Raw genomic sequence first — 228,994 nt, 5'->3', positions numbered from 1 at the left:
GCCGGCTCTCCGCCCGACCCCTCGGCCGGCACAGGGCGGCGCGGCGCAGGGCCGGGCGCGGAGGGCGGCGGCGGCGGCCGCAGGTGGCAGGAGGGCGGGGACTCGGAGCCCGGCGCCCGCGCGAGCGCGCCGACTCTGTTGTTGTTTTGAGGAAGGTCTGGGTCCCCTTTAAGCCGGAAGGAGCGGGCCGGAAGTGCGTCACGCGGGGCCCGCCCAGACGCCGGGTCCTCGCGGTCCCCGGGAGCCGCCCGCCAGGGGTAGGGCACCGCCCGGGTAGGGCACCGCCCGCCCCGCCCACCTGCCCGGGTTAGTGCACCTCCCGCCCGGGTTAGGGCACCGCCTGCCCAGGGTAGGGCACCGCCGGCCCCGCCCACCTGCCCGGGTTAGGGCACCGCGGGCCCCTCCCACCTGCCCGGGTTAGTGCACCGCCCGAAGTAGGGCACCGCCCGCCCCACCCGCCAGGGTTAGGGCACCGCCCGCCCCGCCCACCTGCCCGGGTTAGGGCACCACCCGCCAGGGTTAGGGCACCGCTGGCCCCTCGCACCTGCCGGGGTTAGGGCACCACCCGCCCGGAGTAGTGCACCGCGGTCCCCTCCCACCTGCCCGGGTTAGTGCACCTCCCGCCCGGGTTAGGGCACCGCGGGCACCACCCGCTAGGGTTAGGGCACCGCCTGCCCGGGGTAGGGCCCCGCCGGCCCCGCCCACCTGCCCGGGTTAGGGCACCGCCCGCCCAGGGTACGGCCCCGCCCGCCCCGCCCACCCGCCAGGGTTAGGGCACCGCGGGCCGAGTTCGAGTCCCCTCGCAGCCGCTCTGCGGTGCCGGAGCGCGGGCCTGACGGCCTGACCCCGTCGCTCGGTCCCGCCCCGCAGCCGCGCTCAGGCCTCCCCGCTGGCCGAGCTGGCGCTGGCACACCCTGTCTCACCCGCACCCGAAGATGAGAGAAGCGTTCCTCCACCCTAGGAGTCGTCTCTGCAGGAGTTAGTGACCTTCCAGATGCGGGATCAGACGTCCGCTCCGGGGGTCTTGCTCGGGCGGAGAGGCCGCGGGGTGCACTGCGCAGGGGCCGAGGCTCTCCGAGAAACCTCAGGTCGGCCTCTACCTTCCGCGTGACCCTGGCTGCCCTTTCCGAGCCTCAGTTTAGTTCTCCGAGCGGCAAAGGCTGCCTAACTGCGTGTTGAGGAGTCAATGAGCTCCGAATGCAAGCCGTGGGGTACAGTGGAGGCAGGTGACAGCCCCTCGGATGTCGCTTGCCGTCTCTTCCCTCTCGGTCCTCCCAGAAGTTGGCACGTGTTTACCGAGCCCCCTACTGTGTGTTTCGTACTTCCCGAGATGAAGAGGGTTGGCTCTGGCTTTTCGGCGTAGAACGCAAAGGTTATGGCCACGGCCCGACGCAGCATGGGTCCCGGGGTCAGTAGAGCCAGTTAAAGTCGGGCGTGCATTTTCACGGGCTTGCACCTACAGGAGAAGGCAAGCGGAAAATACAAAGAGCTGGTCTTTTTCCCTCTGCACTTCAGAAGTCTGAAGGTTAGCTACCATTGAGTTAGTGACCTAGGGGAAATTCTTCCTCTCTATAGCTAGTGCAGCAGGAGAGGACCCCTTTGACCCTGACTTCGTTCACTTCCTCCTTTGGAGTACCGATCACATCCTAGCCACACCCTCTGAACGCTCTTCGGCAATAAGAGCATCATTTTTTGTCGCCTATTGAGGACAGCGTGCTATGACTCAGGTTTTCTGTAGCAGACCCTGGTCTCTTTCTACCTCGTACTTGGTCATCCTAGTGGAACTTTAATTTAATTCTAGCTAAAAATACTTTTTCAGACCCCTTTATATCTAGGGGTAGCCGTTTGACGCAGGTCTAGCCAAGGAGACAAAAGATGAAGTTGCCACTGGCTCTCTCACGAAAGCTTTTAGAGGGGCATGGTCTGCAGGCCGGAGCTCAGCCTGTCCTTGCTTGAGGAATATGATGCCAGAGGTGCAGCAGCCGTAGTTCAGTCGTGAAGCAACAAGCAGAATAGAGGCTTGCATTCCAGGGATGGCAGAGCAGAACAATTGAAAGAGGCTAGATCCTTTATGGCATCATTGTGGGATCATGTAAGTCCCAAGCTGTCCGTCCTAAGACTTCTTTTTTGTCCACTACCTGTTTGAGCCAGCAGGTTTCACAACCTCCTGTTAGCCACCACCACCTAACCAGGCAATTCTTGTCACTTATGCCTGTGACTCAGACTGAGTAATGTGGTCATCTCACTTGGCACTATGAAATATGCATTTTTAGTGAGATAATTAATAATTATTAAGGAAGAATGTGCATCTCACTATTTTTTTAAGATTTTATTTATTCATAGAGATGCAGAGAGAGAGAGAGAGAGAGGCAGAGACACAGGCAGAGGGAGAAGCAGGCTCCATGCACCAGGAGCACAACGTGGGACTCGATCCCGGGTCTCCAGGATCGTGCCCTGGGCCAAAGGCAGGCGCTAAACCGCTGCGCCACCCAGGGATCCCTGCCCTATTTTTTTTAAAGATTTATTTATTTATTCATGAGAGCCACAGACAGAGAGAGAGGCAGAGACACAGACAGAGGGAGAAACAGACTCCTCGCAGGGAGCCCCATGCAGGACTCAATCCCGGATCCCGGGATCACGACCCGAGCCGAAGGCAGGTGCTCAACCGCTGAGCCACCCAGGCGTCCGGTATCTCACTATTTAAAGCTGAAGTTCACTAGTATGGACAAAAGCATTTAAAAAGGTAATGAACATTGAACAGATTGAAATATATGGGTATAAAGATGATATAAACAAAAATGATTTTTTTTATTTCACAGCCACCTGATTTAAGTGCCTAGAAATGCTTTTGCTATTGCTGAATTTGGCCATAATAAATGATACTGGAATGTGATCCCATTTTTGTTAAGTATATGTGTATGTAGAACAGCATGTGAAGGAGTGGTCCTCAAAATATTGATAGCGTTTACCTTGGAATGTGGGGTAGAAAAAATTGTTAGCATTGAGGTGATGCAAGGTTGCAGTTACTTAAAGGCTGCTATGAGCATTGAGCTGCCCCTTTAGATTATCGTACATGTTTCAGATAAATGGAAATGCAAAAGAACAACTGCACATCTGTACCACTTACTGATTAAAGATAACCTCCAATGAGAATACTTACAAGTGTGATGCTAATAGATAATAAAGGATTTGTAGTTCTTTTTTTTTAGGATTTGTAGTTCTTAAGACTAAATCTACTTGAACAATATTAACTATTCAGTATACATAATTCTAGTGGTTAATTCAGTAGTTCAGAGTGACGAGGTAGTTTTGTTAGCAAAATAAAACAAATCTAAAGAAAATTCTTTGTAAATAGTATGAATTGATTTCCAGTATTTGTGGGACATTTATTTACTTCCAATTCTTTTCATCTTTGAGATGAGAAAGAGGATAGCTAGAAAAGGGTATATTGACTCATTCTGTGAAATTCAAGTTTCTTCTAAAAACCTAAAGAAAATAAAGTGCTTGTTACTGAACTTTTCGTAACTGAAATTTGGAATATCTTCCAGGATGGTAAAATTCTCTATGATGTTGAATAATATAGTTTGTGATATTTGGGTATTTTGTTGTTGTGGGGTTTTTTTAAAATCTTGAGAGGAAAGACTTTTAGTCAAGTGATGATCTTGCAGTTGCAAATTTCAAAGATGATTTTGGCCATCTGGTTTCTGATTCCTTCTATTTCCACTTATACCAAACTTGCCTTTTTTTTTTTTAAGACACTGTGCCACAAAGTATCCAATCAAATCTTAATCAGGTTCATTGTTTAAAAACAATGAAATCCTACATTTGAAGCCTAGGAAAATTAGCTCGTTTCAACACTACACTTTCAAAATCTTAATTGGTCCCAGATGTTTGATTATAAACCATATTGTAGAAAATGGAAGGAAGAAAAGCACACATGCACTAAGTGCCAAGTGGGTGATTTGAGGGATGTGTCATCTAATGAGTTCTCAGAACAGCCCTGAGAGGTAGTGAGAACAGTGAAGCTCAGAAATGCTAAGTGTCTTGCCCAAAGTCACTCAGCTAGTTCTGACTCCTCTATAATGCAGACTTTTCCCACTGAACTTTCTTATTTAAAGATATTCTCATACTTACATGGTAAAGATACATACCAAGACACATTCAGGAGGAGAAGGCTTTCAAAAGCAACATCTTAGAGGTTACCTAGATCAGTTTTCCAAGTACTGCCAATATTACCACATCTCTGAAGGGCAGTCAGCCAACTTTGGCTTGAACCCTTCCAAGGAGAAGGAACACTGTTGTTTTCACTACAGCAAAACCTGTTGTTAAGTAGCCATAGTTATTATAAGTGAATTAGAATCTGCCTTCCTATAATTTGTCATGAGGCAACTCTTCTCTTCTTGATGAATCTAAAATATATTTATTCTTACACCACATTCCCAGCTCTTCAAATGGATAACTATTAAATGCTCTCTGTGATTTCTCCAGATGAAATAGGCCCAGATCCTTAACAATCCTTAAGAACAGTTACCAGATTAGGGATCCCTGGGTGGCGCAATGGTTTAGCGCCTGCCTTTGGCCCAGGGCGCGATCCTGGAGACCCGGGATTGAATCCCACGTCAGGCTCCCGGTGCATGGAGCCTGCTTCTCCCTCTGCCTGTGTCTCTGCCTCTCTCTCTCTCTCTCACTGTGTGCCTATCATAAATAAATAAAAAATAAAAAAAATAAAAATTAAAAAGAACAGTTACCAGATCACCCTGAACACTAACTCACCTTTGGACACAGTAGTTTGTATAACCCTCATCAATTATGGTGACTGCAATAAGCACTTAGACACATGATTTCCCTAGAGTAGTCTTCATAAGGACACACCTGTATTTCTGTTAGTTTGTGTATTAGTAGAAATCTTCATAAACTGGTTTACAGTTAGATTTCTGCTTTTCATAACCTGTATATCCAGTCAGTACTTAGAGTGACCATTTGCCTAAGACTGAAGTCTCTCTCTGATAATTCAATCTAGCAACCTACTTATGACAATCCTTGGAGAAAATTGTAGCCAAATGACATCTCAATGATTTCTTTAGGTGACCAGAGAAGCGAGGCAGGGGAGAGAAGTGGGGGACAAATACCTTATACTTTTTACCATTTAGAGAATTTTTACCTAAGTGTATAGATTGGTCTATTGCTGTAAAACAATATACACCCAAAACTGTGGGACAGAATTTTGGGAGCAGGTTAGTTGGTGGGTTTGGTTTGAGTCTCTCATGAAATTGTAGCCAAGATTTCAGCTGGCATTCAGTTACCTGAAGGCCATATTGGGACTGACTAAAAGTCCTTCTTCCAAAGTGGCTCACTCGTAAGGCTGACAAGCTGGACTGGTTATCTGTGTGAAGTCTCACTTCCCCCCCATATAGGTCTCTCCACAGGACTGCTTGAGTGTCCTCACAACATGGCAGCAGGATTCCCCCATAACGAGGGGTCCAAGAGACAAAGGCAGAAGCAGCAATACCCTTTATCTTGGAAATTACACGCTGTTACTTCCATGGTGTTCTGTTGGTCACAGAAACTATCCCTGACCTGAGCCCATGTGGGAGGAGTGCACATACAAGCATGAATACCAGGAGGTAAGGACCATCAGTCTCATATTAGAAGCCAGCTACCATAATGTACCTCACCAAAGCATAGCAGGTCATAATAGATACCCCCATTTCTTCTATATACAACCATCCAAGCCCAAATCCCAATAATAGTCTTGCAGTTGTTTCACAACTGCTCGCCTTTCCTCTAATATTCTTTATTTCCCCAGAGACCTTTCACTAATTTTCTCCCCCTAAAATTAGAACTATCCTTAACATTATTGGCTCTATTTCTCAAATGTTTGTAAATGTTTATATTTGTTACTAAAAAGCAAATCTAGTCGAATTTGGGGATATTATATTTGCTATTCTACATTCAAGTAAAGTCAAGAATAATCATTAAATTGAACCTGGAGAATAGTCATTAGGCCTTACCTGTGGCCTAATCTCTTAATCTGGGTTCAGAGATATACCTTGAATCATCTACAAAACTGTGCTCTTTTAATGTACACATGTGCATTTACCCAGAGGGAGAGCCCATGGTTTTAACAGCTCCTCAAAGGGGCCATTTGTAATGCCTTTCAGATGGCATTACAAATGCCATCTGAAATCCAATAAAATCCAATAGTTTTATTGATAGTTTAATTGTAATGCCCTTACAATAAAATCCAATCCTCCCTGTAAGGTTTTTCCAGTTAAAGAAAGTGGGTTATTGAGCCAACTATCAAGTTTTTACCTCAAGTCCAAAAATACTCTTCATTGCCTGCTTTGTGATAATACAGATAAACCCTGTATATAGATTTCTCCTCTAGCTGTCATTAAACTAAGTTTTGTCAGTAGAGGGCACTAGAGGGACACTGGATAAAGAAGAGGTATCTCAAAAAAAAAAAAAAGAAGAGGTATCTCTACCTGTGTAGTGTCATATGCTTCTTTAGGTAGGCTCCTGCAGCATACATGGCTTCTGCAGCTATGGGATTCCACAGTGCCTGGAGGCTTGTGCTATGTGGCAACCTCTGTGAGCAACTTCTCCAGGAGCCCTCTCAGGCAACCTTGCAGCCATCCCTCATAAACAGCTTCACAAGTGGCTTCACAGTGGAGCACCACCAATACAACACCCTCCAGAAACAGCTGCCCCTCACACCCCTTAGGCAGCCTTGCACCTTCAGCAAGCCCCTCTGAATTCAAATGATCCATAGTCACTGGATTTCTTTAACAAGGGTCAATCTCAGGCCTAAGAGCATTAGATGATCCCTTATCTGATTTTCCTATATTCTTTAGAATTCACTTTGCTCCTACTAACCGTCTTTTTATCCTTCCAGTTCCCTTTTATAAGGAATATTTTTTTATATTTAACCTTCAATGTTCAAAATATTGTTTGATTTCTCTTTTGATTGGACCCTGATATACAGGATTGACATCAATAGTGGTCCCAGGAGATAAACATACAAAGAATTTAAGAATCGCTTTGGTCATGCCCTTTGGCTGAGCTCCCTTCAGTGGGAAATGAAATAAGGGCATTACAATTAAACTATCATTTGTGGTGGATTATGATGACATGCCAACTATAGCAAGGGATTGCTCAAGTGTTGCTGCACTTGACCATTAGGACAGTTAAGATCTCCATCAGGACAATGGTGTGGAACAGATTCTTCTGAGTGTACCTTAGCACTTATAGAAAGAAAATGACAAATTCATGTCTTTGAACTCTCAGTTCTAGTCACAGTATAAGACCAGAATGTTTCCATGATAGCTATAGAAGAATCTTTTAGTTCTTGCAGACACAAGGATGATGATGATGAAAATCAAATGCAACATTTTAAGAGTCATTAAATTATAGCAATAATTGAATTCACAATCTCATCAAAATTTTCGTGTATAAGTTAGGATATTGAATGGGAAAAATTTGGATCCTGAAATTGAAAGGGGGACATCTGCTTAGACCCAGATGAAACTGACAATCTTGAAACTACAAGTCACTCTAAGTCTCCTCCGTTAGTGAAAGTAACCTATCCTCTGGAGACTTGCCTTATTGCTTAAAAACTCTGTGATTATCTCATCAATGTCAGATTCCTTAAAAGGGGATGTTTATTCTCCTCGAGACCCACCATCACCATCCCCTATTGCTGCTAGACCTACAACTAGGGTTAAATCTCAGCATGATTCATGGGGACAGGTACACACTATGACTCAGGAATAAATAGCTTACACGCCAAAATAATGGCAAGCCTTTGGTAACCTGTGTCAGCAGAAATTGGGAATATGCATGGCAGTATATCCTAAGAGTGTCAGACTGAGGAGGGTGAAATATAGCACTAAATCAGGACAAATTATTCAGTATGAGTGTACTTACTAGAGATTCCAGAGTAAATGTGTGAGTTCATAAAACTGAAGGTGGCTCTCACGATTGATTGATTGATTTAAACTTAGACTCAACCATGACCTACATTTAATAAAACTGAGATACCAGAGCTTTCCTGGCATGATGTAGATAAAGGAATCCAAAGTCCTAGGGAGATAGGAATGTTAAACTGTATCATGTGTTATCTACACACCCACTCACCCCCTCTAACATTCCATGAACAGACCCAGAAAACACTAAGACATTGAGAAACACGTTAGTGAGGGGAGCACCCACATGCTTATAAAGCTCTGTGGTTGCTCTCATTTGTAGACCAAGTATGGCTGAAAGGGATGCACTGAGATGAATTCCCTAGTTACAGTGCCAGATGGGACACAGCACCCTGAGAGGATGGGCGTGTTTTCTAGGACACAGTATGTTTTGAATCAGAGGCCATTATCTGCAGAGAGGCATGTGGATTCTTAGCTCAACCGCAAAAATATTTAATGTCTACCAATTATGTAATTATGATTGTGCTAGTCACTGTTAGGACACAAAGAAGAGCAAGGTGTATTTGCCTTCAAGGAGTCTGCAGTTTAGTAGGAAAAAATAAGAAGCACACAAGTGACTATAAGACACAATAGGTAGGGGGAGAGCCTCAGGCCCTTCTGCACCCCAGTTCATGCCTCAGCCAAAAAGAAGAGGAAAGGGAGGGAACGCATGTAATCTGTTATATCAAAGTGGGGCTGGGGGCAACTTGCAAAAGGCAAACAGCAATTTGACAGGATCTTTCCTTTCCTCTACCTTTTCCAACTTTTCCTCACATTTCCCCCAGATTTTCCCCCTCACCAAACCCCATCGACTGCCTTTCCCCAGGCCCAACTGAGAGTCTCTCAGTTTAGCCACCAGGGAACCAAGAAGAGGGACCCCACCCTAGCAGGTGTGCATGCCTACACCCCTTATTAGTGCCTAGTTTTCACTGTGCCATTCTAAGGACAACCTCAGCCCCTCTCTTCACACTCTCTACCATCCCTCGCATTTTACTTTCAGGAAATACGGCAATTTCATTCTGTTGGTAGTGGCTTCCTAGTTAATTGTATTAAGATTCTGAGGCCAGATGTGGTATCAGCAGAATAATTGATTGGTTTGACTGACAAGAATAAAGAAAAGAGAGAATGGCAATTAAGTCAAGTATTTCAAACACTGTACACTAGAAACCCATTTGATTTACTCACTCATTCACTCATTCATTCATTCTATGTGTTTTCACATTCCAAAGATTTTGTACTTTTAATCTTATCTTGAAAAGTAGTTCCAAAAAAAGAAAGAAAGAAAGAAAGAAAGAAAGAAAGAAAGAAAGAAAGAAAAGAAAGAAAGAAAGAAAGAAAGAAAGAAAGAAAGAAAAGAAAAGAAAAGAAAAAAGAAAAGAAAAGAAAAGAAAAGAAAAGAAAAGAAAAGAAAAGAAAAGAAAAGAAGTTCCAAAAACATGTATAATAGTTTTTAAATAGTTATGAAAGTGGTCAGGGGAGGGGTGCCTGGATGACTCAGTCAGTAAGCATCTGACTCGTGATTTTTGGTTCTGGTTCTGCTCTTAGGCTCAGCAGGGAGTCTACTTATCTCCCTCTCCCTCTGCCCCTTACCCCTCTTCATCCCTCTCTCTCCCCTGCTCACATACACATACAGTGTCTCTCTCTCTCTCTAAAATAAATAAATAGGGCAGCCCAGGTGGCTCAGCAGTTTAGCACTGCCTTCAGCCCAGGGGGTGATCCTGAAGACCCGGGATCGAGTCCCATGTCAGGCTCCCTGCATGGAGCCTGCTTCTCCCTCTGCCTGTGTCTCTGCCTCTGTGTGTGTGTGTGTGTGTGTGTGTGTGTGTGTGTGTCTCATGAATATAAATAAATAAACAAATAAATAAATCCTAAAAAACACAGTGGCCGGGGAAAGGCCATAGTTTTTAAGAAAAATCTTGGCTGAGTTCATATTTTTTATCCTTTTTAGTTTCTTTGTGTATTTCTCTTCATTACTCCCTACGGTTCATCAACTAGGTGGAGTCTTTGAAAGAGCAAGCCAGCTTTAACCTAGAAAATTTAATAAATTCCAGGCTTTAGAGAGTAATAGGACAATTTCTTGAGTATAGTCTTTGTAACACTCATTCTTACAGAGTGCAGGATTTTTTTTTATAAATTTATTTTTTTAAGATTTATTTATTTATTCATTCAGAGAGAGCGAGAGAGAGGCAGAGACACAGGCAGAGGGAGAAGCAGGCTCCATGCAGGAAGCCCGATGTGGGACTCGATCCTGGGTCTCCAGGATCACACCCCGGGCTGCAGGCGGCGCTAAACCGCTGAGCCACCAGGGCTGCCCTATAAATTTATTTTTTATTGGTGTTCAATTTGCCAGCATATAGAATAACACCCAGTGCTCATCCCATCAAGTGCCCCCCTCAGTGCCCGTCACCCAGTCATCCCCACCCCCCACCCACCTCCCCTTCCACCACCCCTAGTTCGTTTCTCAGAGTTAGGAGTCTTTCATGTTCTGTCTCCCGTTCTGATATTTCCCACTCATTTTTTCTCCTTTCCCCTTTATTACCTTTCACTATTTTTTATATTCCCCAAATGAATGAGACCATATATGTTTGGATCGGAGAAGGAATGTTTGTCCTTCTCCGATTGACTCATTTCACTCAGCGTAATACCCTCCAGTTCCATCCACGTCGAAGCATATGGTGGGTATTTGTCATTTCTAATGGCTGAGTAATATTCCATTGTATACATAAACCACATCTTCTTTATCCATTCATCTTTCGATGGACACCGAGGCTCCTTCCACAGTTTGGCTATCGTGGCCATTGCTGCTAGAAACATCGGGGTGCAGGTGTCCCGGCGTTTGATTGCATCTGTATCTTTGGGGTAAATCCCCAGCAGTGCAATAGCTGGGTCGTAGGACAGATGTATTTTTAACTCTTTGAGGAACCTCCACACAGTTTTCCAGAGTGGCTGCACCAGTTCACATTCCCACCAACAGTGCAGGAGGGTTCCCCTTTCTCCACATCCTCTCCAACATTTGTGGTTTCCTGCTTGGCTAATTTTCCCCATTCTCACTGGTGTGAGGTGGTATCTCATTGTGGTTTTGATTTGTATTTCCCTGATGGCAAGTGATGCGGAGCATTTCCTCATGTGCTTGTTGGCCATGTCTATGTCTTCCTCTGTGAGATTTCTGTTCATGTCTTTTGCCCATTTCATGATTGGATTGTTTGTTTGCTGTTGAGTTTAATAAGTTTTTTATAGATCTTGGAAACTAGCCCTTTATCTGATACGTCATTTGCAAATGTCTTCTCCCATTCTGTAGGTTGTCTTTGAGTTTTGTTGACGGTATCTTTTCCTGTGCAAAAGCTTCTTATCTTGATGAAGTCCCAATAGTTCATTTTTGCTTTTGTTTCTCTTGCCTTCGTGGATGAATCTTGCAAGAAGTTACTGTGGCCAAGTTCAAAAAGGGTGTTGCCTGTGTTCTCCTCTAGGATTTTGATGGAATCTTGTCTCACATTAAGATCTTTTATCCATTTTGAGTTTATCTTTGTGTATGGTGAAAGAGAGTGGTCTAGTTTCATTCTTCTGCATGCGGATGTCCAATTTTCCCAGCACCATTTATTGAAGAGACTTTTTTCCAGTGGATAGTCTTTCCTCCTTTGTCAAATATTAGTTGACCATAAAGTTGAGGGTCCACTTCTGGGTTCTCTATCTGTTCCATTGATCTATGTGTCTGTTTTTGTGCCAGTACCACACTGTCTTGATGACCACAGCTTTGTAGTACAACCTGAAATCTGGCATTGTGATGCCCCCAGCTATGGTTTTCTTTTTTAAAATTCCCCTGGCTATTTGGGGTCTTTTCTGATTCCATACAAATCTTAAAATAATTTGTTCCAACTCTCTGAAGAAAGTCCATGGTATTTTGATAGGGATTGCATTAAATGTGTAAATTGCCCTGGGTAACATTGACATTTTCACAATATTAATGCCTCCAATCCATGAGCATGGAATATTTTTCCATCTCTTTGTGTCTTCCTCAATTTCTTTCAGAAGTGTTCTATAGTTTTTAGGGTATAGATCCTTTACCTCTTTGGTTAGGTTTATTCCTAGGTATCTTATGCTTTTGGGTGCAATTGTAAATGGGATTGACTCCTTAATTTCTCTTTCTTCAGTCTCATTGTTAGTGTATAGAAATGCCACTGACTTCTGGGCATTGATTTTGTATCCTGCCACACTGCCAAATTGCTGTACGAGTTCTAGCAATCTTGGGGTGGAGACTTTTGGGTTTTCTATGTAGAGTATCATGTCATCGGCGAAGAGGGAGAGTTTGACTTCTTTGCCAATTTGAATGCCTTTTATTTCTTTTTGTTGTCTGATTGCTGAGGCTAGGACTTCCAGTACTATGTTGAATAGCAGTGGTGAGAGTGGACATCCCTGTCTTGTTCCTGATCTTAGGGGAAAGGCTCCCAGTGCTTCCCCATTGAGAATGATATTTGCTGTGAGCTTTTCGTAGATGGCTTTTAAGATGTTGAGGAATGTTCCCTCTATCCAGAGTGCAGGATTTTTATCTCCCTGAAGGAATTTATGTTTCACAACTTTGATGTTGCCCAGTGCAAAATGCTCAGTTGTGGTGCAAGAGTTTGTAACTAAAATCATTTATGACAATAAAGCAACTTAACATTAGCAGAGTGCCTATTATGAATGTGGAGTGTGGTAGGGGCTTCTGTTTAGTGATCTCTTTGAATCACCTCAGGATAAACCCTGAGCCCCCATTTTCAGACTTGCCCCATTCTCAGATGCTTTCTCTGTGCTTCATGTGACATCTACTATCACATTTACCATGTGATGGTTATCTCTTGATAAGTGTGTCTCTTTCCCTAGACTATGAGCTCCCTGAAGCTAGATAGATACTATGCTATAACCATTTTTTATCACTGTTGCTCAGCACAGTCCCTATTGTGTAATAACAATAAATATTATCAACTAAAATGATAACACTCATTTTACAGAGAAGGGAGAAGCACTGTAGAGAAGCTGAGTAATTTGCCCAAAGTCACCCAGTTAGTAATTGATAGAGCCGTTGCTACAAAAGTCCATTAATTTTATGGCATTTACTATTTGTTCCTATTTATTTTTTTTAAGATTTTATTTATTTATTAGAGACACACAAAGAGAGAGGCAGAGACACAGGCAGAGGGAGAAGCAGGCCCCATGCTGGGAGCCCGACGTGGGACCTGGTCCTTGGACTCCAGGATCAGGCCCTGGGCTGAAGGCAGCACTAAACCGCTGAGTGACAGGGTTTGTTCCTATTTAATACCACTTCTAGATTCTGATTCTGTAGGATTTTTGTGTAACTATCCATGTGCTCTTTCATATGTGCAACAATAGACAGTGGAGGGCAGCCCGGGTGGCCCAGCGGTTTGGAGCCGCCTTCAGCCAGGGTGTGATCCTGGAGACCAGGGATCGAGTCCCACGTAGGGCTCCCTGCATGGAGCCTGCTTCTCCCTCTGCCTGTGTCTCGGCCTCTCTCGCACGCTCTCTTTCATGAATAAATAAATAAAATCTTTTAAAAAAATAATAGACAGTGGAGTGTCTGGTAGAAGGATAGATATCTGGGCCAGTAAAGAGATCTACCATGAGATTAGCAAAAAGACTACAGAATTGTCACAAAGCTCCGAAGTGATGGGCAGACATGACTCTTCATACATCTGCTGAGAATCTGAAGTACTAAAAGCAGCATCCCTGATTAACTATAAACTTGCTGTCTACCCAGAGAAAACAACTACAGAAATTTCAGCATTATACCTAATTCTTCTCTCTTACACATTTCCTTCTGTGATTTAATGATTGGCCAAACCACAAGCATTTTTCCGCTAACTCCCCTGCCAAACTCAATATTTTAATCTATTATTTGTCATTTTACATGTAACTGGAATCTCCTATAATTATTATATACTCGTAGGCTTTTTCTTTTGTGTCTACGAAAGTCATTCTTTGGTTAATGCAACCATCTTCAATTCACTCTTACTCCAAAGTACGGCTTATAGAGTAACACTTCAGGAAGGGAAAAGTTTGAAGCACTTTCTATAAATCACCCGCATTTATGAGGAAGCCAAGGAACCAATGAAAATAAATCAGCTTAAAGAAGGAAAAGACCATTCTGCATAATTTGGTACTTTTTCTCAGATTGATGTGAGACATGATCTTTGCTCCCCACCAGTCATGTATTGGTTCTCTAGTTTTTTCAAAATTCCTTTAGAAACTTCCATTTGTATACATGGTTCCATTTTGACTTAACAGAAATCATTTTTAAATTGCTATTTCATAGAAATACAGAAAAAAAACTTCAGCTATGATTTTCTTGTATTTAAAACTTATGTTTTTTTAATTTATAAGAAATTTTAGCCTGATTTTTTATAATCTCACTATGTTAGCAACTATCATTTTTTATGTCTTCCAATTTTCACTATGTATATATACATATTTATAATGAATTTGTGCATATGTATAGTTTTAGAAGGCTGAAATAACAGTATACATACACCATTTTAGAAATGCCTTTTTTCACTTAAAAGTGTTTTTGTAGATTCTTTTTAGCTCTATTTGATTACTTTTTTATTTTACAAAATCGTATTTATTAGTGCTGGAGTTTCAAAATATAATATTTTAACATGCCATAATTTTACTCAGTTGCTTCTTTCAAGTGATAGGTGATTTCATAATAGTTCATTATTAAAAATAATGCTCCTATAAATATCTTGGTATGCTTTGCTCTTATTCTTGAAACATATTCCTAAGAGAACGATTGCTAAGTCAAAGGAACTGAACATTTTGTCACTCTTGATATTCACTGGCCATTATATTTTAAAATCAATTGAAATAAAATTTGAAATGAAAATAAGAATTCATTATTTTATTTTTAACTTGCTTTAGTTCAGCTATATATATAAAATGTGTAGTCATCAACATTTTGAAATTTTCTGAAAATATGCCACTTTGTCTATTTTGTTGCAAGTGATACTAACTAACTATCAAAAAGGCATGTCTGGATTCAATTCTCTCTTCCATTTTTTGCTTACCCAATAATGTATTGGTATCATTCCTTCTTGGGCTTTCTCTCACAGGAGATCTGAAGCCTACATCTTTAAGACTTAATAACTTCCATATATCAAATCTCATTGAAAGATTCTGATTATCCTTGCTTGGCTCTGATACCTACCCTAGATCAATCATTATGAAGATGTAGCACTCTTATTGGCCCAACATAATCACATGTTCATGGGCGGCACACCTCAAAACACTGTAAATGACAGCCCTCCTAGTACCTGTGGATTTGGAGAGGTGATTTTCTTAGAGGGGCTGTTGGTAGACAAAAACAATACATCCATTATATGCATGACCTATATTGTCTTTACACTTCTTTCAATCTATAAATGTAAATGTAGACTTGATTGTGAAGTAAGTTTTACTTTCTCTCATATCTCCCCTTTACTGCATCCTTCTTTCTCCTTTCTGTCAGACCTACCCACCACTGTCCAGTGACCTAATGTCCTTTCTAACCTGTTTCCTATCAAAACCTACTTTCAGTTACCAGGAGTTGAAAACAAAAATCAAATTAAGACCTGGGATTCAAATTCCCATCTTCCTTAAAGTTGGTTTGTTTTCAATTGAGGACAATCAGAAAGGAGTAAGAAAGGCAGAATTTTCAGGACAGTGGGGACATCGGAACACCTTCAAATACTCTCCTTCTACTAGGAATTCATTTTTCCCCCTTTACATTACTAGTCTATCTTTGGTGAAAAGGATGTAAGAGCTACCTGGGACCCAGGATCTCAAACCCTTGAATCCTGTCCATTGAACTAGTCGCCAGAGAAAATACACATGTAGAAGGCAAGGCTAGCCAATATGTGCTCTCTGTTGCTCTGACACTCTGTGCAACAAGGTAGGAGTAGTGAAGAGCTTAAGCTCTGCAGTTAGATCAACCTGTGCTCAAATGTGGCTCTATCATTTATTACCTGTATGATCTTGGGCAAGTGAGTTAACCTCTGGGAGTAATAGTACCTTTGAATATAAAATAAGGATAGTAATTTCTACCTCATGAGTGCTGTGAGGGTTAAAAGAGATAAGACATGCAGACTGCTGCCACATTTTAAGCCCTCAATGAGAATTGCTGCTGCTGCTGATGATGATGATGATGATGATGAAGGAAGAGGAGGAGGAGGAGGAGAAGGAGGAGAAGAAGAAGAAGAAAGACGAGAAGAGGGAGGCGGAGAAAGACAAGAAAAAGAGGAGAAGGAAAAGAAAGGGGAAGGGAAGGGAAAAGAGGAAGGAAAGAGAAAGAAGGAGAAGGAAGAGGGTATCATTTTCTGACCTGAAAGGCCAAATTATCTAGAAACCTTTTCACTTGGCTACAGGTGAGCTTTAGGACCTTAAAATAGTAATCTTCAAAAATTTCTGTTCTTACCACTCCAAAATCATTTTTTAACTATAAAACCCTTCGTGAATTTTTTAATTGACATCTTAGGTTTTTAACCATGAGTTTAAATAGTTACAGAAAGAGATCATTCCTGGCATTTTATAGTTTTATTTCCAAATAAAACTATTACATCACTTTTAGCTACTCAGTTGTTAGAGTCATTCACTTACCGTAATTACAGGGTAATCACCAAAGACATCAAGTCTCTATACCAAGACATCAATAATTAATTATACCCATTTTTCTTTCTCTTGAAAATAACTTGTTTAATCCACTAGATTCAGAAAGGGAAATTAAAAATGTGTTAACTTCAATATTTTGTCACTACCATATGTTTAAAATACATTTTCATAAAAAGATTTCACTCATTTATCTCATGGCACTATTTGTTATTATACTTTAATTACCAAAGCCAGCCCAAACAGGTATCAGACTATTCTTTTCTATAGGAAAAGATTAACTTCCTATTTGATTGATATATCCGGGTTGACCAAAGGGAAGTAAATTCTAAGCATATGGGGTATATATGTATGTATACATACACACATAAACCCCATACATCTACATACATTCATATACATATAGTTGGGAGATCCAGGCCCCATACCAATAAAAGTAGGCTGTGCTGTTTTCCTCTAATGAGCCCTTCTCATCTTAAAGCCTCTTCAGCATCCAGCGCTATATTAGTCTGACATCAAGAACTTACCAACCCAAGGGAAAGGACACGTAAAATGAGAAAATATTTTGAACTACAGCCCATGCCTATATCCAAACGATGTTGCACTTGTAGTAGACTCCTACTTAGGTGGGTGGGGCTTCCCTCATAGGTCAGTAAAGGCCCAAGATGTGTGTATGAAATATCACAGTAGAAGAGAGCTGAAATTCAAAACTGAGTTACATTTCCAAATACTGTATAGGTATCAAACATACAGTGTTTTTTTTTTTAACCTTTAAAGTCTTCTATTTAGTGCAAATTTAAAATTCCATAATATACAGTAAATACAATTTTACTTTAAATTACAAATGCAAACCATTTTTCTTTTGACATGCTGGTAGTATTAATTTTTACAATGCAAAAAGGACTTTACAATTTCTGAGTCACAGAATATTTTACAACTCTAGGCAAACATATTTCAAAAAGCAAATACTACATGTTTTGACACACCCTACAAAAATAAAAATAAGTAATTTTGACTATAACATTTTTATAAACATTAGCTACATTAAGAGTTCACAGCTAATTGTTACGGAAACCTAAAACTCATTTAAGATCACATAATCTCCCTATTAGACAACCTGTATTTTAAAACACAAGTCAGTTTGATTTTTGCTGAACATAACAAAGCACTGAAAATTATCACCATCTACTGGAGAGATCCCTAGGAGCTGCCAGGTATTCAGTGTTTAAGCCACTAAGTTTAAGGAATTAGGAATGTACTAGGACAGTAAAGGATGAGAGAAATCTAAAAACAGACATGGAGATATGCTTTACTTCATGTATTTCTTCCTGAGAATGTAGAATTTGCTATTATGTTTAAGTTAAGACGCTTTAAAATGAACAGGAAAATGTCATGGCCAATGTGACATGTGATGTCATTCCCATCTGAGTTTTTACTATTGGGTTCATAGACCAACAAATTGCAGTTACTTCATGATTGTTCTCTCAGGTGGACACCTGATGTCCTGCTAGCAGGAGTGTAAATGAATTCCATATTTCTGGGGGTGCAATTTAATAATGGATATCAAAATTTTAAAAGAGGGCTGTAATCAGGAAAGGGTAGGGCCAGTAATGTTCTATTTCTTTACTTGGGTGGTAGATACACAGTTGTTTATTTTATAACTGTTAAAGTGTTTAAGTTGAATGCATTTTTATCTCTGTTATGTTCTATTTCACAATTTAAAAGCTGTTGCAGGGCAGCCCAGGTGGCTCAGTGGTTTAGCACCGCCTTCAGCCCAGGGCATGATCCTGGAGTCCTGGAATCGAGTCCTGAATCGGGCTCCCTGCATGGAGCCTGCTTTTCCTTCTGCCTGTGTCTCTGCCTCTCTCTCTCTGTGTCTCTCATGAATAAGTAAATAAAATATTTTTAAAAATAAAAATAAAAACTGTTGTAAAATATACCTACTTGGTTATTCACTTTAAATAATTCTTTCTTAGTTTAAAAAGGATGTAGGAATGATTCTAGATCATACTAAGGGTTTGGTTAAAGCATAGCATAACCATAAGCTGGAATACTATACAGCTTTTCTTTTTTCCTAGACAGCTTTCTAAATTTCATACAGGTAAATATATACTGAGATAGAAGTGGTCTGTGGCATAAGGTGAAAAACAAACTGCAAAAACAGTAAAATCTCTTTTCACTTAAAAATTATATAATCCAGGGACACCTGGGTGGCTTAGTGGTTGAGCATCTACCTTTGGCTTAGGTCATGGTCCCAGGGTCCTCGGATTGAGTCCCACATGAGGCTCCCTGAGGAGCCTGCTTCTCTCTTTGCCTAAGTCTCTGCCTCTCTCTGAGTGTCCCTCTTGAATAAATTTTAAAAATTATATAATCCATATATGAAGACCAATTTCTGGAAATGCAGTAACCAAAATATTAACAGTGAAATTGTGGTGAAGATATTACTTCTTTATGCCTATTCATGTTTTCTAATTTTTCTAAATAAACTTGTTTTACTATTTTGATAAGAAAAAAAGTTATTTTTTAACGTAACTTTTGAAAGCTCACTTATCTTTTAGATTCAGCAGCAAGACTTGTTGGCATTATTCTCAATTTTGGCCTTTCCTATTTTTAAATAAAATTATACACTTTATAAGGACAAACAGTTCTTTTCAATAAGCCCTTATATTTTAAAATATTAATGTATTTCGTTTATTGACAATTTGGGTGGTGTCAGACATTCTCAGGCTTTAAGTTAATTTCATGTTTTAACTTTTAATTTTGAATATTCTCGAAAATCAAAAGAGGTACTAAAAAAGGAACCTACTTTAGTGGTTTAAAAAACTACTTCTTTTAAGAAACGAGGTAACTTTTATTTTAAAAAGTTGCTTCCTTACGAATTCTTCAGTCTTTTATATGAAGACCTAATTTGAGGGTGATATTCAAGTTATGGATTTCATATTTACTATCACGTTATTAAATTTCTTCTTCGAGTCACTTAGTGTTATATTTTCATGAGGAAAATATATTCATTTGTAGAACAGGAAACAGAATGAACCATGAATGCACTATTGCTGCGGTTAACCACATTAGCCACTGGGTGGCTCTACTGTTTCACTGCATTCACTATCTCCAATGGTGGAAGTTTCCAAGAAAACCGAAGATGAAGAGTAAGGCTTTATTTACAGAATGCTTAATTAGGAACTGATGCAGCATTTACACTCTCGACATTTTATTTAGAAACAGTTTTGCTCGTGTATGCAGTATTTTCTTGTGTTCTTTGATAAATGGGCATTTGATTTGCCAAGGAAGGGAGGGGGGGAAGCTTTATTTTACTTTTTCATGTTTCATCATTTCCTATTCCAATTTTTTAAATCAGGACCAAAAATTCTTCATTTGTGACAACTTAGCTTTCATAGCTATTATTTTCAGAGTCCTATAATAAAATAATTCCAGTAAAAACAGGAAAAGTTACCACTAGACAGGAACTCGGTCTTCTTTTGGAAAGGGAGAAAACAACCTCTTTTGGAAAGGTAGCTTCTCCTGCTAAGAGATGTCACTGTGTTCTGGTAAAGACTCACGAATAGAAGACAGAAATAAACCACAGAGATGCAACATTAGCCTCTGAATAAGGAATCCTTAAAGATTCTTTGGAATCTCCCTGGAATCACAGATCTACATCTTGGATCTAATCAGAATTTAGAAACCTGACCTCGATTTTTATTTCTAGATGCCATTACATTTGCATTCCATGCATTTATGATAAGCTTCTTCTCCTTCCTGCTTTCTTTTAGTCTATGTTTTTCAACCCCAAATCTATCACTTTCTTCTGTGTTCCTGGTTCCTTTTCAATCTCCTATCCCCATCTTTCTTTTTTTTTTGCTGTCCCTTTTCATTTGCTAGGTTGAGCATATAACTTTTGAATGACAGTCATTGTTTTAAAAATTCTACTTTAGCCCTGAATCATTCCTTCAGAGGAAAGGAATTCTAGAAATCTAACATAAATTGTTCAGAGTTTCAGATGCCCCTAAATGTGAACATAATTACATGAATACTTGAGTTAATAATCAGTCATTTAATAAATTAGCTGTATAACAGATTTACTAATCTGCTTGGGGAAACTAATGAATGATGGAATCAGATTTAAAATAAAAGCATTTGAATTCCAACAGCAGTGAAATTAGAAAGAGAACATATTTTTTATTCTGCACGCTATAAATAGAGTAACTAAAAACAGAACTTGGTGTAGATGACAAAACTCCAAGGGAGAAAGGAGAAATTAAACAGTAAGCTCACCTTAGCAGGAAAAAAATACAGTCATGACTTAGACAATACACGATTTTAAACATATGCAAATAGACAAGGAAGAAGTAATGCAGGATCTTGGACCCCAAGTTTGGGAATGATTTAATCTCACATAATTCAGAGTTCTCTGCAGAAGGGGAAAGGAGTAAGGAATCTGATTGCTGATCAGGGAAAGAGAGTGAATCACAGCTATCATCCTAGCCAAAGAAGATAAATGCACAAAAAACCCTAGAAGCCCATTCATGCCATTTATCCCAAGGGTGGGTCAAAATCCCGGTACTACCTCCTCAGTCAAAAACAAGCATATTTCCATAGTGTGGGAGCCAAATGGCAGCAACCACATCTACCCCAGACGCTTCAGTATTTCCCAAGTCTTCTGGGATTAGACTTCTATATTTTGTGAATAAAACTCTACAGTAGGGATCCCTGGGTGGCGCAGCGGTTTGGCGCCTGCCTTTGGCCCGGGGCGTGATCCTGGAGACCCGGGATCGAATCCCACGTCGGGCTCCCGGTGCATGGAGCCTGCTTCTCCCTCTGCCTGTGTCTCTGCCTCTCTCTCTCTGTGACTATCATAAATAAATAAAAATTAAAAAAAAAAAAAAAACTCTACAGTGGCTGGATCTCATGGGACACCAGTTTAGATCTGAATTACAACTCTTGAATGGGGCTAAATCTATAACATTCTTTATCTGTAAATAGACTTGTATCAACAAACTTTTAGATCGAAAATGTATGTTAATATTCCTAGATGTCTCACGCATTTGTGCAAATACTTAGTTTCCTCTTGCTGCAACTTGAGTCCATTGTTACTTCTTTCCTTTTATTTTAATACTGAGATGTTTCCAGGATACAGAAAATTATAAAGAATCATAGACTGAACTTCCAGGTGCCCATTATACAGCCAAGACAAATTTTTAACATTTTCCTTATTTGCCTGAGCATTTTCCTAAGAATTTTTTAAAACAACTAAAATATTTTATTTTTTTTTTAAAGATTTTATTTATTTATTCATGAGAGACACAGAGACAGAGAGAGAGGCAGAGACACAGGCAGATGGAGAAGCAGGCTCCATGCGGGTAGCCTGGTATGGAACTCGATCCCGGGACTCCAGGATCATGCCCTGGGCCAAAGGCAGGCACTAAACCGCTGAGCCACCCAGGGGTGCCCTAAAATATTTTAAATACAGAAGAAATCCCTGGTTACTGTCTCTCCCAGCCCCACTGCCCATCGTCTTTCCCTTCAAGTAAGCACTACCATGAATTTTGTGTTTATCATCCCATGCATGTTTTTATAGTTTGACAACATATGTATGTGTTCCTAAATAAATATAAATGAACATTTTAACCTTTTGGTAAAAATATCACCATATTGTATATAGCCTTCTGTAATTTGCTTTTTTTACTTCACATTGTATTTTTAAGATTTATCCATTTTGAAAATATTACTCAGCCATAAAAAATGAAATCTTGCCATTTGCAGCAGCCTGGATGGATTGAGATGTGGATAATGCTAAGTGAAATAGAGAAAGACAGATGCCATATGATTTCATTCATATGTGAAATTTAAGAAACCAAACAAGCAAATAAAAAAAAAAGACACAAACAAAAAGAACAAACTCTTAACTACAAAAAATAAACTGATGGTTACCATTGGGGAGGTTGGTGGGGAGATGGGTAAAATAGATGAAGAGAATTAAGGAACACTTACCGTGATGAGCACTGAGAAATGTGGAGAAGCGTCAAATCACTATATTGTATACTTGAAACTAATATAACACTCACTGTATGTTAATTATGCTAGAATTAAAAATAGATAAATGATATATCCATTTTTACTACATTTACCATAAATCTTCATTTGTTTTAATTTAGACCTGCACCTCAGTTCTCTCTGACTTTGCTTATTCATTAAATAGTTCGGCCTTACAGAAGTTTACCATTTAGTGGAGAGAATGAAGAATTGCAAACAATTTTGAAACAGCCATGATTTTAATCTTATCTGTTTACCATAAAGAAGTAGATGAAGAAAAACGGTCTGTTTTCAGACTTTTTCAAATAGTTTCTAAAGATGACCTGAGCTGTTCAAGTAATTAATACCCCAAAAAGTTTTTCTATGTGTTTTGAACACCAATAAATGCATCACTGAGCTGCTGGGCTGCAAGATAAAGTGGAGTCCGAGTCCTGCTCCTAGGAGTTAGTGGTCTTATAGTCTTGTCCTGACACTACTGTCTTCAGAGCTTTGTCTAACTCCCCTGGGGCCTCATTTTTCTGGCCTATAAAGTGAATCATTTGGACCAGATCCTGTTGGTGCTAATATCAGTGATCTATGAAATAATTAAATAAAAATCATAAAGGCTTAAATTGTAAGTCCTATACTTTAGAATTTCATCTTCTGTCTGAAATAAAATTTTATTATAGTACTTTGATAAGGAAACTGCATAATGTATGAATACCCATTTTTTAGGACAGAGTATATTTAACTATTTAAATTAGTATGTAGGTGTATAGTTACAATTTGGACTTCATGACACATGTTGTTTACATCTGTAATCTATTTAGTACTTCCGAGTCCTTGTTACTAGGCTCCCGCCGCAATTATGCCCCTGCTCTTGGGGAAATAAGATCCATTTCCATGATCTGATCATGCAGGTTCAGGAGCACATGGTAGGGACTCCTTATATATGTGTAGGCAAGGACTACAGATTATTTGGCGGTTTCAGTTACCCTTCCTGGACCGTTCAAATACAAGAGTAACGTCTTTTATTAAAGCCGAAACCTGCAGAATCCTCCTTCAATCTTTTATCAGAAAAAGAATAAGTCATTTAAGAGGATTTTTGCATTTCTAATAGCAGACATAAATATCAGTCTGGAAAATAGCTGAGTGTAATAAAAAATATAGTCTCTTATAACACTGAAAACTTTATAGTAACACAAAAATACCATTCCTCTACCTCATCCTCCCACTCTTAGCAACTCCTGTCCACAATTTCAAAAGTGACATTAGAAAATCCTTTTAGGGACACATGGGTGGCTCAGCGGTTGGGCACCTGCCTTCAGCTCAGGGCATGATCCCAGGATCCAGGATCCAGTCCCCTGTCAGGCTCCCTGGGAGGAGCCTGCTTCCCCCTCTGCCTGTGTCTCCGCCTCTCCCTCTCAGTCTGTGTTTCTCATGAATAAATAAATAAATCTTAAAAAAAAAAAAAAAAAGAGGAGGGCAGCCCGGGTGGCTCAGCAGTTTAGCGCCTGCCTTCAGCCCAGGGCCTGATCCTGGAGCCCCAGGATTGAGTCCCACATCCGGCTCCCTGCATGGAGCCTGCTTCTCCCTCTGCCTGTGTTTTTGCCTCTCTCTCTCTCTCTTTCTCTCTCTCCCCTTCTCTCTGTGTGTCTTTCACATGAATAAATAAATAAAATATTTTTTTAAAAAGAAAGAAAGAAAGAAAGTCCTTTTAAATCACCTTTTACCTTGAAGTCAATTTAAAAAGTGTGATCAGGAATAAAAACAACATAGGTGCTAAAAGTCTGAAAATAAATCTTGATGATTGCCAAGTATCTAATAACCTGTCCACCAATACTCTGTTTAAAAAATATAGATTTTCATGGTGCCTGGGTGGCTCAGTTGGTTAAGCGTCTCCTTCAGCACAGGTCATGATCCCAGAATCCTGGGATAGAGGCCCCTGTTGGGCTCCCTGCTCAGTGGGGAGTCGGCTTCTCCCTCTGCCCCTCCCCCTGCTCATGCTTTCGAGCACATGCTCAATCTTTCTCAAAATCTTTTTTAAAAACAAAAATAATAAAAAATATTCATATTTATGAATAATGGATTATAATGACTCACCTTTGTTTTTTTTTTTTAATTTTTTTAAAGATTTTATTTTTTATTTATTCAGAGAGAGAGAAAGAAAGAGAGAGAGAGAGAGAGAGAGAGAGAGATTGAGAGGCAGAATCACAGGCAGAGGGAGGAGCAGGCGCCATGCAGGGAGCCCGATGTGGGACTCGATCCCGGGTCTCTAGGATCACACCCCGGGCTGCAGGCGGCGCTAAACCACTGCGCCACCGGGGCTGCCCAATGACTCACCTTTGAACAGCCTGTTTCACACTCCTTTTTAGCTTTTAGAAGCACCCCAAACTTATTGCTACGGGGAATTGCCCTATTTGGCCTTGTTTCAGAAAGAAACCACCTACTTTTGTGGAAAACCATCCTCATCATGTAATGTTTCAGTCCATTTTTCCCCAAGATTTTTGCCCTCAAACAGCAATTATATCATCTCTTGGGAATATGATAAATTTATGTTAAAAACTCTTGTTAAGATTTCCTTTCCTGGGGGATTCCTGGGTGGCTCAGCGGTTTAGCATCTGCCTTTGGCCCAGGGCATGGTCCTGGAGTCCCAGGATCGAGTCCCACATTGGGCTCCCTGCATGGAGCCTGCTTCTCCCTCTGCCTGTGTCTCTGCCTCTCTCTCTGTCTCTCATGAATAAATAAACAAAATCTTAAAAATATATATATATTTCCTTTCCTGCTCTACATAACATCCTTACTGCCATAGAATTCACAAATTACATTTAAGGAATAAGGGACTTTCATTTCTTAATTTTACTCTCATTAAATCTTCTAGAACATTTATTAATTAAAGAGGATTGGTTTACTGAAGTGTGTCCATTAAGTGTGTAGGGCATGCTACTAGTCAATTGCCAGGGCTCTGAATCAGTAGGGTTTCATGGTCAAGTATAGGTCTCTTCAGACTCACAGTCTCCTTCTCATCTCCCCTCACTCCCACAGTGTTTCATCTCACTGCTATTCGTTCTTACTCCTACTAATAACTCCACTTAGATTCTCGCATCCCATCTCCTTCCCCATAACTCCTTCCGCACAGTAAGTTTCACTCTTCCCACCTACTTTAGTCGCATCTGCCTTGATCTGTAGGCATATTTTGCCTTAAACCCAAGGCAGGTGGACAGAGGCAACACTATCAGCCCGTCCAAGAAGCGCTGCCATCGTGGAGGGTGGATAAGCAGGTGGTAGCAAGAGCATCCAGGTGAATCTGGGCCAGGCCTGGGGACATGCTGGCCTGGCCCACTCACAGAAGGCAACATGAAGTGGGAGGCGTTACCATTACTGTAGCCAAGATTAGATCCAGTGCCCGTGCCATGTCCAGCAGTTGGGGGAAGGACCAAAGTCGGCGTGGTACAGCCAAAAGTCTACTTTGTGTGCGTTGGCTTTAACAGTACATGGGTGCATGTAAGTGCCAGCAGCTGAGCCGAGAGCTGCCAACACCAGCAGAAATCAAGAGCGTCAGAGAAAATGTGATGGCAGAGGAGCCCAGCCCAGGAGTTGCTGAGGCACAGGTTTAGAAAGCAGACAGCAAAACTGGCAGAGGCTGCTGGACTGATCAGGCCCCAGGAATGAGAGAGAGGCTGGCACAGGTGAATGGCAGCTGCGGGGCAGGACAAACCAGCTGGGCCAGTACCACAACTGAGGCTCTGATCAGGGAGGTTGAGGCAAGTCTGAGAAAGTAGAAGAGACCTAATAGAGTGGCCAGGAATGAACAGACACAGGGCAGGCCGGATGGCTGTTCTGATGTGTCCAATTTTCCAGCTGTGATCAAATAACCAAATTAAAATCTAAGTCAGTTTAGGCCAAGGTCAATTTGAATTCTGTGCTTTGCTGGAGATACAGGATCATTAACTGTATCGATAATGCCCTTGCTAAACCCATTCTGAAATGGGGGCAATTGTATCCCTTATTATTGGTCTGGATGTGTTCAACAAAAAGGAAATGATGGAGGCAAAACCATGCAACTATTTTTTTTTTTATCTTTAGAGAGAGAGCACACACATTCGCAAGCAGTGGGGGAGGGGCAGAGGGAGAGGCAGAGAGAAAATTTTAAGCAGGCTCCACGCCCCGCACAGAGCCAGAGGTCCAGCTCGATCTCACGACCCTGAGATCCTGACCCGAGCCAAAATCAAGAGTCAAGACACTCAACAGACTGAGCCACCCAGGCACGCCACCATGCAACTATTTTTAAAACTGATGCTCATTAATGAGGTCAAGGGAATCTTGAAGAGATTTAATTTGACAATGTTGAGATTCATATAAATTTACGTTGAGAATTCATGTTTCAGAAATTATTTATTTCAATGAGTCCCATTTTTATCTTACAATAAAGTATAATTTAGTGTAACTACCTACCATTTGAATACTAGCGTCATCTTTTTCTCTACACAAAAAATAGAAGAATGTTTATGCACGTGTACATGTATGCATCAAGACCAAAAATTAAATGTAGGTTAAAGTCTTTGGCTAAGAACAAAGGATTGGCAAATTCACAAACTAAAACTTATAATTGTGAAGTTAGCTAACTTGTTAGTATAATTAAGATCGTCAGCATATAAGAAAAGGTAATCCTGTCTCAGCTGTAGCTACAGATTGCAAATCTTGGGTCAGTTCAAATTTTTACCAACAGATGCCAATGACTTTGCTGAAGGCAGAAAATATTTAGAATAGAAATGGAAGCATAAACACAATCCTGGTTGATTAACATGTTCCTTGTATGTCCTTATTATGATACTAACAAATACCCAGCTTTTGAGTTGATCGGTGATGTATTCGGCATATCACAGGAGCATCATTTTTTATTTTTTTATTTTTTGGCAGAGGGAGCATAATTTTTAAACGATTTGTCCAAAGTTTCTATCAATCCATCCTAGCAACGGAGCCAAGTGTTAGAGTTACTGCCGCCTGAGTTACAACAGCTGCCCTGGGAATCTTGCCCAAACAGCAAGTTAACTGCTATTCACGGTACTATCTGGTCTTTCCCACCCCCAAACATACACAAAAGATTTTTGTCATTCTTGGCATTGGGCAATAGAAGTAGCGAGACATGCCAGGAGAACTCTAAAGGCAGAATGTCCTTCCACCTGTTTTATGCTGTAAGACAGACTTGCAAGTGCGAGGCGGTGTGGAGGGCTGTTTCCTTGAATGGCAGCTGAATGCACCAGCAGGATCCTTGGCAGCAATGCCCAGGCACCGAAGCTGGGCATTCAGGGGAGCTAAATGGAGAAGAGAAACTTGAGCAAACTGCTTCCTGGAACACTGAGAACCTAAATGGGAAATTAAGAAGCACCAGATTCTCTCTATCCTAACACCAGCCAAGGTCAGATTTCCAAGCCCCTATTTATTCCAATCTCCCCCCTCCACCCAAAAAAAAGTACTATGACAATTTATGAAGGTAATAAAAACTTTTTTTTTTCTTTGAGCAAATTGTGTTGCTCACTGCTTTATTATGCTCGCTCTTGAGAATTTTTCCCCCATCCTAAAGTAACAACTTTAGACCACAGAAGAGGTTCGTCTAGGAAGACAAGTGACTTATGCTACATCTCAAAGGGACAGCTCCTTAGGCAAAAGGATTTGGCTATTCTGGTTTACTGGTTGAACATTCTAGATGTATCACATTCACAGAAAGCTGGGCGAAAGTCTGGCCTCTGCCTGCTTGGCAGACAAAAATCTCACCCACCCACTCACCCCCAGCAGGACACCTAGACAGAACTTGGGGCAGGAATAACTGCCATGGTGGAGACCTCATTCCCAGTCTCGAGGACAAGCTGATAGCCAAAGGCCTACAAGTCACAGGCTTGTGTTAATTCTGTGCTCTCCCCCTGGTGCCATCCGGAAGGCTAGTGTCAAACCTAGAAGCTTAGCAGTTTCAGAAAGTAATAACCGCAGTCGGAGGGGCCTGGGTAAAATTCCTCCAGCTACTTTCAGTTTTTCAGGAAGCTTGAAAGTAATTGTTTACTCAAAGCCTCAAGGATGACTTTTAGTTAGGAAGAAAAAAAAAAAACTTGATTCCTTGATTTCCATTTGGAAAGATAAATTCATTGTTATTTAACAAATGTGTTTGTTTGCTTCTATTCAAGGCAGGGGTTCTGTGGGGGAAATCACATTAAAAGAGGTTTTCAGTGGGAAAGAGATTAGAATACATTGTCCTACAGAAAACTGTCTTAGAGATGTAAATGCTCAAATTGTTTTCAAAAATATTTCACAAACAGTGGCTTACTTCCCATTGTGCTGTGCATCTGATTCAATCAAAGTACTGAAGATTTACAAAGCTTGTTGGAGGAGTGGCTGTGGGAAATTCCAGAGCTGCTGCCGCCTGTGGAGACTTCCTTTACTGAGCGCCTCAGATCCCAGACACTCAGATCCAGATCCCACGGTCTTATTTGCCAGAACTGCAAGGAAATGATAGAAATTCAGTAGAAGTAGACCTTGCTGCAGCCAGGCGGCCTTCTCATAAAGTTAGGGATGCTTCAAAGAGGTTTTAACCAAAGCAGAGGCAGAGCATGCTTTTGGACTTTCATAGATTCAAGAAATGTTTCTTTCTTGTTTGCCCTGCTCTCATTTCATCAGCAAGAACAAAATTAGTTGTTTTCAACTGGCACAAAAGTGTATTTATTCATTAACCCATCAGGCGTTGCTCATGTAGCCATCATTTGCCAGGCTCTGAGTTAAGTGCTGGGGAAATAAAGATGGATAAGACTTTCGGTGCCACAAGCGGGATTGTCAAAAGCTGTCCTCATTCTGGGTTGCTTGGACAAGCCTGTTGGGACCTGGGCTCCTCACTTCCCACAGAAGGGATTGATTGCATCCAACCTTCCAACAGAACCAGTTTCTCCCTTCCATAGAACCAAGGTCCTCAGGTGCTGGGCAACTGGTTTTCCCAGACAACTGAGTATCTAACCTCAGACTTGGTGGTACCCAAGAAGTTAGATTATCCCCTCATCATCTAGGTCATTCTCACTCTTGCCCTATAAAGTGAGAAGCAAGGGAACAAGTTCCCTTCCTGGAAGGTCCACCCAGGGTGCGTCCAGCAGAGAATTGTGGCCCATCTCTTCTGTTTTCTTGTTCATTCTTGCTTTATAAATTTCCCCAGTAAAGCCTGTGAGATTTTGTGAAATTCATCAGAACCTTGTTCCATGACAGGTGATGAGCATGAAAGCATCCCTCTTACAGAACAATGCTTCTCACCTTCTGTAAAACTACGCAGCACAGTGCTGTAATCACCTGTTCCAGAATGAATCCTGTCCTTTGACACAAAGGATTTAATTTTCAGCTCTGGTGGGATCTGGCCAAAGGAGGGAGTTGGGATATACTGCAGGGGGTCAGCGCTAGCTTCTCAGTAGAGGAGTGAAGAGTTGGTGCCATGGAAGCCCAGGGTTCCTTCTCTAGCAGCTCAGCTCCTGTGGAGCCTGCCTGCATTAAGACTCCCACAAACATTGATCACATCCATGTTTGTTTCATGTGTTCATTGGTTTATTTTTTTAAATATTTATTTATTTATGAGAGAGAGAGAGAGAGAGAGGCAGAGACACAGGCAGAGGGAGAAGCAGGCCCCATGCCTGGAGCCCGATGCCGGACTCGATCCCGGGACTCCAGGATCGTGCCCTGGGCCAAAGGCAGGCGCCAAACCACTGAGCCACCCAGGGATCCCCTGTTCATTGGTTTAGTCACTTAATCAGAGCTGTTTTAATACTTAAGGACGATAACTGGAAAGGGCCTTGAAAAAGTGTAATGCTCTAAGATTATTTGGATATCAAAGGTATATTTACTATAGATTACCAGTGCCATTTTTTGTTGTTGTTTGTTTTTGAGCTAAGAACTTATTCGCCAGATGAAGGCTTATAATGAAGCTCAGAATATAAAATACATGTTCGTGGACCTGCTCCAACTAAAGTGAGGTAGAGGGGGTAGGACTTCAAGGCCTCCAACAAACACTGTTTGAAAAGCACTGTGAGAAACGCCAAAAGTGTTAAAGAGTTTAGAAGTTGCTTTAAAAAGTAAACCCCAGCTGTTCTACAGCTTGACTATGATGGCGAATACACAAGCCTACGCACGGGGTAAAATTGCATAGAACAAAATAGGCTCACCCATGAGCAAGTACATGCAAAACTGGTGAAATCTGAGTTAGGTCAGTGGATTGTATCAATGTCAATTTTCTGGTCGTGATATTGTATTATAGCTTTGTAAGATGTTGCAACTGGGGAAAACTGGCTGAAGGGTACACCAGGCCTCTCTGTATTAGTTTTTCCAACTGCATGTGGCTCTACCATTTATCTCAAAAAAATTTTATCTTAAATAAATAAATAAGTCCATGGCATGAATTCCTTATCCTGTCCTTTTCCTTCTTCTGAAATCAAAGAATGGTCAAAAACTTACCTATGACCACCAGCTGAGATTCTTTGGTGTTCCTATTAATGGACCTAAGCAAGTGAATCAGGAAGACTTCAGGTATAGGTAACAGATAATGCTGACCCAACTGACTTAAGCAATAAGGAAAATCTGGTATGCTATGTAATGAAAAGTCTCGAGTAGGGTGGTGCCATGATCACTTGGATTCAATAGCTCCAATCATCAATCAAGGACCCACGTTCTTTCCATCTTTCTACCCTACCACCTACAACATGCTAATTCTGTCCTTACCTAAGCTTCATTAGCAACTGGCTGCTATCACACCATACTATAGAATTATCTTAAGTTTCATTGTAAGTAAGAGTAAGGAAACATTTGTGGATCTTTCTACCACTTGCTTCACCCACTTATTTTTATTGACCTTGATCAAGTCACAAGCACTTCCCTACATGAATCACTGGGATTGTTTTACCATTATCCTTAGAAAGAGTCCCTGTGGTGGGAGATGATTACATCTGCAAAAAATCAGCACTCCACCAGTAAGAGCCAGGGGTCAATGGGCAATGGATAGGCAACCCATCCTAGCAGATCCCAGGCACTTTTCAATAGTACAGCTATTGAATCTCCTAGAAAATTTTGAGGCAGGTTCAAGTGATGAAGATGGAGCAGGCACCTTCCAGCACCCAGAAATACTGGAATTTTACAGCCAATTCCTGATCCCACACCAAGGAGAATGATGAGTCCTGCTTCCCATGTAAACCTGGGGAACTCAGAACTAGGAGGAGAGCAAGGTAAAGAGGCTGCCATAGCAGAAACCCGGAGAATGAACGTCGTCCCAGGAGTTGGCAGCGCTGTCCTTGTTGCTAACGAGCCTGTCCTGGTTTAAAAGTGAGCAATCTTTTTTTGCTTTCTTTTGTTTTGCTTGAGTGAGAGTTGAGTTAAAGTAAAATAATGTATAAAGGTTATTTTTTAAATAAAACTATTTTAAAAGTAAGGACATGCATCAGCTGCCTTTCAGATGATTGATTTCCTGGCCGTCAGAGATTTCCTTTTTATTTACCCCAAATTTCTGACCTACAAGCATGGCACCCAATGCAGTATTTGTCATTAACTCCTTGCTTAATTGTTGTGTAAGATAAAACTCCTTGGAACTGGGGTTAGGGTTTGAGGGATATGAAGACCAACCAGGGACAAGGAAAGCCTCTTCAGCTGGTGCCAGGAGAGTCCGGGAGGGAACAAGGAGTCAGAGTGTGTATTTGAAGATATGACCATATTTGGTGAGGTTGGAGGGGCACAAAATAGGGGCAAATGACACCATTTTACTGACTCCCCCACTGCAATGTCAACCTCAAGGAGGCAGAGCCTCAGACATCTTCCCCAGTACCTATCTGTATGCCCAATGCCTCTCACATAATACATGTAAATATTGATTTAATCAATCAGAATTTTCCTTCTGTACTTTCAAACTATAAAAGGCCTAGAAGGGTATATTCTTTGTGGGCCATAGTCTCAAGAAGAAGGGAAGAGAGCTGAAGATAGCTGTTCCAGTCATGCTCTCCAGTCATCTGTGGTCCTCTATCAGGACATACACTGCAGAAGCCCAGTCCTAGAGCAGGAAATGGTGGGCAAAATGGAATCGCCCAGTTGAGGAAGACCTTCTCCAACCATGCACTTGAGTAAGGAGTGGGGGTGGGGATTTATTACTTACAGGTCTAAATCTTAGCGCTGGAGTTAGACCTCCTGCTATGTCTGCAGACCTGGGGGGCCTATCAAAGGCTGTTCTGCCCAAGTTCTGGGCAATGGAAACTGTGTGAGCTGAATGGTAAGCTCATCTAAACATTGAAAGGATGGGGAAGTCTTGTTCCTCCCCCTCTGAGGGAACTTTACAAATGACCTTGACAGCCCCTCAAAACCTACAGAACCAAATTTTTCACAACCCTCTTTATTTCTCCTTTTGTTTTCTTTCTTTTTCCTCCTTTTTCTTCCTTCTTCATGTCTTTTCTCCCTTTTGCTTCCTGTATTTATTCTTGTCATTCCCTCCTTCTCTCCTGTTTCCCCAACTCTTCTTCCTCTTCCCCAGGAAAGGTGATACTTTGGTTTAGTCACTTAATCAGAGCTGTTTTAAAACTTAAGAAAGATAATGAGGGGATCCCTGGGTAGCTCAGCAGTTAAGCGCCTGCCTTTGGCCCAGGGCGTGATTCTGGAGTCCCAGGATCGAGTCCCACGTCGGGCTCCCAGTATGGAGCCTGCTTCTCCCTCTGCCTGTGTCTTCACCTCTCTTTCTCTCTATGTATATCATGAATAAATAAATAAAATCTTTAAAAAGAAAAAAAAAGGAAAGATAATGAACTGGAAAGGGCCTTGAAAAAGTATACTTTAAACTTACACAATGCTATATGTCAATTATGACACTTTGCTCCATTTTTCCCCCCCACCCCTCTCATGTCCCATCCCTGGCAACCACCAATCTGTTCTAAGAGTTTTTTTAGACCCCACATGTAAGTGAGCTTGTACAGAATCTTTCTCTAGCTGACTTATTTCACTTAGTATAATGCCCTCAAACACTAAGTCTTTTAAAATTGTAAGTTTCTGTAGAGTATATTTTATACCTTAAAAAATGTTTCCAAAAAATCCCCAACAGGGGCACCTGGGTGGCTCAGTGGTTGAGCGTCTGCCTTCAGCTTGGGTCGTGCTCCCTGGGTCCTGGAATCGAGTCCCACATCGGGCTCCCCGCAGGGAACCTGCTTCTCCTTCTGCCTACGTCTCTGCCTCTCTCTGTGTCTCTCATGAATAAATAAATCTTAACAACAACAACAAAAAAATCCCCAACAGGAAGAGACATGGTGAGTGTTAAAAGGTGAGAACGATAAATGTCTTGAGAGGTCAATGTCCCACCCTGGCCCATTCTCAGGAGTATTTGTTTCACCAGGAAACAGGGGAAGCTCTGGCTTGAAGTGAAACAGGGCCCCACATAGGCAAGAGCATTGCTAGACCACAGGTCTTGCTCTTAAACCACAACTCCACACCCCAGCCACACATGAGATTGGGGCGGAGCTCTTGCTTCATTCCTGTAATAAACAGGTTCTCACCTTTGCAGTTCTTATGAGCCTTTTTACATAAATATGCACATGTGTTCAGTCTTTCTTAGCGATGGCATTATGATATGAGTATCTCTCTCTTCAGAATCTATTTAAAACTAGGTATTTCAGCTGTTGGAGTGAATTAAAATTATTAAGTACTACATAAAATATATTTTGGTCAGCTGAGCCTAATTTTAGACCATGACCATAGACACTCATCAGCACAACCGCTGCCCTCACAGCACTGCAGCATCTGCCTGCCTCTACTGATGTGATTGGCAACTTTTGTGACTTGGAGAGTAGATTCAAGTGTAGCTGCTTGGATAACCAGAACCCAAAAATCTATGAGGGATGATATGGATTCGCTTTCCACCTGGCGTTTTGGACTTGGTTTTAAGCATCAGTGGTTGGAAGTGAGGGCCAGGAAGTGGGGAAAATATTCATAAGAAACCTTTACTTTTCTCATTCTCAAAGATTATTGCATCAGATCCCAGGTGTTAAGGTGTATAGCACAGACCTGAGAGGCAAGAAGCCTTATTCTCTGCTTGTTTGTGGAATGTCGCTCTGCTCAGACAACCCAAGGGCTGATGGCCTTGGCAGCACCGGGAAAGACTATGGACTTGGCACCAGCTCTCACCAGCATCGCTCTCATGATGGGCGGTTACAGCACTGGCTCTTTCCAAGTGACCCTGCGGGAAGCAGACCAGGAGGAGCCAGAGCAGGAGGGAAAGGACCAGGTGGGTCTGCGTGGTTGTGGCGGCTGGTGTGTAAGCACGAATGACACATCCTGTTGGGGACGCCCTGAAATAGCTGGAGGACACGGAGGTCAAGCTAAGATCCTGTTGTTACTTTTGTAATTTGGACATCAAAAGGAAACACGGCCTGATTTTACATCGTCTGGGAGAACTGGACGTGCTGTAACTAAACTATAATTGTAGTTAATGGGCTACTTTATAAGTAACCTAATTTCACAGAATAATTGGTGGCTTACAATAAAATGAGATTGGTGACTTACAATAAAATAAGGAGGTTATAGCCATTGCCAAAAATGTCTATGGATTGGAAAGATTAATACACAAGCAAAAAATGTGAATTAAGTTCTGCAAAAAGAGAAAAATACAGAGCTTGGAAAGAATGAGACTTGCTTCATGGATAGCTTATTACCACGAGTTCTAGCATTTCTTTTTTCTTTTTTTTTTTTTCTAGCATTTCTTTTTAAGAAGACCCTTGGAGTGGAAATGTGGATGGAAGAGGATGGAGGACTGTCTTGGCATTGACATGTCACTCTACATTTTTTTTTTTAATTTTTATTTATTTATGATAGTCACACAGAGAGAGAGAGAGAGGCAGAGACACAGGCAGAGGGAGAAGCAGGCTCCATGCACTGGGAGCCTGACGTGGGATTTGATCCCGGGTCTCCAGGATCGCGCCCTGGGCCAAAGGCAGGCGCCAAACCGCTGCGCCACCCAGGGATCCCCTACATTTTTTTTTTAGATACATTTTTCTTTTTTAAAATTTTTAAAACTAAATTCAATTTAGTTAACATATAGTATATTATTAGTTTCAGGGGTAGAATTTAATGATTTATCAGTTGTGTTTAATGCCCAGTACTCATTACATCAAGTGCCCTCCTTAATGCCCATCACCCAGTTACCCCATCCCCCCATCCACCTCCCCTCCAGCAACTCTCAGTTTGTTTCCTGTAGTTCAGAGTCTCTTATGGTTTGCTTCCCTCTCTGTTTTTATCTTATTTTATTTTTCCTTCCCTATGTTCATCTGTTTTATTTCTCAAATTCCACAGATGAGTGAAAATACATGTTATTTGTCTTTCTCTGACTGACTTATTTCACTTAGCAAAATATCCTCTAGCTCCACTCACATCATTGCAAATGGCCATATTTCATTCTTTTTGTTGGCTACGTAATATTCCATTATATATATATATATATATATATATATATATATATTATATATTGTCATATCTTCTTTATCCATTTATCTGTCAATGGATGACTGGGCTTTTTCCATATTTTGGCTATTGTGGACATTGCATGCCACTCTACTTAAGACTGAGAAAACATCAGTGTTTTCATCAGAGGATGGGTGTCGATGGAGATGAGTGCCTTTGGTATCACTGCTGACCCCAGAGTATCCTTAGCTTTTGAGCCACTTCCAAACCAGCCTTGTCAACTACCACAGGACACGTGGCATTAGCTTCCTTTCCTCCCAATGAAAGCCACCTGGGGTGTAAGACAGTGGGTCCATACCCATTTGGGAGGCTTAGCCACGGCAGTAGGAGACACTCCTACATAATCTTTGTCCACTTCCAGTTGGCTGACATCCCACTGTGAATTCTAGTGAGAAACACCTTCTAGCAAACTCTATTGTTAGAGCAGTTTCCGTAAGAACAGGAAGCAGGGAAGCCCTCAGTGGTAGCCCAGCTTGCCACCCCATTCTGTCTGTTCATTTCCCTCCAGCAACGAAGCTTTCTCTACTCATCCTTCAGCTTTCAGTGGGTAAGTCACTTTCTCAAGGAAACCTCTCTTGGCGAGGTTAGTCCTTACATCACCCTGTTCACTTCTTCATAATTAACTAATACTGGCATGATTGTGTATTGAATTACAACAGACGATGTGGGCAAGGATCAGGCCCATATTGTTCACCGATGAACCCTCAGTGCCTGACAGGTAGTAAATAAAATATATCTGTTGCATGAGTGAATGCTGGTGTCATCTGCAGAGCCCTCCCTACATGGCGTAAGGCTTCAGCTAAAGCACTGGGTGTTTTGCCTCCTGCTATGAATATTTTAAAATTATTTTTTAATATTATATAAGCAATACTTGGATACATGCTCATTGTAAAAAGATTCAAAGAACACATATACATATGAAAATCATGACCTGGGGGATCCCTGGGTGGCTCAGTGGTTTGGCGCCTGCCTTTGGCCCAGGGCGAGATCCTGGAGTCCCAGGATCAAGTCCCACATCAGGCTCCCGGTGCATGGAGCCTGCTTCTCCCTCTGCCTGAGTCTCTGTCTCTCTCAAATAACTAACTAACTAACTAAATAAATAAATAAATAAATCTTTAAAAAAAAAAAAGAAAATCATGACCTTATATATATGAATTATGCCACCATAAAACTATTTTTAAAAAGCTACAGTTCTTCACAATTCCACACCATTCCAGTCCCATTCCTTTCCCCCATTGTAGAACCACTATTAACATGCAAATTTCCAGATCTTCTTCGGTATGTTTTCATACATATATGTATCTTCATACGCATATATAAATATTCACATGTTCGTGCATATATGTGGTATATACATATGTTTGGAGTCCAGTCAAAAGGCAGAAGCTAGCTAGAAACTACAGAGTTGTTTATTTTTTATTTTTTACAAAGTTGTTTAACACAGGTGAGAGAAGAGTTAAGGGACCAAAGAACAGCAGGGAGCCACCTTCAAGCCTGGGGCTAGAGGGACAAGGGAGGAGGCAGTGTTATCTCAGTGCTGGAGCCACCTGGAATGATCTGGAGCCACTGTAGCACTTCCAGGCTAAGGCCAGAACCATGGAGAAAGGGTTGTACAGCAGGGCCTGGAGAATCAACAGGATGTTGCCAGACAGCATCTGAAGCAGAGAGAAGGGGACAAATAACCTGGCTTCTCCCTTCCTCTCATTCTCCAGAGTTCCACCGCCGGCTCTCTGTGGCTGGGTCTGTAAGGGAGCCTGGGGAAAACAGTTCCCAGGGATGTTAAGCCCATGATAGAGGATGGTAGAGAATAGATCTGAGAGCAAGCAGACAAAAGACCAGCATATGTGGTTTAAAACAAAGTACATAAATAGCATCATGGTATATGCAGTGTTCTAAATTTGTCCTATCATTTTTGCAGGGATAAAATCTGCTTAAAATGGCCACTGAGAGCAGGCTTGATCCACAGAATCAAGGTTACAGCAGTAGAGCTCAAAGGAGAGCCGCAGAAGGCAGAGGTGTTACAGGAGAAAGGAACTCCCAGCAAAAAGGAAGACCCGTCACAAAGTGGCAGGTCAGAGGACTGGTAGGGGTCCAGGTCTGTTCTGAGGTAACCAGGCCCACCTGCCCTGCAGAGAGGTGGGAAGAGAGCAGGGTTATGTGCTGATTATCACCCATGAGTAGGCTCAAAGCCTCAGAGATTTTAGAACCAGAAGGGCACAGAAGTCTGTTTTTTAACTTATGGCTCTTACAGAAGAAGGAACTGAAACCCAGAGAAGTGAAGGGATGGGCTCCCCAGCCAAAGGACCTCAAGCCTATTTTTTGGTCATTTTTTGTTTGGGGGAGGGCATGATGGGATGGGGAGATGTCAGGGGACAGCTTAGCACCAATGCCTCATCTTCCCACTGGCATTGTGACTCCTGCTGAGTCACTACTGAGCAGCCAAGGAGAGAGGTCTAAGGAGAAATGGGGGGCTCCACAGCACTGGTTCCAATATGACCTGTTTCGTAAACAATGCGAGGCACCTGGCATGTCTTGTGAAGGAATTCACCGGAGAAGATCTTTGCCTTAGAAACTCCTCTAGCCTCCAGAGTCTGGTTTTAATTGCTTTTGGCAAAATTTCAGAACCTTCAGCAAGCTCCAGGAGCTGAGCTGGATGCAAAGATGCACAAGATACAGTAGCCCTGTACCTCCAGGCGTCCTAACTCTCCCAGGGGCCAGAAGTGAAGCAAATTATTATGATACAACCAGGTAAATAGAATAACGTCCGTGGCACAGAGAGGGAGGGACTAATGGCAGTTGTGGGGGGCGGTGGTTGGTGGCAGGTGCTGGGGAGGTGGACTGAGAAAGCCTCCCGGGGCTGACATGACGGAGAGTGAAGAAGGAAGGATAGGAGCTCTTCAGACCTCCCAGTTCAGTTCCAAAATAACAGCATTAAGCCAAACTTCCCTGAAACACCACTGTTCTTCCTGGAGGATGTACCAAGCAACCGTTCTCACTCCCTTCACTTCTCCTTATGTAATGAAAAGCATGGTACATGGAACGTTCTTGAAAGTAAGTGATAGATAAAATGAGTCCACTGGCCCCATCGCAGGGATCAGCAGGCCCAGGCTGACCTTCAGAGACCGTGCACTGAAAGGTTAATGATGCTCTTCATGTATCATTTACTTTTTTTTTTTAAAGATTTTATTTATTCATGAGAAACACAGGAAAAGAGGCAGAGACACAGGCAGAAGGAGAAGCAGGCTCCATGCAGGGAGCCCTATGCGGGACTCAATCCCAGGACCCCAGGGTCAGGCTCTGAGCTGAAGGCAGGTGCTTAACCGCTGAGCCACCCAGGCATCCCCATGTGTCATTTACTATCGCAATGTTGCCATCCATCATATGCTTCTTTTTTTTTTAAGATTTTATTTTTTTATTCATGAGAGACAAAGAGAGGCAGAGACACAGGCAGAGGGAGAAGCAGGCTCCATGTAGGCAGCCCCATGTGGGACTTGATCCTGGGACCCCGGGATCACACCCTGGGCCAAAGGCGGGTGCTTCACCGCTGAGCCACCCAGGGATCCCCATCACATGCCTCTACGCAAGTCCTGCAACAGTCTGTCTTTTCCGACCATAACACCCTTTGAAGATTCTTGAAAATATCAGAGAGCCACTGTTACCCATATGATGCTCTTGTCATTATCGTTGTGCCCCCGCTTTGCTGGTGCCCCAAGCCCCTGTCTGGAGGAGGCAGCCCCTGTCCACCACCACCACCACCCCACTCAGTCAACCTCAACAAGGCCACGTTCCTATTCTTAACCAAATAGAGGCAAAGCTGTTCTTTCAGTTCCCACAGAGCCCCGAATGAGGATTTTATTCTTTACCCCTTTGTTCAATACCTCAGGACTCAGGAAAGCCACCTGAAAACCTTGTGGTCTGGTTAAGCCTAAAGAAAGGCTGATATGAGAAGCTATGTCCTCACACCGAGCTCAGCAGCTTGTAGGAAGGGGAAGAAGACTGTGTCGCAGTGAAGCGTTTATGAGCACAGGCTTTTGTTGTTTTTTGTTTTTAAATTTTATTTATTTAAAGAGAGACAGAGGGACAGAGAGAGAGGCAGAGACACAGGCAGAGGGAGGAGCAGGCTCCACAAGGAGAGCCCATGCAGGACTCGATCGCAGGACCCCGGGATCATGACCTGGGCCAAAGGCAGACCTCAGCCACTGAGCCACCCAGGCGCCAGGGCAAAGGCTTTTGAAGCAGACATGTCTGAGTTTAACACTTGCTCCTTCACTTCACCGTGTGATCTGGGCAAGTTGCTTTTCCCTGGTGAGCCCAAGTCTTACCTTCTACAAATGCACTTAATCAGAGCACCTGCCTCGGGAGGCCACTCTTTCAGCACACACCTCGAATGTTCCCACTGGGTGCCAGGCACCGTTCTTAAAGAAGGAGATACAACAGTGAACAAACAAAAATGCCTGCCCTCGAGCTTACATTCTTGTGGAAGAAGATAGACAGCAAAAATAAATCGAATCCATGTCATGTTAGAAAGGGAAGGGCCTAGGAAGCCTTGGGAGAGATGCTGTTTTAGCTGGAAGGACCAGAAGGGCCAAGAGCAAGAGGACGTCGGAGGCCAGCCTTCCAGGCCGAGGGAACAGCCCGAGCAGAGGCCTGGAGGCAGAGGCAGGTCTAGTGTGTCTGGAGAAGAGTGAGTGAGTCTGGCTGAAACCTACGGAGGGTGCAAGCAGTGTGGAGGGAAATGAGGTCAGAACTTTCCAGAGCAGAGGTGTGGCAGGCTCCGACTTGCATTTGAATAGGATCAGTCCCTGAACCGGTTAGGAAGCCACCAGAGTGATCCAGGTGAGAGAGGAAGCACAGGGCGCCCTTCCCTTGGCACCTGGCCTGAGCCAGCCCTGGTAAGAGTGCCCACTGGCCTGACGCCACACACACGTCATATCTGGAGAGAGAAGACCTCAGCCTTGTTCTCTTCTCTGCCTCTCCCTCAGCCATCCATCTACTGCCTGCATCATCCCTAATCACCCTGCTTGTCACCTTCTTCCCCTCGTCTTCTCCTTCTGCTTCCTGCTCACTCTGCTGTCTGCCTGCCTTTCTCTTACAGGTGGTCTGGTCTCCAGGGCACAGTTTCGGGCAGTGGTTTTGCGTCTTGGGGGGAGATCAGTGCACCTCTTGCCTGGCAGTTCCACAGGGCACATCAGGGACAGAAGGGATCGGGGGGTGACAGGCACAGATGATGCTCAGAGAGAGAGCTGTACCATGCATCTGAGGCCACAGGCAGAACTTTGTGGCCTGGTCAGAGGTCAGCCATGAAAAGAGAAGTCCCTCTCTGTGTTTCAGGCAATTCCTAAAAGGCTGCCCATGCAGGGAGTTGGAAGCGGACACCACCACAGCTGGACCAGGAGAGCAAAGAGCAAAAAAGGCCATTCTCAGGAAATCAAGAAGTAAAGGGACTTTTGGGAAACCACCACGAATAACCCCAACGCCTTCAGCACCAAAAGGGGTGATTCACGGAAGGAACCTCACTGATACCAGCCAGCACTTTAGGGCCACAATAGCAGGTAGATTCAAACAGTAGGTGATAGGGGTATTCCCAGAAGTCACTCTAACGGTGGGACCACTGGCCGTGACACAACTAGACATATCTCCCTTTTGCTGATTTTACAAAGCATCTAGCCCTGTGCATATGCATGTTGCTAGGACCCCTACAAGAGCCCTCGAGAATGTGCTATGAGTGAAGGCTCTTGAAGCTTTGGCTCCTCGAGGAAAATCTGCCTCTACCTGGTGCAGAGGCAATTTACCCTCACTGGCCAGAGAGCTGATTTTCCACCATAGGAAGGGGCTTTGGGCCAGTGTGAAGTTTCCTTGGGAATTGTTTGCAGCAGTAATGTTTTACTCTGCTTAGAGATTGCTAATAACACTACTAGATGATTTATTAACTTAATACAAACTTGAATTAGTAGAAAAGGAGCCACTGTGTTTCTCAGACTTCTGAATCACTCCCCTTTAAGTCAAGAGGACACAAACTTGTCTATTCAATAAAAATGTGTTGAGGACCTACTCCATGCAGGTACTGTGCTAAGCTCACAATGGGGAAGAAAGTAACCACGAACTCTGATCATAAGGGGCCTTCAGGGGACAGAGACAAATAGTCAAGTCAAGGACTAGAGGGGTTCCACTGAGAGTGTGGACGAGTGATCCTCACCTACTGCTCTAAAAGGAAAGAGCAGAAGATGCATTCTTTCAATAATTCTGAGGGCCACCTACTCTTTGCCCACACAGTGCTAAGGGCCAGGATTAGGGTGAGCAAAAAGCTGCATCATCCCTGCCTTTCTAGAATCATCTCCTGGAGAAAACATTCTCACAGGACCGGACTGCATCCATCCATACTGACAACTGATGGCTTCCATGAAGGAGCGAGGCAGGTGTACCGGTGAGCATGTTTGAAGAAGGTTGGTGCAGCAGGACAGACTTCCAGGAGGGGCCACGGTGTGCTGAGAACCGCAGGCCGAATTAACAGATGAGTGAGTGGGTGGCAGGGCTTGTGGGAATATCCTAGGCAAGAGGAGCTACAGGAACAAAGGGCCCTGGGAGGGTGGAGGGGAGATGCAGGGGGGAGAAAAGGACAAAAAGAAGCCAGCATGCCTGGGGCAGCCCAGGTGGGGTGGGGGGCTCAGGAGAGAGTATGGATACATGAAGCTGGAAAAACAGGGATGGGCTGGCGTGCCTAAAACCAACAGGAGCCCCAGAAGTTTCTGAGGAGTGGAGAGACATTGGCATTAAACGGATTAAACGGGTGGCCCTGGCTGCAGCGAGAGTATTGGATTACGAGGGTTGCTTTGGCAGTAGCTGCATCCTAATTGCTTCCCCCTTTCTCACTTTCCTTTCCGGTAGCCACAGAAATTTAAATAAATGCACGCCAGACACTGTTCAAAGCACCCGACAATGAAGGGCTGTGTGGCTTGCAGAAGAGCACAGTGCCTTCAAGTCAGGCAGGCCCAGATTAGATCTCCCCTCCGCCTCCAGTCAACTGGTGGCTCCGGCCAGTCACTTGTCCTCTCTACAACCCACTTTCCACCCACTCCGTAACCTGGGGAGGACAATGCCTCCAGCACGGGGTTCATGAGCCATGGGCCAGGTGTGTGCAGATCCCCTGGCATTTGCCAGAACTGCGGACACGCCAGCTGCTACTGGAAGTGATTGCCACGGAGGCAAGCTAGTCACAGGAAGATTTCCAACCGAAAGGAATACTAGCAAAAGCACTGGGAACAGAGTGCAATCTCTCCAATTAAAAATATATATAAGTGTAGGCAATATTCTATATTTATGTAAATAGAACATTTTTATAGATAGCTAATGAAATCTTCCTAAACAGCAGTGTTGGGAAGCAAGTCTATTGTATCTATGCAATTAAGGTACATACACATATACAATAAAGTCTAAAAGTTTTCTCAATAATTTATATTTTGCAAGACTTACTTGCCTTATATCTGGCCTTTTCCTGTTTGCGGTTGACCTGTGGCAACGAATGAAAAGCCGAACTCATTTGTTAGCCAGCACATCCCCCAGACTGAACAACATGAGCTTCTCGAGAACGATGTTATTTATTTCTGGTTCTGCAGAGCCTGCTGGAGATCCTGGCACTCAGTAGTAGATGTGCAGTAAATACTTCTAGAACAGAAAAATAGGTAAAAAAAAAAAAAAAAAAAAAAAGAAAAGAAAAAATTTAACTTAAGAGTCTGGCAACTGTATTTTAGGAACCAAAATCAAGACACATCGTCTCTTCCACAGAATATGAATGTCTTGGAGAGAACTGAGCAAGGAATTTTTTGACACCACATGGCCCTGGAAAATTCAGGATATACGATCTGCATATACTTCAAAAAGCTGAATCAGTTTGAAAAGAGCTATAGCACGTCCCACTGTGAGCTTGTGTTATACTTATTTTGCAGCATAAAAATTGCTCCAAGTCCTTTGTTCATAGTAGAGGGAACAGTCTAGAAGATGTAAAGGATTTCTGTTTGACTGTTGACAGAAGGACTCAGGATCGGCTTTTCTCTTATCTCACTCACTGTGTAATTAATTAGCTGCCCCGATGAGACCTCTACTGGCACAAAAAGAGCAAGTGAAACAGCCATACATTTTGTTTGTGAAGCACAGCTGAGCCTAGCTCAACAGAGTGTCGATTCAAAGGAGGGAAATAAAATATGCAGCGAAGTTGGGGACAGGGAACAAAGAATCCAGTATGACAATTGAAAGGAGGGCTAAACCAGCATTCAGAGTACCATCAGGAAGGTAAAAAGCCTCAAGAGTCTAGAAAAAAAAAAAAAAAAAGATAAACTGGAGGGACAAGGCTGAGAAGAGCTGGAAGGACCAATTTAAAATCGATGAAGAAATTTAAGACTTTGTTTTAAAGCAATATTTTTATGAGTCGTGTTTATTGAAGTATAATTTACATACTGTAAGATTTACCTTCTTAGTATAAAGTTCTGGGAGTTTTAAACATCACATAGGCCATGTAGTTACCACCACAATCAAGATCTAGAATAGTTTCATCATCCCCAAATTCCCACTTGCCCCTTTGTAGTCAATCCCTCCCTCACCCCTAGTGCCTGGCAGCCACTGTTTTATTCTTCTGTCCCTCTAGTTCTGCCTGCTTTATAAGAATTTAGTAACAGGACTTAAAATGGGGGAGTAAAGGAACTGAGTTTTTTCCCCCTACCACCCACTCACTTCCTATACCCTTCAATAGCATCAGTTAGCAAACTTAGATTTATTGAGGCTCTATTATTTGCTGAAGATTTTAAGTACATCATCTTTCCGTTTTATAGCTTGTCCAGGAAGGAAGTTTGTTATCCCCATTTCCCAGATGGAAGATGACACTCAAAGGAGTGTCAAGCTGGGATCCCTGGGTGGCGCAGCGGTTTGGCGCCTGCCTTTGGCCCAGGGCGTGATCCTGGAGACCTGGGATCGAATCCCACATCGGGCTGCTGGTGCATGGAGCCTGCTTCTCCCTCTGCCTGTGTCTCTGCCTCTCTCTCTGACTATCATAAATAAAAAAAAAAAAAAAAAAAAAAAGAAGTGTCAAGCTGGTAAGAGAGTTCAAATCAGAGTTGACCAAAAATGTCACCATGATTGGGATGCCTGGGTGGCTCAGCGGTTGAGCGCATGACCCTGAGTCCTGGGATCAAGTCCCACATCAAGCTCCCATCGAGGAGCCTGCTTCTTCCCCTGCCTATTTCTCTGCCTCTTTCTTTGTGTCTCTCATGAATAAATTAAAAAAAAATCTTAAAAAAAAAGTCACCATGGTTTATCTCTAGGTGTTAGGTTAGAGCTGATTTGTCCTTTCTTATACATTGTTTGCATCATCAAAGTTTTTGACAATGAGCTTATGCTACTTTTATAACCAGAAAAAAATACTTTTTAAATAAATATATAAATATATACTATATACAAGGCCTGATTCCAAAGCGTATCCTCTTTGCTGAGCAAAGGAGGGAAGACAGGGAAAATGATTTAGAAGGAAAGAAAGGAAAGGTACCTTTAGGCCACAGGCACCTGTTCAGAACTGGGGAACCAGAATCAACTTTACCAAAAAGACCAGAGCACAGGTTTGCTCTGTCTCTACATTTTGCCACATTCGAACATCTTGACCTTCAAAAAGTTCCCTAGCACAAATGCCCTTCCAAAGTGGTGAATGTGAGCGCCAGAGGCCAATAAAAACCCATTGAGATCACTTCAGACCCAGCAGACAATCCTGTGCATCTCCAAAGACCAGGGAGAAACAAGCTAACCATCATGGGCAAGTGAGAGTACTGCATGCAGCCCTTTTACCACTTTGAGAGAGACAGGAAAGTGAATAACGAGGCCAGAACTAGAGGGAGCACAGGCCATCTTTTATTGGAAGGATAGAGGATCATATTTAAGTATGACTATATTGGGAGAACATTACCCATCACAGTGCTGCAAGGGACTCATGAGGGCCTTCTCTGATCTTTAGGCAGAATCTATTTATTGCTTTTTCCAAAAAATATTTGATGGTCTTACAAAGATGTATATAATACAAAAATATATGTTAACTATACTGAAATTAAATTAAGTAAAAAAAAATGAAAAACAGGAAAAATAGTTTAGATACTGGAAATGGTAACCCAAACAGAAAGACAATGAACTTTGACTCCCATCTTACACTATACACAGTTAATTCAAGAGAGTTCACAGATCTAAATGTAAAAGTGAAAACTAAAACTTCTGGAAGAAAAAAGAGGAGAATATCTTCACCAGTAGGGATAAGCAAAGATTTCATAACAAGAAGCAAAAAGCAAGAACCATTTAAAAATTGATAAATCAGACTATACCAAAATTTTTTTCATATCAATTTTATATCAATTTTTATTTTTATTTATTTATTTTTTAATTTTTATTTATTTATGATAGTCACAGAGAGAGAAAGAGAGGCAGAGACACAGGCAGAGAGAAGCAGGCTCCATGCACCGGGAGCCCGACGTGGGAATCGATCCTGGGTCTCCAGGATCGCGCCCTAGGCCAAAGGCAGGCGCCAAACCGCTGCACAACCCAGGGATCCCTATATCAATTTTTAAATGGTAAATCAGACTATACCAAAATTTAAAACTTCTGCTCCTAAGCAGATAGTTCTAATTAACTATCAAAGCAATCCACAGACTGATATAAAATATTTGTAAAAACATATATCTGACAAAGAATTAGCACTGGAATATGTAAAGATCTCCTATACCTCAAAATAATAATAATAAAAAAAAAAAACCCCAAACAACTCATTTTGGGTTGACTTGAATAGACACTTCGCAAGGGAAGATATGTTAATGGCTCAAAAGCAGTTTAAAAGATTCTCAATATCATTATTCAGGGAAAATATAAAATAAAGACAGTAAAGAACTACTACTCACATGAATGGCTAAAATAAAAATGATTGGCAACACTAGACGTTGGGAGAACATAGAACAACCTGATCTCTCAAACGCTACTGGTGACACAACCACTTTGGGAAAAGATCTGACAGGTTTTTATGAAGCTAACCATGCATCTACCCAATGACCCAGCAATTGCACTCTTAGGTATATAGCCAAGAGTTATGAAAGCATTTCCACAAAAAGATTTCTACAAAAACATTCCTAGCAGCTGTCATTGCTAACCAAACTGAGATATATTCACACAATGGAATACTAACCAGTGATATAAAGAAACAAATTCTGATAGCATAATAGTGCGGATGAATCTTTAAAACCTTGTGCTGAGTGAAAGAAGGCTTATATAAGAGTACTTGCAGTGTGATTCCATTTATATGAATTTGTGAAACAGGGAAAAATCTCACAAGAGTAGTTGCCGCTGAGATTGTGGAGATGAAACAAGGGACTAAAGTGACCTTGCTGGCCTGATGGGAATAATCTATATCTATAGACTGTTACTCAAGTGGTTCATTTGTCAAAAATCATCGGATGGTATACTTGAGGTGAGTGCATTTTGTTGTATGCAAATTTTAATTTAATAGAAAACAAAGAAAACCCATAACTAAATATCGAGCTTTAGTTAATGATATGCATACTAAAATGTTTAGGGGTAAAGTGTATAGTTATTTGCAATTTACTTTGAAAAAAATAATTGAAAGAGGGATGGGTATACAGCAAACATGTGATAAAAAAAAGAACAACAAAAAGTTAATTATGGAATCCAGATGGTGGGAAAATGGATGTTAATTGTAAAATTCTGTCATCTTTTTCAGATATTTAAAATTTTTCATAATACAATTTTGGAAAAAATAAGTTAGGATTTAGGAGAAAGGAAAAATACAGGTCAGACAAAAAAGGATGAAACTGAAATTAGAACATCATAAAGACCTACAGACCTGTCTTTGAGCTTCCTAAGAGCCAAAGCAAAAGAAAGTGAAGGGAGAAGAGAAAGAAGAAGAGGGAGAAAAAGGGAGAGAAGAGAAAGAGAGAGCACAGGCTCAGTTACATGATTAGCAATTCCCATAAGATTGTGGTTTTTTTGAGTAGTGTCCATGCCCAGTGTGGAGCCCAACTTGGGACTTGAAATCATGACCCTGAGATCAAGACCTGAGCTGAGATCAAGAGTTGAAATCTTAACCAACTGAACCACCCAGGTGCTCTACTAGAATAATTTTTTAAAACTGTAGAGCACCACTTTTCCTGATACAAGTTTTCATCAGGAGGGCACTGGTAGGTTCTAGTAGGTAGTATAAGGATGTGGCTCAGAGACTTTATTTCTTAAACAAGCTAGAAATTCATTTCTCTCTCATATATAATAATCTATAGGTAGTGTTCTGGGACTAGTTGGGTGGCTCTGTTCAAGGGAAAACAGGTGCCTGGGGCCCCAACATTCTGTAGCTTAGGAAATAGCTGTGATGATTTTATCCAGGAAAAAAAAAATTGTATCCAAAAATGTAAAAATCCTTGAAAATATCTAGGAAATATTCTAACACTTGTCTCATTGATTTACTCCAATGCATCTTGCTGAATCCATTTCTCTCTGAACATGTACCATATGCTACATACCATAGGAATGATAATAATAGCTTCTTTGTGCCATATTTCAACAATTCTAAGATGCGTGATTTTCCCCCCACATTTCGGCACCTTTGAAACCAGGAAGGGTCTTACCATCAATGGCATGTTCACATATTTAATGGTGAGATTTTTTCTTTCTTAATGATACACAAATAATAGTGTTTCTTCATTCAGTGATGTATGTTAGATTTAACAAACACAACATCTACTGCTTCATGGTTCAAAATATTTTCATCTTATTTGAGTCTCACAGCATCATATTTTGGTGAGATGGTAGTTATTTCTATTCCAAATATGGAAATTGAGATTCAGAAAGTTTAAATGACCTTTCTTTCCAAGGTCTTCAGCTAGACTATGATGAAGCCATAACTCTAATGGGAACTCTCTAAGTTTGAAATACCCTGTTTTCTCCCAATATCACACAAAATGTTTAGGGAACAAAAGTCCATGGAAACAGGGAATTTGTTTTTTTCACTACTACTATACCATCAGAGTACAAAACATTGCTTGGCACATAGTAGGTATTTAATAAATTTTTATTGAATAAATTAATAATACAGAAGAGAATGAGTGGTCTACATGAGAGAATGTAGTGGACTGGGAAGTTTGTACGGAGAGTCACTATTCTGCTATCTTCCCTCCACTTTGGTGTAACTTCTCATTAATCACTCAAATAGTACCTATTTCATGATGCCTAAATCAGGTTAAGCTAAATACTTTGCTCCTGAATAACCTGAGAAGCATCTAGTATTGGGCAAAGTGTACTGATTTTTGCATGAGAAATTCTGGGTTTAAATAAATCCCTTCTGATTTTTAACCACCAATTAGCATAAAAGTTTGGGAGAAATTACTTAACTTTCCTGAGCTTCAGTTTTCTTATCTGCAAAATTGGGGATAATAGAACTTTCCAGATTGCCCTGCTGCGAGGCTTCAGTGAGACCAGATATGTGAATACAACTTACACATAACAGGGGCTCGATAATATTAATTCTCTTTCCTAAAATATGCTCCATTTGAACTGGGTAAGCACTTCCATTTTTGCACTTCACATGCCCTCCCCCAAGATTGAAGGTTTCTAAAAGAACTCTATTTGGTTTCATGCCCCCATTTTCAGAGCCCTGGAGGGTGACAGACACATACTAAATGCCCTTAGATAGATTCAGAGTTCCTTTGTTCACATATTTAATCTACAAATATTGATCGTGTGCCTGTTAGGTGCCTATTCTAGTTGCTGACGACACAACAATGAACAAAACTAACAAAAATCCCTGCCCCTGTGGCGGCAGATGGACAATACATGAATAAATAATGTGTGGTGGTAAGTGCTATTGAGAAAAATAAAGCAGGGAATGGGAATTGGAAGTTGGGGTGGGGGTAGGGGGGTGACTCGAAATATTAATCTGAGTCTAAAAGAAAAGCCTTCCTCACCATGACATTGGAACAGAGACTTCAAGGAAATGAGGGGGGAAATCATGCAGACCTCTGGTTTAAATTTGAAGAGCAATATAAATATCAGTAGGAAAAATAAATGAAAAGAAGTAGACAAAACATTCCAGATTGTGGGAAAATTTGACCAAAAACCTGATAGAATCAAATAGAAGGCTTCCTTGGGCAATATTAAGTGGATTGATCTAAATCAGGACCTAGACCATCAGGAAAAGAATTTATATTTTATGTTAGGGACAATGGTGAACCACCAAAGGCTTTTTTTTAGAAAAAAAAAAAAAGAAAGAAACATTTTATTTATTTATTCATGAGAGACACAGAGAGAGAGAGAGAGAGAGAGAGGCAGAGACACAGGCAGAGGGAGAAGCAGGCTCCATGCCGGGAGCCCGATGTGGGACTGGATCCCAGGACTCCAGGATCACGCCCTGAGCTGAAGGCAGAGAGAGGCTAAACCGCTGAGCCACCCAGGGATCCCCCCACCAAAGGCTTTTGAGCAAGTGGGTGTGAAAGGATCAAAATAGCACTGCAGGAAGCTTAATTGGGTAGAGGAACCCATGCAGGGAGGGTTAAAGGGAAGATAGTAGTTCCATCTCAGAGATCTTGAGTGTGACTTTACGGTGGGTTTTCAAAAAGATCATGCTTAGCGAGTGGTTGGAAATGTAGGCATGGAGTTGAAAGTGAGGTGAGGGCTAGAGATTTGAGGCGCAGAGCCGTCTAAATCCCGACAGCTGATTGTCATCATCTCCCAAGCGTCCCAGGCTCCATCTGGGAGCAACAAACAGATCTTGTTAGAATTTTACTTCTGGCCTGAAAATGAGTAGAACATTCCTCTTTGGCATTTTCCAAGCTTAGGCCAAGACTAGACAATCAGAGTCAGCAGTAATGAGAATGATATGCAGGACCTGACAGGGAGACATGCCAGCAAATTAAGTATTAAAAAAAAAAAAAAACAAAACTCCCAAAGGTGGGGCCCAACATGCCTTGGGAAGCTCAGACTCTCGAGAAATCTGGAAGAACATATATCATGCCAGATGCTTCGGCCGCATGGGAGGGCTTTTGTTTAAAGGCATGCTATACGAGGTGATTTAGACACCCTTCAAAAAAGCAACATGCCAATGATTCATCCTGTCTGAAAAAACATACAGCCCCTCATGTTGGACTTTTCAATTTAACACTGATTAGAAATAACAAAAGTGATCTCTTTGCTGCTTGGAATGACTTCTCATTCACCCACCACCGAGCAGGAAGGGACTCTGTAGAACCCAAGGAGTGGGGTTTGTAAACCACAGGGAGAAAAGTTGCAGGAAGCAGTTGCAGCTTTATATAAGATTCTGGAGTCCTACTGATGCGCTCATGGCTGTGTGACAGTGGAAATCTACCACTGAGAAAAAAAGGAAAGAAAACATTATCAAAATATGCTTGGTTCTCACTGAGAAAAGCTGAGGACTGCCATCTTGCCTGGAATCCTGCTTGGGTGAACCTTGTACCTATAATTAGCCACTGGCTTCTGGGAAGAAAAGAGACCAAAGAGATGCAAAAGAGAGGGCCGCCTTTCCTTGAAATGTATTATCTTAGCCCAGGAATCTGTAAACACATTGGTTACATAACCCCAAAAAGAATTGTTTAAAACTGTGTGACTCCCTGCATATTTTCATTTTTTTTTTTTTTAATTTATTTATGATAGTCACAGAGAGAGAGAGAGAGAGAGAGGCAGAGACACAGGCAGAGGGAGAAGCAGGCTCCATGCACCGGGAGCCCGACGTGGGATTCGATCCCGGGTCTCCAGGATCGCGCCCTGGGCCAAAGGCAGGCGCCAAACCGCTGCGCCACCCAGGGATCCCTCCCTGCATATTTTCAGTTGTCATCTAAAATTTTTCATCCTAGGATGATGGTAGGTTGCAACTGAGAGAAATGTTTCATGACACTATTTGGCAAAATGGGTTTTAACTCCCCAATGAATGAAACACCCCAAATCTTTAAAAAATCGTATAAAAAAATAAAAAATCATATAAAGATTTTATAAACCAGTTTCATCCAATGTTTCTGGAAATCTGCTTGTCTTATAAGGGCATTTTACTTTAACTTCAGGAGAATCAGCATTGCTAATGTACACTGTTCAGCTGCTCCAAATCCAGAGCTGCCCCACAAAGGCCAATTATTCCGTTTCCAATGCCAAACTTCACTCCTAACAGAAATATGTATAAGATAGACAAAGAAGAGGAGCCCTGGGCATATAAGAAAACTTGATAAATAATAAATAAAGATGTCTTCGCCAAATCAAATCTTGTTTTTTTATTTCTATACACATCTACAAAACAGAAAACAAAACAAAAACATCTTCCTGCACCATTACCCCTAATGAAAGTGTTTGATCCACACTAAAATTTCTCACATGCCCCCCAAATGCCCTTTATGGCCGATTTATCCAACCCAAGATTCAATCCTGGGCCATGTATTCCATCTGGTTGTTATATCCCTTGTCTCTTCTAATAGAACATGCATTTGACCAGGGGTGATATTGTCCTTGTGGGAGTGAAAATTAATTCTTGGGGGATGAAGAAAATCTTACTCTTTTGTAAGGTATACATATAATATACAAGCATACACATATACACAGTATACCTGTGATTATAACATTTTCAAGGTGGAGGGGACAATTGGGGAAAAAAACGTCTAAAAAGTTGGGGAGGAGGGAGAGGAGATGAGCAATAGTAGAAAAAAAGGTTAAGAAATACTCATCTAGAGCATTCCCTATTTCATGGCTGGATGGATGAGGCCCCTAAACCAGTATTTCATTCCCTTGTTTGGTTCACAGGGGAGGTTTTCATAGCCGTGGGCAAGGCCCTAATGTAAGATTTGGGATGTATGATGTGGCAGACATGGAAATGTCCTTCTTGGATACCCTCTTCAAGAAAGGACCCCTGTCCAAATGGGAGGAATGTGGCTAGCTGAGACTCCCCAGAACCTCCCTCAGCGGAGGTCACACTCTTCTCCAGACAAGCCCCAGCCAATGAGTAAACAAAGCTGTTGAACAAAGACTTGGTCATTTTCATCCAAAACAAGAACTTCTAAGAGGCAATCTTGGCTCTGCAGCTCCTCCATTGATCTGACGGAGACCCTGTGCTTTGTGGGATCTGTATTACCTGGCACCTCCAGCAGCCCAATCCTGATTTCTCCTGTTTTGTTTCACAAATGTCACTCCCCAGTAAAACATTTGCATTCCCAACTCTCAGCATCTTCTTCCTGGAGAACTAGACTGGTTTAATACCTACTTTGCAGAGTCTGTGAGGATTATATGACAACAGCACACACAAAGCCCAAGTGTATAGTACCAGCATTCGGTGTTTAATACATGGCAGCTGTGATTTCTAGGATGGATGTCCTATAGCTTCCAGATTAATAATAGCATGTTGAGATTTTAGATCTGTTGAATCTTCAGAGGATCACACAAGCCAAATCTGCTTGAGTCAGGGTTAGAATTCACAGAACCATCAGTTATTTCCCCTAAAACCAGAGTTCTCCATGTCCTTGAGTTGCAAGAGTAAGAGGGGAAAACCAGATCATCCCGGTCCGTTAGCTTCCTATTGAAGAATGCCATCAATAGCTGCAGGCAAAGGCAGGAGTCAATAGGAAACCGTGTTCCATGCTGCAGCTGCAATTCAATATTTCCAGAAGGCAGATGCCTCCTTCATGCCTCAGAGAGTTGGAATCAACCTGGGAATCATGGAGGCAAGTAAAGTTGTGAAGGATGGAAAAAGGTCACTCTGTTCAGTCATAATTTTTTTTTAAGATTTTATTTGTTTATTCATGAGAGACAGACAGAGAGAGAGAGAGAGAGAGAGAGAGAGGCAGAGGGAGAAGCAGGCTCCACGCAGGAAGCCCGATGCGGGACTCGATCCTGGGACCTCAGGATCATGCCCTGAGCTGAAGGCAGGTGCTAAACCGCTGAGCCACCCAGGGATCCCTGTGTCCAGTCATAATTTGATTCTCTCCACCCACTGCTCTCTTTCACCAATATATGAATGAAGGATCACAAACACGCTTCCTGGTCAAAATGCACTTGGTGCTGAATTAATCAAGACTCTGTAGTTGCAAGAAACTGAAACCCAGATCAAACTAGCTACAAACAAACAGTAAATGAAGATGAAAGAAAAAAGAAGGAAAGGTGGAGGAAGGGGTGCACTTATTATTTATTGGTTTATTATTTATTTGCTTCTTGCAATGGGAAGTCTAGGAGGAGCAGACCTCATGTGATTACAGGCATTTAGCAAGGCAGACAGATCTCTCTCTCTCTCTCCTTTTCATCTCTCTGCTCTGTTCACTTTCTCTCTCCTGCAGATGGGCTTGCTCTACCTTGCTGCAGAGAGGAAACGGAGCATGGTTTAGGTGGTTCTTGGTTATATCATCTCAGTCTAGTGACACCAGCTTCCTGCTCCAAAGCTGGATATAAAGTCCCAGAGAAAGACTAGTTGGCTCAACCCAATGTCTAAACACATTTCTAGCCAATCACTGTGGCCAGTTAGATAAACTCTATGGTTGGCCATGTCTGGGTCTCAAACCACTGAACTGGTTTGGCAGCCCACTAAAACTACAAGGAGAAGGTGTGGATCATCTTACCCCAAATGAGATGAGGCATTATTGTGCCAAAAGAAGATGGGGGAGGGGATGCTAACAGGCACAGCTGACAGGTGTCCTTTATAAATCCTTTGTGTCTCAAGGTCTTGTTTTGTTTTCAAACGAATGTCTCTGAAAATAGAGACTTATAATTGCAAAGAAAAAGTTTTGTTGACAGAAAGAGGAGAAAATGCACAGAAGACAGGAGATGGGTAAATAAGGCTGTCATTAAAACTCTTTGGAAGAGGGGCTCTTGGGTGGCTCCGTCGATTAAACGTCCCGCTCTTGATTTCGGCTCAGATCATATCTCAGGGCCATGAGATGGAACCTGCTTAAGATTCTCTCCATCTGGGATCCCTGGGTGGCACAGCGGTTTGGCGCCTGCCTTCGGCCCAGGGCGCGATCCTGGAGACCTGGGATCGAATCCCATGTCGGGATCCCAGTGCATGGAGCCTGCTTCTCCCTCTGCCTATGTCTCTGCCTCTCTCTCTCTCTCTGTGTGACTATCATAAATAAATAAAACTTAAAAAAAAAAAAAAAGATTCTCTCCATCTGCCTCTGCCCCCCCTCACCCAGCACACGTGCACGCGCGCGCTCTCTCTCTCAAAACAAGCAAACAAACCGAAAAAACTCATTGGAAGAGTGTGTCATCTCTTTATGACTTCAGGTATTTGATCTCTGGGAGTATGACTCACCTATCTGCTTTTACCAGCCCCTAATTCCAGTCCCTAATCCTTAGGGGGTAAAAGTATCACCTACCTTACAGGGGTTCTGTGAGAATTATATGAATTAATGCAAGCAAAACATGTAGTACAAAGCCCGATGCACAGAAATTTATTTTATGAATAAAAATACAATTTGTGTATATTCATATAGCACCCGTATTTTTTTTAAATAAATTTATTTTTTATTGGTGTTCAATTTACCAACATACAGAATAACATCCAGGGCTCATCCCATCAAGTAGCACCCGTATTCTTACTACATACTGAGGACTTCTTACTTCAAATACCTGCATTTCTCTGCTTAGGCCCAGACAGACCCATTCAGAGAATTAATGCCCCCAATTTAATTCTCACCCAACAGGAGTTAGTGGACAGATGCACGAGCTCCCTTATCCCTCAGGGGGGCAGCTCCGAGTCCCCCAGCCTGACTGCATTCCAACGGACTCATTTAAGAACATGTCCTTTTCTTGGGCTTCCTTTCCTCTGTGTCTTATTACTTCTGCTCCCCTGTCAGTGTTTCCTGGAATCACCTCCTAAATAAACTACTTCCACTTGAATCTTTATCTCAGGACCTGCCTCTAGAGAACCTAAAACTAGGACAAAACATTTGGAAAGAAAGAAAGAAAGAAAGAAAGAAAGAAAGAAAGAAAGAAAGAAAGAAAGAAAGAAAGAAAGAAAGAAAGAAAGAAAGAAAGAAGAAAGAAAATGCAAAAAAAAAAAGAAAGAAAGAAAAAGAAAATGCACTGGGAGTTTCACCATCATTTCAAGACTGGTGGAACTGTAAATGATTTTCCTATTTATTATCTATATATTTTTAAGATTTTATTTATTCATGAGAGACACACACAGAGAGAGAAGCAGGCTCCCTGCAGGGGCACCAATGTGGGACTCAGTCCTAGGACTCCAGGATCATGACCTGGGCCAAAGGCAGATGCCCAACCAACAGAGCCACCCAGGTGCCCCTATTATCTATATTTAAAACAATTTCCACACATATGAACATGGATAGCACCTAATTATTACAGAAACAGTCTAACAACCTGGTGGTTAGTCTCTGCAGGACTTCACCACCTTTGTCTTCTATCTGCTTCAAACTCTACATACTTGATAAACAAGTTTTACTTTTGCACCCTCTGAGTCCATCTCTAGTTCCATGCTTTCACTCACTTTACTCAGCACTTATAATTGATCCTACCACTTCCACAAGGCCTCCCTGATTCCTTCCAGCCCATGAGGCCATCTTTAAAAAAGATTAAAAAAAAAATCTATTAGAGAGAGAGAGAGAGCAAAGAGTGAGAGAGAGAGAGCACCAGACGTGGAGAGGGGTGGAAGGAGAAGGAGAAGGAGAAGAAGACTCCCCTCTGAGGAGGGACCCGGACCTGGGGCTGGATCCCAGACCCCGGAATCATGACCTGAGCTGAAGGCAGATGCTTAAACCCATTGAGCCCCCCAAGTGCCTGTCCCCCATGATGCCATTTTATGTCCATTTTTTCCATGAATCATTTCATTGGCATTATCTGCATGCCCTACATTATTTGAAAGATACACCTAAAGTACTTCTTTGGTATGGGTCTCTCCACTTTCTGGGATATTTGCATCACAGTAGAACTATTTCCAACGTGAAACCAGCGTTGGGCCAATTCAAGATGAAATACTCCCTCTCCCCAAAATTATTTAAGATAATATCTGAGCTGCATCTGCTGTTTCAGTCTTTAACAAAGTGTCTTTTTCACTGGACGGCAGCAATGGGGGAAGAAAAGGAAAGAAACAGAAGCTGGCTCTCATGCACTCATTCCACCACCCATAAATGATCTTTTCATGAGGACACAGCCGATAAGGAGAGAAGGAAAGACAAAAAGCATTCTTGACTTGGGAATGGAATAGCAGCTCCCCCTCTGTGTCTGATTCAGTTACTCAGAATGGCTTTCTTATGGCTGCGCCTCTGTTGAATTATGAGTCTCTCTCTCTTTTTCTCTTCCCCCCAGGCTTCATATTAAAGACAAGACGCAGCTGCCAGGGACTCCAGAGATTTCCCAGCAGTCTACTATGGTGAAATAAAATACCATGTTATGCTGGAAAACTCACCAGTCTTTTCTTCACATGGGCTGTGTTATCTCATGGCCAGGATAAAAGATTCCAGGCCTGGACACTGACTGCTCCTTCTGAGATTTGTCATGTCGTCTTCTAGACAGTACTTAGATCTTTTTTGCACTCCAGCTTCCCAGCACGCTACTGATAATTATCTTCTAAAGGGCTCATATGTGTTTGTACAATACAAGTATACTCTACCTTCTTGAAATACTGTCCCGAAGTGGAGCATTTACCCTTAGAACAACTGTTTTACTTCCAAGGAGAGAGAGTCTCTGTGGCCCTGTTGCCACAGATGATTCGGGACATTAGCAGCCTTGTGATCTTCCCTATTTGTATCTCTCGTGTCATTACTACCAGAAGGGTTGCATTATACAAATGGGCTGAGGTTTATACATAATGATTGGTTGAACTGCTTGTGATGTTGCAATCTCAGCTTTATCTGCCCCAGAGGAGAATGGAGCCAGCTAAACTAGGTCTGTAACTCTGCATGGAGACTTGGAGTACACTACTGCAATGTTGGGAAAGTATCATGTTGGAGACTATCTCTAGTTAAACAGTTTAAACCTTATTAGAGACTGAAGATAAAAGTAAACATGATGCCCCATCCTCATATCGGCTTTCAATCTTTAAATAATAGGATAGGCAGGGGAGCCTGGGTGGCTCAGCGGCTTAAACATCTGCCTTTGGCTCAGTCATGATATCAGGGTCCTGGGATCCAGCCCCTCATTGGGCTTCCTGCACAGCGGGGAGTCTACTAGTCCCTTGCCCTCCTTCTCCCCGCCCCCAACTCACTTGTGCTCTCTCTCAAATAAATAACATCTTTAAAAATAAAAAATAAATAATAGGACAGGCTTGAAATCCCAGCAAAAGCTTGGGTGAGCCTATAGCAAAAGAGAAGGAATAATGTGAGATATTACTGAGTTCTTGCTAATAGCTCCCCAAGAGTCAACAGACCATCCTCTCTACACGCTCCTTTCTCCCTCTCCCATTTTACTCCACTTACTGGCTCACAGAGGATAAAGGAAGATCCCCCTTTCTGTCAGAATGACCTGGTATTCAGAAGTCTTTACCAGAATAAAATCAGATACTGAGAATTGAATTTCTTTCCGACCTCTCTGTGAGGTGTACACGGAAGAAGAGGTGAAGATCCAATTCATGATACAAACGTTCCTTTGTATATTCCATCAGACAAACAGGTCCCTTTGGGAGTACACAAGTACAGTCTGAACGTAGCTCAGTTTACCAACCGAGGGGCAAAGGTGAAGTCTTCGTTGTCTATCTTTTTTGTCATAAGTGATCAATAAATATAGTTGAGTTGAATCATTAAATCAAAAACAACTGTGCCCATTTTGAAGAACGTAATTTGAAAGCAAATTACCAAATGTGATGCAGATATGAATTATACTTTGAGCCCCTTCTCTGCTTTTCAATTGTGAGATTAACATGCTTACCAAGTTTAACTTGTTAATTTTTATCAGTCCTAAGAATCCCTGAAGGAAAGGTGTAACAATCAATATCATTCTGTTTCACAGACCTGAAGAATAAGGTGTGAGTCAGGGAGTCGCGCTCAACCCGACGCTAGTGAACTCAGGTCGAATGAAAGAATGAATGGATGATAATTTGTGACTCCCATTTTGGCGTTCGAACAATTAATTCAAATTTCTTAAAATAGTACAGTCGGCCCCATTTAGAAGAGAAAAAAGCCCCACCCCCCATCACTTATCTGCAATTGTTCTTTCAAAAACCTCAGTGAGACTCTCACCAGGTTGATAAGTGACCATATGCATTTGGTGCCAGTGATGATCTTTTCTAATTAAACAAATACCTAAGCACATACACAATAAACACAAACGCCATATATGAGGAAGGGTCTTCATTATGTCACAAAGTGAGAACGCTGTAAGACAGTACTTCCACTGGACTACCTGTTTTTCAACTCATTACCTTGTTCAATCTTCACAGAAACTCTTTGAGATGAGTGATCTTTTTTCGTTCCTTTTTATAGATAAGGAGAGAAGTGAGGTAACTTGCCCAGAATCATACAGCTTTTGCAAATGAGGATTTACAGCCTATTCTGCTTGAATCCACAGCCTGATATCTCACTGCCAATCTCTGGTTCTTCCATCCACTTTAGCTTCTTGACTCCTCTCCTCCTTCTCTTTCTTCTCTTTTTTTTCCCTCTCTCTCCCCGTGTCCCCCTCCTTCTCTCTGCCCGTGTCTCTCTCTCCCCTTTCTACCACGTATGTTTATCTATGCATAGCTTTCCTCACATTCTCCAAGAGGCCCATAATTTAGAGAAGTGTCATTGCCAGAGTGCCTTGCCAGTACTGGATTTAAAGGCCAAGCAGGACGTCTGATATTCCATCCACCAGGCCACTGACTGAGGTCACTGCCCAGCTGCTAAGCACATCCCAGCCTCACAGACTCTGCCTCGGCTGGGGCTGTCCACGCATTTTGTACTTGGATTTGGAAACGGCAATTATTAATTTTAGAAGCAGTGTTTAGAAGTGGCTGTCACTTAAATGTTGTCGACTAATTGGTATAAACATCTGCTATCAATATAAATAATTTGCATCAGAGATTTGCTTGGGTTCTTCTGGAGAAACCCTCTTCGTGCTCCAGAAATTCTGAAGGTCAAAAGACTATCCAAGCAGCAGTTAAACTTCTTCCTTGGATTCAACACATAGATATGTACTTCTAATAGCTCACATTTTGAGTAATGACTCTTTACAAACAACAACAACAACCAAATACACGCTAAGAGGTCTACATACATTATCATATTTGACCAAGGCTTATAGGGGTTAAACCATCGCCCAACTGTCACTTCGCAGTATGTGGCAGAGCCAGCTTCCCAACAGAAGTGGGCCTCAAGTCAGGGACTGAGCTCTCAACCCTTCTGCTCCCACTGACAAGCCCTGGGCCGTCTCTGCAGAAGACTAAGATGAAAACAGCCTAGCAAGGAACTTGGAATCCAGGAGCAAAGATTTTTAAAGCTTCACGAATGTAATAATAAAGAGCAGAACGCAGTCTACTATCATCTTCTTGGTCCAACAGGTAAGGAGCAGTAAGGATTTCTTAAAAAGAACAACCCTTTAATTTGTGTGTGATGCTTTTTTAAAGAGCTTGGAGAAAAGAGGAAACCACAGATCATGCTCTGAGACGGGCTGCCTTCCAAACATCACAATTACTTCTGTGGAAAAGCAGAGCTAAGACTGAGGAGGTAAAAGTCCAGAAAGCCAGTGGCCCGGAGTGGGTTTAAAACTTATGTGCATCTGGAGATAAAGAAGTCAGAAGGGCCAGGAGAGATTAGAGTTAATGACCCACATGGCAGTCACCCCCTGATACTGGCGTGGTGGCTGTTACCATCAGAAGAGCACAGACACGGAGAACGTAAGAATTAGCCGCTAATACTGGAAGGTCTTTGGAGGCCAAGACTTTTTCTTGGTTTATTTTACTTTGCTATGAATCATTTACTAAATATACTGTAGTTCTTAGGGTAGTACACACTGTATTAATTTGGGACCATTATCGAGTTGAGAGAAAACACAGAGTTTGTATACAAAAGAAAAAAGAGGGAAAAAAATTCCCCAAATTGTTTTCTTTAGATGCATGGCTGTGTGTGTGTTGGGGGGGGGGAGGGGGGATTAATGCCAAGACTCATTTTTGAAGGGTTGTCTAAACTCCAAAAGTTTTAAACTTATTCCAAACCCCAGTCAAATTGGCAATGGAGTGGTCTCCCCCGCTGAAATTCTACTTTTTATAATGTCTATCCATTTTGACTTTAAAACATATTTATTTAAAGGTTTTGAAAGTTTGCAGAGGTAAATAATTCAGTAGTTTGGTGGTGGAATCACAATAACATCACCCGCTTCAATATCTGTTCATCAAGGACTCTGTTTTTTCAACATGAGGACATTTTTTTCTACTAACTCATTTTCTGCCTGCAATCATATCTCTTAGTTGGGGTGCTGCCTGGAATAGTAAAAAAAAAAAAAAAAAAAAAAAGCCGTAATGCAACCATTTCTCAGAAAAAATTAAGTTTGTTTCTGCTACATTCACTCTTTAAGGGTTATCTGATTGCAATTATCTTTCCCTAAAAAAAAGTCTTGCTGGAACTTGCAAAGTTCTAACAGAAATTGGAATGAAGCAGTCAGGCAATGGCAAGTCCAGGAGGGAAAAAAAACAGTGAGTCCAGACTTTGAAAAGTATTTACATACATTCCAGCACATTCCAAGCACATAAAGACTAAACTGAACAGGGAAAGGCATTCCATGCCCCAAATCGAATCTTTGTTAAAGAACTTTATGTTACTGCTCCACATAGAGAAACAGAGTAGAAATTGTAGGCCCAAAGGAAGTGTTTGTGCAAGATTTGTGAGGGAGAAGGACAAACATACACCAAGGAGATGCTTCTCATAAGGACATGCTTTGCAATTTGAGCATTTTTGAGCTTGCAATGGAATTTTAAAGCCATCCAGAAACAACAGATGTTTGAACCCAAATGATCCAACTTCTTGATGCCAAAATTAGGGCTCTGAAGAGCAACTTAGAATTGTAACATATGAAGAACAACGTCACTAACTCTTTTCCAGGCAACAGTTGAAAGAGATTTATTCTGTGGCTTGCTGACCCTACCCTTTTATCTGTGCCCATTTATATTCTCAGCGATAAAAATTTCTGTCAAGTGGAAATATTACTAACTGAAATGTAAGCCTCTTTTCTAGGTCTCACTTGGATCTCCTCTCTCCTTTGAGCACTCAGTCTCTAAATGGAATTATGAAACCAGGAGGAGGACCCTTCTGAATATTACTTGTCCCTAAATTTGCACATGGGAAAACCAATAACACGTTGTGGTTGAAGCTACACAGTGCAGAATCATCTAGCAAATGTTGCCCTTGTAAGCAGCCAGATATTACAAGCAAGGAAACAAAACCCAACCAATATCAACTCCCACCGACAATAAATAAGCAAAGCTACTATTTTTCCCCCAGAGTAAATAGATAACAGATAAATGCCAAATCCCTCTTTACTTGGTTTAAAGGATATACGAAGGTTGTTCATTTCCAAAACAAGGTTGTTTCTTCATTAGTTTGAAGGATTAACTCCCACCACCACCCCCATCTTGAGGTTAAATAAATAAATGAATGCGACTTAGACATCAAATCACTTTATTCAGCTTTCAAAGAAACTTCTTGTACCTCTTCGTTCACCAAATAAACTTCCCAGCAAGGTGGCAAGGGTTATTGGTTTCCAGAAGGATGTTAGCATAAAGATGTTTCTTCTTTCGGCCACGTACATACTGTAAAATAGCACCGATGAGAAGAAAGTGGCAGTATGGTCCTGGTTCTAAAAGGAAGCCAGGAACTCTAACTGTAACTGCATTTTAAAAATAGCACAGCAGCGATGATTATAATTTAGCTCCACAGCACATAAGCGTGGTATGAACAGGAAATGGGAGTACATCTTCTGAGTCTGATAAGATTCTCTAATGTAAGACATATGCTCTGTTTCTTAGCTAGAGAGCTAGGCTGAGGCCGAAAGAAGAAAAGCATATATGTTTGGCGTTCATTTATGAACCCAAAAATCAAACTTACGAATCTTGGAAGATTTTTTTTAATTTTTATTGAATTAAGGGATGAAGTCAAGAAATGTGCAGCATGGGTTCAAAGGAGAAAAAATTGGTTTATTAGAAAAATAAAAATTTGAAGTAACTTCCAGAGGAAAATGAATTGAGTGAGCTATACTGTCTCAGGGCAGCCTCTGCAGGGCAGAGCCACTCCTCAGGGAAGTCAGTGCTAGTGAAGGGGACATTCCTGAGAAAAGAATCTCTGTGGTCAAAAAAAGGTCAAAGTTGAATTCACTCAAGACTGTACGTCTTAAGAACACTCTACAATGATAATTATTCATAATTCTACTTACGACAAATAGTAATGTGACAAAATGCCCTTGGGATTACTTTTATATTCTAGGAAGAAACTGATGGTTTGTGTGTTTCCAGATTAGCGTTTTAGAGAGAGGATCAGATAGGGCAACACAGCTCAGCATTGGCTACGTGACAGTACATAAAAGTCCAGAAGGACTAATCACATCTCCCAATTTTATAGTCCACGTTAGGGCCAACGAAAAGGAGATGATATCAGCGCCTATCATTAAAATACAAATTGGATTTATTATCCCTTGACACAGATGATTGTAAGGAAAACTTGTAACATCTGGAAAAGAAATCAAAAAAGTAGTTTAGTTTCTAGGCTCTCTTCCTTTACAAACAGAAAGCAAGGGAGATTTTTCTTGTTATTCAGAAGAAGAATAAGTTCACTCATTCAACAAGTATTTCTTAAGTGTCTCTCATGCATGAGGCACTGTTGTAATTGCCAGGGATACAGCAGTGGGAAAGACAGACAAGGAGCTTACATTCTAGTAGGAAATGTAAGTCAATAAATACATAAACAAGAGAACTTCAAGGATAATTAATGCTATTAAGGGAATGAAAGGGTGACATGTAGAGAAAAACCAAAAAAATGGAAACCACTTTAAATAAGATGGTCAAGGAAAAGTGCTTGAGCTGAGGCCAGAATAATGAGAAGAAGCCAATGGATGGATATACAGGACAACGTGCTAAGGGTAGAAATGAAAGCTGGTACAAAGGTCTTGAGGTTGGAACAAGTTTGACTTCTTCAAGAACAGAAAAAAAACCAATGTGGTCAGAACATGATGACTGATGGAGAAATAGGAAGAGATGAAATTAGAGAGGTAGCGAGGCTCAAGTTATATAGGACCTGTTGTATCTTGGTAAGAGGTTTGGATTTGTTTTAAAGAACAATGAAAAAAGAAAAAGAACAATGAAAAGTCATTGGAGAATTTTCTGTGACTTTGATCTCATTTTTATGTTTTTTAAATTATAAAATATTTCAGGCATCCAAGAATGTATAGATAACATTAAAATGAATACCTGGAGAAACTGTGTTCTTGAAATCTCCATGTTACCCTTCTCTACCTTATTCCCTTCCCCCTTTAAAAATAACTCCTATTTTGGGGGTACGTGGGTGGCTCAGTTGGTTAAGCCACTGACTCTTGATTTGGCTCAGGTCATGATTCAGGGTCAGGAGAGGGAGCCCTGCATTGGGCTCTGTGCTGGGTGGGGACCCTGCTTGGGATTCTCTCTCTCTCCCTCTCTGTCTGACCCCCTACTCCCCCTCTACAGTGTGCACACACACGGACATGTACTGTCTCTCTTTCTCACAAAAAAAGATAGCCCCTATTCTGAATTTTATGTTTATAATTCCCATGCATGTTTTTGTGCTTTTTAAAAAAGATTTGTTTATTTATTCATGAGAGACACAAGAGAAAGGCAGAGACACAGGCAGAGGGAGAAGCAGGCTCCCTGCAGGGAGCCCGATGTGGGACTCGATCCCAGGACTCCAGGATCACGCCCTGAGCCAAAGGCAGATGCTCAACCACTGAGCCAACCAGGTGTCCCATGTTTTTGTGTTTTTAACACACACACTCATACATATCCGTGAATAATATATGTAACACTGCTTTACATTTTTTATTGAGATATAAGTGACACTGCACATTTTAAAATTTGATATGAATGGTACCAACCTGTACACATTTTTCCAAAATTTGCTCTTTTCCCACTCTAATATATTTTTTGAGATTTATCCAGGCTGCTATGGAGAGTTTTTAGTCATTAATTTTTAACAAATGTTTAGTATTTTCTTATATTAAAATACCACAATTTATCTATTCTTTGGTTAATGGGTATTTCTGTGGTTTTCAATGTTTTTGTTCACATCTCCCTGACAGGTAATGAGATATGGAGAGATGAAAATGGAAATACAAAAACCATTTGGAAGGCTCATTGGTAGCACAGCAGAAAGCCAGTGGTGGCTAACTATAGGATGAGATGAGGAGAAATAGAGAAATTTGAAGATGTGACTGATTTAGACTTGAGGATGGCTTTGACAAAGAGGAGGGGTTGCTGAGAAAAGGTGAGAAATTGAGGATGACTCCTGTCTTTAGGTCCTCAGCAAATTTTTGAGGCATCTTATGGCCCAAGTCTTAGAATTTTAAAAGGTACCAAGTGATGTGAAATTTTAATTTCTTAAGGTTACTAAAAATCTTATTTATAGTGCCTTACAAAATATAATATTAGGTACATCATAAAATTTTAATAAATAAATAGACAATTGAATAAATAACAGACTTTACAATTGGTTCTCTAGGGTACACTGGGATTACACTTAGATTCAGTTACATGACAATCTCGAGTATTTTCAGATGAAATGAAATGATGCTGGGTTTTGTTAAAAGAATAGGAAGGGGAATGTGTGTGTTTGGGGATTATTAACGAAATGAGATTGGCTCTATGTTGAACATTTTCAAAGCTGAGCGATAGATATATAAGGGTTATACTCTGCGAATGTTTAAAAAATAATAAGAAAAAATTTTTAGTCCTCTTCCCATCAGAATAAGAACTGCCCCACTGATGCCTGGGTGGCTGAGTCTGTCTTTGGCTTAGGGCATGACCCTGGGGTCCTGAGATCGAGTCCCATATCGGGATCCCCTCAGGGATCCTGCTTTTCCCTCTGCCTGTGTCTCTGCCTCTCTCTCTCTGTGTCTCTCATGAATAAACAAAAATTTTTAAAATGTGAATAAATGGATAGAATCTTAAAAAAGAAAGAACTGCCCCAATTAGGCTCTTCAAATGAACAGCCAAATAATAACCACTTCAAGTAAATAGGTTGTCAGAGAATTTAAAAAGTCCAGTCAGAGTTCTTAACCTCTTTGGGTTTACAAACTTCATGAGTAGCTGATGTATATACAATTTTGCATAAATATATCAGGATTTTTTAAAAAATCTTTATTTATTTATTTTTTATTTATGATAGTCACACAGAGAGAGAGAGAGGCAGAGACACAGGCAGAGGGAGAAGCAGGCTCCATGCACCGGGAGCCCGATGTGGGATTCGATCCCGGGTCTCCAGGATCGCGCCCTAGGCCAAAGGCAGGCGTCAAACCGCTGCGCCACCCAGGGATCCCTAAAAATCTTTTTTGAAGCTGGTGTCACAGACCTGGTTAAGAAATCCAGATAGATTCAGTTTAAGATCTCATTGAAGGTCTGCCTCAGTACTGCGAGTTCTCAGGTAATTTATTAATATGGAATTTTGTCACATTAGTTTTTAATATTCTGCTTCCCACAGTCGGTACTTATATTCCAACTTAGAGTTTGCAGCTGGATGATTGGGGTTTGAGTTTTGTTTTTGTCACTTTTAAGCTACATGATCTTGGAAAGTCACCTAGCTATTCTAAGCCTCAGCTTTTTAATCTGTAAGTTTGGAATAGTAAAACACCAGTCTATTGGTGATAAAAATAAGCTAATACAGTTGGAAAACCTTTATAATATTTAAAGAATACTATAAATTGATAGTAAATTTTTTCATTTATTACATGCCAATTACTCTTCTAAATGCTTCTAGTACTACTGTTAACTTCATTTGGACTCATGTGAAGAAACTGGAACCCAGAGAAGTTAAGTAACTTGCCTAATGCCTACATGGTGGAGCTAGAATTTGATCCCTGACTCTAGACGGTCAGAATGCTGTGGATTATATTGTTATTCACCCTAAATATAACACCCCTTTACTACTCTATGATATAACGTTGTGATTACCTGATGAATACTGTCAACTTAGCACTGAGAGGAAAATTGTAATTCAAGTAGCAGCCAAGTCCTAAGGAGAAAAAAGAATCATGCCACCTTTATCTATGTTCAACCTTGTCTCCTATTTTTTAATTATTAAAATTAAAGTTCTATTTTTTTAAATTTATTTTTTATTTATTTTTAATTTTTTAAAATTTTATTTATGATAGGCACACAGTGAGAGAGAAAGAGAGAGGCAGAGACACAGGCAGAGGGAGAAGCAGGCTCCATGCACCGGGAGCCCGACGTGGGATTCGATCCCGGGTCTCCAGGATCATGACCTGAGCCAAAGGCAGGCGCCAAACCACTGCGCCACCCAGGGATCCCTAAAGTTGTATTTTTAAATGAAAATTTTAAACCTAAAATTTTAATTTATGTTTAAATTTTTTTCCACGTTTAACATTCATACTGTAAGATTGTTTTATTTTATTTTAGAATTTTTTTGAGAAGTGGTTAGATCCAGGGCTGGGGCAGGAAAAAATACAAGGTGAATCTGGAGCATCTTGTGATACCAAAAAAGTAAGGAAGTGCTCAAAAAACAATGGCAGCTTGTCAAAAGGACCTAGGGGCCAATCAGAAGAAGCTCCCAGTGACCAAAGCTGGAACAATCTGAACGAAAAATAAATAACAATTGCATTGGGTTATAATCCATAGAATAAAATAAATATCCATAAATCATATTGATATGAACAAATAATTAAATTTAAAAATACATGGGAGAGAAGAGACAGTCTATCTTACATAAAAATTCCAATTAATAAATATGGAAGAAATGAGAAAAATAAAAAACTGAAAACAGAACACCACAGTAATATTTGTCACAGGCAAGATTCATCAATGGATGCTAAAATCAGTGGAAGAGAGGGGCACCTGGGCGGCTCAGCGGTTGAGTATCTGCTTTTGACTCAGGTCATGATCCCAGCATCCTGGGATCGAGACCCACATCAGGCTCCTCCCAGGGAGCCTGCTTCTCCCTCTGTCTATGTCTCTGCCTCTCTCTATATGTGTCTCGTGAATAAATAAATTAAATCTTTAAAAAAAATAAAATCAATGGACTAGAAAAACAGAATATTTTCATAATATCAAAATGTCTCCCCCAAATATTTACTAATTACAAAGTAAAAACAGTAACTTTATAGTGGAGAAACCTGGCAAATAGCCCTCTGACCAAGCGATGGGAGTGAACACCACTAGTAATAAGACGTCAGCATTGTGAACTCCTGGATTATGATGTCCTGTGAAAGCCACATCACTTTTGTATATTCTGATTTTTTAAAAATATGCATAAACTCAGCTTAGTCATGAGAAAACAGCAGACATAGCAAAACTGAAGCACATTCTGCAAAAACTTAGCTAGTACTCTTCAAAAGTACCAAAGTTGCAGAAGACAAGAAAAGACTGAGGAATAGTCCACAGTGTCAAGAATAAGGAGCTCTGACAGTTAAATGCAATGGGAGACCCTAGATGGGACTATAGAAAAGGATGTTAGGGAAAACAGGGAATCCCAATAGTCTGTAGATTAGTTAATAATGGCATTATGAGGATCCCTGGGTGGCGCAGCAGTTTAGTGCCTGCCTTTGGCCCAGGGCACGATCCTGGAGACCCGGGATCGAATCCCACATCGGGCTCACGGTGCATGGAGCCTGCTTCTCCCTCTGCCTGTGTCTCTGCCTCTCTCTCTCTCTCTCTCTCTGTGTGACTATCATAAATAAAAAAAATTAAAAATTAAAAAAAAATAATGGCATTATGCCAACGTTCATTTTTTAGTTTTGATCATTGCACGATGGTCATAGAACGTAATGTTGGGGCACCTGGGAGGCTCAGTCAGTTAAGCATCTGTCTCTTGATTTTGGCTCAGGTCATGATCTCTGGGTCATGAGACCCACATGGGACTCTGCTGGGCATGGAGCCTGCTTAAGATTCTCCCTCTCCCAACCCACCCCTCCCCCACTCCTGCACAAGTGCTCTCTCATTCTCTCTCTCTCTCTCTCATACTTCCTTCCCCATGCACTTAATACCACTATCCCCTGGATCATTATTTACTTACTGCTTGTTGAAAATGGACTCCATTTATTTTAAACTTAAAAAAAAAACAATAATTAAACAAAACAATAAGCTATTTTTTAAAGATTTATATTTATTTATTCATGAGAGACACACAGAGAGAGAGGCAGAGACACAGGCAGAGGGAGAAGCAGGCTCCATGCAGGGAGCCCGACGTGGGACCCCAGGATCAGGCCCTGGTCTGAAGGCGGCGCTAAAGCGCTGAGCCACCCAGGGATCCCCAACAATAAGCTATTCTATAAGGTTCTCAGGGCAGGGATTTTTGTCTTATCCACTGATGTACTGCAAGTTCATTGAAGAGTGCCTGGCACACAGAAAGGACTCATAAGCATTTATTGAATGAATAAATTAAAACCTTTACGTCACAACTGGAAATGGAAAGCCAGCATTATTTGCCAGGAATAGAAAGTAATCTTCAAAATAAATACAATGTAAATAACACATTAAGTGCTATTGCTTCCTGGATGCTTTGAACCTGAGGCCCAAGATCTCTACATTTTAAAAGTAATGCAAGCATTTGAAGATATGAAAGAGGATACCAGTTACAAACAGACCTTTTCCTTAATTTAATCAGAAGGATTCAAAGAGAATAATTTCTTGAGTAAAGCAATTTAAAGGCGTATCAGTATGCCACCTACAATCATCCCACAAATGACCAAGGTAAGATGCCATTCTCTGGGGAAGATGTCCTATTCTAAAGAATCAATTGAGTCACAGCTCATGTAGGATTAGATAGCTCAGTCTCTCAATCTTCTCAACTCTTAAATGTCATCTCTTCTCTTCTGTAATCTCCTACCTCCTCTTACTAACCTCTCATTCCCATCTCCAGTTCCCTATAGAATGATTTGTAGTCCCTGTAACAGTCTGTTGTGCATACCTCTTTTAGCACTTAAAACACAAATTCATAACTATTTTTCTCCAAATCTTTCTCTCATTTAAATTATAGGCGTAGAGGACATCGGGGACTGTGTCACACCATTTTTATCTCCCTAGAGCTCTTACCAGGATCTAAAAAGATGATAAGCCCATAATAAATGGAATTGTTAAATTAAGAAAATTACAGAAGTTAGAGGAAAAGAAAGAACTGCATGACTTGAGCCTATCCTTAAAGCTGTGATTTTGTGATCACCTGTGCTTGAAAAGCTTATTCTTGAGATCATTTATGAGCTTGCCCCAAACACACATGAGGGTTCTCTATGGAGATGAAAAAGTAGATAGCAATCCTTTTTTTCAAAATCTTTCAGAATTAGGGATCCCTGGGTGGCGCAGCGGTTTGGCGCCTGCCTTTGGCCCAGGGCGCGATCCTGGAGACCCGGGATCGAATCCCACATCGGGCTCCCAGTGCATGGAGCCTGCTTCTCCCTCTGCCTGAGTCTCTGCCTCTCTCTCTCTCTCTCTGTGACTATCATAAATAAATAAAAATTAAAAAAAAAAAAAATCTTTCAGAATTAATTTGCTTCCTAGAGCAATTAATCATTCTTCGTTTGCAGAATAAATGCAAAAACCTGGAGGATGCCTCCATTGTAGACATTACAGCTCCATTTTTGTGGCTGGCTGATAAAGACAGGAGTAGTACTGAGGTCAGTTTTCTACGACCTAGGTGATGATCTCTGCTCTCCACAGAAAGGCCAATACAGTTCCTAGCTGACAATAAGTTTAAAAGGTACAGGATGGCAGAGGCACATGGGTGGCTCAGTCATTTGGGCATCGGACTCTTGATTTAGGCTCAGGTCTTGATCTTGGGATCTTGAGTTCAAGCCCCACATTGGGCTCCACGCTAGCTACCTGTGGAGCCTACATTTAAGAAAAAAAGTACAGGATGTAAAGGAAACACTACAGAACAACATTCTTACAAGAAGTCAGAAATGAACCTTCTTTGGACAACCCTTGAGATGGACAGTAATAGGAGTATGTAACTATATCTAAATAGGAACCAGCCTGCTGATGACTATTGCATTTGAGAACAGGATTCAAACCCTTAGACCAGGAATAGGATTCCTGTTCCTGGTCTAAGAGTTACATGCATAGATCTAACATGGAAGTGCATGGCAAGCATCTCTGAGATACTGAGCTGAAATTATCTCTACATTATCAAATTATTATGCAGAAATCAATAGCTTTCATATACATGACAAAAGTGCTTAGGAAATACAGTGAAAGCAAAGAATCTATTTTTAACAAGCAATAGCATATGTAAAATTCTTCTTTCTCATTCATAATAAGTGTTATTAAAAGTTTTAAACCATCCTGGTACCAATTTCTCCTATCAGGTAAAAATACAAAAGTTTTACAACACACTATGTTGGCAAAGTGGTCCAGAAACACTACTCTCATATATACAGTATAAAGTGACACCGTCCTTGTGGAAGGCAATTTGCCAATAGTGTCAAAATTATAAATACACTTACTCTTTAACTTGCCAATGTCACGTCTAGGAATTTACTCTCTATACCAGCAGCATGTGAAGTAGCTGATATGCACTGTTACTCATCGCAGCATAGTTTATAGTGGCAAACATTTGGGGGTCGGGGTGGGGAAAGAAGCATTCATCAAAAGATTTTTTTGTACAAACATAAGTTATACGAATCTCAGTGGAGACATTTTGCAGAATACCTAACCAGTGCTCCTCAACACTGTCAAGGTCAACAAAACCAAGGAAAGTCTAAGAAACTGTCATAGTCAAAAGAAGCCTAAGGAGACATGATGATAAATGTAATATGATCTGAAACAGAAACAGGAAAACTAAAGAAATCTGAATGAAGTGTAGACTTTAGTTAATAATAATGCATCCGTATTGGTTCAAAAATTGTAACAATATACTAGCGAAAGTAGAATGTGAGTAATAGAAGGGCATATAGAAATTCTCCATACCATCTACACAATTTAAAAAAAATATATGACTGTTGTTAAGGCATGAAGGTTATTAATAAAAACAAATTATAGGACAGTCGTACAATGTTTGGTTTTCTATGTAATGTTCAAGAAGGAATAAAGAAGCTTTATCTGAACTGATAAGGAAAGATCTCCAAGGCTGTTAGTAAGTGATAAAGCAGTCATATAAGAATTTGAATTTGCCTAGAAGAACTTTGCATGCACATACAAGTGCCTAATAACAGCAGTCATCTGTCAGGGATACAGTAGGAAAAACAGAGAGGATACAGAATACGGTGGAAAGAAAAAATATAGACACACACACACACACACACACACATTAATGATGTGAGCTAGAACACCCGATTTAACTAATTTTGTCAGCTGCTGACTATAGTACCTTCTATGAATAAACAATGTTGAGTAAACTGTGATTATTGTTGAGAAGCCACCTCCCCTCCTGAATGATGAATCTTTCTACACCTTGCATTTCTGTGGATTCATTTAAAAAAAAAAAAAAAAAACAAGTACAAAATGAAAACCCAACTGATTTGAGCCTGACAAACTTCTATGAACCAAAACTCCTTAAAGGCTTTGCTTAAAAGATTGCATTATCCTCCTGTGGTATCCTCACTTTCTTTTTCTGTAAAGTGAGGGTAAGCTTAAGTCAAAGTTTCTGTTTTTAAAAATTTGTGTGATTGAAAGAGATAACTTATGGATGGGGGGAAAGAAGGGAGTGAGTGTAGAATGGCAGATCTATAAAAAATGACTTAAAGTGAAGAGCAAGCTATAAAAGTTTATTTTCTAAAGAGATTAACAAAGTGAAGTTCTACCTCTAGTAAGATATTCCTTCACTGAATATTCCAACAACAGATATATGAGAGACAGAATAATTTGAAATTGGAAGTTATTCATTTAAAAAAATAGTGACTTGAAGGGTAAGATTCATTTTGCATTTATTTCAAAGAGCTGTTAGAAAGCACAGTCCAAATGGAAAGGGATTTCATCATATGAGGTCCATAATCACATCATCCTCAAATCGGGTCTGCCTTTCAACATATCAGGGAGTCCAGGGCAAAAGTATATATTAAAGTCAATATTTATATATTTGAATATTTTTTAAGTTATAAATCAAGGGAGCAAATTGTTAAATAAATATTTAAATCCTCCTACCTTGACACCTGCATAACAACCTAAGCGATTAGATCTGAATTTAGATTTCTTAGACTGATGTTCAGAGTTCCATGCCAGGAGATAGTAAGAAGAAGGAGGAGGAGAGCCAATATGTAGTCCCAACCCTTGGCCTACCCAGCCTTGTGAGCACAGAGGTTGGGAAGAAGCCATGGATGTTGTTTGGACCATGTGAGCTTGGAATTCCTCTGTCCAGGCCACCCCAAATATGGTCTGGTTGAGGGTATACAGGCTCTGAGCATGTATGTCCCCTTGACAACACAGACCCCTCACCACATGGGGAGGAGCATGGCCAAAGGAGAGCAAGAGTAGGACCTTCAAAAGCTTGAGGTTCAGAGTCAGGGACTTTTCTCATCCTGGTCTAAGGGTGAAACTATTTCAGGTATTTCTTAGTGGTTAATCATCAGATGAGGGAATAAAGAGTAAAGCTTCCATTCTTCTGGACCCTTCGAAATGTCACCTTGAAACAGAGATTTTTGTTATGATGATATTAATGGAGAAAAATTGAAAGATGTAATGATTCATCTTCAGGCATCATGCAACACTGGGATTTTCTGAAATTCAAGGTCATGTGTAAAATAAAGTGAAGCTGGTTGATTTGTATTATTTAGCACAGGTTTTACGTAGTATGTGATTCAAAAGACTATCTCTAGAGACGAGGAATGGGGAATAGGGAGAATGGAGTAGACTTTTACTCTTCAGTTGATACTATTCTTAACTGTTGAATTTTTTATTTTTATCATGTAGATATAATACATTTACATTTGAAAAGCAACAAAAAAATAAAGATCTTCCAATGGTCTCTTAAGCAAATATAGAAGTTTGAATGTTGAATTTAATTATCAGGCATAAGTCTTTTGGTCCCCAGATGAAGCATTGCCAACACAACATATTAGGTAATGTGATAAATACAGAAACTCTATTTTTTCTTAATGGCAACATTCACATTTGAATCAAGCTGTCAGTAGCAAACAGCTTTGCCTGAGTTGCCTGGTTTAGCAGATGTCTTTGTTAGGAATGTGACAATTATCACCATTATTTATTTCACTGAATATCAAGTGGTACAGAGGGAAGCCAAGTCTTCATCAATAGTGCACATGGTTAATTACATCATGCTATCTCCTCACATGCCTTATTCTTTGCTACTTGCTTTTGAAATTATCCTAAAAACACATATCTGACTGACTTAAAACTGAATGCGGTTCAAAGTTACTATCAGCTGTCACGCCAAACTGTGGACTACGTGGGATAAAGGACATTATTTTTTCCAGCTACTTTATTTGATGTATAATAATATTAGATAACATTTGCCAAGTGCTTACTCTGTACCAGATAAAGAGTAAGCACTTTACATATATTCTTTCAACTACAATCAGAAACTCCCCTGACACTTGCATATATTCTTTCACTTGCACTGTGTCTTCCTTTTAACACTTACTTTTATATGATGAATATCATGATTTTTTTTGTCCATTGAAAAATTCCTACTATAGAAGTTCTATATAAATGGAAGAAATTTATATTATAATAAAGACCAAATCATCGAGGTAAACAAAATAAATGCTTTCCCAAATAAGCGAATTTTATTCCTTTAAAAAAAATATTTTATTTGGGGGACCTGGGTGGCTCAGGGGTTGAGCATCTGCCTTTGGCTTACTTAGGTCGTGATCCCAGGGTCCTGGGATCGAGTTCTGCATCAGGCTCCCCAAAGGGAGCCTCTTCTCCCTCTACCTATGTTTCTGCCTCTCTCTCTCTCTCTGTGTGTGTCTCTCATGAATAAATAAATAAAATATATATTTTTTAAAGAGTGACTCCTTCAAAGAGGTCTTTAAAAACATTTTATTTATTTATTTGACAAAGAGGGAGAGTGCAAGCAAGGGTAATGGGAGGTAGAGGCAAAGTGAGACAGAGGGAGAGGGAGAAGCAAGCTCCCTGCTGGGCAGGGAGCTTGATGTGGGGCTTGATCCCAGGATGCTGGGATCATGACCTGAGTGGAAGGCAGACACTTAAATGACTGAGCCACCCAGGCACCCCTGAATTTTATTCTTAATTTTACAAATTAAATTAAGGCAACTCTTGCTATAGAATTCAATAAATGAGAAATCACCTACTATGGGAGTGCTCCTTAATCATTGGGTTGGATACAAAAACGAATTAGACTGTCCCTCTCTTCTAAGTGTATTGTCTAACAGAGAGGAACAAGAAACAATTGGATGCCAAGAAAGATAGTGGTAAATTCTGTTACAGACATCAACCAAGTATTTAATAATGTGGAGAGGCTCTTGTTCTGACTTTGGTGATAGGGAGATACCATTTTGGAGGAGAATGATTTGGAGTTGGCTTTGAGAACAGATAACTTACAAAAGCTGATCTGAAAGGAAGGACACCTGAGAGAGGTAATACATAATTTAGGAAAAAGCGACTGAGCATAGGAGGACTTGTCACAGACCAGGCTGCAAGAGTTGAGTGTGAGATAAGGCAAGAATAATGGATTTGGACCAAATCATAGAGGGCTTTGACTATAGAAGGCAGTGTTAGAAAAGGAAGGTCTTTGAACTCAAAGGCACATGCCCAGATCTAAACCTATGGAGGAAGACTCTAGCAATGTGCAAAAAAGCAAACACTAAAGATATTGATGGGGAAAGATAATTAAATGAGTCAAAGAATGGGACAGAGTCTTTTAAAAACTTTAACATGTGAAGTAACAAATTTGATTTGCTATTTTCCTACTAAACAAAGGAAAAACAAATTGAAAGCAGGGAGACCATTTAGGAAAAATATGTAGTGGTTCCAGCAAGAGTTAATGAGTTCTGAAGAAGGGTGGGGAACAAAAGATTGATTAGAAAGATAATGGTGGAAGGAGACCATTGGATTGATTGGCTAAGATCAAAGACATAGGAGTGAAAAGCGATGAATTTAATTTAGATCAGAGTTTAAGGTGTCTACAACACATCAGTGTGGGATGCTCAGAGTATAGTGAGGGACAGGGTCTGGTTAGGGGAAGACAGATGAGGGTAAACAGGCAGGGCTGGGAGTCATTCTCATAACAGGGAGAGCTAGATAGAGCTGTAAAATAGGATGAAATTACCAAGGGACTGTCAAGAGTTAAAACAGAGGGCTGAGAGTGGACCTTCTAAAAGCTTGCATTTAAAGAGTTTGTTTCAAGAGAAAGGAGAAGGGATAAAAAATCCTGGAAGGAAACTGAACAGAGGCAGTCTGGGAGGGAGGAAAGCCAGAAGAATGTCCCATGGGCTCTGGCAGGAATGAAAGTTCTACTAAGGAAAAGCTTGTAATTCTGCTGAAAACAGAATTTGAGCAGAAGATCTATAAAGAGGTTTTGGCTTTAGGACTTTCCATAGGCTGATGGTGCTAAGGATCAAGAAGGAGAAGAAACTAAGGTGGATAAAGTCTGTAGTTGAAGAAGCATGAGAGAGACAGAAATACCATATACGGAAATTAGAAAATTAGAATCAAGAGAGCGTAAAGGCCAGGAGAGAAAAGGTGTGTTATATATCTAGGGGAATTGGGGGGGGGGGTGCGGGGAATGAGAAGGAAGGGAGATCCAGCAAAAGAAAGAGGAAGGCAAGTAAAGTCAAGAAGGATATGGGGGAGAGAGAAAAGAAAAGGACAGGGGGACACACTGGCTTTAGAAGGAAACCATGATCATTCTTCAGAGACTAAAAAAAGATAAAGGGATTGGGTAATAACTTGGACAAAATGGAATTTATATAGGATTCATAATAGATGACCTCCAGCTTCTCATAAGCAGGTAGGTGTAGAAGCCCAACAGGAGCGCAGAAGTCTGGAACAACAGCTCTGTGTATTTTAAGAGTAGATTGGTGAGAGATGAGAAAAAGAATCCCCAGTGTTGTTGACTTCCCCGATTGGAAGGAATATAGTTTAGAGCATCCAGTCAATCTGCTCATAATACTTTCTCCAGAAATGCTTTCTACAGTCCGTGAACCCAGACCTCCAGCCTCTCTCACAGCATCTCCCTCTGGATTGTCACTAGACTAGCTTGGCGGTGGTGCAATTGGAGCTATCGAATGCAAGAACCACAGCAAACTGGGCTCACTGGTCCTTTGTACTCCAGATGGGGACACAACCACAATTTTCTAAGGTTCTAAAAATAAATAAGTTGTTTTTTTTAGAGACAAGTACAGTGACTCTATTATATACACTCACCAGGAGATTGTGCGGAGTTTGGGATGTTGTAATCCTCTAACTCAAAGAGGAATTGTTAGCCAGATGTCGAAAAATATATGTAAATGGGCTCTGGGAGTACACGCTATCTCTAAATCTTTTCAAAGAATGTTGACCTAGTCCTAAAGCATTTATTTACACATTCTTTTCAAACAATCTTTTAAGTAAACTCGGAAGCACTATTTTGTATCACATAGGTTAGTCCAATATAGACAAAATGTTGATCATTGTTGCAGCTGTGTGACAGAGATGAGAATTTATTATACACTTCTCTCTACTTGGTATATGTTTAAAATTTTTCATAATAAAAAAGGAAAAGGAAAACAAGAAAAAAAAGGAGATGAGGGTTTTTATTGTGCCTATATAGCTAGAAGCAATGAGACGCCTTTCTTGGTTTTCTCCTTCCAGCTGACATACACTATATCCTTTGAGAAGTGGCTTACCCTCGTTTCTTTTTCTCCAGAACAAATTAGAATGTACTGGCCCTGAGATTTGGATGATATACCATCATTATTATTCCACATATTCCTTCACACTTCATAAAACTCTTTCATGTGCTGTCATTTCATTTACTTCTGTGGAATTTCTGTACTCACAGACATTCTTCCAAATAGCTGCCCTCCCAAAATCCATCCCAAAAGAAAACAGGCTTTAATCACTGGGGAGCCAATCTTTATCGAACTACTAGTATGGGCTATTACTTTAAAGTTATTTTAAAACTCCATGGCTAAAATATCTTTGTAAGGAAAAAAGTAACACTTAATAGAAAGTCTTCATTTGCTCAATACACATTTATTAAGCAACCACTATCTGCAGAGCTGTTGCCAAGGTCTTGGTAACACAGCATTCCGCGAACTTCTGCATGCAGGCAAGAATGGGTGAAGACTTGTGAATGGCCCTTGCAGTGAGGGAAGGGGAGCTTTTTAAAAAATGCAGATCCCCAGACTGCAACCAAGGTGTTCAGGTTTGGGGTGGCCTCAGGAAGGATGGAAAAGCACTGGTCTAAATCCTCACCAGGTCTATGGGGGACCAGAGCAGACTGAAGCTGGCACTGCCATCCGTGGAGTGTAGTTGATGAATATAAGGAAAGCAGGATCCCTGCTAGAAGTTGCATCTCAATGCCAGAAATGATGGGGAAACAGGGTGTAAGCCTAGAGAAAGGATTCAGCAGGATTTGGCAAAGCAAGAAGTACTTGGCTCACTAGGTTTAGGTTCAAGCCTGGGCTTCGGTCCTGGTGGAGTTCTCCACAGGGACCTAGAAAGGACTGATTGCATAGTGGATCCCTTTTGTGTAGCCAGCACTGTGCCAAGCTCTTTACTTATGTAATCTCATTTCATCCTCATGACAGCCCCACGAGCTGGGTTGATTTGCCCAAGGTCTGATGACAAGTAAGTCAATAAGTTGTATTTGAACCTAACTCTATTCTTTTTTTTTTTTTTAAGATTTTATTTATTTGACCATGCATAAGCAGGGGGAGCAGCAGAGGAAGAGGGGGAAGCAGGCTCCCTACTGAGCAGGGAGCCCAACAATCCCAGGATCCCAGGATTATGACCTGAGTCGAAGGCAGATGTCCAACAGACGGAGCCACCTGTGTGCTTGAAACCTAACCATTCTGATCAAAAGCCTATATTCTTTCTGTCCCTCCATGGTACCTCCAGGGACAGGGGCAAAGGCTTGTCAGGCTCACTGATAGCTCAGAAGACAGCACGAATATAAGAGGCTCTGCTCACACAAGGCATCAGGCAGCTATTTCTACACTCCACTCACTGGTGGGTAAAATAAATTCCCGGGGACTCCTGACTGACAGGGTTCTGGTTCTTCCCAGCATTACGTCTCAGGCAACAAACGAAAATCAGCAGGTTTGTCTTTGTGCCCCCAACACTGTCCCCTCCCCAATTTTACCTGTTTCTTCCCCAATCCCTGACGCAGGGCCTATTGTCCTCATGTTCTTCATCTCCATTCACACCAATAATACATGACTGAGATATGAAAGTGTGGTGCTTTGGGGACCTACTGTTTGAAACAAAGAGCAGGACTTTACAGGAATGAATTTAGTATCAGAGGCAGGAGCTAGCAAGGATTTGGCTTCTCTGAAGTCACCATCATAGATAGGCCGTATGTAGCACATTCAAAGGGATCCCATTGCTATCCGAAGAGAAATGATAGGAATGTCAGGAGATGAGGTCATCAAGAGTCCTGCTGCTTCAGAGATTCCCTCGAAGCACTTTTCATACCGCTCTACCAGCGTATCTGTACAAAGTCCTCATTTTCATGGGGAACAATACGTATGTGTGTGCTTCTCACAGAGACAGTAATCAGTGGGCATAATCCATCAGAGCCTCTTTCTTTTGATAACTAAAGTTATAGACCTAGACATTGCTTTATTAGCATTTCAAACACCAGCACTGCCCTACCCTGCAACAACCAGAATAAACAAGAGTGGCTCTCCTGGCACACCCCCATCCACATCCCCTGATCATCATACAATGAGGGCTCAAGTCATGGGATTTTCCTCTACTTTTCAAAAATCACTTGTGAGTTCAAAATTGTTCTGGCAAATACTTGAGATTAGTGGTTATAAAATGTCAATGGGTGGATAGATAGATATTGATTTAGACTTAGACTAGAGGTGGTAATTTATTTGCTGAGAGAATACAGTGATGACCTGTAAATGTGATACTAAGATAACATCAAGCTGGATTGTAATTGTCTGTATCCTGTGTAACAACAGAAGAAAGTAATTTTACAAGGCAGCATGAGAAAGTAGACCAAAGACCTGGCTTTGTGACTTACTAACTGCGCAGTTTTTATAAATTACTTGTTTGAACCTTGTTTTCTGGACTGATAAGATCAAAATAGTAAGACTTTTTGTGAGAATTAGGTGTAATATATGCAAATTGCCTAACAATGTCTGGGATGTAGGGGCTCAGGAATATTTGTTGAATGCATAAATAATAGATGTTCAATAAAGGTAGGTAGTATTTATTATTTATTACAATGTTCATCAAACTTTATAGGTTTTATACCTGCCTACTTCATGTTCCTCAGGAATAATAAAAAAATTAATGGTTTCATTTTTAATTATAAGAGCAAACACATCTGTTGCAAAAATTGATATTACATAAGCGTATTTTTAAAAAGTGAGAGGCTCTACTCCAAAGCCCATACCTTAGAGGAAACCACTGTTTACAGCTCAATATATGTCCTTTCAGATCTTTTTCCGGGCCTGTGCAAATATATAATTTCTAAACATGAAGTTATTCAATTATTGCACTATACACGGTGTTCTATTACTTGAGTTTTTGATGTAACATCTTGAACATCTTTCCAGACCTAGTATTCTATTCGTATAGTCAGACTTTAATTTATGATACAAATATCCTACTAATGGAAAATTAGGTTATTTACTATTTTTTGCTGTTTTAACTGTGCTGTAAGGAGCATCCTTATGTAAATATCATTTTGGCATACATACTAGCTATTTTTCTAGGCTAAACTTCAGAGGAACGGCCAAGTTAAAGGGTCCATATATTAACTAGACTCTGCCATGTTGAAGGGAGAGAGTATTATGGGCTGAATTGTGCCCCCACAAAATTCATACATTGAAGCCCTAACCCTCAGAATGTGACTGTATTTGGAGAAAGGGCCATTAACAGGAGTACTGAAGTTTATGAGGCCATTAGGGTGGCCTCTAATCCAATCTGATTGGTGTCCTTATAAGAAGAGGGAGATTGGATGCACAAAAAGACACCAGGGATGTGCACGCAAAGAGGAAAGACCATGTGAAGACATAGAGAGAAGGCAGTCAGCTCGAGGAGAGAGATCTCATGAGAATCCAAACCTGCTAATACCTGTTAATACCTTCATTTGGACTTTTAGCCATAGAACCAAGAAAAAACAAATTTCTGTTGTGTAAGCTACATAGGCTGTAGTATTTTGTTATGGCAGCCCTAGCAAACTAATACAGAGGTGTTATTCTCAAAGTGTTGGTGGCCCTTCTGCTTTGAGCTGAGATCCAGGTGGTGTGAGCAAGCTCTTCTAGTCACTATTCCCTACTTTCTTGATCTCATGCTCTCACGGTCTCTTCCTTCATTGTCCTTACCCTCCTTATCGCAGTTTATTTAGTAAGGGAGCATTTATTATGAACCTGGGGGTATCTCAAGAGTTTGAGATGTTTGTAAATAATTTGCTTTTTTTTTTTTTTTAATAATTTGCTTTTTAAAAAAGATTTTATTTATGGAGGAAGTGAGCCAGCACAAGTGGGGGAGGGGAAGTAGGAGAGGGAGAAGTAGACTCCAGGCTGCATGGGGGAACCCAATGAGGGGTTCCATCCCAGGACCCTGTGATCATGACCTGAGCCAAAGGCAGATGCTTAAATGACTAAGCCACCCAGACAGCCCAATAATTTGTTTTTTGATATGTCTCATTCTGGCATGGCATTAAGATAAGAGGAAGTACTTATGAGGTATTTTCCCACCGAATTAATCCTCTTTTTTATTATATGAACTATGAAACAAAGAGAAGAAAATTTTTCTTATATAATTTCCTCCACATTTCTTCCTCTGATTGATGAGAGTAAATAGCTCCCACTTTATAGATTACTTTAAATTCATTAGTCAAATCTTTAGATTTAGATAATGAAATCACCCTATATCAACTTGGTGGCCAGGTAGGGTTAACATACCCCTTGAAACACATTCCCTCTCCCTGACCAACCTTCCTTCCTCAATCTTCATTACATCTGGGGTGTGTGCTGCTGCAAGAAAGAGACAGGAAGGCAACTTGAAATTACTGGAAGATCCACATTCTGCTCTATAACCATCCTCAGTAACCTCCCCATATTTGACGTTCCTTTGATTTCCTGAAGAGTGACTCACCCCGCATTGTGGCCGCAGTAGAGGGAAAAATTGGTCTCAGGGTCTCCTAATATTTATTTCTTCCTTCAGCAACTCTCTTTACTTGTAAAGTGAAAGATCATTTTGCTGGAGACTATTGCATGTTGGTGACAAGAGGAAAGGAAGAGGGAAAGTATCTGCCCATGATTGATCTCACAGCTTTCCTTTGTGAACTCTTCCTTCCCTGATCTTTCTTTTCTCTTTTTTCTTTCTTTCTTTCTTTCTCTTTCTTTCTTTCTTTCTTTCTTTCTTTCTTTCTTTCTTTCTTTCTTTCTTTCTTTCTTTCTTTCTTCTTTCTTTCCCCTTTCTTTTTTTCTTTCTTTCTTTCTTTCTTTCTTCCTTTCTTTTCTTTCTTTCTTCTTTCTTTTTTTCTTTCTTTCTCTTTCTTTTTCTCTTTTCTTTTCTTTCTACTTTATTTATTCATTTGACAGAGAGTGAGAGAGAACAAGCAGGGGGAGCGCCGGGCAGAGGGAGAGGGAGAAGCAGGCTTCTCGCCAAGCAGGGAGCCCGATGTCGGGCTAATTCCCAGGACCCTGGGATGATGATCTGAGCCAAAGGCAGACACTTAACCCCCTAAGCCACCCAGTCACCCCTCCCTGGTTTCTTTTCAGTGTTCATGTTGGTTGCCTAAGCATCATAGGGCTGGGAAGCTTGTGCTTAATTTTCCCTAACAATTTAGTATATCTTGGGAAGTTAAGAGTCAGGCCTGCCTCTTTTCTAGCACTGATCTAGAGAAAAAGAGAAGGGCAAGAAGGAGCAGGGCTGGGAGAAGTAAAGGTGGGCCGGTCCTCTTGGCCCAATCTTGCCAATGGCAGTGTCAATTGTGCCTCTCATTTGACTGAGGAGGAGATGTCAAAAAACCCAAACCAAACCAAAACAAAAGCCTCATGGTGATGCTAAAAACAAAACACACACACAAAATCCCAAAACCAACCACCCAATTAAACACAGAAATTTCTGCCGTTTGAAATCTGGGGGGGAAATTGTGTAAAAAGCCCCCCCCCCCATGTGTTTGTATGTGTATGCAGCGGAAGTTGGGATAAATTAAAGAGCAAATATGAAGATAATATAATAATCTCTTCCTTTTTTTTTAAGGATTTTATTTATTTATTCATGAGAGACAGAGAAAGAGAGGCAGAGACATAGGCAGGGGGAGAAGCAGGCTCTCTGCAGGAGCCCAATGTGGGACTCAATCCCAAGACCCCGGGATCACGCCCTGAGTCAAAGGCAGATAGATACTCAACCGCTGAGCCACCCAGGTGTCCCTAATAATCTCTTCCTAATTGCAACACTCAAGTTCTATTTTATTTTTGCCCCTTTTGGGTGTTGCTTTTTCTTTTTTTTTTAAAGATTTTATTTATTTATTCATGAGAGACACACAGAGAGAGAGAGAGAGAGGGGCCAGAGACACAGGCAGAGGGAGAAGCAGGCTCCATGCAGGGAGCCCAACGTGGGACTTGATCCTGAGTCTCCAGGATCAGGCCCTGGGCCAAAGGTGGCACTAAGCCACCGAGCCACCCAGGCTGCCCAGGTGTTGCTTTTTCGATTCTATTCTATTCAGTTTCCTAAACCATATATGATCCCTAAAGGTACATGGAATTATTTCCAAAAAATATTTGGGTGCCTACTATAGGCAAGGCTAGATGTGTACAAAATGAAAATAGAGCTAATATTTAGTCTATCCTCAGGCTCTGCGGTTTCATAGCAAAAGTAATTCATAATCATGTTTGCTTACAGATTTGCAAAAACAGTAACTTTTACAAGAGAAACCATTTTAATTGCCTTGCATTCCTTGATAACATTTAAATGTCATTGACATTTAGCTCAAACCAAAAACGTAATTTGAAATAATAAGCAATTAAATGAACACTTTGATCACAAACATGGATTTTAGAAGAATTGGCTTACTTATGTGTTATAAATTGTAAAAGGGAAAGAAAGAGTTACACCCATGCCACATGTGAACTGAACTATGGGGCTATAAAATAATATATCATCTGTAAGGCATCTGCTTCATTTAATTCAAACTCGAACATTTATAGTTTCAATAGTTGGTACTGTGGTCTTACACATGACATGAAAAAAATAATATTTGAACAAGTTCTTGAATTTGGTAGGTGGCTGTTTAGAGTTACAATGTGTCTTCCAACTCTTAAGATATTAGATTCTATTATGACACAAATGTAGCCTTTAGAATAGAACTCTAAACTCTAATAATATTCTAATAAACTCTAAATATTTCTAGGGAAATATCTATAGTTCAATACTAGTGTTTAACACTGTATTACTACCATTTTGGATGCTAAAGATGGCCATTATTTTGGTTTCATAAAATCTGTTTATCTGTTTACAGCAATTGACTGGCAAAATGTTATCACTTACTGCCAAATTTCTGGAAGCAAATCAGGGAAAAAAAGAGTATTAACTAAAAACCATGAATAGATTTCAATCATGATTCCTTCCATGAAATGGATCAAATCATGGGCAACAATCACAAACAGATGCTATTTTTTATCAAATGTTTAACTATCTCCCTAAAATAGGATCCAAACAACGTCAAATGATTAGAGGTATAGTATAGAAAGAGTGCAAGTTGTCGGGAGTCTCACAAAGGAAGGAAGAAATGACATACTATTTTAACTATTACTAAGCATCTGTCCTCCGCCCGTCAGTCTCCATGGTAATCCAGTACAATTGCTCCACATAAAATAACCACATTAGTCTGGCACAGGCATTTGCTTCCTCCCTGAATTTCCTGTTTTCCTAGATATGAGGTCTGTGAGGTGTGCCTTCAGGAAATAGTCACTCACTCGGAGGTCTGCTAGGAAGAGTGATTTGGAGAGGGTAGGTTCCTACTGCTTGCTAAAATGATAGCTTTATTCTAACCTAACATGTTCCATCTACACAAACTTAAGTTCAATTGAATTCACTTTCACTAACCTCTTATATAGCAGGAGACTTCAATCATTGCCAAAGTCAGTATATTAAGTCTAGCTGTTGAAGGCAGCTGCTTTCTCATAGAACCATGTTTCCCTACCTCCCCTATATCAGTTAGCTGATGATTCAGTGGTAGGAAATGCCAAAAGGAGCTGGCAACTGTGGCCTTTTCCACTTACAATAGATTTCTTTTATGCACTTTGGATTTTTCTCCAGTACTGTGCTCGATGGTATTTCTACTGTGTAATCAGATCGGATGGCTCCACAAGGTGCTGATTGGCAAGAAAACATGGAGGTAAATGGCTTCCTCTCTTCCTGCAGACCCAGGGGCAACTGTGATGCCAGTCTATTGCCAGGGACTTCCTCAGAGGGAAGTGGGGCTCTCATCTGCAATTGGAATGAAGCTTCCAGGAGAGCTTTGGAATTTGAAAATTCCTTGAGCCTCCACTGATAAGTTGAGATAAATTAGGCCTCCTGGGGCAGCCTGGGTTCAGACATCCTATTTCTGTGCTTTCTCCTCCTCTCCTCCTTGGCTGGTGGGAAAAAGGAAAACTCCTCTTTCTAAGATAAAGAATTTAAGAATGGGAGCTATTTGCTGTTTAGACAGCTATTTTGCTGTTTGTTTAAATCTCTGGTCTTCAAGTTGCGTGGTTCTTTCATTTTCTTCTGTTTTGTTATTACTACTGTGTCTTTTGGCTTCTCTTCCTCTGTGGGGTAAAGTTTGATCTTCACAAAGGAAGAGGAAGTACGAGGCTTGATGTTTTCTAATTTTTGTTCATTAGTTGTATAACCTTGCAAGTGTCATCTGACTTCCTGTACAATATGGATTCTTAAGTCTATAAAAGGGCTTGTCAATATCTCTTCCCTTTCATTTGCAGAACATTAACATTGTCAATTTTTAGTTGGATTGATCTCAACAGAACTTTTCTCTAATATCTATGCTATTTAATCAAGAATTTAACACTAGGATGAATACACTAGGATATTAGTTTTCAAATATTTAAAAGTTAAGTACAAAATTTTAAACCATATTTACCTTTATTCCCTGTGTTTGTATTTCACGATACTTAAATGAGGTTTTGTGGATGGCAGAGTATTTCTCTTGAGGGATATCTTGAATTATGAGGTTTCATATTCTAAGTTTAATTTGAACAAATTATATTCCCATAATCATTCATATGAAACTAAATTAGTTTCAACTTCTGCAAATAAGTTATATGTCTTTAATTTTCACAAGAAATAAAGTTTTATTTAATCAAAGGCTTCCCCCCCCCCCCACCCGCCCAAATCATTTCTTAATCCTCTTCTACTGTCCTTCAAAGGAGGAATAAAAAGCACTCAAGGGTTTTTGGATATTGGATACTACTGTTAATGGGGAATATTGCAAATTGCCTAACCTACTTCACAAAACACACAACTGAAATCTCAAGCTCCACCCCTACCACCTAACCTGACTGTTTGCTAAGTTTTGGCAATACTGAGAAGTGTTATCTCACTGACACTGTCATGTTCTGAGTTGGCTTCAAGAAAAACCTTCATATATAGACCTAATACCATTGGCTTCTTTTTGTTTTTAAAATCTTGTTTATTTACTCATGGGAGACGCAGAGGAGAGGCAGAGACATAGGCAGAGGGAGAAACAGGCTCCCCATGGGGTGCCCAATGTGGGACTCAATCCCGGCACTCCAGGATCATGACCTGAGCCAAAGGCAGCTGCTTAACCACTGAGCCACCCAGGTACTCCCACTTAACTTCTCTAAACATTGGTTTCCTCATTTAAGAAATGGGGGTAGTACCTATTTCACCAAGCCATTATGTAGATTAAATTAGATTGATGTGAAATGACAGACTATAAAAATTCTCATTTTCAAGTCAACCATCAGAATATTATAAGTAGCCCTGATTACAAAATTGGCCCATATTCATCATAGGTAGCTACCAAAACAATGATATTTCCCTAGTTTACAAAGCACAGTCAAGTTAAGAAAATTTTCATTTATAGATACTTGATATTAATCCGGGTTTGTGTGTGTGTGCACGTGCATGTGCGCCTATTTAGACATTAATTCTGGGCATTTGGGGGAAGCTTTGATTAAGAAACATTAAGCAGCTGTGTGCTAGAATTTTGGCAAACTGACTTTTATTAATTATTTAGCACATCTACATCGAACACATATAATATGTGCTAGTGCAGCATTTCCAAACTTTTAAGAAGGATCTCATTACATTCTTACAAATGTTGAGGACCCCAGAAACTTTTTCTTTATGTGGAATATATCTATGGATATTTACTCTCCTAGAAATTAAAACTGGGAAAGTTTAAAAATATTACTCATTCATTAAAAAATGACAATAAACCGATTACATGTTAACATAAATGTTTTTATGAAAAATAACCATATCCTTCAAAAAATTAATTTGAAGACTCATTGTTTTATATTTCTGCAAATGTCTTTCATGTCTGGCTTAATATTAGACAGTACTGGGGATCCCTTGGTGGCACAGCGGTTTGGCGCCTGCCTTTGGCCCAGGGCGTGATCCTGGAGACCCGGGATCGAATCCCACATCGGGCTCCCGGTGCATGGAGCCTGCTTCTCCCTCTGCCTGTGTCTCTGCCTCTCTCTCTCTCTGTGTGTGACTATCATTAAAAAAAAAAAATTAGACAGTACTGGATTACTTAAGTGTTTTTGCATTCGATCAGTGGCAATTATCACACTTCACATAGTCCCTGGAAAACTCCACTATGCTTGTGTTAGAATGAAAATGAAAAAAAAAATATAAAAAATACTTAGTATTATAACTAAAATAATTTTGACCTCATGGATACTCTTGCATTTCAGGGACCTCCTGAATGATTCCATACATCAATCACTGTGCTAGTGCCTTGTACCCAGTTTTGACTCACGAAATATTTGTTGAATGAAGTGATGAATATCATACCCTGTACCATGTTCTGGGGTTACACTAATGAACAAGACAAGAGCCACTGCCCTTAAGCTTAGACTCCAATAGAAGAGACACATGTTTACAATACTTTGCTATTAGGACCACTCTAGGTGTGGTCACTCAAGATACTGTGGAGGATAAGAGGGCACCTTGCCCAATCTTGGGAGATCAGGAAAGGCTTTTAGAGAAAATGATGGCTATGCTGAAACCTTGAGAAGCCAGTTGAGGAAAGCAAGCATAAAATGAGAATGAAAAAAAAAACAGAGAAAACAGCAAGGCTTGCTAGAGTTTAGAGGGCAAGGCATGGTAGGTTGGCCAGAAATGAGGAACTGTATGACTTGTTTCCTGAGGGAAAGTTTGAAGACTTTAAACAGGGTAGTGACATAGTTAAAGTTTAGAAAGGTTACTTTGCGTACAATATGAAAAATGAGATGGAGTTGAACAAGGCACCAGGTAGAAAGGCTACTGCAGAGAGTTGAGGTAGGAGATGATGTTGGCCTAGGCAGATCAGTAGTAGTGGAGATGGAGAGAAATGGAGAGATTGGAGGTTTATGAGAAGTAAAAACAGACAGGACTTTCTGATGGCTCTAGGAGATGACAGGGAAAGAGGGTGGGGCTGAGTATAACACTCATATTTCTGGGTTAGGCATTGAGTTGATGATGATACCATTTAGAAATAGGGAACATAAAAGTAAGTATAATGAAAATGAGGAGTTTAATTTGGGATACATTGTTTTTGAGATATCTTGGAATATCAGGACATGTATTTTTTTAAAAAATACAAATTGCATTTATTAAGAAATTTCAAGGATGGGCAGCCCGGGTGGCTCAGCGGTTTAGCACTGCCTTTGGCCCAGGGCGTGGTCCTGGAGACCCGGGATGGAGTCCCATGTTGGGCTCCCTGCATGGAGCCTGCTTCTCCCTCTGCTTGTGTCTCTGCCTCTCTCTGTGTGTCTCTCATGAATAAATAAATAAAATCTTTAAAAAAAATTTCAAGGATATACATTTTTAAAAAGATTTTATTAATTTATTCATGAGAGACAGAGAGTGAGGCAGAGACACAGGCAGAGGGAGAAGCAGGCTCCCTATGGGGAACCTGATGAGGGACTCAATACCAGGATCCTGGGATTATGACCTGAGCCAAAGGCAGACAATCAACCATTGAGCCACCCAGGTGCCCCTAAGATACACATTTTAAGGCCACATATATTTTCCCTTCTCTTAGTGGGCACATAAGACAAGTGTGTAGACTTCCTGAATTTAGGACATTTGTTACATGCCAAATACAATACAATGTCTATCAGGACATGTATTTTGAAGGCAGTCATGTATGCAGATTTGTAGTAAGGAGAGAAAACTGGACTAGGAATTTGTACTTTGGAGTTATTAGCATATGTATGGTCACTGAAGCCATGGAAGTGAATGAGATCACCGTAGTATAAAAAATGAGATAGGAATAAACTGACCAAGACACAATGCTGAGGTATCTGGACATTTGAGTGACAGGCAGAAGATGGAGGTCCTAGAGGTAAAATAAAGAAGCCAGAGATCCAGAAGGAAAACTAAGTGGATTTCATATCAAAGGATGTAAATGCAGCAGGCATGATCACTAGTATCCAATGCTATAGAGATGTCAAGTAAAATAAGGAAAAGGATCCACTACAAAAAAGGAACCCTCATGCACTGTTGGTGGGAATGCAAACTCGTACAGCCACTGTAAGTAGATAGTATAGGGGTTCCTCAAAATATTAAAAATAGAACTACCATATGCTCCAAATACCCAAATACTGGGTATTTGCCCAAAGAATAGGAAAACACTAACTTGAAAATAATTATGCACCCCTATGTTTATTGCATCATTATTTACAATACTCAGATTATGGAAGCAGCCCAAGTATCCATTAACAGATGAATAAAGAGATGTAGTACATATACAAAATAGAATATTACTCAGATATTAAAAAGAAAGATCTTGCCAATTGCAACAATATGGATGGAACTACAGAGTATAATGCAAAGTGAAACAAGTTAAAGACAAAGTACCATATGATTTCACTCATATGTGGAATTAAAGAAAAAAAGAAAGAAGAAAAAAGAGACAAACCAAAAATGAGACTGAATAAACTGATGGTTACCAGAGGAGTGGTGAGTGGGGAGATGGTGAAATAGGTGAAGGGGATTAAGAGTTCACTTACCATGATCAGCACTGAATAATGTATAGAATTGTTGGATTACTATATTGTGCACATGAAACTAATATAACTGTATGTTAACTACACTGGAACTAAAATATTTAAAAGTTATGTGAAAAAAAAAGAAGAAAATGGATCTACTGAATTGAACAAAGATATTGTTAGTGACCCTGTTGAGAATTTCAGTGGAGTGGTAGGGACAGAACCCTGAGGCTTACTGAATAAATAATCAATTGAGTGAAGTTGCTGGGAAGGCAGGAGACAGAATCCAGAGGATAGGCACCAAAGAGGGGATACACGTAGAAACGTGTGCCTTAGATTTGGGTGACACCTTTTCATTGTGACATTTGAAAGTATAAACGGGTACCATAGTGTAGTGGTTAGCACATCTGCTTCATGCGCAGAAGGTCCTGGGTTTGAGCCGCAGTGGAACCACCAAGAGGCAATTATGCCTTGAGGATCCCTGGATGGCTCAGTGGTTTAGTGCCTGGTTTAGTGCCTGCCTTCGGCCCATGGCGTGGTCCTGGAGTCCTAGGATCTAGTCCCATATCGGGCTCCCTGCATGGAAACTGCTTCTCTCTCTGCCTCACTCTCTCTGTGTCTCTCATGAATAAATAAACAAAACCTTAAGAAAAAAAAAAAAGTATAAACGTGGATGCAGGTAGGCTTATGAATGTAGAAGTAGGAAGTGGTTGGGATTTCCTCTCTGATAGGTTTTATTTTTTGCTGAGAATAAATGAGGGAGATGCATTGAAAACAATGGAGAAAATCTGAAGTGGCTGCTGTGAAAATGAGAGCTAAGTAGGGAAGCAAGTTGTGTGGCACAGTTGAAGGCTCATTTGAGGTCGGACACTGTAAATATGTGACGAAAAACAATCTATAGTGTCCATGCAGGATTTCAGATCAGTTTTTAAAAAATCTGTTTTTGAATCAGAAGGTTAAGGTCTAGACTATTTTTAGTAGCAAGTAGAATACTGCAGACATTAGAGATCCTAAAACCAATACAATTCTCTCTCCACCCCCAACATAAAATTTATAATACATGAGTGCATGTGCATACACACAATTATATAACACTATTAGAACTCCTTCTGGAGAAAACTCTATAGGTTGTCGTCATCTCGTTGCTTATAACCTTCCACATAATTTTCAGTGGAAAGTAGTGCAGTTATTACTTTGTAGGAGAGCATGAAGAAACCTCAGGCAAACACCTTCTTATTTATATAAAGAATTTATCCATTTTCATTGAGCAAAATAACAAAATTCATTTCTTTCATATCCATTAAAAGATCCACCTCAAAGAAATATATCAGTAGAGATGGGAGGCAAGGGTTTTCTTCATTATAGAGTATTAAGCAATAATAGTATTCTGAATAATTTTATATTTTAAAATGTGCTATATGTAATATTTATTAAATATTTATTATGGACTGGGCACATTTAACTTGCACAAAAACTCCATCAGGGGCAGCCGGGTGGCTCAGGGGTTTAGTGACTGCCTTTGGCCCAGGGCTTCATCCTGGGGTTCTGGGATCGAGTTCCACGTCGGGCTCCCTGCATGGAGCCTGCTTCTCCCTCTTCCTGTGTCTCTGCCTCTCTCTCTGTCTCTCATGAATGAATGAATAAAATCTTAAAAAAAACAAAACAAAACTCCATCAGGTAAGTATTATCCCCATTTATAGCTGAGGGAACTGGGTTGCAGAAAGGTTATGTAACTTGTCCTTGGGTATATCCATTGTAAATGGTGGAGCTGGGATTAGAAGCCAGGCAGTCGGACTTCAGAGGTCACATGTTTAAACTCCTGCTTATACTGCCTTTTCAAGGTAGAAATTTAATGAAATTTCCTAAAGTAAAATGCCCTTTGAAGTTTGAGAAAATTAACACAATGACTGGACAAATGAGCTGTGAACAGAACTCATGAGCAATTCAGTACAAGTAGAGACTAAGGAAACCATAGATAACAAGACTCAAAATAAGCTGTTTCCTTAGATAAAATTTCCTTCCTTAAAAAAAAAAATACTTGGAAACATTTTAAGTATTCAAAGGAGTAGAGAAAACAATGACAATTTAATACCCAAGTATCCTCCACCTAGACCTAGGCTTTAAGGTTTGTCACATTTTCAACAGATTACTTTTGGCGTAAAATTAAATATTATAGATAGGAGTGAACCTTCCCTACTACACCCCCTTCTCTCCTCAGGAAGGAATCACTATTCTGAATTAATCTATCATTTCCTTACAACGATTTCCCCAATTTGATCTCAGTTTTGCCTTTTTAAGCCTTTATGATATACCATATACATATTTCTGCAACTCGCTTTTTTTTTTTTTTTTGCTCAACATCACGTTAATGAACTTTCTCTAAATCAATACGAACAGCTTTGGTTCATGAATTTCCATTGTTTAGTATCCCGTGTATGTCGATTTGTCCAACCAAGAGCGTGACTTACTCGTCCCTTCTCCTGTAAGTGGACATTTACATTGTTTCGCTATGAACAGTCTTGCACGGGCTCGTGATGATTATTTATATATCATATACATGTGATCCATTATGTAACAATATATTAGATACATTTAATTCCTTAACATGCGGTTTAGCAGGAGAGACACTAACGTGCATGAGCCATGAGCGATACATGCAAAGACAGGCATTAGGTTTCCAGAAAGGTACAAAAGACCGTGGGCTGTCCCGAGCAGGATGAGGCCACACTCCAGCAAAGCGAGCGACATTTAGGGCTACAGTAGGACACCACCCAGGTTCAGTCCTTGATTGCTTTCTCTCGTCCGAGGGTTCCACACGTGCCCGTTCATTTTTTTTTTTTGCAACCAGAGCGCATGCAGCTCCACCGGGAGGGAACCCGGGACGGACGGGGTGAGCTAGCACGAGGGTGGCCGTGCAGAGTCCGCAGCACCAGCTGCAGCCGGAGACCTCGGGGCAGCGCCAGGGCACCGCAGTGACAGCTCCGGGCGGACGCCGGGGCAAGCGCCCCCGGGAGTCCCGGAAAGCTGAGCAGACGGGGATGCACGGAGGGCTCAGACACCTGCCTCCAGGTGTCTCTGCACCCGCACCCACCCTGCCGCCAGGTCGGCAGCTGCAACGCGAGGCTCGGACTCGCCCCCCCACCCCGCGCCCAGAGCAGCGGCTTCACAGCCCGGCCTCTTCCCGCGGCGCCTCCTCGCTTTACGCCAACTCCGTAAGCGCGCGCTCAGGCCGACCCCGCCGCTTCCGCAGCTCCCGAGCCGGCGCGCAGTCGCGCGGGGCGGCACTCGCGGGGGCCATCTTTAATTCGGGCAAAACCCCACCCTCGTCGCCCACCGGCCACTCCCTCTCCTCGTCCCCGGGCTTTTCGCCCACACACCGAACGCGCTTTAACCTCAGAAGCAGTGTCGAAGAAACACGCGTAAAGGCCTGACTACCCACGCCCCCCCGCCCCTCCCTCCCGCGGAGGGGGCCGAACCCCGCCGGTTTAAACATGGCGGCTAAACCTGGGCAGCGAAAGAGCGCCGATGCCAGTGAAGTCATGTTCGAAATGGAGAGAGTCGGCGGGGCCGGGCGGGAGTAATCTCGCGAGAGCGGCGCTGGCGTCGGCTGGGCCCGGAAGCCTCGTCGGAGGGGGAGGGGGAGGGGCGGGGGCGGGGGCGGAGGAGGGAGCGGGAGTCGGGCGCGAGCCAGTGGCGGAGTCCGCCCGCTGTCGCCTGCGTAAGCGGGGCCGCGACGCGGGGCGGCTGCGCCGCGGAACCGGCGTAGGCGGCTTTGGAGAATCGGCGGGCTGCGCTGCGCCCGGGCTGGTCGCGGCGGGGGGAGGGGATGTCGGTCAGTGCGAGGTCCGCTGCTGCTGAGGAGAGGAGCGTCAACAGCGGCACCATGGGTGAGTCTCAGCTTTGGGCCGCCGCGGCTCCGGGTCGGCGGCGCCGGGCTCGGGGCCGGGCGGGGGGGTCGCGCCGCCGGGCCCGGCTGGGGGAACGCCCTGCGGCGACGCGGGGAGCTGGCGGAGGCGGGTGGGCCCCGGCGGGCCCGGGGCGCGGCGGCGGCGGCGGCGGGCCCGGGGGGAGGGGAGGGGAGGGGAGGGGACGGGGCGGCGGTGACAGTTTGAACTGAATGCGGGGAGAGCCGAGGCGGCGGCGTTTCCTGCGCGGGAGCTGGGGGCCGTGAGCCGCGGCCTCGCCCGCCCGTCCCCCGGGGCGCCCCCCGCCGCCCCCGCCCCCGCCCCCGCCCGGCCCGCCGCCGCCGCCCGCGGCCCTGTCTCCTCCGGCCGGCGGCTGCCCCCGCGGCGCGGCGCGGCTGGGCTCGTGGGGAGCGGGCCTGGCGAGGAGGGTGGGGACGTGTGTGCGCGCCCGGGCGGCGGCGGGGAGGGAGGAAGGAGGATGCACCAGGCTGGAGCGGCGGCGGCGGCGGCTGCAGAGGCTCCAGCAGCCGCGTCGCCTCCTCGCTGCTGCTGCTGCTGCTGCTGCTGCTCCTGCTCCTCCTCGCCTCTCGGGGTTCCCTTTCCCCAGGCGCGGCCCCGCAGGCCGGTGGATGGCGGGCGAGGCTGGAGCGCGGAGACCCAAGGCGCTGCTTTGGGCTTGATTTTTAGGAAAAAGGGGCGAGAGAACGCCTGGGGAGGGCTTCCCCCGGACCCCCGGACCCCGCGCCCCGCGCCCCCAGGCCTGGAAAGGGTGGGGAGGGTCGCTGGAAAAGGGAGGGAGTTGGAAATACCGGTGATGTTTAAGGACGTTGATTCTTGAACGTATTTCAGTGTTCTCAGTTCTTCTCTCCAGAAGCCCTTTCATTTCCTCTCCTCCCCCACGTATTGGAAAAAGAACAAGGCCGTTTCATTCACATTTTCCACTCCTGAGTTCCATTGCCTACGGTGCGTATAGTAGGAAATAAAGCAACCGAGAGGTTTCGGACACGTTTCCATTTGCCAAGTTAGGTTTTGGGAGTGCACGGTTTCAAGTCTGGTTGGTGTGTGTGTGTTGGTTTTTTCTTTTTCTTTTTTTCTTTTTCTTTCTTTTTTTTTTTTTTAATTAGAGCGTAGGGAAAGGATTTGTGGCGTCCAGGTGTTTGCTTGATTACTGAAGTAACTGATTGTAGCGAGTTTATGGTTATAGTTGAACTTTAGGATTTGTTTGGCTGTGCTATTTTGATGGAATGGAAGAGTACTTTCCCGACTGCCCTCGAGAATCTGAGTGAACAGATAATCTAGATTGGAAAGCATTTTACCTTTTTTTTTTTTTTTTTTTTTGACACATATTTACGTGATGCGTATAGTCCGTTGTCGGCGTCTCCTCCTCCCCAAGTATTGAAGCAAGTTGAAGAGGAAACGTTATAGGTATTAAGTGTACAGGTGTGGATGAAATTTATGGAATCCCAGTAGACCAAAGGGTGGTGCCTTAGCAGGATAAAAACAATTTCTAATCTGGTTATTCCTCCAAATAGCAAGTGAAGGGGCAGGGGGAGGGCAGGAAACCATCTTTCATCCCACCCAGCTGTTCAGTGGGTGGGGCCAGAGGAGATAGGGTTGAGTGCAGCTATGAAATAAATGTGGAAGCCACTTAGATGGTCTGTATAGTAGTAGTGTGTCTTTCTGTGATGGGACAACGTGGTGGAGCCAAGTCTTCTTAATAGTTATTAAAAAATATCACACACCCTCTTAAGCTTACAGATTTGAAGATCATAACTGATGATAGAAGTTTATTTTGTGTTTGTCAAGTGGATTTTAATTTACAGAGAGGGTATTATATTTTTGTGATTTAGTTAAGAATTTCTGGTTTTGATCTGGAGATAAGATTTTTAGTATGTTAATTAACTACATGGAAGGTAGTGTTATCAGTAGATCATGTTTCAAAAGCTTGTTGTAAAATTGGTTGGTTGCATTTGTGCATTTTTTTTCGTAGAAATGATCTTAATATGTTTACACCAGAACTTCCAGTCTAGTCTAACCCAAAGTAGGACTCCTGACAGACCTTAGAACAACTGTAGAGAGATAATGACAAAAACACAGACCCACATACAAGCGTGGGTAGTAGGAAGAATTAGATCTGTGGTTTCCAAGGTCTCAAGAATGGGGGAGTGGCCAGATGCCATCGACCAGTCAGAGTGAAGATAGTGGTAGAGCAGGTTGGTTTCAGTCTTCTCATAGTTGATGAGACTTCTCATAATTTGATGAAACACATATTCACTATAGATTCTATTCTGGGAACTGCCAGTAGAGTACTGCTCTATGACTAAATTACCAACTGAGAATCATGTCTCACATTTTGAGCCAATACACTCTCGTCAATTTTTGATTAGAGGTGTAAAGCTTTTAACATTTATGTATTTTGCTGGAATTTTGAGACAAAATGGACTTTTAAAAATGTGTATAGGTTCCCCCCCCACCCCCAACTAAATTTGGGCAGCAAATGACATTAGGTTTATTGCACCGTGAAACTGATGTAGGAAAAAAAAATGTTTTTGAGAAGTAGAATTTTAAGGTAGCATGATTATGGGTTAGGCTTGCTAGATGAGAGCATACTGTTCAATGTAGAGTGTTGGTCTCTACAGCAGTGTTTTCACAACCTGCCGATTAAGCCCTATTAGTGGGTCTTGAAATCAATTTTGTCGACTTCTAATAATTTTTAAAAAGTAGGAAAGAAAGAGAAAATAGCAACATACTGCACTTAGTATGAATTTTGGGGGTTGGGTTATGACATTTTTATTAAGAATTGTGGTCAAAGGGACACCTGGGTGGCTCAGCAGTTGAGCATCTGCCTTTGACACAGGTCGTCATCCCGGGGTCCTGGGATCGAGTCTCACATTGGGCTCCCTGCGAAGAGCCCGCTTCTCCCTCTGCCAATGTCTCTGCTTCTCTCTCTGTCCTGTCTCATGAGTAAACGAAATCTTAAAAAAAAAAAAAAAAAAGAATTGTGTTCAAAAATAGGAAAACAGGTGGGGGAGTGCAGTATGGATGGGTCAAGTCCAAGGTCTTTAAACATTTTGAGAGGGTGTGGAGATACTGGTCTGAGAAGGGAAGACTTTATTAAATGCTTTTAAGTCCATGTGGCTTTTTCTTATCTTGGATTCATTTATTCTGTACTCTATACATGGAGTGTGGTTGGAGAGGACTGGGACCTACTCCTCCTTGAGAGGAGGTCATCATAGAAACCAGGATAGTCCCTAAAGAAGATAGTATTGTTTAGTGACTCTGCTCTAGGCCTGGAGGAGAAATATATATATTTTTGTCTTTTCTATTTGCATCATCAAAAATTAAGAGAGCCAAGTTTTGGGCATGAGCCTGGGGAAAGAGGGCCAAGGAGGCAGCTTGGTTTGCTTTCCATGTTGAATGCTTTAGGCCACACATACAGAAAGTCCTTTTGATTTGTGCCTGGTGCAGTCCAGCTCTCCAGAGCTAGGGATTACGTACAGGGATTTGAGTTCAAAGTAATAAGAGACAAATATAGTATAATGGTTAAGAATATGGGCTTTGGTGTCAGGCAGATGTGGGTTTAAATCCTGGCATTGCCAATTACTAGAGGTATCAGGATACAGTTAGGTTACTGCTTTTCAGACTGATGAAGGACTTTTCTTTCTTTCCTTTTTCTTTTTTTTTTTTAATTTTTTTTTTAATTTATTTATTTATGATAGTCACAGAGAGAGAGAGAGAGAGAGGCAGAGACACAGGCAGAGGGAGAAGCAGGCTCCATGCACCGGGAGCTCGACGTGGGATTCGATCCCGGGTCTCCAGGATCTCGCCCTGGGCCAAAGGCAGGCGCCAAACTGCTGCGCCACCCAGGGATCCCTCTTTCCTTTTTCTTTTAAAATCCAATCCACTGTTGGGATCCCTGGGTGGCTCAGTGGTTTAGCGCCTGGCTTTGGCCCAGGACGCGATCCTGGAGTCCCGGGATCAAGTCCCTCATCGGGCTCCTGGCATGGAGCCTGCTTCTCCCTCCTCCTGTGTCTCTGCTTCTCTCTCTCTCTATGTCTATCATAAATAAATAAATAAATCTTAAAAATAAAATAAAATCCATTCCACTGTTGACTGATATTGTTGTGAAAAGTTCTGCAAGATTTTAAAAAATGAAGATGAAATTTCAAAAGGGGGAATAAAGTCCTCGTTTTTTATTCAATCCAAGAGATAAAGTTATTTTGCTATAAAAGTTTTCATTTCTGTGCTTTCAGTTTCTATACTTTGCTGATATAAACCAATAAACAGTTCAGACTGGCTTACTGGTCCACAGACCACACTTTAAATAACACTGGGTTAGGCTATGCTGCAGTAAGAAATAGCCCTACAAATCTAAATGAAGCTAAAGATGAGTTTTTGCCTGTCATTCTAAAGTTTATGTACTTTATTTAGGCAAGTATTTCTTAACTTCAAAGGTACTTGTAGGCTTAGGAAAGTAAATAAGTATCCCCTGAGGTTGGGGAGTAAAGCCTGAAGTTGCTCCTGTTCACATTATTTTGAATTAAAAAAAAAAAATCTTAGTTATTCACGTGACATGTTTTTTATTTGTTTGTCTTATATGCAGTATAAAGAGGATTTCTCCTTCTTCCTACCCCACCAATCTGGAAGTAAAAATTGATTCTCCTGACAAGAGGTGACACATTAATTCTGTTCTGTTTACTTTGGGGACCACAACTCCATACTTTTCGGTAGCTTCATTTGAGAGGCAAGGCTCCAGATCAGAATTTCTCAAAACTTGGCACTATTGTAATTTGGATTTTTATTTCTTTGAGGGGTTCTCCTTCGCATTGTACTATGTTTACCAGCATCCCTGGCCTCTAGCTACTTACTAGATGCCAATAACACTTCTCCAGTAGTGACAAAAAAATGCAAACCTTGTCAGATGTCACGGGGTAGGAGTGGAGGGGAGAGAATCACCCAAATTGAGAACTACTGTGCCAAGTGTTGGAGAAGCCTTTGAAAGATTATAGGAGTTGGAGAAGAAGGAAGTCTTCCTTAACTATCTAGTCCATAATTCTTCCTTCTGGAGCTCTTACCATATTTCCCTAACTTGGGGATCAGAATCACCTGGGTAGCTTGTGTGTGTGTGTGTAAGTTATCATTTAATTCATTGATTTTTGTAAAATGTGGTCAGTAATTACTGGGTACATAACAATATGCTAGGTCAGTATTTTCCTAAGTATAATTGATAAACCTCGTGGATGAGGGTCAACACAGTCTCTTGTTAAAAATGCAGATTAAGGGCAGCCCGGGTGGCTCAGCAATTTAGCACCGCCTTCAGCCCAGGGCCTGATCCTGGAGACCCAGGATTGAGTCCCATGTCGGGCTCCTTGTGTGGAGCCGGCTTCTCCCTTTGCCTGTGTCTCTGCCACTCTCTCTCTCTGTGTCTCTCATTAATAAATAAATAAAATCTTTTTTAAAAAATTTAATTTATTTATTTATGATAGTCACACACACAGAGAGAGAGAGAGAGAGGCGGAGACACAGGCAGAAGGAGGAGCAGGCTCCATGCACTGGGAGCCCGACGTGGGATTCGATCCCGGGTCTCCAGGATTGCGCCCTGGGCGGAAGGCAGGCGCCAAACCGCTGCGCCACCCAGGGATCCCAAATAAATAAAATCTTAAAAAAAATGCAGATTAATTAGTTCCTACCACACATGCCATGATTCACAGTTTCTGAAAGGGGCCCAAGAATCTGCACTTTTAAATGCTTTCCAAATTAAGTAACTTTATTGAGGTACAGTTTTCATTCATATACAGTTTTCATACAGTTTTTTAACATGAAAAAACATGTTTTATTAATTAAAATATATTAAGTTCACACATAGACTAAGTTATGCATTTCAAATTACTCCGTTATCATTCTTAAAATACAGAAGACAAGTGTTGAAAAGCTTCATGTATTGATATCATGATGTGCAAACAGTGATGATCATCCATTTCAGGCCTGAGTTCAGTCTTAAGAAATGTGTGTGTTCAAGTGAAATGCATTGTAGGGAAGAGTTAGCAATCTTCTTTCTGATATCTTCAGGATTTCTTCATTTTAACCACTTCAACTCATACTGTCTACTCACTTTACTGGTTGCTCTAATGAAGATTTATCAGTAGCTTACAGGACTGCCAGCTCTTTTTCCTTAAAGAGCAAATAATAAAGCCTTGTATTTCTTATACTTAGGAAGTTCTTTAGTTTTCATGTATGGAGAAGAATGATGTTCTGACCACCTCTTTCATGGTAAATGACATCAGTATTATAACCATAAACAGCATCTCAATTTAGATGTGCTTTTCATACTCTCCTTCATGTTCTATGGAAATTAGGTATGCATGAATCCCATCAAATCCAGAAAGCATCTCATATCTTTGATGCAGAAACAATCAGCCACATGGCTTCACATACCTACTAGGAATAAATGAATTTTCTGAAGTGATAGGAGAGTAAAATACATTACTATTTTTTAGTCACAATCTAACAAAGGGTCAATGTAAAAAAAAAAATCACACGTTGAAATTGATTATATCCAACAAAATCCACCCACAAAGATGCAGAGTTTCAGTTCACAAAATGTTGAGCTCAATGAATTTTGACAGATATATACACTTGGTAGATTTTATTCCAGTCAAGATAAAAAACATTACTGGGGCATCTGGGTGGACTCTTGAGTTTTGGCTCATGTCAAGATCTCGGGGGTTGTGAGATCAAGCCCTGCATAGGGCTCTGTACTCAGCAGGGAGTCTGCTTGAGATTCTCTGCCTCTAACTCCCTGCCTTCCCTTACTAATATTTTTTTAAAGATTTTATTTATTTATTAGAGACAGAGAGAGAGAGAGGCAGAGACACAGGCAGAGGGAGAAGCAGGCTTCATGCAGGGAGCCCGATGTGGGACTCTATCCTGGGTCTCTAGGATCACACCCTAGGTTGAAGACGGCGCTAAACCATTGAGCCACTGGGGCTGCCCCCTGCCTCCCCTTATACACATGCTCTCACATGCTTGCAAGCATGCCAGAGCTCTCCCCCTATCGCCTGCCCCAAATAAATAAATATTTTTAAAAAAAGATAACATTTCCGTCACCCCAGAGTTTCTTGTGCCCCTATGCAGTTATCCCCCTCCTGCTCCCAGGTAACCGTTGATCAGATTTCTAATATCCATAGATGAGCTTAAAAATTTCATTTATTATTTATTTATTTATTAATTTAATTTAATTTTATTTTATTTTAGATTTTATTTATTTATTCATGAGAGACACACAGAGAGAGGCAGAGATACAGGCAGAGAGAAGTAGACTCCATGCAGGAAGCCTGATGCGGGGACTCAATCTTGGGACTTTGGGATCACACCCAGAGCCAAAGGCAGATGCTTAACCGCTGAGCCACCTGGGCATCCCTAAAAAAAAATTTTTTTTAAGAGAGAACCTCTTCATTGAGGTATAATTTACATATAGTCAACTCATTTAAAGTGTTTTTTTCTGGATAGGTTTTTATTTTTTAGATTTTATTTATTTATTCATGAGACACAGAGAAAGAGAGAGAGGCAGAGACACAGGCAGAGGGAGAAGCAGGCTCCATGCCGGGAGCCTGACGTGGGGCTCGATCCCAGGTCTCCAGGATTAGGCCCTGGGCAGAAGGCGGTGCTAAACCATTGAGCCACCCAGGCTGCCCTGGAAGTTTTTAAAGACTTTTCCTCCTAATTCTTTAATTGTGAAGGATTTGAAATGTGAAGGAAACATGAAACGATAGTAAAATGATCATCTTGGTACTTTTAAAAGCATACAGATTGTAGTAGTCTTCCAGAATTTCATAAACTGTAGACTTGGGATAAGGCCCTGTTTGTTTTTCGGAAAAATTAAAACTATTTTTTTTTCCAGTTTTACTTTGTAAAATATATTTGAAATATTCCTGTAGTGGCAATTTGAAATTTTTGTTAATGTAATAAATACTTAACTGCCAACAAAGTGTCAGACACTGCAAAATAGTAGCAATCAAGAAAGCTATGGCCTGCAGCCTATGGATGTTACATAGTATTTGTGATTTAATTTCTGAAAATGCCTTTTATTCTATGGAGGAGTTTATATTTGTCAAATAGGCAATAAAATCACTTGACTCAAAATTCAAAATGTTAAGAAGAGATATGCAGTGAAATCTTTCTTCTCCTATTCCCAAGTAACCCAGTTTCCTACTTTTCAGGCAACCTATTTAACAGTTTCTTTTATGTTTCTTTTAAAGGTGGTTTTTACATACACAAGCAAAAAAGATATTCCTCCCGTCCCCACGCATAGTAGCATCAGATATACATTCTTCCTCACTTTTTAATTTTTCCCAGTGTATCTTGGATTATTCCATATCAGTACACGAAGAACATTCTTATATACAGCTGTATAATTCCATTACAAGTGGGCCATTGATTTAACTAACATGTCTTTTCTGGTAAGACATTCATTTTCAGTATTTTGCTGTTATAATAACCATAACATGGTGAGTAACTTGGGACATTGATTATTTCACATGTGTTAGTATCTCAGAGCTGTTGAACCCTTTTGACACAAGACATTATCAGCTAAAGTGGTAGTTTGGAAGTTAAGTCATTACTAGCTTAGGACTTCAGCGCTCAAGTTCATTCATTTAACAAATATGTGTCTTGTGTCTTGTGCTGTGTGGTGGACACGGGGGATACTGAGTTAAATGGTGTGACAGTCAAAATAAAAGTCATGGTGCTTAAGAGCTTATGTTCTGGAGTCAGAACTGGATTCACATTTCTAAATCTTAATTGAATCTTGGGCAAATAATAGAATTTTGTTTCATTCTCTGTAAGTGGGAGTCATAAAGTTACTGGATAATTAAGTGAGAATTAAATAAGATGATAACGTGGCAAGTTCTTAGCCTGGCATACTGAGCAGATGTTAGCTTTAAAAAAAAAAAAAAGTTCTGGGACTCGTGGGTGGAGTAGTCAGTTGAGTGTCCAATTCTTGGTTTCTGTTCGGTTCATGGTCTCAGGGTAGTGCGATTGGACCCTGAGTTGGGCTTTGTGCTGAGCCCTGAGTTGACTTGAGATTCTCTCTGCCTCTCCCTGCCCCTCCCTCTGATGCTCTCTCTCTCTAGAAGAAATGAATAAATCTTAAAAAAAAGTTATCAGACTATATGGCAATTGACTACTTTCCTGCCTTCATTTTTAAATTTCTTAAAGTCAAGGACTATATTTTGTTCACTTTTCTCCACCTGGCATTTACTTTGTAAATAATTTGTGATATGCTTTAAAGGTATATAGAGTATACAGTGAAAGTACAGAGCAGGATACCATTTCTAAGTTAGAAAAGGTAAATCGTTAAAGGTAGATAGGAGTGATTAGGCAGAGGAGGAGGAAGGATACTTATTCTAGGCTGAGAACTCATGGTAGTTTATGAGGCTAGACAGGTAAGCAAAGATCTGGTGTCGTGTGCTCAGAATTAAAAAAAAAAATCTCTATTGAAGAATTTTAAAAGAAGAAGAATGGTAACCATGAACATCATGATGATAAATCCATTAGGTATAGATAGAACAGCAAGGTGGGGCCAACTGATTGAGGGAGGTTAACATAGCAGTCCTAGGACTAAAAGATGAGGGACAGAACTAGGGTCGTGGCAAAGGGTATGAAGTATAGGGGATGATTGTAAGGTATGTGGTATGTGAGGGGATGTCGGTGGGGAGTAATGAATCCAGAGTGTCTGAACCTGAGTAAATGGGTGATTAGTCAGTATCATATATCGAAATAGATTATTTAAAACATGAAATTGAGAGGCCTGGAGACCATTTAAGTATGCATGTCTGGTAGTCTTAATACTAGGAGAGATCTTTAGGATGGAAAATAAAAAAATTAAAATTATTGTGAATTTATTCATTTGTGCTTTGAATTTTTACATTTACTAACTCAAGCTATCATATTGAACAAAACCTGTACTGTAGTTTGGTTAGTAAATTTGTTGGTACTTTTTTTTTTTTTTTTTTAAGAGTAAAGGGGAGGGGCACAGGGAGAGGGAGAGGGAGAATCTTAAGCAGGCTCCTTGGCCGGCACAGAACCCTGACAGGGCTCTGCTTCACAATCCAGAGATCATGACCTGAGCTGAAATCAAAAGTTGGATGTTAAATTGACTGAATCACTCAGGTGCTCCTGTAGGTATTATTTTTTAAGACTTGGCATTTGTGCCTTGGGGAACAGAGTTGAAACAATTTGGAATAAAATGGTTTGTGTGAAACTTCAGTGTCCTTCAAAGTTAAACAGACTGAGGTCACCAATATCTTAAGTAATACTAAGATGTTTACTTATTTAAAATGTCTACTGATACATTTCATAGCTGTAGCTCTTTCACACTACAGATAATGCTAATGTTTCTTTATATGAATAACATTTTGTATCCTTATATGTTCAGATTGTCCATACAGAATGTAATTGGAGTTCTTTTCTTTTTGAGGAAGATTTTGGTATGTGTTGTTAATTTTAGAGAATACTGTAAATGCCTTGAGTATCATTTGTGTAAGAGGAGGTGGAATCTTCATGGTAATTTTATCTTAGTGCTTTTGTTTATGCTATTACTAAAGTAACCAGGGTAATACCTGATTTGTTACATGTAGCATTCTGGGATGTGACATGGTCTAAACAAGAAAATCTTTTTTCAGTGATAAATATACCTTAAAATGTCGACATTTCAAACCATTTTTAATTTTAAGAAGTTTTAATAGATCTACTTAGTTGCTTTTATGATGAATTTAAACAAATTAACCAAGAGGGGGGAAAAAGCCATTAAATTATTTCAATCACTGAAGGTTAATTTGTGTTCTTTCTTAATTACATATTTTTTTTCATGGTTGTAATTAGTGGTATATTAGTGGTTAGTGGTTCTTAACCCTGGTCAGACATTGGTGAAAACCCTTCCGGTGCTTAACATACTTGGAAGCTTATTAGTTCACTAGGTGTGAGGTGGGGCTCAGAAATTTGCATTTTAAGTATTTTAGGTAATTTTGATGAACAGTCAGAGTTTATAACCTCTTGCATGGATTATGTATTCTGAGGTAATATAACTAAAAGTACTCTGTAAACTCTTAAGTTTTATGCAAAACCAGGGTATTACTCATCTAATGTTTAATACAATTTTTGATATATTAATCTACGTGCAGGTTATTTTAATAAGTATATGGTATTCCAATGTTGATATTCTAACTGGTGTAGCCATTTTATTTTATTTATTTACTTATTTATTTTTAGATTTTATTTATTTATTCATGAGAGACACAGAGAGAAAGAGGCAGAGACACAGGCAGAGGGAGAAGCAGGCTCCATGCAGGGAGCCTGACATGGGACTTGATCCTGGGACTCCAGGATCATGCCCTGGGCCAAAGGCAGCGCCTAAACCGCTGAGCCACCCAGGCTGCCCACCATTTTATTATTTTGAGACAGTTTGTTTAGTTTCATAGTTTAGTGTTGTAAATATTTGAAACAATATTTTTAAACAAACCTCTTCTGCCTTCCCCTGTTATTTTCCTGGGGGATTTGTTAGTACCTTAAGCTTGTTTTAATTTATATTTCTTATATTACTGTAGGGAGATATTTGTTATGTATAAACTAATTAGCTTCCCTACTTTCAGTGGGGTATAGTGAACTTGTTTTTTTTTTTTTTAATTTTTATTTATTTATGATAGTCACAGAGAGAGAGAGAGAGGCAGAGACACAGGCAGAGGGAGAAGCAGGCTCCATGCACCGGGAGCCCGACGTGGGATTCGATCCCGGGTCTCCAGGATCGCGCCCTGGGCCAAAGGCAGGCGCCAAACCGCTGCGCCACCCAGGGATCCCTGAACTTGTTAAAATAACCATCAGGAACATTTGGTTTTATGTTATGAGTCATGGAGCCATTAGGAAAATGCAATAGAGTGGTTTTTATTTTTTAACAATATATGTAGCTTTTCAAATATTTCTGATCGTATGGATGTACCTACCTTCTTTTGTCCTTGAAATTTGTTGCTATCTAGTTTTCTGTTACAAATCTGTGTTTTAGTTGCTCAGTTTTTATTTCTTGGCTCATTTCTTTATTGAAGGCCTGCTATCTGTTAATTAAGCATTGAGTTAGATTTCCATTTCTGGTTCCCAGCTATGTTCTGTAGAATGGATATGCTGAGTGAAAAAGAAAGAAGTTTAAGTGGAAATGATTCCTGTTCAATGGATGTATAAAATAGTGTGCAAGTAGAAAAGAGCTACAAAAATTCTTTATATAGACACTGTATAATTTGCAAAGACCATAGTTGCTCAGAGGAGGGCTTGTAGTCTGTTTTAGTTTTCTCATTGCTGAGAAGGGTGAATTGGGTAAACATTTCTCTAGTGTAAGTTTGGAGACATGAGAACTTGGCATGAAGGGATGAAATTAGTGATCCCAGCTAGAACTGTAGTCAGTCCTATCTTGGGATTCGTGTTAGAATATTAAAGTCAGCCTAATACAGTACAACTAAGAGTTACTTTATGAGATGGATAATTCAGCTGTGAGCCAGAAAGATAACTGAAATGACTGACTTAGCTGGCAAGCCAACCCACCAAAAATACTTAAGTTTCTGTTTTACCATGGTGCTGTGCTGTTAAAATGATAATTACACAGATGTAATATTTTTCTTTTTTTTTTTTTTTTAAATTCAGGGATAATTTTAGACTTGCTGAAAAGTTGCAGCCCCTAACTTCTTGAAAGTTAAATATTTGGCCAGTGTGGAGGAAGTGCAGAAATAGTACCACAAACATGCAAATGCAGAATGTTATATGAGGTAAATGCATCATCAATATTAGTGCTGGTCAGGGAGTAAGAGAGGAGTTCTGTGCTTGATGGAAACATTCTTGATTGGAATCTTTGTTGAAAGTTTTTGGGTAGGACTGGGAGATTCCATTGTTTTTTAATTGAAGTGTTAATTGGGTATTCTAAGTATAGTCATTAGTGGATTCCATTTAACAAATTATCAGCAAGATTCTTATTCACTACTTCTAAGCTGAGGCCTAGGTATCTGTTTTTATCAAGCTCCCCAGGTGTTTCAGATTACAGCCAAGATTGGGAATCACCTGTCTGCATGATAAGAGTCCAGAGAAAATGATAGCTGTCATCTATTGCACAACCACTGCAATGACCATCATATATTATACTTACTATATGTGAAGTGCCAAATAGTTCATGTATACCTTACAATAACCTTATAAAGATGTTATCCTGGTCTAAGGCTTAGAAAGATTATGTAATTTACCCACCAGAGTGTAGTTCTAAGTTATGGCAGGTATTGGAATTCAGATTTCTAGTTATATTTATATTGCCTTATTATTCTTTTTTTTTAAGATTTATTTTTATTTATTTATGATAGAGAGAGAGAGAGACAGAGGCAGAGGGAGAAGCAGGCTTCATGCTGGGAGCCTGATGTGGGACTCGATCCCGACTCCAGGATCACACCCTGGGCCAAAGGCAGGTGCAAAACCGCTGAGCCACCCAGGGATCCCTGCCTTATTATTCTTTTATGTGTTCTGTCGTTAAAAACTTAGGCAGTCATTTTAGGGATTTTTTGGTTGGACTTTTTTCTTTTACTCAGATTGAGTCATATTCTTTGTATTTTTGCCTCTGCTTATGATGTTCTTACCTAACTTGAAGTCCTATCCATGCTTTAAGAAAGGCCCAGCTCAAAACTACTCATCCAGGGAAATTTTTCCCAGTTATCTGAGTCTTTGATGATCCTTCCTTTTCCTTGAACTCCTAGAAGACTTCTCTTTTAGTAGGTAACAGCACATCTTTTCATGCATTATCAGTTATGTATGTTATGTATATCTGTTATAGTTAATGTTGATGTTACATATATTGATGGTGGAGTAGTAGTTGCAATATTGCAATGTGTGGTGTGCTTTTTTTGAGCCCCCTACTGCTCTGTAGCTTCATTGTGTATATAGTACTAATCTTGAGTAGAATTTTTTTAAATAATGAAATGTAAGTTGAAGACCTTGATTATGGGTTAAAATTAGTAATTTTGAGATCAAATTATTTTGGTTACTTCAGTAGCTCAATAAGGAAGGCTTTTAAAATCTTTGGTTGTAAGTTTATAAACATACAGATATACTTCTGATTTATCAGTAATCTCAACAGTAATATAATTTGGTTTGCAATACAAATTTTTATTTTTATTTTTTATTTTATTTTTTTATTTTTTTTTGTTTTTTTGCAATACAAATTTTTAAAAGATTTACTTAGAGTGCGTGTGTGTGATGGGGGAAGGGCAGAGGGAGAGGGACAGAATCTCAAGCAGGTTCCCATTGAGCATGGAGGTGGCAGATGCAGGGCTCCATCCCACAACCCTGAGATCATGCCTGAGATCATGTCCTGAGTCGAAATCAAGAGTCCGATGTTCAACCAACTGAGCCACCTAGGCACCTCTGCAATACAATTTTTTAAAAGTACTTTCTTGGAATTGTGCTACTCTGCTAGGGCTACCATACTACAGATTGGATGAATACTACAGATTGGGTGGTTTAAACACCAGACTTTTATCTTCTCACAGTTCTGGAGGCTGGATGTCCAAGGTCACACAGTGTGATCAGGGTTGGTTTCTTGTGATGGTTCTTCTGGGCTTGCAGACAGCTGCCTTCTCAGTGTGTCCTCACATGGCCTTTCTTTCCTCTGTGTGGAGAGAGTGAGATATCTTGCATGTTTCTTCCTTTTTTTATAAGGACATCAGTCTTACATAATTGGGGCTCTACTCTTAGGATCTCCTTTAACCTCGATTACCTATTAATTTATGTATGTATGTATGTTAAAGATTTTATTTATTCATGAGAGACACACACAGAGAGGCAGAGACAGATATAGACAGAGGGAGAAGAAGGCTCCCTTTGGGGAGCCTGATACAGGACTTGATCCCAGGACTCTGGGATCACGACCTGAGCTGAAGGCAGATGCTCAACCACTGAGCCACCCAGGTAGGTGTTCCTCGATTACCTCTTTAAATGCCCTGTCTTCAAATATAGTTATATTGTAGTTAGAGCTTCAACATATAAACACAATTCAGTCTGTAACAGGAATTGAATTTCTATTTTTCTATGTAGTGTTGTAGGTAAACTATAGAAAAATTTTTAAGAAAACATAACAATATTTTTATTGATTTCTTTTTATTAGGTAAGCAATGCTAGGATGAGTACCAAACATTTTATAAGCCATGGGATTCGATATTCTGACAAGAAATGGCTTTGATGTCTTTTAAGAAGCTAGTTTGGGAGGATGCATACTAGAAATAATTTTAATTCTTTGATGAAATTGCTATGTTGTGTTCAGAATGAATTCTACAGTGAAATACAGAGTTTGTGTGTGTATATATATATGTCTGTGTCTGTCATGAGTCTACAAAGCAGAATAGTGACTTATTAAAATAGAATAAAGTCAATCCTTTGAAAATTTTGAGTATGTTCGTGATACTTCTTTTGTTAACTATTTTGATATTTTTACAAGATCTCAGGATTGGGTGATGTATCAAGTCATTTAATCTAATTATGCAGAAAGTGCTCTAGTTTCCCCTGCACTGTACTTGTCAAGTGGCTGTGTAGCCTAGCCCTCCTCTGTCCAATACTGTAACCATGAAAATTCATGGCTGTTGTGCACTTGAAATGTGTCTAGTCTGAAATGAGATTTGGTATAAGTGTAAAATACACAGAGGATTTTGAAAAGACTTACTTTGAAAAAAAAAAAGAATATTAGATGTTTTTATATTGATTAAATGTTAAAATAGTGTTTTGAGTATATTGAGTTAAATTATATTATTATAATTAATTTTACTGGCTTCTTTTTGCTTTTTTAAATGTGGCTACTGGAAAACCTAAAATTGCATATGTGACTTGTGTTGTATTTCTAATGGATAGAGATGGTCTAGCCTGTGTTAGAAACTCACTACTTTTTGAGGAAGCACATTTCATCTGTGAATAGCTATCATCATTAAATTTTTTCTTCCTGTTTTTGTGTATATCTGAAGTCTGTCTTTGACATTTGTATTCAGATGTTCTCATTTACTCTTTGAGACTAAAAAAAGTAGGTCTTATTTCTCTTAGTATTATTGTTTTATAACCTGAATACAACTTTCTCGAATCTTTCATAGAGACTTTTAGTCTTTAAATTTTCTTTAACTACGTTTCTATGACAGGGGGTTATATCCCTCCAACCATTATTGTTATTCCCCTCTGAACTTTGTTCATTTGGTACATAGCCCCGCTGACACCAGGAACTGAATATCTTTTGATCTTAAAGTTACAGATCAGAGTAAATATCTTTTATCTTGTTGTACATGCTGTATTAGTCTGTTAGTGAGGCAAAAGTGAAACTTTTTAGGGTGACTTTTAATTTCTTATTGACCTATGGAGCAAGTCAGCTAAGGTTTTTCTACCTTTTCCTCTTGTACTGCTGTTTTCTCTTGCTGCTTCACTTTTTTTTTTATTTTTATTTTTTAGGAGGAGCCTGTTGATTGATAGGTGAAATGTATTCCACCACCTATTCCTTATTTTTGCAGTCTCATTTTATAGTTCTGAACTAATCTGAGACTTTTCTTCAGATTCCATTCAAGGGTGGTGAAAAGGACATGGTTTGTATCTACATATTTCCATATTAAATTTCATTATGATTTATTTTGAATATTAACTTCTCAGTTTTTATCTTACACAGGTTTAACAAGTGTTAGCGTTCTGTTTTTATCAAGGGATAGAATAATGTTATCTGGGCTCAATTAAGGATGGATCTGTGTGGTATATAATTATGCTGAAGTTGACATACATCTAGTCAGCTATTAATACACCTTATTTTATTAGTATTCCAGCCTTTGTTTTCTGCCTTGCTCATGTTCACATCGTGATTGAAACCTTGTGAGAATTATCTCCTATAATTTCATTCTTTGCAGTCTAATGAACTTGTCAGAAATGGAGAATAAAAAACATCTGAGTTACTTAATAAAAAAGAAAAATCTGTACTGATTTGTGGTTAACATTACTTCATTTTCTTTCTATGTGATCCTTTTGTTTTTTGTTTTAGTGGAAATGCTTCAAGTTCTCTAGTAATAACATGGAAAATAGAAGATAGTATAAAGTCAAATTACCTCCAAGTCCAATGAACAAAATACAACCTATGTTAAAATTTGGATATATAACATTTTTCTTGGGTAGATACTTAGGCTTTGTAATTGGTATATCTGTGTTTACCCCCCCCCCCCCTTTTTTTGGTGCTTAACTTTTAAAGAAATTCCCAAACTGTTTCACAGCTAGTTGTAACATTTTACATTTCCCATCAACAGTGTATAAGAATAGTTGCTTCACATAACTCAGCACCACTTGGGGTGGTTACTCTTATTAATCCTAGCTATTCTAGTAGAATTGTAGAAATACCTCATTGTGATTTTAATTTGCATTTTTCTAATAACACATGATTTTGAGAGTCTTATGTGCTTATTTTCCATTCATAAGTCTTTGGAGGTCTGTTGAAATCTTTGGTCCTTTTTTTTTTTTTTTTTTTTAAAGATTTTTATTTGTTTATGAAAAACACAGAGAGAGGCAGAGACACAGGCAGAAAGGGAGAAACAGGCTCCATGCAGGGAGCCTGACGTGGGACTCGATCCTGGGACTCCAGGATCACACCCTGGGCCAAAGGCAGGTGCTAAACTGCTGAGCCACCCAGAGATCCCCCTTTGGTCCATTTTTAAGTTGGGTTATTTATCTTACTGAGTTGTGTATTTTAGATACTAGTCCTTTGTTGAACTATGCAAATGAACATCTCATACTTTTTATCCACTGTCAATAATTTTTGCCTGTTAGTTATTACTGTGCTGTTAGTCTTCATATGATTTTCTGTTTCCAGTATGCTACCTTTTTTAACTGGAATTCTTTTGTAAGAAAGAGCTATTGTGTCTCATGTTCATTTATTCAGTTATTTATATTTGTATAGACATATGAAATTAATTATATCCGTTTTGCTGTTCAAATTGTCCTGAATTTGACCATTGGGAGCTCTTTCAGGTTGTCTCCTATTCATCCTTTCAACATGCCGTATCAGTTTTTGGGAGCACTTCCTTACTTTCTGGTTCATCTTATATTTTTCCTGCCTAAGTCCTGGAATTGATCTCCTAAGAGTCCCAAGTTCCTTTTACTTGAGAACAGTATTGAGAAACCAAGATCTGAGCACTGGGAGTGTTCATTTCTAATAGGGTGTCATTGTCTTCTAGGTGTTTAGAGCAGATCTAGGAAATTGTATTATTTATATACATTCACACATCTATATGTATACATATCTGTGTGTAAATGTATATGTATATATTTCAAAGCCATGAATTCATACTGATAAACCAGTTCTTTTATAATTCTAAACTAGTCTGAGCCTTTGGAAACCTTGCACTAACACAAGGTTCAGTTTAGCCTTTTTTCCCTCTGTATTTGTGACTCCTTTCTCAAACAGTGGACAACCTGGCTCTCATCCACAATTTATTACATATTTGTTTAGTTCTGATATATACATAACTGTAGTTTCAGAATTGCTGTTACAGATATATTTATTCAGTAGGCCATAGTATTTGTGTATAATTCTTTCTGTCTTTAGTCTTTTTTTTAAAAAACATTTTATTTATTTATTCATGAGAGACACGGGGGTGGGGGTGGGGGTGGGGGTGGGGGTGGGCGGCAAAGACACAGGCAGAGGGAGAAGCAGACTCCATGCAGGGAGCCGGATGCGGGACTCAATCCCGGGACTCCAGGATCATGCCCTGGGCGGAAGGCAGGCACTAAACTGCTGAGCCACTTAGGGATCCCCTTTTATCTTTAGTCTTAACCTATGCAGTCAAAATACTGTTTTCCAAAGTTATTTGTGTTCTTTTTTTCCTTACCATGTTCAGTGGAATTATGTTATTCATTTGAAATATGGTTTGTTTCATTTGTTACCTTCTAGTCCATTTTGAGCTCTTCTCACATCTTGGCTCATTTGGGTTATTTTTTACTGGGATAATTGAAACATTAGTACGGTGTTAACAATCAGCTTATAGGGGTAGCCTGGGTGGCTCAGTGGTTTAGCGCCGCCTTCAGCCCAGGGCCTGCTCCTGGAGACCCGGGATGGAGTCCCACATTGGGCTCCCTGCATGGAGCCTGCTTCTCCCTCTGCCTGTGTCTCGGCCTCTCTCGCTCTCTCTCTGTGTCTCTCGTGAATAAATAAAATCTAAAAAAAAGAAAAAAACAATTAGCTTATAAAATCATATGTCCAGAAGTATTTGTCCCACCTCTCATCTCGTTTACCTTATTCTCATTTCCCCTTTCTATCACTTTTCCACCCATTAATATGGGTAACCAGTGTCAATAGTTTCTGGTTTAGTTTCTTCCTATCTTTTTGCACAAATGAGATACATTTAAGAAAGAAGATATACAAGTTATATGTAAAAAGTAGTGTCTTGTAGACATACCTGGTTCTATAACAGCTTTATTGAGATGTAATTCACATGTGCCATAAAATTCACCCCTTTAAGTTTACAGTTGTTGTTTCTGGTGTATTCATAGAGTGTGCAGCCATCCCACTGTTTATTTATAGGACATTTTCATCAGGCCAGAAAGAAACCCTGTACCTGTTAGTAATTAATACTGCTACATTCCCTCTGCTTTCCAGGTTTTGGCAACCACTAATCTGTTTTCCATTTCTGTAGATTTGCCTGTTGTGAGCATTTCATATAAATGAAATCATACAGCATTTGGTGTTTTGTGACTAGCATCTTTCACTTAGCATGATCTTCTCCTCTTCTCTTCTCTCTTCTCTCTTCTCTTCTCTTCATTCATCCAGGACCCTAGGGTCACGCCCCAGGCCAAAGGCAGGCGCTAAACTGCTGAGCCACCCAGGCGTCCCTAGCCTGGGTTTTCAAGATATATCCATGTTGTAGCATGTATTGGTCCTTTGTTCTTTTTAATTATTGAATGATCTTTCTTTATATAGATAATACAACATTTTGTTTATCCATTCTCCTATTTGTGGATATTTATGTTGTTTCTACTTTTTGGCTGTTGTGAATAATGCTGCCATGCACACTTAAGGACAAATTTTTGTGTAGACTTCAATTTTTGGTGCTCTTGGATATATATATCTAGGAATGGAATTGCTGGATCAAAGGGTAACCCCATGTTTAACTTCTGAGGAATTTTCAGACTCTTTACCAAAGCAGTTGTTGTATTTTACATTCCCACCAGCAGTGTATGAGGGTTTCAGTTTCTGCACATCTCTGTCTACACTTGACATAATCTTTGCCTTTTTAATTATCTTAGTAGCTGTGAGGTGCTGTCATTGTGGTTTTATTTTGTATTTCTCTAATGACTAATGATAGGCATCTTTCTGTGTGCTTTTGGCAACTTCTGTGTCTTTGGAAGAATGTCTATTTGAGTGCTTTACTCAATTTTTAATCAGGTTATTTGCCTTTGTATTAAATTGTAAGAATTCTTTACATATTCTGGATATAAGTAGAATAGACTATAGATGATTTGCAAATAATTTTCTGTCATTTCATGGGTTATCTTCACTTTCTTGACGGTATTCTGTGAGGCACAAACATTATCTTCACTTTCTTGACAGTATTCTGTGAGGCACCAACATTTTTAATTTTGATGAAGTCCAGTTTATCTTTTTTTTATTGGTGTATTTTTGGTGTCATATTTAAGAAACCATTCCTAATCCAAGGTCATGAAGATTTATGACGGTATTTTCTTCTAAGAGTTTTATAGCTCTAGGTCTTAAAAATATTTAGGTCTTTGATCCATTTTGAATTAATTTTTGTACATGGTGTGAGGTGGGTATCCATTTTCTTTCTTTTGTATGTGAATATCCAGTAGTCCTAGCATCTTTTGTTGAAAAAAACCTTTTCTTTCCTTAAGTTGTCTTGGCAAACTTGTAGAACAGTTGACCATAAAATGTAAGGGTGTATTTCCACCATTGATTTGTATATTTGTCCTTAAGGTTGTACCACTTTGTTTTGGTGACTATAACTTTGTAAATAACTAGGAAGTGTGACTCTTCTGGTATTTTTTTGTTTCAAGATTGTTTGGCTATTCTGTGTCTCTTGAATTTCCACATGAATAAGATGGTTAGTTTGTCAGTTTCTGCAAAGAAGTCAACTAGGAACTTTGATACACATGGCCTTGAATTCGTAGATCAATTTGGGGAGTATTGCCTTCTGAACAAAATTGTCTTCTAACTAATCTACGAATGCGGAATTGCTTTCATTTACTTACATCTTCAGTTTTTTGAACAGTGTTTCATAATTTTCAATGTGTAATATTTGCTCTTTTGTTAGATTTATTTCTAAGCATTTTATTTTTTGATGGTATAACAAGTGGATTTTTTTTTTTTTTTTGAGTTTCATTTTGGGTTGTTTTTTGCTAGCGTATAGAAATGTAATTGGTTTTTGTGTGTTTTTGTTTGTTTCCTCAGTGTGTTCGCATGTGTGCATGTGTGTTTTTGTCGATTCTCTGAGTTATTTTATTTATAAGATCATGTCATCTGTGTATAGAGATAGTTTTACTACTACTTTTCCAACTTAGTCATCTTTTATTTCTATTTCTTGCCAAGTACCTTGGCCTCAGCCTCTAGAACAGTGTTGAGTAGAAGTGGCACTAGACACCACTGTCTTGTTCTTGAAGAGTGAAAGCATTTAGTCTGTGATGTTAGCTATGACTTTTCCTTAGATGTGCCTTACGAGGTTGAGGAAGTTCCCTATTACGCCTGCTTTGTTAAAAGTATGTTTAGTTTGAAAGAGTGTTGGATTTTTTGTCAAGTGTTTTTTCTGTGTCTATTGGAGATGATCATGTGTTATTTTGTTAGTTTTTTTTTTTTTTTTTTTTTACTTTAGTTAATATAGTGTATTACATTGGTTAATTTTCATTTGTAGAACGAATCTGGGTAAATTCCACTGGTCGTGATGTATACTCATATTGCTGGATTTGGTTTGCCATTATTTTGTAGATGGTTTTTGCATGTATATAAAGGACATTGGTCTATTGTCTTTCAGCAGTTTGTGTGATATGGTATTAGGGTAAAACAGGGCAGTGTTCTGTCCTCTTCTGTTTCTTGGATTAATTTGTGAAGGATTCGCCGTCATTAAACACTTGGTAGAATTCACTATTGGAACCATTTGGACTTAGGCTTTTCTTTATGGGAAGGTTTTTGATTACCAGTGTAATCTCTTTATTTTTTTATAGGACTTGGGATTTTCTGTTTCTTCTTGAGCCAGTTTAGGGTAGTTTGTAACTTTCTGTAAACTTCATGATTTCTCTAGGTTATCCAGTTTGCTGGTGTGCACTTGTTCATAGGTTTCTTTATAATCTTTTTTGTTTCTGTAAGGTTAGTAGTGATTTGCACTCTTTCATTCCAAATTTAGTGAGTGTTCTTTTTTTTTTTTCTTGGTTAGTCTTGCTAAGGTTTGTCCAGTTTTCATCTTTTCAATGAACCAACTTATGGTTTTATTGATTTTCTGTATTATGGTTGTAATATATTTTTATTTCTTCTCTAGTCTTCATTTCTGTTGGCTTTGCATCTAGTTAGCTCTTTTTTTTAGTTTCTTGAGGTGAGTGTTAGGTAATTGATTTGAGATCTTCTCTTAAGCATAGGCATTTGCAGCTATAACTTTTTACTCTAAGCCTTGAATTAGCTGCATTCAATAAGTTTTGGTATGTTGTGTTTTTAAAAATTATTATTAATCTCAAATTTTTTAGTTTCCTTTGTGATTTCTTCTTTAACCCATTGGTCAGAATGTAGTGTTTAACTTTCACAGATGTCAAGTTCTCAGATTTGTCACTTTGCCGAGCTTTTGATGTGTAGACAAATGTTTTTCTTCAAATTTGGTAAGTTTTTTTCTATTATTTCTTCAGACATAATTTTTGCCCCTTCATTCCTTGCTTTTCCTTTTTTTTTCCTTTTTCTCCCTGCCTCTTTTCTTCAGCTTGAGGGTCTCCTTTTATGTATATGTTAGTATGCTTGAGTATGTTTCACAATCTCTGTTTTTTTTCTTTATTCTTTTTTTTGTATCTTTTCTTGAGAGCAGTTAGTGTTATTTTTGATGTCTTCAGATTTGCTGATTATTCAGCTAGCTCAGATATGTTGTTGAGCCTCTCTAGTGAAGTTTCTTTTTTTTTTTTTTTTTAATTTTTTTTTAATTTTTATTTATTTATGATAGTCACAGAGAGAGAGAGAGAGAGAGGCAGAGACACAGGCAGAGGGAGAAGCAGGCTCCATGCACCGGGAGCCTGACGTGGGATTCGATCCCGGGTCTCCAGGATCGCGCCCTGGGCCAAAGGCAGGCGCTAAACCACTGCGCTACCCAGGGATCCCTCTAGTGAAGTTTCATTTTAGTTATTGTACTTTCTAACTTGAGACTTTCGTTTAGTTCTTTTTAATACTTTATGTTTTTTTTTAATTGATATTCTCTATTTGGTGAACATACTTTTTTTTTTTTTTACACATGGTTTCTCTTAGTTCTTTGAACATATTTAAAATAGTAGATTTGAAGTCTTTGCCTAATATCTGAGTTTTCTTAGGAAATAATCTCTATTGATGGTCCCCTTCCCCATATGGGACAGTCTTTGTTTCTTTGTTTTTGTTTTTGTTTTTTTTTTTTGAAAACCGGACATTTAAAATACAACAGGGCAGCCTGGGTGGCTCAGCGGTTTAGCGCCGCCTTCAGCCCAGGGTGTGATCCTGGAGTCCCACATCGGGCTCCCTGCATGGAGCCTGTTTCTTCCTCTGCCTGTGTCTCTGCCTCTCTCTCTCTCTGTGTCTCTCATGAATAAATAAATAAAATCTTAAAAAAAAATAATACAACATGACAACTCTGGTCAGATCCCCTTCCAGGGTTTCTTATTGCTGTTTGTTTAGTGACTTTCTGTAAGTTCTGTTTTCTTTGCCATGTGTAGTCACTGAAATCTCTGGTTTCTTTGTGGTTATTTATGGAGTCTTCTAGGGGAAATACCACACAGGTCAAATAATGACAGTTCCCTGGGAATGGGGCTTTAAAAGAGCCTGTTCTACCTGCTGATTTTTGCCATGATTGTGTTCTGTTGGTTTTCAAGGCTACTGCGGAGCTTGGATGGGAGATGAGAATGGGCAAGTTACTTAGATTCAGCCCCCTTAGTTTGAATAAGCACTCTGTGAATTGCTGCAAGCCTTTTTGTTAATTTCTAGTGTTCTGAAGAACTTGATTTTGACAGTTTTCTCGTTGCTTTTAAAGGAGAGGACTTGCAGAGATCTTTATCCATTCTATGTTCTTTTAGTTGTTTTTCAGTGGGCACACAGAAGAATGATTAAAGGTACATAATATTGTCTGAACTGTCTTCTATTCAATATAATGTTAATGTATCATGCTTATTTTTTTAAAACTTAAAAATCCATGGTATTTTTACATATGGGAGTAAATACTCTGTATTTGGGAGTTGGTATGGTATTGGTATGTTGTGTTTTTCACTTGTTTTTGGATCTTGGTTTTTATAATCTTTCACTATTAGCTTTTCTGTTGGATGCTCTTTTAGCTAAATCTTAAACATATTCTCAAAATTACAGACGTGTGGAAGTGGATTGTGTTGAGTCTGAGAGCATGAAAACTTAAGCTTCTGGTCTGCAAGGCCTGATTGCTCTTGAGGGAAATGGTTTAAATTTATATTCCACCTGTCATGTGGGAGAGTGCTTATTTGCCAGCATCCTCACCCAGTACTGGGTACTACTATACATTTCATTTTGTGCTCCAGGAGATCTTTTGGTATGTTGAAAATGTTTTATATCCATGAGACGTTCTATATCTTTATCTAGTATGGTAGCCACTAACCACTTGAAATGTGACTAGTCCTAAATGAAGCATGCTGTACTTCAAAGGTTATTACAAAAGAAAAGAATGCAGAGCAATGAATATGTGAAATCGTAATAATTTTACTGTTGGTTGCATGTTGAAATAGTGTTGTATATACATTGATTAAACAGAAATATTTTTAGACTTAAGTTCATTTTTTACTCTTGGTTCCTTACTGTGTTTAGTAAAATAGTTCAAACTGCATTTGTGATTTACTTTATGTTTTTATTAGGCAGTGCTGATCTAGACCATTCTTCTTTTTTAAAAAAAGCCCTGCTTCTTTAAAGCTTATGCTATTTAACAGCAGCAGCATGTTCTCACCCTTTTTAAATTTGCCATTTTCTATTTATTCATTCAAGATGTCACCAAACACTCAGTTTTCTTTCCTCCCCAAGCTCTGTCATCATTCTGGGGCATTTTTAGTGCCCGTGTGTACAAGTAGTTCAGTAATTTAGCCTTGCGATTTCTGGGTTGTGTTTGGGCCATCATTTTAATGGCCCCATGTGGTTATCATCTGGAACTTTGTTCCACCTCTAAAATCTTAATGTATGGCCCATTCTAACCACAAGTTCACATTCTTTTAGCTATTTCATTTCGTTGTTTCTTACCTTCCATTCTTGATCCTCTTCATTTTTGTTCACTGAATCACTTCAGCTACACTTGTCCGCTCCCTTGATCCCTTGTACTTTTGTGCACACTTTCTGCAACCTAATAGTTGCAGATGACTCCTGTAGCCTATTGGTTTATACTTGGGTTGCAGATCACTACTGGACAAAAAGATCCTACATTCATGCAGATTTGTGGTCTTCAGCTTTAACATATGTGTAGGATTGCTTGACTGTCTCTGTGGACTCTTGGTCTTTATTGCTGTTCTTGTGGTTTTTCATTCAAATGTTTTACTTCATAATATTGCTGGCCTTCCTCTCCTCAGTTAGAATTAATGCATGATTTTATCTCTGGCCCTTAGAGAAAATCTCACCCCTCCCTCCAGAACATTCTTTGTATCCTAATTTGCCTTTTTTCAGCCACTTGTCTGCTTGATCTTTTTTCTTTCTTTTCTTTTCTCTTTTCTTTTCTTTTTTCTTTCTTTCTAGGCTTTATTTGACAGAGAGAGAGAGAGAGAGAGAGAGAGTGTGTGTGTGCATGCACACAGGCAGAGTGGCAGGCAGAGGGAGAGGGAGACTCAGGATCTGAGTAGAGAGCCTGAAATGGGGCTCCATCCCTCTGACCCTAGCTGGAGGCAGATGCTTAACCTACTGAGCCACCAGGTGCCCCTGTTTGATCTTTTCTATTAGCATTTAAATAGGTGCAATTATATCTCTTTTTTTTTCTTAAAGCCCTCACTTGACTCTATTATTCTTTAGGTTCTTATTGCTCTTCAAAGATAGCATTCAGAAAGAATTGCTTAGTTAAAAAAAAAAAGTTTATACTCATTCTCTGCACTTACTTTATTTACTTCTAATATGTATTTTTCTCCTATCTTTCCTGTGATTTGACAAAAGTCCCTGATAAGGATAAGTAGATTGTTCTATATCTTTATATTGACCACTTCAGAGCATTTGGTACGGTTAACCACTTCTTGAAGAAGACCACTACAGTTGACCTCCTTGAACTACTTCTAGAATCCACTTTTTTCTTCATTCTTCTTTTCTCTCATCTTGTTTTAGGTTTGTATAGGTGGTGGGATGTTAGTGTTGGTTCTGGCCACCTTTCTACTTTGTGTAGTGCATTTGGATTCATACCCATGGTCTTCATACCTTTTAAATGTTGGTTGCTTAAAATGTTAGTATCTGTCTCTTAGACATTTCTAGAACTTCTAGCTTTTATATATGCAAGCTGTGTTAGACATTTGTCTTCCTAAAGTTCAGTTAACACCTTAAACTCAGATGATTCCTGCTTTTAATGATTGGTACCACCATTAATCTAGTTGTTCAAACCTAAATTCAGAAATCCGAATTTTACCCCTGCCCAGGTTAGTTATATAGAGACCTATAAATTCATCTCATTAATGTCTAATCAGCACTGTCCAGTAGAAGTTAATGTAAACCAAATATGTAATTTAAGCTTTTCTAGTATCCACATTTAAAAAGTAAAACGAAACAGATGCAGTTAACTATAGTTCATATTTTAGGTCACCCCGTATGTCTAAAATTTTATTTCAGCATGTAGTCACTATAAAAATTAAGATATTTTTCATAATTTTTTTCATACTAAGTCTTCAAAATCTTGGTGTGCATTTTGCACTTACAGCATGTCTCAATTAAGACTAGCTAAATTTCAAGTTTTTGATAGCCATGTGTAGCTAATGGTTACCTTAATAGACAGAATTTTAGCTTCTATTTCCTCTTCATCTTCACTGCTTCTTTCTTGGCCCAAATCCTGATGTTTTTTTCCCCTAGGTTACTGCACCAGCATTTGGGATTGCTAGCATTCAGAGAACTCTTCCAGGTTCATCTTCAATATTCTTGTTAGTGGTAATTTTCTAAAATAAGAATGTGATTCTGCATGTGAATTAATGTGATTGTGCATTCTTATGCTTCAAGTCCTTTAATACTTTCCATAAGCTTTCAAGATGAAGTCTAATCTGAGTTCTTTAGCATGGCTAACAAAATCCTTCATGATCTGGCTTTTGCTCAAGTTTCCTATGCTATAGCTCCCAGACCCTGAAAATGAGATGTATTAAATTGTTTGTAGTTCCCATAGAGAATTGTGCTATCCTTGAGACCCATGTTTCCCAGCACCCGTCTACATCTTATTGGACTAAGGCCTACTAGTCCTTCAGGATCTGAAGGATCTGACTTTAGGACCAGGCATCCTCCTCCTTTTTTGTTCTCATAGCCATGCTTCATGTTTGCCTAGATAGTATTTAATCACTTTGTTATTATAATTGCCTTCTAACTTACCTGATCTTAGGTTCTGAGTTTCATAAACAGGGGCCTTGTTTTAAGTAACTTTTTTGTACCTAATTGCTAGTACATATATTGTGAAATCCTTGTAAATATGTTAATTGAATGAGAGTGTGGTCAGTAGTTCTCTAAGTAGAGATCTAAATTCCAAGTTCAGAGTAAGAAAAAGAATGGTTTTAAATTTTATATTATCTTATTCTTATGTATGTTTATAGAATTAAATATTAAAATATTGCAAGCAAGTTAACTAGGAATCCAGAATACAGAAGATAAAAGTTGGTTTCATCAGTTACATAATTGCTCATCTTAGTGAAAAGGGAGGAACTGGGAGCAGGTGAACTAAGACATGAACTTTTCAAAAAAGTTGGGGGAAGGGAACATTAAAGTCAACATTTAGGGCATGCCCATGCAATCTTGTAACATTTTAGTGTTGGTGTTATATTAAATCTGAAATCTAGGTATTTTTATACCAGTTATATTCAAAACATTTAAATGGTAACATTAATTTTTCCATTGGATTATGAAAGACTAAGTGCTGGACAGTTACATGTATGTATATAGTATACGATATAGGGCTTTGGTTAAGAATCCCAAGGAGTTAGACAAGTAAAATTTTTTTTTTTTTTTTACAAGTAAAATTTTGAATCAATATCTTTTCCTTTTGTAGTGCATAGTTTTTTGTATTTATAATTAACTTTTTATTTTTTTAAAGATTTTTTATTTATTTGAGAGAGAGAGAAAGAGAGAGAAACAGAGGGAGAAGCAGGCTCCATGCTGGGAGCCTGATGTGGGACTCATCGGGATCTCTTCAGGATCACACCCTGGGCTGAAGGTGGCGCTAAAGCGCTGAGCCACTGGGGCTGCCCAGAATTGCTTAACTTTTTAGAAGAAAAATATGTTTGTCCCTGTGTAAAATAATGTACAATATACTTAGGTTTTAAATTCCAAAGGGCACAAATTGAACTTGAAGTTCATTAGGGAAAGACCAAGTGTTTATCTTTGAAATTTAAAGTTCTGGATTAAAAACCTTGAATTTTTGTAGCCTATATATATATTTTTTTTAATTGCAGCTTTTAAAGGGAGAAATAGAATTCTGGTGATATTAAGGTAATTTGGGACTGAATATCTCGTTTTGTAAAGATGAAGGAAGTTGAAGGTTTGTAGTGTATTTTAGCATGGGTATGTTTTAATTTTTCTCAAATTCTGGTTTTTGTCAGGCTTTCTTTCTGTTATAGTTCTCTGCTCAATTTTGTTATTGTAGAAATGTATATTTGGCAGTTTTCAAAATAAATTGTTTCTTTTCTCTTTTGGAAAATTTATTAAAACATATTAATATTCAGACCTTTAAAAACGATAATGGAAAAAAAAAACGATAATGGATTTCAGATGCCAAGATTTTCATGACTTTATTTTGTGGAATCAGAACAAATGGCAAGAGAATGTGAAGCATTCTTGAAGGTTGCAATAATCTATCAGTTGGAGCCTGTTTGAAGTTTCTTGTTCTTTAAATATAATTGATTTCTAGAAATAAGGTTAAATAAGTTAAACACTGAGATTACTGGATATCGTGTTTAGGTTGATTTTTCCACAGGCAGTGTATTGTTCAGTTTGATTTTCTTCTTTTTTTTTAATTTTTATTTATTTATGATAATCACAGAGAGAGAGAGAGAGAGAGAGAGAGGCAGAAACATAGGCAGAGGGAGAAGCAGGCTCCATGCACCGGAAGCCTGATGTGGGATTCGATCCCGGGTCTCCAGGATGTCGCCCTGGGCCAAAGGCAGGCGCCAAACCGCTGCACCACCCAGGGATCCCCAGTTTGATTTTCTTAAATAAGAATTTTGACATAGAGATTTGGCATAGTAACTAAAAGATCTTTGTAAATATATGCGTCTAGAAAAGATGATTTGATAACTGTTTCTTCTTATGTAACTGATGTTTCAAATCAAGGAATACTTTTCAGACCTTAAGGTATTTTGGTAGAAGCCTGCGTGAGAATATACTTTTATCTATATTCACATGCTTATAAGTGTCACAGTTATATCACTTACATCTATAAATAATGTTTCTTATCCAGAGATTATATTTCACACTGGTACTGTGAACATTTTATTTGCCCAGGAAAAGAATCAGTGGGTGTTTTAAGTCTTCTGAATTACAGACTGTGGTTGATTTTAGAATTTGGGGTAAGGAATGATTCTTATGAAATCTGAAAAGTCAGTTTTAGTCAACCAATGTTATATTATTAGTATATTCCCAAAGTCTTTTTTTTTTCTTTTTTTTTTTTGGTCTTTGGACAGTTTTTTTCCTCAGAAGGAATTTTCCTAAAAGTATATATTTTAGCCATTTAGCTTTTAAAAATATCTCCCATATGTCAGTACTTCGCTAGGAATATAGAGGAGTCTGACATGGTTTTCTCCTGCTGTGAAGTAATTCTAGGGGACTGATAAGTAATGTGTTTAATTGTAAGATAATTTAAAGATTTTATTTATTTATTTATTTATTTATTTATTTATTTATTTATTTATTTATGCATTCATTTATTTATGAGAGAGTGAGAGAGAACAGAGTGGGGGGGGTGGGTGGAGAAAGCAGAGGGAGAAGCAGACTCCCTGCTTAGCAGAGAATGTGGGGCTCAGTCCTGGGACTCCAGGATCCTGACCTGAGCAGAAAGCCGACGCCCAACTAACTGAGCCACCTAGGCTCCCCGATTTTGAAATAATTTAAAGTGTAAAACTACTTAAGATGTTATAATACTGTTGTGGAAAGAATTGTTTACCTTCAGCCTACTCAATCTTCTTCCTCATTTTTTTTTTTTTCTTCCTCATTATGTTACTGCTCTTGTCCACTGTTACCAGTAACCTTCCTATTTTTATGCTTATGTCTTTGGTATTTCATTTGATATTTCAGTGGCATTTAATAAAGTTAAGTGACCTTAAGTCATTCCTGGTGTTCCTTTTCACTAATTGATCTTTCTCACTCTTTCTCTGCCTAACATCTCAAATGCTCCAGGACTCTAGCTAGACCCCCTAAATGTATAGTTTCCCTTGAGAATCCATCCCTCTCTGCTAAACTGCCTGTATACTTATGATTCCTAAACCTATGTTCTCAGCACCACCCAACCCTGCAGTTTCTGGACTTATGTTTTCACCTGCCTATTGGACATTTCTTCTTGAATGTATAATAGACACATCAGACTTAACATGTTCAAAACTGTTTTTGATAAAGACGATTTTGGCCCTCACCTGGCCTGCCCAGTCTTTTCTTCCCCTTATTATTCCTATTCTTAGAGATATCGCTCCATTGAGTTGTTTAAGCCAAAAGTGTGGGAGTTATCTTGGTCGATTTTTCCTTCACCAGTCACATCTAGTGCATCAGAACATCCTGGCAGTTTTAGCGTCAAAATGTATTCTGAATCCTTCTTATCTCTTTTTGCATCCACACCATCTAAATTCGGTATACCCTTTCTTTCTTGGACTATTTATTACAGTAGGCTCCTTATTAGTTTTCTTGTTTCTACTTCTTCTCTTACCTGTGAGAGCTATCTTTAAAATACAAATCAGGTCAGGTCACTTGCGTGTGTACAACCCTCCAGTGGCTTCCCATCATGCCTAAAATAACATCTAGATTTCTTACTTTGGCTGGGTCCCCTATGATCTGGCCTCTGCCTGCCTCCCTGACCTCATTTTACCTGCCTGATCCACCACCTCACATCATTGTAGTTCATGTAATTTTTTTTTTTTTTTGGACTGAAAGTACTAAGTTCATCTCTACTTTAGGGCCCACCCCTTTGCCTAGAAATCTTTTCTCCTGTTTCTTAATTCACTCCCAATATTGTACTAAATGCCATAGACTGTTCTAGGATTTGAGGATAAAGTAGTGAGTAAGACACAGGGACAGACTTTCCGACATTTTTCTTATGCTTTTTGTCTGGAGGATTCCTTGGATAAGCAACCTAAAATGCTCTCTGAAACTTTTTCAGCTTTCCCAGATGGCTTCTTCTTTTTTGATGCCATAATTTTTAAGTGATTTATGTAATCTCTACCTTGATGGAACTTAAATTGTAATTGGAGGTGGAGATTGCAATAAACAAGATGAGTAAAACATTGTTAGGTGGTAAAAAAATGCTAAGGAGAAAAACATTAAGCTGCAGCAAAGTGATGAGAATGGAGCTGTAATTTTGGATAGGGTGGTTAGGGCAGGCCTCTCTGTGAAGTTGACTTTTTTTTTTTTTTTTTTAAGATTTTATTTGTTTATTCATTAAAGAGAGAGGCAGAGACATAGGCAGAGGGAGAAGCAGGCTCCATGCAGGGAGCCTGACATGGGACTCGATCCCGGGTCTCCAGGATCACACCCTGGGCCAAAGGAAGGCGCTAAACCGCTGAGGCACCCAGGCATCCCTGAAGTTGACATTTGAATATCATCATCATCTATTCCAGATTGTGATATAACTAATAGATTTGTGTCAATATACAATATAATGTACACTTTTCACAGACATTTTGTCCATAGTTAACTTTTTTCTCTATGCTTCATTAGTTGCCTTTCAGTTTTCACAGCTCACATTAACTTCATCTTCCTATTTGTTGCTTGCTGTCTTTAACTTCTTTGCCTTTTCTGTGTCCACAAGTCTTTTTTCTTCCAATTCTGAACTTTAATCAATAGAACTGAAGATATAGCACTGTATAAAGATTTTTAGCTGAAAACATTTGCATTTATCTGATATGAGCAAAATTGTATGAAAATTGTTTTTTTTTTTTTTTTCTTGGAATTTAAACTCGGTCCCTATATACCTTGCTGAAACTTCATACTTGACAGCTTTTCTACCATTTCTTTGAAAACTTCAGGTGCAGGACATAGTAATTGGCTTTTATAAAAAGATAAGAGGTCTTTTGTTCCATATTTCATCAGGAATGCTGCTGAACATGGGTTAAAACTACTGGGCCTTATATCCCATTAAAAAAGTATTATTTTAAATACTTAAGTCTGTCCTCACTTTGTTCATAATTTACTTCTAATTTGTTGCGTTACATGTAAGTAACTTTATTTTTTCCTCTATTTTTTGCTATGTTCCAATGGATTTGCCTTTCCTGTTTGGACCGAATATGTCATATACAATTCTTGGAATGCCTCATTTACTGTTCCTCTGTGGATCTGTTCTGTTGGAATCTGGAACACTGGAATGATGGAAATGTGTTCTTTACAAAGTAGCTGTGAGTATCTGAGAAATTTATACAGAGATGTTTTCAGTCTAAATTAACTTACAGTTGAATGAAATATGAGCCAAGGAAGCCTTAAATTTGATACATATTTTTAGCTTTACACTTAGTAGGCTTTCAAATATTTGATTTTAAAATACTATACTCTGATTAATATTCCTAGTTAGTATATTTAAAATTAGCATCTCCATTTAATTGGCTTGGTTATTCTCTCAACATTTGACTTAAAGATTAGTTTATATGAATGCAATAAAAAGGCTAAGAGGTGATAGAGGGAATATTTTGTTACATGTGATACTAGTGAGAATGCAGATTGCTATTTGTTAAATCCAGGTGTGTTGAATTAATGCTTTGATCTCATGAGTTTTTTTTTTTTTTCATTTTTAATGAGAAATTAAGTGTGTCAAAAACTTTTAAGAGAAATAGGTACCTCTTAGGAATACTTTACTATTGTATTTTAATGATGACTAAGACCTACCTCTAAGTAAAATTAACTGGTAAGACCACTCACTCAGATGGTCTGAACTATGGGCAGTTTTTCTCACCGTTGGGTAAGTTATAAGTCAGACTTACTTACTACTTCAATTTAAAAATAGGTTTCTTTGACTTACGAAGCTATTGTTGAGGTCATCAAAGAATCAAAAACCATGCAGAAAACTGAATTCTAATTTTCTTTAAAATCTGGATAAATCTGATGTCCCTGATGAGGGAGACAGCAGGATCATTTAAATGCTGATGTGGCATAATTGGGCTTGATATTAATAGCTTGAAAGATATTGCTTACTGATGGAGATTGTGAGAGCTTGTAAGAATTTATGAGAAAATTGTTTTAAACTCAAGATTTGATTTCATTTCATGAATAAGAAGACAAATATCAAGAAACTCATACCTGTGGTAAAATCATATGAGCAAAAGGGATAATTGAAAGAGTTCTTGATATTAAGGGGATTTGAATTTTTTTATTGTGAAAATCTATGTTGTTTTTTAAATGAAATCTTTGCTCTGAGGTAGTGTCTTTGGTTATTTTATGCTCTTGGATTTTTAAAATTGACCATTATTTTGTCAAATCAACTCATACTCCCAATTTATTTTGTCTCTTGCTGCAATTAATACCTTTACTGATAATACTATAAAATTAGTCTGATTTGCCATGAATAATAGTTGATATAGTTTACTGAAATAGGTTATTGACAGAAATTTGAAACGTGTGACAAAAGAGTTTTGTTGATACATAATAACTTGGCCCTTTTTGGTTTTCTCAGCAACAGAAGAACCTTGAAGGCTATGTGGGATTTGCAAATCTCCCAAATCAAGTATACAGAAAATCAGTGAAGAGAGGGTTTGAATTCACACTTATGGTTGTGGGTAAGATATATTTTCTTATAAAATTGGATTTTAACCTGAGCTTTAAGTTATTAATCAACTGAATGAATTTAAAAGACAGCATAAATGACTATACGAATTGTGTTATGATGTGGATACATTTTTTAAAAGATTTTATTTATTTATTTGAGAGAGAGAGAGAGAGTGTGCATGTGTGCACGATCAGGGGGAGGGGGGAGGGATAAGCAGACTCTCCACAGAGTGGGGAGCCCTATGCAGAGCTTGATGCTGAGATCATTATCTGAGCTGAAGTCAGATGCTTAATTGACTAAGCCACCCAGGTGCCCCTTATGTGAATACATTGTAAAATTTAACTTGGTGGCATGATAGGATTTATGTATTTTCTTGCCTCTTTTTTAAAGGTGGCATAATTTTAGAAACTAAGTAAAAGGTGAAAAACGGTGGGGATAGTGCAGGAATAGAACACTATAAAGAATTTCTCTTCAATTGGTAATGCTAGAAAAGAAAATAATATCTGGTGGTTACTTAATACTCCAGGATAATTTTATTCTCTGGCTCATATACTGTAGTGGAGTTACATCACATGAAGATTTAACTTAAACATGTATGTTCTGAATTTGAAAAAGAAGGGTGAAATAGAGGTTCATAATCATGCAAGTGATTACCCTGGAAGTTCATTTAATGAATATAAGCTCTGTAGTGAGTGAAATATGGTTCTCATTTTTCTCTAATTCAGTCTCATTTTTCTTAGTGTTTGATGCTATGAATACTATACCCTGTCTGAAGTCTGTTTTAAGAGATTGTCAAGGGTTATTTTGACTGTATATTGGTACCATCATTGTTATGTTTGAAGACAGAGTGTATATATGATTAGTAATATTAATTGTATAATATTTTCACCTCATAGGCTGCCTTTAGAACGTAAATCCTAAGGATGGTGAAACTTGTATTTCTCTATATGTTTTAAGAGGTTGAAAGGTGGATTAATGGATTCACTATCCTTGACAAAGAAAATTGAGTTGCTGCTAGGTCTTTTGTAGTGTTCATTAATTTTTACTAATTATATTCAACTCCTGGTGTTTTTATTTGGGTGTTGAATTTGATAAATTGAATTAGCTCTGAAATACTCCATCATTTAAAGGAAGAACAGTTTATTGGCCAGAATATTTTACCTGATGGTCACTTTGTGGCTGTTTGGAAATAACTGTGTTGTAATAATTTGAATACTTAAAACATGATACAAAGTGTGCAAACTTGATGTTTGGTAGAGTTGGTTAACTTGCCTTTTTCTGGTTGAGTAGGAGCATATTACTGCTATGAAGCAGGAGTGAGTCTAGATAGATGGATAGATGGCAGCAGATACTTTTTTTTTGTAGGGTAGTTAACATGATCATTGTGTGTGAAGAAATATTAAATGTTATCTTTACCTATATAACATTTGTCATCTTAAATGACAAAGTATAAACAAATATAAAATCATTTTGTAATTTGTAAGGAAAGTTTTTAGGTCTATTAGGAGAACTGTAACTACTTTATTTTATTTTTTAGAAGATTTTATTTATTTATTCATGAGAGAGACAGAGAGAGAGGCAAAGACTCTCCCCTGCAGGGAGGCCCGATGTGGGACTTGATCCCAGGACCTGGAGATCACGCCCTGAGCCGAAGGCAGATCCTCAAGCGCTAAGCCACTTGGGTATCCCGAGAAGTGTAACAATTAAAAAATTTGATATTAAAATTTTAGTTTGAAGAATAACTTTTTTAAAAAGATTATTTATTAATTTATTCATTAGAGACACAGACAGAGGCAAAGACACAGGCAGAGGGGTAAGCAGGCTCCATGTGGGGACCTGATGTGGGAATCGATCCCAGGACTCCAGAATCACGCCCTGGGCTGAAGGCAGGTGCTAAACCACTGAGCCACCCAGGGATCCCCAAAGAATAACTTTTTAAACATATATTTAGTAGAATAATATCTGGGGATAAAGGCCAGATACTTGGTTTAAAATCTCTGATGGTTTTCCAGGTGAAAAAAAAATTTAAGTAATCTGAAATAATTTTTAGAGGAAATATGCAATTCTGGAAGTATCTCATCTATTAGTTTTTCCTGTCAGTCCTTTTGTGAACTAAGCTTTTGGGTTTTTTTCTTCATTGATACAACTTCAGCTGATGTTAAAGAAGAATGGGTGTTTTTTAAAAGTTTTATTTATTCATGAGAGACACAGAGAGAGAGGTAGAGACATAGAGGGAGAAGCAGACTCCTCTCTCCCCACATTGTGGGGAGCCCGATGTGGAACTCCATCCCTGGATCCAGGATCAGGCCCTGAGCTGAAGTCAGATGCTCAACCACTGAGCCACCCAAGAGCCACCCTTTTTTCCTCACTTCACCTTGAATGTTCTTGTTTAATTACCTGTTTCTGTATAGACTTGTTGAGTGCAAGGACTAAATCTTTTCATATACATAGTTGCAGTGTCTTATACGTAGTCACCTTTTAAGTGTCTAATACATGGTTGGTTTTTCTGACTTTAGGCCAAATCTAACTGCGTAGTTTGCAAATCACAGAAAGCTAAACCTAACCTTGCTTTAATATTCTTAATTTAGAGACTGCAAGCTCTTCCTTACAAGCTAAGTCCTCTTTTTTTTTTAATTTAAATTTTACTTAGTTAATATGTAGTGCAATCATGGTTTCTAGAGAATTCAGTGACTCATCACTAACATACAACACCCATTGCTCATCACAAGTGCCCTCCTTCATACCAGTCACCCATCTAGCCCATTTTCCATCAATCTTCAGTTTGTTCTCTGTCATTAAGAGTCTTTCATGGCTTCTCTCTCCTTTTTTCTCTCCCCCTCCTTCCCATATGTTCATCTGTTTTCTTAAATTCCACATATGGGTGAGATCATACGGTATTTGTTTCTTTTACTGACTTATTTTACTTAGCATAATATATTCTAGCTCTATTCATGTCATTGCAAATGGCAAGATTTCATTCCTTTTGATGGCTGAGGAATATTCCATTGTATGTATATACCATATATTCTTTTTATCCATTCATCAGTCAATGGATATTTGAGTTCTCCATAGTTTGGCTATTGTTGATCATGCTGCCATAAACATTAAGGTAGATGTAGCCCTTTGAATCTGTATTTTTGTATCTTTTAGGTAAATACCTAATAGTGCAATTGCTGGATCATAGGATAGTTCTATTTTTAACTTTTTGAGGAACCTCCAAACTGTTCTACAGAGTGGCTGTACCAGTTTGCATTCCCACCAACAGTGCAAGGGGGCCCCCCTTTCTTTGCATCCTGGTCGGCACCTGTTGTTTCTTGTATTGTTGATTTTAGCCATTCTGTAAATCCTCATTTTTGAGATTTATTTATTTATTATTATTATTATTTTATTTTTTAAAAAAGATTTTTATTTATTTATTCATGAGAGAGAGAGAGAGAGAGGCAGAGACATAGGCAGAGGGAGAAGCAGGCTCTCTGCAGGAGCCCAAAGTGGGACTTGATCCTGGACCCTGGTATCAGGTCCTGAGTCAAAGGCAGACGCTCGACTGCTGAGCTACCCAGGTGTCCCTATTTATTTATTTTAAAGATTGTATTTCTTTACTTATGAGAGACAGAGAGAGGGAGAGAGAGGCAGAGACACAGGCAGAGGGAGAAGCAGGCTCCATGCAGAGAGCCCAATGTGGGACTCGATCCTGGATCCTGGGATCACACTCTGAGCCAAAGGCAGATGCTCAACTGCTGAGTTACCCTGGTGTCCCTGAATATTAATTTTTTAAAAAGATTTATTTATTTATTCATGATAGACATAGAGTGAGAGAGAGGCAGAGACACAGGAGGAGGGAGAAGCAGGCTCCATGCCGGGAGCCCGACATGGGACTCGATCCCAGGACTCCAGGATTGCATCTTGGGCCAAAGGCAGGCGCCAGACCGCTGAGCCACCCAGGGATCCCCTGAATATTAAATTTTAAAAAGACCAAGTACTATATGCATCGAAAGGTGCTTAGGACTTTAAAGACAAGGTAATGAAGGAAGCACTTGTCAGTGCAACTTATTTACAGAATTCTCTTGGCAAGGCAGACTACTATTTCTTGATCCTTAAGGGGCAATTCTGAAATCATCCATAATCTGGGGCATGGAGGTCAAGTACTATTCATTGTCAGATGGATCCATCCTTTTCTTAGGTAATTGTATTTATGTCTCTGAAATCATTTTAAATATGAAATAGTATTAATGTCTCTTCTTTCTAGCTATGACCACAGATAGCTCAGGAGGTCAGAATTGCCCCTTTTTACTCTTAGTACATTTTTCTCTTCAGAGCATTTATAGATTAAATGATTTTTGTATTAGGAACCAAGTTTACTCTGTCCCAAAGTAGGAAGTTCTCTGTCATTTTATGTTTTGGTACACAGCAGGTAGATTTTGTTGGGAAGATAGTTTTATGCCAGTAAATCATACGTGTTTCACCATTGAACTTCAGAACCTCAGAATTATTTTAAAGGTTTGGAAGGTATATATAACCTGTCTACCAGGAAAGACCTTCCAAAGATGGTTAAAGTTGGTAAAATTAACATTGTTAATTTTATTTCCATTTTCTTTTTGAATGAACAGAAACATATTTAAGTATATAATTTTCATGCATTTACATTTGAATCTTTGTAGCATTTATGAAAGATTCTGGACCACAGTTTTTTTAGGGAAAAGAGGGCACAAAATGAGTTCCCTGAAACATAACACATTTTTATCATGTATTTTTTTTCTGGGGATAGTTTGCATATTTAGGTTCTCCAGAGGGGTTGTTATTCATCTAAAAAAGTAAGAACGATAGGTGCAAAGTATTTTCTGTAATTAGAAGCACGTGGCATTGATTTATAGTGATTCTTGTGCTAAAATAATGTTTTTATTAATTTTGAAATAGTTGTAAGCACAGAAGTTACAAGTATAGTATACAGCTTTCTTCTCCTTCCCCTTAATGCATGATACTTGTGTATTTTCCAACCTCGGCATATTCTTTTACATAACCATCATACACTATCAAAACCAGAAAATAACAAATATATGTTTGTATACATACATGCTTACATGCAGGTACATATACATTTATATTAATCTGTATTTCTCATTCTCTATATGTATTGAAAACTGTTAAGTTCATACTGATATTTCCAATTTCAGTTTTTTACCACAGAGGTTCTTCTACTTTTCATCTTTTCTTTAGTTGTGCTTCTGAGGTAAGAAACCACTATCCTAATATGTTTACTTACTTGATCAGTTCCCCCTGTATTTAACTTATCAGCTATATTCCCCAGGTTCCTCCTCTCTTTGCTCTGATTCAGTGGTCCTCCTCACCCTTCTCAAGTGCTATGACACCCCATGCCACACTGGTCTTCTCATAGAGATGACCTCCTCATTCTGTTTAGGTTTAGGCCTTTCCCCAGGACCCCTTTGGAAGCTATTTTCATTTTGCTGTCTCTGACACACTGCTCTTGGGCCACCATAGCTCTCCATCCAACATGGTCACCTTCCTTTCTTTGACCTAGATAATAATTTTTGGACTGAATTTTCAGGGAGGAAAGTAGAAGAGAAATAGGTGAAATAACTTTGAAGGGTTTAAAAACTAATTACAGATTTTTTAAAAAAAATTTATTTTATTTTAAATAATTTATTTATTCATGAGAGACAGAGAGAGAGAGAGAGAGAGACAGAGAGAGACACAGTCAGAGGGAGAAGCAGGCTCCACACAGGGAGCCCGACATGGGACTCAATCCGGGGTCTCCAGGATCAGGCCCTGGGGGGCCGAAGGTGGCGCTAAACCACTGAGCCAACCCGGCTGCCCCTAATTACAGAATTAACTGGCATATGAGTAGAAGAAATAATTTGATTTTTTTTTGATGCTTAAAAAAGTAGTAAAATGGGGCAGTCCCAGTGGCGCAGCGGTTTGGCGCCGCCTGCAGCCTGGGGTGTGACCTGGAGGCCCGGGATGGAGTCCCATGTCGGGCTCCCTGCATGGAGCCTGCTTCTCCCTCTGCCTGTGTCTCTGCCTCTCTCTCTGTGTCTATGAATAAATAAATAAAATCTTAAAAAAAAAAGTAGTAAAAGTATAATTTGTGGCTGCTAGAGAAAAAAATGACTAACGAGGATAAAACTCTGGAAAATTTAGCTTGGAAATAAATGAAAATTATTTGCAGGTGTGTGTAGTGTTGTAGAGGTACCATTGGCTATATTTACATACATTTTGGCAAACTGAGCTTGTAGAACTTTTGGATGACCTGCAGATTTATTAACAATCGTGACAAATAGATTAATATTTAGAAGGAAGAAAACTTTAGATCTTGGGAGTTCTGTTCTTGCACTTAGGACCCTCAAGCAGATGATAGATAGTACATGTCAAGGAATCAAATGTGGATCATGATTTGTGGTTCATTCTTAACTAAAGTGCTTATAATAGACTGTGAATTGCTTATTATGTTGCAAGTGGCAATAATTACAGGAAAGCATAATGGTGAGATTTTCATAGTATGTTGTCATGGTCCTTAGAATAGATTTTAACTGAATGATCAGTAATTTACCGGACATAGCTGATCAGCAATAAAGTACTAGGAATTACGGATTAAGTTTATAATATAAAAAGGAAAATGACCACTTCAATCCTCAAAGGAATTCTCAGGGAAATGCATGCTACTAATAACAATTTAATTTAATAAATGCTTTGGTGTAGTATACATTTAGAGTGCCATGTAAAGAGTCGGGGGATTTATTTGGGCTTAATGGGGATAATATTTTATTTACCTGATGGGATAGAGTTCTGAAACCAGTAACTCCCTGTTGTGCTTAAATTTCAAATATATAATTTATTTTGGCAACCTTTTAGAAGCAAGTTACAGTTACGCTTTTTATGTTTTTAGCATACAGTGAAAATCAGGTTTTATATTTAATGGAAATCTACCTTATAATACTTAGTACAGCAGCTATTACACTAAAACAGTATATACTGTTTATATACTCTAATTTCTGCCACACATGAGCTTAATGACCTTGAGTAGATCCTTTGAATCTTAGTTTCTTATCACAGCAAACAATTTACCTAGTTTTTCTAAGTCAGGCATAGGGCTAAGATTAAAAAAGAGAGAGACATATCCCCTAAGAATCTGAGTATTTGGGATGGTGGTAGAATGGAAACAGTTGGAGAGGAATGCTGTGTGCTATGTGTAACTAACTGCTCCTGTCTCACAGACAGCTTGAGATAATTGTGTATATGAATATATACATATTTTTGTATATATAATGTATCTAATAAACCTGTAAATATTAAAATCAAATTTTTACTTAAAATATTTTTACTTAAAATATTAATTTTAAGCATATACTTATCAGTGCATTCTTTAAGACTTTAGTTTTAAGATCAAATATCTGTGATGAAGAGAAAAGAAAGATCAGGGGTGGTTCCGAACATATAGCACCTAAGAGGTTAAATACTTGATTAATTTTTACTTTGGACTTTTGCATTGGTTGAATTCCTTTGATTATAAACATTCATGGCACATATGTTATCCTTTTACTTTGCAATTCAGTATAGCAGCAAAGCTCTTTTCTAGTGAAAGTCAGACTTCGCTAATTTGAAAGATAGTTGAGAATTTGTTATTTCCCGTTTTGAGGTAGCTTGCATTCTTGTTAACAAAATATGATTTTTGCACATGCCTGTTCTGTGCATTTCAGTAAAGATACGAAGTTTAGTGTTTTGCTCAAGTTACTTATGTGACACTACTAATTAAGGGTACACTTTATAGTTGCTGCAGCATTAATTCTGTCCTTTGCAAACCTTTTGAGTATCTTATTTTCCTTTGAGTGTGTCAGGTACTTAATGTCGGTGATATAAAGAATTTTAGGGATTGTTTTTAGGTTGACATTGAGATTTTAATTTTGAGGGGCACTTGGGTGGCTCAGTTGCTTGAGTGTCTGACTCTTGATTTTGGCTTATGTCATGATCTCAGGGTCCTGAGATCGAGCCTTGTATTGGACTCCATTGCTGGGCATGGAGTCTGCTTAAGATTCTCTTTCTCCCTCTGCCCTGACCCCCCCCCCCCCCCGCTTTCAAAAAAGATATTAATTTTGAGTCTTAAAATTAAATTTTCTCATATAGGTTGGTGTTTGCTTTTGTTACTGAATCATGTTTTAATCAGATTTAGTGTCATTCAGTAGTTAACAGTATTTTTGGCTCATGCCATCATTATAGATAATTTTGATTAAGGAAGAAACATAAAATTTTAGTCATCTAAAAGGGCAAATAAATGAAGAAATTAAATGAACTACATTTTGATTGTTTTCAGTCTATTACCCTGACTTCTTTAATCAAAATCATCTAGGCTTCCTGGGGCACCTGGGTGGCTCAGTCAGTTGAGCATCCAGCTCTTGATTTTGGCTCAGGTCCTGATCTCAGAGTGCTGGGATTGGGTCCCGAGTTGAGCTCCATAGCCTGGGGAGTCTGCTTGAGATTCTTTCTCTCTCTGGTTCTCTCCCTGCTCTTGTGTGTGCTTTCTCTCTCTCAAATGAATAAATAAAATCTTTAAAAAAAAATCATGTGGAAGTCTGCATTTTGACAAGAATGGCCCTTACTCCCAGTTCTGAAGTTTAAAGAGCCCTGCTTTAATGACTTTAATTAAGTCTACTTTAATGTCCAGAGAAAGGAAATAAATTATATATTTCTTTGAAATGTAGTTGTATTTTTTGATAACTCATATTTTTTGATATAACATATTAAGATGCGGTTTTAAAATATTTTTCCTATAGAAAATTATTGTTAAAAAATAGTTTTCCATTAGGAATGTAATACAGAGGAGCAGATGGAATGTTTTAAGAAGAAAGAAGAGGGATCCCTGGGTGGCGCAGCGGTTTAGCGCCTGCCTTTGGCCCAGGGCGCGATCCTGGAGACCCGGGATCGAATCCCACGTCGGGCTCCCAGTGCTTGGAGCCTGCTTCTCCCTCTGCCTATGTCTCTGCCTCTCTTTCTCTCTGTGTGACTATCATAAATAAATAAAAAAAAAAAATAAAAAAAAATAGAAGAAGAAAGAAGAAATCATTATTACTAATTTTAGTGTATTTTTTGTGTTTCTTATGCATAGCTGTAGTGCTATATTCATTATATATTCTTCCTTCATCTAATACTAAGGCAAGCATTTTTCCATGTCAAACAGGTTTTTAAAAACTAATTCTCATCACAAGCACCCTCTTTAATACTTAAAACAGTTGTGATGAGCACTGAATATTATATGTAAGTAACAAATCAGTAAATTATACTCTGTACTATATGTTACCTAGGATTTAAATAAAACTTGAGAGATAAAAAAGATTTTGGTAAGATAAAATAAAAAATAAAAACTAATTCTCAATGGCTGATTAACTTTATTTTTATGAGTGTATCATAGTATACTTAGCCTGTGTCCATTGTAGTACCTAAAAGATCCCCCGTCTTCCCCCAACTATTATTGCAGTGTATTTCCCTTGTGTGTTTGATTTCTGAAAGTAGATGACATGGTAAAGAATGCAAACTAAAAATGTTGTACCAACTTAGAGTTATCACAGATGTGCTAATGCTTATTTCATCTTATTCTTGGCAGAATTGAGTAGAAATCTTTTTAAAATGCCAAATAGGGGGATCCCTGGGTGGCTCTGTGGTTTGGTGCCTGTCTTCGGCCCAGGGCGTCATCCTGGGGTCCCGGGATCGAGTCCCACATCGGGCTCTCCGCATGGAGCCTGCTTCTCCCTCTGCCTGTCCCTCTCTCTCTCTGTCTCTCATGAATAAATAAATTAAAAAAAAATGCCAAATAAAGGAAAATGATGTTGCTAAATTAGTATTATACAGAGATTCTGTGCTTTAACTTGTAGGCCCTTAATTATTGATGTGAAATTTTTTGTCTAGCTTTTTATTAAACATATTTACACCACTAATGACAATTTCTTTGTATGTATAGTCATGATTTTTGTTTTGGTTTGTTTTAAGAAATACTGGTGAGACAGATTAACACAATCACCAATATAATTCTTACAACCCACCACTGGTCCTTAGTGTATAAATTTTGGTATATAAGATTTATAGAACTTGAAAGAGTAAGTCAGGCATGTAGTTCAAATGACTAAAGATTACCCACTTTGGCTATGAAGGCCACTTCTTCAGAACCACTTTATAGAATCCGCTCCCAGCTCAAGAATAAATCAGTTCATTGCTTCACCTCTTCTGTCCACTAGATCTCCAAGTAAAATCCTTCTTTAGTATGTTTCTATTTCCTTTGCTGATATTTTCCTTTTACTTACTGTCTAGTGTGGCCATTGGCTTTAAGCTGCCCTCTAGTTTCATAAAGCCCTCCACTCTGATATTCCCACAAAATCCTTACCTTCTCTGATGAACACATTTCAAACTGTCCCAGTTTTCCTCCAAATTAAAGCACTTATTTCCTCAGTGAACGCTGGTCATGACTAGAAATTAGAGGAGAAGCCTGATTTTTTCCCCCCACCAAGATACAAAGGACTACTAGTATTCACAAGAGTACTTGATTTTTTAAGATGGAATGTTTACTGATCATTAGAACTTAGGCAATAAATAATTTGAAGAATTTGGAGGAGTATGTGAGGAGAGCTTGTAAAGAGTATCTGTCAATTTCAGCTCTTTTTCAGTTTAGCAGAAGAACTTAACAGAAGCTTGATGTACAATCTAGGAAAAATTGCAGACCCTAGCCTAAGTAAAGGCAGTACATTTTAACTAAAATGTGGTAATCCATTTTTGAAATGATCAAGAAAAAATTTCCAAGTAGACATTTAGATTTTTTGTAACAGGAGGATAAGGAAAAAAAAAAAAAAAGGTAGTTAGCTGCTTAAACTGAGCTGTATAAAGAGTACTTTTATCTAAGTATAGCAAGAAATTTCATAAACATCCTCCTTAAGACCTCCCAGCTTTAGACAAATGGCAAGTGAGTTTTTTGACTCAGTGGATGAGGTAATTATTGAGTGGCTGGTTGGAATGTTTGCTACTGGCTACACAGCAGAATTATTATTTAGCTCTTAGTGCTTGTGGTCAGTTACTGCAATTAAAATAAGTAAACCTTGTTTAGATAATTGCAGAACCAGGTCATAGGGGACCTGTTCAGCTTGCATTTTAGTATTAGTCTGTACATCAGTCCTAATACATTTTGAAGAGGTGAAATAGTCTTATAGCAAATCCCAAATCACATGTTAATGGAATACCTTGCAAGAAATAATCAGTATTTAGTGTAGTCTAGACTGTTCTTGATAGATTAAATCTTCATAGATAAGCATAGTAAAAGGTAAAACAAATTTATAACATATTTTATAACATTTTAATTTTTCTTATGAGTGGCATCTTCTCTTTGTTTCTCAGCCAGATGTAAAGAAAGAATAAATCTGTACTTTTTAATTTCCCATCCATTTTGTAATTCCTCACCATTTGGTTTCTCTTAACACAGAACTGCTTTTACTAAAGGTCAGTAAAGGACTTCTCAAAAAAAAAAAAAAGAGGACTTCTCATTGTCCCTGGGCCACTTTAACCTCTTTGAATTGTTGATTATTTTTTCCTTGCAATTCTTTCTCTCTTTTTTTGTGATGCTGCCTCCTGGTTTATCTGTTTTTTTTTTTTTTTTTTTTTTTTTTTTAACATCCCTTTCACTGGCCATCTTTAAATGTTAGTGACTCTGGCATTTTCTCTGTTAATCATATACTTACTAGAGTTTTAAAATTTCATCTACCTTTCAAATTTTGGGAAGCATCTCCCTATGGAAATACTTGCCTGGATATTCTGGGCTTTAGTTCTGGGGTGGAGTATAGTCTTCTATTTTGAAATAGCTGCTTAAATGACATTGGTGCATTTTGGTTAAGAACTGAATGTAGTTTGACACTGTCTCATCTCTACCTCAGCTGAAATGAATACCTGTATCTTAATAATATGTAACATTTGAGATCTTTTTAAATGTTACTTCCTGTGCTAATAAATAAATTTTATTAAAATAAGTTTGTTTCCTTATTTTGATTAAGGTCACATACTGTATTGTGGTCAGTTTAGTATTTGAAGTTGTATAAAACAGATTTTAAACCCCAGGATAAACAAGAGTAGGCAAGCAATGAACAAGATAGAAAAATTCTACAAGGTGGTCTACAGCATCTCTCAAGCACCAGGCTTTCCTCTTGTTTAAATTCCAACATGGTTAGACCTCCTGAAAGGAGTAAAAGATCCTGTTTGTAATAAATCCTTTGCTTACTTTCCCACACTGTTGCTGCAGGATGGTTAAAAGTGGTCTCTTATACCTACACATATTCCAGATAGTTGAAATGCTCCTCCAACCCTCAAAGCCTCATTGAAATATGACGTCTTTTCTAGGCTGTTGAAATTCTCAGTTCTCTGAAATTCTGTTACTGTTGGATATCTCATTCACGGTCTTGATCAAATTCTACCTCATAGGGCAACGTTTTCTCTTTGCATTCTCCATTCATTTTTTTTTTTTTTTTTTAGTACAATTTAATGACCACCTACAAAGTGCCAGATGCTATTCTAGTACCTGAAAATCTAGAGACGGATAAAACCCGTTCCATGTCATTAAGCTCCTGGTGACAGATAAGAAATTAGGATCCAGGTTTGTTTATTACAGCATAATGCAGGATATGCTTATCTGACAGCAAGCGTACTTGTTCAGTTAATGAAACCTATCAGAGCAGGGAATCAAAAATAATACCATAACCGTTTTATTTTAACAAAGCATTAGCCAGTCCTTTAATGTAAGGCCTTTTCTTTGATTGTGTTTGCTCAGTGGCATTCCATGTCCTTATTACTCTTTAATAAAGCTTTACCTATAATTTATTGCCTGTGACTTCCAGTTGCAGTTTTTAAAGAAAAGCAAAAACTCTTGATACTTGTGAAACTTTGTGTATGCCCCTTGATTTTTATTTTATTAGTTTTGTCTCTAATTAAAATTGTATTCAGTTGCCTTTTTACTCTTAATAGATGCCTTTTATTTCTCTAAAAGTAATTTTTATCCTCCTTACTCCTAAACTTATTTGTCTTCCTATGCTTTCTTTTCTCTTCCAAATGCTAAACCAGCGGATGGAGATTCCACCTTTCTAAAAAGCCATTCCACACTAAGCATTTTTTAGATGTTCACTGGTTTGCTTTGTTAGTTCCTATGCATGTCTTAGTGAAGCGTTGCTTGCTTTGTGAAGTATTCCTTGATTCTTCAAGCTGTACTGAAGTGTTCCTTAGGTATAACTCCTGTACTTTTTGTTTAACTATTACTTGTTTCTCAACATTAAATTTTTGAGGGCAAAAATATTCCCAATTCTGACATTTAGCAGCTGTTAATAATAATCATACAATGACATTATTTATATTCTTTGTTTTCTGTTGATTGTAATAGTTCATCAGAGAATAGCTGCTGGGATGGAGAAGTTGTAGGATGTTGGGAGTGAGATGATTTATTTGAATGGACCTTTGGATCCTCCTTGGTAGGTGTTTTCAAACTGGATCATTATATCAGCTTAGTGAGTCATTTAAAAAAATGAAAAATAGAAATGATTTGAAAATAGAATGTATTTTGCTTAACATGAATATTATTTCATGGAACTTTAAAATTTGTATGCACGTACATTTATATAATACAGATAAATATACTTGTATGTGTAAATTGGGTTTTGATGCAGAATACGTGTAGGAGAGGCTTCTCTATTTTCTGTCAACTGTGGTAAAATAAGTTTGAAAACAGCTATCCATTGGGAGAGTCCATGGAGAATCTCAAGAGACTTCCTTTAGAAGATTAACATGAATCCCAGCACTTGGAGATTGGAACAGGGATGTTTTGGTTCTCGCACCTAGCTGTGCTCTTGGCATTAGTTAACTTCTATTTGGCTTAATTTTCTAATGTTTAAATGGTTTGATTTGTATCTCTAAGGACTATTCCAGTTCTAATGTTCTAAGACTCTACGTAATTAGCAAATTGATGTTGATAATAAAACCACATTATGTGTGTTCATTACATAGCTTGTGTAATGAAGTGAGTTTTTCTAAGCCACTAATTGATAAAACTGAGGAGCATCGGTGCTTCAGTGTTTTTGTGCTATAATCAAATGAAAAATCCTCAAGGTTTAAGCTGTCTATGTATGCTTTACTTAACTACAACTAAGACAATACTATTATTTTATTAGGTCCTATAACTATATATGATTAAGGAAAAATAATTTATAAGAACACAGTATAATATCTCAACATACGTTTCATATGTTAGATGTTATTAGATATTTTAAGGTGTTGGGGGAAGCATTCTAGGGCTGCAAAGTTGAGCTGCTGGGTATAACAAAGATAAACAGTTTCTTTAATTATAAGACTTCTGAGAGCCTTTATAATCCCAAGGACCTAACAGAACCTGACCCTAACTGTTGTAATTATTGATGTGACTTTTTTCAAAACCTTGTGAACAAACATTTCATGAATGTTTGGCTTAAAATTTAATGTTCTTGAATGATGGAATATGCATGACTTTCATAGGCTGGGTTTCAAAGAGGACCTGAATTATTTTAACTTGCTTTTAAGGTTTAAGTATTGGTGAAATATTATAAACTCAGTTACTCTTGCTTTAGAATTTTCTTAAAGTGTTCAACATATTTAATTATAAATATTACAATATTTTGTTTTAACAGGAACAAAAAGTTTTCTATTTATTTATTTTTTAAAGATTTATTTATTTATTCATGAGAGACACAGAGAGGCAGAGACATAGGCAGAGGGAGAAGCAGGCTCCATGTAGGGAGTTCCAGGATAGAGTCCTGAGCTGATGGCAGATGTACAACTGATGAGCCGCCCAGGTGTCCCAAGAACAGAAAAAATTTTAAATTGAATTATTTCTTAAAGTCCAGTAAAATGAGGGAAAGATAATGACTTTGTTCCCGAACATATATAATGCATTTCAAAGTCAAATGTAAAATAGTTGTTAATTTGGATCATTTAATAAATCTTAAAATATTAGTTATAAGAAATAGAAAATATTACATCTTTCATACATATAAAGAAATAATATAAAATGTCACAGGCATTCTCTTTGTGTTTTATTGAATAATTTTGTTTTCTTAAGCTAGGATGTAGAATTCTGAATTGTGCTCTTCTAAAATGTTTCCTAAATACTTGATTGAGGTTGTTTACACAAATTCTGTGTTAGAGTTTGAGTTGATGGGACTAATTTTATATCTCTTTTATTTTGCATTCATGGCACTACTACTTTCCCTTTAGTAAAGCACAATGAACAAAAATTGATTTTAGTTTTTTTAAGATTTTATTTTTAAGTAATTTCTATACCTAACTTGGCTTAAACCCACAACTTTGGAGATCAAGAGTCACATGCTCCACTGACTGACTCAACCAGGTGCCCTAAGAATTGATTGTAGTTTTAAGTCACCTTGAGAGTATTAGGACAAGGCTGTTACATTTTGTCTTATGATTGTAGGATATTTGATATCTTGGTATGGAAGTAAATTTTACTCTACTAAATATAAGTAAGAATTAATAATTTAATGTCCAGAATCAGATACTGCTTCACTACATTCAGCATTCCTTTTTATTTATTTTGAGGCTAGAACCTTTTAGAGTCATCGTGTTGCCAACCTTCTACATTCTGCTATGTCTCACGTATTTATTCCTCCTCAAAAAAGAAAAGTTTATAAAAATAAACATTTTAGTTTTCTAAAAAATGTAAAGTCTAAAGACATTTAGCAAAAAAATGAAGTTCCTTTTTTTTTTTTCTTTCAGTATCATTCCCTTGTGGCATCATTAAGTTGTTACAAATTTTCTGGCATTTTCCTGTGATTTTATGTTTGTCAGTCATTCCCTTGTAGATTTCTTTTTTATATATATAAATGGTACCATACCATAAATACTGTTCTGCAAAGGTACCCCCCCATCACTTAATATATTGTGCATACATCTGTATCCGCACATATGGAGCTGCCTCATTCTTTGGAATTGTGGTGTTCCATAGTATATATTTGTCAGAAACTATACAAGTTTGCAGTTTCACCAACAGCCACTCTAAAACTTAGTCTATTTTCTTTAGTCTTATTTAAGCACAAGTTTTTCTCTGAATACCACTTTAGTCATAGCTCTTAGGTTTTTAAATATAGGGCTCATTTTGTTTGCATAGTTTTTCAGATAAGTTAAAGGGAAATACTGTTTTATGTCTGTATGGGCAGGTAGATTGTGTTACTCTTTGGTTGTTAATTTCTTCTTTTTTTTAAAAAAGATTTTATTTATTTGAGAGAGAGAATGAGCAGAGGGAAGGAGAAGAAAAAGGGAGAGGAAGAAGCACACTCTCCGCTGATTAGGGAGCTCAATATGTGGCTGACATGGGGCTCGGTCCCAGGACTCTGGGATTGTGACCTGAGCTGAAGGCTGGTGCTTAACCGCCTGAGCTACCCAGGTGCCCTTGTTGTTAATTTCTAGTTGAACTGTGTTTTTTTTTTTTTTTTTTTTTGAACTGTGTTGTAGTCAGAGAATATGATGCATAGATTTCCGTATTTTTCAGTATTACATGATTTTCTTTGTAGTCAGATATATGATTACATTCTATCAGTAATCTGTAGGTGATTAGAAAATATGTTCATTCTCTGGGTAGGAATTTTGAATTTACTTTTGACAAGCATGTTAATTATTCAGAGCATTTCCATTTTTTCACCACCTGGTTTATCGGTACCTAAGAGGCCTATCAGTCTTTCACTGTGGATATTGTTAACTCATCGTTTCTAAGTTTATGCCTTGTACATTTTTAAAAATTTTGTTGCTATTTTTATTCTTGCCTTTATCATTTGAAACTTTCAAATCAATATAAAGTTTGTAAATGAGAGAATTAGTAGAATCTAAGGAAACAGCAACAACTTAACACTGAATTTCTGGCTCTTCTTGCATTAATTCATACATAATAGTATGTATTTTGTTGATATGTTGTTTATTGCATTAATATTCTTAAAAATGTATTTTTTAGGGCAGCCCTGCATGGAGCCTGCTTCTCCCTCTGCCTGTGTCTCTCTCTCTCTCTCTCTCGAATATATAAATAAAATCTTTAAAAAAATGTATTTTTAAAAAAAATCTTGTGTAGTTTGTGTCTTTAATTTTTTCTCTTTCTGAAATGAGACTTTGAGGGTTTTGTTGTTACATTTGCTTGTCTTATTATTTGGTTTAAATTTGACTATAAATAATGGAACCTTAAAATAAAGTGTATGAAAAAGAAATTTATTTTTCCTCTGTTTCAAAATCCAGAGTTGTATAGTTCTGGATTGAAGTGATAGCTCTGCTTTAAGTTCTTAGTGTAACAGATATTTCCTTGTTTGTTGCTTCATTGGGCATGTTCTTTCCTCCCGAGATATTTCAGAGTGTCCGATGGTTGAGCCCACTCTTAGCATCATGATTAAATTTCAATCAGCAGGAACAAGGAAAGAACAAGAGTCACTACCCTTAGAGAGACATATAAGAAGCTACCACGTGACTCAGACTCTGAAGCCATGTTTAGAATGGTCTTAAATTCAAATCCTCCTCGCTTTAGGGAAAATATTATTCTGGTATCTTTGAGCAACTAGGTTAGCATGAGTAGCAGTTACAACAGGTCTAGATACCAACCTTGCCTATTTGGGTATTCTCCTCAGGACCCTTGTGGCAGCAACCATTCACAACAGACAGTTGATACGGTGTTGTGCCCCTAAGAACCTATGTTGGGTAGTTTTTTTTTGTTTTGTTTTTTTAAAAGATTTTATTTATTTATTCATGATAGTCACAGAGAGAGAGAGAGAGAGGCAGAGACACAGGCAGAGGGAGAAGCGGGCTCCATGCAGGGAGCCCAATGTGGGATTCGATCCCGGGTCTCCAGGATCGCGCCCTGGGCCAAAGGCAGGCGCCAAACCGCTGCGCCACCCAGGGATCCCCCTATGTTGGGTAGTTGAAACAAGGTGCCATATTTAAGAAAGTTGAAGTTGTCTAGGTTTTTAGGTCAAATTTTGTTCCATTTTGGGAATATTGGGAGTACTGCGTAAATCCTACTCACCTTTCAAAATTTAGGTTTTACTTCCCTGGGAAACTTTTCCTTGATCCATATTGGTCTTAGGTTTCTTGCCACTCCTATGTGCTCTAGTGCCTTGTACATATCTTCATTATACCATGTTTGAATGAAATGGTAAATTGTAATTTTCTCCCACCCAGATAGAGAGTATGTGTTTGGATATGTGTATAGATTTGTATGAGGGTGTGTATGGTAGAGAGGGATAAGAATGAATACTTCTTTTTAAATCTTTGTGTCCTAACCCTTTACTACAGTGCATTGTACATAGGAACAAATGGTGTACACTTGTATATAAATTTGCTAATTTTTGCATCTATTTTTGCTAATTCATCCATGCCTGTTTTAAGATTTATACCCATCTTTATTTTTTTAAATATATATATTTTAAAGATTTTATTTATTCATGAGACACAGAGAGAGAGAGAGAAAGGCAGAGACACAGTAGAGGGAGAAGCTGGCTCCATGCAGGGAGCCTGACGTGGGACTTGATCCCAGGTCTCTGGATCACGCCCTGGGCCAAAGGTGGTGCTAAACTGCTGAGCCACCCAGGCTGCCCTATACCCATCTTTTATTTTTTTTTAGTTTTATTTTTTTTATTTTTATTTATTTATGATAGTCACAGAGAGAGAGAGAGAGAGGCAGAGACACAGGCAGAGGGAGAAGCAGGCTCCATGCACCGGGAGCCCAATGTGGGATTCGATCCAGGGTCTCCCGGATCGTGCCCTGGGCCAAAGGCAGGCGCCAAACTCTGCTGCGCCACCCAGGGATCCCTATACCCATCTTTTAAAGGTTGGCTTTTAAAATCTACAAGGTCTAGATTGAAGTTGTTAAGTGATTTTTAATTTATCTAAGTCTGTATTGATGTCAAAATCTCTGACTTTTAATTTGAAAGGGGTCTTAAATTAAATGACCTTATCTTTTTTTAAAAAATTTTTTATTTATTTATGATAGTCACACAGAGAGAGAGAGGCAGAGACATAGGCAGAGGGAGAAGCAGGCTCCATGCACCAGGAGCCCAACGTGGGATTCGATCCCAGGTCTCCAGGATCGCGCCCTGGGCCAAAGGCAGGCACCAAACCGCTAGACCACCCAGGGATCCCTAAATGTCCTTATCTTAATTCATCCTGTTTCTTCTCACATTTTCCTGTATTTTTAATCTCATTAAATGATATCACAGACCTCTAATAACTACAGAACACTTCCTTTTTGTTTTTTAAGATTTTATTTACTTATTCATGAGAGACAGAGAGAGAGAGAAAGAGAGAGAGAAAGAGAGAGGTAGAGACACAGACACAGGCAGAGGGAGAAGCAGGCTCCATGCAGGGAGCCCAACTTGATCCCGGGTCGTCAGGATCACGCCCTGGGCAGAAGGGGGCGCTAAACTGCTGAGCCACCGGGGCTGCCCCAGAACAACTTCTAAATGTTGAGGAAACATTCCATGTTCTTGAACAGGAAGAATAAATATTGTGAAAACGCCTATGCTACCCACAGCAATTTACACATTTAACATTTAATCCAATCCTAATCAAAATACCATGGACTTGGGCAGCCCCCATGACGCAGTGATTTAGCGCCGTCTGCAGTCCGGGGTGTGATCTTGGAGACCTGGGATCGAGTCCCACATCGGGCTTCCTGCATGGAGCCTGCTTTTCCTCTGCCTGTGTCTCTGCCTCTCTCTTGCTCTTTCTGAATGAATAAATAAATCTTAAAAAAAAAAAATACCATGGACTTTCTTCACAGAGTTGGAACAAATAATCCTAAGATATGTATGGAACCAGAAAAGATCCCAAATAGCCAGAGGAGTGTTGAAAAGGAAAACCAAAGCTGGGGGCATCACAATGCTTGACGTCAGGCTGTATTACAAAGCTGTGATCATCAATACAGCATGGTACTGGAACAAAAACAGACACATGGGTCAATAGAATAGAGAACCCAGAAATGGGCCCTCAACTCTATGGTCAACTCATTTTTGACAAAGCAGGAAAGACTATCCACTGGAAAAAAAAGACAGTCTCTTCAATAAATGGTGTTGGGAACATCGGACAGCTACGTGCAGAAGAATGAAACTGGACCATTGTCTTACATCATACACAAAGATAAACTCAAAATGGATGAAGATCTAAACAAGAGACAAATCCATCAAAATCCTGGAGGAGAAAACAGGCAGCAACCTTTTTGACCTTGGCCACAACAGTTTCTTCTAAGATACGTCTATAAAGGCACAGGAAACAAAAGCAGTAATAAACTATTGGGACTTAGTCAAGATAAAAAGCTTCTGCACAGCAAAGGAAACAGTCAATAAAACTAAAAGGCAACCTACAGAATGGGAGAAGATATTTGCAAATGATATATCAGATAAATGCTATCCAAGATCTATAAAGAACCAATCAAACTTAACACCCACTTCACTTCTCTAGTGAAGATCTACACCTGGCAAACAAGCACATGAAAAACTGGTCCACATCACTTGTCATCAGAAAAATACAAATCAAAACCACAACGAGATACCACTTTACACCAGTGAGAATGGCTAAAATTAACAAGACAGGAAACAACAAATGTTGGTGAGGATGTGGAGAAAGGGGAACCCTCTTACATTGTTGGTGGGAATGCATGCTGGTGTAGCCACTCTGGAAAATAGTGTTGAGGTTCCTCAGAAAATTAAAAATAGAGCTACCCTATGACCCAGCAATTGCCCTACTGGGTATTTACCCTAAAGATAACAGATGTATTGAAACAACAGGACACCTGCACCCCAATGTTCTTAGCAGCAATGTCCACAATAGCCAAAATGTGGAAGGAGCTGAGATATCCTTTAACAGATGAGTGGATACAGAAGATGTAGTATATATATACATAATGGAATATTACTCAGTCATCAGAAAGGATGAATATCTGCCATTCACATCAATCTGGATGGAGCTCTGAGGGTATTATGATGAGTGAAATAAGTCAGTTGGAGAAAGACCACTATCATTGTTTCACTCGTATGTGGAATATAAGAAATTAGTGAAAGGGACCATAAGGGAAGTGGGGGAAAACTGAGTGGGGAAAAATTAGAGGAAGACAAACCATGAGAGATTCCTATCTCTGGGAAACAAACAAAAGGGCTGTAGAAGGGGAGACACATGGGGGATAAGGTAACTGGGTGACGGGCATTAAGGGGGACATGTAATGTCATGAGCACTGGGAGTTCTTGTTGGCAAATTGAATTTAAATTTAAAAGAAGAGACTAATAAAGAGACAAAAACATTACATAAAAAGATATCACAGAAAAAGTGCCTTTTTTTTTTTTTTAAGATTTTATTTACTCATTCACACAGAGAGAGGCAGAGATACAGGCAGAGGGAGAAGGAGGCTCCATGCAGGGAGCCGTATGTGGGACTTGATCCCAGGACCCCAGTATCATGACCCAAGCCAACGGTGTAGACATGTTCAACCACTGAACCACCCAGGTGCCCCCCAAAAGTACTTCTTACTGAGTGCTTACTGTGTACTAGGCACATGCTTAGGTTTCATATGTATTATCTAGTTTATTTCTCATAATTCATGTATTATGTTTAATTTGGTATGCAAAGAAACATAAAAATTCAAGTATCTCACTTGCTGTAATCACGCTATAAAGTTAAAATTCTCATCCAGAAAGCCTGAAATTAAATGCTATGCTAATAACCACTATAATATTGCTTCTGCTAGTTGTTTAAAACAAAAATCTTTTAAGTTGTAAGAGTTTTCCCTCCTACTTTTACCCCCTCCCCCCCCATTTTAGCCCCAGGTATGTTTTAAATTCTTCTTCTTTTTTCTTTTCTTCTTCTAAAGCCTTCCCCTCTCAGTGTGCAGGCCAGTGGTTCACCTACCTTTAGCTGCAAAGCAAAATCACTTTTGGTTCCCAAGCCTTGGCCCTGGAGACTGATTCTGTAGCTATTAAGCTAAAACCCAAACATAGATATTTTACCAAATAAATTGCATTGATTCAGACTTCTGTTTTCTGTCTGTGAGTTCTTCCTTTTCTGTACATTTCTTTATTTTGCAAGTTTTTATTTGTCCTTCAAAGTCCAACTTTGTTGTTACCTCTTTCTGGAAACTTCCTTTAACTCTCATCTGATTTAGAAGTTATTCTTCTGTGATTTCTACCATCTAAACATATCTAAATATAGAGTTCATAGCCTTTACTTATTTGTTTGTCTCTCCTACTAGTTTGTAAGTTCAGTGAGAATTGGAGTTATGTCTTATTTTGCCCTTTTAACTCCTCGTGCCTGCTACGTAGTAGGTGATTAATAGATATTTACAGAATTGTATTTCATTCAAAGCATTATGTAATATTTCACATTGCTTTCTAAGGATATTTTACAATCAGAATTTGACACTATTGGGGCACCTGGGTGGCTCAGTCAGTTAAGCATCCACCTTCAGCTCAGGTCCTGATCTCAGGACCCTGGGATTAAGCCCCATGATATCTAACTCCTTGCTCAGCAGGGAGTTGGCTTCTCCCTTTCCTTCTGTTCCTCCCTCCCCCTGCTCCTGTTCTTTCACTCTCACTCTTTCCCTCTTGCATGCTCTCTCTCTCAAATAAATAAATTAAAAAAAAAGATTGATACTTTTCACTTTTCAGTATGATCTTAGAGTCTTTATCAGGGCAAGTAAAAGAAAAATTATTATGAGAGGATATCATTAGTCAAATGGTCATGGATTTCTTGTCCACCTGGGATTGTATTTGTGAATTATTGATTGTGATCTTATGCATGATGGGGATGCATGATGGAGAGCAAACTAAAAGTTTTAGTTTTTAGATAATTAAAAATTAACTTGTTAGAATTTTAGTTCTCTGTAATGTTACCTATTTTGCAATATGCTTTTTGATTATTCATAATGAGGAAAATACATGTTTGTTTTAGAAAGATTTGAAACTAGAAAATATTATTATAAGGGAAAGAAAGCTTGGGTCCAAAACAGAGCTCTGAGTTTCCATTCTAGGTCATCAATGAGAACATCTCCTCCTTTCTTTAAGAAGGTATTAAAGCCTCCATACCTAACATTTAGTCTTTGTCACTGTGTTGGGTTCTCTCCTATATTCCCCTTTAAGGTTCTCATTCCTTTTTCAGCTATCTCCCCAACCTTTCTAGTCCTTCATCTGGATCTCTCATTGTACATTCAACACCGTACTTTATACTGAATTCTTAACTGCAGCTTAGTACATTCCTTCAGTGTCCTTGTCCTGAATGAAACTTGGATCTTGAAGGACCTTTTCTCCTACAGTTTGTAACTTTCTCTGGGGGAGCTTTGTTCCTTCACCTCATGAGTTAGGACGGGAGGGAGATGGTCTTAGTTACCTTCTTTATGGTTAAAATCTCCTGTTCCATTGTAGTCCCACAAATTAGAAAAAAAAAACAGAAATCATTTTAGGACAGAGTAACTCATTCTAAAAATTAAATGTCAAATTCTGAAGTTTAGGAAAAAATAATTAAGGTCTTCTTCCTTAGATTTGGCTCTTCTAATTAAGTTTGAGTTTGAGGGAAGAAGTGTTTTGATCTTATTCCTTGATTCCAAGATATAGTTTATGAAGCATATAATCAGATTTGATTTGGGGGAGATAAGTATAGTAAACCCCAAAAAACTGTTAGAACTGATAAATGAATTCAGTATAGTTGCAGGATACAAAATCAATGTGTGGATATATACTAATTATTACATATAATTAGTATATACTAATAATGAAGCAGCAGAAAGTGAAATTAAGGAAACAATCCCATTTATAATAGCAAAAATAATAAAATATCTGAGAATAAACTTAACCAAAGAGGTAAAAGTCCTGTACTCTAGAAACTATAAAACACTGCTGAAAGAAATTCAAGACAACAGAAAGAAATGGGAAGACATTTCATGCTTGTGGGTTGGAAGAACAAATATGGTTAAAATGTCTTCACTGCCCAAAGCAATCTGTAGATTTAATACAATCCTATCAAAATACCAACAGCATTTTTCATATAACTAGAACAAAAAAATCCTAAAATTTGTATGGAACTTGCAAAAGACCTTGAATAGTGAAAGCAGTCTTGGAAACGAAAAAAACCGGAGGTTAGTGAAAGCTGTCTTTATTTATTTTTTTTTTTTTTGATTTATTTTTTTTTTTTTTGAAAGCTGTCTTTAAAAAGAAAAAACTGGAGGTATCACAATTCTAGATTTCAACTTATATGAAAACGTGGTAATAATTAAAACTGTATTGTATCGACATAAAAATAGACACATAGATAATGGAATAGAATAGAAAACCCAGAAAGAAACCCACAATTATGTGGTCAGTTAATCTTCAACAAAGGAGGAATGAATATATACAATGGGGAAAAATTTGTTCAACAAATGATACTGGGAAAACTGGACAGCTAGATCCAAGAGAATGAAACTGAATCACTTTCTTTCTCCATACACAAAAATAAACTCAAAATGGCTTAAAGACCTATGTGTGAGACCTGAAACCATAAAAATCCTTGCAGATAGCATAGGCAGTAATCTCTGACATTGGTCATAGCAACATTTTTCTAGTTACGTCTCTTGAATCAAGGGAAACAAAAGCAAAAAAAATGTTGGGACCATCAAAACAAAAAGTTTCTGCACAGTTGAAGGAAACTGTCAATAAAACTAAAAGGTGGGACACCTGGATGTCTCAGCAGTTGAGAGTCTGCCTTCAGCTCTGTTCCCAGAGTCCCAGGATCGAGTCCCGCATTGGGCTCCCTGCATGGAGCCTGCTTCTCCCTCTGCCTCTGTCTCTGCCACTCACGTTCTCTCTCTCTCTCTCTCTCTCTCGATTAAATAAATGAAATCTTAAGAAAAAAAAGCCTAAAAGTCAAACTTGCTGAATGGGAGAAGATATTTGCAAATGACATTTTCGATAAAAGGTTATTATCTAAAATATATAAAAAACTGATAGAGCTCAATACCCAAAAAACAATCTAATTCAAAAGTGGGCAGAAGACGTGAACAGACATTACTCCAAAGAAGACATCCAAATGGCCAAAAGGCATGAGAATATGCTCATTACTCATCTTCAGGGAAATACAAGTCAGAACCACAATGAGATACCATCTCCCACTTGTCAGAATGGCTAAAATCAAAAACACAAGAAACAACAATTATTGTGGAAAAAAATGAATCCTCAGTTGTAGGAATGCAACCTGGTGCTGCCACTATGGAAAAACAGTATGGAGGTTCCTCAAAAAGTTAAAAATAGAACTACACTACGATCCAATAATAGCACATCGGGTGTTTACCCCAAAAATACAAAACCACTAATTCAAAGAGATATATGCACTCCTAAGTTTATAACAGCATTACTAACCATGGGCCCAAGTATTCATCAGTAGATGAATGGATAAAGAAGATCAGATAAAGTATATATTATATGTATATTATATATAGATAAAGTATATATTATATATATTATATATATTATATGTATTATAAATATACATACAGTATACATATATACTTTATATTCTAATATTCCATTATATATTATACAATTATAATTTATATATAATGGAATATTATTCAGCCATAAAAAATGAAACTCTGCCATTTGCAAAATGGCAAGAGCTAGAGCTAGAAAGTATAATGCTAAGTGAAATCAGAGAAAGACAAATATCATGTGATCTCACTCGCATGTGGAATTTAAGAAACAACAAATGAGCAAAGGGAAAAAGACAAATCAAGAATTAGACCATTAACTATAGAGAACAAACTCATGATGCCAGAGGGGAGGTAGAGTGGGGGGATGGAGGAAATAAGAGATGAGGATTAAAGAGTACACTTACATCATGAAAAAATAAAATAATTAAAAAAAACCCCAAAAAGGTGGTGAGAAAAATAGCACAACAAATACACATTTTGACTATGAGAGATGCTCATTTTTAGAAACATTGATGGGGGGAATGTATATCTCCAAATTAAAGAAATTGAGCAGTTTGTGAAAAAAATTTTACTTTGCCTAGAACAACTTGGAAATAAGTCTAAATAATTTAGAAGCAACTATAAGCATAATGTGGAGAGGAGAGCTAGAGGAAACCAGTTATATGTGAACAATATTAAATTGGATTCTGAAATTCTTTTCCTTGGCCAAATGATACTCTGTATTACTTGTGTTTATTTTGACAGATCACCTAGTTACCATAATTATGGTTTACATTGTAAATCAGTCTAAAAGAATATAAAATATACAGAATGAGCTGTTCAATAGGAAACTTATTTCCTTTTAAATTGAAGGTTAGCTACCGCTACTTCTGTCTATATGCTCACTAATAATTTACTCTGATATTTTTTAAACCTCCGTAATGGTAAAGTTTCCTGAAATGTTTGTCTTGATTTTAAGCAAGATAGCTATATTTTGTTGTTATAACCAACCTTCAGGGACATCACATAAGATTTGAATCTTAAAGCTTTAATTTCAATGTGAGTGTCTAAGAATGGATGAAAGTTATGTTTAGATATTATTAGATATATTAATATATTAGATATACTTAGGATATTTAGATACCTCCTGCCCAACATGTCAAAAATTGACCAAAGCTAACTTTTAGTTCAGAGTATACAAGCTACTACTTCATATAATAAATAGCAGGAGTTTCAGTGAAGATAGAGAAAAAAATTTACTAGAGGAAAAAAAATCATAAGTGAAAGTATACTTCGATGTTTTCTGATTTTTTTAGTGAGTATAAAAAAGCAGACAGTATTTTGAAGTTTTAGAATATCATAAGATACATGGTATTTAGAGTTAAGGGAGCAGTCTTGATCATTGTTCCCAAAACAAGAACTGCTCAAAAACAAAAAGCAAATAGTCTTGTCCTTTAATAGGAAAATCATGAGCCTAAGTTCTCTAGTCATATATATACTTCTTTATTATGTATTTTCATTACATATTTTATTTACCAACCGTAAAATAACTTTCTGTGAGCGTTTGTTTAAGGGTCGAAGGCAAGTCTATAAACATATGTACGTATAATTACTATATTATTCAATTTTTTTATGATGGAGGAAAAAACATAGGTATTAAATCAGCTATGACAATATAATTCCCAAATATGAAATTTACGCCCACCTCCTTTAAAACTTAGGGGAAGAAATTGATCAGATTTCTTTCCAAAGTAATTATGATCATAAAAATCAAGGTGGGAAGTAAAGACCCTAAAATAGAAATGCTAACAAGTATGGAAACTTAAAAGCTGGCTTTAGTTAGTATTTATAAAACAGTTTGAAATTTGATTTTTTTGGTGAGTGATCATATTTTAAAGATAGCCATTTTTTGAGGAAATTAGTTTTCTTGACAAATCATGTTTGTGAGGAAGAGGGGAAAGTAAAACCTTGATTTGGACTAATTGGACAGGAAGTTTTCTGAATTTAAAACCTGGGTATTACCATATGAAAAAAAAAGTATACTAGATGTTAATTTTATTTCTTTATTGCTCACTTCTCAGTAAGTAGTGTTTTTTTCATTTTGGTGATAAGCATACTGAGCCAAGAGATTGCATATAATGGTAAAGGTTGCACATCCATTAAGTGGAAAAGTTAAGATGTTTTAACTTGTGCATTTCTAAAGATTTTTAACCTTTATCCTAATTTAAACTATAGGGAGCTCTCTGAACCTTAATTGGTAGATAGAAATGTTTGGAATTTAATACCAGTTTTCTGTGAATGTCTGTTTGTAAATTTCTTTCCCAAATACTTAGGCCAGCATTATTACTTGGGAGTCGGAATTTTTGAATTTGGAAGAAAGAAGATTGGGTGGACTTTAGTCTGAGTTATAACACTAAAATGCTACATTATCTTTGGCAAGTCACTTAACATCCCTGAGGTCTTTTTCCTCAATGGTAAATAACTATCTCAAAAGGTTGGCAGTTTCGATGACAAAGAGTACCTAAGGAAAAATAATGTAAACTGAATGGGGGGAAATTGAGATGTAAAGTCATTTACTACACATTTAGAAAAACACACCCCTTTTTTCTCTGAAGGTCAGAGAACTCATTATTCACTTTATTAGGCTTTTGTATCCTTTACACTCCTAGGTACTAGACACAAGGATATTGGCAGCATCCTTGAAGCCTTGCATTTGTGAGTGCTATTCTTCGTTGTTCATCCTACATTCTTTCTCTTTTTCCAAAACATGTCCTACACCACCTCCACATTTAAAAAAAATATTTTTTCAATCCTCTTTATAATTTATTCCCTCTTGTGTTCATAATTTAAATTAAGTGCAACTGGGCACCTGGGTTGCTTAGTCAGTTAAGTGTCTGCCTTCTACTCAGGTCATGATCCAGGGGTTCTAGAATAGAGCCCCTTGTTGGGCTCCTTGCTGTGTGGGTAGCCTGCTTCTCCCTCTCCTCCCTCTGCCACTCCCCAGCTCACGCTCTCTCTCACTCTTCTCTCTCTCAAATAAATAAAAATCTTTAAAAAAAAAAAAAGACAAATTAAGTGCCCCCAAAGGATCTCATATACAGCATCATACAATTATTCATGAATCGCAAATATGAGTTTCTCATACATAGATTTTGCTTGAGTTAATTGCTATGACTTTTTAGATAAAGTATGTTTTTTTTTTGTTTTTTGTTTTTTGTTTTTTTAAAGATTATTTATTTATTTATTCATGATAGACACACAGAGAGAGACAGAGACACAGGCAGTGGGAGAAGCAGCCTCCATGCAGGGAGCCTGACGTGGGTGGGACTCGGTCCTGGGTCTCCAGGATCACACCCTGGGCTGAAGGTGGTGCTAAACCGCTGGGCCACCAGGGCTGCCCTGAGAAAGTATCTGTTTATCAAAATTGAAAGTATACATATTCTTTGAATCCAGAATCTAATTTCTGGGAGTTTATGTGGCAGATAGAAGTACAGTATATAAGATATAATATGCAAGTTAACAGTATATAAAGATATATACATTCTTGGTTTTTTAATGACATTATTTGTAGGAGCAAAAAATAGAAAATGTCTTGCATGTGCATTAAAAGGAGGGGATGAATAAATTATGTCTCTAGTATGGAGTATTTGACACCTATTAAGAGTAAGTTAGCTCAATATGTTTTGATTGAAAAGGATGGCCATGGTATGTTACTTTTTTAAAAAATATTTTATTTTATTTTTTAAAATATTTGTTTATTCATTCATGAGAAACACACACAAAGAGAGAGAGAGCAAGAGAGAGAGAGGCAGAGACACAGGCAGAGGGAGAAGCAGGCTCCATGCAAGGAGCCTGATGTGGGACTCGATCCTGGGTCTCCAGGATCACACCCTGGGCTGCAGGTGGCGCTAAACCGCTGCGCCACTGGGGCTGCCCACATTTTTTAGAAAGGAAGTTAGAGTATAAAATGCATGTAATGAGTCAATTTTTATTTCTGTAGGTATTTAATCCATTCATGTATATATTTATATTTTATTTGTGAAAGAGAAAGCATGGAAATATACACATTGAACTGATAAATTATTTTGAGAACTGAAGGAATTATTTAGAAGATATTTAAGGAAAAATTACTTTTACTTTTTATTGTTGAATTATACAAACAACAGGAGCTTATAAAATTTAATAGTTGAACTATAAAATAGATTAAAAAGAATATATATATACATATGTATTATTTTTGATATTAAAAACTTTAGACATGGAAGTAGAGCTTCAGCAATTATTAACTCATGCCATTTACCCAATTCCTGCTACTGTTAATGGCACTAAGTTATTTCACACTGTTGTGTAGCTGTCACCACTATTGATGTCTAGAACTTTTTCATTAGGCCAAACTGAAAATCTATACCCATTAAATAATAACTCTCCATTCCCCTTAGTCCCTGGTAACCACTATTCTACTTTCTGTCTCTATGAATTTGATTAGTCTAGGTACCTCATTTAAGTGGAGTCATACAATAGTTATCCTTTTGTGTCTCATTAAGTTCACTTGCAGTAATGTGTTCAAGATTCATCATTGCTGTAGTATATATCAGAATTTCATTCTTTTTTAAGGGCAAATAATATTTCAATGTATGTATATAGCATACTTTGTTTATTCGGTTGTCTATTGATGGGCATTTGGGTTGTTTCCACCTTTTGATTATTGTGAATAATCCTGTGCAAATTGGTATACAAATGTCTTTTTAGTTATCTGCTTTCAGTTCTCCTGGATATATACTGGAAGTAGAATTATTATATCATATAGTAATCCTGTGTTTAAATTTTTGAGGTATTTTCATACCATTTTCCATATTGGCTGTGCCATTTAACATTCCCACCAGAATGCTGTTGGGTTTCAACTTGTACATCTTCACCGATATTTTCTTTTGTGTTTATTTTATTTTATTTTATTTTGTTTTGTTTTTTGCTAATAGCCACACTAATGGATGTGAAGTAATACCATTGTGGTTTTGATTTGTATTTTCCTGGTGACTAGTGATGTTGAACAAATCTTTTAATGTGTCTGTTGGCCATTAGTGTATTGTCTTTGGAGAAATGTGTAGTGAAGTCCTTTGCCCATTTTTAAATTGAGTTTTGTTTTTGAATTGTTGTCTTTTACATACGTGAATATTAATCCACTGTCATATTTATGATATACAGATATCTCCTGTAGTTTATTTGACAGTATCCTTTGATGTACAGAGATTTTAATTTTGATGGTCAGTTTGTTTTATTTTCTTTTGTTAATATCTTGATTCAAGGAAAGGTTCAAGAAATCCTTGCCAAAACCAACATCATTAAGCTTTTCCCTTGTATTTTCTTTTCAGAATTTTATAGTTTTACTTTCGATCTAGTTTGAGTTAATTTTTGTTAGGATGTAAGGGATGGATCCAGTTTCATTCTTCTACATGTGGATATTCAATTTTCCCAGCATCATTTATTGCAAAGACTGTCCTTTCCCCATTGAATGGTTTTGGCACCCTTGTCAAAAATCATTTTAGCATTTATATAGGAGTTTATTTCTGGACTACTCTGCTTTATATGTATGTCTTTATACTACTACCACACTGTTTGGGTTACTGTGTGTGTGTATATGTATATATATATATATATATATATATATATATATATATATATATATATATATTAGGAAGTTTTGAAATCAGCAAATGAGTCCTCCAACTTTCTTTAAGATTATTTTAGCCATTTGGGGGCCTTTAAGATTCTATATGACCTTTAGAATAGCTTTTTCTATTACTGCAAAGAGAAAGTTGTTGGGATTTTAGTAGGGAGTGAGTTGAATCTGTAGATTGCTTTAGGTAGTATTGACATAGCAGTATTAAACTCTCCACCCAATGAAAGCTGAGTGATTTTCCATTTATTTAGGTTGCTTAAAATTTCTTTCAGTGGTGTTTTGTAGTTTTCAATGTACAAGTCATTAACCTCCTTGCTTAGGTTTATTACTAAGTACTTTATTCTTTTTCATAGTGTTGTTAATAGAATTGTTTCCTTAATTTCCTTTTGGGAATATTCATTGTTAATATATAGAAATGCAAATGATTTTTGTGTGTTGATTTTTGTATCCTGCAACTTTGCTGAATTTGTTCATTAGCTCTAACAATATTTTTGTAGAATCTTTAGGATTTTCTGCCTATAAGATTGTATCATCTGTGAACAGAAATAATTTTACTTCTTCCTTTCCAATATGGGTGTTTTGTATTTCTTTTCCTTGCCAAATTGCTTTGATTACTGTGTCGAATGGAAGAAGTGAAGGTGGATGTCTTTTGTCCAGTCTTTTGATCTTAGAGGAAAAGCCTTCAGTCTTTTACTATTGACTATGTTAGCTGTGGGCTCTTTATATATGGCCTTTATTATAGTGAGGTAGTTTCCCTTTCTTCTGTAGTTTATAGAATTTTTTTGTTATTATGATAGGGTGCTGAATTTTGTCAGAAGCATTTTCTGCATCACTTGAGATGATCATGTGTCGTCCCCCCCCCCCAATTAGGTTAATGTGGTATATTATATTGATTGATTTTTGAATGTTGAACCATCCTTGCATTCCAGGAACAAGTCCCACTTTGTCACAGTGTATAATTATTCTAGTGTTTGCCATTGAATTTATGTTTAATGCTTTGTTGAGGATATCTGCATCTGTATTCATCAGGGATATCAGATTAAAATTCTCATCTGACTTTGGTGTCCGTGTAATGCTGACCTAATAGAAAGAATTTGTAAATATTTTCTCTTCAGTTTCTTGGAAGAATTTAAGGATGATTGGTGTTAATTCTGTATGGTTCATTGATGATGTCATTTGGCCTAAGGGCTTTTCTTTTTTGAGGAGGTATTTATTTATTTATTTATTTATTTAGGTTTTAAATTACTGATTCAGTCTTTACTGATTATAGGTCTGTTCAGATTTTCTATTTCTTTATGATTCAGTCTTAGTAGGCTGTATATTTCTAGGAGTTTGTCCATTTTGTTACCTAATTTATTGGCATGCAGTTATTTATAGTACTCCTATAATCCTTCTCATTTTTGTAACATCAGGAGTAACGGCCACATTTCCTTTTCTGATTTTGGTAACTTGAGTCTTCTTTTATTTTTAATCAGTCTAGCTAAAGCTTTGTTAATTTTTTCTTAATCTAAGAAATAACTTGAGTGTGTTGATTTTTCTCTTTTTTTCTAATTTATTTGATTTCAGATCTTCATATTTATGTGTCTAAGTTATAAATTTCTCTCATAGGACTGATTTTTCTGTATCCTATAAATTTAGTTATTTTTTTAATTGTTATTTCATAGTATTTAAAAAATTTTCCTTGAGATTTCTATTTTGATCCATTAGTTGTTTAAGAGTGTTAGTTTTCATGTAATTGTTAATTTTTCCATTTTCCTTCTGTTTTGGAGTTCAAGTTTCATTCCATTGCAATGGGCAAAGATACTTTTTATGATTGCAGCATTTTTAAATTTATGAAGACTTGTTTGTTTTGTGGTCAGTGTTGGAATGTGCTTCATGTGTACTTGAAAAAAATGTGTTCTGATGTTGAACATAGTGTTTTGTCTGTTTTTCAGGTACATTTGTTTTATAGTGTTATTCAAGTCATCTTGTTACCTTCTGTATAGTTCTTCTATCCATTATGAAAGTGGAGTATTGAAGTCTCCGTAATTGTAAACTGTTTCCCCTCAATTCTGTCAGTATACTTAGCAACATATTTTGGAGCTTTGATGTTTGGTGTGTATGTTTATAATTCTAATGTCCACTTCATGAATTTACCCTTTTATGAATATATAATATCCTTCTTTTTTTTCCTTGTAACAGTTTTTGACTTAAGTCTGTTTTGTCTGATAATAGTATAGCCACCTCACCTTTTTTTGGTTACTACTTGCATGGAATACATTTTCTGTCCTTTTATGTTCAACCTGTGTGTGTATCTTCCAGGTAGCATATAGTTTGGTCATGTTCTTTTTAGTAGTTCTGGCAATCTGCCTTTGGGGAGTTGAACCATCTATGTGTAATTACTGATAATGAAAAGCTTTTGTCATTTTGTTGTTTTCTATATGTTTTAAGCTTTTGTATACTCATTTCTTCCTTTACTATCTTCTTTTGTATTCAGTTGATTTTTTGCAGTGTCACATTTTGATTCCTTTTTTCATTCCCTTTTCTTGTATATTCTTTAGATATTTTCTTTGTGCTTATAGAGATTACATATAACATCCTAAATTATAATAATCTAATTTGAATTCATACCAACCTAACGTTAATGACATACATAAACTACTCACAGGTAGCCCCCCCTCCCTTTTATTATTGATGCCACAAACTGTCTTTAAACATTTTGGAAAAAAAAATAAACATTTTGGACTCATTAAGATAGTTTTATAGTTATTTTTTATAGTTATTTTTTATTCATTGTCTTTAAAATCTTTTTTTTTTTTCATTGTCTTTAAAATCTTAACAGAAAACATAAAATGGAGGTACAAACCAAAATACACTAATACTGGTTTATATATTTGTTCATGTATTTACCTTTACTGGAGAGCTTTATATCTTCACATGGTTTTGAGTTAATGTGTAGGGTCATTTCCTTTCTACCTGAAGTGATTCCATCAGCAGCAGTTCTGTTTTTTTTATATTTTATTTTATTATTTTATTTTTTTATTTGAGTAAGAGAGAGTGTGAACATGATGAGCAGGGGGAGAGGCAGAGGGAGAAGCAGAATCTCCACTGATAGGTCCAGTTGCTGATGTCCTACAAATCCCTTAGGCCTTGTTTACTTTTCTTCATTCTTTTTTCTTTCTTTTCCTTAGACTCCATAATTTTAAATGTCCTGCCCTCAAGTTTGCAGAACCTTTCTTCAGCCTGTTCAGTTCTGCTGTTGAACCTCTTTAGCGAATTTCTCAATTCACTTATTGTATTTTTCAGCTTTGGAATTTTTGTTTGGTTCCTTTTTACCATTCTTGATATTTTGATTGTATTGTATTGTTTTCCTGATTCCTAGTACTTCTTTGTCCTTTTATCCTTTAGCTCTTTGAATATATTTAACACCGGTATTTTAAAGTCTTCATCTCAGTAAATCCAATATTTGTGCTGCTTCAGAAATGGTTTCCAGGAATTTGTTTTGTTCCTTTCTGTCGACTTTGTTTTTCTGTTTCTTTGCATGCCTTGTGATTTTTGTTCTTGTTGTTGTTGAAAAATGTGCATTTGGAACAACAGTCACCTTTCCCCATCTTTGCAGACTGCCAAGATATCAGGGCAGTTATCTGATGATTGGCTGAGCATGTTCCTGAGCCTATAGATCAGCCTGCAGTGAAAGTTTGGCCTGGGCCTGTGTATGAATTTCTTAGTTCTCTCTGTGTTCATGGCTACTTTTGAATGTCTTTATTCTCCAAGGGATCTCACTCTAGCTTCTTCTTAGGGCCTTAGGTGTCTATTGTATCTATTCCCCCCTGCTTTTCTGTGCCAGGCATCTATGGGTTTATAGTCCCTCTTAGCTTCCACCATTAGTGTCCAGTGCTGCTTCTACTTAAAATTCCAGTTAGACAAGACAGATCAGTTCCTTCTGGCAGACCCTAGAGAGGTTAGAATGTTTTAAGTCAGCCCTATTCCGTTTGGTTTGAGGGGAAAATGTGGAACTGGGCTGCTATCTCCTTCAGTCCCAGGCCTACCATATGGAGAATAGGGCAAGAACAAATGAAAATGACCTAAACTTTGTTGTTCATGACATTTTCTTGACTAGGCATTTATTTGGTTGTTGTAAATCTTTGACTTTTCCCAAAGCTTCTATAAGGTTAATTCAGCCAGTTTCTAGTTGATTTTGATTTTTCTGTGAAAGCTTGGAACTTCTTAGTCTGTCATTTTGCTGAAGTTGACACTCAAGAGTGCTTTTTTAATTATAAAAATACAGTTAGTGAAGGAAATTTAGAGCATGCAGAAATGTAGAAAGCTAAGAAAAAAATATCTTTTTTTTTTAAGATTTTATTTATTTATTCATGAGAGACACATAGAGAGAGAAAGAGGAGCAGAGACACAGGCAGAGGGAGAAGCAGGCTTCCATGCAGGGAACCTGATGTGGGACTCAATCCTGGGTCTCCAGGATCAGGCCCTACGCTGAAGGCAGCGCTAAACCATTGAGCCACCTGGGTTTGCCTCCCAAAAAATGTATCTTACCTACAATTCTACTTTGTAGTAACTGCTATTAACATTTTGATGTGTTACCTTTCAAACTTTTTTCCCCCGCTACATCATGCCTTTCATTTTGTCGTACTTTTTCTTGTTCTTCTACCCTGTACCACCAAAAAACCAAAGATCTAAACATACTTTTAGTCACTACAGTGTTAATTTTTGAATATAGTGTACTTTTACATTGGACATTCCAAAAATAGTTTTACAAGTACTCAAATTTTTCATTTATGTTTCTTTTTTTTTTTTAATTTTTATTTATTTATGATAGTCACAGAGAGAGAGAGAGAGAGGCAGAGACGAGACACAGGCAGGGGGAGAAGCAGGCTCCATGCACCGGGAGCCCGACGTAGGATTCGATCCCGGGTCTCCAGGATCGCGCCCTGGGCCAAAGGCAGGCGCTAAACCGCTGCGCCACCCAGGGATCCCAAATGAAAATATTGTAGATACTTTTTCTTTTCTTTTCTTTTCTCTTCTCTTCTCTTCTCTTCTCTTCTCTTCTCTTCTCTTCTCTTCTCTTCTCTTCTCTTCTCTTCTCTTTCTTCCCTGTCTTTGTCTGTCTTTGTCTGTCTTTGTCTGTCTTTCTGTCTTTCTTACAAAACACAAGTCAAATTTGCTAGATTTGTCCATAGTTAGCAATGGTGATCTTCTTGCTGGTCTTGCCATTCCTGGAACCAGAGTGCTCCATGGTTTACACAGTATTCATGCCCTCTTTTTCCTTGCCAAAGACCACATGCTTCCCATCCAACCACTCATTGTTGGCAGTGCATTTGAAAAACTGGGAAGCGTTTGTGTTGGGTCCAGTATTTGCCATGGATGAGATGCCAGGACCCATGTGCTTCAGGATGAAATTCTCATCATCAGATTTCTCCCCATAGATGGACTTCCTGCCAGTGCCATATGGCGTGTGAAGTCATCACCCTGGCACATGAATCTTGACATAATCCTATAAAAGCAGGGACCTTTATCCTTTCTCCATACTGCTCAGACCATGAAAGTTCTCTGCCATCTTTGGAACTTTGTCTGCAAACAGCCTGAAGGAGATGCATCCCAAGGGCTCACTGTCACAGCAATGTTGAGAACACAGTGGGATCGACCATGGCTAGTGTGGGTGGTTCTGGGATAGCAGCATCTGCAAGACCTAGATATTTCTAGGTTATTAGACTAGATTATTATTCCCCAGAGACTTGGGTTTTATTCTAGTCTTTACTCCTTTATTCAGTAAGATTTAAGTAAAAAGCAAGTATGATGAATCTATAATTTATTTATTTATCTTAGAAATTTCTGGAGTTTTTACATCTAGAAAAAAGTGACATCCCCTCATTCAGAGGGGTAAAATGTGACAACCTTGTATGGATCTTAACTTTCTTGAGAGCCAATATAAAAAGAAAGAACTCAACCTAGACAGAAATAGTATTATTAATATTTGTGACATCAGTTATTTAGGCTAAAGGTGCCTATTAAACTAACTGAACTGTTAACAATAACTAGATTCTTTAATTCTGCATTGTATTAATTGGTAATTACAGTATGATTTTTAATTTATTTAGCCTTGTATAACGTATATCTTTAAGCTGTTTATATTTTGATAAAACTTGACTGCATATTTGATATGTTGTACTAAACTAGACATGGTAGGTCAAAGAGTATGTGACTCTAAGTGGAAATTGTGTTCTACCTTCTTGCATTCCTACCTCTTACCTCAATCAGAAGCACTATAAAAAGTAATTACCTATGATTTTTTTGGAATTTGGTTTATGGAAAGATACCCTTTATACTTAAGCTGATTGATACATGGATGAGTAAATTGTGGTTCACTTTTATACTGAGATGCATTGTGATTAATTTTTCTTTTTTTATCAGCAGATCGCTACTTTTTATAGTTGCATGATTTCTTTTGGTCATTCATTAATTATTGACTATAATAAATGCTTATACCTAACTTCTTTTGTGCTTTATTTCACTGAGGCAGCAATATGTAATCCAACTTGAGTGTTTCTTTCATAACTAACTTTGGTCTTTAGGAATACATTACTGTTAAAAATGGAGACTATTGTATTAGATACATTACTGTTAAAGAGCACAGATCGTAGAATCACAAAGCTAAAATGATTCCTTGGAAGCATGAGTCTAATTTGATAAGAAAGAGAAAAAAGAACTTATTCTTTTTTTTTTTTCAAAAAGAACTTATTCTAATATAGAATCTTTACAGTATGTTCTAATGTCACTTCTTTGTTCTACCAGGAATTACTTGTATAAGGCAAGTTTGATTGTAGTATTGGTCGAATATTTGAGGTTGATAAAATGGCTGAGTTTAACGCATTTCCCTCCATCCCCTCATTTCTTTTAGGTGAATCTGGACTGGGGAAGTCAACATTAATCAACTCATTATTCCTCACAGATTTGTATTCTCCAGAGTATCCAGGTCCATCGCATAGAATAAAAAAGACTGTACAGGTATGTACGTTAGTATTGTTAATTGATGATAAGCTGGAGTAATGTTAACACAAAAAACACATGCTATACCTTTTATTATGCTTCCCTAGAGATAGCTTTTATATTTAGCCTCAGCCAATGTAAAGTGGCAAACCTGATTGATGATTAAAAAGAGAGCGAGCACAGGTAGTTAGAGGAATTATCTTGATTAAAACCTTCTAAATTTGTCCCTAGGAACCTCCTAGAGATTATACTGTGATGTAGTAACCTAGAGTTATGCTGTTTAACATGGTAGCACTGGCTGTATTTAGCTATTAATTTTGAATAAGATAAAAGTAAATAAAATTTAAAATTTAGTATCTCAGTTACACCAGTCACATTTTAGGTGCTCAGTAGACATATGTGTCTAGATGTATTTCCATTGTTGCAGAATGTTCTGATGGACAAGGTAGAGAAAACATGATTTGTAGAAAATCCATTGTTATTTAAATACAGGGCTCTGTATTTTCAGTGATAATACCTTATGATAGATGAATGGTAATTGTAATTCGTTAAGGCTCCCAAGTTAGGTATAGTCTAGTTTAGAACTTCTCAGTCTTCAGTGTGCGTTCAGATCACCTTTGGGAGCTTGTTAAATTTAGTTCAGTTTTAGTAGGTCTGAGATGGGCTGAGATTTTGCATTTCTGAAAAATCATAGATGCTGCTGCTGCTGCTGACCCATAGACCACACTGCATATGACAGAATGCTCTAGGCTCCAGGTCTGTACTTACTGTTTGGTAGCTAAGTGTGCCTCTTGAGCTCTTAAAATGTGGATAGTCCAAATGGAGATGGGATGCAAGTATAAAATACATCCCAGATTTTGACAATTTAATATATAGAATACAAAGGATCTTATTACTAATTTTTATATTGATTACATTTTGCAATGATAATACTTTGGTCATATTGAATTAAATAAAATACGTTAGTTTCACCTGTTGATTACTTTTTAAAGTGGCTCCTGAAAAGTTCTAAATTACTTATGTGACTTACATTTTTGTTACACAGCACTCCTTTAATTAAAACTAAATTAATCTAAACTGTTAATTGAAGAAATTGTTGGAGGATTAATGCAGTAGTAATACATAGCACATACACAGAGAAGGAGTGAACAGTTTTGGCAGGAGCGGGCTTTATTAAGGCTGGAGGTAGATTTGAAAGATTGGTAGGGATTATCCTGATGCACAAGGTAGAAGGACAGTCCGGAAATACTGGGCAGAAATTCATGCATATCAAGCTGCAACATGTAGTTTAGTAATTATATCCCTAAGAAATAATTCTGCACAGTGAATATTTTGTTTTTTTAAAGTTTTTCTTGGTTTTAGGAATTTTTTTTTGTTTCCTTCATAGAGCTTGAAATTTCAAATTACTTTAAAAAATGTATTCTAAAAATTTGACACTACATTGCTTATTTATTTGGTGATCACTATTGGATATTTTAACCCTAAGCAAGAAGAGGAACTTTAAACTTCTTAATTTAGATATTTAAATTCAAGATAAATAAACTCTGTACGTAGAAATGTTCAAGAAACCCCACAGTGTAGATTCCTAAGTTGAAGAATATTTAGTCTAAAATATATTAGATCTTAATGGTCGTGTACTTGCCAGTAGTGTTCTTGATAATTACTACTGGTGGGGGAATTTTCAGAGTCCTCTTTGTAGTTTTGGCATATAATGTAATACCAGGCTTGCATTAGTATATCATTAGCATCTTCCATGTACTATTCTAAGCAATTTAGATGCATTAACTTATTTAATTCTTACAATAAGTTTATGAGGTAAGGAATGCCTGGGTAGCTCAGCAGTTGAGCGTCTGTCTTTGGCTCAGGGCCTGGTCCCGGATTCCTGGGATCGAGTCCCACATCAGGCTCCCTGCATGGAGCTTGCTTCTCCCTCTGCCTGTGTCTCTGCCTCTCTGGGTCTCTCATGAATAAAGAAATAAAATCTTAAAAAAAAAAAAAAGTTTATGCAGTAAGTAGTAGTATTACTCCCGTTTTACGAATGTGGAAATTGAGGTACGAAGATGGCCATTTCCCTGAGATAATATAGTTAGAGTGACAGAACTAAGCAAATCTAAGCAGTCTGCTTTCGTGCGTATTCGGTCAAGTTAGGCTGTCTCTATACTGTTGCTATTTCATAGGTTAACTAGTTCTTAATAGGTGGATTAGCTTTCCTTTACTACATCTCTTTTTTTAATAAAAGATTTTATTTATTTATTAATGAGAGAGAAAGCGAGAGCGTGGCAGAGACACAGGCAGAGGGAGAAGCAGGGAGCCTGATGTGGGACTCGATCCCAGGTGTCCAGGATCAGGCCCTGGGCTGAAGGTGGCGCTAAGCTGCTGAGCCACCCGGGCTGCCCTACATCTCTCTTTTTAATAATGTTTCATCCAACAACTTTGGTTTTCTTTTAGTTTCTTTTTACATTTTCCTTTAAAAATTTTACATTGGGGAGATATTTTCCCAGTTAGACAATTTAGATGAAATGAAGACAAAGTGATTTGATCCACAAAGTCTTCTCTTCATCATGATTAAAAATATGTGAAAATAGTTAAAATAATGTAGAAAATGCCTCTGTAAGCAATAAGGCTGATTCATCTGATACTAGCTAGTAGGGATACTTACAGGAAAGGATTTTTTTGTTTTACTTTTTAAATCACATATGGTATACACATTATGTTTGCTGTTGCTTGTTAAGTTTGAATTTGAAGTCTTGACTCCAGTGGATAAGGACTTCTCTTTAAGTATTGAATGCCTGGGTGGCTCAGCAGCTGAACGTCTGCCTTCAGCCCAGGGCGTGATCCTGAGGCCCCAGGATCGAGTCCCCCATCAGGCTCCCTGCATGGAGCCTGCTTCTCCCTCTGCCTGTGTCTCTCATGAGTAAATAAATAAAATCTTAAAAAAAAAAAAAGTCTTGAAATTCCAGTAAACAGCTGAGTGGATGATGGAAGTCATTTTAACTCATGAAAATTTTGTATCCTACCATGTTTTATTTTACTTTGCTTAATAAAGACAAAGGAGCAATATTCTAGCTTTCTTGATTTATCCATTCAGTGATTTTTGCCAGTGTCTGAACACATGAAAGTATCAGCACTTGCAGTCTCATGAATTCAACACATAGAAATCTAAATTGTCATACTCTGTAGCCAAGTATTTGCTCAGATTATTATAGTTACCTCCTAATTCACCTCTCCGACCTGATCCTTGGTCACCACCCCAATATTTTTAGCAAAGCAGTGAGAATCTTCTTTTACAATTTCAGAGCAAGGCCAAAGTCCTTACAATATCTAGGAAACCCAACAAGATTTGCCCTCACCCCCTCTGTAACCTATTTCCTATACTTTTCCACTTTTGGCTTATTCTGCTCTGGCTAAACCAATATTTTTGCTGTTCTCTGATCAGGCCAGTCCTACTTCAGAGCTCTCCCTCTTCTTGTTTTTCTACCTGCAGTGTTCTTCCCGGAGATTTCCTCATGGCTTACTCCATTATTAATCATTTCTCTGCCTAAAATTTGATTTCTCAGTGAGGCCTTGCCTCAGTCCCTACTCTGGCTCTAAATTTGTAAGCTCTGTGAAGGTAGGAACTTTATTCACTCCTGTAAGCTCAATTCTTAGCGGTTAATGTGTTATGTATTAACATCCAGTATTGAATGATTGAACAAACAGTTTTAAAAATATATGACTTAGTGTTTAGTTGGAATATTTTCAAATTTGGTGATCTTTGAAGTTTTGTTAATATTTTTTTCTTCATCTGTGAAATTTTGTAAATTACTAGAATAAGTGAAATAATTTTAATTTGAACATTTTTTTAGATTTTACTTTGATAGGTTTTAAAAAAAGTTTTGATTATTTTCATTTTTTTTTCTTAAACAGAATTTTTAAATTTAATTTTTAAGGGACGCTTGGGTGGCTCAACAGTTGGGCATCTGCCTTTGGCCCAGGGCCTGATCCCGATTTCCAGGATCAAGTCCCACATTAGGCTCCTTGCATGGGACCTGGTTTTCCTCCCTCTGCCTGTACCTCTGCCTCTCTTTCTGTGTCTCTCATGAATAAATAAAGTCTTAAAAACAATTTTTTTTTAATTCTTAAGTTAATATATAGGTTTATACTAAAAGGGCACAAATTTTAGCATAAAGCTTGATGAATTTTTGTATATATATTCATATATCCAGGTAGTTACCCTGCAGATTAAGATACTGTAAGTACATTTTTAGCACCTTGGAAGGCTTCCTTGTGCCTCCTCTCAGTTTCACTCAATTCCAAATATAAATAGCTTTTTGACTTCTATCTCCATTGATTAATTTTACCTATTCTTGAACCTCATTTAGATATATACTCTTTTTTGTCTGATTTCTTTTACTGAAGATTAGGTCTGTGGTATTGTTCACATTGTGTAGCTGTAGTTCTTTTTCATTGTTGTATAATACTTTTTTTATGAATATATCATAAATTGTATTCTATTGTAGATAAGCATTTGGGTTTTCATTTTTTTACCAGTATGAATATTTTTGTATATTCTTTTAGTGGATCTAGACACTCATTTCTGTTGTATGTCAGTGCATATATGTTGTATGTCTGTGTGCATATGTCTATGTGTATTTTTTCAGTTAATTTTCTTTGATTTCTTATGAGGTTGAACATGTCTTTTATCCTCATTAAGTATTCAGATTTCATTGAAGTACTTTGACTATCTTAGTATTTCCTATCTTTTTCTACTGGATCTGGAGGAGTTCCTTATCTAGATAATTATCCTTATATTTCAGACACAATAATTTTTCTTAGGCTAGCATGTATTAAAGACAATGGAAAAGGCCCTCAATTTGTTAGAATTCTTTTTACATTTGCTTGGCTCCAAAATAATCCTGTGTAAACTTACTTTCTTTTAAGGTGGCATTTCAAAAGTGCTCTCTTCTTCTATTGTGAATATCTTCCCAACTCTCTCTTTTTTTGAAAACAAAGGAATAATTAGGGCTTGAGAGTATCTTTAGTAAGATTTTTAGGACAAAGACCTGTGTATAACTGTTACATCTCCTCTTTTTACCAAAAGTTAAGAGCTATAACATCTGAGAACTGGATTCTGACTATAATCCCAGAGAAGTACTCTTTCCTGAGTGCCCCACGGAGATATTCCTTGATATACTGGAAACAAGTCGAAGATCCTGTAAACTCTTTTCTCACTCACCCAGGAGAGAACATAAAATGTTCTGAGTCATTCCATGTATTTAGAGAATGGAAGATAGTTTTCTTTTATAGTTAACTGGCTCTTCACCAAACCCAGTAATCTTGCAGATAATCTCCTCTTGGAAGCTCATAAATTGTTTCAGTGGAGGGTAGTCAGAAGTATTACATCTTTGCCCAGACATATTAGACCAGGAAAAAACATAAAATCCTGAATTTCAAAAGGCAAATGCCTGCAATTTCCCTGACCTGAAGGCTTTCTGGAACACTTTCAACTGTCCCCCCCCCCCCCAAAAAAAATTAAATAAATAAAAAGGCCGACAAGAAGAAAAATTCTGTGATGTAGTGAAGTAGGGAGTGAGATTTTATTTTTTTAAATTTTACTTATTCATTCATGAAAGACCTGGAGAGAGAAAGAGGCAGAGACGCAGGCAGAGGGAGAAAAGGGCTCCATGCAGGGAGCCCGACGTGGGACTCGATCCTGGGTCTCCAGTATTATTACACCCTGGGCTGAAGGCAGCGCTAAACCGCTGAGCCACCTGGGCTGCCCAGGAGTGAGATTTTAATAAAGACTGTGATCTCATAATCTCTTCCCTGAGCATTATTTATTTATAAGAGACTCGTGTCATAAGAAATTCCTTCACATTTGCAGTCTTGGAATGAAGGAGAAGCTGTCTACATTGAATAGAGAGATGATTCTGAGTTTCCTATATTTCAGTGGTTCTGATTTGAATGAATTTTTAGTATTAAATAGAAGTCCTTTGAGATTAATTCCCAGTATCCCATCTTGGGCCTCAGGACTCTGGGCCCTGCAGCTCCAAATGTGAGCCAATACTCTAGCCCTGGAGTTCTTTATACCAGTGGTTCTCAAACTTGAGTCTATATCACAGTCACATGGAAGGCTTGCCAAAAGAGATTGCTGAGTCTCCCTCCCCTCGGAGTTTGTTATTTAGTAGGTTTGAGGCAGGGCCCAAAGAATTCACATTTCTAAGTTCCCAGGCAATGCATTTGCCAGTCAGGATACTACACTTTGAGAACCACTGCTCTGTAGTGTTTCTAGCCAGATACAAATTGGTTTCATCCTGTCTTTCTGGGAAGAAGTTAGAGAGGGTCCTTCATTCTTTCAGAATACTTCATATTGAGTGAAATAGTACCTGTAAATTTTTTTTGTATTTTTTGTTGTTAATAGACTAAAATGAAGTGATAGAAAAAAATTGAACACTGGTTCCACTTCATGTTCCATTCTCAAATGTAGATCCTTAGATTAACAAAGTTTAAGGAAAATATTATATACAGTGTGTATGTATAGTAGCAAATTTTTATAATTTTGTTAGACTTGAAAATTTTTGAATCCTATTTCAAGTCAGTGAAAGGTTGCCATCTGTCTCCAAGGAAAGATTGTCCTTTATTCTGAGACCAAATCATTTCAATTTCTTTGTGAAATAAGAATGTTAGATTTTTTTTTTTTTTTTTTTACAGATTTATGTATTCATTTGAGAGTAAGAGTTGGGGAATAGGCAGGGGAAGAGGGAAAGAGAAAATCTCCAGCAGACTCCATGCTGAGTGTGGAGTCTGATGTCGAGCTCCATCTCATGATCCCAAGAATATGACTTGAGCCAAAATCAAGAGTCAGATGCTCAACTGACTGAAGCATCCCAAGAGTGTTTTTTTAAGTTCTTAGTTGGCAACCTTATATTGGTCCCTTCAAAAACTTTTTCTCTTGATTTATGAAGTCCTACAACTCACTATTGCAGATTAAGTAGGTACAGACATTTTGGAAGTGAGACATGGTGAAAGCAACGAATCCTATCCCTAGGATAATATTTTATAGACTCCTTGAGACCTTTTTATAAAGCCCAGTTAGGAAACTCTCCTTTGGGGCACCTGGGTAGTTAGTTGAATGGTTGAGCGTCTGCCTTTAGCTCAGGTCGACACCCCTGGGTCCTGGAATCGAGTCTCGCATAAGGCTCCCTGCAGGGAGCCTGCTTCTCCCTCTGCCTATATCTCTGCCTTTCTGTGTCTCTCATGAATAAATAAATATTTTTTTGAAAAAAGGGAAACTTTCTTGTTGATGTTGGTCCAATATTGATAGTTTTTTGAACCATTTATAGAACAGACATTTGAATTCTTATCTTATGCCAGGTTTTGGGGCTACAGTGATGATAGACACAATCAAAGTTCTTAAACCAATCATGTGAAGGATATAGCAAATAGGATGTAATGAGAGAATATACTGCTCTAAGCTGCTATAGATTAGCTTAGCAGAGTAGATTCTGGTGAAGTAGTAGGAATGGAGAGCAAGATGAGAAGTAGTAGTGTGAGAATTGAATAGTAAATGAGGCACTGATGGTAAGCATGACTATGGAGGAAAGGACAAGTGTGAATACCTAGACGTTTAGTGTAGGGTACTCAGAGAGTCCTTTGGGTTTTATTTCTAAAAAAGACCTGAGAACGTTTATATCCTATGCGGATTCAATCCCTAAAAGATGAGAGGTTGAAAATAAAGAGGAAGTAGTCTAAGCAGTTGTCAAGACAATTCTAAAATGGAATAATCAGATTCCTGGTGTAGACGGAGAAATTAGCCTTAGAAGGAACGGGATCTGAACAGAAGGAAAGACTGTTGCTTCAAAAACATTGAGGATGTTCTTGTCTTCAAGTAAAGATGAGATTTTTTGCTGAGCATGGTGACAGAGATAATAGAGTAGAACTAGAGAAGAGCCATACTGGGAAATGAGAGAGGCATGAGACTATTGAGCACATAAGAGGGATTATTGGATAGCAGGGAAATTCCTTTCAAATTGAAGTTTGTGCATGTTGTGGAACAGAAATATCTGAGCTGGAAAAAAAAGATAAAGGGTTTAGGAGGAGGGTTGCTAATAAAAAAAATGAAAGGGACAAGGAACTTAGGATCTTAGTATGAGGAGGCAAAGGAAATGAATGTGATTTTTTTGCTCCTCCCTCCCCTCTTTTAAAGATTTCTTTGTTTGAGAGCAGGAGCAGGGGGCAGGGGAGGAGGGAGAGAATCTCAAGTGGACTCCAAATTGAGCATGGAGCCCAATGCGGGGCTCAGTCTCAGGACCTTGAGATTATGACTTGAGCTTGAAATCAAGAGTTGGATGCTTAACTAACTGAACCACCCAGGTGCCCAGAGGTGCAGTGATTCAGAGTAGAAGGCAGAATTCAAATCTTTGGATCAACTTTCTTACTTAACTAGGTTAGAGTCTTGATGAGAAGGAAATAATCTTAAGCTATAACTATTTTACTATTGGTCATTACCTCTTAGTTTCTTGTGGAACATAATGAAGTATATAAGATAATATCTTTTCAGGCATTAAATCAGATAGTTTTTGTGTTTGAGCTAAGTGGAATATCTCAAGTCTGTTGTTCCAAGTCCCTGCAGAGCTTTGGCTGTAATGCCACCTCCTGAACAAGTTTGAGTAGAGAGGTAAGCTCCTAATGGAAAATTTTAACCCTCTCCTGGAAATGTAATACGGCTAATTAAGTAACACTTGCTACTTACCTTAAAAAATAGCTCTTAAACATTAGGTTATAAAACTTCTATTTAACAGTCTTTTGAAAATGAAAGAAATGAAGCTGTGGAAAAACTGAAGGTTTGACTTTTTTCTCAGATTGGAAAATGAAACAGTATTAGAAAAAAGAGTGCCTTAGACTAGGAGTCCAAAAGAGGCTTCAGTAAATTAATTATACATAAACAATATAATGGGCTTTAGTTTTATTTTTCAGAGAGAAACATAATTGAAAATTCCCTTGATTCATTCCTTCAGTATTAAATTATGCATTTAATCTTAGAGAGCTTTGAGTGATGCCATAAAATATGCTGATGTGACCTGCTTAAGTAGAGTGCATGGGAAAGTGGCCATTTGGAATAGATTTCTTAAGAAAAGTTTGAAATTCCTGGACTTGAACTAATTTGTTTTCCATGGATCCCATGAGGATACATGCAAAACCAGATGATAGGATACAGTTGGATACTGTGAATGGCACTAGTTTACAGTTAAGTTTTCTGGATCTCTTCCATATGTTGCCTTCTTCTTTCTATTTGACCATGTATGGATACATAGAATTTCATAGGCCAGAAAAGACCTTTTATAAACAGACTCTTAAAGTATTTAAAATACAGATCTTAATTTTTCTTATGTCAGCAAACAGTTAAGTTGTTAAACTGATTATAAACACAAAACAAACAAGGATCTTAAAATTTAAGCTGGTATGGTGTGTGATTAGTATACAGCCTGTTATTGAAGATAGACATGGGCTTTGCTTAGTAATAAGGGAACCAGAAATGGTTTGGAATAAAATTGGGAGAGGATTTATGAGGAACAATTATGTTTTGCATCAGTTTCTAATATAGAGTACTATGTCATTTAAAAGAATTATTAGTAACTGCTAATTAGTAACTGCTCATTATTAGTAACTGCTTCAGTGACAGTTATCATAAATGAATAACCTGTCTTTATGAAGGAGATGGAAGCAAATTAAAGATCTGTTGAGATGTTGGAGATTGTCCATTAAAAAAAAAGATATATAATGGGAAATAACTAGATTGTCCTTTGACTAGAGGACAACCAGATATATAAAATATGAACTTTGTAAGACACATGACATAATACCGTTTTTTTTTTTTTAGGTTTTGAAAATCTAACACTGATAAGTCTGATTATGTCTTCATTTTGCCTTCCTCATATTATGAGAGAAACATGGTATCATATCTAGCTATGTGGTGTGAAACAGTCGTCTTCTAAGCAATGCACATCATGTTGATACTGAAAATGGCCAGAAAATATTAAGAACCCTATTTATTGATACTTACTTTTTAAATCTATATAGAATTAATAGTATTAATACTTTTAACAAATTTCCAATTGTATATATTTGGTAGATACAAATAAATATATTTGGGACATTCAAAATTTCCACTGATAGTTTACACCAGGATTAAAGCCGTGAAAACCATTGGTCTAAGAGATAAGACCTTTGCCTCTTATTTGTCTGAAAGTTTAGAAGTCCCTCCATGGACATACATGTCCAAATCTTAGGTAGTGTTTTCAATTTTAGCAAGATTTTTTAATATCATTTTTTAAACAAAATAACTTTTGATTGCCATAGATCTGCATTGTCCAGTGTCACCAAACCACCTGTAGCTATTTAAATATAAGTTAATTCAAAGTAAATAAATATTCAGTTCTTCAGTTGCTTTAGTCACGTTTCAAGGGCTAAGTAGCCACGTGGGCAAGCATCTACCATATTGGACAGTGCAGATACAGAGCATTTGCATCATCTCAAAAGGTTCTTTTGAACTACGCTGCTATAGACTTTCTTGCTCAACAGTCTTAGTCTCAGTGCGTTAGTGTCTTCATGTGAGCTAGCTATTGTTTAAAAAAAAAATGCCATAGGAAAGTGGAAAGACATAATTTCTATAACACCCAACTTTTTCTACCTAGAAACTAGTCACTTTTCCTTTCCAAAACATAAATAGTTGGAAGTTGCTTTTCACATGTTGATGATTACATTTTCCCCTTAAGTCTTGTATTACTTAATTCATAACATCTTACAGCAATTAACACTCAAAATTTGAGTCTAATTCTTCTCTCTTAAGTTAGCCTGTCCATGTACCTAGAGCTTCTAGTTCTAGTCTTAGGAAGCCCTTGATATAAATCTACATTGAGTGAAAGCCTGTGTTTTTCTGGGGGACAATTATTTCCCTTTTATGTTTGAATCTGTTTATTTAGCAGCAGCATATGCCCAAGATGAATGAGTTATCTGTTCTGATACAGAACTTGGGGTTACAAAAAATCTTAGATTGTAGGAGGACCTGTTGGCATTGTTTATGTCCAAATACCCTTTCTCAAAAAGAATATTTTTACAAATTGTAGAGAGATTTTAATCAGAGTTCTAGGATTTTTTTTTGTTTCGTTTTTTCTTTTTTTTTTCAGTGCCAGTACCTTTGCTGATTGCTTTGTTCTAAATGTGCAGCATAATATTTGAGAAGAGAATTGGATCTTAGTCATATACAAATACAAGTGTAAATAATTATGGCCATGCTGAAAAAGGTTTGGGAATGATAATAAGTTAACTTGAGTAATTGATTTGGACCATACTCGTTGGAGATAGTCCAGGAAGACATTTACTGTAAATGGTACATTAGATATACTCATCTGGTTAATTGAATTTGATTTCTATGAATTACCAAATCATTCAAGCACATTGTTTATTTGTATTATTAGATACGCATTTAGATCATATGGGTATTATATGGCTTTAGTCACTGTTATTATTTTATTAGTTCCTGTTTTCCTTCTTTATGTCAACTATAAGCCATAAACTCACTATTTATATATGTGCCTTTCTTTCAAGTGACCAGGACTGCTGATATCCACAATAATTGATTCTAAAGAAAATGTAGGGGTGGGTATTTTGTTTGCAAAAACTTTCCCAGTTGGATTCAATGCTCATCTCCCTGTCTCTTACCTTGTAGGAAACCACAGATGTAATGTATGGTATTAATATCTGTACCAATGACTCTTATAGGTGGAACAATCCAAGGTTTTAATCAAAGAAGGTGGTGTTCAGTTGCTGCTCACAATAGTTGATACCCCGGGATTTGGAGATGCAGTGGATAATAGTAATTGGTAAGAAGGGTTGTCATCACTGCTTTACATTGCATTTGGGGTATTGGTCGTTAGACTTTTTCTGCTTAAGATTTTTAAACTTTTCATTTTAGCAAAAGTCACTGAACTTTTAAGTGATATGATTTGAGATTTTATTTTATTTTATTTTATTTTATTTTATTTTATTTTATTTTATTAATTTAAAAAAATTTTTTATTTATGATAGGCACACAGTGAGAGAGAGAGGCAGAGACATAGGCAGAGGGAGAAGCAGGCTCCATGCACTGGGAGCCCGACATGGGATTTGATCCCGGGTCCCCAGGATCGTGCCCTGGGCCAAAGGCAGGCGCCAAACCTCTGCACCACCCAGGGATCCCTGATTTGAGTTTTTATACCAGTTTTGCCACTTATTTGACAATGTTGTTGAACTTTTCTGAACTGAGTTCCTTTTCCATAAAATGGAGATATTACTACTATTACAGAATTATTTTGAAGACAAATTCTTTTTTTTTTTTTAAGACAAATTCTAAAACAACACAGATATAAGAATTCTCATAAGGAAGTTAAAACTTTTCATTTTCTACTATAATTTTCTCCACTTATTGTGTATATTATCTTCTACCACATCCTGATTTAAGCCTAATTTTGAATATTCAGTTTTTTTGTAAGTCATAAAATTTAAGAAAACAGCCATGACATCCTATTTGGAAATAATACCTTAGTATCTTATAAAAAATATTTAAGTTTATCTTAGTGTCTTATAAAAAATATTTAAATTTTCTTTTCACATTATTTTTGAAGTACATTTCTGTGTCAGCTTTTAAAAGAGCTAAGTAAGTTCATTGTGAGGTTTTTTGTATTTAATCGTTTTATTTGAGATATAAAACTATACTTATCAATGCAAATAATATGATAATTTGGTTGTACTTTGACTCTATAGGATTTTCTTTCATTTGGAAAATTTAGAAATAATTGAGATTTATTCAGTGTAACTAATGCTTAAATCATTATATATAGAATAATTTGAGTTCTCTTCCACTGGTTTGATTAGTTTTACCTATTTAAAAATACTAATTACTCCACTTTAATAGTCATCAGTTGTACATTCATATGTAGAATTGCAACTTAATTATTTTATTTATCTGCTTTCTATAGCTGGCAGCCTGTTATTGACTACATTGATAGTAAATTTGAGGACTACCTAAATGCAGAATCTCGAGTGAACAGACGTCAGATGCCTGATAACAGGGTGCAGTGTTGTTTATACTTCATTGCTCCTTCAGGACATGGGTCAGTACCTTGATACTTCTGATAACCTGCTGTTGCTTATTATTACTGAACTTTGAGTGCATATTTTAGTAATCCATATATATCTTTGTGGAGTACATTTAACTACACCAGTTATAAAATTCCAAATTCTATATAAAATGGCTTATAACAAACACTGTTTAGGTCCGAGGTAAGCTAACTGTAATTTTACTTTAGTTCACACATAAGGCTTTTTACCTGCTTCATTGTAAGGAACAGTGTTTCCAATCATGGTTTAATGTCTCAAGTGTGTCTAGTTTTAGCTTCCTTTTGACCTCTCTGCCACAAATTGAACTACCAAATAAGGAGAAACAGCTGTAACAATTAGCTTAGACATATTCTAAGAAACTCTAAAGATGTTTTTACTATGGATCTAATGGAAAAGGTTACCAAAAAAGTTAAGTACCTAAGTTCTTAAGTACCTATGTGCAATATCTTTCTTTACTATTTCTTTGGCTCTTTTTTTACCTTAGTTACCACAGTCATTTAAGTTTCATATCATCCATACTAATCTTTACTTATTAGGAGTTCAGATGTAAGTATCTAGACATTCATCTGATTTTGTATGGCTTATTCCCTTTTTTTTTTTTTTTATTGTTTGTACTTCCTCTGTCATTTGAGTAGGTATGTGTCACTGTCACCTGCAAATGTATTTTCTCTTCTTCAGTCTTTCTTTGGGTAGATGACTCCACATAGCTAAGCCACTTGATGATTAGAGCCACTATCTACTCAAAGGAATTGGAATATTATATAGCATCAGACTTAAATACCATTACACCATCTCACACCCAGATTACAGTAGTCTAAACCAGTTCCTTCATAACAGTACCTTTCTCTTTTATTTTCTGTTTCTTTTTCTACCATTTTCTTAGATAGGCTAATGCCTATCGTTATCGTTACTGTGGTTGAGCAAAAAGTCTTCATTTTAGTTTACCATTTTTGCACTGTCAGATTATAGTGGGGAAGATGTTTCTTTTATTTGTAGTAGTCTTCTATAGTGTTCTTAAAAGTTTATATATTTTTAATGTGCAAAATTGACTCCTCTACTTAAAAGGCTCAAAAAAAGTAATCTCAAATACACAACACACTATATAGCCTATTATGAATACCTGCTGGCTTCTTCCTGAATTTATGTGTTGTTGTTTCTTTGTTTTGTTTTGTTTTGTTTTGTTTTAAATCATTCTGAGTTAACTTATTAAGGCTTTTTCCTGAAAGCCAACAGAATAAAATCTTAATCTGCACTTTAGTCAATAGAAATTTGTCAGTTTATGTCGAGTTTTATTATTTTAGATCTTTTGGACTCTCTCCAAGATTTAGTAATTCTCATGAAATCACATTCTTTCTATCCCTGGGGGAAAGTATATTTCTTAAAATTGCATGGGAAATAAGATTAAAAAACATTAAAAAATTATTCAAATGATGTGTAGTTGCTTTGGGGGCATTTCTTATTTGTCACGAGGAATAGGAGTTCAAAATTTTTATTTTCTAGGTATAAAAATGTGCTTTTGAATAGTTTCTCAGAGAATCTTAACTACTTTTAGGCATGGAACAAAGTTTTGCCCATTGATGTGTTACTGTGGATTAAGTGAAAGAATAAAACACTGAATTTTTTATAGAGTTCCTGATTTCCTTTCCTGCAAACTGAAATTCTAGGCAAATAGATGAATCAGGGCCTTTTTATCTTTTCTGTGTAGTCCCTAGATTCCCTTTTTTTGAGGGGTTCTGTTTTGGAGTAATTATAAATTGGCCCAACATTGTATTTTCAATGTCCCTTACCTCACCCCCAGCTCATGTCATCGCTAAACAAAGGACTGATTTGTGACTTCAAGAATTGTTGCTTCATTTTCTGTTCAGTGATTGGTAATAGCTATTAAAATTAAAAACTCACTTGGAACTTAAATTTTAAAATGGTATTTTTACCCTTTTAAATATTGATTGACATTTAAAAATATCACTGTCATTCAGTGAGTTATATATAGGTTTTTCCTTTTAGAAATACATGTATGTGTATATATTATAAATATTTGTCATTTGCCCTATAGTCATTTTATTTTGCTGTAGGCTTTGAGGTTAAATAGTCTTTTCCCTCTAATGTGGGTTTATCTTCTAGAAATTCTATAAAGAATTTTCCATTGTTTAAAAACAACATTTAAAAACTAAATTTCTTGAAAAAGATGACCTGAAATAAAACTAAATGGACAAAGGAAAAATTTCAACCAGAATGTAATCTACATGTGAACTAAATGTTTTCTGCTGTTGACATTTTGTAAGCTTCTGAAATTTATATTCTAATTTAAAAGGGCAGAAGGGTTTTATCAGGGCTTTTACAAAGGTTTTACCTGTTTTTTCTAAAGTTTAATTTTAAACTGATTTAAATGTTCTTTGGCCTTGTGTTATATTTAAGAAGTTGACTTTACCAATTTCCTTGTCATGGTTGTTTTTAGTGTCTTTCCCTTGAAAAGTTGAGATAATAAATATTCAGCAAGTGCTGTTTTACTTTTAAGTGTAAAACTTTGTCTAACTTGGGTTTTTATTTTAATATATTAAATGCTTTTAAAATGTATTAAAATTGTAGATCAACTGAATTCTGTTACTGGTTTAATGACATGGTATTCGTGATAAATTTGTCATGAGGATAATCTGGAAAGTGAACCATAAAAATGTACAAATCTGAGATTGGGCCATGGCTGTTATATTTAGTGTTGTATGTAATGACTGATGAAAAAAGCAAAACTTAAATTTTTTTCAAAGTTGAGTATGTTTTTTCAGTTAGCACTTGTGAAGTAAGGATGCTATTTACAGATAATAGTGTTATTCTAGCAACAATCTCTTTTCTGTAGTGTTCCCTATTTTCTGAATGTCAATATTACATTTCAATGGATTCAGGATAAGGAGAATTAGAATAGGATGTAGATGTCTTTTCCACACCTGCCTTCCTACTCCATATCCCTGATTTTCTGTCAGTCAGTGTCACTATAACTAAGAGGTATAGTATTATTTATTATTTGTTAGTCGAAAGTATTACCCCTTTAGTCTCTGGGCCCTTGACCTCCCAACCACTTACATACACACACACGTGTGTGTGTATATATATATGTTTAACTATAGTACTCTAAGAGAGCTCTAACAAGGGCTTTCTCTTTATTTTATAATACTAGTAAAATTCATAATGAGACTAGATCTTTATTCCATTTTTCTCATGATTTGTAAGTTAAGGAATATCAATTGAGAATGTTATTTCTATGTAAAATATTCCCATCATCTTCATTTACTTTTGTGGAATATTAATTTTTAGCAGTTCGGTGCCTGCCTTTGGCCCAGGGCATGATCCTAGGGTCCTGGGATCGAGTCCCACATCAGGCTTCCTGCATGGAGCCTGCTTCTCCCTCTGCCTGTGTCTCTTCCTCTCCCTCTCTATCTGTGTCTCTCATTAATAAATAAATAGAAGAAATCTTTAAAAAAAAAAAGTATGGTGCTTTCAAGGCATCATGAGAAGTTCAAAAAGACTGATCCATTACAATCGAGATGGCAGAAGAAGCTAAGGGATGCTATAGACGACAGCCAGAAAGGCTATGTCTTCACAGGCCTTATCGGCCATACTAGCCAAGAATCAGTAAGGTTTTCAGTTAGAGAAATGACTCATTCAAACTTGAATTTTAGAGAGACGTTTCTGACTATTGTGTGCATAGTTTGGAGGTAAACGAATTCTAGTAATTGTCCATACCAAAGGTCCTAGTGGCCTGAACCAAAGTAATATATTTATTTGTTCAGCAGATCTTGGGAAATCTTGGGGAGTGAGAATTAGAGGAAAGAGGAACCTTGGATTTCAGCCTTAAGTAATTGAATGGATTGTAGTACCATCCTCAAAAATACCACAGAAGAGAAGGGAAGACTTGGGGGTTCAGATGAGCTTTTGATTTTTGAGAAGCTAAAATGGAATATCCAAGTAGTATTTCCACCGGGTGAACACAGTCTGGAATGTAAGAATGAGATCTGGGCTGGATGCGACGATTTGAACCTTTAGAGGATGATAGAAGTCACTATGGTTGAAGATAAACATACCGAATGTAAAGAGAGAAGAGGGCCTAGTAGAGGACTCAGGAATGTAACTTTTAAGGGACTAGCTTACAGAGATCTTAAGAAGTACCCTAAGGGAACAGCTTATGAGAGTAATGTCAAATGCTGCTTAATGGGTAAATTTAAAAAGTAATGATAAACAACACACTATTTTTATATATTGTATTAGCAGCACGGCAGTATTTGATGACCTTCTTAAAAGTGTAACAGCAGAATGAAGGCAGCAGCAGCAGTCAGATTGTAATGGGTAAAAGGGATGGTGAGGAAGATTCTCTTTTGAGCCTTTTATCTGAGACATAAAGTTGGCAGCAAGAATGGAATGTGGGGTTCAAAGAGGACTATCATTTTATTTAAAAACAGATTTCCAAATTTTGAGTAGTAGGTATAGAGGCTATTCTAGGAAAGCCTATTAGGAGCTTTTCTGGTTTTTCTAATTCTTCTTTAGGGCCAAAACCCTATGACCAGGGTGTTCAAGGGCAAGAGTCAAAGCCTTCTTAGCCACTCCACTGCTTATTGAGGTCCTGTTCTACCTAACTGTTGCTGGCCCAATAAATCTTCAGAGAGTATTCCTAATAAGTAAGTAAAGTAGTTCCAGTATCTTTAATTTAGCACTGGGGATATAAGTGATATATTCTCCCAAATTGATCAATTCAGTCATATTAAATGTTGTGTATTTCAGACTTAAACCATTGGATATTGAGTTTATGAAGCGTTTGCATGAAAAAGTGAATATCATTCCACTTATTGCCAAAGCAGACACACTCACTCCAGAGGAGTGCCAACAGTTTAAAAAACAGGTGAGCAAAAGGAGCTTGAACTCAGGTTTCTTATACCACTTGTGTATTTTGCAGTTTTTTCAGTTTACTGTGTTACAATGTATTTCTCTTGCTACTTTACTGTGTGGTCATTTATACTGTATTAAAAATAACTCTTGGAAAAAAAAACCCTTGAAAATCATCTGCTTTAGTTTTCTCAGAGCTCTTATCCATTACCATTATCATAGTACCCTTATCCTTTGTCAGTTTAAAATAAGACTCTTTTAGAAGTTTCTGTTAACAGCGTCCACCACTACTCCTCTCCACAATGTTTAGAATTGTTTTTTTAGACTGAATTCCCAGGAAGAGGATTACTTTTTAAAAGTGTAGGATTATTTTATAGTTTTTTTTCCCCCACTTTGTCATGGTACTTTTCCAATAAAACAGATTTTTTGGTAATGGGTATATTTTTTCAATGCCTTGCCAACATTGTCATTTTATTTTTGAAACTTCTTTTTTTGGAATTAAGTGACGCTTAATTATTTCCTTAACTTTTTCATTTTCCAGAAAGACTGAATACTTTTTTAAAACGGGTTTACTTTTTCCTTATTGTGTTTGGTTTGTTATGTATAATATTTTATGAAATGTATGTAGCATGAATTTCTGGAACTATACTTCTATACCAATAGCCTATTTTTAATTTTAAGCCAATGTTATATTTTTTAAACAGCAGCTATTTAAGTAGACTCCATACCCAGCATGGAGCCCAATGCGGGGCTTGAATTCATGATCCTGACATTAAGAGACCAATGAGCAACTGAGCCACCCAGGTGCTCTGTACTGTAGATTCTTTGTATAATACTTAAAAATAAATCTTAGAGTTAGTCATTATCTCTTACTGTCTTTGTAGTCCCCTTTGTAACAAGATACTTTGTTTTTTCATTCTTTTCATCATGAATTTTAGAATACCTTGAAACCTACTACAAAAACAGAAATATGGGGGGTGAGGGCTGGGGGAGGTTTAGTTGGTTAAGTGGCCAATTCTTGATTTTGGCTCAGGTCATGATCTTATGGTCCTGGGATTGAGCCTCACATCGGGCTCTGTGCTTGGCAAGGAGTCTGCTTGAAGATTCCCTCACCCTTGCCCTCTGCTCAGTTGTGTGTGTGCACTCTCTCTTAAATAAATAAATCTAAAACAAAAAACAAAAAACAAAAAAACAAACCCAAAATCTGTTGAGATTTGCTTTCAAATTGTGCTAAATCTGTATATTTTGGAAATATTTTAGCACATTTTTTACTGTATTATTTCTACTAGGAGAATATGTTTATTCACTCTCATTTTTATTTTGTAATGTGCTTTTTTCTAAGTTCAAATACCAATTGTTCTCCGAATCAATTACTTCAGGTAATGAGATGGGAGAGCGTTTGTTCTAAGTACTGCTATGTATAATCTTTAAGACCCAGACAAAAATGTGTTTTCTTTATCTTTTTATAAAAAATAGCCAAAACCTATACCAACATAACTCCCCTTCTGTCTTGGTTTGTGTGTACCTTGATATGGAATTGTACTAAGAACTTAGAGATCAAAAAGATGAGTAATTAGTATTTCTACTTTCAAATTGGTCATATTGTAGTGATTGTACAATATTTTTTTATATGCTTAAAAAGTTGTTCTTAATTATGTGGGATGCCTATCAAAATCATCTGGAGAACTTTTAGAATGAGTTGCTGGGGGCACATGGGTTGGCTCAGTTGGTTGAGCACCCAACTCTTGATTTCGGCTCAGGCCATGATCACAGGGTTATGAGATGGAGTTCTGCATTGGGCTCTCCCTGGGCTTGGAGCATCCTTAAGGTACTCCCCCTCCCCCACCCCCACCCCTATTTACTTGTTAGCTCACTCTGTGAAAAAAAATTAAAAAAAGAAGAGAGAAAGTGACTTTGGTCTGTATCCTTACCAATTGGTTTTATAGGTTATGGTGGGGCTTTTGAACCACTGCTCTTAGAGCAGCCACTAGTGTTCCTTTTTTTTCCTTCTAGTCATGTATTTGACACTTCATCATTTATTCTCATGTTTTTCTCTATATAGATACATATCCCAATTGTAAAAAATGTGTGGTCCTGTTTTTCTCTGTGGAAGTGTTAGCCCTACCTACTATAGTAACAATGTAGCACATTTTGCTTAGCGACCCCTTTATGCTGCTGAACCCCTACAGTGATGGTTGTGTTAAAGTGCCAGTATAGGCAAGGACTTAGTCTAGCTGTATTGGCCATTGGTTTCTTGTGAGTTTGAATAGGGTAGGTAGTTGAACATTATACACAAATGTATATGCAAGGACATTTTCTAATCAAAGTACAAATTTTTCTCCTGGAACCAGTGTGCTGTACTTAGTCAAATTTTATTAAAATTTAGGTGAGTTGAAGTTATGTTGATTCAGCTGAATAAAACAGTTGGTGAGAGTTATAGGTAGAGAAAGAACCTCAGTCATTGTAAATAAATGATGTAAAACCATTATAGTAGAAATCAACTAGAGAAAGCCCTTTCTGTAATGTTGCATTCAATTTTACATCTCTTTTGGTATAATAACCATGTAAGTTTATTACTTCTGAAGTAATTGGATTTTTGGGAATGGTATTTATATATCAACTTTATACTTAAAAAAAATCAGTGTAGTACTTTGCTTTTAGATTACAGTTTTGCATTACTCAAAAATAGTGAAGGAATTGGAGCTGAGGAATCAGGAATTTAAGAATATAACAAATAAATGTACTAATTATATATGGTGCTCTATTGCTAACATCCTCTTTCATTTTAGATAATGAAAGAAATCCAAGAACATAAAATTAAAATATATGAATTTCCAGAGACAGATGATGAAGAAGAAAATAAGCTTGTTAAAAAGATAAAGGTAAATTTATTCCCATACATATACTAAAATGTTCTAGGGCCTTAAAACCACTCAACTATCCACTGAAAAGGTAAAAAATATCAGTGTCCTTAAGTAGTTGGCTTACAAAATAGGGAGATATGGATTCAGCGTTGAATTCAACTTTGCTAACTATGTTGATTGGCTGTTAATATGTAACAAGACATTGTGTGGAATAGATGAATAGCATAATCTCAGTTGTGTATAATCTTTGTCTTCAATTTTCGTTTAACTGATTTTATGTCATTTTCCTCCTTAAAAAATAGGTAATGAGAAGGGAGAGGATTTGTTCCTAAGTACTGCTATGCATAGTCTGTGTTTAAGAGCCAGACAAAAATATATTTTCTTTTGTCTTTCTACAAAAAACAACCAAAACCTATGCCAGCGTAATTTTCTATATTTTTAATTTATGGTCATTTCCTAAGTACCCTGAACCTAAAGATGATGTATTCATTAATGGCCTTATCTAAGCAAATAATTATCTTGGAATAATGAAATGCATGTACCTGACCAATGAAGAATTTCTGCAGTTTTATAAAATGGTCATATATATATTTTATGTATATGACCATTTAATATATAAGATTTAATATACAAGATTTTTAATAATATAAGATATATTTAATATATAAGATTTTATATATTCTTAAATATTTCTGGAAGCTACAAGAATTTTGAAAGATTGTACTCTGAGTTAGTTGGATAAATACAAATCCAGTCCCCCAGATCTGGAGCCACAGATAGAGTTTAGCATGTATAATATTCCCTGCCTCCAGGGCTATTAGGATTGGTTTATGATCAGATAGGCAGGCTAGTCACAAGCCTCATTTTTTTCCTCTAACCGCTTTGTGTATTTTTTACCCTTTCTAATTTTTTCAATATGGGACAGCTTCTTTTGGGGATGATTTTTTAACAGATAATTTGATGAGTGGTGTATAAATACCTTAATTTTGTTAAGTTTTCAGAGAAACTATAATTTTATTTATTATTTACATTGGTGAGAATACCATGTAATGACAATGTTAATAATAAATAGTAGTCGAATGGCCTATAAAAGTAAATAAAGAAACTGTCATGGTAGTTTTTTTTTTTCTTAATGTGTTGAATAATGTGTTGAATTATTCTTGAATTTGTGAGGACTACAGAAATATATTTGAACAAGAATACTTTGTTTTGTAGGACCGTTTACCTCTTGCTGTGGTAGGTAGTAATACGATCATTGAAGTTAATGGCAAAAGGGTCAGAGGAAGGCAGTATCCTTGGGGTGTTGCTGAAGGTAAGGTTTTCCTCATTGAATGCCTTTCTATAAGATCTCACAAATGTGATAAAAATTTTGTATTTCGCATTGATATATTCTACATTTTCAGATAGTTCTGAATTCAATTTCATTTAGGTTCATTTGCTCATAAGTTCATTCTGATTTTTCAGACCTTGTGTTCTACCAAATCTGGAAAGTATGTGTTAAATCCTAATTGTAATACTTTCCACGTCACTTGTCAATACCCCACTCTCCCATCTCCGTTCTATCATTAAATCTACTCCTGTTTTCTTTGAAAACACACTTAGTGCAAGAGTTTTTTACCTGGGGCCCAAAGGTTTCTTCCAAGGGATGTGATAAATCTTCTGAAATTGAAAATAATTTCAGAGAAAAGGACTCTCATTTTTATCTGAGTCTCAGATGGGTTGAGGACCCTCAAAAATGAGAACAACTTCCGTTTTAAGCCAAATGAAAACATTCATAATATCCTTAAATTGGCATAGAAGTCATCTTTTTTTGGCATTGCATCTTTTGAGTAAACAAACAAACAAATTTTAAGTATTAAGAGATATTCTACTAATTTTGTAAGGAGTTTTAAATACCAGTAAAATTTAGTTTATAGCATTAAACCTCAGAAGTCTTCTTGGCAATAGACTTGTTTCCCCAAATTTGTATTTATGATATTGGTTTGACCTATTGTTTAATCTTCTGTTATGGCAACTTGGAATCAAGATTGAGTCATGATTGTGTTTTATCTACTTGTTGGTATTAGTTTGAAAAATTCTGTAATTTTTAGGATATTGTTCCAAGTTATTGTCCTTATCAACAGTTTTCCCTATTATTGAGAGACTGTACTTGTTCCTAGCTCTCGGTTATCCCGGTAACCTTCAGTTGCTGAGCTGAGGCTTTAGAACTTACACCTTCCTTGGAAATCTGTGCTGATGAAATTGCTGTTTCTGTAGTTTTAGTCCACCCTCACCAGAATGTTCTTACTAGCGGTACATTTTTTTTAAAAATAAAGAACTTTAAAGTTTTTGGCTCCTGTTTTTATTTTGGCTACCTTTAGGTGGTTTTTCTAAAGTGCTTCCCCTGCACACCAACACTAAACTTTTTAAAAAAATTTATTTTATTTTTTTAACACTAAACTTTTTTTTTTTTAAGATTTTATTTATTTATTCATAGACACAGAGAGAGAGGCAGAGACACAGGCAGAGGGAGAAGCAGGCTCCACGCAGTGAACCCGATGTGGGGCTCTATCCCAGGTCTCCAGGATCGCACCCCAGGCTGCAGGCGGTGCCAAACCGCTGTACCACCGGGGCTGCCCAACACTAAACTTTTAAGATACATTTTATTATGAAATAAATAGATGATCTTGCAAATGAATACATGATCTCCTCTTTCAAAATTTCAGAATTGTTTGTTTTTGTAGAGCTCACTTACTGGGTTTATATATTTTATCATTGAAGATTAAACTACAGCAAATAATATTACAGTACACTTGTCTGGCATGCCCTTAAATTAACTACTGTGTTACAGTGTTTAAACTGCAATGAAAAGTTGATCTAATGAAAAGTTAATGAAATTTTGCATATTCTCTCATTGTTACCCTCCAATATTCTGTGAAATTTTCTTTGAAAAGACTTGGCTTAGTAGAAATAATGTATGTTTGTGTTTTTTTTAATAGTTGAAAATGGTGAACATTGTGATTTTACAATTCTAAGAAATATGTTGATAAGGTAAGTTTGAGCAATGATGAAAATAAGTTTTTTTCTTTCTCAAAATATTTTTATTTTTTGCCTTCTATAAATATATCTAATTTAAATTGGTATTTTCATTCTAGCACTCAAGTACTGCTTGGAGACAACTTGGATTATTTTGCCAAGGTTTTAAAGTTGTTAGCAAAAATACAAAATAAGCTGTGTTGCTAGAGATGTATGGGAGAATGAATCTCTTTATTGTTAATACTAAAAGAGGAAATGAAGAGGCTTTTGCTCTTTCTTGTCAAAAACTTGGAAAAACTGGAAGGGAAGGGTAGGTTTTGAGTCAAAAGCTAGACTTTGAATGTTAAAAGGTGCACAGCTTTACCAAGCTGGTGACTAGGGTGTTTTTGGTACTGGAACATGATCTTCCTCCTATGCAAGAAAACGTTACTCCTAAATTGTTCCTTGTGCAGCTGATGAAAGAGAAGGTAAGCCTATGAGAGTGTAGGACATTGTGCTAATCCTAATTAGAGGACCAGTACTTGAATTGGAATAGAAACATCAAAGAGGAAACCAGAGACAATAGTGGGCAAGAAACAAAGGGCAAGGAAATGAACCTCAGTGTTTTCATGTTTAGATAAACTCCTTTCTCTATCCACCTCACACCCCTTCCCCACTTTGCTCCATCCCCATCTTGCTTGCTTCTCCAGGCCCTTACCACATATTCTCTTCAACTTCCAGTTTCCCAATACACAGGAATATCTTTATCTATGTGGAAGTATTAACATACATATTGATGATAATTGGAAGTTATTGAATAATAAGGTTATAAGTTATTGAACAATCAATAACTTGAACAATAAGGTTATTCTTATGAGTAAGGGGGAAATATAAGTGAGTCAAGCTGCTACCTCAAGAAGAACACTAAATATCAGAGTAAAATTTGAAATCAAAGAGATTGCTATTTAATAAAGGAGCTTTTAACCAGGGAATTTTGGTAGAAAGTAAGTGATAGGGTTGATTTCAGCAGTTAGGGTTGCCAGGCCTCACAGAGAAGAACAAATACATATGAGAGGGAGGTCATCTGTCTCCTTTAGAATATATAACATTTCTGGGATCCCTGGGTGGTGCGCGGTTTGGGCGCCTGCCTTTGGCCCAGGGCGCGATCCTGGAGACCCGGGATCGAATCCCACGTCGGGCTCCCGGTGCATGGAGCCTGCTTCTCCCTCTCCCTCTGCCTGTGTCTCTGCCTCTCTTTCTCTCTCTCTCTCTCTCTCTATGTGACTATCAAAAAAAAAAAAAAAGAATATATAACATTTCGTTTTCTATTATGAACTGTTCTCTTTCTCTTCCATTTTTAAGATGTGACTTCAAAAGAGCTAATAATAAATATAATTGTGTATGACAGTGTATATGTAGGGAATGTTTCATAAATATTGTCAGTGCATTCTCTGATTTTATTCTTTTCCTTAATTTTAAATATCCTACGTAGTTTGCCCAATTCTTGACACAGTAATATTCTATAACTTTGTCGTGTGTATTTTTAAAATATGCTGTCAGTAATTGCCTGCATAGCTAAAATACTGAACGGTAAACTAGACTTTGAACATTTGGAGGTGCATAGCCTGGCAGCTGGTGAGTGGGACTCAGTAGTATAAAAGGATTACAAAGCAAATGGACCATTCCTGCAGGAAGATTGAACATAGGAAATCTATAAGAGAGTCATATATATATGAAAATATAAAAATTCTGAAGTTATATAATATAAAGCAGATGTGCCATAAAATGAATACCTAGATGTATTAAAGGAATTCATAGTAAGTGGTATATTTCATGGAGTTGGCCAGATAAGAAAGGATTTGTAGAAGTACATATTTTAATGTAGATTAGGATAAATATAGTTATTCACTGATGTTTGTGAGATTAGGAGTGGTCCTGTTTAATATTTTCATCAGTGAGTATGATAAAGACCTTGGTTTCAGCTCCTTGAGGTAGATGGTTATGTGATTTTACTTAAGGAAAAATTTAGTTGTTCAGTTTGCTGCAACGCATTTGTTTTTTGTTTTTCTTTCCTAAAGCATGAATGTTCACTTATGCTAGATGGTTTTACTTTGCTTCTTAACTCAGTTTTTCATTTACAATTTTTACATTTAAGTGTGTAAAACATCTTTAAAGAGTATTATAGCTTAAAAATGAAAAGCTTGGGGCGCCTGGCTGGCTCAGTTGGTTGGCTTCAGGTCATGATCCCTAGATCAAGCCCCATGTTGGGCCTCTGCTTAGTGGGGCACCTGCTTCTCCCTCCCCCCCCCCCCCATAAGCCATCCCCCCTCAGATAAATAAGTAAAATCTTAAAAAAAAAAAAAAAGAAAAAGAAAAAGAAAAGGTTAAGAATATTTTATTACTTTTCCTTGTGAGTTTGGAGTAGAAGTAAGGAAGATATATATTTAATCTAGCTCATATCTTTAAAGGCACTTAGTAGATATTTAATAAATACTTACAGGAAGAAAATAGCAACACCAGTATTATAGACATCTATACATTCCAAAGTAATTGAAATCTTGCAGACTAATGTTAGGAATATTGGTTACTTCTATGAAAGACCCAAGTTCAAAGAAGTGTCATTTTGTTCATTAAAAGAACTGGCTGTTGGAGACAAACCAAGGGAGACAATGGAAATGAAGAAAACTTGATATATAGCATTTTAAAGGTGTGATGATGGACAGTGCAGAAATCAAATAGAGAAAGAAAACAAAAGAATAGAAGAGAGGGCTCTAATATCAGCAGGGAGAAATGGAAAAGATGAATAATTTCCTGAGACTGGAGAAAACTCTACCACTAATTATTGATTTTAAGAGTGGAGGACTGAGTTGAATCTTAAAAAAAAAAAAAAAAAAAGTGAATATGTTTAAATAAGTGGAAATAGAGACTTTTATATCCTGGGGTGGGGTGGGGATCAGAAGTAGGTAATTGTAAAGGTTATTTTAGTGAAAGGGAAACATATTCCTTGTCAAAAATGTTAGATGGCATTAACAAAAATTGCTTAAACAATGAGAAAGTCTGTCTTATTTTTTATTTCATGCATCTTGTATTTCAACTATTAAGTACTATACCTCAGGTTCTGTAGTGATTTTTCAGCAGTTCAGTGATGAAATAATCTATATGTAAAATTATAAAACATTTTATATTGGCACAGTTATTTCTTTTTATTCTGTACTTAGAGAAACTGGTAATCTGGCAACAGTAATTTATTCCAGAAAATCAAGTGTATACCTTATCTCAGCTTAATACTTCTGATTTTTTTAAAGGGGCCTATTATGTGCTATCTGTATCAAGAGTACAAGAAGTGATGGCAAAAATGTTTCTTATAAAGGAGAGCTTATAGTAAAATTGAAGAGGTTATATGTTACCCATAATATAACACATACTGATACCAATAAATGAATGACAACCCAGGAGAAAATTGTCATGGGATAGGGTGACTTGATTTCAAGGCTGGAAAGAAAGCTTTCAAAACAGACTCTTAAGTTTGAAGAGTCAGTGACAAATTAGCATGAGCTATTCGATCTTAACCAGGGGATATGCTAGGAATAAGGACCTGCCTGACTTGACTGAAGTAGAAAGTAGTGGCTATGAAGAGGATTGGTTCATCAAGGATGACTGTAAAGGAACATGAGACTTGTAGAAAACCCAGATTTAGAAGTACTCCTTAGGATGAGTAAACAGACTGTCAGAGAACTATATAGAAATGTTGTTAGTAGGAGATAAATCCGAGTAATTGAAAATCACAGTCTGTTCACAAAGGGAAAGTAATAGTAAACATTTTCTGGATATCAGGAAGAGTAAAAACACAATACACCTTGGGTTGCCTGGGTGGCTCCGTTAAGTGTCCAGCTCGATCTCAGGTCAGGTCTTGATCTCAGGGTTGTGGGTTCAAGCTCTGAGTTGGGCTCCACACTGAGAAACAAAAAACAGTACAGTTTTATGTTTGTTTCCCTGTAAGAGAGGTGGAGGATGGCAGAGGCAGGTATGGATGATATGAGAAAAGGAAGAATCAGATGATATGAAGTACTTCCACACCAGGTGTGTCCTTTCCCTGATTTGGTAAAAGACGTCATAGAACAGCTCATAATGTCTTTTGCTTCTGGAATCATTAAGTAATGATGAAATTGTCTCATGTATAGTTTATTTCATATATGTATTGACATATATATATATGTATATAAATGCTATGAACAAAATTCATTTAACCAAAAATACCACATTCACTGAACAGTTTGATAAAACAGAGATTGACTCTAAATTATTTTCCTGTTTGAATCCAACTTGATATGTGATCTAAAGTATTCGTATGTATTACCTTAGTAAAAACTCAAATACTAATATTACTAAAACAAAATCAGTTTCTTTTAGCTTTTTTTTTTTTTTTTTTAAGATTTTATTTACTTGGGAGAGAGAGAGCATGAGCCTGTTGAAGGGCAAAGGGAGAAGCAGATTCCTCACTGAGTGGGGAGCCCAGTGTGGGGCTCGACCCCACCAGGATCACAATTGGAACAGAAGGCAGATGATTAACTGAATGAGCTACCCAGGTGCCCCAGGTTTTTTTAGTTTTATGAGTTTCATCAAGAGCTAATCTCCTTTCTGTAGTAAAATAAAATATATACTAGAGGTAAATATTCTTCTGAGGAAATGTCCTCCTTTAGTAACTGCTTTGAGGAAATTTAGAGCTCTTAAACTCTCATTTGGAACCTAAATATCCGTTGGTTTCAAGTTTAACATGTAACAACATGTTTCTCATTGTTCTGCCTTGAGTGTAAATGAAGACAGAGGAATTCTCTTCCTTAAGAATAGTCTTTTGCCTGTTTTAAGTCTAGAAATTTTGTTTTGGTAAAATTTTGAATTTCCATCAAACTTTTCTTCATGGAAACAAACTATTGTTATGTTATTTATTTATGACAGAACACACATGCAGGACTTGAAAGATGTCACTAATAATGTACACTATGAGAACTACCGAAGCAGAAAACTGGCAGCTGTGACTTATAATGGAGTTGATAATAACAAGAACAAAGGGCAGCTTACCAAGTAAGTATACATTGTTTTCTCCAGAAAAGGTATCATTTATGTAGTAAATAGTCATACTGTTTCATCTTCATCAAATTCTTCTTGGCTACTCAATAGAAAATTGAGATAATATTCTTTATGTACAATAGCAGAAATTTATTATTGTTAAGCTTTGTTTTGGCAGTTTTATATTTTACTGTTTGTCACAGGAAGTGTTTTATTACCTTGTTCCTTAAGTGAAAGAGCCATGCATTCATTCTCTTCTGGTCATTTGCCATCATATTTATAGTCCATATACCACACATTTAATAGATCCCCAGTTAGACATGACTCCTACAAATACATTTTTTAAGAGTTTTATTTTATTTCTAATTAGTTAACATACAGTGTTATATTTTTGTCAGGTGTACGATATAGTGGTTCAGCAATAACATACATCACCCGGTGCTTATCATGACAAGTGCGCTCTTTAATCCCCATCACTTATTTCACCCGTCCCCCCACTCACTTCCCCTCTGGTAACCCATCAATTTATTCTCTATAATTAAGAGTTTCTTAGTTTGTCTCTCTCTCAATCTCTTTCTCTTTTTCCCTTTGCTCACTTGTTTCTTGAATTCCACATATAACTGACATCATATAGTACTTGTTTTTCTCTAACTTATTTCACTTAGCGTTATACTCTCTAGCTCCATGTGTATTGTTGCAAATGGCAAAATTTCATTCTTTTTATGGGTGAATAGTATTCCATTGTACACACACATGCGCATGCATATCTTGTTTATCCATTCATCTATGGATGGACACTTCGGCTGCTTCCATATCTTGGCTATTGTAAATAATTCTGGTATAAACTAATAGGGGTACATGTAACTGCAATTATGTATTTTAAAGAGGTCTTCTCTTTAAAAAACAGTTACTACCAAGATCTCTTAACCCATTTTACTTTTAAGAAAACATCATACAGTGTCTTTAAGGAGACTAAATACAAAGCTTCTACCTTTTATTATGTCTGTTTTAAATAAACCATTTTGGTAGCAGAGTTTTCCCTAACATTGTATAAAAACAAGGTACAGGACCAAGCAAAATGAATATTTAGGGAAATGTAGTCTTGGTTACCTTCTTTTTAAAAAAAAAAAAAATTAATTAATTTAGTTACCACCTTCATTCCTATTTTGTATTTCCAGGGAGTAAATTAGATTGAGTTTGAATTTTTTTTCTCTCGGTTTTTTAGAGTAGTGTGAATGACAAGTGTGTAGCTTCGCACTACTAAGCTACTTCGTATCTCAACCTGTGGTTGTTTATGATGGAGTAGGAAGATGTGTGAAGAGGCCTGTGAGTTAGCTGGTATAATTCTTGGTAACAGTTTATGTGCCCCATTTTCCCTTATTTGGGACTGTTGAAGATCATAAGTATTATGAAAACCATGTTAACAACGTGAGTATATTTGTAGCCAGATGTTATCTACTATTAGAGAATAATCCTGAAGGATCATCTGTACAAATAATGAAAAAGGCAAGTTTGCAAAGTAGCAGTACAGTACTGTATTTTACAGTGGTCAACATTCCTTATAATGGAAGAGTGTTCCTTTTTTCCTTTTTAGTTATGTCTCCACAGTGGCCCTAAATTCCAGAAGAAAGCAAAGAGGATTAACAGTCACTGGCAGTCACAAGCAGTTCTCTCTTAAAACTGATCTTAGGTCTAACTCTGTGTTTATCTTCTATATTTTTCTAATGATGTTGGGGTCATAACCCTTTGAATTAGATTTCTTATGTTACTTTGAATTTCTTCTTATGCTACTAACATGCTTATTACATTTGAGGAACTTTGCTGATCAGTTCCTAAGTTTTCTGGTTTCAAGGATCTCGACAGTGATTGTTAAAAAGGTAAATTTCTAGGTTTAATCATTGACAAGATATTCTTAGTTGATGTGGGATATAGACCTCAGAGTTTGTAATTTTTTTTTTCAGAGTTTGTAATTTTAATAAGTGCCCTGTGTGGTTCTGGTACAAGTCATTAGTCAAGTGTATGCTTTGCAAAACCCTGACTTCTAGGAATTGATTACTGCTTTTTAAAAAATTGATTTGGTTAGTACTTAACAATGTTTATATTTAAAGTACAAGATTCTATTTGAGGTAAGCTTTAGTGAGGAAAAAGCTTTATTTTTAGCAAACATTTTTTATCAGAGAACTTTATTTAGCACAAAAACATAAGGATCCATCATAGTAAATACTGTTCATAAAGTCCTAATCCATTTTAAATGCCTTTCACTAGCTTATGGACTTTTTTAACTGTTTAAAAGAAAAACATGAGTAATTAAAGCCATAATTTTATATGTGAAAAGGAAATGTACTGCCTTACCTATTATTCATTAAATGTATACAGTTAACGTTTGAATTTTTCCTTCTACACATTTGTTCATGTCCTAGAAGTAAAGATTTGTTCCCATATTTCAAATATAAGGCTTTTAAAATAGTGCTATTGCAATATTTCTGTTGTTGGATTCTGGTAAGGCAATCCAGAGAAAAATAGTAAATCTTACAATGTTAAAAATTCTTTTGTATAAATAGAATTTTAGTGTGGATTACTTGAGTTGAACTCTAAACCCAGGTAAAAACATAAAAAGTAGAATACTACTGAAAATATGTTTCATAATGAGATGACTCATGTCCAGACTTTGTCTATGAAAATGATAAAAACGTTTGTACTGCTAAAAAGCAAATTTTCCCCTGGAGGTAGTATATTATTTTATGTTAAGAGTAAGTAGAAAAATAGCTTTAAAGATTGAACCAAACGGAGAATGGCATGATTCGAATATTGATGGGATTTATTACATTAGACTTTTACTACTTTATTGAATAATATGCTGAATCAAAAAAGTCACTTGGAAGTTTAATCCATTGGTTATATCTTATATTATCTTGAAAATGTTAGCAATTTCAGAAAGCATTCCAGCAGAATTTTTTGTTGTTTAAATCAGTATCAACAACTTCTGGTGTTCTAGCTGATGTTAAAGTGCTATAAGCTAAGGACTCATCCATGAGTAACTGAAAAGAATGGCGATTATGTGATGTAATAAGCAAATGTGAATTTAGGCTTCTTAGTGATATTCTGGTTGTATTGCTTTCAAGGGACCCTCCCTCCATGGCATTTGTATCCTTTGATAATATTGTCAGGGAGAGGTTGAGGCTTTGGAATGGAAGAGGCAAAGTCATTAAACAAAAATTGCCACTTCTCTAGCCACCTCCTTCTACTGTGTATCTGAACTCAGAGCATCCCAGCATAGATCCAAATACTGCAATTCTAACACTGAACATCACAGTTAGTTCTTAATAGAAGCATGTTTTAATACTGGGAGATACAGATACCCTGTGGCATTATGTTATAGCACTTTGATTAATCATTGAAAGAGATTACTCTCTTGTTACCTGCATGTTTCATAGTGTACCTCGCATAAGGGCTGGTTAAGAGGGAGTAGGTCTTCTGTATAGTAAGAGATGAGCTATCTGTAACTTGGAAATTTTCAGGCAGATCATTTTAGGCTAGACTTCGTATGGAAGTTGAAGATCTAGGAATTGATTCTCTTAATACTGCATAGGCTTAAGTAACTCTTGGAAGACTTCATATAGAGAGCCCAGTTTGAAGATCATGGAACTGGATAATCTCTTTGGTTCTTAAGAAAAGTGGTCATTTTATCACTTTATCACTTTGGATTGTCTCTAAATAGCATTTTAGTAGCATCAGTAGTAGGCAATATGAGGAAGAAATAAAATTGATAGTAAGGTCATTTATCTGCTGATTGCTACTGGACCTATGTTTTTTTCATTGCCTTCATACAATATTTATACATATATAAATCTGTTAAAATTTACAGTTATATTAACCTTTATATGGCAGTGTATACTCCACAAAGTGCTAATTACAATTTAGTTTTAGAATATAAGCTATTTCATTAAGCATTAGGTAGTAAAGTGGGTTAATTAATCTTATATTTAATTTTCTGAGGCAGTTTTTTTTTTTTAAGATTTTATTTATTTATTCATGAGAGAAGAGAGAGAGAGGCAGAGATACATAGACAGGGAGAAGCAGATTCCTTGCAGGAAGCCTGATGTGGGATTCGATTCCGGGACCAGCATCACACCCGGAGCCAAAGGCAGATGCTTAACCACTGAGCCACCCAGCCATCCCTCTGAGGCAGTTTTGGATGGACTGTAGAATGTACTGACCAGTGGTTAAAAATATTTAGGTTGTATATCTGAAAACGTGCCTTTCTGTTAGATTAGTCACCCTAGAATGATTATATTTTGGAATGACCTAAAACCAGATTTAGACATCACATTGTACATCTTAAATTTATACAATATTACATGTCAGTTTTATCTCCGTAAAGCTGGGACAAAACCAAGATTTAGATTATGTGGCTAAAATCTGAAAAGTAGCGGAGCTTATCTCATGAAATAGTAATTTGCTTCAAGGCCAAAGTCAGGAAAAATTGGCATTATCCCTAGCAACTATTCAGGTATTGCCTGTATCTGGCAAAGAAAATATCAAGTCATCTATTTTAAGTACTTTTTAAATCCTCAGGGAGAGTGTATCTTGTTCACCCCTGACTGGAGAGTGGAAGGTTGTAGGCAATTGGAAGTAACAGAAAGGGAGGTCAAGTTCCAGATGAAAGAAAATTCATCAAGGAGTAGTAAAGGAAAAGGAAGAATTAGCCACATCCAGATGGCAGATCTCTTTAAGAAAGGTGATCCCCCAATAAGGGGAAGGTTAACTTCTTTCTTTCATTATTTTATGATTATTATTATTTTTGATAAATCTGCTTTTTCAAGTTCCTCCTTCCTTGGTCTTCTTTTGTATGTTTTACTTAAAATAACTGATGACTCTTGATAAGTGACTCTTTTATGAACCGTTGTCTATCATAGGCACCAGTTATGACTGTTGATATCTTGTTCCAAGTTGGGCATACCCTGTTACCCATTTCCCATAGTTATTTTTCTGTTTTCTGTAGCCATCTCCATCTGTAAGCTTGGGAAAACTTTATGGACAACCAAACTCCTAGAAATTATTAAAAATACAAGTTTCCAAAGGCTGAATCTTAGAACTCTTTTTGTACACGACAGTTTTCATTGGAAGAGAAATAAAGACAATTTTCTGAAGTTTTCTAAAGTTTTTTTTAAAAAAATTACATTTATTCAAGTTGTATCTTTTACTGTTTATTCAACTGTCCTTTCACTAAAATATAATGATAGTATTGTTTTATGTTTGAGTATAATGCTCCCACTTGGCAAAATGATGTGTTCGTAATTGTTTCCCAAAATTTTTGGAAATTTTTATTGCTCTTTGAAATCAATTTAAATGAAATTCCTTTGAAAATTTTAGTATGAAAATTGCTACATGTCTGTGTACATAATGGCCTACTAACCATTGGAACAAAAGTATATGAATGTATTTATTTAATATATTTTTCAGGAAAGACCACAAATAATATAAATGAAATGTGGTGGTCTTCTGTTATACTCAAAATGTGGGTTGTGTAACACAACCACACTAGACCTTACTGGTCAGGCTTGTGTGGTCCTTGCTGTGATTTTGCTGTTTGTCACATGAAAGGGTGAGTCAACTGGTGACTTTCAGGAGGTATAACCCTTTAAAGAGATCCCTAGAAGGAGTTACATTAAATCTTTGTGTATGTAGCAAGACATGCAGGTTATGTTACACCATTTTTTTTCTTTTTAATCTTTTACCAGGCCTTTTCATTTCTTTGGCCAAGTTACTTTAAATTTCTCTGACAAGTTTAAGGGTATAAGCTTTAGCATATCTATGTATGTAAAGAAGAGTTTCCATTAAAAAGCAGCTAGGCTATAATATAATTTAAATCGCTTTTCCAGCCATCTAAAAAAGGTTTTATTTGGAAAAAAAATTCTTAATGTGATGAAAAAGTGATCCTCCTTCTTGTGTTTTCTACATTGTAAGCACAATTTTGTATTACAGTTTTCTAAATATCACGTTAATAAAGATGACTAGAAATGAGGTGCTAATTTAAAAATTAAAGAGATTTGAAAGATCATTTTTACTGATGAGGTGCTTCAAAAATCCATGTTAGATATATATATGAACTTTTTAAATAACACTAAATATCATTTCATTTGGTCAGAAGTCAAGTATTTTTACAAGGCTGGAAAACTTTAAAGTATCTCAATAGAAGTATTGCAAAAATTTTTTGAAAGTACACATATTTAAATAGGTCTAGAAATTCAAGCAGACTGTCAGAACATAATTGCACAGCATGTTTATTTTCATAATGATTTGGTATAGTAATTACTAACAGAATTTTGGGAAAGAAATTAGCTTTAACAGATTTTGTCATGAACTTAAGTTTCAGGGTACTTACTTATGGTGAAACCTCTGAATTTGCCTTTGTTGCTTTTAGTGTGGTTTACTGTAAGTGTTCTAAGTTTCTATCTTTTGTTCTTTTAGACATTACACAGTTGAAAGCATGTAAGTGGTATTTGTTTTTCCAAAGACATAAGCAGCTTTAGGATGTAGAGATTTTTAATATTTAAATTTTGAATTTAAAAGCAAATTTCAAAGCATGGCATGTTTGTCTGGAATCTTCTATTTTCCTCCTCGAGTTATTTAAATAAAAGTCAGAGATGACAGGCAGCCCGGGTGGCTCAGTGATTTAGCGCCGCCTTCGACCCAGGGTGTGATCCTGGGGACCTGGGATCAAGTCCTGCGTTGGGCTCCCTGCATGGAGCCTACTTCTCCCTCTGCCTGTCTCTCTCTCTCTGTCTCTCTCTCTGTCTCTCTCTCTCTCTCTCTGTCTCTCATGAATAAATAAATAAAATCTTTAAAAAAAAATCAGAGATGACGCTGTTTGCTTTTGGTTAGTTGGTAGCCTTTTCATGTACAGATTATATGATAAATTCTTTAAATTTACGTGAATTGCCCTCTTCCTTCTAAGGATAAAATTGAGCATTTTATAGTTGGGTTATTATAAGTAAGAATATATATGTCACTTTAAAATCACTCAGTTTCTAATTTATTTAATATATTTATAGTTTCAAGGTATGTTTTCAAATTGCAGCAATACTGTAGGCTAATCTCTCTTGCTTAAACATACATATTCAGTTAAGACTGTCAACTAAAAAATATTGTTTCTTTTCTAGAATCTAAAATGTTTTGGGTGGGAGAAGTGAGGTTTACAGACTCTGAAAATCTAACAAAAGCTTTGGAGCCTCTCACCAAAAATGTTTGCATGGACACACGCATTTGGTTTGCCATTTCACTGGATTCATTGGCACCCTGCCCAAAGAGATCAGAGGCCCCTATGTTAAAAACACCTGCCATAGAGATGAGAACTATATTATCAGGAAGGGCCCTAACTTTTAATGAAATAATGATATTTACACTTAAAATTTTATTTCAATTGACTTCACTTTTTGAATGCAGGTTTTTGTTCTAAGTGAATATTTGGTTTAGTATCAGAACTTCTGATGGTTAAAATATACTGCAGGTTTGTAAGTTTACTTTTGGTGAAGAAATATCCTTTAGTTAACATTTTATTTGAATTTATACTTATTGCAAAAACATCTTGATCACAGCAGTACTTTATGTCTTCCTCCTCCCTTTTTCCTAAGAAAAATCAGTAGCCAATGTTCTATCCTATTGCTCTTTTGAATATATTCCATCTGACTCTTTTGTCCTCCTTGAGAGGGAAGAAGATTGCTGTAAAAGTACTCAGCCTCCTTCAGAAAGAAGACGACTGCTATAGTCAAAGTGTGTCATATCATGATTAAACTGACTAACCCTAACGTTATAGGTGAAATCCAAGGCCTGATCTTGAACTTGTTTTTGTAAGCCATGATTTAATTTCTTGAAGTGCTTTACTGAGATAAAATTCACCAATTTAAAAAGTGAAATTCAGTGGTTAAAAGCCTGGTTATGTGGAGGCAAGTAAACATGTTTTATCAAGTAAGAAGAGAGCCTGTCTCTCTTAAGTTGTCCTGTGTGTTAAATAGTTTTCAGAGAGTCTCAAAGTCACACAGTACATGTTTCTTTCCTCTCTGGGACTGTAGTGAGTTATTGATATTTTGCATTCACTTGTATCTATAAAAATACTAGCCTTAAGATAAAACTCATTTACAGTATTTTCCAACATGAAAATTTTCATCAGAATTGTGCAGAGATTTGAGCCTGTGGGCTTTAATGTCAGTAGAATGAAATACTTCCATTTAACTATGGTTGCGTCTGTTTCCTGGCATTTCAAAAATAATTACCAAGGTATTTTGCTTCTAATTCTCTCTCATATGTATCATCTTTGTATATGTTTTATCACCAAACTTCTTTTTAAAATAAGACAAAAAATTAAGACAGTGAAATATTTTAATTAAATGGAATGAATTTTCATGATCAGTGAATTTACCATAAGTGCCCTAGAAATACTCTACATACCTAAGTGAAAAATGTTCTAGGGATCCCTGGGTGGTGCAGTGGTTTGGCGCTTGCCTTTGGCCCAGGGCGCGATCCTGGAGACCCAGGATCGAATCCCACGTCGGGCTCCCGGTGCATGGAGCCTGCTTCTCCCTCTGCCTGTGTCTCTGCCTCTCTCTTTCTCTCTGTGTGACTATCATAAATAAATAAAAATTAAAATTAAAAAAACAAACAAAAAAAGAGAAAAGTGTTCTAGAAATTGACTGGCAGTCATTTCCAATATGGTAATTCAGTTACTAAAATAAGTTTGAATTAGTGTTAATTAACTTATAATTGTGATGTCAGTAGTTGTCATAGAAGAGATTATAACACTTAGAAATTTATAGAACTGAAAATATTCTACATATATTAACATCATTAGCTCAGTTCCTTTTTTGACATTAAAATTTTAAACTATAAAATTAAATAATTTTCTTCTCATTTTCCATTTTGTGACTATAATTTGGGGATGTTTCCTTTTTCATTTTCCTTCTAGTTTATGTGTCATCTTTAGATTTGATAGGCACGGGATCCCTGGGTGGCGCAGCGGTTTAGCTCCTGCCTTTGGCCAGGGCGCCATCCTGGAGACCCGGGATCGAGTCCCACGTCGGGCTCCCGGTGCATGGAGCCTGCTTCTCCCTCTGCCTGTGTCTCTGCCTCTCTCTCTCTGTGTGTGACTATCATAAATAAATTAAAATTAAAAAAAAATGATTTGATAGGCACTAGGATAAGAGAAACATCCTGCTGTTTTTTAATCTAGTTTCATAATAATTATTCATTAGAGATTCAAGTTTATTTTATTTATTTATTTATTTTGAGATTCAAGTTTAAATACAAAACTTCATGGAAGGAAATTCTAGATTATAAATATTTTGTAAATGTGAAGCTTCTAAAGAATTTTTAATGCATTACATAAAACTTCAACTCTGTGCTCTGTCATTTAAGATGGTGTAAGAATTTAGTAATGACATATAGATCTTTGTTTTTATAACTTTTTCAGAGTTTTGTAGTATATGTTCATTTTTAGATTGATGATTATTTATTAATGTTCACAACAGGAGTCCTCTTGCACAAATGGAAGAAGAAAGAAGGGAGCATGTAGCTAAGATGAAGAAGATGGAGATGGAGATGGAACAGGTGTTTGAGATGAAGGTCAAAGAAAAAGTTCAGAAACTGAAGGATTCAGAAGCTGAGGTAATTAGCCTACCATTTTCACATCTTACAGACACGTTATTTCATTTTAAAATAATATCTTTAATAGTATAGATAAAAAACCTTTTTACACATATTTTTTTTCAAGTTTAATATAATACCCTAATGTAGTAAAATGGAGAAATAAAAGGAAGTGCTTTGTTTTATAATCATATATACTTCAATATGTAAATGTTTAGACATATATCTACTTGGAAGGAAGACCAAATACTTATAATGAATTATCAGTTTTAATGTGCAAACTGTGAGAAATGAAATTCTAAGCTACTCCATATATTCAATGTGAGAAAAGTAAAGATCAGAGTTTTGAGTGAATAGAAGAATAACAACTAGTACTAGTATAATAATAATAACCCAGAGTTACTTGCGTATGAATGAGAGAATGAAAGAAAGAACTTTAACTGAACTAATGGCTTGTCAGGATAATTATACACAGCCAAAGGGGAGAAAATGAAGAAATGTGATATTCTTCTAAATGAGTTGGGCTTATTTGTAATAAAGTGTCAGAGTAATTGCCAGTGTTAGAAAATGGGTAGAATAGTGACAAAACATCCCAGCAAGCTTATCTACTACCTTGGAATCCCTGTAGATGTTGAGGTATATATTTAGTTTCTATTAATCAAAAAGACCTTGAAGGGGATCCCTGGGTGGCTTAGCAGTTTGGCACCTGCCTTTGGCCCAGGGTGCGATCCTGGAGTCCCAGGATCGAGTCCCGTGTCGGGCTCCCAGCGTGGAGCCTGCTTCTCCCTCCTCCTGTGTCTCTGCCTGCCTCTCTCTCTCTCTCTCTCTCTCTCTGTCTATAATGAATAGATAAATTAAAAAAAAAAAAAAAAAAAAAACGGAAAAAAAAGACCTTGAAGACATTTCCTTACACCTCCTTCAAGAAGTGAAAGGTAGAGGAAAACCCTAACATGAGAATCTATCAAGTAATAGTTGGTTTGATAGATACTAATATGAAATATTTTTAAAATGACAACCTTAAAATTCAGTGAGACCCTTCTGTATATGAGGCTCCACTAATACGTGTATCTAAATATATTAAAAAGGGATTCAGATTTATTTTCTTTACACCCTATGGTTAATCTCATTGCTTTTATAATTACTGCATAAAAGACTGAAACCCTCTTTGACTAAATCCGCTAAATGGCATGCATGAAGAGAGTAAAATATTGAGTAATTTTGAAGAAATGTTTATATTCCACATTAGATTACTCTTAAATTATTAGACATTACATGTGATCTCTTACTAAAAAAGAAATAAAACAACCACTTTGTTATTACATTTGTCATAAGCTTAATTCAGCAGAGATATGGAATAGTTCCTTCTAGTTTGAGACTGCAAAGCACTGCCAGGAATAGCATCTTTAGCATCTGTTATAAGATGACATTTTGGAGATTAAGCTTAGTCTTTTTATTTACCAACCTTTTATTATTAACTCTATTTGAGTTTCTGTTCTTTCAAGAACTAGTAAATAATCCGAAAAATCCGTAACAGAAGGGGAATAAAAAACAGAAACGAGCCCGTATTATTACCTCCACACTTAGATTTTGTTGAAAATCTAAAAGTAGTTGAATTTGCATTTGCTTTAGATGTATTTTATAACCTGTTCTTAAGAGTAAATATTATAAACAAATAATTATGAAACAGTAGCTGAAAAACCTTTCCAGGGTTTTTATGATTTCTCTGAATGTGGTGAAAACAGAGTTTTGAGGAACTTTATTCTTTGAAGGATGAAATCTTAGCATTGAAAGAACCTTTAAAGAGATCTGGCCAAGTTTCTCCTAATACTGTCGCCATATAAGTATATAAATATATAGGGGAAAAAACCTATTTAACCTTGCTTAATACAGTTTTTTCTCAAGTTCATTAGTTCTAGAAATGGTTGTTTAGGTAGGACACAGCTGCTAAATAACCAGCAGCACAGTATTGTACTAATAAGCATCTTTAATGTATTGTGTCATTAAATCTACACTATAACCTCATGAGGTAGATATTACTGTCTATCTCCCTTTTTTTTTTACATGGGAGGAAGGATAAATTAATTTGGTCAGTGCTGCATATAGTTGTAAGTTGCATCCACTTAACTCTTTTAAAGTTCACTGTTAATCACTGGACAAGTGCAAAATCATGTATCCACAGTTTCAAATCCTAAATCCTAACAAGCTCGAAAACAGCAAAACCGGACATTGAGCTAATAGTTTTATTCCACTTAATATGACTATTTATAAAATTTGCCGTAAAAAGTAGTGATGTGTTTGATGCTAAGGTCAATGCTACTCTAGACAGCCCAGGAGGTGTTTTGTAAATGTAGTATATACACCTTTCTAAGTAATGCTGCCTTTCTAAAATCTGAAAAAGTCTGAATTTTGGGAGACGTCTAACCCCAAGGGTTCCTTGAGAAAGCTTGTGACTTGTACCTTTACCTACATGCAGTTAGCACAAAAGATACTTATAAATATACAGATGAAGAATGATGAACACCTGTGAACTTACTACTCAGCTTAAAAAATAAGACCTCATTAGTTTATGTAAGCCCCTGTGTGCCTCTTTCCTATGGTACTTCTCTTTTTCTTTCTCCGAGGTAGCTATTATGAATTGTATGTTTATGATTCCCTTGCATTTTTTTTAAATAACGAGGCACATTTTTCTGTGTTCCTATTTTCTGATTTTTTTTGTAACTTAATTGCTATAGTCAGGAAGATGATATCTCAGATTTGACTCATATTTGCTTAAATTTATCTTAGATGGTTTAGTTTTGTAGGAATTGCATGTAATATTTGCAGTAGGAATAAATATGAAGTCACTCTTTGGTTTACAAAATAATTGAGAAAACAAATTATGTGCAAAATTTTATTATAATCCAAATTCAAGATGTTAACTCACTGAATCAGTATTATTATTATTATTATTTTTTTAATTTTTATTTATTTATGATAGTCACACAGAGAGAGAGAGAGAGAGAGAGGCAAAGACGTAGGCAGAGGGAGAAGCAGGCTCCATGCACCGGGAGCCCGACGGTGGGATTCGATCCTGGGTCTCCAGGATCACGCCCTGGGCCAAAGGCAAGCGCCAAACCGCTGCGCCACGCAGGGATCCCACTGAATCAGTATTATGATCATTACACTATTCCTGGGAATCTGAAGGTTTTGAATAGTTTTTAGATATTAAGTGTATTTAGATTCAATCTGGTTTTTTTTTTACTCGTGTGATTATTTTCTTTAGAAACAGATTGACTAGTGCCTAAATGAAACTATTTAATGAACCATTAGATAAGCTCTTTGTTTCTGCAGTTACTTTGCATGAGTGTTTCTACTTCTCAACCAGCATTCTTTACAGCATTAATTCTCAATGTAGGAAAAACACCTGCATTGGAATCACTGGGGCTTGTTGAAAATGCAGATTTCTAGTCTTAACAGTCAAAGGTTCTAATTCAGTATGTCTGGATGAGGTCCAGGGTTCTGTATATTTTGAACAAACACTCCTGGTGATTTATATGAAGACTTAGCATTTGAGAAACCACTGCTTCATACAAATCAGGGAAGCTTACTGTGGTCTTGGAGCTCTTTAAGTCTTTATCTACCTGCTTTCTTTTCTACTTGTCTTAGCTTTCTAAACTTGAAATTAGGAGACTGGTTCAAATCCTGGTTCTTCAATTTTCTGGCTGATGATCTTGAGCAAGTGATGTAATAAACTGTGTATCTATACAGTGAGGACAGTGATGCCTTCCTTGCCTTGTTTCTGCATGCTTATGAGTAATGAAAAATGAAATGATAAATAAGATAGGATATGTCCATTGTAAAGTGCAATACAACTATAAACTTATTGCATGTTTTCCTCCCATTTCCCAAGATTATTCTCTTGGTCACTGGCCTTTTGGGTGGCAAGTCCTAGAGGAGGAGAAATCCTAGACAGTGCATTCTAGGTGGTACAAGAACTCAGTGCTTATACTTTTAACATTAGGATGTGTGGGTGAAACAAACTTCTGCTCCTGGTTTCTCAAACGGTTTTATTTTATATATTGTGCTGTGATTTAGCTCCAAAGGCGCCATGAGCAAATGAAAAAGAATTTGGAAGCACAGCACAAAGAATTAGAGGAAAAACGTCGTCAGTTTGAAGATGAGAAAGCAAACTGGGAAGCCCAACAACGTATTTTAGAACAACAGAACTCTTCCAGGTAATTAATATCAGATTCCTATGAAATGTATGTATTAAATGTTTTAAGGAATTATTGTCTTATTTATTTTAAAAACATTAACATTTTAGAAAACTTTACTCATTATCACACAAGCACAATTAATTTCATGGATGAATATTTTTATATAGATGGATGCAGTCTATCTACTTTAACAGTATTTCTTTTCATTACTAACATTTTCCATGAGTTAACAGTCTTCACAATTATAATTTCATAGCTTCATGGCATTCTCCCCAGTTGACTCACTATAATCAATTGCTTATCTCCTTCCCTCGGTTGTTGGACTTAACAATTGTGTTTGATCATTGGCAAGCATAGAAAACACTGCTACAAAGATCTTTTATACATTTTAGGGGTATTATTAGATGTTGAATTCATTCTTTAGGATAAAACCCTTAAGATAAAATTTTGGATATCTGATTCCAAATACAACTGATCAGTTACTTGTTAATTTACACAAAGTCAATAATATTTGTACCTTGCCTTTGTTCTTTTCCTTGTTAGTCCCATGGAAAACCGAAAAGTTGTATCTTTGTAAGAATGCTACAGTTTACCCTCACTGTTAAATATTTCCAGGGTTAGATATTTGTTTGTTTGTTTTTTAATATATTTTTAAAAGATTTTATCTATGTATTCATGACAGACACAGAGAGGGGGCACAGACACAGGCAGAGGGAGAAGCAGGCTCCCTGTAGGGAGCCTGACATGGAACTCGATCCTGGATTTCCAGGATCACGCCCTGGGCCGAAGGCGGCACCAAACCGCTGAGCCACCTGGGGCTGCCCAGATATTTGTTCTATAAGACTCGTCCTATTAAACTTTTCCCCAGCAAAGAGGAAAATGCATTGATTAAAGCAAACATAATTCAGAATGCAAATGGTAGTAAAAGAAAAGGATACTGATGTCAGTTGATCTTTTTTTAATTTGTACTGTTTCATTTGGGAAGAATTGTTCTCATATGTTAAAAATGGGTTTTTGTCATTTTTACGGTTTATCCTGAAATTTGGTCAAGTATTTGATTGTCTTAATACAGATTTGCATTGTCCTCATTATTCATCTAAATCATACAATTTTTTTATTTCTTTAAATTTTATGTATGTATGTATTTATTTATTTTTGAGAAAGAGAGTCGGGTGGAGGGGGAGGGGGGCAGAAGGAGAAAGAGAATCTTAACCATGCTCCACACCCTGCCCGGAGCCAGATGCGGGGACTTGATCTCAAGACCCTGAGATCATGCATGACCTGAGCCGAAATCAAGAGTCTGACGCTTTAACCAGCTGAGCCACTCAGGTGCCCCTTTTAATATTTTAAATAAAAATAGTAGTGTTTGAAGAACTAAAACATAGTTGTAGTTGGATTAGCCATTGCTATCATATGTTGTCTGTAATGTTTATATTTATAACATGGCTACTCATTTTGATTATTTTCCTTTAACTATTTAGAACCTTGGAAAAGAACAAGAAGAAAGGGAAGATCTTTTAAATCCTCTATTGACCACCAGTTACGTATTAGTTGCCAATATGCCAGCTTGGACATCAGTGTTTGTTGGATCCGTTTGACCAATTTGCACCAGTTTTATCCTTAATGATGGATTTAACAGCATGACAAAAATTATTATTATTTTTTTGTTCTTGATGGAGATTAAGATGCCTTGAATTGTCTAGGGTGTTATGTACTTAGAAACTAACAGCTCTAAGTACCTTTCCTACATTTTCTTTCTTTCTTTTTTTTTTTTTTTTATTAAACAGATGTCTTCAATTTAATGCAAGAAAACATTTTACTGTTGTACAATCATGTTCTGGTGGTTGGATTGTTTACAGGATATTCCAAAAATAAAAGGACTCTGGAAGGTTTTCATTGAGGATAAATTGCCATAATATGATGCAAACTATGCTTCTCTATGATAATTATAATACAAAGGTTCCATTCAGTGCAGCGTATACAATAATGTAATTTAGTCTAACACAGTTGACCCTATTTTTTGACACTTCCATTGTTTAAAAATACACATGGAAAAAAAATCCTATATGCTTACAATGCACCTAGAGCTTTTTTATAACAACCTTTTTTTGTTTATTTGTTTGTTTTGGATTCTTTAAATATATGTTATTCTCATTTAGTGCCCTCTTTAGCCAGAATCTCATTACTGCTTCATTTTTGTAATAACATTTTATTTAGGTATTTTCCATATATTGGCCCTGCTAAAATAGAATATAGCATCTTTCATATGGTAGGAACCAAAAAGGAAACTTTCCTTTAATTCCCTTTTTACACTTTATGGTAAGTAGCAGGGGGAAAAATGCATTTATAGATCATTTCTAGGCAAAATTGTGAAGCTAACGACCAACCTATTTCTACCTATGTGCCGTCTCTTTATTTTACTAGAAATGGGAATCATGGCCTCTTGAAAAGAAAAAAAAGTCACCATTCTGCATTTAGCTGTATTCATATATTGCATTTCTGTATTTTTTTTGTTTGTATTGTAAAAAATTCACATAATAAACAATGTTGTGATGTAATAGAGTGTGGGCTCTTAAATATTCTACGGCTAATATACAAGGCTAGAATATGGGAAGAAACTTTTTATCATGAATTTGCATCCTCCACAATTGTAACTCATCTTTTGCATGTTTATTTCATTTGAAATGGTTATGTATTGGTTTCTAATTTATGAGATATACAGTATCTCTACGCGTACTATCTCGTTAATTTGTTATTCCTCTGAGAAAAATCCCAACTCATTCATATTAGGTAAACTCTCAAGTCCCTGGAAACTGAATCATCTTACAGAAGTATAATTTCACTAGGTCAAATGATGTACATTTTAACATAATGCTTTATGGCATTTTAAGTGTAATTAATGCAACCCAATTCATTACCTTAGCTTCACCATGTTTGTTACTTTTTAAAATTAATGATCCCAAGCAGAAGGAAGTAACTGCTAATTCTTATTTTTGTTGGCTTCATAGGCTGAAGGATTTAAATAAGTTCGTATGCTTGAAAGATCCTTATTGCTTTTCAAAGATATACAGATCTAAAATGTAAAACCTAGATTATTCATGTTCAGTATCTTGACTTTATATGTAAGTTCACTCCAGGTTGCTATATTTAAAGTAGATCTCATAAGGCATTAAAAACATGATTTGGTAATACCATAGTAAACATTTACTCTTATTTGATGGCCATCACTAAAAATTGTCTTGGAAAAGTTTTGTTAATCCTAAAATGCCTTCTAATAGTATGGAGAACATAACATGATAGGAATGGCTTTTTAAAAATAAATTGCCTGTTAGTCCAAGACTAGAAGCAGGTGTTCCAGAATAACTAGGTAAAATATGCAGGGTGTTTTTGTTGTTGTTGTTGTTGTTGTTGTTGTTGTTGTTTTGCTTTGGTTCTTATGTTAAGAGAGAGGTTGGGTTAACACACCTGTAACCAGAAAGTTTTGGTTTTAGGGAGTTAACCAATTGAATATGGAGAATGCAAAATGGAAAACTTTATAGAGATTACCTAATTAGTGAAGTATTACTCCTAGAAATAGATCCTCATAGTTAACCATTTAAAAATCCTGTATATTGTGGTAAGTTTGTAAATCACCTTTATTCTACTACCCTAATAAAAACTTGCACAGATTCTCATCCATGTCATACCTAAGGTTTTACTTGAATCTGACGGGGACCTATGCAAACTTCCTGGGTCTCATGACTGTTGACTCCAGGCTTTTTTCTTCTCTTTTCTCTTTTCTCTTCTCTTTTCTCCTTCTCCTTCTCCTTCTTCTTTCTTCTTTCTTCTTTCTTCTTTTCTTTCTTCTTTCTTCTTCTTTCTTTTCTTCTTCTTCTTTCTTCCTCCTCCCTCCTCCCTCCTCCCTCCTCCTCCTCCTCCTGGCTTTTCAAGCATATTGAGGGCTACTTTTGCTATATGGCCTATGGATTTCTGAGAACTGCTATATGATCATTCATAATACATGTAACATTCAGGAAAGCATAAGGAAAGGCCAGTTTGTAAATGGCAAAACAAGCAATGCCCAGTCTCCATTGTCCAGAAGCATAAAGTGATTGAAGTAACTTGGTAACCACTATCTAAGTGTGCAGGATTGTCAGGACGAATCCCAGTAACTGGTTTGGGCACCGCAGCAATAGGGCTTTACTGCCACCTAGTGGAATGAGATCTGCTGGTCTCGTTATCAAGTTCACAACTAATCAGGGAAGTTGATAGATGAATTGATGGAACATATGGCTTATTTCTATGTAGCTTAGGTCATACTCTTGAAAGCTTGAAGATACATAGAGGTTCCTGCATCTCAGACTCATTAGTTTGCTGTCACGCCACCATCTGCACATTGTGAGCACCACCATCCCCTTTCCCCACCTCTCGTGCCTTTTATCCTCTTGGAGAAGCTGACCTAGGAATGTGGAGGTCAGTGCATAGTAGGTGAGAAAAAAGAAAGAGCAAAGAGTATAAGATGGCTTGATACTGTAGCAAGAGCAGAATGTTGACTTAGCAAGTCATCTAGATCACTATCCAAACTTTATTCTGTTTCCTTATTAAATATTTTTCAGCATGTATCCATATTAACAATTGTATAATAAATTGTATGCATGTACTACTACTATGTTACTGTGAATATTATGAAACAATTTTTAAGTGGAAGGAAAAAAGTGTAGCACTCTTCTCAAGCCCCAGTGAATTAAATTATCTAGCTCATTCCACTTTGGAAGACATTGATCTAGGTAGTATATATAGATCATTAGTAATTTTTGTTGACTCCCCAAAGATGTCTTAGTGAAGACTGCTGTGGTATCCTATTTGATGCAAAAGGAACAATTATTGTCTGCCACTCCAGTAAATTGAAGTCCTTTCTAATAAAAAGCTTGCAAATGTAAAAAAGTCCCTGTGTTTCATTCAGGACATTTTCCCTACTCCTTTATAATAATAATTATCCATGTATTGAACACTTAACTATGTTCCAGATGGTAAGTTAACTAGTTGTGCATTATCTTCATTTAACCCTTAATAGACACCAGAATCATCCTTTTACAGACCTGGAAACGGGTTTGAAGGTGTTCAGTGACTTACCTAAATAACTGGCAGAGCTAGAGTTTGAACCAGTCTTGGTGATGACACCAGGGTTTGTGTGCTTCAGTCTTATGCCATGTGACCACCTGGTGTGTCCTGGAAAACTCTGAACAAGCTAATCCCCTATGTTCAAATCCCATCTCTGTGTGAATTGGGCACATTACTTTTCCTTTCTGAGCATTTGCTTCCTGAGCTATAAATTAGGGCCCATGTCTTCCTTGTTGGTTCAGAGTGAAGATTACAGTCTGACTGCACGTGTGAAGGTATCTGGACCTTGAGAGCTTATCCTTGGCGCCAGTGATGCTAGGCCCACGACGAAGTATTGGTTTTCCCCAACTTTAAGTGATGGTGCATATTTAGTAAGTTTGCATGGTGCTTTGGTAAGTCTCTAGAGCTGCTTATTTGTAGACACGGAAAGCTTTTTGAGGTTACAAAGTGAAGTATGTTTTAACAATAGGCCATACCATGGAAATCAATTTTGGTGAAAAGCAGGGTGTTTTTTTGTTTTTTTTTGTTTTTTGTTTTTTGTTTTGTTTTTTTGTTTTGTTTTTTACAGTGTCAGTAATGGGAGTTATAAAATATGTCATTCTTTGCAAGTAATGCTGAGATGGTTTATCAGAGTATCTCATCTCTGACATGGCTGAAAAAATTGCTTCTTTTCGAGCAAATTGGTTCCCATGATTTGGAATAATCCATAGAATGTTCAAAGTTTAGTGTCAGCCGTTTTCAGCAGAAAATAAGGGTTGACAATTTCCTGTGTTCTTTAGAAGTCTTTCAAAGCTTCACAGGAAGAATGAAGACTATTCTTGGCCTGAACATTTGCCCCATGGGGTGCTGGGCCCAGCCAAACAGCCTTGTGTTAGCAAAGGAGGGTCAAGTGAAAGGGGACCTTGTTCTGTGCCAGGCTCTCAAAGGATAGCCTGAAACCCCCTTGGCCACACAGAACCACTGTATAAGGTGCAGTATTTGCGGACCTGCCTAAGTCTAAAGCCATTTGCGGACTTGCCTAAATCTGAAATCCTTTGGGATGGGGAAAGGCAGTAGTTGACACTTCAGATCTGTGAAGAAGTGGTATGAGATGAGAAATTGATGTGGGGAATAAATAATAAGACTGCCAACAAATGTCTTTTTTTTGTTGTTTTGTTCCCGGTCTCTTCAATGTTGGCCCTGCTTATTAGCTTCTTAGCTTTCAGGTGTGTTTCAATGCCAACAGTTCACCCTGGATATTAGCTCGGAAACAGACCCCAGAATCCGGGGGGCGGGGTGGGGGGCAAGGGGCTGGTTCTCACCAGAATGTGGGGTACTGAACTGACTTGGTCTAGCTGGGGCTTACAACTTTTCTTTCCTCATTTAATTCCAGTGTCTTTGAATTTCACTGGTTTCTTTGATATTTAAATATATGCTCCACTAGACTTGCAGGCACAGAAAAGTTCCCTGTATTTTGGATAAGCCAGTAATTTAAGCAACTTGGCAAGTGGTGGGTGAAGTGATGGCTGCCCTGGCAGCAGTCCTTGGTGTTAATGTGAACTTTTCCCCCCTGCTTTTCAGAAGTCAAGGAGTATATACTTTGTCCGGTAGGAGTGGAGGAGCTGGTCAATTTTATCCCTAGGGATAATGCTCATGATTATATAAATCTATGGATTAGCATGGTCACTTGAAAAAAAAAAAAAAAGTTCTTTCACCCAGACACCAAAATAAAATCTTGCTGAGACCCTAGGGTTGCTGGGTAGAGGTGCCAGGAACTCTGGTTGGCATTTTCTTTGTAAGTTCTACTTCATTAGTGCCTTAGTAGACCCCATCACTCCGAGTTGGGTCCTTGGAAGGTGGAGTAGAGGTCACTAAGGCAAGCTCACCTCCTGTGACCCCTGCATGCAGATAGGTTTGGGCCAGTCCTGGAGAGGAGATGGGCTTTTTTTCCCCAGCTTATACTGTGAGAACAGATGGACTTGTCTTACCAGATGAGAATATGTGACAATATTCAAACTAGGAAAAAATACCTGTTTATCAAATGAGGGAAATCTGACCGGAAATCCAAGGGAAGGAAACGAAATCTAAGACAGCAGTAAGCATATTGAGTGCCTGCGTTGTACCCAATACATAAAGCTCACATAGATTCTCAGAGCTCAGTAGCATTCTGTGATGTGGTTATTTAACTCCTTTTTGAAGAGAAGCGGACTAGGGGTGCCGGGCCGGCTCAGTCACAACTCCGTGTACAGCTCTGGATCTCAGTGTTGTGTGTTTGAGCTCCATATCGGGTGTAGAGCTTGTTTATAAAAAATAAAATGTTTAAAGTCAAAAATGGGCATCTACAGGGCACAGTTAGTTGGGTGTCTGACTCTTGGTTTTGGCTCAGGTCGTGGGATCAAGCCCCACTTCAGGCTCTGTGCTCAGCGGGGAGGCTGCTCGAGATTCTCTCCTCCCTCTGCCCCTCCCCACCATGCTCACTCTTTCTCTCTTTAATAAATAAAAAATAGATTAAAATTTCACTGTATGATTATATAACATTTGTATTTGTTAACAAATGCCCCTCTTCTGGCTGGAGAATAGCATTAAAGATGTTGGCGTGGGGCTGTAGTATCTGAGGGCTTGACTGGGGCTGGAGGGCCTGCTTCCAAGATGACTCAAATCACTGGCATGGTGACGTCAGGAGACCTCAGCCCCTTGCCACATGGATGTCTCGGGGGGACTGCTGGAGTGTCCTTGTGACATGGCGGCTGGCTTTCTCTCAGAACAAGTGATTCAAGAGAGAGCAAGGTGCAAGTCACAATGCCTTTTATCACTTAGCTTTGGAAGTCACACGATGTCATTTCCACAATGTATTTTTGCAGCCTAGCCCTGTTCAGTGTGAGAGGCAGCAGTACAAGAGCTAGAGTACGAGGAGGCTGCTACCACATTTTATCCATTTTCTGGTTAACGGACGATTTCTTATTTTTTATTTTTTATTAAAAAAAAATTTTATTGGAGTTCAATTTGCCAACATATAGCATAACACCAGTGCTCATCCCATCAAGTGCCCCCCTCAGTGCCCATCACCCAGTCACCCCTACCCCCTGCCCACTCCCTTTCTATCTACGATTTTTTATTTTTACAAATAATGCTGCAGTGAACATTTCCAGATACATTTTCTTGCCTAAATATGCAAGACTCTCTACAGGTTTGTGTATCAACATGAATAAAACCAGCAAATTTGTGGCTTTTAGGTTCCCAACCTCTGTCAAGTTTTCTGGAAGGTATCATGTAGAATGGTTTATCCTCTGCCCCCTTCTCATTCAGACCAGGTATCCCCACACGCCCAACCCACAGCCTTCAGTAAGTCCAGGCTTACATCTTTAGTCTCTTCTTGACCAGAGAGGAGAGCAGGATCTCTCCCCTTGCCTTGGAGTTTGAAAAACATCAGAAAAGAACTGGAACAGGCCCAGTATGGTGACTGGCACAGATGTGGTCATTGAGAGAACCGCTGAGCCAGATGGCACCTCTGCTCTCTCGAAACCTTATTTCCTCCTAGGGATTGTGGGTAAATGAGGTGCCAATTCTGCAGCCAACCTGAGCCTTTGAGTCCGTTCAATTCACCCCCATCCCACACTCCAGCTCTGGGCCATTTGGGGCTTTGCCTAGCCTACGACCTTCTTTCCCACAGGCAGACAGCCCCTAAGCCTTGGCCCTCATGAGACTGCACCTCTCTCCCATCCCTCTGGCAGCCTGTCCTGGATGTAGGTTTCCACTGGCCTCCAGGGTCATAGATGCACCCGAAGCCCACATCCAGCACCAACCCCATCCCTCCCACCACCAGGACTAGATTCCTACTGGAACCCCCAACAGACTGTCAAATAGTCCTTCCTTCTGTATCATGTCCTGATACAGAACAACAACAACAAAAAATCTGTGTACTGATTTTTTTCCATGAACTTTTTTCTTCTATTATATAATTCTTGCAAAAACTACTTTTTTCTGAACTATTTGAGTCATCTGCAGCTCCATGCCGCTTTTATTAAACACTTAGGTGTGTACTTTCTAGAAACAAGGAAATTCCTTTGTAGTAACAGTATAATAACCAGAATTTGATGAAATTTAATAAGCTTTTAATAAAACTTAAAAGCTATATTCTTTGCTACCTTATCTTCCAATATATCTTTATTTATGTAAGTATTCATATTTACATACATCACATTTTGCATTATGGCCCAAAGCCCCCAATTCTGGCCGTTTGTTCTGCTGGCATTTTCCTTAAAATAAATTTAAAAGGGACCAACCACTGGAGCGTCCCTGGGCCTGGACTCCTTGGGAACTAATGAAGCCTGTGGGTTGACTGCATGGATCCGTGGCAGTGTTGATAGCAGAGTCTTGGGGCCAGGCTCCCAGTTCATTTCTCTCCACACCATGTGGGAGCAAATGCATTTCCTTCCTTCCTTCCTTCCTTCCTTCCTTCCTTCCTTCCTTCCTTCCTTCCTTCCTTCCTTCCTTCCTTCCTTCCTTCCTTCCTCCCTTCCTCCCTTCCTCCCTCCCTCCCTCCCTCCCTCCCTCCCTCCCTCCCTCCCTCCCTTCCTTCCTTCCATCCACCTTTTCTGAGCGCCCAGCCCTCGGTGTGGGGCATCTGGGGGACACGGAGCGTGTGCGCCCTCTCTGCGTGGGGCACAGGTGCCTGATGCTCCCGTTCTCCACGAGCCCGTGGCCCCTGAGAGAAACAGGCACGAAGTTTGAGGAGGGGACACTCCGCGTAGGGCCACAGTGACAACTGGGTGTGGTCCACATTCCAGTCTGCGGGTCGGGGGTGGCCGAGCCCCTCAGGCTCCCTTCCCCACGCCCCAGGTGTCCCCAGCCCCGCGCCGAGACCCCTGCTTGCGGACCCCCTCGGGCGGGCGCGCAGGACCGGGGAGGAGCGGCGGGCAGGTGGCGCGCAGGTGGCCGCGCAGGTGGCGGCGCTCCCCTGCGCCCCCTGGCGGCCGTGGGCGCCTGCGCAGGCCCGGGCTCCCCGCGCGGAGCCTCCAGCCTCCAGCCTCCAGCCTCCAGCCTCCAGCCTGGGCGCGCACCCGGCCGGGTCCCGCGCGGCCCCTGTCGCGGGGGGGCAGGCGGGGCGGGGACCCGTGGGGCAGCCCCTGCTCTCCCCCCGGGGGCGCCTTCCCGGCGGCGGCGGCGGCCTCGGGACGGAAGGTGGCAGCACGTGCACGCGGGCCGGGCCTTTCCTGGGCCTCCCGCCGACCCACGCCGCTCCACTGTCTGAGTTTATTTGGTTTCCGGAATACTTCAGGCCCTCCGGTTCCTCGGGCTCGTTTAGGGAAGAGCTCTAAGAGCGGGGCCCCCGGTGGCCCAGCGGGTTAGCGCCACCTGCGGCCCGGGGTGACCCTGGAGACCCGGGATCGGGTCCCGCGTCCGGCTCCCTGCGTGGAGCCTGCTTCTCTCCCTTCCTCTCTCTCCGTCATGAATAAATAATTTTAAAAATATTAAAAAAAAAAAAAAGAAGAAGAAGAAGAAGAAGAAGAAGAACGTTGCCCAAGGAACTTAGCCTCTTGAAGCAGAACGTTACCAGCAAGCAGAGAGGCGGCTAATGGGGCAGCCGTTCCTCAGCTGACCTCAGCTGAACGTGGGACCCCGCGCATCTGGGTCGTCCACTTCGGGGCCTATACTCGAGAGGAGGGAAAGCGAGTCCCCCGCAGACACTTGCACACCCACGTTCCCGGCAGCGTCATCCACGGGGACCCAAAGGTGGAGCACCCCCAAGCACCCCAGGTGTGCACCGACACCTGCTCGGCTGAGCCAAGCCCGGTCTCTACTACAGTGGAATATTAGCCAGCCTGGAAGAAGAGCAGAGCTTCTGACACATGCTGCAACTTTGAATGGATCAACTTTGCAGGACATTATGCCACGTGAAAAAAAGCCAGACACCAGGCACAGAAGGACAGACGCCGTATGACCCCGCTTGCACGAGCTGTCTAGGATAGGCTAACGCAGGGCGCAGGCTGGCTCAGTCCTTAAGCATCGGCCTCCCGCTCGGGTCATGATCTGGGGGTCCAGGGATGGAGCCCCTCAGCGCGACCTCCACCCGGCGGGAGGCCTGCTTCTCCCTCTCCCTCTGCCGCTTCCCCAGCTTATGCTTTCTCTCCCTCTCTCAAATAAATAAAAATCTTAAAAAAAAAAAAAGAGACTAGGCAACCTCAAGGGGACAGAAAGTAGAGTGGAGGCTACTAGGTTCTGGGTAGGGGCACTGGGGAGTTATTGCTTAATGGGTACAGAGTTTCTATTTCGGGTGTTGAAATGTTTTGAAAATAGTGGTGACAGCTGCACAACATTCATGAGTGTAATTAATACCACTGAATGGCACGACTTTGGGTTTATGTCCCTTCCTCCCCGAGGCCGGGGGCAATGCAGTCACCTAACTAGGTCCTGGAGGCCCGGCAGCGGCCGCGGGGAAGTGCCTCTCCTAGCCTCACATGTCCCCGGGACTGCCACTTGCCTCTTGGTGAGTCATCTTTTTTTTTTTTTTTTTCTCTCCTGCTTTCCTGTGGGGATCTGCCCTTGGCCTGGGCCTGCTTGGGGCTTTAGTATGCTGGTCCCAAGCTTCCCCGAGACTGAGTGACAGTGACTTTTGTGGAACCCAGCGTGGCTGGCTCAAAGCCCAGGTCAGCACAGCGGGGAGGAGGCTCTGGTGGCCTTGCGGAGGCCCCCATCCCACTGAGGTATGGCCGGGGCCACCACGGCCACCTCATCTGCGTGGACCCCCCCGGCCAGCCGCAGCCCCCCAGGCCCGGCCCCTCTGCGAGCTCGGGATCCCTCTCCCCTCCCACGGCTGTCTCCGCCCAGTCCTTTCTTCCCCCGCAGGCTCCAGACCCCTGGGCCCACACTCGGCCTCACCTGCCTCCCTCCCCAAGCCTGTGTGCATTGCCCGGCGGGCACATCAAACGTCTGCTCATGTCTCCAACAACTGGGAGGGGAAAAGTTTGAAATTTGAAAAAATTTTTTAAAGATTTATTTATTCATGATAGACGGGGTGGGGGGGGGGTGAGGGCAGAGACTCAGGAGGAGGGAGAAGCAGGCTCCATGCCAGGAACCTGAAGTGGGACTCGATCCCGGGGCCCTGGGCCAAAGGCAGGCGTTAAACCGCTGAGCCACCCAGGGATCCCCTGAAATTTGAAATTAAAAAAAAAAGGCATTAAATGGCCTGTTATGGGAAAACAGGGTTTGCTGGAACCCTGGATTGTGTTGTACGTGTTTGCAGTTTTCAGTTATTTTTATTTTGAACTGTCGGCATGGGTGGTAGGAGGTGCTAGGCTTTAAGGGCTTCCCTCCTGGCAGCGTCCCGAACTGGCCCCGCCCGGCCCACCCAGAGGTGGCCACCTCCCTCCAGCTTCTCACCCAGTGTCCTGGGCCTGCCCGCCAGCCGCGGGGGACCAGCCCAGGAGGAGCGGAGACCTGGCGGTGGAGGGAGCCCTCCGCCTGCCCCCGGGAGCCTGCGGTCTGCGTGTGGTGCGGGGCGTTGGGCTGCCCAGGGTAGCCGCTTAGGGGAGAGGAGACCGGGTGAGGGCGAAGCTGGGGCTGAGGCCAGCACACGGAGGAGGCCAGGCACCCTAGGGGTGCCCAGTCGGGGCTCTGATCGAGGACAGGAGGGCATCTGCCTCCTGATGGCTGCGGAGGGGCAGACACCAGCCGGGGTCTCCTGGCACGATCAGCTTGGCCGGGGGGATTAGGAGTCCCCAGAGACCTCACCATGTCCCCCACGGATGAGGGGACCTCTTGCAAAAAAAAAAAAAAAGGGTCTGATGGACATTCAGGTGCTCCTTCTGGAATTGTGACAGCACCCAGTGGGCTTGTCACCGGGTTATTTTGTTTTGGACACTTGAAAACCCTGTTGACGTGGTCCAGCAGGTGGCCTGGTTGTGGGAATGGGCGTGTAGTCCCCTGCCTGGGCCCTGCCCACTTCTCTGAAGGAGCTCAGAGGAGAGGGGCACGTCCACGCCAGGATCCCCCCTCGGGAGAGCGGGGCCCACAGTCCCTGCCCCCGCACCGGGCCCCCTCTGCAGTTACCTGGCCTGGCCTCCGCGGCTGCTGCAGCACCAAGCTCCTGCGACTGTATTAACATTTCCCAAAAAACAAAAAAACAAAACAGAAAAAACAAAAAACATTTTCTGATTTTAAGAAGTCAAAGAGCCTCAGTTTCTTCGTGGGTCACGCTGGAACAATTGCTTCCTGACCTACAGCGTGAGGAACTCTTGTGCTAAGAGGGGCAGTTGATGCAAACGCTTTCCCTGCGGTCGAGGCCGTTGGTCCCCAGTCAGTGGCCTTCCCGAGGTGAGGACAGGCGCCACTGTTGCCTCTGCAAGCCGACCCCCGAGTCCGCCCTTCGGAACGGATTCGCTGTGGATGGAAACACGCGGGTGAGTGATGCTCCCGGCTTCTGCAGGTTAACCCCGCCACGGGGCCACGGGGGCCAGAGCTGCAAACTAGTTTGGCCTCAAAAGAAAGACTGAGAACCCAGAGTCAAAGTCGAACCTGGCCAGTGGAAGACCTCACGGCATCTGGGAGTCTGTCGTGGGGGTGTGCGTGAGCATAAGGGGGCAGTTTGTGATACCCACTGCTGGGCCTTCCCTTCAGGAGGGGTTCTACCATCTGGGCAGCCCGGGCGGCTCAGCGGTTTAGCGCCACCTTCAGCCCAGGGTCTGATCCTGGAGACCCGGGATCGAGTCCCGCATCGGGCTTCCTGCATGGAGCCTGCTTCTCCCTCTGCCTGTGTCTCTGCCTCTCTCTCTCTCTCTGAATAAATAAATAAAATATTAAAAAAAAAAAGGAGTGGTTCTATCATCAGAGAGAAAGGACTCCCAGGAAGTGAGAGGAGGAGAAGCAGGAGATGGCTTTTCTCGGGGCTGAACTTTCTGTAAGCCTTTTATGCAAAAGGACAGGGCTGTGCTCATCCCCAGGAAGGCAGGGAGGCCAGCACGGCACAAGACACGACAGGATGAATTTCTGGAGCTTTGGCGGAGCCAGGTTTGGAACACATCCCCTGGGAGGGGCAGGCCGTATGTGCTAGAATAGCTCAGCAAGGCCTAGCTTGCATACTGAGTCGTGCTTTGCAGACGGGATGCAGTCTTCTAGAAGGCACCGGGTCATAAAAGTCCATTCAGCCCAGAGGACTGACAGCAGTCTCAGACTCGGAGCAAGTTCCCTTCTTCTGAAGTCTCACATCCCTCACGTGGAGGACGGAGAGACTTTTACCGTCCCTCGCAGCGTCCTTGTGAAGATAAAATGAGATTGTTTCAATCAGGTGCCTGGCAAAGCACCTAGGACGCGGTAAGCGCTCAGTTAACTCTCAGTGTCGTGGGATGCCGGCTGAAAGATGGAAGATTTTGGTTTTGTGGGTGTTTTATTTAAGTAATTCTGTTCACCCTTGAGGGGTAGGGGCAGAGTGGGCTCATGGCTGGTGAGGAGACGGTGAGAGGTATTTTTCTCCTTCTGGGAGCAGAACCAGACGTTACTGTTCTTAAGAGCTTGACCTCTTTTACATCTGGAAAACCTCTGTAGTTTTAAGGCTGATGACCTGTCCTGGCACAAGGAGCGTGTCGCATTTTGGAGGCTTGGAAAGGGCACAGCGGCCTGACCTGCCATTTAGCCCCGAGGGCCAGGGAAGAATGAGCCAGGGGCTCACCTGCAGGAGGGAGGAGGGCCGCCGGGACCCATGGGGCCTGCGTGGGGAGCCCTGGGTGGCCCGGTGGGGAGGGTGACGGCCCCGGCCTCGGCAGGGCCCTGCCAGACAGAGGGAGGAGGCCGGTGAACGTGTGCTGTGGGGTGAGACGGCAGGAGCCTGTGTGGCCTGGACACCTGGATCTTTCCAGGATCTTTGGATGGATCTTTCCAGGGCTGTGTGACCCGCCCCCCCGTCCAGAGATGTTGTGGGGTCCAAAGAGGAGTCCTAAAATGTCTGGGTTTAAATACCTCCCGGCCTTAATGCGGGGTTCATAATAAACCAGAGCGGGGACATCTAACATCGTCTGTGTCTCAAGGCGAATAACTCCTTGTGAATGAAACACAACGATAACGTGGGTAACGTTTGCTCGGACTCTCGACAGGCCAGCGCCCGGCAAACCTGCCCAGGTGTCTGCTTCGTCTGGTGGTTTTGGTTGTCTCGGCTCCCACCCGACAGAGGCCTGAGGATCGACGCGCCATACCCGCCCGGGAACAACACGGGCTGCGTGGTGGCAAGGAAGAAGAGAACCCAATGCCACTCATATTAACTAAAATACGTGTGAACACACGCTGCCCATGTACAGGGACACTCACACTTTCACGGGGATACGGTCTCATACCAGTGAAGGGGATGGGCGGGGAGGAGGGCATCTGTAGGTGTAGGGCGCGTCAGGAGAGGGCCACCTGCCCTGGCGGTGATGCGGGGGTCCTGAGCCTGGGAGGATGAGTAGAGCGGCTCCCTGCAGAGGCCGCCCAGAGAGCTGAGAGACAGGGAAAAAATGGGCAGTAACCGTGAAGTTTCTGCCATCGAACCTTCAGCCCGCGCATGAGGCTCCAGGGAGTCTTCTGGCCGCACAGAGAACCTTCCAGGCTGACTCTGCTCTTCCGTTCATTCTGAGCATCCAGTGTTGACTCGTCCAGACCCTGGCACCTGGGTGGATTCGTGTGGTCTCACCTGGCAATTTCTCAGTTTCCAAATAAACACAAACAGCTTGTGTCTGAGGGGGATTTCCTCTTTGGCTTCTTTCAGGAATGACATTGCAAGTAAGTTGTTCTACTTGAAGTGTTGAATCCTAACACATCCCACTGGAAAAACCCTTTTTCTGTGGCTCCAGAATTCTCCTTTTCTATTAGGCTTTGTGGATTTTACAGAAGAACCAGAACTGAGGGCCAGGCCGCACCCCAGGTCATCCTTGCCGTGTCCTGGCCGTGACCCTTCGGTGATGGGAGCTGTCTGTGGACTGTCGTCGTTTGGGCAGATCCGGTGTGAGTATAGTGCTGGTCACTGATGCTGGGGACACAGATCTTCACCCAAAGAGATACATTAGAAGCTTAATGCTGGGTCCTCTGAAGGGATCCCAGTCTTTCTGGAGGAAATGGTTAAGTCAATTATGATAGAAGCAGGCAATGTGATATTTTACACCCATGATAAACCCTCCTTTTGAAGCATTCTTATGGACAGTGGTAAGGTTAACGTCATATCCATTCCAATGATCCTTACCAGTGCCTCTGCAGCACGCACCAGCTGATGAGAGAGGAGCAGAAGCACAATCAGGCCACACCCGAATCTACTGGAAATTACTCTTTGGCTGGTTTCCACCCCATAGCTAATTGGTCTGCTTTTCAGACCTTGGGAGCCAGAAGCGATGGCCCTGGGATCACACATTTTGCAATTACCGGAGCACAGCGAATCCTGGTAGGGCAGGAAAGGCTTGGCTCCACAGGCCCTGGCTCACTCCTACTGAGGGGGCGGGGAGTTTGCAGTCAGGGCTCAGAGTCAGGGCCTCAGGGCTGGGGACCCGGTGGGTCCCGGACATGCTGTGTGCAAGGGCCGTGCCTTCCCACCTCCTCACACCAGGTCCTAAAGTCATGCCCGAAGCACGGTGTCAGGACCTTGCCTAAGGCTTAATGAGTTCCAGGAAACTAGACATTTGGGGATATTCGGACATTTGAAAAAGCCCAAGAAATCCAGGTGACCCCTACGACCCCCATTGCTAACCTGGGAAGAAGCACATGGGGAAGCGTGGGGCCCCAGGACATTGCAGGCTTCCCCAGGCAGAGGGGTCCCCTGCACTTCTCTCCACCGAAGGCTTGAGGCTGGTTGGTTTGACGCCAAAGCATGAGCAACAAAAAAATAACAACAAAAAACAGATGAGTCGGAAAGAGGTGTTGCTGGTGCCATTATGGACCAAGTGCAAGAAAGCAGCTTTCTAAACGCCTTGAGGTTCAGCCAGGGGGATTCTCCGGCATGACTAAGTGTCCTGTGTAAATAATAAAGGAACGCGGTGTCAAAAGGAGAGAGAGAAGTGGCAGTGTGCGTGTGGGCAGTGTGGTACCAGCATGCGGGTGGCCTTATAGATCAATGAGGTAGAGCTGAGAATCCAGAAATAAACCTTCACTTTTACAGTCCACTGAATTTCAAGAGTGATTAAACAATTCAGAGGGGAAGGACTGAATAAATTAGACTTGGTCAAAATTTAAAACTTTTCTGCTTCAAAGGACACTATATGGAAAGGAAAAAGACAACCCATAGAATGGGAGAAACTATTTGCAAATCATGTATCTGGTAACGGACTTGTACTTAGATTATGGAAAGAACTCTTACAACTAATTAATAAAAAGACAACCCAATTTTTAAAAATGGGCAAAGTATCTTAATAGACACGTGTCCAAAGAAGATATACAAGGGCACAGGAAGAGATGCTCAACATCACAGGCCATCAGGGGAACGCAAATCAAAACCACAACCAGATACCAATTCACACCCACTAGGATGACTGTTATTAAAAATCAGATAACAAGTGTTGGTGGGGAGATGGAAAAAGTAAAAACCCTACACACTGCTAAGGGGAATGTAAAATGGTGCATTTGCTAAAGAACAGTCTGACAGTCCCTCCGAAAGCTCAACATAGAATTACCATTTGACCCAGCAAATCCCCTCCTAGGTATATCCCCAAAGAGAACTGAAAACATGTGTCCCCACAAAACCTTGACCGTGAATGTGCAAAGCAGCATTATTCATAATAGCCAAAGGTGGAAAGAACCCAAATGTCCACCAACTGATGGATAACAAAATGTGCTGTGTCCATACAATGAATTATTATTTGTTATAAAAAAGGAGCGGAGTACCGATAACAACGTGCTACCTCATGGATGAACCTTGAAAACATTTTGCTAAATGAAGCCAGTCACAAAAGACCACGTGCTGTATGGTTCTGTTGATACAAAATGCCCAGAAGAGGCAAATCTATAGAGATAGAAAGTGATGGGTTAGTGGTTGCCTAGGACTGGGAGGTGAATGGGGGGCAGGCGGTGACACATGGGGGCGGGTGATAATTCGAGTGTACAGGTGAAGTGATGGAAATGTTCCGCGATTAATGGTAGTGATGGTAGCCCAACTCTGAAGATAACAGAAACCATTTTAAATGGGTGAATGGTAAGGAATATGAATTATAGCTCGTTAAGGTAGTTACCAAAAAATCTTAGGACTCTTTTTTAAAGAGTCTTTAAAAAAATAGTTCACCACGGAATTTCTAATAGGTGCATTTTAAAATATGGTTTAATTCCCACAAATTTAAGGCCTTCATTGCTCTAAGAAGCAAGGGATACATGTGTCAAGTCACTCATCTGTATGCACAGCACCTGCGAAAAGGTATCTATTCTTGAAAATAGTCAACTCCCCTGTTTGGAAACAAAATAAGGCCAAAAAAGGCACAGTCATATATTCTTTCATAAATGCCATCTCCGAGGAGAGTGCCACGCCCTCTAGGAAAAGGATTTCAGGGGTTAGTACACGTGTAAAGAAACCTATTTCTAGTGACCTCTTGAGTGTGGCTCCTCCAGGGGACTCCATACCCTGGGAGCACACCTCCTCTCTGCCAACCCCGAGGAGCCACCGGGGCTAAGCCCAGGGCCACTGAGAGTGCACTGGGACCCCAGTCCTGGGGACAGGTGACATCAGACAAAGGACCGGGCCTGAGGGTTTCCTGAACATTTGTTCTACTCACTGGCCACCTGATGCCTCCCCTGGGACATTAACTGGAAGTTGCCAAGTCTAAGTAAACAATGAACCGAATATATTTGTACAGAAATGTAGGGAAGAGGTGAAGCACAGGGCCAGGCCTGCCTTGGGAGTCCAACGCAACAAATTCATGGCCCCAGAGTGTTTTGTAAGGAAGTGAGGATCAGATACTTTGTATGATGGTCCCGAGCGGCAGGGTGGGGGGAAAAGCCATTCAAACCCCTTCCCTGGTTTATCAGCATATCCGCTCTGGAACACAGGGCTCCTCCTCGATGTCGCTTTGCTTCCAAATAACAAGGGTCAAAGGGCATATCTTTACCATGGGGAGACTTCTAGGTACCCCCATAGGACCTGAGTGGGTTTTGCTTGTTGGTTTGTATTTTAGGAAAAGGAGCACAAATTGTTCCTATCTCCTTCAATTTTTTAAAAAGATTTTTATTTATTTATTCATTCATGATAGACACAGAGAGAGAGAGAGAGAGGGGGGCAGAGACACAGGCAGAGGGA

The 228,994-nt window shown here is 38.7% G+C and overlaps 1 protein-coding gene, 1 long non-coding RNA gene and 1 other non-coding gene across 6 annotated transcripts; 2 read left to right on the top strand and 1 right to left on the bottom strand.

Moving 5' to 3' along the window:
- Positions 1-37,491: 37,491 nt before the first annotated feature.
- On the bottom strand, positions 37,492-94,169 carry LOC140608684 (uncharacterized). Its single transcript, XR_012010657.1, has 3 exons — positions 94,032-94,169; positions 43,575-43,766; positions 37,492-37,759 (listed from the first exon to the last, which is right to left on the bottom strand). It is a non-coding gene; the product is annotated as an uncharacterized lncRNA (long non-coding RNA).
- TRNAM-CAU (transfer RNA methionine (anticodon CAU)) lies at positions 90,908-90,980 on the top strand. The gene has a single exon. It is a non-coding gene; the product is annotated as a tRNA-Met (tRNA).
- A 28-nt stretch (positions 94,170-94,197) lies between the features above and the next one.
- SEPTIN7 (septin 7) lies at positions 94,198-212,243 on the top strand. Of its 4 annotated transcripts, none has more exons than XM_072783502.1 (13): positions 94,198-94,414; positions 128,704-128,806; positions 166,831-166,937; positions 178,680-178,780; positions 179,915-180,049; positions 184,824-184,941; positions 187,715-187,807; positions 189,005-189,101; positions 190,768-190,819; positions 195,740-195,865; positions 205,375-205,510; positions 209,564-209,703; positions 211,167-212,243. In XM_072783502.1, the coding sequence occupies exons 2-13, from the start codon at positions 128,797-128,799 to the stop codon at positions 211,204-211,206; spliced, it is 1,155 nt and encodes a 384-aa protein (XP_072639603.1). In that variant the 5' UTR covers positions 94,198-94,414; positions 128,704-128,796; the 3' UTR covers positions 211,207-212,243. The 4 variants fall into 4 exon arrangements, with proteins under 4 accessions (XP_072639603.1, XP_072639602.1, XP_072639601.1 ...); XM_072783501.1 differs by lacking the exon at positions 94,198-94,414 and adding an exon at positions 127,417-127,435; XM_072783500.1 differs by lacking the exon at positions 94,198-94,414 and adding an exon at positions 127,948-127,992.
- The last annotated feature ends 16,751 nt before the right edge of the window (positions 212,244-228,994 follow it).

The sequence above is a fragment of the Canis lupus genome, chromosome 18, assembly GCF_048164855.1.
Source record: "Canis lupus baileyi chromosome 18, mCanLup2.hap1, whole genome shotgun sequence".
Taxonomy (NCBI): Eukaryota; Metazoa; Chordata; class Mammalia; order Carnivora; family Canidae; genus Canis; species Canis lupus.
The sequence above is the reverse complement of the archived record's forward strand: the minus strand, read 5'-3'. Positions and strand labels throughout refer to the sequence as shown.

Excerpts from the sequence above, each read along its gene's own strand:
- SEPTIN7 (XM_072783500.1), top strand. The coding sequence starts at position 127,969 with ATGGGCAGTTTTTCTCACCGTTGG. Across the intron at positions 178,781-179,914 it reads GCAGTGGATAATAGTAATTG|CTGGCAGCCTGTTATTGACT; the intron begins GTAAGAAGGGTT and ends TGCTTTCTATAG. Across the intron at positions 189,102-190,767 it reads TCCTTGGGGTGTTGCTGAAG|TTGAAAATGGTGAACATTGT; the intron begins GTAAGGTTTTCC and ends TTTTTTTAATAG.